The 286,796-nt window shown below is 47.5% G+C and overlaps 2 protein-coding genes and 1 long non-coding RNA gene across 3 annotated transcripts; 1 reads left to right on the plus strand and 2 right to left on the minus strand.

Annotated features, from left to right (window-relative positions):
• Window positions 1-2,193: 2,193 nt before the first annotated feature.
• Window positions 2,194-8,838, minus strand: PITX1 (paired like homeodomain 1). The gene is made up of 3 exons (XM_001168135.6): window positions 8,167-8,838; window positions 5,736-5,968; window positions 2,194-3,776 (listed from the first exon to the last, which is right to left on the minus strand). The coding sequence occupies exons 1-3, from the start codon at window positions 8,333-8,335 to the stop codon at window positions 3,234-3,236; spliced, it is 945 nt and encodes a 314-aa protein (XP_001168135.1). The 5' UTR covers window positions 8,336-8,838; the 3' UTR covers window positions 2,194-3,233.
• Window positions 8,839-93,453: 84,615 nt separating this feature from the next.
• LOC101057750 (uncharacterized) lies at window positions 93,454-225,274 on the plus strand. The gene is made up of 4 exons (XM_063810681.1): window positions 93,454-93,565; window positions 139,145-139,194; window positions 145,287-145,417; window positions 225,211-225,274. Exons 1-3 carry the CDS (start codon window positions 93,463-93,465, stop codon window positions 145,383-145,385), a joined length of 252 nt encoding a protein of 83 aa, XP_063666751.1. The 5' UTR covers window positions 93,454-93,462; the 3' UTR covers window positions 145,386-145,417; window positions 225,211-225,274.
• Window positions 207,441-219,438, minus strand: LOC107974869 (uncharacterized). Its single transcript, XR_001717919.4, has 4 exons — window positions 219,388-219,438; window positions 218,875-219,074; window positions 210,386-210,537; window positions 207,441-209,221 (listed from the first exon to the last, which is right to left on the minus strand). It is a non-coding gene; the product is annotated as an uncharacterized LOC107974869 (long non-coding RNA).
• Window positions 225,275-286,796: the final 61,522 nt, after the last annotated feature.

A 286,796-nucleotide genomic window follows, 5' to 3' on the forward strand; every position in this document is an offset into this window, starting at 1 on the left:
GAGAACCAGGGCATTTCACTTTAATAAAAGAATAGCAATACCAGCCTCACAGGGCTGTGTGCAGGTAAAGGGGCTCATGAATGAGGAGTGTACACTTAGCTTGGGGCTCGGGGCCTTGTGTTGGTTCAGTCAGCATTGGAGCTTGGTACTGAACATAGGGATGGAGCCACCTCCCCAGAAGGGCCTTGCCTGACCACCTGGTTTAAAGTGAGACCCCCTTTACTCTCACAGTACCCTGTTGTTTTTCAGCCTAGGTTGTAATTACACACGTCTGTTTACTTGTCAAGCAGAGCGGGGGCTGCGTCTGTTTCCACTGCTCCATCCTAGCACTGACAGCAGGGGCACAGTCAATGTTGAATGAATGGCGGTCTCCTCCCTGTCTTCTTCAGGCAGAGCTGGCTAGGAATTCTGCCTTTTTTTTTTTTTTTTTTTTTTCCAGAGGATTGGGCTTTCAGAGCCCCCTACAATCCCTAGCCCCCTTCAGAGATGACCCTGCAGCTGGAGCAGCGGGGAAGGTCTGCATGCTGTAGTCTCTGCCAGCCACAGATGGGTGGGAACAGCTGGGAGGGGCCTGCGGCTGGGTCTTTCACTCACCTGCTTGGCCACAGTCCTTGATGGATGACGGGGTCATTCTGGGACTACTTCTGCCCTTCGACCCGTCTGCAGCTGTTTGGCCTGTGGCCCCACAGATACACTGCATCTCCACCTGAGCCCTGTGTGGCTCCCCTTGCACCTGGTGCTAGACCTGACTTTCGGGACAGGCTTCCTTTTTGCTCTTCACTTTCCTCCAGCCCGCCTCCTTCTAGGTCTCCCCTGACTCCTGCCCTCAGCTGAGACCAGGGCCCTCTGGCCTTGGCAGATGCGTGAGGCTGAGGGAGGCCCTGAGTCCAGATGTGGTTGTGTTTATGTTCCCAGAGAGTGAGGGGTCGGAGCTCTGGACTGGAGCCGCTGGGGGAGGGGTGGTCTGGCTCCAACACCCTGCCCTATTCCACCCCCACCCCCACTAGCCTGTGTATCTGGCCCTGTCCATCTCAGAGCTCCACACTCCAGGTCTCACAGCATCAGGCTGACCATCCTCCAGGGAGGACCTCTCTTCATTCCTCATCTGAAGGTGAGAAAACCAGTGGAAAGATGCCTGGCTTTGGAATTAAAAAACCTACTGGCTCAGTGTGACCTTGGCCCAGCTACAGAGCCTTGGTTCCATCTGTAAAATAGGGACAACACTCCTGACCTCAAAGGCTGTGTTGACCTGGCTTGAGAATGTGTGCACAGGGCTCTCCAGCTGTCAGCTCGTGACTAGGCCTGTGGCTGTGCCCTACTCCTAGCTAGGGCTTGCCTGGGTCCAGGGCAGTGCCAACCCCCATCATAAGGTGATTCTAAAGCAGAATATCAACCCCTCCTTCCTCCCCCACTGCAGCTGCAAACATTTTGTTTTGCCATTAGAAATGACTTACTTAAGGGAAGCAGAATTTTACAGGCAGTTTACAGGCTGGTCTTATTCAGTAGTTTCCAAAAGCCAGGGGAGGGCGGAGGCGGCCAGCAGTCCCCACAAGTTGGGATGGATTGGAAGTGAGAAGTGAGTCCTGTGTGACGGACACTTTCTCCTGCACAGCCGCACGCCCCTCGGTGGGCTCTCGGCACGTTGCGGGCATTAGGGAGAAAGGCAGCGGGAGGCCCTCGCTATACTCTGATAGATCCAGCCCCCTCAGTCCTCCTGGAATAGCCTGGCCCTGGCTCCGAGGAGAGAAGAGGGGCTGTTGCTGGGCCCACAGAAGAAAAGGCAACCCCAGGCATAAAGAGGCTCTCAGCAGCCCCTGCCCGAACGCTCCTGGCAGGCAAGGGCCCCATAGCACCCTGGGGCCTCGAGGGTCACCGCAGACCCGGCCTGGGAAGAACCCGTAGAGTCCCGCAGCCGCGGAGGGAGGGGGTTCTCGCTAAGGCGTCCCGCGGACAACGCCGAGAGGCACAGCCTAGCGGGTGCGCACCGGACAGGCTCGCAACGCAGGACGGTGCCCTCATGGGAGCCAGGCTGAGCAGGTCAAGAATGGTGGTGGGGAAGCGGGGTAGGCAGACCTCGGCGGGGGCTGCCTCGGCGCTCTGCTCCTACCCAAGGGGCCCGGTTCCCTTTCTACCCACAGTTCCCTTTCTATCCGCCTCCCTCCTCAGCCCAATGAAGCAGTCGGGGCTCAGCAGTGCTTAGCACGCTCGGACTATGGTTTTAATAGACGTACATGGACAAGTCGATATAGACAGATTTATAATTCTATACAGTCAGTCCAACATACACAGGGACGCTGTAAACAGGGGCGCGGGCCGGAGAGCGGGTGTGCAAAGTGGGCGCAGGGCCCTGGGGCCGCGCCCCTTGCTCTACCGGCTCGACTCTTGCACGGCGGGCGGTGAGGAGGGGGCTGTTCGCCCAGAGGGCCACCTCCTAGCCCGGGAGCAGAGCAGAGGGCCTGGGCCTGCAGCTAAGCTCAAGGCTGGGGTGTTCTGAGATGGACCTCCCCCACCTCCCGCCAGGTCCGCACTGCCCGCTGTCGCTCCGTGGCCTTAATATAGGGCTCCGGGGCGCAGGGCCAGCGAGGCTCTACCAGGCGCGCCGGGGCCGTGTGCGGCTCCACTGAGTGCCCGATCCTGGGCTGGGGGCACCGTCCCCCCAAACCCAACGCCCGCTCCAACACGGATCCGACTCGAGCTAAGGCGCTCTCGGCCGGGCCCAGCTCGGAGAGGGCAACTTGGTTTGTACGGGGTCGGGAAATCCTAGGCAAGTCCAGGCCCCGCACATCCAGTCCGCAGGACCGGCCGCTCAGTCCGGATCCAGCGCGGCGGGGACGCGGGCTACGAGGTCGTCCTCCCCCGGCCGCTGGGCCTCGGCGCTCGCTTACCGCGCCGCGTGCCCTCCGCGGAGTGGGCCTCCGGGGCCCGTGGGAACACACACACACCACCCGCGCCATCCCGAGAGAAATTGCAACTCATCCATTTTTTCGCGGCACTTTTCTCCGACGTCTTTTTGCTTTTTTTTTTTTTTTTTTTTGTCTTTTTGGAGGGAAGAGTGGGGTCCGGAAAAGCAAACACAAAACCAACCCGGAGTGGGAAGTGGGAGGAGGGGGCTGCGCAGGTGTGAGGTCCGCGGCGCGGTGAGCTGGGGCTTGCGAGCCGGGGCCCCGCGTGCGTCCTCCGCGCCCGCGCCCTTCCCCGCTCCGGCAGCCGGCCCGCGTGGTGCGGCGGGGCGGTCAGCTGTTGTACTGGCACGCGTTGAGGCCCGAGGCCGGGCCCTGCAGGCCGCCGTAGCCAAACGACGAGTGCTGTTTGGACTTGAGCCGCAGGCTGGCTAGGCTCGAGTTGCACGTGTCCCGGTAGACGCTGTAGGGCGAGGCGGGAGTGCCGTACGGGCAAGCGCCCGGCGACATGGCCGAGTTGAGCGAGGAGCCGGTGAGGTTGTTGATGTTGTTGAGGCCCGAGTTGGGCATGCCAGGCACGGCGCCTGGGCCCATGCTGGACGGCATGGTCATGGAGGAGATGGAGCTGGGTGCCGAGAACATGGACTGCGACGACAGCGGGCTCATGGAGTTGAAGAAGGTGAAGCTCTTGGTGGAGAGCGGCGCTGGCGCCAGGCTCTTGGCGGCCCAGTTGTTGTAGGAGTAGCCGGCGGCGTACACGTCCTCGTAGGGCTGCACTAGGCCGCTGAACTGCGGCACGTAGCCACCCTTGCACAGGTCCAGCTGCTGGTTACGCTCGCGCTTACGCCACTTGGCTCGCCGGTTCTTGAACCAGACCTGGGGGAGGGGACGGGAGAAGGGTCAGGGCCGCTGCGGGCCGGGAGGGACCCCACCCCCTTCCCCACCGCCTGGAGCCCTCCGTCGGCCCGCTGCCCTCCGAACGTCGTTTCTCTCCTTCGACCGATATTTCCGCTCCTGCATTCTCTCCACAATGGTTCCTTTCCTGTCCCCAGAAAATACTAATTTCTTTTTCCGATCTTTATCCTCTCCCGAAATTATATCCGTTTTCTTCTCCGAATACGGATTCTCGTTTATTTTAACAGATATTCGTTTTCTTTCTTCCTCTCTCAACCAGTTCACCTCTGCCTTCTCCCCCAAACGGGTTCGCTCTATCTACTAAATATTTCAGTCTTTTTATTCTCCCTCAAATACAAAAGGTATTTTTCCTCCCTGAGACATAGGACTTTCCGACTCCCCCAATTCTTCGATCTATTTCATCGCTCAAATAGTTTGTTATCATCTTTATCGGCAATATTTGATGTTTTCTTTTTGGCTCCAAATGTTTATTTTCGTTCAGTCCACCCCACTGTCTGAACCTCTTTCTTCTCCCTCAGTCTGTTTTCTTGTTTATCCCCCATTTTTGATCCTTTTGAATCGTCCTCAAATATTAGGCTTTTGAATCCTTTCCAAATATCTGACCTGCACTGTTCCCCTTAAACAGTTGATTATTTTCTCAAATACCTGATCTTTTTGCTTCCTATTTAATTTCTTTCCTGCCGCCTAAATATATGCCAAATATGTTTCTCCACAAATATTTAATTTTTTTTCTATTCTTACTAGTTTCTTCCAATCTTCCTGCCCTTCCTTTTCTCCCCCCAAATTTGGTAAGAACCTCCTAGTCCTCCCCCATCCTTACCTATCTGCCTACCGCATGCCCTCTGCCCTCTCGGATTTTCCTCCAGTTCTGAGTGGAGTTTCCTGAGCTAGTTTGCCAGATCCCTGCTTCTCAGCTTTCCCTAGTCCCCAGCACTGACACTACCTGATTCCACCCCCACCCACCCCTACCACCATAAACCTGGGCAGGATTAGTGAGTTCAGGATTACTGAGTGCTGTGTCTTCATTCCAAGTCCCACTGGGCTGGCCAGCCTGCCTAGGGAGGGGTGAGGGCTGGGGTTATGGTAAGGAGTCTGTGGGCCAGCTGGGATTTTGGTCGACTTGGGAGGTGCTCCCAATATCTGATTAAATATTTGCGCCCCCAGGGAAGAAATGATTCTCTTGCTACCCTGGCAGGAAAGCCTTGCTTTTACTGGAAACCAAACGGGTGAGAAGAGGGAGAATGCAGGCTGGTCTTGGGTCTGAGATGGCATATCCTAAAAGGGACTGGGAAGGACATTTGGCTCCCGGAGCCACCCCCCACCTCACCTGACAGGAGACCTTCCGGAAAGGGCAGAAGGCAAAGGGTCCTACTGATGGCTGGGGAGGGTGGAGAATATCTTGAGCTTTTAGAGAATCTGCTTATGAGATGGGACCACCGCTCCAGGAAGTTTTGAGAGCCCCAAACCCAGGCACCTTTCAGGCTTCTCCGAGGCAGCCAGACAGGACCTGCCTTTCCCTTTCGTTTTCGGGATAAGGCCAACAGCTCCCGAGGTCCCCAGCGGCAGGGAATCCACTGCCCAGTCTCTGGCCCAGGGTATCCTGCTAACATCTGAGTGGGTCCTGGGCCCCATAGGGCATGGGGGAGTCCCCTGGGGGCACAGGTCTTTGGGCTGGGGTTGCCTTAGTCCGAGGATCAGGTAGGATGAGGGTCAAAGGGGTTGAAGGTCCGAGGCGCCTGGAGGCCTGGCAGACGCTAGTGGGCCAGGGCCTAAGGTGGGGATCTCCGGTGGAGGGAGGGAGCAGGTCTGAATGGTAGGAGAGTGAAGGTCTGCTTGTGGGTCTAAGCTTTGGAGGGCTGCAGCAGAGGCGGCCCGGGAGCCCTCTGCGCGGGTGCCCTTAGGCGCGCACCCCTTGCTCACCCGCACGCGCGGCTCGGTGAGGTTGGTCCACACGGCGATCTCCTCCCTCATGCTCATGTCGGGGTAGCGGTTCCTCTGGAACGTGGCCTCTAGCTCTTGCAACTGCTGGCTTGTGAAGTGCGTACGTTGCCGCCGCTGCTTCTTCTTCTTGGCTGGGTCGTCTGCGCCGCCGCAGCCCGTGCCTCCCGCACCACTGTCCTCGGGCCCCTTGGGTTCCCCGCCGCGCTCCTTCTCTGCAGTAGGCAGGACGGGGAGCGGGTCACCTGGGCTTACGCCCCGTTGCACCCCGTCCCGGCTCCACCGAACCGCTCGCCACCAGCGCTGGCGGTCTTCCCTCCCTCCCTCCCTCTAGGGTTCCTGGGAACTGTCCCCACTGGAAAGCGCCCGCCGGGTGCTGGTCGTCAGTAGGCACCTCTAGTCTGGTGTGCCGCGGAGAAGAGCCCAAGAATCGGAGCTGGAGCCGCGGGCCTGCGTTCCTGGCTGGGCAGGGCCTGCACCCTTAGCTCGGCTCAGATTCTGGCCCTGCTGCTGATGTTCCCAGCAAATGTATGCTTTTTGTTTGTTTGTTTTGCGAGCTCTTAGGGGGTCTAAATCTGAGGGGGTCTCTGCTTTTCTGAACTAGGATCAGATCTTTCCAGCCTAAAGCCCCTCCACTTTCTTCTCCTCAGGGGTGTATGGGAGCCCCACTGGGCAGGCACAACACAGCCGGGTTCTCGGCCTTGCTTCCAGGCCTCCAGTCCCAAAGCCTAGAAAACCCCACCAACTGCAGCCCAGACAGACAGACTCTGTCTAAGTGACCTCGGGCTTTAGTCTGTCTCTCTTTGAAGCTACACAAAACACACGCAGTCATAGAAACATTAATACATAAAGAAAAAGAGTTTAAAAACAAAACACAGAAGCCCAGAAAAGCTCACAGCTCTATGCCTAAAGACACTGAAAGGGCCACAAATTCTCAAAATCAGACAGGAAGAAACACAGAGCAAATGTAAATTAAGAAGCCAGAAAGCTCCGTACAAACACACCCCTAACTAAATACAGAGCTGTAAGTGTATAAACTCCAGGTTGACAGAAGCATTTATTTCTCTGGGATTTAAAAAAATAATGTACCGTTGTAGATAGATTTTTAACTCCTTCCCAATAAGGCCCTTGTAGAGATAATTTTTAAATCCCAGAGAAACACATTATAGTTAGATAATTTAAATTCCCCAAATAACACCACTGTAAATGGATTTTGAGAAAATTCCGGAGAAACGCGCCATTTTGGATTGACTTTTTAAAATCTCCGGAAGAATAATGTTGCATGTAGATATTTTAAATTCCAGACCTACACTTCGTATGTTAATTCTTTCAGAATCGAAAGATACAGTTAAAATTAATTCATCCTCATAGATTTGGTTCAAAAAATCAATCTACGATTATATATCTCTCTAGGTTTTAAAAATAAAACCAACCAAAGACCGCGCTTAAAACTTTTGAAAACAAAAGTATAGTTCAGCGTTGATTATGTTTTAACCAAGCAAACAACTTCTCAGAAAAATCACTTAGGGATGCAAAAGAGAAACAGATACTAAGAAAGTGGAGAGAAACATTCAGCTGTGTATTAAGAAATGAACGCAGAAGAGGCGCCCACACCGGGGAGCTCGGAGCCCCTCGGGAACCCAGCCGGCTGCGCTGGGCAGCGGATTCGCTGCCCCACTGCCCGCGCCGGCCACCCGCGGGCCCAGTTCGCTGCTGGAAAAAAGCTCCAGCTCGGACAAAAAAGGCAGCGCGGAGGGAGACGCGCAGGAGCCGGGGCGGGGGCCAGAGCCGGGCTGCTCCGGGCTTCGGCCGCGCACGTGGGCCGGATCCCTTGATCGGGGTTCCGGCTGGCCTTGCTGGGAGTCCGGCCGCGCCTGTTGGCCCGCTCGCCCTCACCGTCCTCTGTGTCTCCCTTCTACTTGATGACCCCTCTCCCCCCGTTTACCCTTCCCGCCCGCCCCTTCTCTTTGGTCTCTTTCATTCTGTCGTCTACTGTCACGGTGTTAACCTCCCTGTCTCTCTGAGTGCGTTCTCTCGCCCGTCACCCCTATTCCTTTCTCGGTCTCCTCCTCTCCCTTCGTCCGAGCCGCTCCTTAGCGCCCAGTTGCGCAAATCAAATTTTTTCCCGTTCTATTTACTCCTGATCAAGAGGGGCTGTCAGTCCAACCCTCCAGCTGTAGGCTCGTGCATCTGCCAGTCTCTTGGCGCGTGGGGACCGCGTGGAAGTGCCTTCGCGTGTGCGTAAGTTTCCGCGTTCACCGTCAGGTCGAGAACGGGAAAAAGAAAGCTCCTGACGCTTCTGGGGCGGAGAGGGAGCTTGGTTGCGCGGCGCGGGCGTCAGGCCCTGCTCCCAGCTCCCCGTGCTCCGCGCCCGGGTAGGCTCTGTGCGCGCCGCGCGGGGAACGGCGCTTACCTGGCAGCTCCGTGTCAGACGACTCGCTGGCGGAGTTCTCGAGCGGCTCGCGGGGGTCGGCGGGCCGGGCCAGGTGGAAGGCGGGCCCCATGTCATGGGGTGGCGGCGGCGGCGGCCGGAGCCCCTCCGGCAGCCGCTCCAGGCTCATGCCCCCCTTGAAGGCGTCCATGGAGGTGGGGACCGCGGCGGGCGCTCCAGGGGCCGGGGCTGGGCGCGCCCCGCCGCCCTGGCTGCGACCTGCGGGGACAAGAGCGCAGCGCCTAAGCGGCTGCCCTCCAGGGCTGCCGGCGCCTGCAGCGACGCCGTGCCCGCCCCATGGACCGCCCGGGGCTGCGGCGCCGGGCTGGCAGAGGCGGCGGCAGCTTCTCGCGACCGGGCGCCTGGCTCAGCGCTCCGCGCTGCGCTCCTGCCGCTCGGGCCTCAGCCGCTCGGGCCTCAGCAGCCCGGCCGGCCCCGGCTCCGGCTCGCGATCCGGGGCCGGTTTCTAAGGCTCCGGACGGCGCCGGCAGAGTCTGTCTTAAAGCGACAGCGCGCACAGCCAGGTTCCAGCAGTCCCTGCGCCAGGGGTGCTGGGTGGGGTGGGCCTGGGTGGGAGGGGGCTGGGGAGGGAGCGAGCGAGCGAGGGAGCGCGGGCGGAATCCAGCCCCAAGCCGCCCGCGCCGCCGCGCCCTCTCTGCCGCCCTCCCTCCCTCCCTGCCTCGCCCGCGCCCTCCCCCTCCGCAGCCACCTTCCCGCCGCCTCCCCGCCCCCCGCGGCCTCGCCGCGCCTCTCCCTCCTTCCCCGGTGACACACCGAGTTCTCCCTCGGCCTCACAAAAGAAACGCATCTGGCCTGCAAGTCCCGGGCGGCTCGTGCACACCTCAGGCCTCAAATGACTTGTTTCGCCTAGAATCAACTCCCGTCTCGGCCGCCTCGAAGTCCCCAGCCCTGGCGAGAACAGCCCAGGATGAGTGAATGTTTGCCGAACAGGATCGCACCGAGCGGGCGCCTTCGAGCCAGCGCCGGGGCGGGGGCAGAGCCCGGGGCCCGTTCCGGCAGCTCCCAGCGGTGTCCTCGTCGAGGGGCCGCCTGCCCCTCCTTCTCCAGCCTCTTCTCCCGGGAACTCAGCCCGGCTGAGTGACAGCAGCCTGCGCTCTAATGGGCCCCCGGATGCTGCCTCCTAATTAGCTTGGACCTTCTCCCCTAAGGCTGCTTCTCAGGCCTCCCTCTCTGCACCGCAGTCAATTTTCCGGGATTGGGATAGAAATGATGGCTTCTAATCAGACGAAACGTTTCTGCTGGCTCTAGGCGTTTGGAGAATGCAGAAGGAAGACCCCAAGGATCCCAGCCAGACCCCACAGCCTCTTGTACCTCTCCCCTTGTTTTACACCTTACGCCTTGGCCAAATGGGCCAGGCCTGGCCTTGGCAGGCATGGGGTTGGCCTTGGCAGCCTTTGCCCTCCTTCAGGGTAGCTTTGTCCCAGCCTGGGGCCTGCGTCCTGGCTTCCCAGGGCTTCAGGCACAGGCCTGGTAAGCCAGGTGACTGCTGTCTCCCAACCCTAGGCCAGCAGCCCAGGAAGCCCTCAGTCTTCCAGTTTCTCTCCCACACAGTGGTAGCTGAGCTGCAGCTCCAATGGGCCTTCACTGGGCACAGGCAAAGACATTACTCTCCCACTCCTAAGAGTGATTCCCTCCTCGAGTCCTTGCACGTAGGTGAAGTTTGTCGAAGGATTTTGCTCAACAATTGTTAGCTGGCCCCGAGACCTCAGCGTCTTGAGCAAACAGGCCACAGCTGGGGCGGCAAGGCGCCGCCCTGACCTGCTCCTCTGGCCATAGGCGGACCCCAGACTGCCCTCTGCCCCTCACCTGTGATCAGCTCCACCAGACACAGCAACCCAAGGGAGCTGCGCCAGGATTGTCTGCCTGGGAAAGAAGCAGGGAGGTGTCCAGTGTCCTCACCCCAAAACCCAGTGCCTCCTCAACTCCTGGGTGGGTGGCACTGACTGCGCAGGTATCAGCGTCTGGGGCACTCTGCAGGTTCTGCCTTTGAGTCCTCGCCTTACCCCTTCCCATCACAGGGAGACACCCAGGGTCAGCTGAGCTCCTTGTGGGGGCTGCTGGGGCCAGGGTCAGGCATGCAGGGTGGAACCAGGCCTGCCTTCCATTCCCTCCACGTTAGTCCAAAGCACCCCCACCCCCACCCCCATCCCCACCCCCACCCCCATCCCCATCCCCATCCCCATCCCCTGCTCTGGGCCGTGGAGAGACAGCACAGCTCCTTAGGGCCTGGTCCTTTCTCACTGTGGGTCTGTGACCACAGGATGCAGGGTCTGAGGCCAGAGGGAGGACACTTCTCAGGGGTTTGGACTGGGGAGGCTCAGTGACTCCTGCCTTCTTCCAAGCTGAGATCTCCCTCCATGAAATGAGTCTTGGCTACGGGGAGGGGAACATGGGGAAGCACAGTTGCCCAGCATTTGCTCTCAGCCCCACCTTTGCCATGTTTCTTGGCCACCTTTACCACGAGTCTCCTGCAGTAGAAGATCCCTCCTTTCAAGGAGATATTCAGGTGTTGCAGCATGCTAGGGAGTGTCCCTTCACACACCATTCTCTTTTTAGCTGTCTTACCAAAAAGAACAGCCTGAATGCAGACAGCATGGGGGCACGCACACACACACACATCCTGTACATCCATGCGGAGATGCTGTACACACACATGTATTCACTGCACTATGGAAGTGCTGAGTTTAGGCATATATGTGCTACTTGGCATGAACGCGGGCTGGCAGGGGATAGGAGGTGTGTTCTAACCCTGCCACATGTCAGGCCAAGGTGGGAAGCACAGTGCGTCTCTGGGTAGAGACTTAGAAATGAATGGTCTGTCTGTGGGCCTCTAGAGGAGGTTAGGACTCACAGCCTTCTCACTTGCCTTCTCACTTCCCAGAGGGACCAAAGTGACTCTTTGGGCCATCCCCCAATGGGGACTATTCTGTGAGCAGCACTCACTGCTTAGTCTGAGGGGTGCGTTTCCTCACTGTTAGTGCATTTAATGCAGTTATTGAGCACCTGCTGTGTGCCCCTCTGGGCCCAAACCTCTGGCAGGGCTCCAGGCAGGCACAATAGTCCCTTTATTTGGTGATCTTGATGCCTGCTGTGTAGAAGGAAAAGCCCTCAGACCATTTCAGGTGAAGCCCCATATCCTCAGGGGACCTGAGACCCAAAGAGGAGCTGGGGCTAGTGGGGCCTGCTGGCAGAATCTGTTCTGCTGGGCCTGGGCAGCACTGAGTGATCAAGGAGTGAGGAGGCAATTGATTGTGAGGAGGCTGTGGCCTGATCTTGGGCGTTGGCTGGGGAAGGGACCTGGACATGCTCTCAGTTCTTCCCCAGCTACACTCACTGGCCATTGTCCCAGTCAAGATAGGGGCTTCTTGCACACTCACAGACACGTCACACACACAGGACAGAAAACAGCACTCTTTCAGGAGTAAGCAGAGGCTTTGTGTTCCCCCAGCTGTGCTATGTGACCTGTGTTTCCCTCAAGGTTAAGGCTTGATCTGCACTGTGCCTCAGTTCCCATGTCCAACACCGGACTCTGCCTGCTGCTTCAGCATCCAGCTCACTTGCTGATGGGACACAAAGAGAGGAGGGAAGGGGGCTTAGTGGAGCTGGAACCATGTGCCCTGTTCCCCACCCCTCCGTGACCACACAAAGCCAGCAATGATTCTCTGATTTTCAAGAATTTTGGAGTTTAGGGTCTTGGCTGGGCTGAGCAGAAGAGCTTGGGCTGTTGTGGGGTTGAAGTAGTCACCATGAGGACCCTTCCTGAAGCCTGGCTCACTAAAAACACCCTGTGCCCAAGAATGGTTTAGTAATGTAATTTGGGAAGGGTGGTTGGAAGGCTCTCATTGGGGGGGGCATCCTTCTACCCACCCACGGGGGCACCCTGCCCTAATCCTTGCTCCCAGAATCAAGGTATTTTAGGAAAAAGGAAGGAATGTGCCATGGCCTGCCACCAGGGCTATCCATGACTCTCTGGGACATTCCAGCCCTAAGCCTCTTAGTCCGTGGAGAAGTTCAAACTTGAAAACCCTGTTTTGGGAGTGCAGGTTTGGACCACCTACCTCTTTCTGCCTGATCTAACACCCCCTCCCCAATAAAAGCTCCCGTTTCTTTGAATACAGCAATTACTGGGTAAGTGGGGAGGAGGGTACTCAGGTAGGGGCTGGAAAGACCTCACTGGCTCCTTTAGGCTTCCTGGGACCCAAGTCTGAGGCTTCCTGCCAAATGGGGATCCCCAGCCTGTCCCGGGGAGAGCCAGGATGTATTTGAGCAGGACTGCCGCCAGTGAGGCACAGATGGGAGTATGGAACTCAGGACTCTGTGCCGTGGGCCGCTCAGTCAGCGGCTGGTAGGACCCATGGCTCCACCCGGCCCATCTCTCACCTAAGTCCATGGACGCTGTCTGGTTCCTGAGAATGGCTGAGCTGTGGGGAAGAAGACTAGGAAGGAGGTAGCAGCTGGTCGCACAACTGGGGAGCAGAGGGGCAACTTATGGATGCACCATAGCCTCCTCCTCCCAGCGGCTGCTTTCATGGGAGAAAGCACCCTGAGCCTGTCTGGAGGCCTCTGCATCCTAGAGTCCAGACAGCCTCGTCTCCACGCCCCAGCCCACCTCTTTTCCTTTCCCTGGAAGAGATGCGGGAGGCCGAAAGCAGCCCCGGGAAAGGGCACGGGGACAGCAAGTCTCCTGTGCTGCCCCTGCTGCCTGTAGCTTTTGCCCTGACTACCGTAGACCTGAACCCTAGACCTGAATCCTCCCCCAGTGGACAGCAACCTGGGATTTCCTCCCTCTGGCCCTGGTGGCTTTCAGAGGTCACAGGGATGTCAAGAGAATTTGTGTTTTTCAGAATTTAGTTTTTCAGAAAAGTGGACTAAATATTTGTAGATTCAGGGAATTCCTAAATCGGAAAAGCTTGGGACCCGGATTCCAGCCTGGGGTTCCCATTACTGCCATCCCGGCTTTGGGGCCCTGCCTTTGCCGCGGGAGAATAGGCTCCAATTTACGAAGCTGGTCAATTTCAGAAATCCGAGACCCGGTTCTTGAGAAGCGGCTGCGTGCTCCGGGACCCTGCGTCAACAACCAAACCCGGGAGAAGCCGCGGGAATGTCTTTATTGGACGTTACGAAGGGAATTGGGGTTTCTCTCCTGGGAAGAAAAAGCCCGACCTGTGCCGGCGAGAGCAGGCTGCCTTGGGCTGGGGGCACCTCCGAGCGCTGCGGCGGGACGTCGGGGTCCGGGGCGAAGAGAGCCAGGGCGCGGACCGACGTCTGCTGCTTTTCTGCGGCATTGCTGCCCGAACGAACGAACGAACGAATGAAGCGGTTTCGTTTAGGAAAAATACCCTCTTGACGCGAAGCCACGGCTGAAGTCCCGGGCCACGCAGAGGGGCCAGCAATTCCATGGGTGGTGGGGCCCTCCATCCCTGGACGCAGCGGGGAGCAGCGGGCGGCCCTCTCTCCTGCCCACTTCTCCTGGGGGTGGGGGGGCCCTGTGTCCCCCGACGCTGCGAGGGGCTGCCACGGGCTTCTCAGGTTGTGCCCTTCGCGGGGCCGTGGCCCGTGCCCCCGAGGCTGCTACCCTCTTGAGGTGCCCGGAGCCAAAGCAAAGGGTTGATCCCGCCGGTTGGGTGAGGTAGCACCCGGTGACGGCGGCTATGACTGTTCCCTGGGCGCAGGAACGAGCTCCTCGCGCTGCCTCGAAGGCTCCTGACCTTCCGCGCCTTGTGCTGTCCCGCGCCGCCGGGTGGACCCACACACGCCAGGAGCAAACTGCGCAGGACTCGGCCGCCACCTCCCTGCGCCCCTCCACCGCGGAGACCCTGCGCCCCTAGCCCAGCGTCTCTTACCCCACCTGGGCAGCGCTGCGTCTGCGGCTCGTCGGCTCCGGGCTCGCCCGCCGCGGACTCTGGCTCAGGTTTCGGCTCCGGCTGGGGCCCCGGATCCAGCTCTGGCTCTGGCACTGCACGGTTCTTCGGCCCCTGCTGGTTCGCTACATCCCAGCGCGCGAGGCCGGGGCTTCCTCGGCTCGGCCCGCTCCTCCCGCCGCCGCCGCCCGTCGCCCGCGGGGAAGGCGGGGACACCGGCCGGGAGGCGGGAAGGGTGGGGGGAGGGGAAGCTAGGCGTTCGCCGGGACCTGCGGGGAGAGGGGCGGCGCGCAGTCCCGCCGGCTAGGGGTCCTGGCCTCCCTCGGGGCGTAGGCTGGGGTCCGCGCGGCTGGCGGCCGGGCCTCGAGGCCGGGGAGCGCGCCCTGGGACCTCCGTGGAGGGGCCCTGCCGCATGCGGACGAAGCCGCAGCGGGTCCCAGCCTGGCCCTGGGGCACTTTCTCTCCCTGGGCCCAGTTTCCCACCTGACTCGTGAGGGGCTGGCCCTACTTCCGTTTAGACGGGGGCTGGTGGTCGAGTTTGGGGTTTTGAGATTGGACCTTTCTTCTTTCTGCTCAGCCTGCGGGAGGGAGCTGGTCTTGCGTGTTGGCAGGGAGAGTCCGCTGCCCAGAGCGTGGCAGCCAGGGAGGTTTGAGGACAGACCCCAGGGTTTCTGTGTTTGGGGGTGGGGGGCGTTAGGGTGGGGCAACCGCCCGACCTGCCCTGGTTGGGGGAATTGCCTTCTTCCCTCTCCTCAGGGGCTGGGGTGGTGAGGAAAGGGCACACCAACCCCTCAGGACAGACACTTCTGGGGCCCCTTGTCCAACCCCTATGCCTGCACATCCCCCAGCGACCATCCTGCTGCGGGCCTGCGAACGGTGACGCCTCCACCCCTGTGGCCCCGCAGGCCGTTCCTGGCTGGCTGCCACTGGGAGACCGGCTGGACGCAAGGGAACTGGGAGCCTGTCCTTTGCCCACCCTCAGGCCACAGGGCTCCCCAGCGTTGCCCCGTGGCCAGATAACCCTGTGCGCGAAGCCTCATGGTGGAAACCAGTTGGCCGAACCTACTCCTGGTACCCCGAAGTGCCCAGCCTGAGCCTGCTTGCTGTTGGGATTATGGGATGGGACCACAGGGCAGGTCGGGCTGTGGCCTGCCTTTCTCAGGGACTGGAGCGGCTAAGCCTGCCCGCCGACGGCCACGGGCTCCAGAGCGACCGTTTCCGGCGCAAGGTGCCGGGAGATGGCAGCGCGGCAGCCGGGCCTGAATCTTTCATGAGATGCAGTCAGCAGCGGCGCCTCCCTGCCTGGTTCTCGCCGACAGCTGCTGCGGGAGAGGCCTCGACCCGCGCCACCTCGGCGTCCTGCTAGTCCGTGCCTCCAGGGCCGCTTGGCCTGGGAACGCAGAGACCCACGACCCCCTCCCCAACCTCCGAAGCGGGAAGCCGGCCCGACCCAAGCTCACAGAGGCCTCGGTGTTCAGGCCCTGCCAGGTGGCCCCTGCACCCTGTCGTGCTGTTCCAGGGACTCCATACCCTCCTCTCAACCCTCGACAGCAGGAACCCCTCTCCAGTGGTGTGTGCCGGGCTCTGTGCACCCAGGGTCGCAAGTTAAGATAACGAGTCCCCGATGCCGGCACTAGCGGACCTGCGCCTGGAGAAAGTGCAGTCTACCAACTTGGACCCTGTGCTGTGGGGAGTTTAGCCCCCTACGTCTACCCCCTCCCATTGACTGCTTTATGTGTAAAATGGCTTGTTGGCGGGTCCAGCCCTAGAGCTGCTAAGCTGAGAAGTTTCTAATCTTGTCTCTGGAATCTTCCTTCCACTCCAAGCACCAGGGGCATCTTTGGGCATAAATGCAACCGCTGGACCTTACTGTGGAGGGCTGCACAGGCACTCCTGGGGTGGCTTTTACTCTGGCGTCTGTAGCAGGAAATCACACCTTCCCCCCTCCCTGCACGCTAGCAATTTTCCAAATTTTGTTCCCATCTCTTGTGAGATTTTCTGCATGCTCTTGTTCCCAGGCAGGGCCTGTGGTGCCAAAAAATGCTGCCTCTGGCACCTGATGGCCTGAGCCAGAATCTTGTCAGTGGCTTTTACTAGTTGTGTGGCTTTGGCAAATAACATAACCTCTCCTAGCCTCAGCTTCCCCATCTGTGAAATGTGAGAATAAGTATTTCTGCTTCTTGGGAAACGGATGGGATAGTGAAGGTGAGGGGTTTGGTCCTGAGTCCTGTGGACAGAGGGGCTGAATGCTAATGGTGATAGCTGCCAGGCTGCTCTTTAAGAGAGTTTGCTTCTGTTTTTGTTTCTTCTTTCCCCACGGTGGTCATGTTGGTTGAGTCTAGGAGGAACAGATCCCTTTTCTGATTTAGTTTATCTGCCCTCATCCCCTGCTTAGGTGCTAGGAAGTTTGGTCCAGGAAAGCTGGGCAGGCTGGTGCGTGGGGCACAACCAGGGCCTGGAAGTCAGGAAGTTCTTAGTGAAACTTGGGGGGTACAAAACACACTTTTTATAATCTTATTTTCCCTCCTCTAAAAATATATGTATATATTTTTTGCAATTTCCCTTTAGTTTTGACATCTTGGGGAGCATATATTCCCACTGGCACAGTGGAATCAGGAATCAGAGAGAGAGGAGGTTTGGGGCAGGATTCACCAGGAACAGAAGTAGCAGTCCCTGTTCCTGAGTATCACTTTAGCTTTCAGCTTCCAGGTGCCCCATCAAAAAAGATCAGCAGAATTGGCTGAATTTTCTTTGTCTTTCAGTCCAAACTGCTGTGCTTCCTCTAATACAAATTTTTCTCCCTAGTGCAAAACGCTTTGATAAATTTGTCACATGGGTTCATGCTGAACATAATGGGCAAATGTCTGCAGCCACTATTATATAGAAGGCCATAATAATCCTTCAGGCAGTGTTTTTTTTTTCTTCTTCAAATCTTAACACCAAGTAAAAGTAGGGGGAGTATTCTTTTCCTTCATAGCTCTTATTGCAACAGTATTGAAATTAAATATTTGTGTAATGATAGATTAAAACCTGTTGCCCCTACCAGTTGTAAGCTTCTTGAGAACAGGGGTGAGCCTCTCTTGGCAACAACTATAGGACCCTCCCCAGGGTGGGCAAGGGATTTGGTTATGCTGATTGGCTGGGTCCAGCTTACATGCCCACTCCTGCGCCAATCACTTTGTGGGGGAAGAGTGGCTCAGGCCTTTGGTTGGCCAGGGTCAGAGCCTCCACCCCAGAATCACCATGTCCTCCAAGAATCCTGGCATCTATCTGGAACAAGTTCTCTGAGCTGGTGGAGGGAAAGGGTTGGTTTCCAAAGAAGCCCCTGCCCTGTGAAGTTTCTCAGGGGCCTGTTGATGGTATGGGTAGCAAGTCCACTCCAACGTGATGGGGAGGGATTGGCTCTGTTGGAAGAGTCTGAAGTCTGTCAGAATTGTTCCTGCACTCATCTGTGGGGAGAGGTGAAGCACTGCCAGAAAGTCAGAGGGGAAGCTCAGAGTCTTGACTACCTGTAGGAATGGATCCGCAGAGCAAGGGAGGGAATGTATTTGTACTCCCCTTTTCATCTGTGAGAGGGAGGAAGTTTGAGGCTTTAAAAGTAGAGAGGACCCCCTAGGATCAAGTAAGATATTAATGTATTTGAGCATTATTCTATTGCACTGTGCAATTATTGGTAGTCAAAGCAAAATGAGAAGCTATTTGGGCATTTGGGCATCTCAAGTATTTTTTTAATTGCAGTCCTGTCAGCATCTGCATGGAATACTGGACAGAACTGTGGCCTGAGACCCTTCTAGAATGGCCTCTCAGGTCGGAAAAAATGTAGAGAGCACCTATTTTGTGCCTGTGATTGCAGAGATACAGAGATAGATGGCTCTTGTTCATTTGGGTTGAGTCAAGGAGGCAGACACAGAAATCCATTACACAGTTGGAGCACAGTGCTGGAGAGGAAATCTGCAGCCTGCTGTTGAAGGGTCTTGAGTGACACATGGAGGAGTTGGCTGTAACAGTTTTTCTACCACCTGGGGACCCCTCCCTAGGAAAATATAGTGTGCAAAGGCTCTGAGGTGAGATAAACTGTGGTATGCTTGATAATAAAGGAAGAACGTGTGGCTTCATAATAGCACTGGAACAGATGAGAAGGCAGGGCATAGGGTAAGAGGAAGTTGGAGAATCAAGTGGGAACCAGATCCCACAGGGCTCCATAGTCCTTGATAGGAGGGTGGGATGTTATCCTGAAGGCAAAAAGGAGCAGATGAAGGGTTTGAACAGTGAGAGACCTGGCCAGATGTGTATCTTAAAAGCCCACTCTGCCTGGAGAGAGAATGATGGATTTGAGGTGAGTTGGAAGCAGATCATTGCAGCATCATTTGCTGAGCTGCCCAGCTGCTCCATCTATCCCTTTGTTTCTCCATCAGTCCATCAGCCTTTGTCCACTCATCTGCCATGAATGCAGAAGGCCACAGCTTGGCACGGGAAATATGGAGGTGAGACATTATGGCCCCTGCCTTTCTGGAGCTGCCCCCTCGAAGGCCTCAGTTTACCCATCTGTAGTCCTAGTGAGTCTCTCTCATGATCACAAGCTCTGCAGCCAGTGCCTCAGTCTCCCTCCAGATATCTGACTGCTGCACAGGACACAGGGTGCTCAGGGCCCGAAGGGGCACAGCCTCTATCACAGATAGACAATTTGGGGAGCCAGTACAGTGAACAACCCTGTCGGAAGCTTTTAAAGTAATTGCCCTTGCCTGTGCTGGCTGACTGGCTGATGGCAGCCTATTAGCCCTGAGTTGGAAATTCTGAATTGTTTCATGACAATTGAACACATGATTGGAGGCTGGGAAGGAGTTGCCCATGAAATATTTATGTTTCCTCAGTATTGTGGGCTGCTACCCTTTAGCCTGGGAACCCTGGATGTACGGGGCCAGTGGCTTCAAAGTGACTGCCATTGTTCCTGGGGGTCCTTGGGCCACCTCCATGTGAGGAGATGGGAGTGCATTTTGTGCAGTTGTAAGGGTGGTTGGGGGCCAGCACTGCTATAGCCTCACTCCATGCTGTGCATCCTGGCACTCCAGTCTCACTCCAGTACCAGAGAGGGAACAGAACCTGGGGACTTGAGATGCTCTATGTTTATGCCTGGCCCCAATTCTCCCTGTACTCAAGGCCTCAAGGCTCCTGGGAGTCAGCCTGCGTGCGAGTGTCAGTTCTGCCCCCTTAGTATTGTGAGCCTTGTTTTCTTAGCCGTTCAATGAGGGATGCAGGGTTCTTGCCTCGCAGGGTTGTGAGGGACAGAGATGCCTATATGTGGAGGGCCTGGCCCTCAGCCACAGCTCGTGAGACCATCCCCAGCAGCCCTTGGTAGATCCTAGGGTCAGGCTGGGGCTGGCTATGGGAGCCCCTACTGGATCCCCAGGGCTTTGTGGTCTCTTTTCCTCTGCTGATTATTTGAAGTACTCTGTATTTTCCCCTTCTCTGCAAATCCTAAATAAATAGGAGGGTGTGTGCCAGCCTGGCAGGCATTTCTGGTGGGTGAGGTGCACTGGAGTCTTGGTAAGGGATCCCATATGCCCAGCCCAGGCCTCTGCTCATGAGATTGAGGCTCTGCCATGGCAGAGGAAACTGGTGGGTGGTTCCTGCCTGGCTGCCTGACCTTGGAAGCTGCTCAGGGGCAGCAGGAGAAGGACCCCTGCTGTCTGAGCCTTTGGCTTGCCAGCCTACCAGCCAGCCCAGTGAGGGGCCCACTTTTCTTACCCTGGAAGGTGGTATTTATTCATCTCGCAGATGAGAAAATGGAGGCCATACTTCAGTCGTTCATTCAACAGGCAATTATTAAGTACCCACTCTATGTGCTGGCATTGGGTGGGGTGCTGGGGACTCAGGGGTGATGGACAATGCTGGTGCAATCCCTCACAGGGGATCAGATCCAAAGATGAATGCATCTTTAGAAGTGGTGCAGTTTTGGAGCCATGGGAGCACAGAACAAGGAGAGCAAAACTAACCTGGTGGTCACGGCAGACTTCCTGGAGGAAGTGACCTACTGGCTGAGCACTGAAGGTAGCAGGGGTTTACCCTGAAGCTGGGATGGGGGCAGGGCCATGACGAAGCTAGTGAAGGGCAGGTGCATCTGGATGTTCTTATCCACCTGGGGCTAGGTGCACAACACCCTGTGCGCCCTCCTGCCCCTGCTGCCATGAGGAGCCTAAAGCGGCACCAAGAAGGGTTTCCATGGCTCCAAGGTGCTGGATTCCTTGCTGATTGTCCTCTCTGGGCTTTATTTTCTCACCTAAAAAACAAGAAGTGAGGTTAGTTAAGGCAACAGGGCACATTTTTCAGATGAAACTTTAGTAAGACTCCTAAATAGAGGAATGAAATGATGCCCTGGTTGCTGTCTGCTGTCCCCTCTAGCCCCTTCTGATGCAACAGACACCCCCGAGGAGCTCCAGAGCTCCCTGGGCCACAGTTTGCAAACTGTAGGAGCCCCTTTAGAGGCTTTCCAGCCCAGCCTCCAAGGGTCCTGGACCCTGGAGATAGCCAAGGCAGCCTCCCTCTTTATCCCTCAGGGACCTGTTTCTTGTTCCTTTTAAATATCCTGTTAGCCATTTGTGATTGAAGTCAGCAAGCATCTATTGAATACCTACTGGATGCATGCAGAGGGGCTAACACTTTCTGAGCACCAGCTGTGTGCTAGGTCTGAAGTGGGCTCATTTTATCAGGCTATTTCCCCATCACAACTGGCTGTCAGCTCATTTTACACATGAGGAACTCAAATTGGTTGAGGCTCAGTGACATGGCTAAAGCCCCAAATAATAGTAATAATAACACCAGCTCGCATGGATTAGGCCCCCAGGTGTGTGTCAGGCCTTTGCAAACATCTTCCTGTACATTAGCTCCTTTTGTTCTCAAAGCGAATCTGTAGAGCAGGGACTGTTTCCATCTTCAAGGATCAAAGAAGTCAAGTTGCAGGGAGGTGAAAGCGCTGCCTGGTGTCTGGGTTGTGTCTGGGGCTGCTCCCTCTCTCCTGCCCTTTGCTGGAGAGTCTGAGGCAGCTGCAGCCATGGCCTCCAGGATAATGGGCTCCCCTCTGTGTTCCTACTGTGTATGCAGGGAAACTGAGGCCCAGAGACTCACTCTCCCTAGAATATGTCTGCTCTCTGGGGCTCCATCTGGCACCGACCTCCATCTTTCTTCATCCTGGCCCTGACTATGAAATGAGAACCTGGCATCTCCCCAGAGACCTTGCCTTACTGGGGACTGTCTGTCTGTCTAGCAGCATTAATCAGGGCACATTGACCTCAACTGGTTGGGCAGAACCATCCTGGTGAGTCCAGGACACAGGGTGGGGTCAGCCCCTCCCATGGAGGCTGGAGCTGGGGGTGCACCTGTCTCCCCCTCCCTTGCCTCCTGTTGGATTCTAGCTCACCCTCAGCCCTCCATCTCAAGCCTTGAGTCTTCAAAGGCCCCCCCACCCCCCCTCCAAAACTCCTCAAATGCCTGCACTTAGGTGTGACTGTCTGAGTGACACGGTCTGGATGCTATTCTTGCCCCAGGGGGAATGCATGGTACTGAGGAACAATGGTGGCATTTCAGGCAGGGTGAAGGGACGCTGAACTTTTGGTGAATAGAGAGACTCCTACTTTGGTATACCTGCAGTGGGGCCTTGGGGCCACAGAGGATGGGGGCTCCCCCTGGGCCTTGGAGGGGAAACTTGTCTGTGCACAGAGCCCAGATCTTTGCCGCATAGACAAACACGAAGTGAGGGGACGAGTCTTGACAAATGTTTGCCAAGTCCCCGGCTGGCTTGGGAGTCAGGAGTGAGCTTGTTTGGCAGAACAAAGGGGAAAGCAGCCTCCAAGGGGCCATAAATAGCAAGGAAAAGGGAGTGGCCTGGGCCTGAAGGCTCCATGAGACCTTGTCTCCAGGCTTGTGTCCTCTGCCAAAGCTGCCATCATCCTCTCCCACATGCTTTGGGCCAGCTGGCCAGAGCTTGGACATGTTGGTGGCAACCTTCTTGCCCCACAAGCTCCATCTCCCTGGGAGTCCCTGGGTGCTGGGTCACCTGAGGTGCCTGGCAGGCTGGGAGGTCGGTGTGACCTGTACATCCCAAGGTCCCTCTTCCTGTAGGAACCAGGAAGTTTGGCTAAAGTCAACAGTGGTAAAGTTTCCTAAGAGGCAGAGCTGGTCTAGCCCTGGGACCTGGGAGCTTGTGACACCTGGATATACTCAGGCTGGGAGGGGCCCAATACTCCCGTCCCCAGAACTGGGGGGCTCAAAGGAACCTTGTTCTTTCTGCCCATATTCCAGACAAATATGGCCACCTACTTTTTTAAAGCAAGATGGCAGGACAGGAGGTGGAGGGTGGCAAGACCAGACACTTTGCCTATTTGGGCCTCAGTTTCTTCACTGTAATATGGGATCATCACCCTTGGCCAGCCAGCTCTGATCCTCCACCTTCTCACCGCCTGTAACTGTGAGCATCAGGTGAGGTACCGCATCAGAGAAGGCTTCCTAGAGGAGGTACATTTGCACTGGGGCTCGAGACCCTGGCAAGACTTCCTTCAGAGCAGGTGGGAGGGTGTTTAGGAGAATGCACAGATAGGCAAGCATGTGGAGCTGGGGAAGATGGGCAGTGTTTGGGGACCTGCAGGTTCAGTTGAGTTCAGGGTGGCAGAGCCCAGAGTGATCATGGGGGTGTGATGAGGTGCCTTTCCCACCCCCTGGGGACCATCTCAGGCAAGGATGTCTAAGCTGGGAAATGGCCTGAGCAGGGCTGTGCTGTAGGAAGGTAGGGAGGGAGCAAGAGGCGGCTGAGCTGGTCTGGGTGAGAGGCCAGTGGAGGGCTACAAAAGGCCCCTGCCTTTTTCCTTTGAGCTGGGAAGGAGGTCTCCTGGCAGGGGGTGGGAAGGCCGTCTCCTGGCAGGGGGTGGGAAGGCCAAATTCCTGAGTTCACTCTGATGATCTGGCCTACTTAGCAAGGCTGGGCCTCCTTTTTTTCTGAGTGGAGGTGGCCCAGACCCCCAGGCTCTGGCCCCTGGACCCCCAGCTGGGATGTGGCCTGAGCTCTCCATGCCTCAGTCTGTGTCTCCATGCTTCCCTCTGGCTCCCCATGCCCTGTGTCCAGTATTCTTCAAGGCGCCCCCTCCATGGGCCCTCAGGAAGAGGAGGGCTGACCAGGAGACTTGGTAGAGAAAGTCCGAGTGCTTTCCCCATCCTGGGCTCTGTCACAGGCCCACCCAGAATTACTGTGGAACTATCATCAGATGTCCAGGCTTCCCTGGCTGTGTACCTTGCTTTAGAGGTGAGCTTGGGGCCTCAGTGCCTAAGACAGGAAGGACTCACCCCCAGGTCAGGTACTTTCTTTCATTCCAGCAGCCTTGTGGGGTTCCCACCTGGCCAAGGGTCCATCTGGGCCTCTAGCATGGCAATGGAGAAACCCTCTTTAGCCACCCACACCCTAGCCTACAAGCAGGGGAAGAGGGGCTGCCAGTGTGTGTGGGAACTGCTTTATGGGAAGGCTGGTGACTGGCCCTCCCTCCTGGAGGACAGAGGAATGCAGGCTGGGGCCTTTGTGGAGCTTGTTGGTGGGTTCTGGGTCCATACATCTGAGTTCCCTGCTTCCTGCTCACACTTCTGTTTTGCTTTCCACTCTCTGGTGGGCCTGGGATGGGTGGAGAGTGGAAAGAGAGAAGAAAAGGTCCCCACTTCCCCAGCCACCTTCATTTAGGTATGGACCTTTTCACCAGCGTGTGTCTGAGGCTAGATCTCTTGAGTTCATTCTCTGTTCTCCATTTTGATTTGATTTTTTTTGTTTTATTGTATGTACTTAGGAAAAGGCCATCTCAAAGCCTTTTGGGAGGAAGTGGGTCTAAATATGTAAACATAATTAAATCATAAACACAAACCACTTAAAAAAAGACATTTTGGAGAAATGTGAATAGTTTAAAAATGGGGCAGATGCTCAGCTTCCTGACAGGTACCTGAGTTTTTATAGCAGTTTTATTTGTGATGGCCCAAAGCTGGAAACAACTAAAATGTCCTACAATAGATCAATGGTTAAACAAACTGGTACATCCGTACTATGGAACACTACCCAGAAATAAAATGGAATGAACAGTTGATTCCTTTTGGCCAAGTCTCAAGGGCATTATGTTGAGTGAAAAAAAGCCAATCTCAAAAGGGCACATACTGTCCGACTTCATTTATGTAACACCCTCAAAATGATGGACATTTCAATGTGGAAAACAGATTGGGCCAGGAGCTGGGACTGGTGGGAAAGAGAGGGGGTGAGTGTGTCTGTCAGGAGAGCAGTGGGGAGATCTTGGTGTTGATGGGGTGATTCAGTGTCTGGATTTCGGTGGTGATCTCATGAGTTTACATATGTGATAAAATGACATGGAACTATATGCACACTTTATACCGATCAATTTCCTGGTTTGGCTATTGTGCTGATAAGATGTAGCCACTAGGAAAAACTGGGTGAATCTATATTATTTCAGGTAAGGAAATATGGGGCAACTCCCGTGAATTTATATTATTTCAAAATAAAACGTTTAAAAATGTAAATAATTAGGCAGTTTGAGGTTCTGCTTGTGGGGCGACGGGCATGCCCTCATGGCACACCAGGAGCTGTCTCGGGACCTGGGAAGGGCAGGAGGGCGAGGGGCTAGGGCGATGGAAGGGGGAGATCAAGAGTGGCGCGGCAGGGGGAGAGCGCCCTGAGCCTCGCTGGAGCCCATCCCGGCATGGCTGCTGGAACCGACAGGCCGATCGCGGGCCGCGAGCACATCTCACAGAGCCTGGGCACAGAGGGCCTGAACTGTGCCCAGCGAGGAGGACGCGTGTGGGTTTTGCCTGCAAGGGTTCTGACCACTTGGGGACAGCGAGGGCGCGTAGAGGCGCGGAGCTCACTACGCGCCGCCTCACTCTTCCGCGCGAGGTGCCGGGTGGCCCAGCAGCAGGTGCTCGCGCGCAGGTCCAGAGCGGCGCGTTGCAGAGCCCGCTGTGCCACCGGAGAACCGTGGAGCAGCCAGGGCCGCACTCGGGCGTCTGTCCCCAGTCTCATGGTTGCCAGCAGAGCTGGCGCAGGGGCGCGCAGGCGGTGAGAGCAATGATCCAGCCACCTGGGGCAGCTGTGATTTACCCCAACCTTGGAGTCCACACGGCTGATACCTCAGGCAAAACATTCCCGCCCGCTCTCTGGCCTCCTCGCCAGCCACCCTGGAACGCTCCCCTCTGCTGTGATCCAAACGCAGTTTCCCCAAAGCGATCTACATTGATGTGGCTGCCTTGTCCCACAACTTTACCAATCCCAGACTCCAGATCAACACCTTCAACATGAGACTGAGCTTGCCCAGCCTACATTCAAGGTTCTTGGTAATTGGATGCCGGTCCACCATTTGTGTGCACCCTCTGCTGCCCTTTCCCAGACATCTCTGCCTCCTCTCCATGGGACTCACCAAGGACCCAGTATCAGCCTAACTAACTGCAGGGAATGGCTTTCTCCTCCTCTTCCTTCTCTTCCTTTTGGCAAACTCCTATTCACCTGTTCAGGCCCTGCCCAGATACCTCTCTTCTGAGAAGCCTTCTCCGGCCTCCCTCCCTGACCATGATTATATCTACTCTCCTGTTCTCTTGCCATGATCCTGGAGTTTTGAATTTAGCATGTCCTGTCTTTGTAGGCTTATTTTTGGTCACAGGCTTTTTGGGAGTCAGGACTATGACTTTCTCCCTCTCTGAAGCACTCTCCTTTCCCCCAAGCACAATGACATGTTAGGAGCCCAGTATGGTTTGTCACATATGTAGGGCAGGGGTTAGGGCCACCATCATTCAGATGAGGCTGGTATGAAGGTTTCAGGCTTCCAGGGCCCAGCCAGTTTGTGAAAACAAGTGGTGAGTTCTGGCCTCTTGGCTACTTTGTCGAGTCATCCAATGTAATGCTCCTATTGGCTGAGTTCCTTCTGTGTGTCCCATCCTGCAAGGTTAGGTACTGTTGCATGGGCCATTTTACAGATGAGAAAACCTAAGGCCCAGAGGGAGTTACTGCCTCAGGCAGCAAGGGGAGGAATTGCGATTCAGACCTAGGTTGGCTGATGCAAGAGCTTCCTGCCCTGGTGCTTTCAGCCTTTTCACAATCCTGGCAAGTTCAGGGGAGTGGGGATGGCAGAGTCCTAGCTCCAACCTGGCTGTGACCCCAAACCCTGCTTGGGGAGGGAGCCCTGAAATGCTCTTTCCAACTTCAGTGGGCTTTGGGACAAGGGCTCCAGAGTGTACCGATGAGGGCTGCTAAGTGGTCTCAGGAGAACCTCAGTCCCAGCCCCAGCCCTGGTTTTGTTTCCATGTGGCTTTGGCTCAGTCAGGGCTTCCAGGAGGGCTTGGATCTGCAGATTTATTGCCGTGCTCAGGAATTTCTTGTCCACCTCAGATATGGGTGTCTGGGGGATGGCCGCCTGGACTGGGAGTAAAACTGGGGTTATCTTGATCTCCAGATGAGGTTGTATCTGCTTGTGGAGTTGCTGGGGAAGGCTCTTTGCCTTCGATCTTGCTCATGCTCTCCTTCCGGCCCCTGATAAAGAGTCCCAAACACAGGGCCGTAAAGGTGGTCATAAAAATGGAGAAGAAATGCTGGCGCAGCTGGCTTATCAAAGCGTATCGCGATGCCCGCCAGGTCTCCCTACTTCAAGTTTATTTCTCCTCCTCTGCTTTCTCTCAGAAGGTGTCTCGTAAACAGCTAAGAGGGTCATTTATAAATGTCTTCTGCCTTCATTCTCAGCACAGGCACTGCTGCCTTGCTGTCTTCCTGCTTCCAGGTATGTGGATGATAAAGAGATGGTCCAGGCATGGAGCATGGTGACCTTTTTCTCCCGTCTTCCAGGTGCCAGCTGAGATGAGACGTGGAAGCTGGAGGGGTCCGGCATCCCAGAGAGGGGTGAGGCTCCCAAACGTGAGTGACAACGACCCTGGTCTTGCCGGCATCTTCCCATCATATTGGTGGGGGGTGGGGGGTGGGCTGACCTCTGAGGGGGCACCTTGCCATGGGCTGGCCTCTGTAGTTAACCCACATCACAGAATCAATCCTATGGCATCAGAGCTGAACAGACTTTAGAGATTGCCTTGTGCAAGTCTCTCATTATTCTAGTGATGCCCAGGGGTGGTGGGGGACACTTTCCTGAAGTGGAACCAGAGGCAGAACTCGAATCTCTTGCCTCCTGACTGGGTGCAAGAAGCACAGCCTTATAACCATAACAGCAATAATCCCTCCTGCGTGTTTCAGGATGTGGAAGGCTTTGATGGTTCCCATTTTGTCTGATCTTTGCAGTGACTCCTTGGGCAAAACATGTGATTCCCATTTTACAGATAAGAGGAGCTGATGCTCATAGGTGCTGGGTGCCTGGGGCCAGCTTGCCTGGAGCCTCTCTTGACAGCTGTGTTCACTCTTTGGCCCTTCCATTCTTGACAGAGTTTTTTTGTGGAGTTTCTTCTCATTCATTTTCAAGAGCAGCTCATGAGACGTAATCTAAACACAGCTTTTGACTCCCTAGTCCTCCTACCCTAACCTCCTGAACTATCAAACCCACAGCTTCATGGTCATGAGACGAAGCAGAGTGGGGTATTTCCCTGGGTCTTGGTCCCACTTCCTGGGGGTTGTTTGGGATCCTAGCAGGTGAGAGGCTCGTGACTGGGTTTGGCAAAGCTCCCCAAATGGTGAGAAGCACTGGGGACTCAGAGTCCTGGGCGAGAGGGCCCCAGATTTTGAAGATGGGTGGGTGGGGTGGTCAGAATGGGTGTGGGGTGGGGTGGTCAGAATGGGTGTGGGGTGGGGGTCCCTGGCTGTGGGAGCATGAGCCTTGCCTGAGTCCCTGTCTCTCTGGCAGCGCCCAGTGCTTGGCATGCAGCAGGCACTCAGGAAATGCAAATTGTACAAATTAGCTCAGCCTCGGTGGCCATGGTAACTGCACCTGCCTTGACCACAGAGTGGCTTCCCCCTTTTTTTTTATAGCGCTTTTTGTTAAAAGGTATCTATGTATTACACCATATCTATTTAGAACCTCCCCCCTTGCCCCACCAGAGTCAGGTAAGATTGTTTTCACATTGGCTGCTCTTCAGCCCAGCAGGACTTGGTTTTGCTCTGGGCACATCCATCTCTTGCACGAGGTGGGAACTCATTCTGCATTTCTGCACTTCCAGAGCTGATACCTTCATGCAGGCCGATTTCGCTTGTGAATAGGCCTCCAAAAATAAGTTCTCTGTGATTTAGAAGACTAGGTTCTCCCTTCATTCAGGAGCAAACAGAGGCTTCATGTGGTCTGGTGACTTCACTGGGGTTGCACAGAGAGCTGGTGGCAGATCCAAGGTTATGATCCTGGCCTCAGTGTCTCTTTTTGCCCCTTGTTTCTTATTCTTTCCCAGAATAACTTGCTGAGTGGTTAGGGGATGTGCAGGCTGCTGTGGTGGCGACCCCTGTGAGGCCAGGTGGGGGAAGCCCTTGTGTCTGCCTGGTGCCTGTAATATATTTGAATTATCTCCGCAGATGAGCCCTGATTTAGCAAACAGTCTCGAGTAAACCTAGCTTGAAGACAAATACAATTGACACTGGGCTTGAGTGGTTCAAAGGTTATTGGCACAAAGCTGTCGGCTTTGTTTAGCCAAGGGGCTGTATTTATGATGGGTGATACGCAGTGCCATCCATAACTTGCCGGCAAGAGGGGCTGACGTCGGACCAGAGACAGCTTATTTACACTGAGCCTGGAGTTTAGTTTCTCTGCTGGGACATGCAAAGGCAATTCGATTCTCGGCCAAGTTGCTTTATGGGTTGCTGGCTTAGGTCTGTTGTCATAATTTGGGTCATCAGTTAACCTTGCTGGGGAGGGATAGCACCCCTCAAGGGGATCATTTCCTGGGTGTGTGTACAGCAGGGTGAACCGGGGGAAAGGTGGAGATGTAGGAGAGGTCTTTGGGGCTATTCAAAGGATGTGATCAATGGGTTTCACATTGACCCCTAATTTAAGCCTCACATACACTGGAGTAGCAGCACGTCTGAGTCCCTGGGGCCTGGGACTTGATTCCTCCCTGTATCTCTTGGATGCTTTGGCTAGTTTAGGGGAAAGGAACCGTGGGGCAGACTTGCACTGAAGAGATTCATGTGGTTGCAGTGCTAGACAGGCAGGCTTTATAGACACTGGATTCCTTGGGAGAGAAATTATCCCAGGAACGAGCAAACTGTGGCTGTAAGGAGCCACGGCCAGTGCAGGCAGAGGTGTGTGAGGTTGCTATCAAAAGCTAGCCTGTGGTTTGGCTTTTTGGGGAGCAGCAGGCAATCTGTATCAGGGCCTTACAATATGCTTCTCTTGGTGACCCATTTATTCCATTGGCTAGAATCTATCCTGAGGAAATCGTCATAGATGGGGACAAAGATTCATGCACCTGGATGTTCACTGCAGTGTTATTTATAATAGCAAAAAAAGGAACAAGTTAAATGTTCAACAGTAGGAAATTTTTATTACATTAATTATGGCATCTCAATAAAATGGAATACTATAAATTGACTCAATTAATGTATATAAAGAATGTTTTATGATTTACAAAAATGATGCTAAGTAGGAGAAAGAAATATTTTATAAATTGTCTGTAAAGTATGTTTTCTGTTGTATAAAACACAGCAGAATGTAAGTGAGTTAGCTCAGATGGTGGGATTCTGATTGTTTAATTCCCTGACCTCTTCATGGAATATATTTTCAGTTTCTACTATATTACTTTTCAGCCTCAGGAAATATTATTGAATAAATAAACAAGAATCGAAGTTTACACTTCTTTGGTGGTCCCTACCCTTCTCCAGACCTCAGTTTCCCTGGGCCTAAGAGGAGATGCTGGGCCACTCTTGTTCTGCCCTGGCTTGAGTCCTGGGCTAGGAGGAATGATCCTCTGAGCCAGTGCTGGCAATGTGCCTGTGATCACCATGTCCTGGGTCTAATGGTCTACCTAATTTTAGTGCATGCTGGGGCAGCTGCCTAAGTGTGGCCCCAGCTGCCAGGCAGATGGTCAGGGCAGTGTTGGCAGCATCGGCAACCTCTCTGCCAGGCTGGTGAGGTCAGAGCACAGCTTGGGACCCGGCTGGGTAAGTCACAGAGCCGTGGAGGAATTCTCCAGTGTCCATGACACAGAACATCACAGCCTGCATTTGGAAAGAAATCCACTAGCCTGGATCCTTGGATTGAGCAGACGGGAAGGGGGTGCCTTTGGGGAGTGAGGGAGAGGAAAGGCCTGCATGCTTTAAGTGCTCAGTGTCATTTTCCTGGAATTCCAGAAGTCACTCTGCTATCAGGGTTCCCAATTTATGGCTTGAACTTGTCTCTGAGCCCAATTCCATTTGTCAACTGGGGACTTGCAGGGAGACATGAACGTTTCCCTGAAAGGTCTTGGCTGAGGGCATCTTCTGATAGTGGGCAGCTGTGGGCACTGTGTCCTTCGCCAGAATAGTTGGAGTGTAAGGTCTTCAGGGGTGTGAGCTTGAGAACATCTCTACCAGGAAGATGGTTGAAGGGCAAATGGAGAGCAGGGCTCGGTTGGTGAGGGAAGATGGGGATGCTCTGGCCTCCTCCCTGGTCTCCTGCCTTCAGCTTTGTGTCACTTGCTTTGCAAGTCAAGCCACCTTTCTAAACCCAGCTCTTATTTGTCACCCTCACCCTCACCCCCGTCTTGGCTCTACGGAGGCCATTAATAAAGCCAAGACCCCTGAGTGTGGTGTTCAAGATCTTTGCCTAACTTGACCTCAATCTATTTTCCTGCTTTTTTGCTCACATACTCCCTACCTTAGCTAAACCATAGCCTGTGCCTTCTCTATTCTTGAACACACCATACATTCTCATTTCCCTTAGGCTGAAATTTTCTTCTGTGACTCTACCTCAGTTTAGTCACTGTTTATTTATGGAACACCTACTATGGGACTGGGCAAGACTCACCAGACAAACTCCTATTCAACCCTCAACACCCAAATGTCTTTTGGTCTGACATGCCCTCATCAGCATGACCTCCCAGGTCATCCCATCTCTACTGATGATGATGTTTTATATCTCATATTCTTGGAGTGTTTTGTCTGCTTTTCCCACTGGGCCTTGGTAACTTTCCTCTGGGCTCCTGGCGCAAGGCATAATTTTCTCTAAATAGCTGTTGGGTGTCGTCATACGGAGAAGAGTCATTAGTGAATGCCGACAAAGCAAGTGAAAGGATCTATTCCCTGGAGTTGTAAGGACATGGGATAATGATAGTAAATAGTGTCAGTTTACACTTACCAAGCACGTACCATGTGCCAGGCACTGTACCAGGTGCTTTCCATGCATTAACACATCTAGTCCTCCTCGACCCAAGAGATCGGTGTGGTTACCCCCTCATGTTACCGAAAAGGAAACTGAGGCACAGGCAAGTTAAGACACTTGTTCAGTCTCATGTAGCCAGTAAGCAGATGAGCTGGGATTTGAACCTATGCAGCCAGGCTCTCAAACTTGCACAATATTTCTTCTTTCCTACTAGGCACAGCAGAGATATTTGGCCTCTGGGAAGTGAAGGGCACCCCCGTACCTGGTGGGTTCTGGTGCCGATGGTTGTTGGCAACCTTGCACAGGTGCATGGTGTAGGGGTGGTCGGGGATGCCCTCAGGGGGTCAGGGCTTTCCTGGATCTATCCTAGTGATGTACTCAGGCATATTTTTACATCTCCTTCCCTTACCCCCACTGCCTGCCATGCAGGGGTTGGCAGTCCCCTCTCCTTTGCCTCTCCATTTGCCTCTGCATTTATTTTACTTGCAGTTATGATGCACTTACTGCCCAGGCACTGGGGATGTAGTGGTCCCTGCCTCAGTGGAGCATGGTCTCGTCAGCTGGCATGGCTTTCACATTATTTTAATCCTACATTGCAGGTCTGGCACAGATCCCAGGTGGTGCCCACCCCTGTTTGCATTTATCTCAAGCTCTGGGGTGGCCTGGGGCATTTCTGAGGACCCCATGCCTTCCCCCACCTTCTATCTGTCCAGGGCTCTGTTGTGCAGTGTCTGGAGAACATCTTTAATGCTATGGAGGAGGTTGAAGCTCGGGGCAGTGATTCTTTAATGAGCTGACTGAGTAGTTGAGAGCACTTCAGGAGGAGAGGGGCCTGTCTGTTTCTGAGACCCATCATGGACCATATCTGTGCTTAGTTTTCAGTGTCTGCTTCCCTACTGGGGCCAGAGTGGAGATGCCTTAAGATGAAGGAGATGAGGGTGACCATGAGTTCAGTATTTGTTTGCTGGGGCTGCCATAACAAAGTACTAAAAACTGGGTGCTTAAAACAACACAAATGTATTCTCTCACTTCCTGGAGGCTAAAAGTCCAAAATCAGGGCTGGCTCTTTTCTGGGGGCTCTGCGGGGGCATCGTTCCATCCCCCTCTCCTGGCTTCTGGTGATGGCCGGCAACCCTTGGCTTTCCTTGGCTTGTGGACGCGTCACGCCAGTCCGTGCCTGCATCATGTGGCATCCTTCTTGTGTCTTTGTCCAAATTTCCCTTTTCTCATAAGGACACCAGTCATATTGGATTAAGGGCTCACTTTACCCCGGGATGACCTCATCTTAACAAATTATATCTGGAATGACCCTATTTTCAAATAAGTTCACATTCTGAGGTTCAGACTTCAACATGTCTTTTTGGGGACACAGTTCAACCTGTGACAGACTCCCTGAGAGAAATGCCTGGGCGCTGCTTTGTGGGATTGCTGGACTTGTGGCTCAGTTGTCCTTTCTCTTGAGGGAAGCCCAGGAAAGCAAGCGTGGATGTCCGGCCCACCCAGGCTTCAGCGGAAGGGTTTCCCGGCCTGGCCTCACAGCTCTGGGAGGGCCTTGGGAGAGACATGGATGATCAAAGATGGCTGAGGGGGCCGGGGAGCAGCTAAGTCTCTGAGTGCCTCTTCTGCCTCTCCTCTTAGAAATGCAAATGGCATCTGTGCAGGAATCCTTTTAAGGGATGAAAGCAGTTTTTAAAAAGACATTAATCTCCTCACTCACTTCCTTCTGATGGTTGGAGATGAGTGACAAGCCTCGTAATTGAAGATGGTGGGGCTGATAATTCGACAGTAGCCTCGGGAGGGATGTCTTGGGCTGTGAATCACTGCACTACACAGACCTGATTGTCTCCCTGATGGTACCTCCCAGGCCCTCACAGCCTCTTGCTGGCATACGAAGATGCACACACATGTGAAGGCTTGAGTTGCCTGGTTGTTAGGGTGCAGGATGCAGCTTCCTGGCCCAGGGAATTTTTTGGGGAGCAGCTGCTACAGTGAGCAGGCACCTTTGTGCTTGGGCACCTGCTAGGTGTGGCGATGAGAGTGTATGTGCATAGTAGGTGTTTGATGTCTGTTGAATGGGAGCATGCAAGGCTCAGGGTAGGGCCTCAGATGCTTAGACAAGCTACACGTGGCCTCCCCGACACCCCAGGGCTCTTCTTGTCCTCCCTCACAGCAGTCTTCCTAGCACTCTCAGAAGGACCAGCCTCTCTCAGCTCATGGGGACCCACTGCCCAGGATGCTGCTGGTGAGTGTTGGTTCCTGGGGGATACTTGACCTTTCTGTTGCAAACGCTTACACCCACGCTTGTGCAAGTACACTCAGATCCCCTGCTCTCGGCCGAACCTGGGGGTTGTGTGAGGATGCAGGCAGCAGTGAGTGCAGAGGAAGCCAAGGAGGGACTTATGGACCTCAGGGAGCCCCTGATGGGCCCATCATTGGCCCTGATGACTGAGGTCGGGTCGATGTTGCTAGCACCTCGGATAGGTCCAGCCCTAAGCTGGGCTGGGTCTGAGCAGAGTGGAGATGAGTGAGAAGCCTTTCTACTCCACGTTTTCCCACAGCATTTCCGATAGAGCGTGTTGAGGGGGTCCCAGAAAGTGCAGCTCTCAGATGGGCTGTGTCCTAGAGACAGTGTGCTGAGAGGCTGGGGAAGTGATTTGGGGCTGTACTCTGCGTGTGTGTGTGTGTGTGTGTGTGTGTAAGGGGTATTCACTAATTCATTTACTCATTCATTCATTCATGTATTCATTCTAAGGTGCCAGTCACCATGTTTAATTCTGGGGTTTCAAGGTGGGGACAAAACTGACATGGTCCCACCCTGTGGGAGCTCACAGCCTATAGAGGGAGACAGACATCAATCCAGCAATCTCACCAATAGACACAAAAGTACTGATACTGCGTGGGGACAGCACTCTCTGATGAGTTTTGCCACAGGTTTGTGACTTCCCCCTTCATGCCAGGGTATTCACACGTTTCACTTATCTGGAGACCCCTTTGCTGAAGTGAACACTTGTCTGTACACAGCAGAACAGCTAGCTGGGTGTTTCTGACCCCCATTCACTTGCCCTTTAAACCGCCTCCCAAAGTCCCCAGTGGCCCCAAGGTTCTGGGAGTACAGTTTGGACATCGTGGCATTGGGGGGATAGCAAAAAAGCCTTGCAGCTTTCAGAACAGCAGCAGCAGGGCAGTGAGAAGCTGACATTGCTGTTGCAGGATGATGCACCCAGCAGAGTGGTCTGAGAGGGGCTGTGGCAGTAAAGGAAGGCTGTGTCATCCAAACAGAGGGATGAGTGGGTCTGGGACCAGTCTGGGGCCTGAGTGGGAGACTGAGCAGCTAATGGGAGCAGGCTCTGCTATGGAGAGTGGGCCTGCCCAGGGGCCCCTGTGGAAGAGGTGGGGGCCAGGGCTACCTGTGAGCTTGTGCCGGTCTCAGCATGGACTCTTGGCCCATACTTAGAAAGCAGGCTGTGTCAGTCACAGAGCTGAGCTCCTTAAGCAACGTCCAAGGGCAGGCCCTTCCATGAAGAAGGCTGGGAAAGGGGAGGGCAGGGTGGCTGAAGTCTCTGGGGCAGTGTTAGTTTTCTATTACCGCTGAAGCACATTACCACATACTAAGGGACTTTAAGTCAACATGCATTTATTATCTTACAATTCTGTAAGTCAAAAACTGGACATGGTCTCCCTGGGTTAAGATCAAGGCCTCGGTCAGGCTGTGTTCCATCTGGAGACTCTAGGGAAGAATCTGTTTTCTTGACCTTTCTAGCTTCTAGAGGCTGCTTGCATTCCCTGGCTCGTGACCTCCTCCTCCATCTTCAAAGCCAGCCGCACTGCATTTCTTGGACACCCCCTTCCATCGTTGCTTTTCCCTCTGACCAGAGCTGGGGAATACTCTCCACTTTTAGGGACCCGTGTGATTACACTGGGCCCTCCCAGGTAATGCATGATAATTTCCCCATCTCAAGACCCCCAAACTTAATCACATCTGCAAAGACCCCTTTTGCCATGTAAGGTGCATCATTGCAGGTTCTGGGGATTGGGTCGTGGGCATCTTTGCTTGGGGTGGGTGGGAAGCCTTCTGCCCTGGAATCTTGGCAGCCAGGGACAAAGAAGCTTGTGACTCTTATTTGACTTTGAAGGTAGGCAGTCCCCCAAGACTCAAACCTACAGAAACCATGCCCCCTAGCTAGAACTGGGTGTGGAGGACCCTTCTCCATGGGTCATTTCTGGTGGGGACCCCTTGACTGTGAGGCCTGCCCCTCCTCTACCTGTCCCAGCCCTGGGGCAGGGCTCCTTCTCAGGCTTTCTCAGCAGCATGCCTCAGCTCGGGACTGCACTCCTGGTGGGGGAGGGAGCTGCGATGACGTGGGGCACACCGAGTATCCCCGTGGGAGACCGTGGCTTCTGGGGACCCAGACAGGGGACCCCTTCTTTCTTTTCTTTTTCCTTTTATTTTCCTCTTCTCTTCTCTTTCTACAGAGTCTTGCTCTGTCACCCAGGCTGGAGTGCAGTGGCGTGATCTCAACTCACTGCAACCACTGCCTCTGGGGTTCAAGTGATTCTCCTACCTCAGCCTCCTGAGTAGCTGGGATTATAGGCACCTGCCACCACACCTGGCTAACTTTTTGTATTTTTGGTAGAGATGGAGTTTCACCATGTTGGCCAGGCTGGTCTCGAACTCCTGACCTCAAGTGATCCACCCACCTCAGGCTCCCAAAGTGTTGGGATTATAGGCGTGAGCCGCCACACCTGGCCAGGACCCATTTCTGAGTGAGGAGCTGGGACTGAGCAAATGGGAAGCACAGGTACCCCAGGGTGCGTTTCCTCCCTGTGCCACCCCCAGATGCTGGCAGGCTCCCTCTGACCTCTGTGTACCTTCTTCTCCAGGAAGGCCCCTCAGGGTGGGTGCTGACCTTCTCTAGGAGCCCTCACTCGGGGGTCTGGGATGTTGACCCATGACATGGCTATGGGGTTGCAGAGACTCCTCCAATGCAGAGGACAGTCTGGGGGAGCACCCTGGACTGAGTGGCCTTCCCCGCAGTGCCACGGAAGCCACACTGGAGCCTGAATTGAAGGAAACACCAGTACTACCAATCCTGTCTTTATTTAACATTTTGGTATTTTATTCATCATAGATTTTTGCATTAATTTTGATTTTTAGAAATACTGTGTGGAAATATTGTTTATCTTGATTCCTGAGTTTTTTGGCTCCCTTAGCTTTTGTGTTTCACTTGCTCACCCTAGTCCTGGTCCTGCCTCCTGGGACAGAGCAGGGAATCTCTATACCCCAGAGCTGACTCTGGCCTCTGGTCCTCTCTCCAGAGGAAGAAGGCGAGAGTGAGCTGGGTGTTCAGGAGAGGACGGGCTGGTGACATGGCCGTCTTGGTTTTTTATGGGATCTGCTGCAGTGACCTGGCAGGCATGAGCATGGGCTGGGTTGAGTAGGCCCCGGGGGCAGGGGCTTTTCCTGCATCTTCCAGCCCAGCTCCAGGTGAATCCTCTCACCCTTTGTGGGGTCGGAGGCCCTGCCTTGGAGCATCTGGCTGCCCGGGACTAAAGACACCTCCCTGCTGGGGTAGGGAGAGGCCAAGGGGCATGGCTGTGGAGTCTGAGGATAGGAGAGGAGGCTATCTGAGCTGGGGACCCCGGCAGCCAGCCCCAGCAGCTGCGTGTGTATCCGGGTGGCTGGGGGCCGTGTCGTGCTGGGTGTCTGACTGCAAGCCGTGTTGGCAGGGCCTGGGCTCCTGGGCCTGATGCTCAGCACGCTGTCAGCACTCAGCAAATAATAAATAATAATAATATCTCCAGCATGTTTGGGAGCTTGAGGAGGGAGGGAACACAGAAAACATGTGTTCTGTCTCATGGTGGGTGCCGGGAAGCTGAAGTCTGCTCTGCGCCTCTCTTTGCCTGGAATTTGGGGGGAGGCACACCCCCTCCTCCTAGCTGCAGCTTGGGACACAGGGATGGCAAGCCAGGAGCCAGCGCTTGTGCTGGGAACGCGGGGCTTGGAAAGGGTTGCCTGGGGAGGTGCCCTTGAGCTGTCCTTTAGAAAGAGCCTGGACTGTCCTCAGATGTCCTCTGGGATTTGGATAGTTGGACTTGGACTGAGATCCTGGCTCTGCTCCTTCAGACAAGTCACTTGGCCTCTCTGAGCTCCTCAGTTTTCTTACTTACGAAAATGGGAGGTTACAGCAACTGTTAGAGTGGGTGCAAATGGTTGGCACTGCTGGCGGTGTCGCTTGGGCATCAGCGTCGCTGGTTCTTCATGTGAGGCCTGAGCTTGATCCCGTGGAAAAAGACCATGAGGAGCAGGACTGTGTAGGTGGCTGACACTAGCACCAGGTCTGGTAGGCGGGGTCAAGGGCAGTGGGTGTGTGGTTCTGCACATCCTTGGTCTGCTACAAGTTGCTCCAATGCAGCTGACACCCATTACTGTTGTTGATTGACTGCGGGACCCAGGAGCTTTCAGAGGGCAGGGGATGGAGGTTGAGTGCTTGATGTCAAAGCCCTCTGGGGACTTGATGGCTCAGTGGGAGTCTCCTGGGTGACTCCTGCACCTGGGGGCTCAGCACCACATCTTGGGCTGCAGCTCCCAGGCTGGGGACCAGATGGGAATGCTGTTGGGCTGACACAGCAAAGGCTTGGGAAGTGCCCCAGCACAGCCCTCATGACCCCATCTCTCCCTAGCCTGCTTCCTCAAGATGTCAGGGAGGGACTGGAGTAGTAGTAGCACAGGTGCCACTTTCTATCCAGTGAGGCTGAGTTTTCCCCACCTGCTCAGCCATGAAGAGCCCCAGGCAGCTCCTAGAGGGCACCTTACCGTGCCCCTGAATCTGGCTCTGTGGCTGCTCTCTGGGTGAGCGAGACCCGGGGAGCAGATGTGCAGAGGTCCTTGAGAGGTGGCCCCTCTTGAGTGCAGAGGCCGTGGGGCCTGTGCAGCCTCCCTGTGAGAGGACTGTCTCCCACAGCCCCCTTTCCAGGGCCCTGTAGCTCCCCTTCTCTCCACTCCTGGGTCTCCAAGTGGGCGTTGCCCCTACTTACCGAGAGCCTCCTGCCTCCTGCCCTGAGGGGCCAGCTCCTCCCGGGTGGGCCAGCGAGGCCTAGATGGTCCCCTTTGCCTGGCTCAGGGAGGTGCCACAGGGGATGGGCCACTTGTCAAATGCTGTTGTTTAATTTTCTTCACGCAGACTCTGCTTGTTCTAACACCCTGCAATGACTCGGCTGTTAACCTAGCACCAGGGACTATAATTATCAGGGGTTGAGAGACAAGAATCTCCTGGTGGTGCAGCAGCTGCAGGCAGGAGCTGCAGCTTGATCTGCCCCCGGAGAGGAGCTGCTCCAGCCTGACTCGTGTCTGAGGAGCCGCTGGGGTTCACACCCTTCACCCCCACATTTGTCTGCAGCTCCACAGGGATTGTGCACTCCTAGGGTCGTGTTCAACCTCTGTTGGTGGGGCAGACATGGGATGTGATTCGTATAGAGTGTGGCTGGCATTGTTCCTGAGCAACTGGGAAGGACAGGCCCCTCTTGTAGTTTTGCAGATGTGCAGAGGCTTCCGCTGTGAAGGGAAGGGCAGCCCTGACTGCATGGGTGCCCAGGAGGGGGGTTGCAGGGTGCCCACAGCCCGTGAGGGCGCTTTGCTCAGCACGGGTGCAGACTCTTGCATTGAGTCAGGAATCATTTCCCTGGAGTCTAGTAGGACAGACCAGACTCAACAGCCAGGATTTTGGCTACGAAGTTGGGGTCAACTGGTCACATGCTGTGAGTGCTTAAAAAACACCAGTGAAGGCCACCTCCAGATGTATGAACAGACATTCAGTGTCTTGGTTGGTCTAGGGTACTGGGTGCTCTCCTGGGGCTGGTCTCCACTATAAGAGGCACAGGCAGCCTGGTGCTGTGAGGATTGGGCACCTCGTCATGTTGGGGCAGGGGGCGGGGCGGGTGTGCTCTCAGAGCTGGGGATGGTCTGGGAGGGGTTGCTTACCTGGGTTCAGGTATGGGAAGGACACGTGTGAAGAGGTGGGAGCAGCTGGGCTCAGCTTTGAGGGGGAAGGTTTGGGCTCAGCTGCTGACTGTTGGATGACCCAGAATGGAGAGGGTTGGGTTGTTGGGAACTGACCCCTGGTCATTGGGGATTTTAGCAGGCAGAGGTAGGGTAGCTGCTGTTGACATGTGGAGAGATGATTCCTACCTGAGGAGGGGCTCGGGCAAGATCTCTTACCCTGACTGAAGAGTCTCTAGCTCCGAGGCTAGCCCTGGCTCTGCCACTGACTGGCATCTGCCCTCTGCGTAGGTCTCTCCCCTCTCTGTGTCTCTGTGTTCCCGCCTGGGGCAGGATCTAAGGGTCTGATTCCTCCTGGATTTTTCTTGTGGATCGTATGAGTGGACATGGGGAGCGGGGTGCAGATGGGGGCTCTGGGAGCCTTCTGTACCTATAGGATGCAGCCATAGAATGCAGGCACACTGAGCCAGGGTGCTGCAGAGGTGGGGAGGTCGGCATTTGTGGATGGAGCACTTTCTCCTAGGACTTCTGGTTCTCCAGTGAGGCCCTGAGGGCATAGGAATGTGACCATCCCATGCATGTCTGTGCTCTTGGGGCTGGTGTTGGGACCTGGGAATATGGGAGCCATCTGAGGTTGCAGGGCTGGGGGAGGTGAGGCCCTCACTGGAGTCTCCTGGCTCAGCTCCCTTGAGCACTGGCATTGGCTGAGCACACAGTAGGCCTTTCCTCGGTCAGCACATTCAGTGGGGTCTGCCAGAAGCACAGCTCCAGCTGCCAATGGAGTGAGTCTATTTTCTGTGAGCCAAAGATGGGCTTCCCAAAGGTCTGCTGGCCTTCTGGGCTTGCTCCGGGGCAAAGGGTTGGGGTCTGGGGAGGAAGGAGAAATTGGAGCTCACAGGGAGCATCAAAGGGCTGGTGCAAGGTTTATTGGGGCCTTTACTGCCCTAGTTTTCATTATTTACACCCTGTTGGTTCTAGGAGCTCCCGTTAAACGTGTAATAAATATAAAAATATTTTACAGGCCAGTGAAAATTCCACAGCAAAAATAACTCTATAAAGAGGGATTTCGCCCTGCTCTGCCCGCTGCCGAATTCTGTGTGGCATTCCTCTGAGCCTGTTGGCTGGCAGCAGGGCAATGAGGTGGCAGCGTTCCCTCATCATGGCGGGGGGCATGGGCTGGGTGTTTAATTAGCCCCTTTACCAGCCTGTGAACGAGTCGCTCCTCGTAGGCTGAGCCTGCCAGCTCTCCCAGGTGGCAGTGTGTGGGAGTGGGCTGCCGTTGGGCCTGGGTCTCAGGTTGGGCTGTGGAGGTCTGCGAACCAGTAGCACGGAGGAAGGGCAGAGGCTGGAGCTGCTCTCCTGGCACCTCCTGGCCCTTGCTGGGCAGCCTGAGGTGTGGCCAAGGAGGTGGGAAGGAAGGGTGGCGTTGAAAGACATTGCAGAGTAGTGATTTGGAGCAAGGGCTCCAGGGTCAGACTGCCCGGGTTCCAGTCCCGCCTCTACCACTTAGCTGTGTAACCTTGGGTAGATGCCTTGCTCTTTCTGTGCCTGATTCCTCCTTTGTGAAATCACATCTCACTTGATTGTTATGAAGCTGCTCCAACCTAGGATGATCCTCCAGCCTTTGGATTCTGGGTCCTTCTCCCATAGGCTTTGGCCCATCCTGTTGGCATCCCCCAGACCCCTAAACTACTACCATTTGGAGCTGGACGATTCTAAGAGACTCTCATACATAACTAGTCTCAGCCCTGCTTTCTGTGCCTTTCCTGCTTCTGCTCATCCTGACTCTCTAGGGAAGCCAAGTCGGGACTGGGGAGGACTGGGAATGGAGTGGCAAAGTGTGGAGGCAGCATCTTCATCCCTCGTGGGCAAGGTGGGGGAGGGCTGCAGAGTGCCATCCTGCCTATGGCCACCCCATGCAGACTGGCAGCTTCAGCACAAGCCCTTCAGTGGAGGAATGGGGGTGCTGGTGCAGGGAGGCTGATGTGAAAGCCAGCATCCACCGGCCTCGGCATGTGCCAGGCTCTGTGCTTTCCATACACCAACCCCAGGAGGGGTGCCGGTGTGACTCCCATCTTAGAGATGGGACTGCTGCTGCCACGGAGGCCTAGCAGGGAAGTGGTGGGAATGGAGGAAGCCAGGGTGGTCTCACCACTGGGCCACCCTGCCCACCTCCAGGTGGGGTGGAGGCTGCTGTGTGCTGGCAGTGCAGCGTCAGGGCTGCTCCCAGTGCTCTGTCCTCCCTGGCGTGGCCAGGCCTCCCCGACCCCTCCTCCCCGGCATGGCCAAGCCTCCCTGACCCCTCCTCCCCGGCATGGCCAGACCTCCCTGACCCCTCCTTGCTGGCATGGCCAGGCCTCCCAGACCCCTCCTCTCTGAGTGCTCAGTCTCTCCTTTGCTTTGCTTTCCTGAAGAAAGTGCCTTGGAAAGCCAGCCGTGAAAGGGATGTTGTTACAGAAATTTCCTTAAATCTGCTGTGAATCTATAGAGATGGTAAATCATTCCTAAATGTTAGTACTTAATTTTAGTCACAGATTTAGCCTCCTGTTAATAAAAAGGAACCCCAGAATGAAAGTCAAAATGTGTGTTTTGATCAGGGTGCTCTACTGCATTACCTTTTCCTCCCTTAGAGGTGGGGGTGACAGAGGGACCATGTCACGGATGAGGAAACAGAGATGTGGAGGAGGTTATTTGATCACTAACATCGCAGTGGCAGGAATAATGGTTTGCCACAGTCTCCAGTGGATGGAGTGCATTCGTTTTGGTTCTGGGGCTGCCTTGGCTCTCTGAGTGGCCTGGACCACAGGCAACAGGTTGCCAGCCCAAAGAGTTCCCCTCCCTGCCGGCATGGCCAGCAGTGTGGATGCTGACGTTCGGGGCAGTAAGAAGTACTAGCTGTGTGGCCCTGGTAAGTCTCTGCCTCTTGGGCTTGGTGTGCCCACCACAGCCTGGAGGATCTGATGTGGGTGCCCACCAGGCCCCGACTGCTGTGACAGACAGCACAGGTGCAGTTATGGGACCTCAGCAGGCCTGGGAATGCAGAGAGGGCCTCAAGGCTGCCGGGTTTGGCGGGTACATCAAAAGCGGCATGGGCGAGGGCCTCCAGTAGGGCTTAGGGGCTGAGGGGTCTAAGCCCCCTAAACGTGGGGGTTCTCCCTTCTTTCTCCAGGGTCCCTGCCATTAGTCCAGAAGCCTCTTGCTCAGATTTGTAGTCCAGGCCTGCTGCTGTTCATCCTTGAGGCTGGCAGGTGTGCAGGCCCAGCGTGTTTTAGGGGCTGCAGGGCAGGGAAGGGCAGGGCATATGACTGACTCTATGTCTTCCTGTCCTCCTGGCCTGATCTGCTTCTTCATGGCAGGGCAGGGGTCAGGCTGGAAGAGCCTCCCCCTTGGCAGGCCCTTCTTTGGCTCTTCTGGCCCTCTGAGCTCTTTCCCTTCTGCCAGCACATGCCTTTGGAGCCATCGACCTTGGTATAAAAAACTGTGCTTCTGGCCAGGCACAGTGGCTCACACCTGTAATCCCAGCACTTTGGGAGGCCGAGGCGGGCGAATCACTTGAGGTCAGGAGTTTGAGACTAGCCTGGCCAACATGGTGAAACCCCATCTCTACTAAAAATACAAAAATGAGCCAGGTATGGTGGCAGGCGCCTGTAATCCCAGCTACTTGGGAGGTTGAGGCAGGAGAATGGCTTGAACCCGGGAGGTGGAGGTTGCAGTCAGCTGAGATCGTGCCAGTGCACTCCAGCCTGGGGCACAAGCGCGAGACTTCATCTCAAAAAAAGAAAAGAAAACAAAACAACAACAACAACAAACCCCCCCCCCCAAAAAAAAACCACCAACAACAAAATAACTGTTTCTATTGCTGTGAGCAAACCAGGGCAGATCCTTGAAGGCTGGGATCTCTGTCTTTCCCTCTAGACATGCGGGCTGGGATTAGGGGGCATTACAGAGCATTGGGATGAAATTGTCCAAATGGAACACCCAGTCCATAGTAACAACAGCCTTTGCCCAACTCCTCTGCCTAGAGCCAGCACACCTCGGCAGAGAGCCCCAGGAGAGGTAGCCGGGTCTCTCTGAGGCTTGCTGCTTAACTTCTTTAGGAGCTGACCACAGGTTTTTCCAGTTGTGGTTTAGGAGGGTCATGGTCCTCCCGAGGGGGCTGGGGGTCTAGGGGATCAGCTTAGGGTGAGAGCCAGCCTCATTGAGTTGTGTGCTCTGCCTCACCCTGCTCAGGCTGTCAGGGGAAATGGCCATGCTGGGCATTGGGACCTCAGCTTTTTAGAGGGGGCTTCCTGTGGCTCAGCCCCCTGTCCAGTGGAGACAGTGACCACATTTTCTTCCCCAACAGTCCAGTTCCCCATTGCTGTTCCTAGGACAAGGTTTTGCACCCTCATCCTAGAGGATGCTGGAGTGAGGCTGTGGGCCTGCAGAGTGGAGATTTCCAGGCCAAAGCCAGTGGCTTACTCTGCCCAGATGATCTGGCCCTGGCTGTGGAGAGAACGGCAGTGTGAGTTGTGGTAGCCCCCTTCTGGGGCCATGCCCGCCATGCAGAGAAGGCCTGCGTGGGGCAAGAGCGTCACAGGAGCTGGCTGGGCTTCTTCACTTTGCTGGAAGGCCACCATTGTTGCAAGGTGTTACAGACGGAGAGTCAGAATTTCACACAAGTCATGGCTGCTGAATACCTGCCCACCTCCTTTGTCTCTTGTGGGGGCTGCATAGGCGCTCTCGGCTCTGCGTGTTGCTTGCAGAGCCTCTCTGCTTTGAAGATGCAGACTTAGCCTCCCTGGCCCCGGCAGACAGTCTTTAATCCCTCCTTTGTGTCGTCACTGGTTGGGGTGAGAGTTCATGAAGGAAGAGAGTACGCGGGCTATGTAATTAAGTCGCATGCTTGGCACAGAGACCTGGTTTTAATGCACGTATCTCATTTGCTGGCTTTTCCAGGCCATTGTCCCTAGCCCGGGCCCATGGACTAATTACAAGGTGTGGGGCTCTGCGGTGGTTCTGTGGGCCCTGGCTGGTAGTGCTGAGTTGTGCCTGCTCTCAGGCTCTGTGCTGGCTGTGCTGCAAGGGGACATTGTCCACCTGCTGGAGGTGGCCTCAATGATAGCTCTGCTGTGACTGGGTCATCACTGGGGGAGATGTCTGAATCCTCCCAAGCACTGTCAAGTTGGGCTGGCTTCTGAGATGGGCTGCAGCAACCCGTGGAGAAGAAAAAAAGGCAGAATGGGGAACAGAGCTCCCACCAGGGCTCTGCGGTAGGTGTGAGGAAGTGCATTCCAGGAGGTGGACTCTCTCCATTGGTCGTGGTGTGGTCGTGGTGCAAGAGCACTTCTGTGGAGCTGTTGCTGTCAAACACACCTGCTGAGCCTCTCTGTTTGGGGCTTTGTGGTCCTGCCCCTGCTCCTGGTCTTTGGACTGTGGAGGGGACTCTGTTGTTCCTCAGAGGCAGATACAGATGTTGCATGTGGGACTTGCCATCAACAGCATATCATGGATGAAGAGCCCACTATGTCCAATCCCCAGTTGTGGTGCATTACAGTAATGAAGTGTGGATCCCCAGCTCTACAGAGGGGCGTGGGTGTGCCACCCACATTCGTCACATGCAGGGAGCCCCACTGCCGTGAGCATACCGTACAACAAGAGCAGCTCTGGGGGGGCCTGACTTTGGTTCCCAGTGAGTATGTTTGTCACCACGTGCATTGCACTACACGTCGCCTGCCGTTTTACTTGCCTTAGATTTAGAATAGATTTGAGGGGATGGTTTCCATGACTTATTTATTCAGAAACAGTATCCACCACGTTTTGAATAATTTTTAAAAAATTTTTCTCAGAGTTTTCCCCAGGAAACAGGAGGTATTCAGGGTTATTTGGCTCCCGAGTGTGCCTGGAGTGGAGGAAGCTAGGAAATGCTGCGTGGAAGTGCCAATAACAGCTTTGCCATCAGCGTTTCCTCTCCAGAAAAGTGGTGGGGTAAATAATAGCTAACATTACTGAGAGCCAGACTGTGCCAGGCTCTCCTGGGCCCTTGATGTGTGTTATTTTAATCATCGGTCAACGTCTTGAGGTAGGGATTATTAGGAAACCTATGTATAGGTGAGGAAACTGAGGCAGGGAGACGGTGATGTGTCTCATATCACACAGCGAGGAGGTGATGGTCCCGGATTGGGAAGGGGGCTGTCAGCTGCCAGACCCTCTCCTGTCTCCACCAGGAAGGGCTGACCAGCATCCTTACTTGCGGCCCCTGGTTCCCCAGAGCCACAGAGGGAGTGTGCAGGGGCAGACTCTGGCCACGTTGGCCAGGATAGGTGTTGTGGCTCCAGAGAGGGAAGCCCAAGCAGAGTCCTCTCTACTCTGAATCCACCTGACCACCAGGCCCAGCTTTCCTTCCCCGTCCCCTGTCTACCTGCCTCCAGCAATATCAGGTGCAGCAGGACTCCAAGAAAGCCTTGAGAGTGGAGACTAACTCTGTTTTAAAACCATGAGCCCCCAGGCTCAATCCAACAAGGAGCAGTTGGACCCTACAATGTGCAGAAGGTATTCCTGCCTGTGAAATGGCTGGTGAGCTGTCCCCATGCCAGATGACAGGCACTGGCGGTGTTGTGGGGAGGCCCTATGACCTGTCAGTCACACAGTGGGCTGCTGTGTGTGTCTCAGAGAAGAGCTGCCACAGACACAGGGCAGGCCCCACCAGAGAGCCGTGTGAGTTCTGGGTCCCGCATGGGTGAGCACCTCTGCTGAAGCAGGCAGACTCTGTCTGGGATCTGTGGTCTGCGTGGGAACCCTGGCCTCACTGAGCCAGGCACAAGGTCTTTTTCCGGCCATCTGCCCCACAGGACCCAGCCCAGGGCTGCTGTGGGGCCTCAGTAAATGCTTATTCCACATACTTATTTTGGAGTTCAATGAAAAACAAATAGTGGACAATCCCTGCTCTTGCACAGTGGCTAAGTTCTCAGTGGACTTTGATGGGCAGACCCTCTTCATCCTCACAGTGGCCCAGCAAGAGCACCCCACCTCACATGTTCTTGCCAGCCTACCCTGTCCCTCTGGCCTCTGTACCTTTGCACATGTGGTTCCTTCTGCCTGGCCTGCCTAATACCTACTTGGCCTTCAGCTGCTTACAACAGGATGTCTCTCCTCCAGGGGCTTTCTCTGATCCCCACAAGCCTGGGGTTGGTGGAGTGGTCTCAAGGAAGCAATGATCGCACTGTGCAAAATGGGCAAACAGGCAGTTCCACCTCCCTCAGAGACGAGGACTGTCTTGTCCTTACTGTCATGTCCCTAGCGTGTCATATGATAATAATGAATGACAACAATAATAATGATGACAATAAGCACTCAGCCTGTGCCAGGCACCGTGCACAGCATTTTTCCGATGTTTACCTATTTACTTCTCATATCAGCCCTGTGAGGCAGCTACTCTTCTTATTGCCATCTGGCATGTAGGACACAGGCATAAAATGTCTAGCTCGGGCAGTCTGTCGGGGCTGCTCTTAACGCTAGGCCAGACCACATCTCCGGGGTGCTCCGGAGTATGTGATCTGTATCTAGTCATTTTGTCTTTTTTGTCTCCCTCTTCACATGAGGGCCAAAGGTAAAGGGTGAGGGGTTTGGCTAAGGGCATGTGACTGGTAGGAACAGCAGGGGTCTCCAGACCACGTTAGGCCACAAGCTCTTTGAAGGCAGGGACTTGGACCAGTTTGTCCTTCTGTGTGTCACTGGCTTTTGGCTTGGAGCCCGGGGCATAGAAGGTGCTCATTCCCCGTGAATGACATCCAGGAGTTTTTGATTTCCTGGCAGTGACATCCCTAAATCTCACACCAGGAACCCCTGCAAAGAGGTGTTTGGGTTGATGGCTGTCAGAGGTGGCCTTGGCAGGCAGGGACAGCAGTCTGAGGGTGTGAGGCAGAGGGAGGACCACCATGGGATACACCCATGATCCTGTCTCTGGCCTCCTGGAGGTGACTCTGCCCCTCAGATGGGGCCCTGAGTTCACCTTGGTCTGAGAGCAGTCCCGTCTGGGAACACCTGCAGGGATCTGGGGCTGGAGACTTCCTTGCAGTCCCCTACAGGAAAGGAGGTGCCTGTCTCAGAAGGTTAGGCTTTGTTTTCCCTGCAGCCTGGAGTGAGCTCCTCTTCGGCTGGGAGGCCCCTCCCATTGTGAGCAAACATGGGCTCTGTAGGAGGTAGCATGGTGGTATGGCCTTTTGTTGGGCACACCTGGCTCAAACATCTTGCGGGCTGGGAGTGACTCTGTCAGTCCCTCCTCTCTGCATAGCAGCACGGAGTCGTTCCGAACATTCTCGTTTGGGCTCTGACAGCTGTGTCAGCTGCTGGCCTCACTCACAGGCAAAAGGCACGTCGAAAGTAAGGTTTAAACCTGTTACTTGCTGCCGCCTTCCTGCCTGGCTGGGTCCTGCTGCCCTGGCCCCAGCTGCACGTCTGTCCTCTGCCTGCCTTAGTGCCAACATCCAAGGCCCAGCTCACCATGTGTTTCCCCATAGCCCCTAGACATAAAATAACACCCCGTACTACACGCACTTTCCTCCAGAACCCTTTATAAATAGTCGTTAAAGAATTAGAATCACTGGGTTAAGTCAGTAATACCAGATGCCCTGGGTGGCAGGGAGAGGCACACTGACCACAGCGAGCTTGGACCACCTCATCATTTGTGCCAAGGTCAGCAGCAAGCCAGAAAAAGGGCAGATCAAAGGTTGCTGTCATTGGCCCTTGAGCCTAGAATTGAGAAATCCATAACTGAGCTGTTCAATGAAATTATTTTCAATAATTCTCTGTTGTGCTAATAAGTCACGTCGTCTTCTGAAAACTCAAGTCTTGTTCACCTTAGGCTTATTATTAAAATAATAATTGGAGGTATTGTCTCCTCTTTGTAAACTAGCAGCACAATGGCTGTTAAATAGAAAAGAGAACTGTAATTTATTTTAAGATTCAGGGATTTTGTATTTGCAAATAGGCAGCAATTATGAAATGAATACTGTAATTATAACCACTCTGGAAAGATGAATGAGGTGGTAAGTAGCTGAGATGTGTTTTCTGGTTAGAAAATATATTATCTCAGTTCTGAGCAAAATCTGCTGGGCTTCCTGTCCCTGGGTTTTTGGGCGCTGAATCAGAGAGTGATTAAAAGCCTGGGAAAGCTCCCTCTCCCCCTGATTTGCTGAGGGAGCAATGCTGCCCTTTCTCAGATGAGCGGGGTGTTCTCTCAGAAGTCAGGACGGGTGAGGGGCTCAGCAGGAAGACTTATAGCCAAAGCCAGAGAGGGGAAGTTGTTCACTCTGCTCTCTTCTTTTGTCACCAGTGACAGGGCTGTGTGGCCTGTCCCCGGCCGTGTTGAGCTGGCTGAGCTGTGTCCTCGAGCTGTGCAGAGCTTCCCCTCACTTGGTGTCTCCCCTGGGCTCTGCCAGATCAGACCCCTTGCTGGAGATTCATGCCCTGGAAAGCATGACCCTTCCTCCTTATTTCCCTTTTGGGGAATAATCTGGAACCCATGATTAGATCCCTCAAAATCAATTATCTTTATCTGGTGATGTGTTTTTCCAAGAAACACTTCTAATGTTTGACTTTCTGCAGGGCATCCTTAGAAACATCTCAAGACTTGCTGGATGTTTGAAGGTCTCTCTGGATTCCTGGCAGGTGGTCTGATGCTCGAAGGTTTCCCACAGCTGGATGGGAGGGAATTCAGGTATGCTGAACATTGACATCTGACTTGTCTGGAGGAACTCAGAGACAGAAAATAGGACCTAGTGTTACAATTCACAGGTCTCTTTACTCAGCGTGGACCCAACCTCAGGATCCTGTGGCTCTTTTAATAGATATCTCAGTTGGAGCCAAGGTTTAAATATTTGAGAAAAATGAGACTCAACACAAGTGTGAAGTGAAAAGGACATTGCTACCTTGATTAAGAAACAAATCAGCAAAAGTAAAATTCCTTAGTAGACAGTCAGCTCCTTGAGTTGAGGATGCATCTGCTCTGTTCATTGCTGCTTCCCCAGCTCCTGGAACAGTATCTGGCTCAGAGAGTTGGTGGATAAATAGGAAAAAACCTCAATAATAACTGGGTTTGCTTGAAATCTTTCCTGTTGGAATGATAAATGCATCCTGGATTTGTGGTTAGGGCCCAAGCTCTCCTGGAAAACCCTTCTTCTTTGGAGAAAGCAAAAGGACCTGTGCTCCCCAGGTAGACCTCCCAGTTCTGTTGCCTGGGAGGTTGCGGAAGCAATCCTGCTGATTTTTCAGGGTGCTGATTTAGTGAGGATCATGTTGTGGGTTGTTCTTCCATACTTCCCAGTCTCTTTGAGTAGTATTGGCCTCAGTGGCCTAATGTGAACATTAGCTGGGGTTTCTGCCTTAGTCATGTATGTCTAAATGTGTATGTATTTGTTTATGTACACAAATAGCAAAGATCAATATATTCTGAAAATTTAAAGCATACTTTTTTTTTTTTTTTTTTTTTTGAGAGACGGAGTCTTGCTCTGTTGCCCAGGCTGGAGTGCAGTGACGTGATCTCGGCTCACTGAAGCATACATTTTGAGAGTACCGTAACAGGGTATGTTGTACTGTTTGCTCATCTGAGATCATGTCAAATATGCAACTAAGTGCATGTCGGTCATTTTCAGGGGTGCAAATGGAGTTTGTGTGTTTTCCACGGATGTGTTAAGCCAGAGCACTGGATGCAAGGCAGCCGGGTCTCTTGAATACAGAATAGGACTGTGTGTGTGTGTGTATTTGAACCCTTCTTGGTCCATGGAACTTGTGCTCTGAGGCTGCAAATCAGTATGTCTGTATTTCCTCTTTAAATTGGACTTCTAGAGAAGAATTCCTATCTGGGGGTTAAATAACTGACTTGGCATTGATTGGGACAGACCTGGTCTTCTGTGGGTGTGGCTGACCCTAGGCGTGGACATGGGAGTCTCTGAGAGGCTTTGGATGAGCCTCCTCCACCCTCACACTGACCAGCTGCTGACCCTGGGTTCTTAGGGTCTCACTGCCCCATGAGTTCTGGTAGCAGAGATCAAGGTCCCCAAGCTTTTTCCTTCTTTGCAGTTCTCACTCTGGGCTGGCGTGAGTGCTCCCAGTGAGGGGCCTGTAGACCCATGGCTCTCTCCTCTCCAGGGCAGATGTACTGCCAGAGCAGAGGAGTGGTTTCTGAACACCCAAGCTGTGGCTGGGCTGAATGGTGAAAATAAACACACACACATCCTCTCAGTCACCCGGCTCTTTTCTTCTCCATGGGAGTGCTCAGGGTTTCAGCATCACTAATATGCCTATTGTGGGCCCGATAAATGGGAAAGAGGCATTAACAGGCTGCAAGGCCTCACGGTGACAGAAGCTGCCTGCAGAATGCACTGCGGGTTCGGACTGGGGTGAGTCACCACCAGCCTGGGAAATGCACTGGTGATGATGGATGGCCGGGGTGCTCGGATGCGCCCCTGACAGTATTTGCACAAACAGGGAACTCAAACGAATGGGTTTTTTGAAGAGCTTATATAAGTCAGTTGGCAATGCACAGATACCCAGCTGTGTGGCATGACAGGACAGGGCTTTGCGTTCCTGTTCAGAAACAGGTGACTTTCAGAACCAGTTTGCCTGTGTCAGGACTTGAAATGGTTTGCTCTGCGCTTCTGTTGTCATAACCCCCCTTTTCTCTTTGCCTTTCTTTTTATAAAAACTTTCTTTGCAAAGGGATTCTCATAACTGGAACAGTAGGGCTACTGTTGCTTCCAGCAGCTGCCCAAGGGGTTTGCTTTTCTTTGGGACTCTGACTTCCTTGAAAGATACATCAGGGAGGGAGCGGCAGGTGTGTGTGGCTGGGCGCTCTGAGAGGTGGTGGGGGGAAGGGGCAGGAGTTGGGGGGGCATTGCTGGAAACAAACTTTACCACATTCCTGGGGTCATCTCTGGTGTCTATCCTGGCTGTGGGGTGTAGAATGGACACAGAATAACCTCACATCCACATAGCACTTTGCCAGTCCCTGGCAAGTAGGAGGCATCTCATTTGCTCCTTCCATCAGCCCTGCTGCAAGGTAGGCAGGGCAGGGGTTGTTGTCATTTATAAAGATAACAGAGTCAGACAGGAGTTGGTCCTTGCAAGGTCCCCCAGCAGGCCAGAGCGGGGCAGACCTGGAACACTGATACAATGTATTTCAGTCCCATTCCTTGCTGCCACGGTCCCAGCCTGCTCTAGCCCTCTGTCCTACTGGCTTCCTGGAGGTGCAAGGGGCTGGTACGTAGGGCCTTCTGAAATGTGGAGCCTATAGTTTGAGACCACATCGAAGTGTGGACCACACCCCATTGTTGAAGCTAGGGCACCAGTCCCTTACTCCCCTGGTGCTGTGGGACAAGCTGGTACTGATCCAAACCTGCTCGCATTGCACCATTGATTCTTTCGATCACTATTGAGATTAAGAAAATCATTAGCTACAGAGGCAGCCTCTTGTCCAAGATTTTGTTCTAGATTTATCATTTATTTATAAGAAAAAAGTTTTTACTTATTATAAAGTAGTACATGGTTATTGTGGAAAGGCAGAAAATATGAAGAAAAAATATTCTAATGATCTCACCACCTTTGTATGTAAAACAAAGTGGGATCATGCTAATTATTTTTTTTTTTTTTAGATGGAGTCTCGCTCTATCACCCAGGCAGTGGCGCGATCTTGGCTCACTGCAGCCTCTGCCTCCCAGGTTCAAGCAATTCTTCTGCCTCAGCTTCCCGAGTAGCTGGGATTACAGGCACATGCCATTATTCTCAGCTAATTTTTGTGTTTTTAGTAGAGACGGGGTTTCACCATGTTGGCCAGGCTGCTCTTGAACTCCTGACCTCAGGTGATCCGCCTTTGAACTCCTGACCTCAGATGATTTCACCAGCCTCAGCCTCCCAAAGTGCTGGCATTACAGGTGTGAGGCACTGTGCCCAGCAAATTATGTAACATTTTTATAACTCCAATTTTTCGTCTTATTTTATTGTGAATGCCTGTGACTGTCACTGAATAGTCCTAAACAACATCATCTCTAGGGCTGCGGACTATCTTCTCATTGGTTGGAACCTAGGCTGCTTGTAACTTCTGTTTTCCTCAATACTGGCAGTGAACAACCTCATGGCCAAATCTGCTCACATTTATTCTTTAACAAATATTTGTTGGGTGTGAGGCATGTTTTCCATGGGATAAATTCCTGCAGGTGGATTTGGTGGGCTAAATCATGTGTTTTTAAAGTTACTAAATTCATGGTAAAAAGTTTCAACAGTACAGAAGGGAATATAGTGAGAACTTGAAGACTTCTCCATCCTCTACTCTCTAAAATAACCACTGCTAATTTCTTAGGTATCCTTCCAGAAGTTGTGCATGTGTGCACGCATGCATGTATGTGTGTACCTTTTAAGGACAAATTGATTCATAACTTTCATAACAGTATGAACAATGATTTTTCTATTTAATAAGGTGTCCTGGGCAACTTCCCACATTAGCATGGCAGCTTCATGACATAGCTGTACCAGTCTCTTATCAATGGACTCTTTTAAAAAAAATTACAAAGCATTTTTTTTTTTGAGATGGAATCTCACTCGGTGTAGTGGTACGATCTTGGCTCACGGCAACCTCCGCCTCCTGGGTTTAAAGGATTCTCTTGCCTCAGCCTTCCGAGTAGCTGGGACTACAGGTGCACGCCACCATGCCTGGCTAATTTGTGTATTTTTAGTAGAGATGGGGTTTCGCCATGTTGGTCAGGCTGGTCTCGAACTGCTGACCTCAGGTGATTCGCTCACCTTGGCCTCCCAAAGTGCCGGGATTACAGGTGTGAGCCACCGTGCCTGGCCACGAAGCATTTTTTAAAAAATGCTTCAGTGAACGTCCTTATGTCTTGGTGTAGTTGCACAGCAGAACTGGAGAAATGCTAGGAGCAGAATTGTTGAGTTGGAGAGTTATGTCCATTTACAGTTTTTATAGCCATTGCTAAATCAGTGTGCATGTTTTATACTCTCATATATGTCAGCAAATTATTTTACAGGAAGGCTATATCTACCCCCTTACCAGCAGAGTCTAAGAATGTCTTTTTCCCCACATCTTTCACTACCACCATGGATTATAAATTTTAAAATGTCTATTTATTAGGTAAAAAAGAAGGAATTTGGTTTTTGGATATTAATTTGCATTTCTTCTGTTATTAGCATGAGGTCCTCCCTGCAGCTGAGATAGTGCTTCCTAGCAAACACCTTGCAGTGAGCTTGGTCCCAAGTCTTCTGACTAGCCTCGTCTCCCCTGGGAGATTGCGTTGTGTAACCCAAGGAAGTGTCCCCACTTCTGATACTTGCCTGTGGTTTGCTTTTGCTTCTGGAATATGATTCTGGTAAGAGCCTGCTGACTTTCTGGTAAGGGACCTCCTGGCATTGTCTTTTTATTCAGTGTTATCATCCTTTCAACTTGGTGGCTGCTCCACTTACCCCCACACCCTCCTGACTTCTCAGTCCTCTGGTGCCTGAGGTCATAAGATGTAGTTAGCTCTGGCTGTGTTTGAAGGAGGGTGGAGATGGAGCTGCCCTGCCAGAAGGCAAGCCTTCGACCTCTTTCTGAAAAGTAGATGAGGACTTGTTGAGTCCTTACCATGCACCATGCACTATGCTAGCTACTTCACATATATCTCTCCAGGAATCCTCCCAGCGGGCCTGGAATAAGGGCCACATTACCCCAGCTTGCACAGGTTCAGAGTGGTTGAGGAACTTTTCCAGAGTCACAGAGCCAGCTGGTGGCAGAGCTCAGAGCTAGTTGATTTCAAGGCCTGTTCTCCTTCCACCGTTTTATGCTGCTGAAGACAGGCAGACCCTCAACTCACACCTCTTAGGAGTCTGGAAACCCACCACCAGAGAAGATCTGTTAATCAAGATTGAAAGGGTGCTTCACACCTGGTGCAGCCTGCAAGGACACCTTCAGGGCACCAGAGAACATCCCCACTTAACAGCAATGGTGACTATCATCCCAGCCTCACTAGGTCCAGGCTAGCTAGGTCTCTCTGCAGTTCCCAGCCAAGGATCCCAAAATGAGCCTCTGGGGCACAATCATATCATACCAGGGAGAGTCCTGTTTCCCATGGGGCAGATCCTGCAGGGCCAGACGTGCCCACCAGCAAGCGTGGCCAAGGCTTCTAGCTCAGGAAGCAGGCAGAGGACCTACTCACGGGCTTTCAGCTTTCTGGAATGGTCCCTCCCTAGCCTGGGGTTGATGGGGCCACACCTCCTCATGTGTCCTCTGGGTGACATTTTATTTTTTAAAATGAAAACATGTTGGAATTAGTTATTTTAGCATTTATTTTCTTAAATTTCTAAAACTTTATTTTTTTCTGCTGATACTCACTGTAAAAAGTCCAAATAATATAGTGCCTAATATAGTTAAGTGCTCAATAAATATTTGGAGAACAATGTATTAGTCTGTTTTCACACTGCTATAAAGAAATACCTGAGACTGGGTAACTTATAAAGAAAAGAGGCTACATTGGCTCATGGTTATGCAAGCTGACAGGAAGCATGGTGCTGGCCATTTGCTTGGCTTCTGAGGAGGGCTCAGGAAACTTACAATCATGGCGGAAGGGGAAAGGGAAGCAGGCTCATCTTCCATGGTCAGAGCAGGAGGAAGAGAGAGATGGGGGAGGTGCCATACACTTTTACACAAGTCATCTACCTCTATTTTCTACTTCCCAGAGAAAAGCAATTTCAATCCTTCTAGCTGATTTTTAAGAGTATTTACTTTTATAACTCTATAAAACATGTTTGTATTGTTTCTTTTAAATTGTTCAGTTTTGAGGCTGGGCACAGTGGCTCATGCCTGTAATCCCAGCACTTTGGGAGGCCGAGGTGGGCGGATCACCTAAGGTCAGGAGTTTGAGACCAGCCTGACCAACATGGTGAAATTCCGTCTCTACTAAAAATACACACACACAAAAAAATTGTTCAGTTTTGAGCATTATCTATTGACTTCTCACTGTGGGAGATTAGCCTCTGGCTTTCTTTTATACTCCTCACCCACATGCTCCATCCCATGCCCTCATGATACTCCCCTGTGCTCCCCAAAGGGTTCTGTGTTTTGATAAATCAGTTATTTGGGCTATGTCATATTAGACTATGAGCATTTTCTTTTGGCTACACAATGTTTTGTTCCCCCACAGTTAATAATTATTGTTATGTGCTTAGTTTTCTGTGTATTTGTCATTATTTTGTTTGTACACTGTTCTCTGGTTGTATAAATCTCCTCTCAATGTATTTAGATGCATTAGGTATTTACTAGGTTAATGTTTCTGAGAAAAATCTCTCCTGGAACATTCAGACTTGCTCTGGTCTGGGCTGGTTGCCCTCTCTGCTGGGTGTACATATGTATTCCTGAGATGTTCCTTCACCATTATCCTGGGAATTAGTTTTATTTATCTTCCAAGTAGGATTTCCTGTCTCTTGAATCCCATGCTTTCCTGCTTGGTTTACTCCCTCATTTGTCAGAGCATACTCCCTGTGGATTCCCAAGAAAGAGTGTGTTGCGGGTAATGTTTTTAAAGGCACTTACATGTTATAAACTCTTTACTTTCCTATCACACTTAATTTGATAGTTTGGCTGGGTATAGAATTCCAATTTGGAAGTAATTTTCCTTAAGAATTTTGAAGGTTTTCTCCATTACCTACTAGCTTTTGATGTGGGTGTTGAAAATTCTCATGCCATTTTGATTCCTGATCTTTTGTGTGAAACCTGTCATTATTTTCTCTCTAGAGGCTTTTAGGACCTTTTTTTTTTGGACCCACATTAGTCCGTTTTCACCCTGCTATAAAGAACTGCCAGAGACTAGTAATTTATAAAGAAAGAAGGTTTAATTGACTCACAGTTCCACATGGCTGGGGAGGCCTCAGGAAACTTACAATCATGGCAGAAGGCGAAGGAGAAGCAAGTACCTTCTTCACTAGGTGGTAGAAGAGAGGAGAGCTCGTGATGGAGGATCTGCCAAACACTTATAAAACCATCAGAACTCACTATTACAAGAACAGCATGGGGGAAACCACCCCCATGATCCAGTCACCTCCCATCAGGTCCCTCCCTTGACGTGTGGGGATTACAATTCGAGATGAGATTTGGGTGAGGATACAGAGCCAAATCATATCAGTTCCCAATGTTCTGAAACTGACATTTGGTATGATTTTGATATAATTCTATTTTGTTTCATTGCTAGGCAGTCAGTGGGCTATTCAGTTGGGAAACTCATGTCCTTTAGTTTTAGGAAATCTACTAGAATTATGTATCTATCTATCTTCCTATCCTTTCTATTTTCTGCCTCCCTTTTTGAACTCTTATGTGGCAGATTGTAAAAACAACCTGTTCCTTGTCTCCATGCCCATTGCCATGTAACTTTGTGGCCTCTCCTACTCTGACTCTGGGCTCAGCCATATGTCTTGCTTTGGGCCAAGGGGATGTTGGTAATCAATATAAGTAGAGGACTGAAAGCCACTGAAAGTGACTGAGCTTGCTTGCTCTTGCCTACCCCCATTGCCATGAGAAGAACGTGCCCAGGTTAGTCCACTGGTTCCAGCAAGGTATGAGAGACAGGTGGAGCAGCCAACATAAGCAGACATCTGGATACATGAGCAATAAATGCTTGTTGTTGTAAGCCACTGTGATATTGTTGTTATTAAGAATTTTTGTGGCAATAATTGATATATCTGATTGTTTGGATATTGGACTTCTTAGCTTAGTCCTCTAATTTTCTTTTTACTGTTCTTTCTGGGAGAGTCTTTCAACACTATCTTTTATCCTTCTTACTGAGTTTTTCATTTCTGCTATCATATTTTTAATTTCCAAGAACTCTTTTTGGTTCTCTGAATGATGTTGCCTTGTAGCATCCTATCCTGTTTCATGGAAGCAAGATCATTTCTCATTGCATTCACTATTATTCTTTAAAGTTTTGTCTTCTTGCATTGAATCTTTCCTCCAAATAGCTTTGTTATTCTGTTTTCTTTGTTCTCTGTCTTTCATATTAGATAATTTCTTCTAATGTCTCGTATTTCTTGCCTGTCCATTCATATTCACTAACAAACTGGTTGGAACACTGTGTTTGTGTTGTTCACAGAACAGCAATCTTTTTTGGGGAACTTCTAACTCTTTTTTCTAGGACTGGCTGGAGGACTCAGAGAAGCCCCCTCCCATTCTGCAGATTTAAGGACATTCACCTGGCTGCCAGCCTTATGTGAATCTGATGGGGGAAAAAGTCAAGGGGGCCTTGACATTCAGAATGTAAACTTTCACTCACTTCCTCTGTTTTCAGTATGGTACTTTACCTCTCATCTGTCCTTGGTGTCCCCCAAACCAGAGTCCTTTGGTTTAACTCTTTCCAGAAAATCCTCCAGTCTTCTATCAGCAGGGAGGGGGGCAGTCACTTGGCTGCAGGGAGTTGGAGAGGGTACCTGTACCTCTAAAGGCTGATGATAAGGGCTTTCAGCCGGCCCTCCTGCTCTCAACCCCTCCTCCCACAGGTCTCTGGTGCCTCTAATTCCTAAGGCTTTGTATAATTCTATGGCAAATGTCAGGTGGCTTTTTGGCTTTCTTCACTGCTGACTTAGGATTTAGTTTACTTAGGTCTGTTAAGTCAGTTCCCCTCATCCATCTGCTTTCCAGTTTCCAACATTTTGTTGCTATGGTTTTCTCTTATGTTCTTCCTATCCTTGTGGATTTAGGCCTTTTGGGGGTACATAGTGCTTTACTTTAATGGGATGTCTTTATCACTTCTTTGATAGTACATGGTCATTATAAAAATCAAAACCATCCAGAGCAAGTGAACTTCCCTCATAATATGCCCTCTCCATAGCTACTCTTAAGTATTTATCCTTCTAGATAGTTTTGCCTTTGTGAATTATATGCATGTGTATGCTGAAATAAATACTCACATATATAAACACACACACTTTGCAAATATACATGAGATCACATTATACTACACTGTTCTGTAACCAGTCTTTTCCCCCAACACCAAGTCTTGGATGTCTTTCAATGGTATTTAAGGAGCTACGACTTTCTTTTGAATAAGGAGCAGAATGTTCTATCATACCATAACTTACATGCCTAGTCTCTTATTAATGAACATTTAGGATACTTTCGACTTTTTGCTACTCTGAATATGAGTGTACCCACATCTTTGCAAACCTGTCCTTTTGTCTCCTTAGGCATTTTCTTGAAGTGGGATTGCTGGATAGGCATGCATGACTAGGATAGTGTCAGATTGCTGTCGAGAGAGGTGGGCCAGCGTGTACTCCATTCCTCGGCGAGTGAGAGGGCTTTTCTCCTTTCCTGCTCCTGCCTTTACCGCTCTTTTTAGTTGTTGCCAGTTAGTTGGGTGAAATGGTATCTGATGGTGCTTTGACTCGCCTTTCTTTGAATAACAGGGTTAAGCCTTTTTCTGTGTGTCCGTGGCCAGTGTGACGCCCCTATGAACTGTTGGCTTTCTGTGCAGCTTTTTCTCTTTCAGAAGGGAGGCCTCTGGGGGTCAATGCCTTGTGTCTGACCCAAACCCAAACCAACCAACCTGGCCTGCCCCAGAGCTTCCTGCTCTGGATTTCTGGGCTTCTCCTGCTCCTTCAGGTTCCACCCAAATTCCTTAGGTCTGACTATTCCCTGAGTCTATCAGGGCACAAGTCAGGGAAGTAGGGCTGAGAGGTAAAGCACAAGTCACAGACTCAATGCCCCTTCCCCACGGACCAGACCCCAGCCCCCTACCTACAGCCCCCCCAGCTGGAGAACCTTCCTGTCTCATGGTTCACCTCCCTTTCCTGCACCAGCCCCGTGGTGCATCCCCAGAGGGGATGTCTTCCCCCAGTGACCAGCCCCGGGGAGGGAATGTCCCAGGGCATTGAGGGGCATCCCCTACACACAGTGGACAGGCCTCAGCCCTCACACTGCTCGCCCACCTCCACTTCCTGCCCCGTCAGTGGCTCCTTCACTTGTTCAGCCCCCACACACAGCTTGCTGCTGTCAACCAGGCATGGGGTAGCGGTGAGGAGCAGGGCAGAGTCCAATGCCTGCCCTCAGGGAGCTCACAGTCCAGTAGAAAGTTCTCTGAGGATGGGATGGGCTCTCTGGTACTGGGTGGTGCAGTGAGGGGGATGGAGGGATGAGCAGGGTGGCATGCGGGGCTGGGCACGGAGTAGTGTGGTCAGGGAGGCATCCTGCATGAAAGCAGACCCGAAGCACGAAGACTGCGGGCTAGGCCAAGGGGCTGGGAAGAGTGACTGTGGCAGGGGAAGAGCATGTGCAGAGGCCTCATGATGGGGGGTGCAGGGAAGGTCAGCGTGGCTGGAGAAGAGAGTGAAAGGAGGAGGAGTGAGAGCTGGGTGGGGCAGGTGAGAGGGGCTGGAGCTGCAGCCCCCATGAGCTACCCAGGGGACTGTACCTGGAGGGGGCTTTGGTTTTAGGCACATTGGGTCAGATTTGCATTTGAAGATCACCGTGGCCACTGTGTGGAAGAAGGGTCTAGAAGGGGGAACTGGTTCAGTCACTCTTGCTGGGATCCTGGTGAGAGCAGTGGCAGGGGCATGAAGAGAACCAGGGTAGGAGGGGCAGGACTTGCCAATGGGATGGATGCTAAAGGAGAGGGAGGAGGAGGGGCTTGCATGAGGGCAGAGCCACTCCAGAGTTGGAGGTGTTGGTGGAGGAGCTGGTCTGGAAGGGAGAAAAATGAGTTCCATTTGGATGAGCCACGTTTGAGGTTCATCCAGTAGGAGGTGAGGAGTGGGCCTTTGGGTGGGGCTCAGTAGAGAGGTCTGGACAGAGCAGTGGGAGTCACCATCGTGGGAGTCACCCCTATCTGCTTGCCTACCTCTGGCTCTTCCCCCTAAGCTGTTGCTCTTGAGTCACCTGGACCAGCCCCACCTGGGCAAAGGGTGGTCCTGCCCAGGAGGCTGCCACGGCTCACCTGTGTCTACCTGTGGGGCGTGTGCACATGTGTGTAGTAGATGCTCTTGCATAGCTCCAGCTGAAGTTAGGTTGAAGGGGCTGGAGGTAGAGTAGGCAAGAGCAAGCAGAAGCAAGGAGGGACTTGCCCCGGAAAGATGAATTTTGCTGCATGGGGTTAGGCTCACCTCATGGATGCTGGCAGATCCTGGGCACTGGCTGAGGGGAGGAGGGTTGTCCCAGCTCCTAGGCTCTGCCCCATGACTGGATTGTTTGACAAACTCACTTCTCTCAGGGATGGTGTTCTGACCATCAGCCTGAGGGCTGCCTCATTAGACCAGTATCCCTCGGGGTACTAGAACTTTGGAGTACAAGCTGAAATTCAAGGCACACCAAACCCAATTTAAGCTATTTAGGTGTGGGTGGTGTTCTAGGACCTTACAGGGTATGGGGCAGCCTAACTCTCCCCCTTTTCGGCCCCTGTTCCTGCCAGTCTGTGGACAATGTGGACTTGTGGACTTGGCTTTAGCTTTTGGCAGAGAGGGAGGCTCAATGCATCCATTTGCTGTTCAGAGGAACAAAAATTGGCCATGTTAAGCCATATTCTGTTGAGTCCCTTGGATAGGGCTTTGGGCTAAGATTTTAGATGCCTTTTTCCTTTAACCCCCAGCAGTGCCTGGCTAGGAGAGTCCACTCTGACAGTGAGGACCCAGCATGCAAGGGGAGTTTAGAGGGATCAGTCATCTTGGTCCAGAACCTTATGCTGGGGCACCAGCCACAGTGCCTGAATTGGCCAGGAGCATGGTGCAGGCCAGGTGAGAGAGCATGGCTGTCTCAGGAGCCTCGCTCCAGGGTCAGGTTTGCTTAGCAATCAATCATTGCTTCCAGCTGGTAGCATCAGGCAAGGCTTCATGAGGGAGGTGGCCTATGGGGTAAGGCTTAGAATATGAGGAAGTGATTTGGTCCTGCAAAGTTGGGGTGGAGAAGACTTCCAGGGGGATAGTCTTGAGCAACTTTAAGAAGACAGGAAAGTGGGGACTTGTAGAAGGGACCAGGGGATGTTCAGATGATGTGCAGAAGTGAAATAGGAGACTCAGTCTGAAAAAGCAGGTAGGGGCTGGGTGTTGGAGGGATAGAAGAACTCCTTCTGGGGATGGAGAACTCTTAACAGTATTGAGAAGTGAGGTGTGTTGCTAGTTTTTTTTTTGCCTTTATTATTATTTTTAATTGACATAATAATTATACATATTTATGGGGTACAGTATGATATTTTGATATACACATACAATAAGTAACAAATCAGGGCAATTAGCATATTCATCACGTCAAACGTGTATCATTTCTTTGCATTGGGAACAAAGTCTCCTCTTCTAGCTATTGGTAAATATGCAATAAATTGTTATTAATTATAGTCACCTTATGGTGCTTAGAACATGGGAACTTATTCCTCCTGTCTAGCTGTAATTTTGTATCCATTCATCAACCTCTATCTCCTGCTCCCCCACCTCCCAGCCTCTAATAACCACTATTCTACTCTCTACTTCTAGGGAATCAGTGTTTTTAGCTTCTCCATATGAATGCGAACATGTGGTATTTGTCTTTCCTAGCCTGGCTTATTTCACTTAACATAATGTCCTCCAAGCTTATCCATGTCGCTTTGAATGACAGGATTTCATTCTCTTTTATGACTGGAAAGTATTCCATTGTGGATATATATCACATTTTCCCTGTGTCCATTGATGGACACTTAGGTTGATTCCATATCTTGGTTATTGTGAATAATGCTGCAATAAACATGGAGATGCAAGTATGTCTTTGATACACTGATCTTTCTCCCTTTGGATATATTCCCAGAAGAGGGATTGTTGGAGCATACGGTAGTTCTATTTTTAGTTTTTTGAGGAATTGCCATACTGTCGTCCATAATGGCTGTACTAATTTATATTCCCACCAACAATGTATAAGAATTCCCCCTTCACATCCTTGCCAACACTTGTTATCTTTTGTCTTTTGGATAATAGCCATTCTAATTGGGGTGAGTTGATATCTCATTGTGGTTTTGATTTGTATTTCCCTGATGGCTAGTGATGTTGAGCAGTTTTTCATATACCTGTTGGACATATGTAGAAGACCTGAAAAGCACAGTCAATAAAAGTAAAAATACACAAATAGGATTATATAAAACTAAAAAGCTTCTGCACCACAAAGGAAGCAATCAACAAAGTAAAGGGACAATCGGAAGAATGGAAGAAAATATTTGCAATCTATTTGATATGGTTTGGCTGTGTCCCCACCCAAATATCATCTCGAATTGTAGTTCCCATAATCCCCATGTGTAGTGGGAGGGACCTGGTGGGAGGTAATTGAATCGTGGGGGTGGTTACCTTCATGCTTTTCTCCTGATAGTGAGTTCTCACGAGATCTGATGTTTTTATAAGGGGCTTTTCCCCCTTTGCTCGGCACTTCTCCTTGATGCTGCCGTGTGAAGAAGGATGTGTTTGCTTCCCCTTCTGCCATGATTGTAAGTTTCCTGAGGCCTCTCCAGCCATGCTGAACTGTGAGTCAATTAAACTTCTTTCCTTTATAAATTACCCAGTCTTAGGTATGTCTCTGTTAGCAGCATGAGAAGAGACTAATACGCTATTCATCTGACAAAGGATTAATATCCAGAATATACAAGGAACTCAAAGAACCAACTAATCCAATTAAAAACTGGCAAAATACCAGAACAGACATCTCTCAAAAGAGGACAGACAAATGGCCAACAGGTGTGTTGTTATGGTTGCTGTCAATGTTAAAAAAAAGTTGAAGAAAGATGATAAGGTCCCATAAGTGAGATGGTTTGGATGGGGGAGAGGTGGCTGTGGGGAGTCAGGCAGAGATGTCCTGGTGTTGAGGACAGTGGTATGGAGGGCCACCCAGCACCTGGTGACCCCTGCGTTCTCGGTAGTTGCAGGTGGAACTGAATTGTGCTAGCTGTTAAGTACTCAGTGACTTCAAATGAGCCAGCAGAGTGTTGAAGGCCATAGGGTCTCCTGAGAAGAAAGGAGGAGGCCTCCCTGTCTGTCCACCGTGCTCAGGCTGGGGTTGGAGCTGTCACAGTATACTTCATTTACTTTGGTATCATTTGACATTCTTACAAAAATACATACTACTAATTAAAATGATAAGTGTTTTGCTCTAATTCAAAACAAAAAAGAAGACAGGGTGTCTGAAGTACCTGGGTGGTGATGGGCTGTGTGGGGCTGAGCTCCAAGAAACAGCTTTGAATTGTAGTGGGTCAGGACTATCTGGTTGCAGTGGGCAATGAGATGTCTTCAGAAAACTGCAGCACCCAGTCAACGCCTGGTTGGAAAAGGTATGTCATGTTATAATACAAGACAAACTGTCATCACAGATTAAAACACATCTGCCACCCAATGGTAACAGTCATTTCTTGGAACATTTGTTAATCTTTTAAAATTCTACCAATGTGAAATAAATCAACTGCTTGAGACTGGCTTGCTTTAAGGTTGTTTATTCATTCATATATTCATTTAGCTAATATCTATTGATATTAACCTCTGCAAACCATACATCAGAAGGCAATGGATAGAAGGCAGGTCCTGAGAAGATGTGAGTCAGAAACAGTGCACTTTTCACCCCTATGTGTTTTCAGATCCTGTAGTTCCTGGGGGTATAAAAAGCAGCTTGAAATGCTGGTTTATTATTATGTTTATTATTGTCAGATTAATGTGAAAAGCACTAAAAAGTGCAATTATAAAGGAAAGTCATAGGCATGTGGCATTTTGTGGGGCTCCCACAGGCTACATGTTTGGATTCATGTATATAGAGGAGGAGGTAGGAGGTGGGAACAAAGATTTGAGGTGGGAGGGACAGGGGAAGAGACCAGCATGTATTGTCCTAGGGCAGTGGGTTTCATTGATGCCATTGTAAAATCCTGTGCTGGTTAAGCCTGAAGGTTGAGGGCCCACCCCCAAGATTCACACCTAGAAGCCTGGACTGGAGCCCCACAGTTTTACCCAGCCACCCACCCCAGGTGGTTCTCAGGAGTAGTGGGATCCATGGAGAAGTCAGCCCAGTCTTGCATTTTCTGAAGATGCCAAGTGGAGAATGGGTCCTGTTTGTTTCAATCACAGTGGATCCTTGCCCTTGGGAGGATAGAGATTTCCTGCCGCTTTGTATGTCCCCACTGCCAAATACCAGAGGCCTGGGAATTAAAGACAGTCTTGTGAGGCCCAGACAGCAGCCATGGACATGGTCATGGTGCAGGCTATGCAGGGTCATGGTGAAGCCTGTGCAGGCTTCCTGGAGGAGGAGGCCTTGAAGGGTTGGGAAAACCCTGTGAGCAGGAAGGCGCAAGGCTCTATTCTGAGTTCCAGATGGGCCCCATGCTGCTGCCTTTGGAATCTGCTTTGGGGTGTGCAGGATCTGTGTTACCCATTCTAGACCTTGACCAAAGCGCCCAGTGGAAGGTCTGATACCCCATAACAGAATAAGTGCTGACAGGAGAGTTGGAGGGGGTTTGAGTAATATTTTTTCCAACCATCTCCCTTAACAAATGGGTAAACCAGAGTGCAGACAGGAGATGGCCCATGGAAACCTGAAGATGGGCTGTGCAGTCAGACAGAATGGGACCCCCTCCACCTCTGCCATCCCAGCTGGATGACCGTAAACAGATCACGTGGCCTCTCTGTGCCTCATTCTGCTCATCTGTAAGATGGGGAGAATAATGCCCACAACTTAGGGTTGTTATGAGGATTTCACATGACTTTTCTTGGAGCCTGGCACCCAGCAGGCACTACTGTTGTGGATGTCCAGACTGCACCTGGGTCAGTGGTGGCCAGACTGGGACAGGCTCCCTGACCTGCAGCCCAGAGTTCTGGTCTGTGCCTACTGTCATGGGGGCCCTCTGATGCTCTGCAGCCTGGTCAGGGCCTTGCTCCTGTGGTGATGGCTGGGATTGGGATATGGGGCAGTGAGCAGTCTCTGTTTGCTAGCTTTGTATATTGCTTAATAAGGAAAACACAGCTTGTCCTGGCAAACAGTGGATCCAGCCATATATGGGGAAAAGGAGTAACTTGGATACAGTCAGGGATGCAATTCTGAGCTCTTCTTATTTAAAACAAAATCAAAGGCAATATGGAGTTGCCACGTTTGCGTGTCCAGTTTGATTATGGAGGAATTTCTGTTTATAAATGGGTAACATCTAGCAGTGTGAGCTTTAGAAATAGCTGTGAACTACTTGGGTAGCAAATCCTTTCTCCACTTGAAAGAACGTGGCCTAGAGGAAGGGTCCCAGTGGATGGAGAGAAAGTGACAGTTTTGCAGCTGTGTCGAGTGGATTGAGGCCTTCTCTTACCTGGCTGGCCCCAGGCTGAGCACCAGGCCCTGTGGGCTGGGACAGGCCAGAGCTGGCAGCTGCTAATCAATTCCAAACGGGGGGCCTCCTGCCTCTCTGCAGTGGGCGCAGCTGACCATACACCCTCTCCTTCCTCACCCCGGTCTGCTTTGTCGTGTCTGCATCACTCCCATTCACTAGCCGTCATGTACTCATTGGCTCACTAATTAATTCAAGCACCTACTGAGCGCTCACTGTGAAAAGGACTCCCCTGAGTTCCTTCATCTCCTCTCTCCTCCTCCCTGGGGGCCTCACTGCCTCGGGCTGCTCCTTGCCCTGGGCTCTGTCCTTGGTCCTTTTCTTTTCTCCCTCTTCTCATGCTTCCATCTTGGCTGCAGTTTCTTTTCTTTTTTTAAAAAATTTTAACTAGTTTAAATTTATTTATTTATTTATTTATTTATTTATTTATTTTATTTCAATAGGTTTTTGGGGAACAGGTGGTGTTTGGTTACATGAATAAGTTCTTTAGTGGTGATTTCTGAGATTTTGGCGCACCCATCACCCGAGCAGTGTACACTGTAACCTGTGTGTAGCGTTTTTTTTTTTTTTTTTTTTTTTAAGATGCATTTTCACTCTTGTTGCCCAGACCTGAGTGCGCTGGCACAATCTCGGCTCATTGCAACCTCCACCTCCCGGGTTCAAGCGATTTTCCTGCCTCAGCCTCCTGAGTAGCTGGGATTACAGGTATGCGCCACCATGCCTGGCTAATTTTGTACTTTCAGTAGAGACGGAGTTTCTCCATGTTGGTCAGGCTGGTCTCTAACTCCCGACCTCTGGTGATCCACCTGCTTTGGCCTCCCAAAGTGCTGGGATTACAGGTGTGAACCACTGTGCCCAGGCCCCAATGTGTAGTATTTTATCCTTCACCCCACTCCCACCCTTTCCCTCGAGTCCCTAAAGTCCATTGTATCATTCTTATGCCTTTGCATCCTCATAGCTTAGCTCCCACTTAGGAATGAGAACATACAATGTTTGGTTTCTCATTCCCCAGTTACTTCACTTAGAATAATGGTCTCCAGTTCCATCCAGGTTGCTGCAAATGCCATTATTTTGTTCCTTTTTAAGGCTGAGTAGTATTCCATGGTGTGTGTGTGTGTGTGTGTGTGTGTGTGTGTGTGTATCACATTTTCTTTATCCACTTGTTGATTGATGGGCATTTGGGCTGCTTCCATATTTTTGCAATTGTGAATTGTGCTGCTATAAACATGTGTATCTTTTTTGTATAATGACTTCTTTTCCTCTGGGTAGACACCCAGGAGTCGTATTGCTGGATCAAATGATAGATCTACTTTTAGTTTTTTAAGGAATCTCCACACTGTTTCCCATAATGGTTGTATTAGTTTACATTCCCACCAACAGTGTAAAAGTGTTTTCTTTTCCCCACATCCCCACCAACATCTATTATTTTTTGGTTTTTTGATTATGGCTATTCTTGCAGGAGTCAGATGGTATCGCATTGTTGTTTTGATTTGCATTTCCCTGATCATTAGTGATGTTGAGCATTTTTTCATATGTTTGTTGTTGGCTGCAACTTCTAGCATAGCAATTAAGAAGGGCCAATCTGCCTGGGTCCATTTCTGGCTCTCTCGTGCCCTAGCTGTGTGACCTTAAGCAAGTTGTTTAACCTCTCTGTGACTCAGTTTCCTCACCCGTAAACCTTGAAGGTGGTTATGAGCACTGACTGAGTTAATCTACATGAAGCTCCTAGATCAGTGCCCAACAGGCAGCCAGCACTCAGAAAGCCCAGGCCACTGTTGCTCTTTGCTGATCATTCCCTGTTCACTTGCTAGACAAGAGCTCTCTCCTGAGCTCCAGAGACAGACTACCAGCTACCTGCTGGGCATCCTTTCTTTACTCAGTCAGTTCAGGCTGAGTGCCTACTGTGTACTCTCATGGGCATGGCATTCAGCTCAGGGATAGGACGTTGAGGGACACACAGTCCAGGGGATAAGATGTCTGAGGACACGTGACCCAGCAGGACAGGGTGTGTCCTGCCCAGTAGTGGATGCTCCCAAGGCCCATGCTCATGCTGCAGTCTTTGTCCACACACCTTTCCCCAGGTCCGCCGCCCCTCCCATGGAAAGCTCCCTTTTGGGGCCAATTAGGCTAAGGGCATGGGGAAGAAAAAGGAAGTCCTGGGTTTCCAGCCCAGGCAGAGGATGCTGCCACCCCTTCTGCTTCTGAAGTATTTCTTGATTGTTTGTCCATGGCCCCTGCCTGGGTCTGGCCTCCTGCTGCTCACCCACCCATGTGGTCTCCCTGCCAAGCCTCTTCTCTTCCTCTCACTCATGCCCTGCCTTTACCTGGCCAAAGTCAGGCCAGCCTTTGTAAAGCTCTTCGGAGCTTTCTAGCACCTGCCTCCAGGGTTAAGTGAGGGTCTTCCCTGTAGCCTCACCCTCCTCTGCCTGGGGCTGGTGTGTGCTCTGGATCCCTGGCAGGTTTGGAAGGGGCCCTGCTCTCCTGGGAGCTGAGGTGTTGAGACCTGCTGTGGGTGGTTGTCCTCTGGTTGCCCCATGTCACTGCCTGGGGATGGCCCTAAACACCAGACCTGTGACTGTTGACATCGCCTCCCTCATGTTTGCTGAGAGCCCAGCCCCATGGAGTGCTGGGGTAACTGTGTGCTGCTTAGCTGGGGGCAGGCCTGGCAGGTACACAGGTTGCCACAAGAGTGTGGGGCTGAGTGACACACTGTGGTCCAGTCCTGGAATTCCTCAGTTAAAGCAGAATTGGTAAATAATGATCCCTTCAAGCTTCTGGCCGTTCCCCAGGTCTGCTACCTCTCCCATGCTCTGTCTTGTCTTTGCCTCTGCTCTGGCCAGAACAGGCTCAGCCGCTTCTTGGCAGGGACCTCTTCTCGGACTCGTCCTATGGTTGTTTCTTCCCCGCATTCCTAAATGGAATGTGCCTGTTCCCCAGATTGGACCTTCAGACCTTCCTGAAACTGTCTCCATCTCCCTGGCCCAGGAAACCACTCTGACCCCAGCCAGCTGAAGGCCAAAGTGAGCGCTGGCCCCTCCCCTCCCTCATTGGGAGTCCTTGCTTTACACTACTTCTGGAGGGCAGGGCTCTTCCCTTCTTTCTCTTCTCAGGGATGAACAAGCTCAGAGCTGGCACACAACAGGTTGTTGGCCCCCGAGCCTTCTTCCCCATGTGACTGCCTCCTGGGCTTTCATTTTAACTTTTGTTTGAACACAGATTTCTGTTGCTTAGGCCTGATTAGAGAAGGCCTGAGAATCCCTGGCTAGTGAATCTGACCTCCTAAACTCCCTTGCCAGATTCTTCTATGTCCTGGGTTCCTTCTTCATTTCTCCCTGACCTCCACTGTAGTCCCTTAGTGCCACAGGCCAGGTGACCCCTGTCCTTTGTCAGTGGTGGATCCCAAGCCGAAGCCTGGATTCAGGTGACCTGAAGATGTCAGGCATGGCCAGTGCAGCAGGTGTGTCCTATGTGTGTCTCGGCCAGAGTGTGGATCGTGGCCTGAGGGGCTGCCTGGGAGTTGGCTTGGCTCCTAAGTCACTGCATCTTCACCCAGTTGCTGAGCCCTCAGTGCTTACCTGTTCACCTGAGGGTAGGGGGGTCTTCCTGAGATGTTGGGGCACAGCCATAGTACCCACCCTTGCCTCCTCACTCTGGAGAGGACCGGCAACCAGGGTGGGATTCCCAAGCCCCTCTCCCTCCATCCTAGAGCGTGGAGGTCATCCCCTGTGGCGTGTGCAGCCTCTTTTCTGGATTGGGTCCCCAGGGCTCAGTGGAGGCCACTCTGTGTCCCCCACCTGTCACAGTGTGGGCAATGTTGAGCCTTTCCATTGTTTTCCAAGCATTGTGCTCAGACTTGCTCTCCCGGGCCCTTCCTACTCAGGATTCCATCTTGCTGCTGCTCTCGTGGCACTTGCTGATGGGGCTGTGGTCCTCCCAGCTCTCTGCCCCATCCTTAGACAGTAGTGGTTGAGAGCACAGGGTTTGGAGTTATGGAGTCTGGATTTGAATCCCAATTTCCAGTTGTGTGACCTTGGGTATGCAACTTGACTTCTTAAAGCCCAAGTTTCCTCATCTGTTAAGTAGGGATACTGACTAACAAATCGTGCATGAAGAGTACTGTGCTTGACACAGAGCGGGTGCTCAGTAACAGGCATCTGGGATAATGATGGGGATGGTGGTTCCCTTGCCCCACCCATCTCCCATTTGGGGCCTGCCATCCAGGTTGCCTTTTATGTGTTCAGAGCATCTGGTGAGAGGGAGCTCCTTTTGGGAGCCAAGTTCAGAATGTAAAATCAGTGTAAGGTGGTAATGGGGTCCAGGAGGGATCAGAGGAATCTATTAGGAGGAGCCTGGGGTGATTTAGAGTCAGGTGTCCAGGCGCCTATGGGCAGCTCAGGTGTTTCTCGTACCAGTGGGCAGAACTACTGAGGTGGGTGGGGACCTCCCCAGATATGTGAGAACCAGAGTTGACTTTTATTTTTTAGCCATTCAAAAACCACTGTTTTTCAAATCAGCAAGAACAAAACAAATAATCCCATTAAAATGTGGGCAAATGGTATGAATGCACATTTCTCAAAAGAAGATGTACAAATGGCCAAAAAACATGAAAATATGCTCCACATCACTAACCATCAGGGAAATGCAAATTAAAGTCACAGTGAGATACCACCTTACCCCAGCCAGAATGGCTATTATTAAAAAGTCAAAAGGCAATAGATGCTAGCGTGGATGTGGTGAAAAGGGAATGCTTATGCACTGCTGGCGGGAATGTAAATTAGTACAGCCTCTGTGGAAAACAGTATGGAGGTTTCTCAAAGAACTAAAAGTAGATCTACCATTCAATCCAGCAATCCTACTACTAGGTATCTACCCAAAGGAAAGTAAGTCATTATATTGAAAAAACACCTGTGTATGTATGTTTATTGCAGCACAATTCACAATTGCGAAGATACGGAATTAACCTAAGTACCCATCAACCAATGAGTGGATAAAGAAAATGCGATATATATGCACCATGGAATACTACTCAGCCATGAAAAAGAAGAAAATAATGTCTTTTGCAGCAACTTGGATGGAACTGGAGGCCATTATTGTAAATGAAGTAACTCAGAATGAAAAATCAAATACTGTATGTTCTTACTTATAAGTAGGAGCTAATCTATGGGTACACAAAGTCATAGAGAGTGATATAATAGACACTGAAGCTTCAGAAGGGGAGAAGGTTGGGGGAGTGAGGGATAAAAAACTACGTGCTGGGTACAGTGTACACTACCTGGGTGGCAAGTGCACTAAAATCTCAGACTTTACCACTATATAATTCACTATATAACCAAAAACCACGTGTACTCCTAAAGCTGTTGAAATAAGATAATAATAATACGAAATGACTTTCCATGTTCTTGCTAATAAAAAAAAAAACTCCTCTGCTTTTTGGACCTACTCTGTACCAGACACTTACTAACTCTGAATTTATAATGGTAAACTAAAAAGACACAACCAAAGGGAAACTATTCCTTGCTGTAGATTTTTACTGGGTTAGGGAAGTAAAGTGAGAGTTAATATTGTTTTTAAAAAATGATATCTGCTTACTTAAAATTTCTCAGACTATACATAAAAGTACAAAGGAAGGAAAAAAATATAAGGAATTTAAACAAAATGGAAATTCCACTACCAGAAATGTTGACATTTTGCTGAAACTCCGATGAACAAGCACCTGTATATAGTGTATTATGCTGTTTGCAATTTTTTTCCCTACACAACCTATATGGTAGATTGTCCATATTCATTAAGATCATATTTTTATAGGTATTTTATACCTTGAACATATTTTTCTGATTAGGAAGGTAGTGCACAGCCATTGTAAAATGTTCAGATATACAGTATCTTTCCCCTTCTCCAAGGATAACACGTTCCAAGGCCCCCAGTGGATGCCTGATACTGTGGATGGTACCAAACCCTATATACATTGTGTTTTTTCCTATATATACATATCTATGATAGTTCAGTTTATAGATGAGGCACAGTAAGAGATTAACACCAATAACTAATAATAAAATAGAACAATTATAACAATAAGCCAGCATCACTACTCTTGTGTATTGGAGACCTTGTGAAGTAAAACAGAGGTTGCTTGAACACAAGCACTGCGCCACCACAGCAGTTGATCTATGTGACTCCTAAGTGACTAGCAGGCAGGTAGCATCTACAGCATGGATTTGCTGGACAAAGGAACAGTTCACTTCCTGGGTGGGAAGGAGCAGGATGTCTCAAGGTTTTATCATGCTACTCAGAGTAGTGTGCAATTTAAAACTTACGAATTGTTGTTTTCTTTTTTTTGAGACAGGGTCTCGCTCTGTTGCCCAGGCTGGAGCGCAGTGGCACTGTGATCTCGGCCCCTGCCACCTCCACCACCTGGGTTCAAGGGATTCTTGTGCTTTGGCCTCCTGAGTAGCTGGGATTACAGACGGGAGCCACCATGCCTGGCTAATTTTTGTATTTTTAGTAGAGATGGGGTTTCGCCGTGTTTCCCAGGCTAGTCTCAAACACCTGGCCTCAAGTGATCTGCCTGCCTCACACTCCCAAAGTGCTGGGATTACAATCACGAATTGTTTATTTCTGGAATTTTCCATTTAATGTTTCCAGAGTATGGCTGACTGTGGATAATGGAAACCGCAGAAAGTAAAACTGCTGATAAGGAGGGGCTACCGTGGATGTGTAGAATGGGAACAGTGACCATCTCTATCATCTCAGCCTCAGAAGTAGAATGGCTCATTTGCAGAGTTACAGTGTTCCACGAATATCATAACTTACTCGGCTAGCCTTCCCTTCATGTCTGTTTAGGTTGTTGTTTCCAATTTTCTTTATTATAAACACACTTCAGTGAATATCTTTGTCACAATATCTCTTTGCAGGGGCAGAGGGTTGCATGTTTATCATTCTGCTACATAGTACCAACTTGGCTCCTACACAGGGTACCCACTACAAAGAATGCCTGTTTCTGACCAATCTGGGCTTTGTTAATCTTTCTATTCTTTGCCAGTGTGGTAGTAGAAAATGATATCTTGTGTCTGTTTCCGTTTATCTGATGGTTGGTAACCATTGGTATTTCTTATTTTATGAATTACTTGTTCATGTCTGTTGTCAGGCCCTGAGCCGGGCTCTTCCCACTCCCCCTGAGTGATCCCTCTCCCCACCTTCCAGGGCATGTGGGAGAGGAGCCTTAAAGAATACCAGTTGGGGCCAGGCATGGCAGCTCACTCCTGTAATCCCAGCACTTTGGGAGACTGAGGCCAGGAGTTCAAGACCAGCCTGGGCAACATAGTGACACTTCATCTCTCCAAAAAAAAAAAAAAAAGGAAGAAAAAAAAGGAATACTGGCTGGAAGGTAATTGGCCCTCACTTCAGATCACTGAACTCTGAGCCCAGGAGGAACAGAGGCTTGCCCCAAACCACAGGTATGGTTAGAGGAGAGCCAGGTCTGTGACTCTTAGCCCACTGACCTCACATCCCCAAACCAGGGTCAACGCAGAGCTGACCTCTTGGCATGGTGATAGGATTATGTGTGCTCAGTCTCAGAGCTGTTACACAAGATTCCACTGCAGACACGGCTGACTGGCGGTCTCCCTTGTAGAAATAAGCAGGTCAGGCAGGTGCCCAGGTGAGCTCTTGCCCCACTGCTGAGCAGATGGGAATTGTGTGATTCCTTTGGGTCTTAGAGTTGTAGAATACACTGGTCCTTAAAGATCACAAAGTCCAATGCTGCCACATTTAGTTGAAGAAGCTGATGCTCCAAGATGGGAGAGAACTTTCCCAAAGTCCCCTGCCACGTGGACAGCAATGTCAACTTTCCTACATGCTGTAATGAGCTTGGGCGCACTCTAAGATCCATACCCTGCAATGAAGCCTGTTGAGTAAGCACTGCAGCCAGGACAGCTCTTGGCTGCCACGGACAGTGGTACAGAGGTGTTAGGTAACGCCAAAGCCTAATCTCCTGGAACTCTGGGGTGGCCCTGAGGATAGGCCTTGCTAAACTGCTGTGGGAAGGTGTTGGGGGGGTGGTATACTCTGGCTCCTTCTCTGGGCCTTTCCTGTTCTATGGTCTTCATGGTTGACACCATGGGTGTTTTCCAAGAGCATGATAAGGATTACTGTCGAGATTGGCACCTCCTGACTGCACTTTCAGTGCCCCAAGTACTGCCCACAGGCTGGTTCCCATGAGAGAAGCAGCCCAGCGTCCCATTATTTGCATAATCACCTTGGCCAGTGAAGCTGTGTGTGTGTGTATGTATGTATGTGTGTGTGTGTGTGTGCATGTACATGCACACCTATATACATGTGCATAGAGCTGTTGGTCTTTGGGACCCCAGCCTACTCTCTGGGCCAAATTGTAAAATCACTTGGCCGGGTCTGTGGGTGCAGCTTTCCATCATTAGCCTGTCTTTGCTGTAGGCCTCGCTTTGGTGCATCTCCCTTGTTTCCACAGATGGAAATTCTGGCTGATCTTGAAGGCTCAGCTCAAATCTTCATCTGGCTCTTTTTCGAAGTCTTCTCTACCTGGCCTCGTCCAAAGCTCAGGTGCCCTCCCTCTTCTGAATGCTGATCTCTTTCTTATGTGTCGTTCACATGGTCCTTAAGCACAGGATGCCTTTGAACGCCCTTCTCCTGAACTTTCCCTTACACCTTATATTGTTATAATGTTCCATGAGATGGAATTTGTTGATGCAATGAGGCGGTGAACTCAGATTTCCCATATTTGTGTGTTCTCAGCAGTGTGTGTTACATAGTAGGCCCTCATGAAATGTTGGTGGCCTGGTTGATTTGGAGTTAGCCAACACATAAACACGAACTGAAATGCTTTCAGGTCCAAGTGGGCTTTAGGTTCCTGCCTGCACATGCTGGCCCCCTTTCAAAGGGGTGAAGAGAGAGCCGCAGCGATGATGGGAGAGAGGGGATCACTGAGGACTAGGGATTAACAGGGTAACACAGAGCTGGTGTTAAAAACCTGGCAGTGCAGGTTTTTGTTCTCCTGTGTAGTGGGAAAAAGGTGCACAGGCAGTGAAGAGGGAGAGGGGCACTCCCAGGCAGAGCAAGGTTAGGATAACTTGGCTGCTCCCTTCACCTGGAAGCCCTCCTGGAGAAGGAGCAGTGAGGGTTTCGAGCTAGGCAATGGCATGTAATTTATTCTCAAGGACTCTCTTTGGGCTCAAATCTTCCTCTTTTCCGGTCCTGTGAGCCCTCAGAAGATTGTACCAGGTGTAGGGGATACTTAACCTGGATCCTAGACGGACGCTAATTGCTAATGCTGACCCAGGGTCTGTTTTTGAGAGAGAAGCATATTGTGCCTGCTGTTCATTGCTTGCTTGTTCACTCTGTGTTGAGGCTGGTGATGTGATCTGATCTGCTAAAAAGCTCTAATGGGGCTTACCTTCTTACAAGGCTGGAGCAGTTGGTGACTGTCTCTGGCATGGAGGAGAGGTCTAACGTTGTGGTTTCTGCCATCCAGGATAACACCCGGGATCCTAAGGCTAGCATGCTGTGACCTCCTTCCCCAGGCTCCCCAGGCTGCTCTGGGTTCTCTGTTTTGTAGAACTTCTTATGGCCCTGCTGAACCTCTTGCATTTTCCAGACTCACTGCCTGTCTCACACTGCTATGCTTTTGCTGATGCTGAGTCCTCTGATTGGACCCACCCTGTCTTCTTCACCTGTCATCATGGGACTATGCCCCAGTTATCTTATTAGACTCCTGAGTAGACTCCTGTAGGAGAAAGAGCATGGGCTTTGGAGTCAGCTAGATGTGGGTTCAAATCCTGACTTGACCACTTGTTTACAATGCAATTAAGAGCATTGACCTTACAGAGCTGTTGGGAGGGCTAAACCGAGGGAGACTGTGGATGTCGCCTGCTCAGGGTGTGCCTGCAGCTTCTTCTCTCCTTTCTTAGCTTCTACCACCATTCTTAGTGCTAGGCCCAGAGACGCCTTATTCCTCTGCTTATTTTTCTCAGTGGAGCCCTTTCACCCCACAAATGTTTATTGAACAACGACAGTGTGCCAGGTACTGGACACTGGGAATAATTTTTGTTTAGGTGTCTGCTAGCAAGGAGTTGTGGAGGAACATGGTGCTGTGAGAGCCCTAGTGGGTGGAGAGATCTCAGCTTGTCAGGGATCAGGGAAGGCTCCCTGGAGAAAGTGGCATTTGAATTGAGCTCTGGAGGATCTGTGGGAGGTAATTTGGAGAAAGTGGGAGGGAAGAGCACTTCATGCAGAGGCAGCAGCAGGGTGAGTGGCACCCAGTCAGCCTGAGCCATGGCAAAGTCTTGACCTGAGAGGGCCAGGAGGCATTCAGTGCCAAAGCAGGACAAGATCACATGTGCATTTGAAAAAGTGGACAATGGATGGACAAGGGCCAGAGAGGAAGCTGGAAGACCAGTGAGGAGGGGCACTTGTCCCAGGGAGGGACTTGGCAGGTTGGGATGGAGGCTGCGGAGAGAACTTTGGGGGTTCAGGAGGCCAAGGTGACAAGGCGTGGTGATGGGTGGGATGTGGCAGTCAGGGAGAGGGAGGAAAACGACGACTCCCAGGTTTCCAGCTGATGTGACTGGATGGGTGGGTGGAGAGCTGTGGGAAGATCAGCCCTCAGCTCATCTCCCTGCAGATCTGTGAGGGGTGGGCCCTCAGACTCTCGTCCTTCCCTTGAGTGCCCAGGAGGATTCTGGAAGATGTATTCCTGGTTGATGTTGGAAGACTAACCCTGGGTCCCCTGTCGGTCTGCAGACTTGACTGTGGGTCAGACTTGACCTTGGGGTCGTGTTGGGGGGCTGGCCTCTGGCCTATCTGGAGGAGGCCCAGCTTCCCTCCAGGGGTCCATGCGGGGGGCTGGTGTGCTGGCCTTCTTGGTCTCAGGCAGAGCTGCCTGTGTGTGGGGCTCTCACCGCCTCACTGAGGCAGACGTGGGTCGGCCTTCCTACCGGCTGTGTTGTATCCAGCAGGAAACATTTGGAATATGTGAGTGTAAGTGGCCGCAGGAGAGAAATCTACAATTTCTCCCATTATCGGGAAAGAGCTAGACTACCAGAGGCTACCAGATGTTCTGTGTCTTATAATGTATGTTTTATGGCAAATGAAAATATATATAAAATCTGTACCCAGAGAGCTCCCTGCTCACTTAAAGGGGACTGGATTCTTCTTTTATTCTTACCCTCTTCAAATTTTAGGCAAGAATTCCCTTCTGGGCAATGAACTTATCTGCCAAGTTGGGGCCCAGAGGGAACCCTTATGGGGGACTCATAAACCCCGTCTTTTGAGGAAATCTTGGGGCTGAGGCCACATTCAGCCCCACATGTTTACACAATAGTTTCTCTCAGCTCCGAGGGGCCATTAGAGTTAATTGGGTGAATAATCTGTGTTTAAAAAGTCCCTAAATACATATTTGCATAATCCACACTTTGCCCAAGCCTGTGAAAACCTATTTGTGGGATCTGGAGTGGGTCCTGGGCTTAGAGTCTTCCCCTTGTGCTTCCAGAGCAGCTTCTCCTCTTGGTGACTGTCCTTTGGTAGGGAGGAGGACAGGCAGGCTCATCTTCTGGCTGATGCTATGGCAGTGCCTGTGTTAGACACCTTAGCTATTTTTTTTTTTTTTTCGGAGACAGAGTCTCACTGTCACCCAGGCTAGAGTGCAGTGGCGCAATCTCGGCTCACTGCAACCTCCACTTTCCGGGTTCAAGAGATTCTCCTGCCTCAGCTTCCCGAGTAGTTGGGACTACAGGCACATGCCACTATGCCTGGCTAATTTTTTTGTATTTTTAGTAGAGACGAAGTTTCACCGTGTTAGCCAGGATGGTCTCGATCTCCTGACCTCATGATCCACCTGCCTCGGACTCCCAAAGTGCTGGGATTACAGGCATGAGCCACCGTGCCCGGCCCACCTTAGCTATTCTTGAGCCTTTCACAGATATGTTCTGTGGCTCGCTGGTCCTGGGAGATACTATGTGGGAAAAGGGTTCCATAGTCTAATATGTTTGGAAAATACCGTATCTTATCTACTGTCTTGGAGAATCCTCATGCACATTATTATATCAAAGGCTGTGAGAAGTCCTTCAGTAAAGAAACTGATTTAACTTTCTCTTATCTAGCTTCCTTCAAATATATTTGAATCTAAGCATGCCCCTCCTGTATGCCTGATGACCATCTACAGAACTATAGCAATCTGTAGAAAACATGTTGGGACACCAACAATGCCACTTCCTTTTTCACAGGGGACACTTTGTGTTTTGGCCACCTGCCCAAACAGTGCCTGGGAGGACTCTGGAAGACTTGTTCTTGGTTGAGTTGGAAAATTAGCCCCAGTCTCCTGTATTTGTGTTTGCTGCCCTTAAGTGAGGCCATAGCATAGAGTCAGGTAGGATGGGCAGGCACAATTCCCCACAGCGCTTTTCACACCACTACAGCCCAGTCTTGGTTCTTGGAGCAGGAAAGGGACAAGGCATTTGAACTAGACACACATGGATGGTTGCATGAAGCCCCAGAATTCCTGGTCAGGGAGTTCTTACAGACCCTGGTCCTGGGCTTCATTGGTTGTTGGAATCCCCTCTGCAACATAGTATCTGTGGGTCCATGCCACAGGGGTCCACTGGCCTGAAGTTATGGCACTAGGACGAAGGCATCTGAAGGCGGCCTCAGGCCAGAGCCTGCTGGGAGCAAAAGCCGAGCTCTCCCAGTCATGTTGAGCTGCTACTTTGAGTAGTCCTGCACATCAGTCTTCACCAGGTTCTCAACATTGACTGACTGCACATGAGAATCAGCTGGAGAGATAAAAAAATCCCAATGCTCAGACAGCACCCCAGACGTATTCAATCAGAATGGGGTGGGGATGGGAAGCTCAGGCATGAGTAGTTTGTCAAGCTTCCCAGGTGATTGCAATGCACAGCCATGGTGAGCAGTTGCACCAGAGCCACGTTGGGAGAGCAGGTGTTGTAGGAAGTGGAGGTGAGCAGGAATTCATGGCTCTACCCTGGGCCCAAGCACAACTGCATCTATTTGCCCTTGAGAAGCAAACAAACCCGTGGTCCTGCTTGGGCAACCCTTGGCAGGGTTGTGGCAAACCCCTTGGGTAAGGAAGTGGGAGCATTCTGCTGTGTTCAGATCAGAGATGAGGAGGATTGCCAACAATTCTTGAGCATCTACTGTGTGCCAGGCACTGTGCCACACATGGCCTCATTTAACCCTCACATTCCCTCACGAGCTAAGATTTCCATTAGAGGTGTCGAAACTAAGGCACAGAGAGGTTATGGAATGTACCCAAAGTCACAGCGATATTCTTAAGTGATAGAGCAGTGAATTGAATCCGGGATGTCAGAGGTGAAGAGCTCTCCATGTGGTACTGGTGAAGGGCTTGTTGTTCATTTGGGCAGAGTCATTTGTGGGAGGATATGGCTGGGGTCAGCAGAAGAGGTTTCTATGTGTGTGTGTGTTCACTGAATTTCAGGGTTGGAAGTGTTTTTCTGTGGGCTGAGGGGAAGGAGATGGGACTAAGGAGAAACAGAATCAGTCGGGTATTGGAGCCAGCTCTCACATGCAGATTATGCATATTTCTTCCCATCTCGGAGTTCAGTGACATCTCGTTGGAAGCTTGAAACCAGCCAAGTGGGAGTATTTACACCACAGAAATTGGCAAACACTACAAATCAGGTGTTTATTTATTTTCTCAGAAAGCTGGCTGTTAAACATTTACCAGCACGCCACTGGAGGGAACCCAAATCCTAGGCCCAGCTCCTTTGGATTAAGGAAAGGGGGAGAAGATTGGGCCCAGAAAGAGAAAATTGAACAAGAAGCTGTTTGTACAATGGAGTAAATAGTTGCATCAAGGGAAATGAAACAAGAGAGGGGAATGAGCTTCTGTGACTTGGGGCAAGACAAGAGGAGCATGATTAGTGCTCAGTAAATGTTTATTTGTCTTAAAATTGGGATTATTGAAAAAACAGCAGATTTAGCCGCAGTAGAGACTGGGATAGAGATGAGGAAAAGGCAGGGGCCATTTGTTAAAGATCTGCAGACTGCCATGGAAGTTTTGCCACACCATGGCTAGGAGATGAGCTCAGAGAATCAAGTTGCAGCTTGCAGGTCTGTGGCCAGAAAGCGATGTGTAAGTCCATTTCCTGAGGCTGCCTCATGGAGGTGGGAGTGGACAGAGGCTCCAGCAGTGAGAGGGTTAAACCAGAATAACAAGGGGGTGATTTATCTCAGCCCCAACATTCCCTTGCTCATGGCTCTGACTGGCCCTGCTAATGCTCCCGGGTTGCAAATTTACCTATTTGTCAAGTCCCTCTCCACAGCCTGGCTCTCTCTGGCTGCTTGTGTGGTTTATTAAAGAGGTCTTTGCTACCTGTTATCTCAAACAGCCTCCTTTATCCAAAACAGAATAATAGAGATATCTCCCTCCAGGGACGCAGGATGCAAATGCCCGAGGACAGGTTGCCAATTTGCTGCGTGTATTAGGGGAAGGAAGCTGTCAAGGGAAACGGCCGGGATCCAGGCTCTTCTAACAAGCTCATTTCTGGGTTGAGGGGAGACCTGGGCTGCTCGAGTTTAGATTACGTGGGCACGCGCCTCCGCTTTCCTATGGACAGCTGTCAGCAGCAATCGAAACAAAATTGGCTTTCTTCCTTTTCCCCTTCCCCCGCTCGTCCTCAGTAGCAAGGCCCTGCCAATAACTGTCAAGAAGCCATCCAGCTGCCGAGGTCGCCTTGCCCGCACCGCAGCGTGCCCTGCTCTGCAGTGGGTTGGGCCCTGGTTTACAGTCTGTGGAAGTATGTCCTGGCTGGCGCAACCTTGTTTGCTGGGGGCTGAGGGGAGAGGGGTTGTTTCCTCCTCCCCTAGAGAGAGTTTAATCAAAGAGGGAATTCTGTCCTAGTGGCACCTGGGAAAGATGTTCCTCCTGGCCCTCATCATAGGGGGATGCGAGGGCCTCCTTCCTGCCAGGAATCTTCCCACGACAGACTTTGGTTTGACTCTTGTTCACCTTACAAAAGAGCACTGCCCTGGCTCTGGGGCCGGTGACCTGCCTCCAGGATGGCTGGGCAGCGAGAGGACTCAGGCACAGAGAGAAGGGTCTGACATACCCACCAGACGATCACTTTATCTCCTCTGCTCCTCACAGAAACCTTGTGCAGCCCGACCCCACTAATTTCAGAAAAGGAAGTTGCGACCCAGGGGCCTACTGGAAGCTGGTTAAATGCCAGGCTCACAACTTGAACCCAAGACAGGACTGTTTCATTTCCTGCAGAAGATCAAGCCCTCTCTGGCCACCCTTGAGGGTCCTGCGGGGTCTCCTGACCGTAGGAAGGTGGTCTTGGTTGGGTATGCACGTGGGACCTTCTGGGTCTCTAAGAGCTCTCCTGACCCACAGGTTCCCTGCTCCCCACCATGTCCTCAACTCCACTCCGCTCCTGATGCTGCCTCAAGACTGAGGTCCCCAGGCAGGGCAGCGAGTGCCCAGAAGTGTTCCATGAGTGTGGCAGGGGTTTGTCCTGGAGCTGGGCAGAGGTGACCTCAGAGCTTGGAGACACCTGCTGGGGCTCATGCTGCAGCTGGGGGGCCAGGCCTGGGCCAAGGAGGGCAGAGCCATGTGGGAGACTAGCTTAGCTCAGGGTCTTCCTTGACTGGGAGCCAGACAATGCTTTGGACTCTTTAAAATGAGCCTCAGAGTGGGGTTCAAGGCCCTGTGGGGCAGGCTGAGCATCTGTCTTTGTCAGGGAGGCCCCTCTGAGCCAGGAGCACCGCAGGGTTGGCTGTTGCTTTTGAAGGTTTGATTTCTCTCCAGTCCTCTTACTGCACCTTGTTTTTGGCAGATGCTCAATGAATTCTTATTGCTAGACTGCCTTACTCCTTCCTCTTCCCTGGTGGTGGTCTCACCTGCTTGGGGCCTCTTTGAGCCACCTACCAACAATGATGGCAGGTCCAGCACTGCACATGCCTAGCCTCCACTTCCGTCACAGGTGTCCTAATTTTCTTGCTCACCTGTGGCAGCCTCTTCTCTCCCAGCTCCTCTCCCCGACGCTGATGGCTTAGCCAGCCCAACCCACCTCCCCTGTTAACATCCCCATTTTACAGATGAGAAAACCAATCCTCAGAAAGGTTAAGATCAGAGCAGGATTTAAGCTCAGGCAGTCTGACCTCAAACAGGAGTATTTCTCCTTCTGGCAGGGCTACATGTTGGGGGTGACAGAGGTTTGGGCTTAGGGGTGAGGACTCTGTCAGCCTGAAGGTCCTGCCAACCTTGAGAGTCTTCATCATTTGGCTGTTCTGGGTGTCAACTCCTCTGTGAAGAGAGTCCAGGATGCTCCCATGTAACCCACAGCTCAGAGTGCCTGGCAGGGAGAGGATAGGCTGGAGAAGGAAGGCCTGCCAAGCAGGAGTAAGGGGGCCCCCATTCTCTGAGGCTGGCTTTGCTGCTCTGGCCCGGCCCCATAGGGCTGCTGTGCTGGGGCTGCCCATTGATGATGCTCCAATGCGGGAGGCCAGGCAGGGGCTCTGCATTGGGCTGGCCAGCCATAAGTAGGCCAACCTGACATGGTCCATCTGCACTCCATGGCAGGGTAGCTGTCTGACCACCAGCCCAGAGGCAGTCGATAGGGAGGCCAGAGGCCTCGGAGTCCAGCTGAGGTTCGCAAGGCCACGTGCATCTACCCAGAGTTCCTTCCATGGGCAGTGCATACTCCCTGGAATGCACCATCAGAAAGGCAGCTTCTAGGGTGAGGGAAAACCAGCCCAGGAAGGAAAGATGGAATACTGGTGGGGCCCCACACCCAGATGCCATCAGTGTGCTTGGGGTTATACCACAACTTGAAATGGACCTGGGGTAAGTACGTCACTGCTTCTCTCTGAGCCCCAGTTTTCTCATCTGGTGACTGACATGTAAGCAACTGCCAACGCTTATTGAATAAAGAACAAATCTGTAAAGTGAGAGTTACCGTAGTTCCTATGTCAGAGGCTTGGGGGGAATTGAATGAGATGAAGGATGGAAAGCACCTGGTATGCAGTAAGTGCTCAGTAAGTGCAGGTGGCCCTTCTTTCTGTAGATGGGGCTGTAGTCCCCTTTCCCCTTTCACAATGCGTCTTGCTTGTTCTAGCTTCCTCTCTATCGCCTGGGCCTCTGTGGCTCACTCTAGAATACAGACTGTAATTTCTCTGGAGGAGATTCCCTAGAGCAAAACTCAGGGACGTCTTTAAATAGACGTGAGAATGCCAGTGCTGGAGAGGCCCGCAGAGGCAGCATGGAATGGGCGTAGACTGAGGAGCCAGACAGACCCAAGTCTCATCTCAGCTCTGTCAGCTGCCAGCTTTGTGGCCTTGGGGTGCCCACCTCCCCTCTCTGAGCAGGCTCAACAGTTCCTGCTCCTTGGGGCTCTTGTAAAGTTGAAGTGAGTCTTTGTCAAGTGAAAAGCTGTGAGTATATTTGTTAACATATGTACAACCGTATTGGGAAAAGCTGCATCATTTATGATCTTTTCCAGTCTTCTTATTTTGCTGAGGGGGCATCTGGGACCCTGGAAGGGATGGGGCTGGCCTGTGGTCCCACAAGAAAGGAGCGAGAGAGACATGGGGCTTGGATTGTGAGGCAGCCTTTTCTTCCCACGTGCTCTCCCTGCCTCTACTTTCTGCAAGCACCAGGAGGTAGAAGACAAAGGTATATCCACAGCTATTAGCACCCCCAGGGTCTGATGTCCGGCCCTTGCCAGTGGCGACTGCGTCCTCTTTGTCTGAACGACCTAGTCTTTGAGCCAGGGCCTACATCGAGGTCCTTCCAGACACCCTAGAGGCAAATGCAAACCTCTCCCTCATCCTGCTGCTTTCTTTAGGGCTGAGAAAGCCTGGGCCAGCAGATGCCCTGTCAGAGCCTAGGGAACCACGCTTGGCTTGGGCAGACGGCATCTCGGAAGGGCTTGTGTATTTAGGGAAAACCAGCCCCAAATAACTCCCAGATTCAGTCCTGAGCTATGCAGGTGAAGGCAGGTAGGAAATTACAGCCACTTGAGGCTTTCTCTCCCAGCGACTTGATTAAAGCTGAGGAGTGTTAGAGCTGAAATAGCTGGGAAAAGTGCCCTTTGATATGTTCATTTGGTTTTAATTTCGGGGGACACAGGGCAGCACCAGCTTATTTTATTTCTGCTTCCTTTTAGCAACTTTCACTTGGCTCCTATCCCCCCATTTCCACCCCCTCCCCTGCTGGAATTTGTGAATTTCAAGGTCAGCTGAAAGTCAAGCTTTACCATGTTGGTGATGAAATGCAAGCAGATGTGGCTGGTTTGGCGGATGGTGGCCACACCCTGAGAACTGTGCTCAGTCCTGTGGGTGATGCCTGGCAAAATTAACAAAGTCTGATCGCTTACAACCCTGGGTTTCCATCTCGGAGATTCAGATTTCAAAGCAAGTGCCAATCAGCATGTTAGTTTATCTAGGGGAGTTGAGAAGTGATGCTGGCTGGGGAAGGTGTGGCTACCTCATCTTGGCGTGCCAGCTACTGAGAGCAGTCGGAATGGGTGCCCGCACTTGGGTTTGGCCTCTGTCATGTGGTGTTGGCTTTGCTGGGGATGTCGTCTGCTGGTCCTTCTTGCTAGGGAGAGGGACTGGTGGATTTTCCAATGCTAGTTTCATATCACATGCCCATCGAGTTGCCCTCTTCTCCTTTGCAGCGGGTTAAGCCATTGGTGAATGCTTGCCATGTACGAGCGCTGTGTTGGCAGTGACCTCAGGGAGAAGGTCAATTTTCAGCTCGGCTTCCTGGCATCACCCACACCCCTCTGTGACTCAGAAAGTGGCCCAGCCGGCTGCCTCCAGCACTCTGGTAGACCTGTTGGGTGGTGCAGGGGGAGAGCTTTCTGATGCCCCAGTTTCTTCTGGCACTTCATCAGATGCCTCCCCTTGGGCTTTGTACAAGGTCTCACAATGCCCCCTGACTTGGGTCTTGGTTCTGCTGATGCACTGTGGCAGTTTTGTCTAAGGTACATGTGGGAATCCACCCTCCTGGCAATGTGCTGGGATTGACTTACTAGGAAAGCAGGGAGACCCAGCAGCCTTAGGTTTCTTTCTCAGTGTTCACCAGTTCTTCCCAGTCCAGCATCCTGTACTCTCTGCCTTCCAAAACCTAAGCACAGGGCAGAGCAGATGCCTGCTTGGCCCAAGAAGGGGATGAGCTTGGGAGCCCACGCTGTGTTGGAAACCCAGCTCTTTCTCTAGTCAGCTCTGGGCCCTTGGCCAACTCCCTTCACCTCTCTAAGCCTCAGTTTCTTTGTCTGTAAGAGGGGATGATGGTGCCCACCTCACTGAGTTGCTGTGAGGATTAAAGGAAACGGTGCATGTAAAGGGTCTGGCACAGTGCCTGGCGCATGGTGCTCAGTAATGTTCGCTAATATAGCTATCGTCCAAATCCTGGGAGAGCAGTCTGAGAAACAGTGTGGGCAGGGACCTACCCAGCTCCCCTGTGGCCTTCGGGGTTTCATAACTGCAGAGCCCAATTACCTGGTGTGCCCCTCAGCTGAGGAGCTCAGCCTCCTCCTCAGGGTCCTTGCCCCAGCTCATCAGGGAGCAGAGACAGATGTGGCTGGGGAGTGAGACTGAAATCACCCTCTCCACCCTGCCTTTTTGAGTGGCAGTGTGCTACAGAGAAGTGACATTTTAAAAAATGTTCCTTAAATTGAGGAGTTGTCCAAAATGGAGCTGGTTTTCACAGCACAGTCATTTTTGGATAAGAAAGCCTAAAATGAGAAATTTCTGAATGCAGAACAAAGCAGAAGAGCCTGCCACAACAGCACATATGAGTCAGCCCGAATCCCCTCACAAACAGCCTGCCTTGTTAAAATCAGTCCCTTGGTGCGGGGGGGATTAGCGCTCTGCAAACTTCCCATCCCAGGCCTGCCTGCATTTTTACTTTCCCTGCTGCACGGTTCTTGCTGATCTTCTTCCTTACACACCCAGGGGATTTCCCCATACATAATGGGGGCCACTCCCATTGCTAAAATGATGGAGAGTTTTTTCTTTGCTCTGGCAGGAAAAGAGTAACTTCTGCTGGAAATACAGAGAGGCAGAGACATTAGCTGCAACAACTCCCCCTGCTTTGTTCCCTGGGTGTTTTGGGAAGGACCTCAAAGAGCTGACTGAGGGTGCCTTGGTGGGGAGGGTCAGGTCCCTCTAGGTAACTGTGTAGGACTCCCAAGGGTCATTTTTGTTCTTCCTCATCCTCCAGGAAGTGCTACCTGCTTTACTTACTCTGTAGCATTTTTTTTTTTTTTTTTTGAGATGGAGTCTCGCTCTGTCGCCCAGGCTGGAGTGCAGCGGCGCGATCTTGGCTCACTGCAAGCTCCGCCTCCCGGGCTCACGCCATTCTCCTGCCTCAGCCTCCTGAGTAGCTGGGACTACAGGCGCCCCCCACCATGCCCAGCTAATTTTTTGTATTTTTAGTAGAGATGGGGTTTCACCGTGCTAGCCAGGATGGTCTCGATCTCCTGACCTCGTGATCTGCCTGCCTTAGCCTCCCAATTCTTTAGGAATTTGTGAGAGTTGATGGGCAGAGTTGGAGCTGCCACTCTGGGGCTCAGAGTATCAGGGCCCTCCTATTGCATAACTGTGGGGACACTTTGCCTGTGGCACCCCTGGGTGTGTGCAGTCTGAGGAGCTGGTTGGGGTTGGAGGAGACATCTATAGGATCTGCTGTCTGCCCACTGTCCAGGTCACCACCTGCTGGTATGGCTCATGGGCTCCAAGAAGTATGTCTAAGATAGAGCAGGGAGGCCACACCCAGGAGCAGGTTCCTGTCCCTCCACCCTAGTCCAGCCCCGTGCCCGCCTCTGCCCCTGCCCCATGGTGCTTTGGGCTAGCTGGAATAAGTCTGGCCAGCCAGCTGGCCTGAGTTCTGGAGCCCAAGACCTTGCTCGCCATGTTGGCTGGGCCTCCTCAAGCTTGGGCCGCTCATTATTTCTCCACTGGCGGGGGAGTGGGAAGACCAATTATCAGGGCCTCACCGCCGCGCACTGCCTTTGGATGCATTTTCTCAAATGGCGAAACCCTCTTTGGGGAGAGGCAATTTGTTGGGGAGCTCAGGGCAGTGTAATTTATGGGCCCCCTCTTGCCTGGCTAGGAGTGAGGTGGCTGTGGCTTAATTTAATTAGCTGGATTGAAGCCGAGCGGATCACCAGAATGGGCCTGGAATTCTGGTTTGAAAGGCATATTTCGCTTCAGAGCAAAGCATGGCTGAAGAGGAAAAGGTCTAAAGTTACTTCATTCATTTGGATCCTTTGGTTAGAGATGTCTTCCAGCTTGAAATATAAACCCAATTATTTTTCTTAAGAATCCAGCCCACCAGCTACAGTATTCTGTTCATGCATTTAATAGCAATAATTGAACAGAGCTCAAATTATAACCTAATGCTCTCCGAGTCAGATCCAACTGTGTCACATTTTTCCTATGGGGAAGTGAGTATATTTGGCAGGGCAGAGAGAAGCCGCCAGGCTCATGCACTGCAATGTCCTGTTGATTGAGTTTTAGTGGGTGCAGCCACGAGGCTGGGGACCTTGAGGGGCTGTGAGAAGGGGGCCAGACAGCAGGTGCTCCCTAGCTGTGATCCATAGCTCTCAGCTGGGCATGGCTGTCTGGATTGTGAAAGGACACTCAGGGCAAGAGTGAAAGCTAGAGTTGGAAATGGCCACCAAGTGCTAATACTTTTGATAGCAGTAACAGTCATAATGATCATTAGGGCAGCCCCCTTAATTTACAGTTGAGCTTCTGAGAGGCTGTAAGATGGCTTATGACAGGCCCTGGATCCAGATTTTTAGCCTTCTCAGACAACAGAGGGAAGGCTCCAGGGCTGCCATTCATAGACAGACTCTGGAGGGGACCGGGAGACCTCTGCCATCAGCCAGCTGATCTTAGGTAAGCTTCTCTGAGGCTCAGTTTTCACATCTGTAAAACTGGGATTCTGCTCCCCTGTTCCCCCCCCCCCCCAGAGTTGGTTTGTGACACCAGAGAGAGAATTAATGCAGGGGAGAGGGCCCCCCGCAGATTGCTGCCAGGGTGTCAGGATCATCAGCCCAGGGGACACTCACCTGTGAGGGGAAGCTGCTGGCCTCAACCCCAGCATCATTTTGAGCTTCTCAAAATGGCCAGCGTGATCAGGATCACCAGAACTGGGGCTTCTGACTCGGGGTAGCCTAGATTTGAGTTCTGGGGCTTTCCCCAGATATGACCATTGTGTGGATCTTGTGTGGCAGAGCTGAGCATATTGTGTTTCTGAGCTGTTCCCCAGTGGTTCTTGTTCTCCCCAGCTCCTGGAGGCAAACCTTCAGGTGAGTCACCTGTGAGAGGCATTGCGCTATGTGAAGGGAGGACAAGCACTTTTCCAGCCAATGTGCCCCAAATAGGAATTCATTCCCGGGGCCTTATGTAAGCTCACCCTCTCTCTCTTTTCTTTTCTTTCTCTCTTCCTTTTTCTTTCTGGAGCTCCAAGCAAAATTGCCAGGAAATCCATGCTAGGTTTGGTGATGGTGCTGGGGCTTCCATGTGGGGTGCTGGTGACGGTGTCAGGGCTTGTGGTGGCAGGTGCTGGGCACACAGTGGACACCATCATCCTCACAGGGCTGGGCTTGGAAGCTCAGGGTGTTTGCCCAACGCCATCAGAGAAGCTGGGTCTAGTCTATTGTTAGCAGATAAAGCAATGACAAAGGCAGCGAAAGTGTTCTGGGGGGTCATTTTGATCTGTCTCCCCCAAGGGGATTGCTTGGTTATCCTTTTGTTATTTAACAAAGCAAATGGGGCCTCTGCTCTTCAATCACAAACTGTAATGTTGACTACTTCAAAAAAGCAGAGGGAATATTATTCCAATATTTATCTTAGCACAAAACTAACATTTCAGGGCCTGTACCCATAATTCAAATGTTGATGGGGAACACATTGTGTGAATGTGGTGCAAATATAAACAAGGGGAAATTGCTTATATTTAATAGGGAAACATGAAGTAAACATTTTTGAATAAAATGGCAAAGACTTGGTTCTACTAGTTGCAGTTTCTCAGTTGAACATATTTAACTGGCACTGCTTAGGAGTTATCACGTGGTCTGAGGGTTCAGCAAGGGTTAAGGTTAAGTTCTTATCATCAAGATGCCTCTCTGAGCCCAAGTCCTTGATTTCACGTCCCTGACGTGCTGGGCACTGGCTGGTCTAGAAGCTAGTCTGTGGCTCTGGGAAATTCAGTGTGGTTCCTTTCTCTCTCTCTCTTTTTTCATATTTTCTTCTACTCAAATGCTCATTAGTGGCAGGAGCCCCTATAAAGGCACATGGGAAGGGAAAAGAGGCCCCTTGTTAAGGGCATTTGCCTTCCAGCTGCTTTATAAGAGGCTCACCCAACCCAAAGTCTATGTGACTCCCTGAGGGATCCCCCCCTTGGAAAAGGGAGGTGTGGGCCCCCGTGGTCTAGCCCTAGGAATTCGTATGCAGTGGAAACCTCCACTGCTGGTGGCATCTTGCCTCATGCGAGGAGGGCCTGCAGGCCTTATGTAAACACTCAGGTGCCTGTCTGTACAAATGTGGGGCCTCGACACCGGCAGGCTCTGTTTCTGTTACTACTTCAGGGTGTGGACGTGTGGGCACTCGCAGTTCTTTCTGGCGTCCTCCAGCCTGTGTATCTCCCATTGGGGAAGTGGTTCTGGGAGTGTTACTTGCACCGCCCACAGCCCCATTCCCCTGGCATGATTTGTTGGGTGATGAGCCTATGGTGGGTGGAGATGGGGTCTCTGTGATGCTGCAGGCTGATTCCTGGGACTTCAGTTTCAGTTCCTAAATGTGTCTTTCTTGTAAGGAGATGGCCCTTGTGACTTCTCCAAGTGGAAAAAGGACACTTTAGGTTTGTCCCCATGGCTCTGTTCATGATCACCATCTTGTTTCCCAAACTTTCATTTCCTCATTGGCTCTGTTTAGTTTTTTGTTTTGTTTTGTTTGAGACGGAGTCTCGCTCTCTCGCCCAGGCAGGAGTGCAGTGGCGTGATCTCGGCTCACTGCAAGCTCCGCCTCCCGGGTTCACGCCATTCTCCTACCTCAGCCTCCTGAGTAGCTGGGACTACAGGCGCCCGCCACCATGCCCGGCTAATTTTTTGTATTTTTTTTTTTTTAGCAGAGATGGGGTTTCACCGTGTTAGCCAGAATGGTCTCAATCTGCTGACCTCGTGATCTGCCCGCCTCAGCCTCCCAAAGTGTTGGGATTACAGGCATGAGCCACCGCGCCTGGCCGGCTCTGTTTAGTATTTTCAAGGGCTTCCAGAGATAAAGGAACCGCATAAGCCTTGATGTCTCCTTTTCCAGGGGACAGAGATAAAGCAATACTCACTGAGAGGAAGTTCATGGGGTGGGAGGGGCCTGAAATCTCATTGGTTCAATTCAGGAAACACTGACCAGGCACCAGCTGTGTGCCCAGAGCTGTGTGATGTGCTGGGGTGGGGGCAGGGGCAGGGGCAGTGGTGGGCCCAGCATAGAAAGAGGAGAAGTTAGGTCAGCTGTGGTTTCTAAGATGTCACATGAGGAGGACAGAAGTTAGGATCTTACTTTGAAAATGCAGAGGCCATTTGTTGTAGGGGCTCTACTCTGGGGGCCAGTGGTAATAATAATTAAGCTGAAAAATGAAAAAAATATAAAGCTAACACAGTGCTTAGAAACATGCCAGAAAGGGTTCCAGGTGCTTCGTGGTATTAACTCACTTAACCCTCACAAAAAACCTGTGAGGTCAATAGTATTAGACACATTTTACTGATGTCGGGGGTAACCTCTTGTTCAGGGTCACACAGTTAGGCCAGTAGAGCTGGGTTCTGACCCCAGGCAGTCCGACTCGAGGGGTATGGGCCTTTAACCACTGTATTAGTGTAAAGAAGACCCCAGTACTGAACCTATTCCTTCTGCAGCCTTTTCCCTGGGAACTTGGTGTTGTGCTGAAGACTCTGAACTGGATGTTTTCCTTATGTGCCTAGGGATGAGCATGATAGTGTTTGGGGCTGAGAGAAGAGAGCAGGTTGGGATATGATCTGCCACTCTCCAAACCCGGGGCTGAGCAGGCTTTCATTTCAGGCAGGGTCTGGGATACAGAGCCGTGGGCCGCACAGCTGCTGCCTGCTGTCTAAGGAAAGTGTGGCACCCGCTCTTCCCAGCCAAGGCCAAAAGCCTCATCCTAAGGTGGGAGGCAGAGCTGGGGCAAGAGTTAAGTGACTGAACTGAGGCCACTCTGTGCCCTCCTCCTGTCTTTTGCAGGAGCCACTCTGCAGGAAGTAGGTGCCATTGAACCCTTCTCCCAAGCTAATTCTGCTAATTCTGCTCTCCTTCAGCAAGCTTTCAGAGTCGGGTTCTGATTTTGCACCCCTGCTGTGACCATTTTGTATTCCTATCTTAAATGCTGGCAGACAATCTGGCTGACTTGTGTCCGAGAAGCAGTTGGCCATGCTGGGATTGTGACCCCAGTGTGTGGTATATTACCCCAGTGAGGAGTAGATGGACCCGGCCTGGGACAGGAAGGAGGAGAGAGGCTACAGGGGTGTGTGATGGAGGAAGACGTGGTGGTGATGGAATGAGACACCAGTTTTGAGCATTTTCTAATTTGAGGCATCACCCAGAAAACCTCCAGATCATAGGAAGAGTGTGGTTTGGGGACATTTGGTTAAAGCAGATTGATTCCTCCTCGTTGGGGAACGTACATGTTGGGGTGTGGCTGTTGGGAGAGTTCTAGTGGGGCAGGGAGATGGAGTCCTGGCGAGAACTGCCGCCTGGAGAGCTTGGGAAACGAGGCTTGCTGGGAGAAGGCAGTTGTTGAATCTGAAGAATAAAGCAACACACAAGGACATCAGTGTGTCTGGAAATGTGATAAATGTAGAGCTGTATATGTAACATCATTTGCCTTTTTTTCTTATAACTTAATTATATTCTTCCTCTTCTCAACAGGGTTTTGGTCTTCTCTAGGAATAGCACAGGGACATGTCACATGTCTGGTAGCCATCTGGTACCCAGGGAATGACTTGAGGGGACCCCTGTGTGATTTCTGAGCCAGGAGGCAATAGAGAAGGAAAAAGGAGTATCTGGCAAAAGCTCCCATTATTTGTTTCCGTCGGTTGCCAGTTGGTGCTGATGACGGATGTAGTGGGTGCCCTTGTGTGTGATGTGACACCCGTGTCTCAGCTGTGGAGGTGGAAAGGTCAGCTTGGGTGATGTGGTGACTGGCCTTCAAGGCTTGAAAAATCACCCGGACAGAGGACAGGCAGAGGCAGCTCATTTTAGGTGTCCTTCAAGAGAAATAAAAACAATGCTTGGCTTATCCATAGAATCATTTCCTGATGCCATGGAAACAGCCAGAGGGCAGGGCATGTGGTGGCGAGACCTCCTCTCGGGGAGGTGTTAGGGCAGGGCTGAGGGGTAGCCCTGTCCCCTCTATCCCCTGTGTCTCCTCTGTCTCCTTTGTCTCTGTCCTGCACTCAGCCTCTGTACTGCCAATCCCCTTCAAGGCCCCAGCAAAGGGCAGAGCATACCGGGCAGTGTTGCATTAGCACCTTGATTTCTCACTTTGTCTCTGAGCTGCTGGGCCAAGCGCCCGTTGTCTCTGCTTCCTGGCTCTTTTCTCCTTCTGGACTGGCCCTCCCAGGGCCAGAGTGATGATGGGACCTGTGATGGCTCCAGGCTTTTCAGGGCCACCCTCTGTCACCTGGCCTTCTCCTCACCAAGGCAGGGTTTTCTGGATTGTGGTTTGTGTACTACCAATAGTACCCCCAATGACTCTGGGAGGTCCTATGGGGAACTTTTTTTGAAGTTAATAGTTATGGTTGTGTTTGATGCCTATTAGAAAATGTTAACCAACACGTGAGACCGTGTTTTCTCAGGTATTGGAACCAAGGATGAGACCCCAGGTCTGTAGAGGCAGCAGAGGACGCTGGCAAGAGCAGGGCTCGGGGGCCAGACTGCCTGCTTCAAATCCTGGCTCTGCCACTTATGGATTGTGAGGCCTTGGGCTTACTTCCTCTTCTTGTCTAACTTGGGGATAATAATAGCTCCTACCTCCTAGGGCTCTTGTGAGAATTGAGTTAATGCATGTGAGGCATTTACAAAGTGCTTGGCATATAATCAGGACTCAGTTGGTGTTAGCTGTTGTTATTACTGTCATTAAAAGTATTTAAAGAAAAACATTGAACAAATCATAGCGCAGGCTGGGCGTGGTGGCTCATGCCTGTAATCCCAGCAGTTTGGGAGGGTGAGGCAGCCAGATAACTTGAGGCCAGGAGTTCAAGACCAGCCTGGCCAACATGGTGAAAGCCCATCTCTACTAAAAATACAAAAATTAGTCAGGTGTGGTGGTGGACACCTGTTATCCCAGCTACTTGGGAGGCTGAGGCAAGAGAATCATCTGAATCCAGAAGGCGGAGGTTGCAGCAAGCTGAGATTGCACCACTGCACTCCAGCCTCGGCGACAGGGTGAGACTCTGTCTCAAAAAGAAAAAAAAGCATAGTGCACGTGGCCAAGCCCACAGTCAATGTTCTTTCTGCGTAGACAATCCGGGTGTACATATGACCCCAGTGTGACCCCTGCCACTTGCTGTCTATGTATCCTTGGGAAAGATAATCTTAGCTGGCTCCTCAGTTTTGTCTCTAATGGGGAATGTAATGCTTAACTTGTGGAGTTGCAAGGTTAACTGAGGCCCAGCTGGGATAGTAACTGGCACATAGGAGGCACTCAGTGGTAGCTATTGTGATGTTATTGGCATTGTTGGTACTGCCACAACCACCCTGTGAGCTCCTGAGGGATGGGACCACGTGTAGTCATCCTTGGTGCTAAACAGGCCCAGAACGGATCTGTTTGGAGCCGAGAGGCCCACCTTTGCAAGGGAATTGGTGCCTTCCAAGAAGGTACAAGGCAGATGGGGGATCCTGCCTAGGGAGGTCAGGTTGCTTTAGGGAGAGACACCTGAGGTGGGGCCAGGAGAAAGATGGTGTTGGGACTTCAGGCTGCCTGGAGCCTGGAACCCCTGTTCTGAGGAACGTGTGAAAAGAGAGGGGCAAAGTGGGTATTTGAGTCTGCGTTACCCTGCTTAACCCTAGTGGGCCACAAAGGCTCCAGCCTGCCCTCCCAGGGCCTAGTGATGTGATTTGTGAATTGAGGTTAATGTCTGCAGGGCCTGAAGGGTGCCCTTGCCACCATGCCCTGGGCCCCACAGCTGAGCTCTTTGTTCCCAGTGGGAACTGGGCTGACACCCACAGGTAGAATCCTCTGTGAGGCTGGCAGCTTGGCTAGCCAGGCCTGCTTTTGGAGAAGACAACTGAAAGGAGAAAGGAGAGGCTTCTGGAAGCCTCATGTGGGAAAACCTACCAGGTCTTACCCTACCCTGATGGAGTTGGGGCAGCGGGGGCACAGGGTTGTTGGGGATGCTTGCAGGGGCAGCAGCACTACCGTGTCCTAGGGCCGGTGGGCATGGGGCTCTAATGTCCTGAGAGGATTAGGAGGGCTCTTTCAAGCATCCTGGAGCCCTCTTGCAGGCGAAGAAAGTGAGGGTTCTGAGCTCTGGCCTCATGTCCCTTGATGGAAGAGGTCTTCATTTGGCTGCGTGCAGAGGATTAGAATGGGGAGTGAGGCCATGGTTTTGTAGTCGTGGGCTCTGGAGGTCTGTTGAGGCCATGGCTGCTTTTCTGGTATTTTTGCCCTTGTATTTTGCTTTTGTGGAAGAGCTTCATTTTAGACCCCAGGCTCTTTCTCTGTTGTCTTCAGTTGGTGTGTCCTCAGTTTTATTCTATAGCTATGTGTGGGGATAGGCAGAGAGTGGCCATTTCTACAGGGGAATAATAGTAATCGAAAGATATTCTTGCAGCTGGGCACAGTGGCTCACGCCTGTAATCCCAACACTTTGGGAGGCCGAGGTGAGCTGATCACTTGAGGTCAGGAGTTCGAGACCAGCCTGATCAACATGGTGAAACCCTGTCTCTACTAAAAGTACAAAATTAGCCAGGTATGGTGGCACATGCCTGTAATCCCAGCTACTTGGGAGGCTGAGGCAGAAGAATTGCTTGAACCTGGGAGATGGAGGTTGCAGTGAGACGAGATCACACCATTGCACCCCAGCCTGGGCAACAAGAGCAAAGCTCTGTCTCAAAAAAAAAAAAAAAAAAAAAAAAAAAAAATATATATATATATATATATATATATATATATACACATGCCATTTACTGTGCATGTCTCTGTGCTTTGCATGTATTGCCTATAAGCCCCAGGAGGTAGGTGTTATCTCCATTTTATATATAAGGAAATTGAGTTTCAGAAACCCTCAGTGACTATTATTACTACTTGTTGTGATTGTTTAAAGGAAAATGTTACACAACTTAGTAAATGGACTAAAACTCAGGACTTCCGGCCTCTGAAGTCCATGCTCTTAATCTCTTCTAGTAGCCTTTATTTTCTCTTGTTTTTCATCATACTGTGGTACAAAAAGGTAAGAGAGGATTTCATTGCCTGCCTCTCCTGGACCTCATGGCCTGTAGAGTGAGGATGGTGCATTGAGATGAGGCACTGACTCCTCCACCCTGGTCAGCGGCCATGGGCCCTTTGCTGTCCTTATAGACAATGCAAAGTGTGTCCAACTGCTTGGGGCTCTGCTGAGGTTTGTGTGAGAAGCATTTGTGATTCTGGAAAACTTTCCCTTTCCCAGGATGACCCCAGTGATGATGATGCTCTACCGAGGAGCTTGGCTTGGGTCTGTCCAGAAGGGCTGCTGCTGTGGCCATGGGCACACAGAGCCCTGTCCCTGGCCCAGCAGGTGTGTGGCCTGTCTCTGACTCCCTGCAGCACCTCCCCTGCACCCCAGACATCCTGTGTGTCTGTCCTTTTGATGCCAACTTTGGGGTGCCATGCAGCCATCAAGTCAGAAGGCGGTTGTGCTGTCACAGGGTGACAAGGAGATTTTCGTTCTTCCTCTCTGCTTAGCCTCATTTTGCTGTGCGAGCCTGAACCTTAGGTCTCTGTTGCTTTCTCTATTGCATAGGGATGGAAATTCCTGCCAAGTCTGTGACACAGTGTTGCTTTGAGGACTGCTGAGGTTTGTCAGTGCTAAATCTAAAAGGGCATCATGGTTGCCTTTAGACACCACCTGAGAAGGCTTCCCTGATCTCCCTCCTCTTGGCTTAGAGGCAGTGTATCCACAGGTCACTTATACTTACTCTATTACAGTCATCATCACACTGCAGTAAAACCACCAACATGTGAGATTGTGGCCCCACAATCAGAGAGCTCTTGGGGCAGAGTCTGTGCCTTGATCACCATTAATGGCATAAAGCTGATAATTACTCAGTAAATATTTGTTGAATCAGTAGATGATTGGATGAATCCATTTCCAACCCAGAGAATTTGCTGGATGTGCTTCTTAGGTCTTATCCTATCTTTCAATCAGCAAAAGATTCTTTCAAATAGAGGATTGGGAATGTTGAGGAATTGGATGTGATGTTTCCTTAGTAGCTCTATCTGAATAGTCCATAGATAGATCAGGTGTGGCTTGATCCAGCACCCAAACTTTCTCCATGACAGGGTTTAATTCTCCCCATTCCTTGGTTCCCTTAAGTAGAGTTAGTTCTGTTCTCAGTCCCCATATGGTTAAAAGATGGCTGCCGCAGCTCTATCCCTACATCCTATCTTACTCGATCCAGTGGGATAGGTTGAGAATCTCTATCCTAGCATTCCTAGTAGAGGACTGTGGCTCACTCTGATTGGATTGGCATGGTCATGTGCCCTCCTCTGAACTAATTACTTGGCCAGGGGAATGCCATGTACTGATTGGCCTAGATGTGGGACTTGTGCTTCAAGTGTATTGAGATGTGGGAGAGATGGATTCTCCAACAAAATTAGAGCTTTTGCTAGAAGGGAAGATGGATATGGGGAGAAATATAAGTATATTCATCAAAGATAGCAATGTATATTTTAGAAAATCTGCGCATCAGTACATCAATTCTAGGTTCCTTCAGGCTGAAAGGATATTTTCCTCTTTGCTTGTCTACCTGAGCTCCCACGGACCCATATGTGTAGTCTCGTAGTATGTATCTAGCTGCAGCCATATTGCCCCACAGATGCCAGCTTCCTGGCTTGACTGGGACTGGCTGTTGGCACTGGGCTCTGCAGTGCTGTCTGGCTTAAACAGCTCTGAATCTGCATGTGAGATTCATGGGTTGTCAATTTCGGGGTCATTTGTTCCAGATGTCCAGATGAGAAAACCAAGGCCCAGAGAGGTGAAGGCACAGCCAGTTGGTGTCAGAGCCAGGATCAGAACCAGGTGTCCTGGCCACTGCCTGAGCTCTCTTCCTTATACCTTCCCCGACTCCCTGATACCATTTCTACTTTGAGAAGAGATGTTAGAGCCATAGACAAAGACAGGAGGTATATGCAGGAGGATAGAGGACTCATGATGGGAGCTCCAGTAGCAGAATGAAACCCTGTGGGACCATTCTGTCTCCAAGGGCGACCCTGAGCCTTCCTGCCCTCAGGTGCCCAGCTCAGCCTCTGCAGCAGACCTCTGGTTTCTAGAAAGTCATCAGTTACTTTGACCAGCCTTTGCATTTCTCTTCTGTGAACTGAGTGATTAGGGTCTCTAAGAGCAACCATTATCTGCACATCTTGGGAATGCATGTTTTTCACACATGCAGCCCTTCCAGAAAGATTTAGCCTGGGGATGAAGCAGACGGGTTCTACACTGAGGGCAGATACCAATCATTTTTACAATTGTTTGCAACAGGAGAGGAAACATGAGCTTAACAGTTCTGTTGTGGATGGATTTGGGGGAGAAACACGAATGAATTGTCAACAGGATGGCTTCTGCTTTTATCCTGGGATTTGCTGCCGTTCCCTGCAATCCGGCTGCTCTGTGCAGAGCCCCAGGATTTACAGACATTCTTTGCAGGTGGGGGCTCATTGTGCGGTGCAGCCTCGGGCTGGGCCGGCATCTGTGGAAGAGAATCTGTCAGGTGTGTCGAGGAAGGGAGCACACTCCTTAGGGTGGAATTTGGAGCAGCCCCCTGTACTACTTCCACTTGGGGGAGGTACCCGAGCAAGGGGCTCAGACCTTAGCGGGCACATACTGGCTTCCTGAGTTGGTGTAAGCCTCCCTAATGTTTTCAAAAGCCCTAGACAGCAGTAACTGAGAGGAACAGCCTTTTCAGACTCCTGCCAGGAAAAAAAAAATCATGCTCAGAAATCCATTTGTGGGGAGTTTGAAGTTTGAAGCCCTCCAGCTGCAGACGGGCAGCTTGGGTGGTCGGGCGGGGTGGGGTGGGTGTCCTCGAGTGGAAGGAGAGTGTCGCGTGGGACAGCTAGGGAGTGTGACTAGGAGAGTAGCAGTTTATTTCATAGCAACAGTGGAGTTGGCATTTGACAGACCTAGGTTCAAGTCTTGGCTCTGGCCTGAGCCAACTGCAAGATCTTAGGCAAGTGACTTAGCCTCTCCAAATCTGTTTACTTATCTGTAAAATGGAGACAATAATACCTCATTGGTTGTGAAGAAGATTAAATGAGACTATGTATGTAAAGCTCCTGGCACAGTGCTTGATACAATTAGTGGAAGTGGGGGTTACTGATATTATTATACCAAAGAGATCCCAAAGAAACACAATCCATGCAAAACAGTGTGTTCTCTATGCAAATGCAGCCTCCAGACAAGTTCCTAGCCCTACTTCTAAGCAGATGGCCACCTTCAAGCCTCTGTTTATGGAAATTCTGGAGCCATCATGGATTAATGTTGGTGCAGACAATAACATTTCAAAATAATTTGCCACTTTTTAACTGTATGGCAGATCTGGGTGGAAAAGGACCCTGGATCTATGGTGCATGCTTCTTGGTTCAGGAGAAGAAGGCAGATTGGTAGCTGGTTACATATACCTGAGTAGTAAAAGATGACACAGGCTGAAAGACCATAGGGAAAAGCAGAAATTGGGGCCCAGAATGGTTTCCCATACCCTACCCCAATAATAATTAGAAAAGGCAGCCAAGGGGAGGAAAATCATTGAGGGCCATCCTTGGGTTTGTATGAGCCTTTGCCATTTTTGTATTCTTGACATGGTTGCTGCCCCTCAGCTGACAGTTCTACCCCCATTTTACAGAAAAGAGATGGCTAAATCGTTTATTCCAGGTTTCACGGCTAGGAAGAAACAGAGCTGAGGCTCAAATTCAGGCCTGTGCCCCGCCCTCTCCAAATACACTCTTTCAGAAACATGCCATGTCCAGGAATGCCAGGTGATGGAGGGGTGTCCACATGTTAACATTCAGGCATCGAGAGGCTAAGAGATCTCAGTTGGGCGTGGTGACCTGGGCGTTCTTAGAAGATGAAGAAAAGTGCCTGGCAGTTTGGGGTCCCACATGGCCTGGGCATTGCAGGGCCCTGTGTGTCTGTTAGTGCCTGTGGCCCCTACTGCAGCAGGCAGTACTCGAGAGGAGGCGCAGTTGCTCTAGGAGACCTTTTCCAGCCAATCTCATTCCCACATTCCCTGGGCTGCCACCCTGCCCCACCTTAGGTGGATGAGACGCTGGTGGTCTTTTGTGGTGATGGGGTGCAGGGGTGTTGGGGGAATTCAGGGAGTTGGGATGTGGAGAAGCCGCCTTGGATGAGCACACTGGGGTGGTGGCAAGCTCCTTTCCCGCTTAGTGGCTCCTCTTGGCCACCACATGGGGACAAGTCCCACTGTTACCACTCTCTCTATTTTGGCAGCCTCCGCTTCATGGTACCTATTATGGTTGCAATATTGCTGTCATTGTCTGGCTGTTTGGTTAACAGTAGTTCCCACACTAGAATGTGAGTGCCGTGAGGCCAGGGCTTGCATTCAGTACTATACCCTTAGAACCTAACACCATGCTTGGTACTCCTTGTTTAATTTATTCTTTCATTTTCTTGATGTTCATATACTGAGTGCCGCTTGTTTTGTTTTTGTTTCATGCTGGGTGCTGTGTTGGGAATGGGGTGCAGCGGTGAGCCCTGCATTCACATCCCCACTCTTCTGGAGTTTAGTCTAGTGGTATCCCGGGAGCTCAGGTGTGCTGGCTGAGTGAGTGAGTGGTTCTGTAAGTGGTCCAGGAGGCCGCCTGGTCAGGACATGGTCACTGAGGCGGAGCCTCTGTTAGCTTTCCTGGGCAGTGGGCGGCGGGACTCCAGGGCTCCCCTCCTGAAGGTGTTCAGGACCAGTGCTCTGTTTCCCTCTGATGAAGGGGGCTGGCGGGGAGCCCAGGGCTCACCAGTCCGACCTGTTGGGGTTTCAGATTTGTTCCATCTGAGCAGTCAATTAATTAGTAACTGGAGCTACCCATCATCCCTGGCTCTTGTGTGAGTTGCTGGGTGCCCCTCTTTCTTCCTTTCCATTTGCTCAAATTGAGCAGCCTGATTCTGTGATATCATTTGAAATGTGGCCAAGAAGCAATTAATGTGCTGTTTGCTGACAAAGATTTGCCGCGGCTGCAGGGGCTGGGGATGGGAAGGCCTGCACAGGATTGAGGAGATGAGAGAGCAAACAAAGGTGGGGGAGGAGGTGCTGCTACTGGTCTTTGCAAGGGTGCCAAGCCCAGGCGGGAGTGGTTCTCCTTTCCTTGAACCTTCTCTCACCCTTCCCTGCCCAGACCCGAGTGCTGCCTGCAGGGAAGGGCCTGGGGGATGGAATGGAATGGGTTTCCTGTGGCCTCTTACGATGACAATTCTGATGGCAGCTGCCAGTTACTGAGCCCTTAGCTTGTACGGAGTGTGCTGGGGTCATCCCATTCGATCCTTACAGCAACCCTGAGGGAGATGTGTCATAGGCCCATTTTATAGGCAAGGGCACTAGAAATGACAGGACTGGCCCCAGGTGACCCAGTCAGTGGTGGGGTGGGATCTGAGAGACTGGAAAAGCCTGTCTGTTCAGGCAGGTGCCTAGCAGGGATGGGAAGGGTCAGCCCCTGGGCCCCTGGTCAGGTCATGGTGACTTGTGTGGGGATGAGGGGCTTGATAAATGGCAGCATTGTGTAATTGATGGCTGCCTCTAGAGGGTGGTTAATAAGAACCAGGTGGGGTGGTGCTGACCCAACCCAGTAGATGGGGCAGAGGCCCTGGACAGAATGAGGGGCTGTGGTACGCCTGTCCCCACCCTGCGTGGTTGACGCCGTGGTGGGGCCCGGGGAGTCTTTCAAAAACCCCTGCAGAGGGAGCTTGTCTGATCCAAAGAGGGGGTGCCCATCCTCTATCTCAGTGGCTTGGGCACCTTGTGCTCTGCTTTTCATCTTTCTCAATGGCTTTTCGGGCCAGCCTGTGAGGAGTCCTGCCTGCCCTGACTGTTGACTCATCCTGGGTGGAATTATGTACAGAAATTAGTCAACAGAGGCCATTCCCGGGACCACAGGCAGCTGGCTGCAGGCATTGCGCAGGCGCCGTGCCTGCTGGGAGTGTCTTTTCGGACACAGAGCATGGGCTTCGTGGGTGCGCTTCCAGGGCTGGGATTTCTGCTCATTGCAGAGCCACATAGTTGGAGGCTGATGGCCTGGCCCATTGCCCCATGCCTAGTCTCATAGAACCTGGGTGGGACAGTGAGCTCTGGTCTCTTCCAGCATGCCAGGGAGAAGTGGAGACCCTTGGACTGGAAGTGCTGGCCCCTCCTCACTCAGCCCCTTTCCAAGTACCTCATTGCCAAGCACAGTGTGGGGAACTGAGGATTCGGGGAAAATAGCACATGGGTAAGTTGTCAGGGATCTTGGGGTAGGGGTGGGAATAATCTAACATAAATTGATGTAGGCAGGAGAAGCACTGTCCCATAAGCAGATCTGTGTGTTGATTTCCTTAAAGTAATACAGACATATGGTGAAACTGTCGCAGAGTAGATATTACAAAAGGGTATGTGGTGATGAGTGCACCCCCCACTTGTTTCCAGCCATCAGTGTCCCTTCCCAGAGGCAACCACTGTCACTGGTACATCAGCTGTGCCCTCCCAGAGACGTGCTCATTCAAGCACTTAGGGGTCAGTGCTTAAGCGTATATTCCATGCACCCAGACTTTTGCTTTTGTGTATATGCTGAGCTGTCCTGTTATTTCCTTTCAACATTTGGTATATCTTGGCATTCATTTCATATCATCTTATACAGAGCCACCACATTCCTGTTAACAGCTATATATTAGTCCGTTGGATAGATGGACCATACAAGGTTTTTTGTTTTTTTTTTTTTTTTTTGAGATGGAGTCTCGCTCTGTCCCCCAGGCTAGAGTGTAGTGGCCCAATCTTGGCTCACTGCAACCTCCACCTCCCGGGTTCAAGTGATTCTCCTGCCTCAGCCTCCCAAGTAGTTGGGACTACAGGTGCATGCCACCACGCCCGGCTAATTTTTTGTGTTTTTAGTAGATAGGGGGTTTTACCATATTAGCTAGGGTGGTCTCGATCTCCTGACCTCATGATCCTCCCACCCTGGCCTCCATATGAGTTTTTGACCAGTGCCCTATTGATGGGCTTTTTGGCTGCTTTCTGTCTTTTGCTATAATAAATAATGCTGCTTGCTGCAGCAAATGTCTCAGTAACCATATGCACCTGGGAGAGATTCCTAGAGGTGGAAATGCTGGTCAAAGTGTATATGCACATTTAAATTGGTTTGATTCTATCCTATTGCCCTGCCAGGAGACTGAGGTGATTTCCTCCCTCACCAACGAGGTACGAGTGGCTTGTTTCCTCATATCTTCACCTACACAAAGTGCTATCAGACTCGTGGATCTTTGCCAATCTGATAGATGACAAATGATATCTCATTGTGGTTTTGTTTTGCATTGATTTGGTTGTGTGTGGCTCGGTGCAGCTTGCGTGGTGAACACATGTGCCGTCCCCGAGGCGGGTTCAGAAGGAGTGCTGTGTGACTGGCTTGCAAGGCAGGTCGGCACTCTCCAGAGGGCTCTCACCAGTACACGTGCACTCAGTGACATGTGCTGAGTGACAGGAAGGGGCAAGGAGACCAAAGGCTGGGTGAGGAGAAGCTACTGCCTGGAGTGCTGGGGAGGACGTGGCTGTGATTTCACTTGTCCATGGTGACAGAGAAACAGAGTAGCCCCCAGACCAAGGGAAGAAAGTGAGGCAGCCTTCTCCCTGCCGTGCCTGGAGGGGAGTCCCACCTGCAGCCAGGGGGATAGATGCTGCATTGTGTCTCAGAGCGTTCTCACCCTTGGGACTCCAGCTAGGGCAGCTGCTTGTGGAACACGACTCCTTTCTGAGTTGTTGGGCTCCAGGCCTGGGCATCCTCGCAGCCCACAGCGTTCTGTGCTGCAGTGCCTACAGGGTGGTACACCTCCTTGGTGTCAGCCCGATGTATGGACCTGCTCTCCCTGTTCCTGGCCTAGTGAGCCATCTCATTAAGAGCTGTCTGTTCTCTATGCTCTGCCTCCTTCCCTTTGTTCCCCATGCCCCAGTGCAAGGGCAGCCCCTCAGCACATCACCCGAGGCTCCTCTCTGACCTCCCTGGCTGCAGTCTCCCCCCAGCTCATCCTTCTTAACCACTACAGCTGCCTTGGCTAATTCCTTGCCCCTTCATGGCAGTTCTGGGTATTGCCCCTCCTGCCTAGCAGGAGAACAAAGGCCAGTAATGGTCACTTCTGTGAGTGGCCCCTGCCTCCTGCTCTGGTCTCCAAATCCAGTCTCCCTCCATATCTACCTGCTCACCCTCCCCCAGACAGACTCTGTGCCTTTTGGCCTCTGTGGCCTTTGTTCAAGCCACTCACCTAGACTGGGATCTTTCTCCTCTCTCATTTTCCTCTCCACTGGAGACTGAGGTCACGGGCTCTGTGACGGAGCCATTCTCCAGTGACAGATTTGCTCTCTGCCCAGGGATTGCTCTGGGATCAGTGTCCACAGTTCCTGGAACTAGTAGAGGTGGTGGTTGTTGCAGCAATAATGGCCAGTGTGTGTGGTGAGTGGCAGCGGTGAGACTCAGTCATGGGTCTGCCTGAGCACTGGTGCTTTTGGATGCTGGAGATCCAACCTCCCTCTGGAGCAAGGGTTGCCTCCCTACCTCACTCATCAGCTTTGTATGTCTTGCCTGCTGTTGCGGCCACAGCTCTTGGCATATACCTAGCACATGTGTGCACTCAGTAACTGGTGAGTGAATGGACAAGGGGATGATGAGAGCATCGAAGGTTCTGAGCAGGAGAGTGACAGATCAGAGAGAGTCACTGGTCCTGGGTGAGGAGGAACTAGAAATGAGGAATCCATTTCAAAGGCAGTGAGAGAGTCTGAGGGGAGGAGGGCCTGGGTCAGGGAGGACAGTGGGGGTAGGAAGGAGGGGCCCACTCCACCTGATGCCTCCCGGGCCTCTCTGTCCAAGTGCCAGGCACAGTTCTGTCCCAGGCTGGGCCTTCCTGAAGGCAGGGCTGCTGCTTCCCATTGGTGTGTCCTTCTGTAAAGCAGCTCACACAGGCTAGCAGACAGCAGGTGCTCAGGGGATGCTGGCCCAGAGCTGACCTGGGCCGTGACTCCTATTGAGAACTGGGTGGAAAGGCATTCCCAGTGGGCACTCTGTCATCCTTCCCTCTCTTGAATCACAGGTGAGAGCCAGATAGAGAAAGACAGAGATGGTGGCTCTGTGGTTTGGATGCTCCTCCCATATGGTGGGCATGGAAAGTTGTTTAGTCTGTCTAATATGATGATGATGCCAATTACCATGAGCATCACTGAAGGTACTGTGTGTACAGAGCCTAGGCTGCAGTCTCGGTGTGGGGAGTGCTTAGCTAATAGAAGCTTTGTGATGGTGATGGTAGAAGTCATGCTGACAAAGGACAAATCAGAGTGAGGACAAGGCTCTGGATCAGCCCCCAGAGCACCTGCTCTGCCCAGCCCCTTTGGGGTTGCTGTGTGACCTCCAGCACCCAGCCACATTAGCAAAAGGCCTGCTGTGCTGCAGCTCTCTGTGACCTCTCCGTGGACAGGGTTGGCAGGACATGGTCAGATGATTCTTCTTGTGCCCTCCTGGCCTATCCAAATGGGCAACCATGTCACTGACTTACCTGCCCCTCCAGACGTTGACCCAGTCCCCAGCTGCTCTGGCTATTGGTGGACAGGCCGGCCTGAGGCTGGCATGTGGAAGGGAAGATTGCTCTTGGCCTAAGCTGGTGCCTTGAGTGTTAAGACATTCTTGGGACCTGGTGTTTGGCCAGGACTTGCACTCAGGCCCATGGGGCTGATGTCATCGAGTGTGAGTCCTGACACTAGGCATGGGGTGATGAGCGGGAAGGAAGGTCTTGAGAAGCCAGGCAGCCATTGTTGCCTGGCTTATCTGGATTAGGCCCTTCGTGTGGAGGGAAGAAAGGAATCTGCCTTGTCACAACTGGGCACCAGGCTGAAACACAGTTGGTGTTCCTGGCAATCCCCGGCACTCTCCAAAGCTTATTTGTTGCTTTTCCGAGACACGTCCAGGTGCTCTCTGTTATGATAACCAGTGGTGACACAGAGTTAGCTTGAAATGGGATAAACAAACAGACTAAAAATAACTGGATTTGGGGTGGCTTGGCACCAAATCTAGCGTGCAGGCTGTCACTGCTCAGCCAAAGGGTGAATATAGGCATCAAAGGCCTCCCACCCCTGGAGCCATGGGGGGAGCTGGGGTTGGGAGTGGCTGAGCCCCTCTTCTCTGGGCCCCACTTCCCACCACCCATGCAGCTATGAGGATGGAGGTGCCAGATGGTGCCTGGAGCCCGGAGGAGGGGTGTGGTGGGCCCGGATGTGAGCGAGGCATTTTATGTCTGTTTGGAGGAAGCTGGGCCAATGTTTGGACATCTTTATGGTTTTGGAAGTTTCTTGGCCTCACCCAGAGAAGCCATGGTTGCATCAGAATTTGAGGTCCTTTCCTCATGGCCCCAGAGGGAGAGAAGAGCAAAGAGAGCAAGTCAGCGCCTTTGAGGAAGGATGGGGAAATGGGACAGCTTTCTAATCCCAGGCTGCTGCTTTGTGGCACCTTGTGCCTCATGAAAGAATTGAGATGGTGTGTTTGGAGGCCAATCCAGGCAAGGGGGAGAGGCTGGAGGACACGAATCTGATATGTGTAGAACTTCCAAGGTAGGGCATTCATGATTGGGTATGCATCACAGCAAAAGACCTGGTCAAAGGCCATGCTCACAGTGGGGAAGAATGGGGAGATACGCTTGGTGTGCGGCTCCACTTACACTCCCATTTCCAAACTGAGTCTTGGCTTCCATCAGAGGCATCAGCACCTGTCATGATGAGGGTGTTCTTTCAGATCATAGGCCTGCCTCCCCATTGACTCCAAGAGCCCATTCAACCAACAAATGTCCTGCCTACCAAATGTCTTGGTTTCCTCCTGGCCATGTGGTAGGATTCTCCTTCTCTGTCACCTTGATGTTAAGTGTGGCCATGTGACTGGTGTGGGCCAACACAGCATGAACAGATATGTGTCACTTCCACTCAGGTCTGAGCTCAGCATCACCTCTCAGAGAGCCTGGTCCTGACCACCCAGTATAAAGCGCTCCCACTCTCATGTCACGTGGTCGCGTTCCCATATTTTGCCTTCATAGCACTGGTGTGTGCGCTTGTTTACTGTCTGTCTCCCCTCTAGACACTCAGCTCTGTGACAGCCAGGACCCCAGTCACCAGGTTCAAAGCCGCACAGGTAGTGTGTCCAGCAGCGCTGCCCAGTGATGGGAGACCTGTAAGCACTTGATGATTACTTGGATTGGAAGGTGTGAGGATGCAGAGAGATTTTACCGCAGTGACGTAAGGGTGGAAACTTTAAAACATACTTGTTCGGTGCTGACAATGGAGTAGGAACTTAATAAATACTTGTTGAGTGAATGAGCTCTGGCAGGGAGGGGGTGATGCCAATTCAGAACATGGGAGAAGATCACATGCTGCCCATAGGCAGGAGCTGCGGTGCTCCTGCTTTCTCTCTGCCACCAGCTAGCTCTGTAAGTGCAAGGACCAGAAAAGCTACCGTGACTAGGGTGGTGACTGGGACTATCCCCTCCACCCCATCTCAATTTAGCTGGCACGAGGGACCAGAGAGCTGACAGAGGAGGTATGACAGGCTGGACAAGCCTCCCAGGCTGTGAAGCAGGGCCCTGTGACAGTTCTGGTGGGTGAGAGAGATTGAGTGTGTGTATGTGTGTGTGAGTGAATGAATGAAGGAGCAAGTGAATGAATGAATGCTGGCCACCACCACAGCTAGTAAGCTTCACCCCTGGAGGACCCCTGGCTGATCAGGAGCCTTGGAGAAGGGTTAGGGGCCCGGAGCGGTGACTCAGTGGTGCAGAGGTGTGGTGAGCAGGAGGAGGGACAGGGGATCCCAGGCCTGTCCCTGCCCAGCCCCGATCTTGGTTCTCAGAGTACCCCCACAGCCCTGGGCCTGGCTGCATACCTGCTCTTCCCTTTGCCACGTGGTGACTTGTTCCTCTCATTCAGGTCCATCCCCAATGTGGCTGCCTCTGTGAAGCCACCTTTGACCCCTGGGAGTCGGTGGCTCCCTCCTCTGCTCCCGCAGGGGTTGGTCACTGTATGTGGGAGTGCTTATCTCGCCAACCTGTGTTACCTCCTCACTCATGTCCTCCCCGCCAGACAGTTGGGGCAGGGCCCTTATCTGTCTTCCCTCTGTCTCCTCACTCACCGCCCGGCACGTGGCCCCTACCCTGTCAATGATTGTGGAGCGATAAGGGACACGGCATCTTCAGGGAGCTGAAGGGCTCTCGGCTGCAAGAGGAAACTGCAGACTGTGTGGCCTCAGGGGCAGGACGCAGGCTGCCTCGCGGAAGCTCTATGCAGACCGATGCCAGCTCACGGGGAGGAGGAACCTCTGCCTATCAGAGTGTCCATCCATAGGCCTGGCCACCTTGGGGCCACCTCCCATCTCTCCTCTGTCAGCTCTCTGGTCCCTCGTTCCAGCTAACACACCTCCCATCTCTGGGGGTGTGTTAGCAGGGGTGGCTTGACCCCAGCCCTTCCATTCCAGAAACAAAGGGCAGGTGTAGGTTTTTCCAGTTAGTTGTTAGAGTTTTTTTGGGACCCTGCAGACTGGAGTCTAGAGCAGCTGTGACCTGAGGTGGCTACCAAAGGGCTCCAGGTGTTTGCCAGATGATAGGGGTGTGGTCTGAGGGTCCAGCCCTGATGGGTGCCTGTGCCCTGACACACGAGGCCTCACCTCATTGAAAATTGGGGCTAGGCAGCTTTGTCGAACTGCCCAGAGCACTGGAGATTGGAGAGGAAGGGTGCCCAACCCACACAGGGTGTGAGAGTGCTTGTTCTCTGTCCTCTGCAGCAGGTTGGGCAACCTGGGCAGGGCCATGCCATGCCATGTCCTGGCCCTGCACCCTTTAGAAGATCCACTCTCCCGTGCCCTGGTGGGGTTTCCTCAGGGAAGTGGCCACCCTATTCTCCCCACTGAGCTGGGGGTCCCCCTGGCAAATGGATGACCAGCTGCAGTCCTGCCCCGGCTCTGGGTTTCTGACTGGTCACTAGGGCAGGAGAGGAAGAGTGTCCCAACACAGCAGGCGGCTGGCACAGGATAGCATCCCTGTGGCTCAGTGCCACCACACGTCCCACGCCCCAGGCTCTGTGAAGGCTGCTGCGCTTGACTCTTGGGACTCAGTTCTGCTGTGGCTTCAGGACAGACTTCTCCCATCTTGCTGTGCTGCTGTACTGTTGTCCCCTGCCTGATTCACTCTGGGTTAACTGTTGGGTGGCTGCATCCTGACCTGCTACACCCAGCTCAGCCCTTGTCAGCATTGTCAGGCTGGGGCCAGCATTGTTGGTGGCCCCCAAATTCCTGCAAAGCCTTTCCATCTCAACATGCCATGTGCAATGGAATGCTGCTTGCACATGGCCCTTACACGTGCCAGGGTCTACCCACACGCACTGCGACCAGGTGATGCCTGCACCTGCCTGACCTGTGTATGCATGGGGTGCCAATCCCACCTTTAACCCCCTCCCACCAGCCTAGACACCCCTGCCTCCTAAATATGCTCCTTTCTTTCCACCTGTGCACCTTTTACGCTCTCTCCTGGCCTGTTCACAGGTAACTCTTGCTGTGCATGACTTCCTCTGGCAGAGCGACCCTGTGATGTTGATCTAGGATGTCTGCCAAATGAAGGCACAATCGCCATCTTCCCTCCACTGACAGCAGGAGCAGTGCTGCTTTGTCCCCAGGCCCATCATGCTGCTCAGCCCATGGCCAGACATGCAGTGGAGGGCCAGTCTGTCCACTCAGGGTCGGATGGACCTGCCTGATGCTGCAGGAGATGAGGTACAGATGGGCCGAGACGTCTCCCTTGGGACACACTGCACACTGGTGTGGCTCCTTGGTGACCTTGCTCTACCTCTGTTGCATCAGCTGCTGCATGGGGTTAGTGGGTCTGGCTCACTGCCCTGATTGCCGGGGTGTGGTGAGCTGGAGGAACGTCAGAGCTGGCTATTGAGGTGGATGACACGGTCTTGGCAGAGCGGGAAATGGGTGGGAGGGGGGTGGCGCTCGACTCAACAAGAAAGATGGGCCAGAAGTAACCGAGATTATTGAAAGGGGAGCCAGAAGGGACTTGGCACTGCGACCAGCATATGACGTGGCATGAGTCTCTTGCCCTATCTGGATATTACAGTTGTTCTGGACAAAATATGGCTTCCTTCCTCGGACCCTGCATCTGGGGTAGGTCTGTTTTGGGGGCTGAGCTGGGTCACACTTGCAGCACCACCTGAGTCAAGCTTAGCTCCTTCACTTGTGCAGAGCACCTGCTGTGTGCTGGTCATTGAGCAGGACAGGCATGGGCCTGGCCCTTACAGATCACCAGGGAAGGGACTGGGGGTCCTACAGACTCGCCCTGAGCGGAGGCAGGAGGACTTGGTGGCAGTGGTAGAGGTGGGAGGAGTATAATCTACCTCTGGGATAAGCCCCCCAGAAATCATTCCAGATAATGAAGTGGCAGCAGCAAAGCTCTAGGCATGCCATCAGCTCCCATGAGGCATCCCGAGTTTTTGGGTCTTGCAGGCACCTCACAATTCAGTAAGCCTAGTTGTGCTGTGATGCAGGATAGCACCTCATCTACACCATAATAGTACACTATTATAGTAGATATCTGTTCTAGCCATACTGTGCTCACATGCATAAACTCATATGACCCTAATCCTCACTCTGGAGTAGCACCCCTCCCCCCTCCCCCGCCCACAACACTACTTTGGCCCTGGTCTCATTGTCTTCATTATCTCAGATTTAAGTTCATTCATTCTTTCCATGTTTTGTGTGTGTTTCCTCCCTCTAGGATGGAAGCACTGTGGTGGCATGGATCTTGACAATCAGTGTGGTATCTCCTGTGTCCAGAACATGCATGGCACAGGGTAGGAACTCACCAGGTGTTTGTTCAATAATTGAATGAATGAATAAAATGCAAGTTGGACTTTTGCAACAGTCTGGTGAATTAAGTGCTTCTGTTATCCCATGTTCCAGAGCAGGAAAATAGGGCTCAGTGAGATGAAGTGATGGGCTCATGTTAGCTGGTAGGTCCCAGGGCTGGGATTGGCACCCCATGCATACATAGGTCAGGTGGGTGCAGGTATCACCTGGTCGCAGCGTGTGTGGGTAGACCCTGGCACGTGTAAGGGCCGTGTGCGAGCAGCACTCATTTTATTGCACGTGGCATGTTGAGATGGAAAGGCTTTGCAGGAATTTTGCTTTATAGGCACATAAAGGCCTTTATTACCCATAATGTGGACATGGGTCCAAAGAGGATTCGATTCTGCTTTCTACCAAGGGGTTTGTCAGAGGCCCCTGTGGAGGCTGGAGCTCCGGGCCCTGCTCTGAGGAGGCTTGACCCCAGAGAGGAAGAAGAACTGGCTGCCGTCAGGGCCTGGGGTAGCTTGGGATAGGGCAGGATGGGGTGGCAGTGTCCCTGGAGTGAAATGCAGGTTTAAGCAGCCTCAGTGGGAAATGTGACGTTATGTAGCTCATTAAACCCTACAGAAGCAGGGAGGAGAGCTGCTTCTAATTATCAGGATGAAAATTAATGGAATAAAATCTCTAGCCAGGCTGCCCAGTGGTGGAGTAGGCAGGGATTTTCCGTGGCCGGGAGATGTTTGGGGCAGTCATACTGGAAGGAAGGGAGAAAGCCCCTAACTGTTTGCAAATGATGGGCTGGGGCTCCAGAAGGGGTCCTTGCTAATTCTCACAGCATTTCCCCCTTGACTCAGAATCAGGAGGGAATGAGCCTGAGTGGGAAGCTGGACAAGGCTTGGTTTGCAGAGACTTGAGTCAGGAGATGGCTGCTCTGGTGTCCTCGCCAGCCTCAGGGCTGGAGGGGACATTGGATTTGTCATCCTGCAGAGGTGGATGTGAGCCTTTCAGTTCCTTGAGGCTGCCAGTGAGCTTCAGACCTGGGGAAAAGCTGAGATGGAACTTGAGGGGCTTTTGAGCATTTGCCTGAAAACCTTGCCCTCAGGTGATTCAGAGAAGCTCAGGTGCTGTGTCTGTAAATGGGCAGCCCAAACTTGCCTTGATTCCTGTTTTTTCCATAGGTCCTGAGGACAGGTGGGGTACCTTGGTTGTGCAGATCATAGTGATTGTTTTACCAACCTTCTAGCACTACTACTCCTGATAAGGGTGGCACAGGCCTGGAGCTGAGAGCCACGGGCTGAATCCTGGCCCTCTAGGTGAATCAGAGCCTGTTGCTTAAATGAAGGAGCAGGTCTGGTTCGTGTCTGCCCTCCTCCCAGCTCAGCCATGCACTGCAGGTCTCATGTTGGAAAATATTGCTCAAATGCTGCCTGGCACCATCTGGCACCATCCAGAGCTCAAGAGAGTGGATCATTTGGCCAGGCAGGAAGTCTGCTCTCAGATTATCTGACCTGGATTAGGATAGTAAATACTCAATACATGTTAATTATTGATAACAACCTAAGAGATGGATACTATATTATCTCTATCTTATTGATAAAGAAAGTCAGGCTCAGAGAGGTGAGGTGACTTGCCCAAAGACATATAGCCTAGAGGCAGTGTACTGTAACTCAGCAGTGTGACTCACTTCCAAGCCCAAGTACCGCATTCTGTTGCCTTCTTGATGGGTGAAGCAGCCATCTGAGCCTAGAGTTCCTTCTAGGACCCTCAAGCTTTCCTTGCAGCATATCTGGACTTCTCCCATCATTGTCAGGAGATGGAGAGGATAGCTTCATTTGGCCAGTGAAGAAACTAAAAGGCTGAGTGGCTTGTAGGGCTCACATTGTGCATGAATTGGCACTTGTCTATAGAAAATGGTGCCAGGACAATGGGTGTATTTTGGTTGAAGTAGTTGGAGCCCTTGGATGCTAGTGGTTCATTACAGGGGCCATTTCTGAGTTCCCTTGGTCTTGGGAAACTGGTTTTCCTGTGCCTGGAACCCAAGAAGACATTTGTGGTTCCGTGGGCTAGGAGCTCCCTTGGTGGAGGCTGCCTCATGGATGAGCCACCCATGGTGTTGGGTGGCAGGGTCTCATGGGTCAATGCACACAGCCCAGGACAGAGTGAACAGTGGGATGTGCAGGGCTCGACTGGCCAAGCTGAACTGTTTTCTTGGGTTGTGTTATATTTATTTCCACTAATCTACTCCTCTTGCCTGTTTATACAACACAGAGATCTAATAACATGTATCTGAGGCCAGAGTAAATGAGGAACTTTTTGCAAAGAAGCATAAAAGGAAAGAGATCTTGGAATACCTAGCTAATCTCAGTTGCTGTCTCTGCTCTGAAGCCCTGCCTTTGAAAGCTCTATTTCTCCTCCCATCCTCTGCGAAAGCCAGATGAGACTTCTTGACATTAAGCAAATGCTGGTATACTGACTTTGGTGTGGGGTTTGTACATGTGCCTGTTGAGAGCTGGATCCTTCCCGTGGGTGGATGCTGGCATGGTGGCTCTTCCATCTAAGGATCCATCTGGAAAAGTGGCCGATTTCATCACTTACGTGCCAGGACCTCGGATGCCGAGGCAGGGGAATGCTGCAATCTAAACATTTACATTCTAAAAAATGGGAAATCATCTGCTTCGATATAAATTAGCCAGGGCCTGACGGGTTTATTACATCCTGGAATGCTTTCATGAGGCTTTCAGAGGGGTCCATGGTGCAGGCACAGGTCTCCAGCTGGGATTGCCTGTGGCATGCTCCTGGGGGGACCCACTTGGAAAACACAGGCAGGGGGCCAACTCCTCCTCAACTTCCCACGGGCTTGTAATGGATTAGAGTGTGAAATGGGAACAAGGACATACAATGCGGGACCCTAGGACAGTGAAGCACCCTGAATGACGAGCTTCTTGAAGCTGATGGGGAGAGGTCGGTCAGGGAAGAGAGGTGGGAGGAGCCAGGTGCAGAGGCCCAATCAGAGGCTGTGGATGGAAAGTGGAACAGGAGAAATATGCTCTGGGATTTCACAATAACAGGGTATGTGATATGACTCATTGAGTGGGAAGAGGGCAAAGGAGTGTAGCAAGAAATGTTGAGGAGGGAAGAGTCGTACATCCTCTGGAGGAGTTTTCAGACAAGACTTGGTGTGAGCCCCTGGGGTCAGGGGCTGGATTTGAACTCTGCTGGGTCCCCTAGAGTGGACTGAGCCACCCTCTCTGCAAAGTCCCTAGGACTGGGCCGATGTTCCAAGGAAAGCTGAGTCCTATGCTCAGGAAGTTTGAGATCTCAGTGAATAGGTAGGAAAAATACACAAACATAAACATACATGCCTAACTGTAACAAGTTGTGAACTCATTTATTTTCCCTCCCTTTGTCGTATCTTATATGCACTCACATTTCTCTGTAGGTTTACACAGATATATGTAGAACAGATGCTGAATAACTGATTTTGGAGGAATTTGATTTGATGCTAATGATGAGTGATCTGGGATATCAGCTATTTTTCACTTGTTTGGAGCAAGAACCCTGCTTTGCACAAGGGGTATTATTTTGGGTGATTTTATTCAGAGCAGTGGTTTTCAAACTAGCATGCCTTAGAACCACCTGTGGGGCCTGTTAAAGCAGATCACTGGTCCCCACCCACCCTTGGAGTTTCTGCTTCATTAGGTCTGGGGTGGGTCCTGAAAATTTGCATTTCTAACAAGTCCCAGGTGACTCTGTGTTCCAGGGACCGCACTTTGAGGACAACTGATCAAGAAAGAGAGAAGTGCATGGGCTTTGGTGGGAATCCTTTACACAACTTTGCTGGGTCTGAGAACTTGTGATTCATGCCTTTCAGAGGATGAAAGAGGATTCACGATATCCACGGAACCACTTCCTTGTTTTGAGAAGGAAGCTGGTGCCTCCTATAATATGGGCAGAGCCGGCTTGCTGCCACATGAAGCAGTGCCTGGCTTTGTGGATTTGCAGATTCATTCAGCAGGCATCTGCCAGCATCCACTCTGGGTCCAGCCCTGAGTATGACGTGTCTTCAGCATTGGGGAAGATGCTCAGGCGGAATGGTTCCAGCACCAGTGACTCTAACAAGGGTGGGGGTAGGGTACTTCCTTGTGCCCAGCTGGGCTGCCTGCTGTGGGGGTATGGGGCAGAGACATGACACAGTACTTGGCGTGGGGATGCTGGCTGTCCTCTGTGCCCTCACCACCTGCTGATCCCTGGCTCCACCTTGGTCTCCAGGAACAGCTCTGTACCCCTCTGGGAAGTCAGATGTTTCCCTTAAAGCTTGTGGGTCCCAGCAGACTCCCCACCCTGAATGTCTTGGCTATCAGACCTCAGCCCTGTCCCCTGCAAACAAGTCCTCCTGCCCTCTGACCTCTGCTCTTGACAACAAACCATGTGTCACAGCATCTGTTTTGCATACATTTGCCACCATTTTCACTGAAGAGTAAACACAGAGCTGGACTTTGGGGACTTGTGGGCGGTTCTTCCTTGAAAATAGGCCAAGCCCAGAGCTTAGATTAGGACAAGGAGGGGCCTACTTGGAGGATCACTGAAGGGGTGCCAGAAGGTGAGTCAGGCCACCTGGGTTCCTGTTACATGATTCAGGCAGGCCCCTCCTTCTCTCTGGCCTCAGTTTCCTCCTCTGTCACATGAGGTGTGATGATGCCTGTCCTGCCCCTTTCCTGTCACGATGGGGAGGCTCCAGTGGGACATGCCCTCAATTTCTCCCAAATGTGCGTGAATTGTTGAGGGCGTCTGGGATGCTGAGGGTGTCAGGCGAGCAGGTGGCTCTGAGGTTTGGGGGTGAGGGTGTGGAAGCCTCAGTGAGAGGCAGGGACTAGCTCTGAAGTTTAACATGGCTCTGAGAGATACACTGAGCACCTAGGTTGAAACCTGCAAACTCAGTAAGCCCAGACGGCAGGCCACATTTCTTGACCTCTCTGAGCATCAGCCTCGCCTGGAAAAAGATAAACAATAGTGCCTAGGTCTTGGGGTGACGTCATGTTTACCGGGCACTCGCTATGAGCCAGGCCCTGTATTTGGAGTTCAGTTAGGGGTGAGGATGACGACAGGGCTTATTGGGTGGCTTCAGGTATCAGCTGCAGGAGGCAGGTGGTGCCTTTAGATGAGAGACCTGAACTTCGGCACTCCCAATCATGCTATGCTTCCTACTCAGTCCTGGCTGGCCCCGTGGCTAGTGGGTAGAAGTCAGTAAAAACCCACTGAATGTTTATTAGGCTAAGACTGTGAGGAGGAAAGTTAGGCTCCTCTGGTGCCCTAGTAGTTTTTGATTTTTGTCAAAGGAGTACATATTCATAGCCCAGCAGCAATAAGTTTCTCATGAGAAGCAGCAGCCCCGCTGGGCCCATGCCCCTCCCTGCCTGATTTCTGCTTTCTATCGGTAACTTTTTAATCCTTTTTTAAATTAAGTTTTTAAAAAATCCTTTTAGTGTTTTTGATGTTTACCATATTTCTTAAAAAGATTACTTATCTCACCTTTTTCTTGATTTTTAAATTTTAGTTATTATCTATTGACTTTCAATTATGGAGGACAGGGAGTAAGTTTTTCATACCAGTTCTCTTCTGACCAAATAGATACCCACACACTCCCCCTTCCCCAAAGCACAGCTGCCTCCAGGCCTCACTGTGCAAATACCCACGGTGGAGCTGTGTAGTGTACTGGAATCACATTTTCTTTTTCCTCAAAGATGTTTCGTTTTCCTTGGAATTAGGTGCATAGTATCTGATTTTGTCATTTGCTTAGTTTTCTGTTACTTATTTATCCTCCCATTCTGGCTAAACTGGAGATGTTTTCTGAAGATGTTCAAACACATCAGGTAGTTGTCTCTTTTTTCCCTAGTTGGGAGTTGTTCTCTGGGCCCCGCTACTCATCTGAGTCCTCCGTTCGCCATCATCTGGGGAACCCTGTTGAATCACCCATTTCCTGAAATCTGTGGCTTTCTCTCTCCATTTACTCCCTCGCTTTCAAGACGTGCATCCTCCAGTGTCTTCCAAAGAAAGGGTCCATGGAAGGCAAAATCTTTGAGATCTTGCATGTTTGAAAATCTGTTTTACTTTTTTTTTTTCTTTTTTAATGAGATGGGACCTCGCTCTGTCATCCAGGCTGGAGTGCATTAGTGTGATCATAGCTCACTGCAGCCTCGATCTCCTGAGCTCAAGCCATCCTCCTACCTCAGCTTCCTAAGTAGCTGGGACTGTAGGCTTACACCACCACATCCAGCTAATTAAAGTTTTTTTTCATTGAGATAGGGTCTTGCTAGGTTGCCCAGGCTGATCTCAAACTCCTGGCCTTAAGTTATCCTCCTGCTTTGGCCTTCCAAAGCGCTGGGATTCCAACATGAGGCACCGTGCCCAGCCTGTTATACTTTTATACTTGATTAATAGTTTGGCTGAATGTAAAGTCCTGTTTCACTTAGAAACTGGTCTTCCAGCCTCCTGCATGACTGTTGAGAAGTTGCATGCTTCTCTGTGTCCCAGTCTTTGGAACGTAATATTTCTTTTTTTTAATTTTTACTTTAGGTTCTGGGATACATGTGCGGAATGTGCAGGTTTGTTATGTAGGAAGCACGGCATACATGTGCCATGGTGGTTTGCTGCACCTATCAACCTGTCATCTAGGTTTTAAGCCCCACATGCATTAGGTATTTCTCCTGATGCTCTGCCACCCCTTGCCCCCCACCCCCGATAGGCCCTGGTGTGTGATGTTCCCCTCCCTGTGTCCATGTGTTCTCATTGTTCAACTCCCACTTATGAATGAGAACGTGCAGTGTTTGGTTTTCTGTTCCTGTGTTAGTTTGCTGATAACGATGGCTTCCAGCTTCATCCCTGCAAAGGACATGAACTCATCCTTTTTTATGGCTGCGTAGTATTTCATGGTATATATGTGCCACATTTTCTTTATCCAGTCTATCATTGATGGGCATTTGGGTTGGTTCCAAGTCTTTGCTATTGTGACTTGTGCTGCAATAAACATACATGTGCATGTGTCTTTATAGTAGAATGATTTATAATCCTTTGGGTATATACCCAGTAATGGGATTGCTGGGTCAAATGGCATTTCTGGTTCTAGATCCTTGAGGAATCACCACACTGTTTTCCATGATAATCGATCCAATTTACACTCCCACCAACAGTGTAAAAGCGTTCCTATTTTTTTCCACAGCCTCACCGGCACTGTTGCTTCCTAACTTTTTAATAATCACCATTCTAACTGGCATGAGATGGTATCTCATTGTGGTTTGATTTACATTTCTCTAATGACCAGTGATGATGAGCTTTTTTCATATGTTTGGAACATGATAATTTCTACACCACCCCCACCCAGAAACTTTGAGGATAGTTCCTTTATAACCAGGGTATTGAAATATAGCATTTTCATCATTCAAGATGAATTTTTAAATTCAATGTTTTGGGCACTTGGTGCAGCTCCTTTTAAATCTCCAGACTTCAATTCCAGGGATTTGTGTTATTTATTTGACAAAAGTTGCCCCCTTCATGCACTCTGTTTTCTCTTTTTCCGGAGTTGTTCTTTTTTAACATTAAACCTCCTGAATTGATTGCTTCACTAAATTTTTCTCTTTTTCATCTTTTTGTCATTTTATTTTGATGCCAGCAGTTCTAATATATTTTGATTTCAGGTCTTCTTTTGCCTCAGGACATCTTTACACTCTTAAAAATCATTGAGAATCCCAAAGAACTTATGTGGATTCTATCTATTGATATTTACTATAGAGAGATTAATATTAAGAAAATCTTAGAATATTAATTTAAAATAATTATATGTTAAGTATATAATTTTATGAAAATGTCGATATAGGCTGGGTGCAGTGGTTCATTCCTGTAATCCCAGCACTTTGGGAGGTCAAAGCAGGCAGATCACTTGAGTCTAGGAGTTCAAGACCAGCCTGGCCAACATGGTGAAACCCCATCTTTACTAAAAATACACAAAAAATTAGCTGGGCCTGGTGGCACACGCTGGTAATCCCAGCTACTTGAGAAGTTGAGGCATGAGAATCACTCAAACCTGGGAGGCGAAGATTGCAGTGAGCCAAGATCTTGCCACTGCGCTCCAGCCTTTGCAATAGAGCAAGACTCTAAAAAAAAAAAAAAAGTAGAAATACATCCCAAAACAAAACATTTAGTGAAAAAATAATTTTATATTTTTGCAATTCTTCCTAATGTGTAGCTTAATAGAGGACAGCTGTCTTCTCAGCTGTTTCTGTTTTTAGTCTGTTGTGATATGTTTTGATTTAAAGTATCTGAAGAAAGTCTGGTTTTGTTCAGATGTGTAGTTGGAAGAGGGAAAGAGTATTTTAATAAGCTTTTAAGTTAATTGTAGATACCCTTTGATACCACACCAGAACTCAACATTAGTGCATTCTTAAAGGTTAGTTGTGGTGTAGAATTTTAACTATGGCTGTGTTTATAACATTCATTGGTCATTTGGAAAATATTGGTTCACTGAGTTATACAGATCTTTCAAATGTTGACACATTTCTTGATATAATATCAAACAATCAGATTTGTAAATATTGCCCCTGATCTCAGCTGAAAAGCACATATTTGAAAGTTCTCAAGCTCATTGTGGCAGATAAGTTTTTCAGAGCTTTAATTTTGCATGAAAGCTCAAATTTTATCATTAGTAACAAATATTACAGTTACATTAGTAACAAATATTAGTAACAAATAGTACATTCCTTGAAATGGACAGGTGTATGCTGTTCATTTTCTAGAAAAATATATGCCAGATACCCAAGTCTGAATAACTGTCATTTGACTGTTAGTTGTTTTTTCCGTAAAAATAGTACTCTGTGATAAAAGTGGCTAGTTTATCTCGCAACTTGATCTGTCGCTAAAGTGCTTTGCTTTGAGATAGCCATTGATCCTACATGGTGTGCTGTGGAAGTGCTTTCTATGTCCTCAATTTTGTTACATAAAATAGTAAAAAATATGTGTACTTAAAGTTTGAGATTTAATAGAATTAATAACTTTTGCTTCTTCAACAAGTACATAATTAAGTGGGACTGATTTGTTTTTACTGTGTGTGGTAGTGAAGAATGTAGTGACTGTGAGTGCAGTTGCTGCCACTGCCTTGATTTCTGTTAAGACTACAGCAACTCTACCCACTATTGCTGTTGCACCATCAGTGCAAATATCAATGCAGTGAAAAAGGCAAATAATGGCTTAGGATTATTATGAACATAATTTTGACTTTGTGGACCTCCTGAAAGGGCTTCAGGGCCCTTTGGGGTCTGAGGACCACATTTTGAGCACTGTTGTTCTAGACTAAGTCTTTGACTTTATCTTACAATCTTCTATTGGTTTTTTTTTCTCCTGCTTTGATAGTTTTAAATTCTTAGAGCTTTTTGTTTGTTCTGTGTAGCTTTCAATTCTCATATATGCTTTATGTTTTCTTATTTCTCTGAAGATATTGTGGTTTTTTTCTGAAGTTTTCCTTTGCTCCCTATATTGTATCTTTCCTCTGGGTTCTTTTTATTTCCTCTTGGTTTTAGTCTTGTCTTTTGTGTTGGAGACTCTTCTCAATGTCTGGGGATTCTTGGTTTGTATTTGAGACAAGGCACCAAAATGCTGGTTGGAAGCTCTCTGGGCATGGGTGGGGCCTGTTGGCTAACGGGCTTCTCCAAAATGGTATTGGATAGGAAGCCACCTCTTTTGATGAGGAACACTCAAATAATGGCGTCTTTAGGAGTTTTTCAGGGACTGGTTAGTTTCTGAAGAGGGATCATCCAGTCTTCTGCCTGACGTGTGTAACTTTTAGAACCAAAAAGAGAAAAGGAATTTGGGGGATTTTGTTGTTCAGTATGTTCATTTTCATAGAATCCCCAGTTACAGCATCTCACCATAGTCTTCAGTTTTTTTTTTTTTTTTAAATCCCTGGATCCAGAGGGATCTCTCTTGCAAGTTTGAAGAAGAAATTGTTACTTGGTTGTCAGGGCTGAGGGAAGGCCCCTGGGGGATCTAATGATTCCTCTAAAGACTGTAAACCAGTCTGTTTTCTGTTGCAGTTGCACCTCTGCCTTCCAAGCACCTATTGGCTCCAATTCTCTTGCTTTTGTGAGATTCTTCACACACAGCCACTTGCGTCTTGAAGGTTGACCCACTGGAGGTGTAGCAGGCTGGAATGTAAGTCAGTATCACTGATTCATTTACTTGCTGGCTTCCAAAATAGCGTTGACATCACTTACCTGCTCTTGTTTTCCTTTCCTTTCTCTTCATCCTCTAGGACTTATGCAACAAAAAAACCTCCTTTACTTTGTGTTAGCAGTTGTATTAGTCTATTCTCATGCTGCTAATAAAGACATACGTGACACTGGGTAGATTATAAAGGAAAGAGGTTTAATGGACTCAAAGTTCCACATGGCTGGGAAGGCCTCACAATCATGGTGGAACACGAAGGAGGAGCAAAAGCACATCTTATATGGTGGCAGGCAAGAGAGCGTGTGCAGGGGAACTGCTCTTTATAAAACCATCAGATCTCATGAGACTTATTCACTATCATGAGAACAGCATGGGAAAGACCCGCCTCCATGATTCAATTACCTCCCACTGGGTCCCTCTCACAACACGTGGGGATTATGGGAGCTATAATTGAAGATGAAATTTGGATGGGGACACAGCCAAACCATATCAGCAGTGTGGTGGACACTCTAAGATGGTCCCAATATCTCCTCCTGCTAGTACTTATGCCCTTGTGTAATTCCCCCAGCCTTGAGTGTGGTCACAACCTGTGACTTCTTTCTAACCAGTAGAACATCCTGTCACTTCCTTGATACGTTACATCAGATTGTAACATCAGCCTTGCTCAGAGACTCCCTCCCTTGCTGGCTTTGATGAAGCAAACAGCAATGTGGGAGGCCCACATGGCAAGGACCTGAGGGCAGTCTCCAGCTACCACCCAGCGAGGAGCTGAGGGTGGCCTCTAGCTGAAAGCAAGCAAGAAACTTTCAGTCCCATGGGCTATAGGGAACTGAATTATGGCAACCCCACATGAGATTGGGGGTGCCAATCTCAATCCTTCCCCATATTCTGCCTTGAGATGAGATTGCAGCCTCATTGACATATTTTTTGTAGCTTTCAGATGAGACCCTGATGCAGAGGACCCAGTAAAGAGCAGACTCCTGACCCTTAGAAACTGAGATAATGAATGTGTATTGTTTTAAGCTGCCATGTTTGTGAGGATATTATTGTGCACCAATAGATAATGAATACAGGCAGGATATGAGCTGCTGTGTTGAACTGGAAGTTTAGCCCTCATGCTTTGGTTTCTTGGGCCTGGTAACCATGTGTAGTGGAATGTCCAGCCCCAGTGGAATGGTCTTCAGGAGCTTCTCAGGATTCTGTTGTCCCAAGGCCTCATTTACATTTCTTCTTACAGAATTCAGAATACTGGAAAAGAGGGGCCTCCTAGGTTCAGGGGGGTACTCTCCCTCATGAGGGGTCATTCTTCCTGCATCATAGGGTTGCTGAGGTCAGAAAACCTTTGTGCCCAATGCATAGACTATGCATGTACCCCCAATTGTCATGCTTGCAAGGGGTCTGCAGCCCAGATGTCATGGGTGTGGTGGGTTGAGGGATGATGTGTAAAACGTCATTTGAAACACCAGAATTTAAACTATTGTGGATAAGAACTATGGAATGAAAGAAGGGCTGTTTTTAGGAATGTGAATGACTAGGGTGGGGGAAACAACAAGGTACTGTGGCAGGTGCACTGGGCCAGGGGCCTGGGCTTGGCTGCTTATGTCTGTTTTGTGCTCACCAGCTGGGTCACCTTGCACAGGTGAGTTAACTGTTCTGCCCTTAGTTTCTTCACCTTTCATTCAACCAGTTACCCAACATTTAATGAGTATCTGATGTGTGCCAGGCCCTAGGCTAGGTGCTGGGATTATAGGGATGAACATGATGTGGTTTCTGTTCTCAAGGAGCTTGGTTTGAGGTAGGAGTAGAGGGACCCCCAAACAGGCAAATCCAGGACAGCAGAGCTTGTAAACTGGGGTCCTGCAGACACATTTGATTGATTCATCCAGTGTTTTACATTATTGGAATCTGTTTCTAAAAAAACTAGGAGATATTTGGCTAGAAATTTAGATTTCTGACTTCTCTAGAGAAATAAGATTTGGTAACAGTCACCAAGAGCAACCGTCTTTAAATGGGCATGGACCAAAGTCTCTATTAAGAGAGAGAAGAAGGGGGAGGCTGGGATAACTGTGTTTCAGAGAAATGAGCCAGTGCATGTAGAGCCACATTTTCCTGTGCCAGTGTTGAGATGCATCCTGGGCTGGCCTCACTTCTTTGTGTCACAGCTGAGCCCAGGAGCTTCTGAGTTTGGGACCCCTGCAATTCAGGATGCAAGTGTTGAATGGGGCCATGGGGGCCAGAGGATGAAGGGCATGTTATGTGTCCATAAGTGCCCCCTCCATTCTGGGTTGTTATGAAGAGCAGAAGGGCCACCTCCCACCTGTGGAAGCCTCTGAATGACTTGCGGCAGGCAGGTCATTCACTCATCAGAGCTCTGAGGGCCGCACAATGTTCTGGTGAATCGCCCTGTACCACGAGCTGTATCCTGTGTATGGCTCCTGGAGTGCAGGATTTAGGTCCCAGCATGATCAGAATATGGTTTTGGAAATGGCTGTGGGGTCCAGGTGACGTGAGTCTTGTTTGCTCAGACACTTGGCCCTTCCAGGGTCTGGGACCCTCCTTCTCCTCTGGTGCCATCTTGTAGCCCCAGGGACCTCGTTGTCTTGTGGGGACTGCCTCTTTGTGGAGGGTCCTGTCAGAGGAGACTTTTAGGAATGGCATCCTGGTGGGCTTGTGCTGATGGGTGCCCCCACCTTAGCCCTGCCTGAGGCAGCTCTGGGGAAGGCTGGGGAGTCTGGCCACTTATCTCACACCATTAGGCTTATAGCAGTGCTGCTAGCAGACAAAGACTCGAAGGGGATTAGGGGTAATTACCAGGCAGCTCTTTCTTCCCAGGGTTTAATGGGCCCAGCCACTGTAATTGTACCTGCTGGTCTTGGGCTGTTCCCTTCCATCCAAAGGCCAGGCCGTGGGCTGGGTTTGGGCGTTGAAGGGCATGTCCTGGCGCTTGTCCACCTGCCCACCTATTGCTGGGTGGCCAATGCATGACTTCAGCATGGCATGGCAGCCTGGCAAGGACTGATAGCAGAGCTCATGGTGAAGAAATCAGGGAGCCCATTGTGTGCTAAGGACGTGCTAATGGGAATGCAGGGGCCTTCCTGCCTTGTCAGGGCCTGAGCTACTCAAGAAATCTCCATCCTTATTGAGAGGGTTATCTCTGTGGCCTGTGGGAATGTCCAGAGGCCTGGGCATTCTGGGGGCAGGGCAGTAGGGATCTTTCCCAGCCAAGTGAGGTGGGACCTGCCTTAGGGATAAGGGACGTGTAGGCTTTGGCTCTGGGCAGCGTTGCGTGGATAGGGCAGCCCCAGTCTGTGCACCCCGGCTGCTCTGGGAGAGTGCGAGGCCCACGCAGCCCTGGCTGTGGTCATGGGCACAGGCTGGCGGGCTCCAGGGTTCCTGCTAATGGACCTCACCCCACAGCCATGGAGGGACTACTCTTTTTGCCAGGGAATCCCCACTCGGTCCCTCTCCCTCTGAGGAATGTCTGCATCAAAAAGCCTCGAAAAGAGTTCAGCAGGGGCATTTGAAAATTCAAAGTATGCATCCTTTTAATCCTTTCAGGGAGCCTGTAAGGTGATATTGATGGCGATGTTTTTATTTCTTAGAATTATTTTTCCAGTCATTCACGTGAACTCAGAGCACCATATCGGTTTTCCACCTTAAGTAAGAGGATTAAAAACATTGCATAATGCAGGGCCTGAGTTAGGAGCCCAGGCCCCAGAGCCTTGTCACATTGTGTAATTGGAAGTAATTGCCAGTGTGGGGTTTGAGAAAGGCGCCCGATTGGGTGGTGGGGGCTGGTGAAACCTCTTTTGAGCCCTTGTTAAATGGGGAGGGCAGATTAAGCTGAGCAAGTGGGTTGAATGGACAGACTGATGTACTCACCCCTCTCAGACCTCAGCATCTTACCTGGGTGTCCTTTGAGGGGAACATAGGGCTGCTTTGGGGGTGCTGCAGGTGTGTGGGGGAGATGGGAGCAAAGCTGTCTCTGTACAGCAAGGCCTGTGCTTCTTCCTGGCTGCTGCCTCTTCATTCTGGGGACAGGAGCAATGCAGGGACCTGTTGTATCTTACAGAAGACCCTCAGTCTCTCTGAGCTGACCCCTGCAATATCACCAATCAGATGATATCCAGGTTATCTCTTGGGGAAATTGGAACCATAGGTTGGGGTGGGAGGGCTCATGTTCCAGGGGGTGTAGCTCTTCCAACATAGCATTTTTTGATTCCAAATCGAACTTCACTTGGATCTTGTGCAATACAGCAGCCTTGCCACAGCTGTGCAAATGCCTCATAGGGCCAGAGCCATGCCTATCAATGGGGGCCCTTGGCTGGGGAGGGAGACACTCGGCTTTCTGAGAAGTGATTGAGCCGCGTGGAAGTGAAGGTGTTTTGGAGTAGCCTGCTCTGGCTGGGTGGTGTTGTGGCCATCAAGCACCCACTCCTATGTCTTTCTCCTGTGTGGTTCTCATTTAGCCACACTGTCCCCTGCTTTCTCCAGGTTTTGATGCCTCTTTCCCGGGGTGGGGAGTTTAAAGTGGGAAAGCAGGCATTGGCACTATTCACAATAGCAAAGACTTGGAACCAAGCCAAATGTCCAACAATGATAGGACTAGATTAAGAAAATGTGGCACATATACACCATGGAATACTATGCAGCCATAAAAAATGATGAGTTCATGTCCTCTGTAGGGACATGGATGAAGCTGGAAACCATCATTCTCAGCAAACTATTGCAAGGACAAAAAACCAAACACCGCATGTTCTCACTCATAAGTGGGAATTGAACAAGGAGAACACATGGACACAGGAAGGGGAACATCACACACCAGGGCCTGTCATGGGGTGGGGGGAGGGGGGAGGGAGAGCATTAGGAGATATACCTAATGTTAAATGACGAGTTGATGGGTGCAGCACACAAACATGGCACATGTATACATATGTAACTAACCTGCACGTTGTGCACATGTACCCTAGAACTTAAAGTATAAAAAAAAAAGTGGGAAAGCAGGAAGGAACATGGCTGTTCCTCAGAGGTCCAGGCTGAGAGGTTTGTGGCAGCTTTCAGGGGAGAAGGAGGGCCAGGAGAGGGAATGAGGAGATGAAGCCCAGTTATGAGCCATGTATAATTTCCCAGGATTTTGTCCATGATGCTCCAGGATTCTTTGTGCCCTGGCAGTGGGCTGGGAAGCCAGAGGGTGTCTTGACTCCTTTCTCCAAAAACTGTTCTCCGTCCTGGCCTGTCCTCTAAGGTCATCTCTGTCGCCATGCAAAGGGAGACGAGATCAGGGCCCCATCACAGCCATGATCCCTCTGTCCATCCTAGACTCACTTTCAGTTGAGGATCCTGGGCTCATGGCTCCCACGTGGATGTCCCGGGTGCCCCATAAGTGGCTGTGGCTGATCAGGGGTCAAAGATCACTCATGGGTCACCCCATCTGAGTCCATTGCTGAAGACAGGTTGAAATAGAGAGTGTGTGGCTATGTGTGTTGGTGGAAGGAGTTGGGTTCCCTACTCTATTTACCGGTGCCAGCCACATTTCTGGACCTTGTGATCACATTTTCTTTTCTGGACCCAAGAGGCTTAGGGAAGAAAGGAGGAGACCCTTGGTTTCCAAGGCCCTGAGTTTGATGACTCTTGGCTAGATTCTGAAGACTTCTAAGTTTTTCCTGAAAACCTCCCTTGTGTCTATCCCCCATATCAGAAGAAGATCCCTTGGGAATGAAATTCTATAAAGTATGAGCTGGGGTTTCCCTAAAGAGGAAAATTTCAGAACTGTTTTTGCTGGTGAGATCTTTTTATTTTATTTTATTTTTTTGAGGTGGAGTCTCACTCTGTCGCTAGGCTGGAGTGCAGTGGCACCATCTTGGCTCACTGCACTTTCCGCCTCCTGGGTTCAAGCAATTGGTGAGATCTATTTTTACAATTAGATTGAAATTAGAAACTAATTAGAAATTGTTTCTTTTTAAAAATTAAGATTCTGCTTAAGAAAGCTGCTTTGGTTAAAATGGGGGAGGGGACTGGAGCCTCACCCTCTGCTCCTTCTGCTGCCTTTGGTGGCTCCTGAGGTGCCACCATGCAACTCTAGGGCTTTTTGGAAAATGGCTTATAAATCATCTTCCTAAGCTAAGTCCCTGGTGGGTTAAGGTGTGAAGATTAAGATCATGGGCTCTACGATCGAACAGCTTGTGTTCAATTCCTGGGTCTGCCACTCACTAGCTGTGTGACCTTGGGCGTGTTTCTGAACTTGTCTCCTTTTGCTTATCTGTGAAATGGGCATAATAAGAATACCTGCCTTGTAGGTTTGTTATGAGGTTTAAATTAGTGTTTGGTACAACGACTTGCTCACTTGCCAAAAATGTTAGTGATTATTAACAGGGAACTCTCAAGCCTCCAAAACTCTCTAGCATCCAAAGAAATTCAATCTAGTGGTATGAACTGAAGTCATGCAGATATTGGGAGAGAAATTTTAAGGTGGAGAGAGGACCTTCCTTCACACTCTTGGGGTTACCTCCAGGTCAGACCAGTCCTGGTCTTGTGGGTAGTGACCTTGTTGGCAAGTGAGTCACAGTGAGGACCTGTCTCCTTCCCCAACTCCATCCTAGCATTGAAGTTGAGCAGGATTAAACAGGGTGTTGAGTTGTGTCATTCTCCTGCCTCTGCCTGGGGCGGGAAGGGTGACTAGCTCTAGTCTAGGTTGTGGCACAGCTCTGGTGAGAAGAGGGGGAGGTGGCCTAGCCAGGAGACTTGTTTAGGGTAGGTGTGCACTGACAGGACGTGAGGACAGATTTGAGAGCCCTTCCTAAGGAGGGGACCCTTGTCCCTGGCTCCCTCTCCCTTCCTCTGCAGGAGTCATCCAACAGTGATGATGAGGGGCATCACCTTTGTTGTTTAAGCCTCCTCCTATTGGCTCTTGGTGCTACCCAGGGCAGCTCCTTTTATCCCCATGATACAGATGGGATAGTCGAGGCCTAGAGGGTTGAAGCTGTTTGTGTGGCTGATTCTGGGTCAGAACTCATGATCTCTTGACTGTGCTCTGCAGTCTTGGCGATTGGCAGATGTGCCTGATTGGCCTCGGAGGGAGTCGTGGAAGGTGGGCACAGCTCAAGAGAGAGAGTGTTCCATTTGCTCCCTTCCCAGCGGAAAGGCCCTCATCTGCTCCCGCTGGACTGGGCGCTGCTCTGGTTCCTAGCCTGTGGCTTAGTAAGTGCTCAGGAGAAGTCTGTTGAATGAGTGAACAGTGTTTGGAGGTATTTCTCAAACATGACTAAACTGCCTAATGCACACAGAACTTGAATCATGACCTGAGTTGCATAACCAGCAGAGTTGTATGTTCTGCTGCAGTGGAAAAGGACTGAATTTCTATCAGGGTGGGAAAGAAAGATAAAGCCCTGTCACCTGAGGCATCTTATGGTGGACCTACCACTGCTACGTCCACGTCATCTATACCAGCCCTGGGTACTCTTGACCACTTCACCTGTGTAGATCCTCATCTTGGCCTCATTGGTTGTTCTGTCCCAGGGAAGAAATGTTGACTTAAAAAATAGGCTGGCCTTCTGGGATATTCTTCACTGCAGCAGCCCCATATTCAAGGTGTGATGAGGTGGGGGTGAGAAGATGTGCTCTCTGAAGGACCTTCTGAAAGAAAAGTCAGTGGCTTCCATCAAACCAGGAGCTTCCCACATGGTCTCTATGTGGTTGGCTGTGGGAACGTCCAGGGTACCTGTTCCCTTCAGTGGAAAAGCAAGCCAATTAGCTTCTTTGGGCCCTGGGCCTCTTTTAAGATTGTCCTGGGTCATGGGCCAAGGCTGTGGTCTGCGCAGCTCAGAGTTCTTCCCAAGCAATGCCTTGGTTCAACTGGTGGAGCTTTTTGGAAGGAGGAAACCGTGGACTGACGGCATTTGGCAGGTAAACCGTAGGTGCTTGGATGATTTTTAGAATTGGTATCGGGACCACAAGGGCAACACGTGTCCATCGTATACTAGTATGTGCCACAGCCTCATGATAGACACAGGGCCTGGAGCTCGAGCATTGAGGAGGGAGTCCAGGTGTGTCTCCTCTGTTATGCCAGGCAGCTGACTCCCACTGGCAGCATTTTCCCAGGGCAGAGACCCACACTGTGCCAGGTCGTGTCCTGCTGACAGGCTACAGTGTAGGGCTCATAGAGCCAGCCCCCAAGGTCATGAGGACAGGGGAGACAGTTTACCACATACCAGGCCAATGATCAAGGTATCAACTCATCACAACCAGATTTGGTTTTATCTTGCAGAAATTTCAAAATTGAGCAAGATTTCAAAATAGTTATTTCACAGAGGTTTCAAAATGGGAAGACCTAAAGCCCTATCCTGTCAGCCTATCCTGGCCTGAGCTAGGCCAGGGTGCTGTCTGGCTCCTAACTCCTGTCTTTTCTCCCCAACCTCTTGCTACAGCTCTGTAGGATTGGGCTCCAGGTACTAAATCTTGCCTGATCTTGGGAAGGGATCATAAGCCATGTGCATAACAGCATGTCCTGAGAAAGGGCCCAGGGCATCATCTTCTGCCATGTACAGCAATCTCTGGTGGTGGCTGGGCCACTGACCTCAGATCCAGGCTTGGGCACCAGTTCCCACTTGACTGAGTGGTCTTGGGGAAGTCCCTTCACCTGCAGGCGTTGGTCTTCCTACCTGAACAACAGTGGCGATGGTGGGTTGCACCAGAAAGTCTCAGCCAGTCTGTGGTTCCAGGCTCAGTATCCTCACACAGTGGTATGCTCGTCCCCATTTTCTAGTTTAAGCCATCACACTTCCTAGATTGCACCTGGCTATGCTGGAACAAATCCAGCCCCACTGGGAAGCCTGCTTTCCTTGTCTACTCCAGCACACAGTGATTTTCCTTCCTTGTGATTTCCATTGACCCATTCACTGGACACACTTCCTACCTTGCGCTCTAATCTCTCTCTCTCTGTCTCTCTTCTCTCTCTTTGTAAGTATGTTTTCTCCATCAAGATTGGGAGCCCAAGTACTTCCCTCCTCCATGGCATGTGGACATACTTGGAATCCACAAACATGACAAATAACTCAGAATCATGGTGATCTAGGGAGTGAAGTATCCTGTGCATCATATATTTTTCCTTGGGTTCTAACAGCTTTCCTTGGGGCCTAGCATGAAGTGATTTTGGTGGTTCCTCATCATGCCTGCAATTGTGTGGTCTTTTCCGCCTGAGGGTTGCCACAGTGTAGCTGCCCTCTATCCTGAGGTGCCCAGGGACTAGTGAAGGACAGGAATCGGGACAGGGCCCCTTGGGGCCCACTGCACAGATTCCCATGTGCTCACTGCTCCCCAGCCCTTCCTGGAGGCAGGCGTGGGATGGGTCTGGAGGGAACAAGGACAGCTAAGTCATTGCCATGGATTTAACCGGCTGGCTGGGCCCATATATGCACAGATTGTGGGGATGTGGACTCCTCCTTCCCATGCTGGAAATGGGCCCCAGAAAGCTACCACCTACCACTTCTGTTGGGCGGGCGGGAAGAAGCTTGCACCATAGATACTGTGAAGTCTGCAGGTTTCACTCGGTTGGGATTTGTCATCTGGCAAACAGTCAAGTATCTGCCATACCTGGCCGAGTCAGCTGCAGCCTTCATGGCCAATCCGCATGATGAAGTATCCAGTCAAGTTTTGGCAATTCCAAAGGTGTGGCAATCTTGGTTGCAAGGGGCCAGTGGGGAGCATTGCGACAGAGGCCCTTGTGCTGGACCTGCAGGACGCCCCAGGAAGAAGGTGGAGGGTGGAGGGCACCCTTGACAGTTGACATCTGTGTCAACAGCGCCCAGTGACACACCGGGGGAGGACGAGCCTGCACTTGGCAGGCCAACAATGAGCTGATTGATGCAATGAACTTTCCCCTCAAAGGCCCCACCACTGCCTGGGGAGCCTGGGCCAATGGTGGTCTGCCTGCTTCCCCTGTAGGGATCCCCTGGCAGCCTCAGAGCAGGGAATGGGGGTGGGTATTGGCTCCTGATGGGGTCAAGACTTGTCCAGGATCCTCTAGGAGCCTGCTGTGGAGTAAGGAGAAGGCTGGCAGCTCCTGGACATGCAGGAACAAAGGCCTGGGAGAAATGAGTGGTGTATGAGTGGGAGTGGCTGGGCCCTGGGTGGGTGATGTGTCTACGGTGCCTCCCACCTGGCATGAGGAGGGAGGAGCTTCATGAGCTGCTGGGGAGGCAAGTATGTTTGTCCTCCCATAAAATGTGGCCCAATTTATAGGGGTTGCAAATGTTCCCTAGAAACCTTACCCATACTGCATGTCTGGGCTCAGTTCAGCACTGGGGATGAAAACCTTGGCCCTTCTTCTTAGACCCTGTCCCTCCTTCTCCATGTATACATGCATGTGTGTGCGCACACACATGCACTACCTTGCCAGCTGAGGTTGTATGATTCATGTTGCTGGGGAGCTCAGACTACTCAAGGCCATGGTGCTGGGAGACTCCATATCTGGGTGCGGATATTTAGTTTAAGCGGGCCTCAGGTCATGGGACCCTCTAGTTGACTCTGCTAACAAAGACTTCTCCACCTACTTTCTTTTCTATGCTGTATCCCCAGATGAAGCAAGCCCAACAGACCTAGGTTACTCAACAGGGCCCTTAAAACAGGTCATTGCCTCTCTCAGGGTCTCAGTGTTACCACCTGCTCAATGGGGCAATAGTGTTGGCTCAGTATGGATCTTGGGATTGTGTGAGTTTCCAGAGAAAAAGGGGAGAAGGTCCTTTCAGAGCTGAGCAGAAGACTAGAATTCTCCAAAAATCCAAGTTTGTCTAGCCCAACTCCTATTTGAAACCTTTCAAGGCTCCTTCAATGGTAACATTCAATGATTATTTTCAGGACAGAGGCCAAAATGCTTATCAGAATCCAGCCTCTGCTTATCTCAGTTCTTCAGTGCCACACTATTTCCCTGTCCCCTTGTTTTCTACATTCCATCCATGCTGGCCTCTTTCTTAATATCTGACATACAGAGGCCTCATGGTGGGATAGAACGTGGAGACTATTGGCTTCTTTGCTGGGAATGCCTTTCTTCCTACATCCCTCTCGTTTTCCTTTCCATCTAGTTAACTCCTGTTCATCTCTTGGTTCTTAGAGCAGTTGTCCCTGTAGATATTTTCTACCTTGTTTTTAATTTTTTTATACATCATAAACATAATTTTTTAATAGACTCTGAGAAAATTCTGTTATCTGAAATGTAAATCTGTTTCAGTATTTTGATTCATGATATCTTATTTCCTTGTGTGCCTGGTTATTTTTGACTATGTGCTGGTCATTAATGCTAAATTATTTTAGAAATAATTCATTCAGAGAGGATTTTATTTGCTTCCTCTGGGCTGTGGAGTGCTGTCTGTTAATTTAAACATGAGATTCATTTAACTCTCGGGTTATTTGAACAGGAGCTACAGGCTCACAAGAGGGCTAGTTTATTTGTAGTTCACCCTCATGCTGGGAGTAAACCCCTTTATGGGCTCATTTTACATAGGTGGAATTGACACTTTGACTTTTGTACCCCTCATTTTAGAAGGTCACCACCAACTTCTTCCAGATCAGAAAATGTCTTCAGGGCTAATGTGGCTTTGAAGGTTTGGCTTATTTTTTTATGTCCTCATGTTTTTATAAATTTTGGCTTGGTAATTCTTAGCCATGTTATAGCTTTTTGATTCTTTTGAGAAAATTGAATTTATTCAGACTTTTTCAGGTATCCTCTGTAGGAGGTTGGTTCAAGTTCACTAGCTCCTCCTAAGGGAGCAGAAGTCTCTTGGTATAATTGTAACTTCTCTAAGGAAGCATTCTCTGACTTCCCACATGGATCTGGCTTCCTAGTTATGTCTTCTACTGATAAAATGAGGCTCTCTCCTTACGAGTTCTCACAATGGTTGTACTAATCAGTTCGTCTGTATGGTTATTTGGTTAACACCTCTATCTCTACCTCCAGACTGTAAGTCCATGCAGGCAGGGGCGGGGCAGATGCCTATGCCTGTTTTGGTAACCATTGTATCCCGAGCACCTAAAGCAGACCTTGATGTGTTATGTACTCAAGGATTACTTATGATTGGAATGACTTCTACTTCCTTTACTTGGTCCAGCAAGTTTGTTTCTTGTGTACCCTCTTTTTTGCCATTACTTTAAATATGCAACTCAGTTATCCTCTACTTCTACCTTATATTTTGGATCCCTCAGAAATCAAGATGACCCTAAAATGCACGTGGTAGTTAACAACATGAGCTTTACATTCAGAGAGTTCTGAGTTTGATCCTTGCTTCTTCTTAGCTATGTGGTATTATTTGAGTCTCTTAAACTCTCTGAGCTTCAATTTCCTCATCTATAAATCAGGAAAATAATCATGTCTATTTTATTAAGTTGGTTTTAAGATCAAATAAAATGATGCTTAGCATAATGGGTGACTTTGGTGGGTGAAATGAATTGGCACTCAGATCCATACCACCCTCCTTCTAGTAAACCTTGCATACAAATGTTAAAAACTATGTGTCTCAGATTCCCTATGCCAAAAGTATGAATGCAGATGGGTTCTATCAGTTAGATGTATGTGTGTAAGATTTGGAAGGCAGATATGAAGTAGAGACTGTCTTCTGTCTTGGCAACAAACATAGCAACAGTAAACATGGTCATACAGCTGTTGAATTTTCCATGTTGGAGTTCTAGTGTCTGGTCTCTAGTTGTGTGGGTATTAAGAGGCAGTCATGGTAGTGACAGCATTTTTATACCCCTGGATTGTAGTTGTGGCAGTGTGTTCTTGATGTCAAGTAGTTGCAGCGGCAGCTTTTTGATTCCTTACTAAATCAGGTATGGGTCAGTGTCTAGGTATAATCCATCCTGAAGCATAATTCCACTTTATTTGTGAACCTGTGAAGCTCAGTAAGTTTTCCACTCTAAGAATATAGTGGGGGTACAGGCATAGGGTAATAGTTCTAGACATTTCTGTCCAAAAGGGGAGAAAATGTAAAGAAAAAAAGAATCACTGGTCCCAAGCAATTTTGAAATCCAACTGGGCAAACTTCATTTGGTTTTAAGGCTTCTCCGTGATTCTTGGCTCACCATCTGGGTTCAAGACCCCACCTTCTGAGTCAACTCTTCTTTTTCATTAAAGGTAGCATCTGTTTGCAGCTGAGGAGTTTTATCAGCCTGTTTATTGCCTGGAGATTTTCAGAGGTTCTACAATCTTTTTTTCTTTTTCATCTCCTCTCAGCCCTCTTCAGTAAAAACTGTAGTGTTTCTGCTGGCATAACATTCTTAAGAATCTTGTAGGTCTTCTCCTCCTCCACCAGTCTTTCCTAGATAATCTCATCTCTATTTTGGCTTCTGCTGAGATATTCAAGAGGATAGATAAGTCACACTCTTTTCAAAGAGGCTTTTGTGTGACTAATCTTTTGATCTTTCTGAGGTACTAGCAATGGGTTGCCAAGCCACACTCTTATTTTTTGCCTCTTGTCATACTTTCTTGAACGTAAGTCTTAATTTTAGTGTTTTTACAATCTAGATAGGCTGAGACTTTCCCTAAATCAAGTCATGTTTCCTTAAAAAAAACACACACACACATACACAAAAACAAAAAACAACAACAACTAAAAACAATTTTTCCTTCAGTTTACCTCTTCTCTCTCTCTCTCTCTCTTTTTTTTTTTTTTTTTTTTTGAGATGGAGTCTGCTCTGTTGCCCAGGCTGGAGTGAAGTGGCACAATCTCGGCTCACTGCAACCTCCACCTCCTGGGTTCAAGCTATTCTCCTGCCTCAGCCGTCCGAGTAGCTGGAACTACAGGCGTGTGACACCATGCCTGGCTAATTTTTGTATTTTTAGAAGAGACAGGGTTTCACTATGTTGGTCAGGCTGGTCTCGAACTTCTGACCTTGTGATCTGCCTGCTTTGGCCTCCCAAAGTGCTGTGATTACAGGCATGAGCCACCGCACCTGCCCAGTTTATCTCTTCTCTTTTGCATTTTACTATAAGGAGCAAAAATAAACCTGGCCACACCTTTAACACTTTTCTTGAACTGCTACTCAACTAAATACACAAGTTCATCACTTGCAATTTCTGCCTTTTACATAACTGCAGGGCACAATTCCACTGACTTTCTGCCACTATATAACAAGGATCCTCTTTCTTCTAGTTTTGAATAACATTTTTTCATTTTCTTCTGAGCCCTTACCAGCAGCACCTTCAACATCCGTATTTCTACAAACAGTTCTTTCACAACAATTGAAGTGTTTTTTAAAGTGATTTTGGTTTTCTTTACCATGTTCCTCATTCCTTCTGAGTCTTAGTAAAGTTGTTAACATCCATATTTCTAATAGTCTGTTCAAGGAAACCTAGGCTTTTCTATCATGCTCCTTACAATTCTTCTAGACTGTGCAACTGCTGTTTCAAAGTCACTTTCACACTTTTAGGTATTTGTTACAGCAGCCCCGCTTCTGGTACCAAAAACTGTATTTACTTCTTGTGGCTGCTATAATAAATTCCCACAACAAAAATGTATTATCTTGTGGTTTTGAAGGTCAGGAGCCCAAAATGGGCTCCACTGGGGTAAAATAAAGATGTCAGTAGGGCTGCATTTCTTTCTGGAGGGTCTAGAGAAGACCCTTCTGTCTTCAAAGCCACTGGTTGTGTCTTTCTCACATTACATCACTCTGACACTGACTCTTCTTCATCTTCCACATTTCAGAACCCTCGTGTCTACACTGGGATACTGTAGTCACTGGATACACCCAGACAATCCAGGATAATTTCCTTACCTCGAAGGAAGCCATTTTACCACTGTAATTTCATCTGCTATCCTAAATTCCCTTTGTCACAAAAATGAATATTCACAGGTTCTAGGAATTAGGACATGGACATCTTTGGGGAGCCATTATTCTGTCTACAACACCTGACTTCCAAATTGGCAAGTCAGCTCAGTGGGATTCTGGAAGTCATTCCCAGGGGCCCACCTAGAGCCCATTTTCTAGCCCTTTCAATGATTTTGTAAGCATCCAGTCTCCTGACCATGGGTACATTTTTTACCCTCTACAGGCTGCCATTTCTCTATCTGTAAAATGGGGTGATGATGACGTAGTCACTAAGTAGCAGTGGAGAGCACAGAGGATACTGATTTATCTTCCAAACCCAAGGCAGGCATGCTGTGGGGACTGAGCAGCTGCTAGCCAAGAGTGCCTCAAGGAGGTGGCATGGCAAGGGCAGTGAGGAGTCCCTGGAGTGTCTGGAGCTTATGGGAAGGGTGGAGGATATTGAACATCTACTACGTGTTGGGCACTGTGCTGAGCTTTTTTCACAACAGTTAAATTATTTAACTTCATCTGTGATGAGTGAAATGCTCTATTCTGTGCTGTACAATATGGTAGCCAACAGCATATATGTGGCTATTGAGCCCTTGCAGTGGGAGTGGTGTGACTGAAGAACTAAATGGTCAATCTTATTTAGTTTCAATTAGTATTCATTTAAATTTAAATGGCTAAGGTGACTAGATGCTACCATATGAGACAGCACAGCTCTTACAGGTTACATTGCCCAGGGTCTTAACTTAGCATGTGACAGAATTAGGGCCATAATGAGAGAGGGGTTTGGAGTTGGGCAGTTCTGGCCATGTGGCCGCTTCCCTCTGACCTCAGCCCCACCTCCTCAGTGGTCTCACCCTGACACTAGTCTGCACCCTCAACTCGACATCTGATCACATTGCTCCTCAAATGTGCCAGGGACTCCATCACCTCTGGAATGGCCTTAGTGGGACCCTTGGGGCCTCCACACTTTCTGGTCCCTGTCCACCTCTCCAGCCCCATCTCAGCCTCTGGTCCTGAGTGTCCCATCTCTCTGTACCTACCTCTCTTTTACCATTTTTCAGTCTTCCACTTGTCTCTGTCTGCCTTTCTAAACGGTGAAGTCCACGAGACTCTATCTGGTGTAGTTCACCTTTGGGTCTCAAGCACCCAGCTCCAGGCCTGGTGCCCAGCTAGCACCAGGAACTGTTTGATGGATGAATGAATGAGCGGAACAACTAGTGGCTGAAGCAGGAGCAGAAGCCTGCCTGGGTGCCACTCAGGCGGCAGGCTCACTGACACCGAGCACATGCCCTGGGTGGGGCGTGTCACTCTGGCTCCTGACTGAGCGTTTCACCTGGGACCCACAGGAGCTGGTTCTCAGTTTGAAGAGATAATCCAGCTAATAACAGGATTAGTTCAGGCACATCCCCTAAACCATAGGCTTGAAACCTCTACCTGGGCAAATGTTTGGCTGGACTCTGCCAGGATCCCTATGCTCACCAACCACAGGTCCTTCCCCACCACACATGGCTCCTCAGCCCTGACAAGCCACCCATGGAGCACAGGCAGGGGCTCGGAGATGAGCAGCCTGGAGGCTCTGATGTCTCTAGTGCCACAAGTCCGCACTGCACTGCACTGCCAGCCTCCACCCCGATGACACCACCTACTCTTCCCTGTGCCAAGGAAGGTGATTATGTGGGCACCGTGGAAAAGGAGACCCGAAGAGGACAAACACCAGTGACTCTGAACTGACAAGTGACATGTGGTAGCGCCTGGGAAAGCAGGCTCTAGGACTGTGCCACAGCTCACGTAGAGCAAAAGTGTCGCCATGTGTCTCAGTACTGGCATCCAGAGCCTGTGTCTAGCCTGGGCACTTCTGCCACCCTACACACCCTCATCTCCTGCCAGCTCCCTGACTGGAACAGACCCCCAACTCCAGAGGGATGGCTGCAGGAGGGTTACACAGAAGGCTTACAGGGGTTGTGTTAGCCCATGGTCGAACAGCAGAGGGAGTGGAAATGTTCAGCACCTGTTGTTTCCTGACTTTTTAATGATCCCCATTTTAACTGGCGTGAGATGATATCTCATTGTGGTTTTGATTTGCATTTCTCTAATGACCAGTGATGATGAGTTTTTTTCATATGTTTGTTGGCTGCATAAATGTCTTCTTTTGAGAAGTTTTGGTTCATATCTTTCACCCACTTTTTGATGGGGTTGTTTTTTTTTTCATGTAAATTTAAGTTCCTTGTAGATTCTGGATATTAGCCCTTTGTCAGATGGATAGACTGCAAAATTTTTCTAGAAGAAAACCTATGCAATAAATAGTTTGCTAACTATTTCAGATATCTTGAAATATTTCTGCTTATCACTACTTTGAAATTACAATGCCCATGAGATCTTACTATTTAATGCATGTGCATAACAATATCACAAAAAACCATTATTTCAGTGTAACTGGTTTCATTTTAATGCTATGTAAGCTTTATGCATCTAAAACATTTCTCTGAGACAAGGTCCATAGGCTTCCCCAGACTGCTAGGGGTGTCCCTGGCTCAAAGATAGTGAAGAACCTGTGATGCCGAATCTGCTAACCCACCTTAAGAACTTGGGCTTTGAGGGAAATGAGCCGTTGTGGGATTTTGAGCATAGGAATGAGGTCTGACTTAGGCTTTAAAAATTTTTTTAGACAAAGTCTTGCTCTGTCACCAGGCTGGGGTGCAGTGACGTGATCTCAGCTCATTGCAACCTCCGCCTCCCGGGTTCAAGTGATTCACCTGCCTCAGCCTCCCGAGTAGCTGGGACTGCAGGCATGCACCACCACGTCCAGCTAATTTTTTTGTATTTTTAGTAGAGATGGGGTTTCACCATGTTGGCCAGGATGGTCTTGATCTCTTGACCTTGTGATCTGCCTACCTCGGCCTCCCAAAGTACTGGGATTACAGGTGTGAGCCACCGTGCCTGGCCTCTGACTTAGGTTTTTAAAGCATGGCTCTGGCTGTTCTATTGCACCAAGACAGGTGGGGACTGGGGTGGAGGCTGTTACAATGAGCCAGGTCAGAGATGGGGGTGGCTCAGGCTAGGGCAGCAGCAGTGGAGGGTGTGAGGAGGACATGAGTGCTGGATGATTTTGGAAAGAGAGCCATAGGAATTGTTGCTAGGTTGCATGTGGGGTGTGAGGGGCATTGAGAATGACTGGCTGCAGTGGTCTGGCTGCCCCAAAAGATGGAGCCCTGCTCAAGAAGGTTTCCCAGAGGATTTGACATTTGAGCTGGACTTAGGTGGTGATTGGCTGGCTGTGCTGTGAGTTCTGCAGGGTATGTGCCTCATCTTCCCACCCTGGCAGCTTGCCTAGGACCCACCATTGGTCCTCATAACATATCAGTCCAATGCCGGACAGAAGGTGGAGGCTCCATGGGGTTCTTGGGTTTCTAGCTTGGGTGCTAGGATGGATGACTTTGCAGTGACAGAGTTCCTGCTATTCAGTGAAGAACAATGGGCAGAGACATTTGGTGATATTTAAACTCCAGGCTTCAGCCTAGGCTGAAAGTGAAAAGGAAGCTTTCTTTAGCTTCTCAGTTCTCTGTTTAGCTGGGACGACTGATTGATGGCAGTGGTTTTAATAACTCAGTAAACCAGGGCTACTCCATGCAGGATGAATTTGGTTGAGATGTAAATATTTTATATCAGAGTATTAACTGCTTATTAAAAGTGTATTGAGATTTATATGTTATATGGATATAATTATAGACATCACAGAGGGGTCATTTGCTTGTTGGAAACATCTCTAACAGAGCTGTTAATCCGGAAATGTGCGTCCTGCAGTCAGCTGGACTTTAGGTAGAACATTTTCCCTGTCTTATTAAGCAGAAATTAAACACAGGTATAAATGCTGCTGAAAATGCAGCTCTATTTTCTGGACCCACCACATGCAGATCACGTGGAACTGCCAAGCCTTGATGTGGCTCCCCTGAGATAGAAGAGGCTGTTCTGTGGCCACGAGGTCTTCACAGCTCATTGTGACAGGGGGCACCCAGGGGAAAGTTGGGGTAGCTTGGCTCTTCCAGTGGGAGCAGGCTGACAGCCCAGGTATGGGGGAGAAAGGATCCTGCCGCTGAACTCTACACCCAGGGCTCGGGATGTTTGACCCCTTCTTCTTGCAGCTTGGAGAAAGTTGCCACACTGTCCGGGGGCAGTTTGGAACCTGATGCAGGTAAGTGGGCGATATACAGTTTTTTTGAGCTGAGCATCTAGAACTTTCTCTGTATGAAAAATTCAATCTGTACAAAATTTGGGGCAGGTGATCCATGGGAAAACATATATCTCTTGAATAACAAAAGGGTGTTGAATTTAGGGGGCAGCTTAGAGCACATCCACTCATCTAGCATGCTGAGTGCCAGGCACCATTGCCAGGCACTGGGGATACAGCAGGGAGAGAAAGAAAAATCCCTGCCTTCATGGAGCTTATATCCTAGGGGTAGGGGGGCGGGGGGAGGCAAATAACAGATAATATGGGAGGATCGCTTGAACCCAGGGGTTTGAGGCTGCAGTGAGCTGTGATTGTGCCACTGCATTCCAGCCCATGTGGCAGAGTGAGACCCTGTCTCAAAACCCCAAAACAAAGAAAAACAGACAAATAAACAAATAATGTGTCCAGAGATCAGGCTGCATTTAAGAGTAGTTTTGTCTACCAAATCTAAGTGATTTCTGTATTTTTTTGGATTAATTTTTTTTTGTTTGGTTTAAATCCACACACAGACACATGTCTGTGTGTCACAACGGTCATATCTTGGTTTTCTGGAGAATGGGCAGTCCTGGCTCTGGAGAGCTCACCAGCTTCCTTTTGCTGTTCTGCATGGAAATCTTTGCATAATGTTTTATTGTGTTCCATATTCCGCATTTCAGAAGGCAAGAAAGATTGTAATGTGCTTTTGTGGCACGTCCAGGTCCCCATGCCTGTTCTGGGCTGTGGTCCAGGGCTACCCTCTGAGGGTGAGGTATACAGTTTGTCCTGCACTAAATGGTCCCAGGGGCTATTCTTCTGTTGTCCTTGGGTCTGCTTTTTATAGTTTCCTCTGTCCTCCCTGTTGGCAGGCTGTCCCTCCCAACTTGAGCTCTCTCGTCCTTTCTTCATGTCCAGATACTTCCAGCATGCACAGGGAAACAGTCAAACATTGACTGGTGTCTTCAAAGAGAAAGCTAGTTAGCAAATTGAAAAACATCTTCATCATTTTTGCCTTCATGTTCCACGCCTTGTTTGTGAGCAGTCTTAGACTGTGGACAGAGGCACATCCATGTACAGTGCTAAGGGACCTTCCCCTGGTCACAGCGGCTGTGGAAATGGCGCAACGGGTGGCTCTTACAGGGGACACTTCTGGAACGGAGCTGGGGGAACAGGAGATGCTGTGGAGTTGAACGGGTGGAGCGATGGACCCAGTCGCGTAGAAAGGGCATGTTTCTGCTGCAAAGCGACCCTTCAGCATCTTGGTCTACGTCCTGCCCTGTCCAGGACAGTCCTGCTAGTCACATGAGGCTTTTGAGTACTTAAAATATGACTGATGGTACTGAGAAACTAAATTTTAAAAATTTAAATTTAATTTAAAAAAGTTACAGCCTGCCAACAGGGAGGAGTGAAAACTACAAAAAGTTAGACCCAAGGATTCAAGGTATTGGGAAACTTTTAAGTATGTTTGGAACAACTTGGGTGTGTCAATTTACCTTTACAACTGTAAATTTTATGAGTTCTAGATACCGATGAAGTATTTCAGGAAAATGTAGCATCTGCATTGAGATGTGCTGTAAGTGTAAAGTACACACCAGAGTTTGAAGACATGATATGGGAAAATGTGAAGTATCTCAGTAATTTAAAAATATTTATTACATACTGAAATAACATTTGGAGATACTGGATTACATAAAATATTAAAGTTAACGTCACCTCTTTCGTTTGCTTTTTAAAACGTGGCTTCTAGAAAACTTAAAATCGCATTTGTGACTCGCAGTATATTTCTATTGGACAGTGCACATCTAGAGCCTTCTCTGACTCTTGTTCAGGTTTGAGGTTGTTACATAATTTTATGTGGTTGAGCTTGCTATTTATTGGACACTTACACATGCCAGACTCTGTGCTAAGGCCTTAACATGTTTTTAATCCTCCCAAGAGCCCTATGAGCTAGGTACTGTGACCCCTATTTTAAATATAAGGTTGCTGAACCTCAGAGAGGTGAAGTAACTTGCTCAAGGTCACACAGCTAATAGCAGAGCTGGGACCCTAGAATTAGACAGGTCTAGGTTAAAGCCTTCCTCCCAACCATGATACCACATTGCCTCACTGCAATCTCATGAGTTAAATGCCCATCTTGGGGCTCCAAATCCCAGAGCAGGGATGTGGTTAACAGGTGACCATGAGGACCATGAGCATCCGTGGGGGACCATGCCGTTGGGTTTGCTGTGCATGTGCCTGCAGTTCTCCTTCGAGGGGGTCACTTTGAGAGGAGGTGAGCCCTGGGGATACCCAGGGAGCATTGCCACCCTGCTTTGATGGGTGAGAGGGCATCTGGGGGCACAGTGTCTATTTCCAGCTGCAGCCTTGTCCCATTTTGAGGCAAAGTGTTTTCACCAACATCATGAGCTGGCAGTGCCAACAGAATTGTCATCTCCACTTCACAGATGAGCAAGCTGAACCTCAGACAAAATGAGGTCCTTGAATTTGCAACCAGAACTAGAACTAGAACCTAGGGTCTGGTTCCAAATTCAGAGTTCTTCCTACCAATTAAACTGGGCTCCAGAGGTCAGATGAAAGGTATAATAGGGCTTGTGTGCTTTGGAGGAAAGTCCCAGAATGTCACTTTCATGGTGCCAGAAATGCTTCCATAAAGACATACTTCCTTCTGGGTAAGTTGACCTTTGAGTGAGAGGGTTTCTGAGGTCTTCTGACTGGGTGAAGGGAAATGGCAATGTAGTCAGGTGGGCCCCTGGCAGGGTGACAAGTGGGTGAGGCAGGGCTGCTCAGATGGGAAAGGATACAGTGGTGGAGTGGGCCACTTTCAGATCCAGGGTTTAAAAAAATTACTTTCAATGACACATGTTTTCTACATATTTATGGGGTACAATGGGATGTTTTGATATATGTATATATTGTATAATGATCAAATCAGGATAATTAGCATATCTATCACCTCAATCATTTATCATTTCTTTGTGCTGGAAATGTACACAATCCTCTCTTCTAGCTATTTGAGATATTGTAGTGCCTTGTTGTTGACTATAGCCACTCTACTGTGCAATAGGATGCCAGAACTTCTTCCTTTCTAATTGTAACTTTGTACCCATTGACCATCCTTTCCACATCCTTTCTCCAGCTTCACTCCCCAGGCTGTGGTAACCACTGTTCTACTCTCTTCTCTGTGAGATCAACTCTTTCAGATTCTGCATATGAGAGAGATCATGTAGTATTTGCCTGTGTCTGGTTTATTTCACTTAACATTGAGTCTTTCAGGTTCATCCATGTTGTCACAGATGATAGGATTTCAATCTTTTGAATGGCTGGCCCGTATTCCATTGTGTGTATATACCACATTTTCTTTATCCATTTATTTATCATTGGATACTTAGGTTGATTCTTTACATTGGTTACTGAGAATAGTGCTGCAATCAATGTGGGAGTGCAGATACCTCTTTGACATACTGATTTCTTTTCCTTCAGATATGTACCCAGCAGTGGAATTGCTGGATCATATGGTAGTTCTGTTTTTTATTTTTGAGGAACCTCCATACTGTTGTCCATAGTGACTGTACTAATTTATATGGTGACCAACAGTGTATTGGGGTTCCCTTTTCTCCATATTTTGGCTGACACTTGTTGTCTTTTGTCTTTTTGATAGTAGCCATTCTAATTTGAGTGAGGTGGTATCTCATCATTGCTTTGATTTGATGAATTAATGATTCTCTGATGATTAATGATGTTGAGCATTTTGTCACATACCTGTTAGCTATTTTGTATGTCTTCTTTTGAGAAATGTCTATTAACGCATTTCCTTTGCCCATTTTTAAATTGGGTTGTTTTGCTTTATTGAGTCGAGTTCCTTATATAGTCTGGTTATTAACCCTTGTTAGATGAATAGTTTGCAAATATTTTCTTCCACTGTGTAGACTGTCTGTTTGCTCTGTTGTCTGTTTTTGCTATGTAGAAGTTTTTTAGTTTGATGTAATCCCATTTGTCTATTTTTGCTTTTGTTGCCTGTGCTCTTGAGGTTTTATCGAAAAAAAAATCCTTGCCCAGTCCAATATCAGGAATCATTTCTCCTAATGTTTTCTTCCAGTAGTTTCATAGTTTTGGGTCTTACATTTAAGTCTTCAATCCATTTTGGGATGATTTTTGTATATGAGATAAGGACCTAATTTCATTCTTCTGCTTGTGGACGACCAGTTGTCCCAGCACCATTAATTGAAGAGACTGTCCTTTCCCCAATGTGTGTTTTTGCACCTTTGTCAAAAATCATTTGGCTATAGATGCAAGGATTTCTGGGCTCTCTATTGTGTTCCATTGGTCTGTGTGTTTTTATGCCAATATTATGCTGTTTTGGTGGCTATAGCTTTGTTGTACATTTTAAAGTCAGTAGTGTGATGCCTACAGTTCCCTGCCCACTGCCCCCACCTCAGGATTGCTTTGGTTATTCGGGATCTTTTGTGGTTCAGATCCATGTTTAGCTTTCACTCTACCATCACTGACACTGAAAATCTCTTTCCTAAGGGCCGCTGATCTTCTCCTGAAGTCTCAGAACAGATGGCTGCCAAGTAGGACGTCATTGGAGAAAGCAGATTCTGGGCTTGCCTGGGTCTTGTCTCTCTGTTCAAGTGTCTTTTGGAGCCCTGGGCTGTGTCCTGACACTCCCATTTACTACCTACGAAAGGCAGTTGTTTTACCTTTCTGAACTTCAGTTTTCGCATCTGTAAAGTGGGACTTTACCTTGCTGAGTGAGGATTATTAGCACAGAGCATGTGAAAGGTATGGCATCCAGCCTGGCAGCTGGTGGTGCAGTGAACATTGGGGCTCAGTTGCATGTAGACACCTGAGAGTTCTTTGGGATCCTCCTTGTCTTTCCGTGGGAAGCTGTTGGCCGAGGAGAAAGTGCAGAGCAGCAGCTGTGAGGGGGCCACACACATGGGCAAAGATGCACCTTCTGCTGAAGCACACTCCTGGGCTCTGCCAGGAAGGGTCTTTGGATGCCTGGTGACCATGGAGAAGGGGGAAAAGAGGGAGGCAGGGGCTCTGCAAAGCTGTGTTCAGCACCAGCCTGGCAGAGACAATGATCAACATCCCTGCCTCCCCATGCAAGGCTGGCTGAGGGTTCAAGGAAGCAGGCTTGGGGCACTCCTAGCCTCAAAGGCTGGTTCTGGAGGCTTTTCTGGCAGAGCTGGCCAGGTTCTCTACCTTTGAAGGCAGGTTGGCTGGAATAACGAAGATCTCCATAGGTGCTTTCTGGGCAGAGAGTGTTTACACAATCCAAAATTTGTAATCTCTTCTGGGAGACATGACTGCCCTTAGGGACTTCTAGTAGACCAAAAGAAAAGAAAGAAAAAAAAAAAAAGAAAAAAAAAGAAATCCCCATGGCTCGTATTTGGATGGATATTTTCAAGAAAAATGTCTGGTCTAGCAAGGCAGCCCCTTGAGAAACTAATTGTGCATCAAGGTGGTACCAGGCAGGCATTTTCCTGGTTGGGGGAGGGGGGCCTCTCCCCTTGAACTCAGCAGGAACAATGTCTGAATCCTTTGGATTTTTGCAGCCCTGCCCTTCTCTTCCTAGCATACTTCTCTTCCTAGTGGTGCCAAATTTTATGAAGCTAAAGCACCCAAACTGAGCATATCATTTGTACCCAGAGAAAATTCACAGTTCGTTTTGTGCTTTCCAGTGAAGCTGCACCCAGCAACCAAGCAGAAAGGGCCCCTTCCCTCTGCCCTGGGGTCCAGTCACAGGGGCAGGATGGTGGTCAGACCAAGAGGTGACACTCTGGGCCCTTGTCATTTAAGCAGCTGGCCTCTCTGGCTGGCCTGGATTTGTTAAGCCCAGGCAACTCCTTGACTCCGCAGATGGTCACCAGGTGGTAAGTGATTGCCCAGCCCTTCCTCCTTTGAACTGAGCATTGTGTCTCTTCTTCCTGGGAGCTGTTTTGCACTGTCAGTTCCTAGGGATTAGGTGCATGTTTAGGCTGGATGAACTCATGAATGAAAATATTTTGCTTTGTTCTTTCAGCAGTGGAGACCTGCACAGTGAGTCCCTCTTTTCTTTCTCCTGTCTCCCCCAGCACTACCTACTCAGGTCCACCCTAATAACATCAGCCAAGGCCTCTACAGCAGCCCCCAAGCTGCCTCTGGATAGTTCAGACAAGGCCTCTGTGCTGTGATGGAACCAGGTGACCCGCAGCCTCCGGGCCAGGTGAGTGCTTTCTTGATATTTTCTTCTGGTTCATGTTATATTCTTCAGCACACGATGGCAGAGGGGCAGCCCCAGCCTCTTCTGTGTTAAGAGCAAGGGAGGGGTTGGGGAGAGGAATCGGCCCTGTGTTTATGTGCTTCACCCAGCTTTGATTCCGGTGCCATGGACTTCCTGAAGGTCCTGGGGGTGTGGGTCATGAGACCAGGGAACTGAGTCAGCCCTGTCATGTTGGAAGTATGGGCTCATGGAAGAGGCAGGAGGATCAGAGTTCAAATCTTAGCTCTGCCTCCTTTTAGTTGTGTGACCTTGGGAAAGTCATGCCCAGTTTATAGATGAGGATCCTGGAGTCCCACATCTTCCTTGCCAAACTGCTCTGAGGCCTGTTAGTGTGTCTGGTGCCAAACATCATGCCTGGCATGGAGTTGGCATTATGTCACACCGTCCTTTTCCTGCCTTGTTTATGGGCTTGGCTGGACCAGCAGTCTGGGCCAACACCCACCTATGCCCCATCCCCATACCCTGAGAATGAGGAAGACCCAAAGGGGTGCTTATGGGGCCTCAGTGTGATGGATGAAGGCATCAGCTCCTAAGAGAATTATCACTGCAATTGATAGGTCGATGATGTTGCTGGCTGGCTGGTTCACAGCCATGGCTAGTTCCTACCATTGCGTGTCTCTGGTGCTCCCTGGGAGCTTGAGGTCGGTGGTCATTCTCCAGAGCGCAGCTGTCTTACTACCACCTCCTTCAGGGAGTTGCTGGGTACTGCCTGTAGAGGACATAGGCTCGTGGCTACTTGGAATCTGTTCTGGAGTGCAGTGGATTGTATTGCTTAGTTGTAATAGTTTCAGTTGAGGATTAAAATAAGCCTTGGGCCGATGGCTGGTGAGTTGGCTTGGCTGGGTGGGTGAGTGGAAGTGTATGCATACACCTAGGTATATGCCTCAGTGCCAACTCCTGTGTATGTATGTTGCGAGGTGGGGGCGGGGTAGGGCTGGGATTATTATTAGGGTTTTCCTATTTTGACATCTAACCAGTGGCTTTATCAATGAACAATTGTTTTAAAAGTGTTAGTCTGCACAAGTAATATATATTAATATTAGAAAAACTGGGAAAAGTAGAGGTAACCACTGTCAACATTTTGAAGTTTTTTCCCCTATAAATATATGTGTTACTTTTTCTTACAAAATAGTATGATCCATTTTTTTAAACTTGTTCTCTTTGCTTAATAATATATCATGGTGGCCTTTTACCCTGACACCATCATTTGTGATGGTTGCATGGTAGGAATGTTGGCCTGTGGTATGAATATACTATAGTTTTCAAAACCACACTCCTGTATTTGGATATATAGGTTATTTCTGAGTGTTAGGCCTCAGAACTACATTGTAACTAACATCTTTGTTCCAGCATTTTGGTGTACTTTTCTCTAAGAGAAAAGTTTGGAAGTTGAATTTTGGGTTTAAAGGGTGTCTGTGTTTTTTGTTTTGTTTTATTTTATGTTTTTTTTTTTTTTTTTTTTTTTTTTTGAGACAGAGTCTTGCTCTATCGTCCAGGCTGGAGTGCAGTGGCGCGATCTTGGCTCACTGCAACCTCTGCCTCCTGGGTTCAAATGATTCTCATGCCTCAACCTCCCGAGTAGCTGGGATTACAGGTGTGCGTTGCCATGTCCAGCTAATTTTTTTATATTTTAATAGAGACAGGGTTTCACCATATTGTCCAGGCTGGTCTCAAACTCCTGACCTTGTGATCCTCCCACCTCGGCCTCCCAAAGTGCTGGGATTACAGGCGTGAGCCACCATGACTGGCCCAGGTGTCTGTGTTTTTTAAGCTTCTGATACTTTTAGCTAAATTGCCTTCTAGAAAGTTAGTAGTGAGCTAAGTCAGAGGAAAACAATTCCTTTCCCCTTCTGCATATGTTCCCTGGGCCTGCCTTAAGTTTCTAAAGGAACAGGGGAGGGGACCAATGTGTCAAAAAGCCCCTCAGGTTCCTGCCAGATCTCTCAGGTGCTGAATCCATTTTACATATGAGGGATTGAGGCCCAGGGAGGTACAGGGACCAAGTGTATCTGCCTGAGGAGGTCCTGGGAGCCATGGCCTGGCTGAGCCAAAGGCATCATAGGGCATGAGGGAGCCAGCTGCCTGCGCTGGGCCCAGTGACCTGGGAGGCAAAGGAAAGGCCTTGGGCTGGTGGTGAGAAGAGCCAGGCAGCAGGGTGGGAGAGCTCTGGACCTCCAGTCCCTGCTGGCTTCTTCCTCAGGGACAGGGAGCCAGTGCTGTCTGGGTGGGGTGCATGCCAGAGCGGGGAAGTCCGTTTAGAGGTTCCAGTGAGTGCCAGCCTCTCAACCCAGCCCTTCTCCAGCTCCATCCTTCCCCTGTCCTGCCTACCGGGCTCTGGAGTGCATCATGGAGGCAGGGATGGGCTGGCACACAATGAGTTCTTCTCAGAGGCTTGAGCAAGTGCCAAGCCGAGGGGATGGTGGGACTGATACCTAGAGGGACAACAGTCTAGTTGGGCGATGGGATGGAGTCCTTCAGTCCAGAGGTTAGGGAATGGTGTCTGAGAAAGTTTGAGCTGTGGAAATCCTTCTTTCGGGTGGTCCTTATCAAGCAGTAACCATGGGCCAGGGCCTGGCCCAGGAACTGGGGATATAGCCTAGGTGAAGAGGACACACCAGCCTCTGCCCTCAGGTGGTCACAGTTCCATGGGGATGACTGACTGGGACAGGCATTGGTGACTGATGACTGCACTGAGGCTGTGGGCATGCGGAGGAGGGCCGCTTGGGGAAGGCTTCCGGGAGGAAGGCACATCTGGCTTGAGACCTGAAGAAGCAGGGAATGGAGGGTATGGGGGAAAGGGCATGTGGTCATGGCAGAGGGGAGAGCATAGGGAAAGGCCTGGATGTCAGCAGCAGGCTGACGAGTGGCCTCTGGCAGACCTGGTACACTTCTCAGGAAAAGCCAGCTCTGTGAGGGTGCACAGGAGGTGGACCGCCTAGGAGGGAGCCCCCCAGGGCACCAGGCAGGGCAGCGTTGAGGAAGCTGCAGTGTTGGCCCACCTGTGGGTGCTGCCAGTGGCATCATGGAGCTTCTCTCCATGGGCCAGGCATGGCAGGTAGGGCAGGGTCCACGGGAGGTGGTGAGGTGGTGGTCAGGGGAGCCTAACCGCCCTTCTCTTTACTCTGAAACCTACAATCTCGATTCGCTTTGGAATGCATCCCTCAGAAGGCTAGGAAGACCATTTCTCTTGGTTCAGAAGCTCCATGTTCTGCACCTTCCTCCTCCAGTAGGGCCTGAGAGCCTCAGGTGACAGAGAGCCCAAGGCACCCTTGCTATCTGGGGAGACTTCATCTTGGGGGAGGAAGGCAGGTCCCTGCCTAGTGCTGCTTCTCTCACCACCACCAGATCCCTCCCTGGCGCCTCTGGAAAGATGTCCCGACTTCTCACCCAGGCACACAGGCCCTGTGGAGTCAGCCTCATGTCCCACATCTCAGCCTGCACACCCACTACATCCACGGGTCCCGCTGTCTGCCCTCCTCCCCAGGGGACACTGGTGCCCCCACACCTCCACACCTGTGCTTATCTCACTTCCTCTACCCAGGTCCCTGTCTCTTTTATTTAAGTCCTGCTCATCCTCCCAGGTGGCCATAGATCACCACCTCTGAGAAGCCTCCCTAGCTTTCCTAGCTCTCTTAGGCCGAGTGCAGCTCTCCTGGCTCAGGGCACCGCCCTTGGTGCTGGTGGTTGTCACTACCCCACACACTCCCTTGTGTTGGTGCTGGTTCTGCTGGCAAAGGACTGCAGGATGAGGGGCTCCTTCAGCCGGCCTATCCTTCCTTTGTGTGTCCCCATGGGGCCTGGCACCCCGACACTCTGTAGGGGCTCAGGACCCCATTTGCTGAGGTGAGACCACATTTCCTCAAGAAGTGGCAGGAGTCACTCAGTGGGCACGTCTTCACCCCCATGTTCTAGAGTAAAGCAGTGATGCCGCGCGGTGATGCCACTTTCTGAGCATGACATGGTTAGCAGCACAGGCTCAGAAGACAGCAGATCTGGAGGGAGGCCTGGCTCTGGCTCTGACTGTCTGTGTAACCTCAGGCAAGTCATTTAATCTTTCTGAACCTCAGTTTTCTCATCTGTTTAATGGAGACAAAAATCTGCCTTACAGGAGTGTTGAGAGCATGGACAAAGACAAGGGTGTGTCATCCTCCTAGCCCCAGGGCCCCTCATGGCCCAGTCTCTGCACACTCAGGCAGCCAGAAGTAATTAGAAAGCTGTCCCTTTATTGTCTTCTGAAAGAAGGTTGAAGGTTGGGCATCCCTGTCCTGTGCCCCAGCAGCACTCTTGAGCCCTGGCCAGTGCAGGTCTTGGCCACCCACGGCCCTTAGGGTCTCTCCCCACATCCAGCTTTTCCTTTTCTCTTCTCCTGCCCCCTCTCCAGCACTTGATTATGTGGGTGGACCCTGTCTCTCAACTCAGCCCTTCTGCAGCTCCATCCTCCCCTGTCCTGCCTACCAGGCTCTTGAGTGCATCACGGAGGCAGGGATGGGCTGGCATCGAGTTCTCGTTAGAGTGGGTGTGGGGAGGGAAGGATACTTGCACATGGGTGGATGAGTTCTGTTTTAGATGCGCAAGGCCCCAGCCCATCACGAATGCTTGCTGGGAATTCAGTAAGCATTTATGGGCTACCTACTATACGTCAGGCACCATGCTAGGTTTCAATTCCCCAGAAACTCTGTGAGGCAGGCGGTGGTAGCTTCATTTTACAAGTAAGAAAATTAAAGCTCAGAGCGCACACGTTGACTGAGGTTGCACAACTGGTTCGAACATTTGTCACCCCCCATGCATGGTTACTGTCAGCTAGGTGCTGGGCTGTGTGGGGGAGCTCTTTGGGGAGAGAGAGCCCTTTGGAGTCCTGGGTCTGCCCCGGGTCTGGCAGGAAGACCATTTGGATGATGAGAGAACAGACTGGAGGCAGGTGACAGGCAGATCCTAAATGTACAGGATTAAATATTTACATTAGGTAAAGACGAGGGTTAAGTGCCTCAGAGGCAGGCAAAGGGAGAGTGGAGGGAACTGCTGCTGGGGCTTACCTGAAGAGCTTATAGAGAAGGCTGCAGGAGAGGGGACATCTCTGGAGGCTCAGAGGAGCCAGGAGGGGGCTGGGGTGGATGCCGGAGTCAGGCTGGTCTCCTGTGAGGTGTGTGCAAGTGCGTGGTGGCCCGGGAATGTGGGAGCCACATACTTTTGTATAATTAGCTCGGCTCCTCTGCAGTGGTGGCAATTAGCCGTAGGTGGGAGACAGGACTTCCTGTGGCCAAGGCCACTTCTGCACCTGGGGCCGCTTACCTGGGCTCCTGCTGTCCAGGCTTGGGCCCTGCGTGTTTCCGGCAGGGGCAGCCAAGAAGCAAGTGGGGCTGTTGGGACTGCAGGGTCACAGCTTCCACCTCGCAGCAGGAGGAGGGAATTGTCCCAGCCCATCCTGCCGCTCAGCCCTGTTTATATCTTCTCTGGGGCCCTGCTTTTGAGAAGGGCTTTTGCTCCCTCTCCTCACCTGTTGGGGGCTGTTTCTGAGCCTTTCTCACTCTTCCTGGCTGTGGGTAGGACTGGCAGCAACCTAGAGGGGATTAGTTCCCCTGGTGGTCAGTAGACACCTTATACACCTCTTCCCATGGACAGCTCAGTGGCAGGAATATTCTGAGCATTTGGCTTTTGAGGAGCCCCACCTATCCTGCCATAATGAAAAATGTCAAAAATGAGATAATTAATGCTGCCACTTTGTTTCTCTTTAGTGTCCAGGGAATATTACTTTATTCATCTAATGTTATCAGCAATAATAACAATCACTGTCTTTGTGTTTTCTTTTTTTTAACTGGCCCTGCCTGTTTCTCTTCTAAAATTGTGAGATAGTAGATGTGAAAACTTGGAAGCGGGAGTGTAATTATTCCCACTTTGTAGGCAGGAAAAACCACAGGTAGGAGAAGTGAGTTGCTTGCTCAGGGTCACCTGGGGAAGGTGACTGTGGCCTAGGGCCACTGATGTGCCAAGTGCTACCATGCTCAGGCTTTCGCAGCTTAGCTGGGGTGAAGCTGAGGCTGGGAACTGGGCTCTCCCTCCACACCAAGGTGGGTGAGAGCAAGTTGCTGGTAGCTAAGTCACAAGGAGGGATGTCAGTATGGCACCTGCTGCGGTCAGCAGAGGGGCAGCTCAGCCCTGCAGTTGGCTGGGACTCAGTGGTAGTAGGCTTGTGGCACATCCTGGGGATGAGCTGGCTGCTCGCTTTCTTAGCCACTGTCAAGCAGGCTGAGTCCCTGGTTCCCTCATCCTCCACTGTGCACTCCAGAGCTGGAAAATGTTCTAAAAATCCTTGAAGCAATGGCTTCTCCCAACCAGGCACAGCCTGCCACATGAGAAACCCAAAACCCGGGACAGGTGAGTGTGCTGAACACTTGCTGTGAACAGCAGGCATGAGGCCTAAAACCCCCCAGGTTTCACAGGTACGGGAGGATTCGATGAGATCTGTGTGATCAATATGAAGCGTTTGGTATGTGCCTGGCTCACAGTGAGTGTTCACTTGGTGTTAGCAGCCATTATTATTACGTTAGACATGATTACTAACCCATTTATGCCTGAGGTTGCAATTTTTTGAATTTTTGCAATCAGACCTTGGTGGTGACCTTGAGCAGTAGGATATAAATAACTCCCACATGCTCAGTGTTCCAATAATGGAACACTAGGCATAAATGGACTAAAGAAAAAGACAGTGTTCTGTGAGGTAACAGGGGCCTGGCCCAGGAAGAGAGTGCTCCACGAATAGTAGTTGTCATTAGCTATTGGCACTTTGTCTCCTGCATCCCCATCTTCCCAAGGACCGAAACTCCGGTCGATTCTCATTACTTGCACTATTTATGTTCTATAAAGTCCCCACCAACACCGAATTAGCAAATACTAAACCATTGCTCCTAGGGATAATACAAAGTTAGGTTCCTGTGAGCTTCTGGTCACATTTTTGTCAACTGATCAATACATAACCTTGTTTTATGTGTGTTGCTGTTTAAAGCACCTTATTTAATATATGTTGATGATTCAGAAACATCGACTTCATGGCCAGTAGCGTTGTAACTCATGTCTGGAATGGAGCTTATCATCTAACACAGCTTGTCCAACCCGTGGCCTGCAGGCTGCATGAGGCCCAGGACAGCTTTGAATGTGGCCCAATACAAATTCATAAACTTTTTAAAAACATTATGAGATTTTTTTTGACGATTTTTTTTTAGCTCATTAGCTATTGTTAGTGTTAGTGTACTTTATGTGTGGCCCAAGACAATTCTTCTTCCAGTGTGGCCCAGGGAGTCCAAAAGATTGGAAGCCCCTGATCTAACACAACTATTTTCTCTGTAAGGTACATCATGGCCTTCTTGCTCTTAGGAACATTTCACAGAAGTATTCTTTGGGGCTATTTTAAACAGCAAAACCACCAACAAAAAGAACAATAATATAAGAAAAAAGAAAAAACACATAACCCTACACACGGCAGAAAGGACACTTGTTGTCTGGGTGTGGCAGCTCACGCCTGTAATCCCAGCACTTTGGGAGGCCGAGGCAGGAGGATCATTTGAGATCAGGAGTTTGAGATCAGCCTGACCAAACATGGTGAAAAACCATCTCTACTAAAAATAGTAAAAATTAGCTGGCCCTGGTGGTGAACACCTGTAATCTCAGCTTCTCAGGAGGCTGAGGCAACAGAATCCCTTGAACCTGGGAGGCGGGGGTTGCAGTGAGCCAAGATCGTACCACTGCACTCCAGCCTGGGCAACAAAAGCAAACTCCATCTTAAAAAAAAAAAAAAAAAAAGAAAGGACACTTGTTTACAGTATGAGCTGAGACAAGAAGGCAGAGGGTTTAACCTCAGCTGGACACTTGTACATCAGGTGACTCAGGTGTTTCACTACTCTATGCGTGTCTGCAAATGACCATGAAAGCAATCGTTAAGTGTTGATTTTGGAGGTTACGAATAGAATTTAGTGAGCATGGCCTAGCCCAGATGTTTGGAGGTTGTTCAAGGCTGGGAGACAGTGGACAGAGCCATTGAGCCATAGGAAACATGGAGAGCAAGGAAGCCTCCACGTGGTCCCAGAGCCAGCTGCTGGCCCAGCCCTGAGCAAAGGGAGGCTGGGGACTCTGAGGCCCTAGGCTAGACTGGGGCTGAGCCTGAATGGCTTTGTCCATAGTTACCCTGATGGATTTTCCACACGGAGCACTTCAGCTGTTTATGGCAGTGTGTTTATGTGGGTGGGTTGGGGGATATTTTTATTTTTTGGACATATTTTAAACATATACATGAGAAGGAATATACCGTTGCAGGATTTTCATTTTGCGTGCCCTTCTGTATTCTGCCCCCATTGGTTTTGCAGGGCACTGGCAGAAATGGGAACGTCATTTGAATTGGTTGTGTGTGGAGTTAGGAGCCTGAGCATTCATGCAGAGGAAGGGGATGTATATGAATTCCCCAGCAGAGAATCCCCCCAGGCCTGGCTCAAGGGGGAAGGTGAGGAAGGGTGGGAGTAGGGCTGGGGAGGAGAAGAGCAGGACACCCCCAGTCTTCTAGGGCTCTTGGCAGAATTACCTACCCCCCATGAATCTTCTAGAGGCTGACTTTGAGACTTTGGAGGGTCCCTGGTCCCCACCAGTCACCTTAGCATCCAGGTGGTGAGGCCTCCCAGTCACCACACAGCAGAGCTGGTGCGGGGGCCCAGGCCTCTGGGCTGTGGACCTGTGTGCTTTTCACATCAGCACAGTGCCACGGCTGTTCCCTCTCACAGCGGCACTTCCTTTTCCTTCTTTTGTTAGAGACTGCTGTCAGCCCCATGGAGAGGCTAAGAACTTGGGTTTTGGAGTCAGACTGCGCATGTTGGAATCTTGGCTTAGTCGCTTACTGGCTGTTCGACCCAGGACAAGTAACTTCTCTGTGTCTGTTTGCTCGTTTTAAAATAAGAAGGCTGGGCGCGGTGGCTCACAACTGTAATCCCAGCACTTTGGGAGGCTGAGGCGGGTGGATCACCTGAGGTCAGGAGTTTGAGACCAGCCTGGCCAACATAGTGAAACCCCGTCTCTACAAAAATACAGAAATTAGCTGGGCATGATGGTGGGTGCCTGTAATCCCAGCTTCTCTGGAGGCTGGGGCAGGAAACTTGCTTGAACTGGGGAGGCGGAGGTTGCAGTGAGCCAAGATCGCGCCATTGCACTCCAGTCTGGGTGACAGAGCAAGACTCTGTCTCAAAAAAAAAAAAAAAAAAAAAAAAAAAAAAAAAAAGAAGAAGAAGAATACCTATTACTCAGGGTTGCATTGAGGATTTAACCAGTTAATAGTTTAAAACCATTTAGAACAGTCCTGGCACAAAATAAGAGCTATGTGAGTGCTTGTAAAGTAAACAAAATGTATGAAGTTGCCGTGTGATCTAGGGTAAGTTGCCCTTAGCCTCAGTTTATTCATCTAAAAAATGGGATGGATATTGATACCTACCACAAAGGGTGGCTATGACTCAGTATGATGAAGAATGAGCTTACGATGCTTAGCACAAGGTAAGCTTTACAAAACTGTCAATGATTTGTATCATTGATATTATTATTAATTGGCAGCTGTCTCCTGGTTCAATTGGCAGTGTCTTGGCTTGAGTTCAGATGAGGGAGAGAGAAAATGCAAAGCACGAGCCAGGAGTTAGGGAGGCGAGTGGAGACTGCCGAGTCTGCATTCACAGGAGGCCAGAGGTGGCTTTTGGGTTTCCCCCTGGCAAGGACCCAGTCCCCAGACAGGTGGTGGTCTCAGGAATGAGTGGGGACCAGTTCTGTGTCCTCCAGCCACATCCTAGAGGGAATCTACCTTCCCTCTCCCAACAGGAGCCCAAGAAGCTGGTCAACAGTGCTTCCTTGGCAGAGTCTCCTGCCCAGGCGTCTGGGCAGACGTGTGGCCACAGGCTCTGCCAAGCAGGGGGAATGCCATTTGGAAGAAGTGGGTACGTGCAAAAAATTCCCTTCTGAAGTTCCTCTGGAAGTCTCAGGATATGCTTCACAGGAAGCGTCAGCACAATTTTCTAATCAAGTTGAAGTCTGTGGCCCGTAGTTAGAAACAATAAATGAAATGCAATTTGAGCCCACACTTTGCCTGAGTTTCCATTTCTGGAAGTGGGTGTGGATGAGAAGCTGGCCTTTCTGAGGGAAGAACTTGATCCTTGACCCTGACCATTCAGCCCCCAGCCTCACCATCAGCTTGCAGAGGTGGGACCCTAGGACTGTATTTTGGGTAATCATTGCAAATCCTGATTTTGATCTGGCAGGTCAAAGTCCACACTTCTCTGTAAATCAATGCACACCATTAAGCCCACTCTTTGTTTTTTCTCCTTCCAGAGCCTTCTACCTACCATGCTTAGAGTTTAGTCTTGGAGATCATTGTTTAATCAATATTAAACCATTCACGTAGTTTAAGTGTTTACTTATGTGCTTTGAATCATTGCTTGCAGTAAGAACAAGTGATGCCCCTAATCTGCCTTCACTACACTCCCCAATACCCTAATTATGTAATTTAGAAAAGAACATTTCCTGACAGCAGTTTCTCAGTGTGCAGCAACAAATGCCGACTGGGGACGGGACAAAACAACCCTGTAATAGCTAGCACATGGAGCCCGCTGCCTTGGTCCAGGCGGCCCTGGCTTGGGGCAGACGCCCGTCCATTTGGGTTAAGGCTTTCAAATGATGGCATATTAGTGCCAGTAGACGTAATTCCACATGAAAGGAGCTGAAGCTAATAGCCCATCTCCAGTCTCTCTTAGTTTGTGGAATAGGCCCTCATTGCAAATTATTACTGACCCAGACAGTCAGGAACAGATATCTCACCCAGCCGGGGAGACTGACGCAGCCAAAGACGTATGCAAGAGGCCAAGGTTTAGACTAAACTCTGCTTTATGTCCTTGCCAACCCCCACCTCTACAGTCCAGGGGCAAGGCCTGAGTGTCCCCAATACATCCTTATTCCTTTTGGGGGCAGTTTGGAGGCTAGTGTGCCTTTTCATTCAAGCAAAGTAGGTATTTGAGGGGCTATGGGGTATCATGTTGTGTGAGGGGGGCAGAATCCATGGCTTTAGATTATATTAGTTTAAGTACCATCTAATGAGGGTGGTGGTTGTGGGGGATAAGGACCCCAAATGCCTTTCTCCTCACCAGCCTGCTGGTGTCAGTGACTCGTATCTCAAGGCTGCTGCCCTGTGAGCAGAGCCCAGCTTGGCCTTCTCTGGCCAAGTGAGGCCTAAATGCTCACTGTGACCCAAGCTGCTTCCATAACAGGAATGAAAATCTACCTTTCCTGCTTCCCCTTCCCCCATGAGTGGTCCAACAAATATTCCGTTGCTATAGAAACCCAGCGGAAGGCTGAGTGGGCTCACCTGTCTCAGCAGGGTGGTCAGTCAGCATTTGGGCATGGGTGCACAGCCGCTTCTCCCAGGCAGAGCCCAGCAGCTGTGGGCTGGTGTTGCTATGCAGACTGCCAGCTGCCTAAGGCCCCAGGCTCTTGAAAGTCCCAGAAGATGGGTAGGGGATGAGGGAGAAGCAAAGTGAGCTGAGGAAATTTAAATTTGGCTGTGAATCTTAAACCAATGCTTTAGCCTTTCTGGAAGCACCAGTTGCTATGGTGATGGAAGCGGTGCCAATTGCAAGAGTTGTTTTTGTGGTTAGAGTGCCTGTCTTAGACAAAGGCAGGGAGGCCAACTGAAGCAGCTTCAGTCCTCACTCCCTTCTAAGGATTGAACGTTGTCAAGCCCTGGCTCAGGAGGAGGGGTGACAGCCTTTCAGAATGGCCATCTTGCCCTAGCAGTTATTCTAGGGGTCTAGGGTCCCAGAAGGGAGTGGTCACCAGACATTCCAAGAGAGAACCCACAAGTAGGCTTACCAACAGAGAAAGGGCTAGTCAGTGATGGCAGATTTTGGAGCTGAAAATTTCTTTCTCGAGGCAAACTCACAATACAGTGTTCTTTATGGAGCCTTCTGCCACCCAGAGTCTGGTCACCTGCCCTTAGGGGTCTGCTCCTTCAGGCCACATTTTGACTTAGGCCTCAAATATCAGATCCCCTGAAACATTTCCTAAGTGACGGAATGGAGGCCTTTTCTGTAGCCGAGGTGCTTGTGTAGCTCGTTAACTCTCAAAGTGTTTTACAAATATTTATTCACCTTAGGTCATTTGCAAACCTAACCCCTGTCATCCCACCCCAAGGTTGTCCCCTCCAGCCTAGTTGCCCAAAATGAAGTCAGAAGCCTTGGACTAAGAATTCCACGTTGGCTGATTTTGAAAAGCTTGCCTGAACGGTTTATTTCTCTAGTCTGTTCTTCTTAGAGTTCCAGAACGTGTCAGGACTTCCCAGTCCAGACATGCAAAGCCCTTTGCCCTCCCTGCCAGAGGTGAGAGTATTTTATTTATGAATTCATTTTAAATTACTTTCAAAATCACTTTTAATCAAATTAAGACGCTCCCTCTGGGATTCTGTCAAAGCATCAGAATAAGAGGGCATTGGCTTGGAGCAAGGTATTTTAGGACAGGTAACCAGTTCCCATTGACTTGCTTTCCTGGCTGACATGGACAGGTAGAGAAAGCCTATGTCATTTTGCTCTCTGAGATCCCTGAAGTGTATTTATTTCCTTGTAAGGAGGAAGGTCCCTGGGAATTGGAGGCCTGGATCCCTCCCAGGGGTGAACTCTGCGTGCCGAATGTTGGTGATATTTCTCCCAAGACTCACCCAGATGATTGCTGGGCTCCTGCCCCTCCCCATCTTCCCAGCAACCCACCACCCTGAATTGATTGGGTTTACTGGCCTCAAAGTGGCCAAACCTGAATTTGCCTCAGCTTCTGGTCAGAACTTCTGACTAATGAAGGCTGACCCCTGGTGAATTTTCAGAAGCCATGACTTGCCTGCACCGAGCCTATTCTGCTGATAAGATAGGCTTTTGTGCAGAGCAGGCAAGAGGGTAGCAGCTTCAATAAGGTCCATATCAAGGTGATACTAATCCTTCGGCTGGCTAATGTTTGCCAAATAAATAGCCTCATTAGGAAGGGCTATAAAAGCCCGATAAGATTCTTCTAATTATCCCCCAAAGCACAAATACTTGGGGTTTCAGTTTAGCATAATAGGAGACGTGGAGAAAAGAGGGAACAATGTGTGTAAGTGAATATTTTCAACACCGGCCTCACCGCCGCTAACAGCGGCACATCTAGCATTTCATATTTTGCTTTGCCAGAGCAGCAAATTGCTGAACAGAAGGGAAAAAAAGACAATTACATATTTTAGGTTACTATTTCACCTTTGCAAATCAATATACAAGCCATTAAAAGTACATTTTTCCATGAATGATAAGTGTAATTACCTCTTCTTGCCATAAAAACTTGTCCTTATTAAATGTAAATATTTAAAAATGATTGAAATATACTTGAAGGGCGCTTTATAGCTTGATTTTATATGCTGACATCTGGGTTGCCTTTCCTAAAACACTCTATTTCTTGGAGAGTTATTAAATTAGTATTTTGAAAGGACTAACACTAGACTTGTTCCTTGTTTCCATTTTAATTTCGTACATATTTAGATTTACCAGGAATTCGGAGAGGGTTTATGTTTAGCTAATGCATCATTATGTTTGCGGGGCTTGCACACACGTAGAAGCCATGATATTGTTTGCAGAGGGAATCTTTCAAGAATTGGTAACTGCATCTCCACATTTATTTTGTACCCTTGCAAAGTATAAAAATTGAGATTCCAAGATTTCTGGCTGTAAATGTTTAATTTTCCAATTCTTCTTTTGAGCAAGGAAGATTGTTTTAAATATTTACTTAGCTTTTAATTGCACATCATTTCAGATAGCGAATGCCGATCAGTTTTATTGTAGCTCTGTCGGAGGTTATTTAACTCTTAGAAAGATGTACACTGTGATACTTTTTTCAGCTTCACTCTTTGGAAGAGATTTTTTTTTCTTTAAACATTCTTATTTTTAGTTGCTGCACTCTACCTCTATTTTTGGTAAGGTAAGACTGTTCAATTCAATACTTTGAGAGAATTTCAGACAATGATAGAAAATCTAATATTTGAAAATATAAGCTTCACTAACATACCTAATTCCAGATGGCAAAAAGACCTTGCCCAAAAATGTGAAAGAATTCAGTATGAGTGGCTCAAATATTTTTTCATGATAAACAAATATTTCTGGGATGGATGTGTTTCTGAGCTCTGCATAGGAAAGCAGCCATCCATGCAAGCCGCGCTGGGCTACCCTTCAAACCCTCTTTACTCTTTTCCTTTCACTATGTTAAATCCTTGAGATGTGTAAAGATGTTATGATAGGCAGTGGGTCAAGTAATCTGCACATGTAGCTTTTTATAAATTTTTCTTTGCAGAGGAAAATTTTTCTTCAAATAAACCCCCCCAAATAAATGGTTTGTAAAAACAAAAGTCTATTTGTTTTGAAATTGCACACAAGAAACCATGTTATAACAATATCTTTGAGTTCCGCCTGAGAAAAGAAATTTACCTATAGTCAGCGATTTCCTTCATGATAAGCCTTTAAAAAATAAAGTTGCCTCTTGGGAGAAAATAAACATAGCGAAGTGGAGATATTTATAATGAGGTGCCTTTATTCACTTGTCCAGTGGAACTGTTTAACTGTTGTTTTATCTCTCCTCTCTTTCTTTCTTTATAATTATGTTCATGCAAATTCCTGAACCTTAAGCATTTTAGAAATGTGTTATCTTAAATTACACAGATACTTCTTGAATGTGCAAATGTGCCATTTTTTCCCCCACTTGAAGTAGAAACTGTAAACAAGTCTTGAAATTTTTTTTTGCCCAAACTCGTGGCAAAATGTCTGGGGTTTGGGGCTATTTTCACAGTGCCACTGAAGGTGAGCAAACGAATGGGAACATGCGCCGATCACCAGTCAGTGACTTGGGAATTTTTGAGGAGGCATATTTTCTTACGTTAATGCTTTTGTAGATTCCATCGATGTTCAGACATCAAAGGGCATGCAATTAATAATGGGCATCTGGAGGGCCGATCACATGTTTCCGATGTTAAAGTGGTGAACGACAGGAAAATCGGCCACGGTCAGGTATTAGCTGTAATCATTTTTAACCAACAACGAAGGCTTCTCTTTTGTGCCTCTGCTGTCAGAAACGCAAGCCTTCCCATACAAAAGGGTCCCATAGATGCTTTTCTGCTAGTGAATGAGTGAGTGATAAATGATTTGTAGACCTACGTCTCAGTGTTGATTCAAATAACCTTAATTTCTCCAATAAACTCAAACCCAATTTTGTGTGAAACCCCACATGGACACAAGGCAACAGACAGTTGTATTATTTAAATCTTTAGTTAATTCTTACAGGTTTGCTCCTTTATTTGTCTGTATTTTTAAAAAAAATAAACGAATATTTTCTAGTACTAGAATAAGATTGCTTCAACCAAAGGTGACCTTATGAGTTATTTATTTCCTGTCTTTTATAGTAGCCTGTTTATCTTTTCCAAAGTGATGTATGTTACCCAATTCCAAGTAATATAAGATATGCAGGTAAGACTGTGTTAAAGCTCAACAAAAATGTTCTAGAGAAATACAGTGCTTTGGGCTCTAAACACTCCAGCAGGTATAGAAACCTGCAACTCTTTAAAAATAATTCTCATTTGAGTAGGTCACAGATAATAAAGGAACACTTGTTTCTGGGAAATTAAAAAAATGACATGAGGGGAAAATATTTATTTGCTTTCTACATTGGTCAAATGACTAGTGGATATTAAAAACCTGTAAAATAGACAGATGCAACCAATTCTCTTTCATTAACAAATATTGCAATTTCACAATAAAGTAAATGCATTAAAAAATGTCTACACTTCTGAGAAGCTGAAATGGTCAGAACTTGAGCTTGCTTTAAATGTTTAAAGACATTCTAATCAGTTGGGGGAAAATTATTATTTTAAGTCTTTAAAGAACTAACTTGAATTTTAAAGCCTCCTTTGGCTGTTCAGGTAGCAAAAACTCTGATCAACTCTGTGTACATTTCTGTACATTTGCCTCTTGACTCAATCTGCCCGGTCACCAGCTTTGTTTTCTTTCTAAGTATAAGCCGTATGTATCGGCAGCACATTTTAAAGTTAATTTGAAGCAGGGTCTATATTGCCGTCAGCAAATATGTTATAAGCTTATTATTTAATAGTGATTCCGGGGTAAGGCCATCATCTCCTTCCTAAATCCAAATATAAAAGTTGAAATCGTATTTGTTAAAACTGTCATGTTGAATTTGTGGCCCAGATTGTTTTCCCGAGGCCTGCTGGGCCAGAGCTCCAATGCCGCTCCCAGCTGCAGACACCCCAGCCCAGGAAAGCTGCTCGCGGCTGAGTCGCTGAGCCGCTCAAACCGCCTGCTTCCCCCAAACAGAGCCACGGCCCAGCCGGCTCGCTCATGGCTTTTCCACATTGTAAAATCATTTGATTTATTTGTTTGGTTTGGTTTGGTTTTTAGAAGCGCTGCAGAAATTATTTCCTACTGGCAGAGAGGGCACTTGGTGTTACACTACATTAGTTTCACATCATTAGTTTAGGGTTCTCAAACTTAAAATGGTAAAGTATATGGGAGGCTTCTAGAGACCTCAGTTCTGACCAGAGCAGAACAAATTAAACCTGATGGATTCCTTTCGCTGTCTGTGTAGTGTGGGGCAATGCAGAACAAAGTGCTGTGGCGTTGCGGAAGGGGTTCCCTCTGGCAGTTTTGGAATTTGGTGGTAGGAAATGTTAGTTATTTATAAAAAGGAAAAATTCCTCTGTTACCATTCTGGTTTTCACAAAAACCGTAATTTTATCATCACTGCTTATAGCAAGAAGCCAACAAGGGGTGCCGATGACGGCCACGACCCCGTATCTCTGGGCTGTCTCTCTCACCTCCATCGGCCACTGCCTGCTTGCTCTTTAGGAGCAAAGGACATGATTTAGAAGTAATTCAAAACCCCACCGCGGGACCCAGGACAGCCCAGATGGTCTGGCCCTGGCCTGGGGTCTGCGGGGGTGGGGGTGCCAGCCCCGGGGGTGGAGTCGAGGTCGGCTCCCGGCCAGGTCCCGCGACGGGTCTGCACGCAGCCAGGGAGGCCTGAGGGGGCAGCTGCGGGGCTGGCGGCCAGGAGCTGCTTGGCGGCTTGCGGCGCAAAGTAGAGGCCCCGCTAGCTCGCTCCCGCACGCCGTTCTGCGCCTTCTCTTCCTGGCCCCGGCGGGCTCTGTCTTCCCCCGTGGGTCGCAGCGAGAGGGAGACCTCGGCCTCTGCCGCTGCAGCCTGAGACCCAGCCGCGGGCCTCAGGTGCGCGCTCCCCGAAGCTCTCCTGCCACCTGTTGGCCGCCGGTGGTGCTGACGCTACGGGGAGAAGCCGCGCTTCAGTGGCTTTCCTGGAATTCATGACTTGTGCGCTCCACGTCCTGGGCTGACCGACCTGCTGAGGGTATCTCTGAGAGCAGGAGCCAGGCCGTCCCGGGCTCTCCTGCGACAGTGCGGTGGGAGAGCCTTAGCGGGAGCCAGGCTGCGCCATGGCTTCCTCTGGACAGTTCTGCTGGCGTGCCCTGCTTGGCGGGGTACAGTGGGGCAAGCGGGCTATAAACCCGCTTGTTCAGCTTGGGAGCAGGCTCTACTTCCCAAGAGCAGCACAGGGGCTTCCGCCGGAAGTCAGGAAGAAGGTTTGAGGAGCTTCAGATCCAAGGACGGTGCCATGCCTTTTCGTTGGAAGTCATGGACCACCCTCAAATATCATGGATTAGCCATTCTGTTCCCAGGGGCTGGGTTCCTAGGTATCCACCACAAACAGGCTTGAATCTACCCACACAAACAACCCTATCAGGAAGTCTCCAGCAAAGTGGGGCTCTTGGTGGCTGTTTTGGGTTTTGGGTAGAAGGTAGTATAGCAGCTATATTTCTAAACCATGGGGGCAAAACTAGATATCTATGTCCTGAGGGGACTGAGTTTTGTGAATGGATTTGGCCTGTGAGGATGTCACATGGGGCTCAGTAGCACTGAGGGGAGAGGCTGTGTGTGGTGATACTCTCATTCCTGTCTTGGGGAAGGGGGCCTGGAGCCATGACTTTCCCCTAGGCCTTTTCAGAAGGGGCTGGGAATCACAGTAGATGTTTGTCAATGGAGGAGCCTTGGCCCCATTTCAGACGCAATGTTTTCTCGTTCTGTGGTGGTTTTATACACAAAGGCTGCGTCCTGCTTGGCCACGCCTGCCTGCAGCATGTGCAAGTGTGATACTGGCGTCTGGGTGCAGCAGGGCATCCATGCTCCATGCTGCGCGTCTAGCATGGCTGGACTGCCCTTGCACCCTCATTTTACCAGCACAGGTCAAGCAGTTCCCATGGGGCCTTCAGCTGGTAGCAGCAGGACCCATGGGTATCTAACCCAGACACCATCTCTCTCCCCTATAGAGGGAGTTGGCTGTCAAAGCCCAAGGATGTCTGTTTTTAGGTGATTGTCTCCTGGCTTATCTGAGGCCAAAATGTTCTTACCTCCTGGTCTCTGAGATCATAGAAAGAGACTCTGGTATTTGGCCAAATGGCTGCTCAGAACCTAGTCCTGAAAAGTTATTTTCTTAGTCAAGGGGCTCATGCAAGCCCTGGACTAGGGGTGATTTAGTTGTGTTTTTTCAGCTCACCTCATAATTTAATGTAGAAAAAATTATTTGGCATGTTTTCTCCTGGGTGCCGACTGCCTTTAGAGCCGTTCTGTACGGAGAAATGCCCCGTAGTCAGAAATCTTCTTGTTACGCCAGGTCTGCGCATTCAGGGACTGCGAGTGGCTCACTGAAATCTCTGAGGCTGGCCAGCCAAGGAGGGAGAGGAATCCTACCTACCCTGGACTTACATTTTTATGGAGAAGAAGGAATGTTAGGAAAGTCAGTAAACTTTTAGTCCCTCCTGGCCCCATGAACATGAATAGAAGAAGAAGAAAAACCCTAGCCGACTGGTTATTTACCCCGAGTACAAAAGCAGCCCCCCTCCCATCATCTCCCTTTTATTTCCAGCCACTCTGACAGAAATGCATTACTGGCTGAATACACCTTCCCACAATGCCATCCATCACACAGGTATTGGGGGACCAAAGGTAAGATGAACTTTAAACACACCTGGCACAGCTGGCTCCCACCTTTGTGCTTGGAGTGGCTGCCAGCCAGCTGGCTGCCCTGTCCCCCTTCTCAGGCTCTCCAGAGGAATCCCAGCAGACTGACTTCTTTTTGTGGCCACATATTATTCTAAAATCAGGCTATGCAACTGCCTTGGGAGAGTCTGGGCAACCTCTCTGGTAAGTAGCCCTCTCAGCCCCGTAGGGCTCCGAAGAGCTTAAAGCTGCTCAGTCATGAGAATTTTCCATGGGAGGAAAGATTCTCTGGGGTCCTCCACTCTCTCACCTTCAGAAGCAAATAGAACAGGTCTTCCAAGGCCCCCGAGTGATTCCGCCCGGCATGTTGCTGATGCTGTCCCTCTAGTCCTTGTGGATTCTTTGGAAGAGAAGGTGGGTGATTGAGCCGTGGACCGCTTCTCCAGTTTTATGCATCTGGAACTGAGAGACTTTCACAGAATTGTAGCAAATAAAGAGAGAAAGTACTTTATTGGCAGTTATTCTTTACATCACTAAACTCCTGTCTCTCACCCCAGGCAGCTTTAAGATGCAGCTCAGCTCTCGACCTTGCCTATGACTGGGTAGGAAATTACCCTGTCTGGAGGGAGAATGACTCCTGAGTCATTCTCAGTCTTCCTCCCCAGCTGCTGTGAGTTCATTTGTTTTAACTTTCCCTCTCCCAAGATAACATATTCCAGGGGCCAGTGAAAAGAAAATGTGGTGTTGGAAGGTCTTTTAAGTGGGAACATTCTTGGTTGTGAGGCTGAGCTGTTCAGGAAGACCTTGATGCTTTCCTGGTTCACAAAGCCGAGAGGTGATGAGGCTATAGTGGCACTTTGGATTTGGGGGTGATAAGACTGTTTTTTGTAAAACACTGGAATTCTCCGTGATTATCAGTTGGGGAATTCATCATGGTATTTATCTGGAGAGGAAGGAAGGCAAAATGGACTTCACAACAGTCAATTGGGTCACTCGTCAAGCAATCACTTAGCGTGTGCTCTGACCATTGAGTGTCATTGCTATTAGCCACTTAATCCCCACAAGAGGCCATGCTCTAGGTCACCCTCATTTTAGAGATAAAGTTCAGCCCTGCTTTTCTTCTCTGCCTGATCTCAGCATAGACAGCTGAGCGTTGCTTTGACTCCAGCAAGCAGAACACCACTCTCAGAGCCCTTGTTATTAGCTTGAATTGAAATTGCATCTTGACCTCAAATGAGATTCAAGAGCATAGGAACAAATACTTTTAGAAGAACTAAAGGAGACGATAAAACTGTCATCGCATATGTCAGGCCTTTCTCCTTGGATTTCCATGTCCCTGTTTCTCTCTCCCTCTCCTCTGGATGTCCTACTGGAATCTTGTAGTATTCACCTGGCTATGAGGGAGAACATTGTGAAATTCCAGAATTGCCGCAGCAACTTGAAGGCTTTGATAATGTGGACTCCTTACTTGGTCTGTCCTGTCTTCTGCCATTGCAATCTGATGGAGCTGTGGGCGTCCTGATGCCAGATATAATCCAACCAAATAAATCTCTAAGAACATAAAATAAAAGCTATCTCACAGTTTCCTTTTGTTTCCTGCACAAAAGCTATTCTCAGTATATGAATGGTGTCAGATGCAATAATCCAGAATAAATCTCCAAGAAGAAAAAAATGCATTTCAACGTGAATGATCACTCATTTCCCATCCCCCCCACCATTTTTATATTGGGTGAGTCACTGGGGTGGCTGCCGACAGCTCCTGTGGGCCGGCCAGAATTGGGAGGATGATTACAGGGGCTTGCTACGGCCTGGGGTTGCTGCCAGATCTACACAGGTCATTGAGCTCCAGCTGGGGAGAGTTTTGGGTTTTGGCCCTCTGGGCCATGTCCATCCTGGCAGAGGGTCAGAAGAAGACCACACCCCTTGATTCTAGGCTTCCATAATGGCCTTGTCTTCTCCAGGGGATCCTACAGGTATGTTCTTGCCAAGTATATCCACTGTAGAAGGCTGGAAACACTTAAGTCATATATGCTCTTTGGGCAGATTAAACTTGATGATTCTGGGGCTGCCCTCTTCAGGGCCCGGCTGGTTGCCCTTCTTGGAATGCCTGCATATTCACTGGGGAAGGGCAGTGTGACATAGCTGTGGGGGAAGAATATGCTGGGGCATTTGCCAAGTCTAGATTTCAAAAGGCCCTTTCAGAATTGGAAGACTTTTGCCTTGAATGGTTAGTCTTAACTCTATTATTTACCCTAGTCTGCTGTTTACATTGCAAATTTTTCCTATCAGCATAAGATCCGGGCAATGATCACATATTGTTTCTTTTTTTTTTTTTTTTCAACTTTTAGATTCAGAGGGTACATGTATAGGTTTGTTACTTGGGCATATTGCATGATGCTGAGGTTTGGAGAACGAATGATCCCATCACCCAGCATAGTACCACATAGTTAGTTTTTGTTTTGTTTTGTTTGAGACAGTCTTGCTCTGCTGCCCAGGCTGGAGTGCAGTGGTGCGATCTTGGCTCACTGCAACCTCCATCTCCCAGGTTCAAGCGATTCTCCTGCCTCAGCCTCCTGAGTAGCTGGGATTACAGGCATGCGCCACCATGCCTGGCTAATTTTGGTATTTTTAGAAGAGATGGGGTTTCACCATGTTGGTCAGGCTGGTCTCGAATTCCTGACCTTGTGATCCACCTGCCTCGGCCTCCCAGAGTGCTGGGATTACAGGCATGAGCCACCGCGCCTGGCCTTTAGTTTTTTAATCCTTGCCTCCTGCCCCATCAGTGCCCAGTGTCTATTGTTGCTATCTTTATGTCCATGAATACCCAATGTTTAGCTCCCTCTTATAAGTGAGAACATGTGGTATTTGGTTTTCTGTCGCTGTGTAAGTTTGCTTAAGAGAATGGCCTCCAGCTGCATTCATGTTGCTGCAAAGGACATGATTTCATTCTTTTTTATGACTGCATAGTATTTCATGGTGTATATGTACCATGTTTTCTTTAGTCTACCATTGATGGGCATGTAGGTTGATTCCATGTCTTTGTTATTGTGAATAGTGCTGTGATGAACCTATGAGTGCATGTGTCTTTTTAGTAGAACAATTTGTTTTCTTTTGGATATACACCCAGTAACGGGATTGCTGGATGGAATGGTAGCTCTGTTTTAAGTTCTTTGAGAAATCACCAAACTACTTTCCACAGTGGCTGAAGTAATTGACATTCTGATCAACAGTGTGTAAGTGTTCCCCTTTCTCTGCAGCAGTGCCAACATCTGTTGTTTTTTGACTTTTTAGTAATAGCCATTCTCACTGGTGTGAGATGGTACCTCATTGTGGTTTTGATTTGCATTTCTCTGATAATGATGTGGAGCATTTTTTCATGTTTGTTGGTCACCTGTATGTCTTCTTTTGAGAAATACCTGTTCACGTCTTTTGCCCATTTTAAAAAATGAGATTGTCTGTTTTTTGCTTGTTCAATGTTTCAGTTCCTTGTAGATCTTAGTTCCTTGTAGATCTGTTGTCAGATACATAGTTTTTGAATATTTTCTCCCATTTTGTAGGTTGTCTGTTTACTCTGTTGATCGTTTCTTTTGCTATGAAGAAACTCTTTAGTTTAATTAGGTCCCACTAGTTTAATTTTTGTTTTCATTGCAATTACTTTTGGGAACTTAGCCAAAAATATTTGCCAAGGCCAATGGGTAGGGCCTTGCCAAAAACCTAGGGTATTTTGTAGGTTTTCTTCTAGGATTTTTACATCTGAGGTCTTACATTTAAATATTTAATCCATCTTGAGTTAATTTTTGTATACATTGAAAGATAGGGATCCAGTTTTATTCTTCTGTATGTGGCTAAAGCTATACCAGCATCCTTCATTGAATAGGGAGTCCTTTCCGCATTGCTTATTTTTGTCAACTTTGTTGAAGATTAGATAGCTATATGTCTGTGGCTTTAATTTTGAGTTTTCTGTTCTGTTCTGTTTGCTATGTGTTTGTTTTTATACCAAACCATGCTGTTTTGGTTACTGTAGCCTTTCAGTGTAGTTTGAAGTTGGGTAATGTGATGCCTCTGGCTTTGTTCTTTTTGCTTAGGATTGCTTTGGCTATTCACAATCTTTTGGTTCCATATGAATTTTAGAATAGTTTTATTCCAATTCTGTGAATAATGTTGGTAGTTCGATAGTAATCACATTGAATCTATAGATTGCTTTGGGCAGTATGGTCATTTTAACAATATCAATTCTTCCAATCTGAGCGTGGAATGTTTTTCCATTTGTGTCATCTATGATTTCATTTAGCAGTGTTTTGTAGTTTTCCTTGTAGAGATCTTTCGCCTCCTTGGTTAGATGTATTCTTAGGTATTTTTATTTTTTGATGGCTACTGCAAATGGGATTGTGTTCTTGATTTGTTTCTCAGCTTGAATATTATTGATATATAGAAATGCTACTGATTTTTGTACATTGATTTTGTATCCTGAAACTTTACTGAAGTTATCAATTCCAGGAGCCTTTTGGTGGAGTCTTTAGGGTTTTCTAGGTATAGAATCGTTGTGAAGAGTTAGTTTGACTTCTTTTCCTATTTGGATGCCTTTTATTTCTTTCTCTTGCCTGATTGCTCTTGCCGGCACTTCCAGTACTATGTGGAATAGGGGTGGTGAGAGTAGGCATCCTTGTCTTGTTCTAGTCCTCAAGGGGAATGCTTCCGGTTTTTGCCCATTCCGCATGATTTTGGCTGTGGATTGGTCATAAATGGCTGTTACTATTTTGAGGTATGTTCCTTCAATGCCTAGTTTCTTGAGGGTTTTTATCATGGAGGAATGTGGATTTTATGGAAAGCTTTTTCCATGTCTGTTAAGATGATCATATGGTTTTTGTTTTTAATTCTGTTTATGTGGTGAATCACATTGACTGATTTGCATATGTTGAACCAACCTTGCATCTCAGGAGTGAAGCCTATTTGATCATGGTGAATTAACTTTTTGATGTGCTGTGGAATTTGGTTTGCTAGTACTTTGTTGAGAACATATTGCGTTTATGGTCACACATTGTCAGGTCTCTTTAACCTTTCATCTGGAGTGGTTATTCAGCCTATGTCTTTTATGACATTGATGTTTTCTTGAAGACCAGGTCAGGATGTAGAATATTCCAATTCAGTTTAGGTTTGTCAGATGACTGTCTGCTTCTCATTGGTGATGTTAACTTTGATTTCCTGGCCAAAATCTTGTCTGGTTACTGCACTGTATAGTTACCATTTTCCCTTATAACTAATAATCCATCTGTGGGAAGACACTTTGAAGTGCAAATATTCTGCTCCTCCTCAAAATCTACACCCCACCCCTCCTGCTGAATTTAGTGTCTGTTGATGAGTCCTGCCTCAGCCAGTCTTTACTGCATGGTCAGAACATGGTGATTTTCCAGTGCTGTTACTTTCTGCATATTTCCCGCTTAGTGTTCTTCTCTGATTTTGAGCTTTCCTGCTTTCCCTCTCTCCTTTCTTCTTTTCTCCTCCTCTTCTGCTGCTGCTGCTGCTTTATCACTATAGCCTCATTGATTCCTGTTTTATTTAATGGGCTCAAATATATTATTGTCATTATTTGTTTTGTGCTCAAATTGTCCTAGGTTTAGCCAGTGAGATCTCCTTCAGGCTTGTCTCCTGTCTGCTTTTCACGTGCCACCATCATTACTTTCAATACTTCTTTATTTTCTGGCATAAACAAGATGTTCCAGGCTTACCTTTTACCTTCCCTGACCTAGTCCTGGCATCAGCTGTTTTGCTAAGGAACTCTGGTTCCTTTAAGTGGGGAATGGTATTTAAAAACCAAGATCTAGGCACTGACTATGCCTAACACTACTGGAGTGTCATTGTCTCCAGGCTCCTTCAAATCTAGGATAGATATGTACACACATACACATATATCCCCTATCCATCCCAGCTGTGAAATATACAAGTATGTATGCATACACATACACATTCAGAGTTACACATACATATTTGAAAATGTATGTGTGTCTGTGTCTCTTTGTGTATGTATATATGTGTCATGAGTGTCCCTACTCCCATATTTGGATCTCCCCTATGTTTAGAACTCTGACTTCCAGCATTATTTCACATTTACTCAGTCTCAATCCTATACTGTATATAGAAGATTGTTTCAAAATTGGTACACCCATACTGCTGTGAGAAACAAGTCTAAGTGAAAGAGTTCACAATTAGTTTGCAGTTCTTTTTCTTCTATGCTGAGGACATATAGTCAATATACTTTGTTCAACAATTACTAGGATTAGTGCTTTCCCGCATCAGTGTGGTTCTGAATTTGGGTTCATCAGCGGTTTTCTTAGGATTTATTTGCAATACAGTTTGGCTCGTTTGCTTTCAATTTGGTTTTTGTTCCCCCTCATCCTTGTTTTTTGATTCTGTAGTTTATGAATATGCTTCCAAAATTAAATGTTATACAAAAAAAATACCGAGAAAAGTGTCACTTCTGTATCCCTTTCACTCTGTCTCCTCCGCCATTCCCCAGAAGGTAAACAATTTTATATTTTTCTGATTTTTCCTTCCTATGTTTTTTTTTTGGCAAAAATAAACAAATGCATGTATGTTTCCTAGTTTCCTCTTCTTTCTTACATAGTGCTAGTATATATTATGTATTCTTTTGAGCCTTGCTTTTTCCACCTGACAATATATTCTAGAAATCACTCCATATCAGTTCATAGAGATTGTTCCATCCTTCTTTACAGCAGGAAATTACTCCATTGTATATATGTAACATAGTTTTTTTTTTTTCAACCAATTTCCTGTGTTTGAGAATTTAGGTAGTTTTCAATATTATGATGCAATGAATAAACTTGTATGTATGTATATTCTTGTGGGAGGTGTATCTTTAGGGTAATTTTTTAGAAAAGTAAGATTGCTGGATCAGCTAAGTGAATATGTAGTGTTGTTAGTATTGCTGAATTCCTCTTCCTAGGGGTTATATAATATGCATTCCCACTCATGATGTATGAGCATACCTATTTCCTTCCTGCTTTGCCAACAGAATGTATTGTTGGGATTTTGAATTTTTGCCAATCTGATGGATGGGACATAGTATCGTAGGGAAGTCTTAATTTACACTTCTCTGTGTGTAAAGTTGAACATTTTTTTTCATAGGTTTCAGAGGCATTTTAATGTCTTCTTGGTGAATTGTCTATTTATATCGTTGATTGTCTTTCTATAGGATTTTTTGAGGTCTTTTTTTTTTAAAGGTGTATTGGCTCCTTACCAGTGATACATGCAATATTCTTCAAGTTGCAAATATTTTCTCCAAGTTTGATGTTTGTCTTTTGATTTTGCTTGTGGTGGTTTTTTTTGGCTCTGAAAATTTTTTAAATTATAGTTATCAGTTTTAAAATTTGATTTCATTTGGAGTTTGATTCATAATTAGAAAGCTTTTCTATACCAAGGTTATAGAAGAATTCACTCATGTTTTTCTCTTAGTACTACTGTAGTTTAATTTTCTACGCTTCGATCTCTAGTCTGTTTGGAATTTATTTTTGCATAGATGTGAGGAATGGATCTAGTTGTATTTTCTCAAATGTCTATCCATACCAACACCACTTATTATAAGATCATCTTTGCTTGAGTGATTTGAGATATCATTGTTATCATATGCTAGATTTCCACATGTAGTTGGGCTTATTTCTGGTCTTTGGATTCGATTCCACTGGTCTGTCTCTTTGTGTGCTATTACCATACCTTTAATTATAGAGGCTTTGTAATATTTAAAAATACCTGGTAGGGCTGGTTCCTTCCTTAGAGCTTTGCATTTTCAGTGTTTTCCCGCCTACCAATTCTTGCAAGTTAATTTTTCCATATGAACCTTACTATCAACTTGTCTGGCTACAGAAAAAAGCCATTTAGAATTTTTAAGGCATCATATTAAGTTTATAAATTAACTGAGTAATTTTATAACTGTTTATAAATTAAATTTATATCATTAATTTAATGATGGGACATCCTGACTATGAACAAGGGGTATCTTTTGCATTTATTCAAGTCAACTTTTATGGTTTTTAGGAGGGTGTTATGGTTTTCTTTGTATAGGTTTTCAACATTTCTTGTTAGATTTATTTCTGAGTATTTTATTATTTTCATTGCTATTATAAATGGAAGTTTCTTTTCTGTTTACATCTTATAATTAGTTATTATTTGTGCCTATAAAGGCCACTGACTTTTAGTGTTTATTTTATGTCCTACTGACTTGCTGAATATTTTACTGTTTGAGTTAGTTCAGTGGCTCTCAGTATATGGTTTGGGTACCCTTGGGGGTTCCTGAGATTTTATTAGTGAATCCACAAGGTCAAAACCATTTTCATGTTACTAAGACTCTCATATTTATGATACTAAGACATAATTTTCCCTTTTAACTTTCATTCTCAAGTGTACAGTGGAGTTTTCTGGAGGCTATGTAATGTGTGCTATCATAATAGATTGACTACAGAAACATGAAAATCCAGCCGTTTTCTATTAAGCTCAACAATAAAGAAATATTTAAAAATGTAAAATGTTGTCATTCTTCTCACTGAAAGTTTTTGTTTATGGTTATTTTTCAAAAATATGCATTTATATTGTTACTTTAAAATTAATATTTAACATTTTCTCAGTTTCAATTTCTAATCTGTAAATATCAATAGATATAACCCACATAAACAAAAGCTCTTTGAGGTCCTTGATTTTTAAGAGTGTAAAGGAATTTTGAGAATAAATGTTTTGAGAAGTTGTGAGTTTTATCATTTATTCTTTAGGATTTCTTGATAAATTACTGTGTCCTCTGCAATAGAGTTAGTTTTTTGTCTTCTTTTCTAATCCTCAAGCCTCCTTTTGTTTTCTCTTGTCTATGTTAGCTAATACTTCCAGCACAATGTTAATAGCGGAAAAGTGCCTTGTTCTTTCCTTTTGTGGGAATACCTCTAGTGTTTCCATATTAAGTAGGATGCTGAGGTGCTGATTGTATTGTTTTATTTACTGAGTTTCTTTCTCTATTTGATGTATTTTCATTGTTGTCTAAAAATTCTTTTGGCATTTAGAAAGGCTTATGTTTTTGATCTAGTGGTTGCCATCGTATTTATACCTTTTATAGTGCCCTTAATTCTCCCCTTTCTTAAACTTTTACTATCTAGTCTGTCAGTTTTACATGATATCCTTTGACTCTCACCTGTTACCTAAACAACAATCAATGGTCATATTTTGCTTTCTCCTTTGGTACTATTTTAAGATTACATTCTTTCTACTTTGTCAGAACATGTCATATTTACAGAATCTTCTGATACCATGACCCCACCCTAGTTTTAATCTTAGCTCTGTAATTAAATGTATTAAATGATTATCGGTTCTTTTGCAGAAGCTCCCCCAGTTATCACTTGGTTGGATGAAGGATGGATATAAAATCCCTACTCACTATAAAATCCCTACTCACTGCCAGGAAGTACCTTCCTGGCAGCCAGTACTGTGAACTAAGTTTCAGACTCATGTTCATTATTTTGCATTTAGTGCTATACTTTTTACCTCTCTGGGGTGATTCAGAGTTTCTTGAAAATGCTGTTCCACTCTTACCCAATTCCGTGTGTTGTTCTTAGAAAGCCTGAGGTCAGCCTACATTTTTTATCAGAATAAAATTTGATCTTTTTGCCTGAAAGTCATGAAGATTTTTTATTTGTCATAAAAATCTAGTAGTTTTACTAGGATATGTTTCAGAGTTGTTCATTCTAGATTATTTCTCCAAGCCACACAGTGGACCTTTTTATTATGTTGATTTAGGATTTATCTTATTTCTGGAAAGTTTTCTTGGGTTATATTTCCAAATATTTCTATTTTATTGTTTTATTTTTCTTCTTCATGGACTCCAATTATACATAGGTTAGCTCATCTTTGCCTGCCTTCCATTTCAACCACTTTCGCTTATTTTTTTTAACCTCGTTCTCAATTCATTTTCATTTGGTTTTTGTTTTACTACCTTTGTAAATGCTCCCTATTAAATTTTCATTTGAACTTATTCTCTCTTGGGCACATTGTAATTTGTTCTTCATTTCTGAAATAGTTTTGGTCTTTTTCTTAAATTTATTTCCTGAAATTGATCAACTCCCATTGCATTTCTTCCTGATTTTAAAAGGTTCTCTTCTAAGTTTTAAATCTCTGATTCTAGTTTTTTTAAACAATATTCAAATGCTTATTTTATAATATTTAACTCAGTTTGGAATGTTACATGACAGTTTACTTCTGCTTCATGGTTGATTTTCTTTGTGGGGGAGAATTTTAATTAGTTGAAATGTTTTGGTGCATATTTTATCTTTAAAAAAAAATCAGCTCCACTGATTAGCCAAGGAATACTAATAACAATGTGGAGTTAGTACGAGTTTTCCCTTTATTCCTAGGCATTTTGTGGTGAGTGCCTATTTCAAGAGTGCCCTCTTCTGTCAATATGATGAAGTGCAGTTTATTGAATGAATAGAGGGAGTAGGAGGGCTTGTCGTGTTTTGTCTTTTTTTTCCCCTGCAGTATGCTTAATTTCTTCTTTTTCTTTACTGCCATATCTCTAAGAGACACCTATTTTCTGTTTATTTTCTTCTCTTCCCAAAAGCAGTGCTTCTCTGACATCGTCACTTCTGACCCTACTCACTTTCAAGTACCTTCCTGACGGCCATTACTGTAAACTACGAAGTTCCAGACTTATGTTCATTATTTTGCATTTAGTGCTGTACTGTACCTCTCTGGGGTGATTCTGTTTGTCTTGTTTGTTCTCTCTCCTCCTTTTGTTTGCATGGAATTTCTTAAGACTCCCGTTTCCTGCCTTCTACACCTACAGATTTCCAGTAATGGTAGGTGCTTTGTTAGAATTTGGTACTTCTCTACTGAAATGTAATTTGGAATTCATAGTATTATGTGACTCCTAGTAATGACAAAGACATGAGTCATACAGATTTTATTTTTGCTTGTTGTTTTTTCCCCTTTGTTGATGTTAATTTTTTTTTTTAAGATGTTTGAAGTGGTTTGGATTTAGGAAGCCACCATTACCTTTCAGACTTATTGCTCTTTAAACAGTGAAAACATTGGTTTTCAAAGGAATCTTTGTCATTTCAACAAATGCTTTAAAAATTACTTGGATTAATATAGTTGGTGTTGGTAAGACCACCGAATGTGTTGATCATGTTTTCACTTATTTTCAGTGGAAGAAATGCCCCCTGGTGGAAGATTTTAGAAATCTTTTCCTACAGGAGAGGATGCAAACCTCTCTTGGGAGAGAGGAGGCCCTTACGGAAAGAGAATTGTTTCTCTTTTAAAAAATAATTTTAATTTTTATTTTTAATTTTTATTTTAAAATTTTATTTTTTTAGGTTCGAGTGTACATGTGCAGGTTTGTTACATAGGTAAACTCGTGCCGTGGAGGTTTGTTGTACAGATTATTTCATCACCCAGGTACTAAGCCCCAGTAGTACCCAATAGTTATCTTTTCTGCTTCTCTCCCTCCTTCCACCCTCCACCCTCAAGTAGACCCCAGTGTCTGTTGTTTCCGTCTTTGTGTAAAAACACTTGTCCTGTGGAAGTCATTTCAATTTTAATGCTAGCATTTTCTACCATTCCTTAGGGTTCAAGAACTCCTGCTCTCATCTATGAGAAGCTGGTCATTGGCATATTGTTAAGTATTTAGTACTTTTCTTTTAAGCATTAAAAATAGTCAAAGTTTTTACATTTTGTATCTTGGTAGAGATTACTTGTCTGAGCCGCCTTCTCTTCACCTTTACAGTTAAGAAGAGCTTTGGTTCTTACAGGTGGCTGCTAACTAGGGAATCACAAAATCAGGAGATTGTCTTTCCAATGAAGTAACCACATATTGATTCCTTCTTGGAGTGGCTGATTTGGTGTCTCCATTAGGGGTTTCTTAAGGCTTTTATTACTCAATTTCCAATAATTGCCTTTTTTTTTTCCCTAAAGGAATCTTCAAAACAACTGAAAGTAGTATAGGCAAAGATTTCTTGAACAAGTTGCTAAAACTATTAATCGTACAAGAAAATAAGCTTATACGTTAGACAATATTAAACCTACAAACTTTTCCTTATGAAAAGACAGCATTAGGAAAATGAAGAAGCAAGCTACAGCATAGAAGATACTTGCAAAACCTACAACTGATAAGTGACTTGTGTATGTATATAACAACTTTTACAAACTGATAAGACAAAGAGGACAGCCCACTAGAAATATGTGCAAAAGACTTGAAAAGGTACTCCATAAAAGGATATGCAGATGGCCAAAAAATAAGAAAAACTGTTCGGCTTAATTAGTCATTGGGGAAATGCGCATTAAAAGCACAATGAGAGACACAACACATCAACAAGAATGACTAAAGTGAAGCAAAGCAACCCAGAAGATACCCAGGTGTTGGCAAGGATGTTGAACACCAGAAATCTCATACGCTTTGGATAAGTTAAACATATGTCTTCTTGTGACCCAGACATTCCATTCTATGTGTACAACAAACAGAAATGCATACATATGAACCTCAAAAGACATATGGTATAATGTCCATAGTAACACCATTTGTAATAGCTCCAAATTGGAAACCACCCAAGTTCCCATCAAGAGTGCATGGGTAAGTGAATTGTGGTTTAAATTCATACTATGGAATACTATACCGTAGTGGAACTAAACAGTCCACAATTATATGTAACAATATGGAATGAATCTCACAAGTATAAAGTTGTCCTTCAATAAAAAGTAGAAACAAAACAAGGAAACCAAGGGACAAAAGTAGCTGGGTGAAAACTAGAAGCTGATGCTCAGATGGGAGGTATTCCTGTGGCTTTGTGTTTGTAACAAGATCCTCCACATTCAAAACAGGTTGGCAAGGACTTCCAGTCTTAGTTGGGCCCCCAGCCCACTGAAGGGGCCAACAGGGCCACCTGGCCAGCCTCTGAGCCGTGGTTCTGGGGCAAACAGGAGGGGGAAAGCCTTGGCCTGGATAAAATCTAAAAACAAAGACAGGGTCTCTTCACCATCAGAAGTTCTAGTTTTGAGAATTTCTTTGTTTTTAATTAAATTTTAATTACCCAGGCCATATAGAAATATAGTTTCTTGTAAATTTAAAACATACGATGTCTTGGGTTTGCCTTAAAATAATATAGGGCTGGGAAGTGGGTAGGCCCATGGTTGAAACAAAATTGACCATGAATTGATGATTGTTGAAGCTGGGAAATGGATACCTGGGACCTTGTTACGCTATTCTATTTTTGCATGTGCTTGAAATTTTCCATGATACAAAGTAAACACACGAGCATATAATTACTGCAAAGGCTAATGCCACTATAGATCGCCAAGCCTCAGCTACCAGTGCCTGCTGCTCTCTTCCTCCACTGCCCCCTCAGTGGATAACTTGAGTGTTGTCTTGGGAGGAAACAGATGGCACATTCTAACTAGGATAATTTTACTATAAGGACAAGATTGTAAAGTTGTGGGCAGGGGAATCCACAAAGCATAGTGCGGCACTCCAGGGCTTGCTACAGCAGAAAGCCTTTCTCACCTTAGGCCCAAAGAACAAGAACCTGGAAGAGGACAGTGTGGGCACCTTGAAAGGAGCCGTAATCTTTGGCTGAGGGAAGTGGCCAGTTTTTGGAGACCTCCTGGTGGGAGGACTGGGAAAATAATTACTTTTGCACCAACCTAGTAAGTATTCCAACCTCATTCTCTCCCCTTCCTTTGGTCTCCTGCTGGTGCTGCAAGGCAGCCCACTGATGCCGTTCATATAGAGCCACCTCCTGGGGCCCAGAGGGTGGAGCGTGGCCCTGCAGGGGCAAGTGGAAGATATCTGATAGAGGGTGGGTCTTGTCAGATGTTTTTCCGTGCATTTACGTATGTGTCTATGAATCCAGAGACAGTATGTGGTTTTGTTTTCATTGCTTGTTTGATATCCATGGGATCATACAGCATCCTTCATTCACAACTGTGGCTCTTACTCGTCAGTGCCCCAGTGTTGTTCCTGTGCCAGTACATCAAGATCAGCCTTGTTCTGTTCTTGTGGCTGTTGCTGTTCCACAGTGTGAACATGCTGTAGTTCATTTTGCCATTCCCTCTTGGCAGAACTTAAGTTGCTTCCTTCTTGAGAACTTGTTGTCTTCCCTCTGGGAGCTCTCTTGCCATCTTGGGAACATCTGGGAAGGAAGTTGCTATATGCAATATATCGTTTGCTCCCATGGAGTCTCATGCATGGCTGAAAGCTTTTTCTTTTTATTGTATATATTCTTTATCTGTCCAAACAGCCCTGATTTTTGGCAGCTGGGACTGGTAGGAAGAGAGTCAGGTGGGGAAGACAATGAGGACTAGATCAGGCACTGGAAGACTTGGGTTTGAGTTTGAGCTTTGCCACATTGTCACTTGTGACCTTGGGCAAGTCCCTTTGCCTCTCTGAACCCCAATTTTTCACCTGCACACTGAAGATGATACTCATGCTTTCTCTGCTTGCCTTCCTGGATCCTTGTAAGGGTACCCTGAGACAAAGGATGAGAAAGTGCTTTGTGAAAATCTGCACAGATGCAGATATTCCCTCTACGCCCTGACTTGAAGTCTGGCCAGGAGAGAAGGCTTTTTGTTGTTGTTGTTTTTCTTTTTGCATGCTCCCAGCATAATCAAAGAAGTTGTTTGTTTGGTTTGGTTTTTTTGGTCTGAGTCAGAAGCCAGTAACAGTTTCAAAGTGCAAGGCTGGTGCTCCTCTCCTCCAAGCCCCTCTCTGCAGTGATGACAATGGGAGTGTTGCCAGGAAGCATACTGTCTCTCTGCCCCACCACCCCTGTGCCCTGACCCCCAGCTGTGGCCAGGCTCAGCTTCCTCGAGCGACAGGGCTACCCCAGACTAAGGACAATCTGACTCTGAACTTTTGGGCAATCTTTTCCATGGGCTAATTTGCTATAGGATTGCTCGTTTTTCCTGGAAGACCGAGTGGCTCTTAGGAGTGGATTTTTTTGTCCACACTTAGAAGACCAGCAAATGGTCTTTCCCTCTTCTGTACTCTGGATCAGAGAGGCAGTGTGTGCCAATGTCACCACCCCACAGACAAGATGACCAGCTAGGGAAGGGGTCTGTGTTCCTCACTTGTTCTGAATGCTCAGAACTCACCTTCTCCAGAAAGCTTCCTCTTGTAATGAACCACAGCTGATGTTTCTTGAGCACTTACTCTCTTCCAGGCATCATGCTAAGTGTTCTCCATGTACCATTTTGTTTAGTCCTCACCATAATCTTATTGCTGTCATCTCCATTTTGTAGGTGAGAAAACCTAGGCCCAGAGGGTTTAAGCCACTTGACTGAGGTCACACAGTTAAAGGCAATTAGCATTCAAACCCCAGGCTCTCTAGAGGTGGCCCATGTCCTTGGACACTAAGTTCTATGCCCTCCTGGCTCACCCTGCCCTTCCCGATGTCACTCTGCCCTTGGTTGGGTTTTCTGTATGATGACTCATAATATTTCCTACCCACATGTGCCTTATGCCCTAAAAGATAGTGAATGTATTTTCTGCTCTTTTCTCCCTCCCCAGAGTGACTGGGAAAGAGTTATGTATATAGCAGGAGCTTAGTGAATGCCAATTTCTTGTGAAAATCTCACTGGGGGTGCTGTTGGCAGGCCCAGCACACCAGGAAGGCAGCATTGGCCCTTTATGGAAGTTATCAGGAAGATGAATAAGGCTTGAAACGCGAGCCCCTGGCAGGCTGACTCAGACCCCACAGAGTGGCTGGCCCTGGCCTTTGAAGAGCTGAGAGCTGTTTACATCCTACTAATGGACCTCGCTGGCCGCAAGCAGTCAATGTGGCTATATAAATACTCCAGCCTGGGGCCATGGAGTGAGTGAGGACATGAATGCGAGGAGAAACCCCCTCCTCAGCCTCATCTCCTCCTCAGTGAGGGATCCCTGGGCAGGAGAAGCCATGGGGACAGGAGGACTCTAATTTAGCAGGAAGCCCCACACGGCAGGCCTGTGCGTGGTAACAGAATGGTGTCTAGTTGATGATGTGGTATGTAGACGTTTCTCCCCACGTGAAGTTCTTTGCATAAATAAATGGTGACCAGCTGTTAGTCTTCCTATTAGCATGAACATCCATCACAGCTTGTTTCAAATCTAAGTCTGGGAGGGAGAAGCTTAGACTCCCATGAAAGGCAAATGTTACAATGGTAATCCAGCCCAGTCTGGCACACATCTGCTTAGAGAAACTCGCAAACTGGAAATGTTGGCTGGGATCTATATGGGGGGTTGGGCATGGGGTCTGATGTTCTCTGTAAGTGTCCCCACCCAGGGAGCTGCATTTTTGTCAGCAGGGAAGACGTGATGAGATCAGGCTCCCATTGGGGCCTGTCAACATGGTGCCGATGGCTGCTGTCCTCTCCAGGGTGCCCTTCCCTATCTCCCACCAGTGACCCTGGCCCACAGCAGACCTTGAGAAGGTACAGGTAGGCTGGGAAGGGAAAGGTCTCCTCCCTTAGGGCTCAGACCCTGGCCTGCATGTTGTGGTCATGGACCACAGGCTGTTTGAGATGCCCTCTTCAGGGGTAGCTAGTGATAGGGCAGAATGTCACCATTGGTATTATGGTGAGTTTTCTGGTGCCATTCTCTATCTGTCCCACCAGTCTCTGAGAGGGAGGCAGGAGCCTGCCCTGCCTGCCCCATCCACACCTCCCCAACCAGGGAACCCCATCACTCCCTCTATTCATTGTGGATGATGGTAATTATTTTTAATATCTCTCCCTGGGAACTCAGTCATTCACCCACCCATTCTACAAACATTTATTTTGTACCTGTAGTTACCAGGTACTAGGAATACATGGGTGAGCAGGACAGACATGGTGCCCACTTTACTGGAGCTGTTTCATTAGAGTGGGAAGGATAGTCAGATAAAGCACAAAGAGACTAAAAGACAGTGGCGAGTTGTGAAGAGTGCTATTAAACAAATGGGATAGAGGGACCTAGTCTGGATAGAGTGGCTTCTCTTGGGAGGTAACTCTTGAGCTGAGGCGTAAAGACTGGGATGGAACCCAGTAAGTGAGGAGCAGTGCAGATGAGGGACTGGCATGCTGCAGAGGCTCTGGGGTAGGGGCAGAGCTTGGTTTCCTTGTGGAGTTAAAAACCATCAGTGTGGCTAGAGTGTGGTGAGTGAGGGCCAGCTAAGAGCAGCTCCTGGTGGAATTGCAGGCCGTGTGCCAGTCTTGTGGTTGTAGGAGCTTTGCAGGGGCCGATAAGGCCAGCAGGGTTTTATGGAGTTTGGGGGTGGGTGTACCGTGAGTGAATCGCTTTATGTGCATTGGTATAAAAGCATTTTTGGGGGGCCTAGTGCTTGCCAGACAGGGTGTTGAGGCAGATTAAATTTAGCTTGAATTTTCTCTTGAAAGCAAAGAGCCCACAGAGGTCTTTAATTTGGGGTGACATGATGAGGCATGGAGGCAGAGCAGCAGTGGTCCTGGTTTCTGTGAGTTCTCTGCAAAATGGTTTCCCAGATACCGACACACTCTTCTCTCTCCCTGTCAGCCTGGGGCTCAGGCTTATATGAGTGCTTGCTGCGGATGTGACCAGCGGTCTGCACACAGTAGGTGCACAGTGCACTGGGACTCCGGGCAGTGCGAGCTAAGGAGACCCTGTCCTTGGGAGGAGGCCTCAGCCCAAATTGCAGATGGGGAAGGGGAAAACAGCACTTCCTCAAGCTGTAGAGCATTTGGGTGCTTACTGCTTCCCCTGTCTGCAGATGGAGAAACTGAGACCTGGAGAGAAAGTCACAAAGTTCATGACTAGCTGATAATTGTGTTTTCCATTTTGTGTTAGAAAAGTACTAAAGAAATAGATAGCTCAAATAGCTACTGTTAGTGCTGTTAAGATGCCTGGGCATTCCTAAGAGTACCCAGCAGCTGTGTCCTGGAGAACCCTCTGTGTATCCAGTGCCCTTTATTCCTAAGAAATGAAGTCATCTCTGGCCTGAGAGGCTCTGCATCCTTATATTTTAGGAAGGATGATTTCTATTCTTAGTCTTCTCGCTTTCCCTGCAGAGTGATAGAGTGTTTACAACTATTACCCACACTCGCCTCTGTTTAGCCCTGTAAAGAACATCCTCAGCACTTACTCCGCATTAGGATTTGAGCTTTAAATGGAAGACAGCAGGGTGTGGTGGGAAGGCTGTGGCCCCAGCAGTCACATTGCCTGGGTTCTAGCTGTTTGAATTTGGAAAAGTGACTTGACTTTTCTGAGCCTCCTGTCTCCAGGGAGACAGGAGGGGCAGATGGCGATTCTTGCAGTTGTGACTGTAGCTTGTGTGGCAGATGCCAGTTCTTAATCACCTTCCACACACAGCTTAGTGGTTCTCCAACCTACAGTGTACGTGAGAATCACCCAGAGGGCTTGTGAAGCAGGGATTGCTGAGACCCGCCCCGAGAGGTTCTGATTGAGTAGGTCTAAGGTGAAAAGTTTGCATTTTTACCAAGTTCCCAGGTGATGCTGATGCTGCTGGTCCTGAACTACAACTTTGTGCAGGGCTGCACACACTCACTGAATTCATCTCTGCAGCCCCTTAGTGTTGTATTGTTATTTTCCCTTTGTGGAGGAGGAAATGAAAGCTTAGAGAATTAGGTAACTTGCCCAGGGTCGCACAGCTGCTAGGTGGTGAAGCTGGAATCCCAGTCCAGGTCTGTGCTGTCCAAAGCCATTGCCTTCACCTCTAGCTCTACCATGGTGCTACCTGGCGGGATGAGGTGCTCAGTGAAGGCTGGCTGCAGTTCCTTTGCCTCTCTAGACCAACAACAGGCTTGGGCCTTGATCCAAGATTACAGTTGACACCAAATGGTTTTCATTATTGTTTTGTGATAAGGCAGACCAAATAATACTCAGAAAACTTAGATGAGAAAATCCAGGGTTGAAAGGATGGTAATTGGAGAGATGCCGATTCACTAGTCATAGGCCCTCGAGGCTAGAGGTGGTGGCTTCCTCCAGCCTCCACGCAGTGTCCTGCGATGTCCACAGTGCGAGGGGTCTTCCGGCTGGAAGGCTTCCAGTGGTGGGTAGCTCACTCCCCACTCTGACGCTGGGACAAGGAGGAAGGACTTGCTTCTTAAAGTGGAGGTTGGTTTGATGGAGCCAGTGCAGGCCCGCCGAGAGAAGTCACAGCCTTCTGTCTTGCAGTGCCTCTTTACCCAAGTGGGTGAGGAACCTGGTGGCTCAAAGGTCCAACCATCAGCACTGTGAGCTCCACAACCCTGCACAGTCGGTGTGTGTACCATCTCAGGAGGCCTCAGCTCCAGGGCAGCAGCAGGAACCTTCCAGCTGGGCCTGATGGGAAGTGGGGGACTGAGACAAGTGCAGGGTGGGGAGGGCACCTCTGGCTGGGGAACTGGAAGGAGCAGAGAGGGGGGCAGGGGACAGAAACGCAGGTGGCATGCTCACAGTGCATTGTTTGGCCTCTTTCTGTAAACCCTCTCCTCACTCCCTGACCACGTTTCCCCTGTGGAAACTTATTTTCTACTCTGGTCAGACTTTTGGCAGCCTTGAATACGAAGTGTTCTAGAAGGAGGAGCCCCCATCCCCCAGCCTCAGCCTGAGCTCGAGGTTCCTGTGGGGGCATGTTGCCTTCCTTTCTGAATTCTTGGTCCAAACGTTTCTGCAGCTTTCCATGTGAGTTCTCTGGAAGCCAGTTTACCACAGAGACTTCAGCCAGGCAACCCCATCTTCAGCCCCCATCGCCACCCCCACTTTTTGTTTTTTGGCTGGCAAGAAGGAGTAAATTTAGGGAGGGCCGTTGTCTGTGTTCCAGCTCCCCCAGTCCTGAGCAGGCCTCGCTTAAGCTGGTACCTTCATCTCAGTGAGCTCAGCCCTAAACTCTCTGGGTCTTAGCTGGATTAAGGGCCTAGGTTGTTGCTGAGGAGGAAGGAGGTACCTCTGTAATTGCTGTTTAAATCTGCCTAACAATAGCCACATGTGGAGCCCGATTTGAGGGTTATTAAATATGAGCGCCCTTCTTCCCCCAAATATGCCTTTGTTTGCATAGCCGGGCAGCATGGGGAAGGGGAGAGACAAAAAGCTATAGAGTCAAAGGGGAGCTTCAGAGGCCCTGTTTCCAGGAAGCAATGGGTCCTTGGGTAGGTCACATTCTGGGGGGCACCAGAACCTGTCACCCGCCGAGCCCTCTCTGCCTGTAACCTCTGAGGTCCCAGGCAGAGGCAGCTGCTTCCGCAAAACTTGTGGGGGTCTCACCCCAGTGCCTGCTCCTGTGTTTGAAGGTCTCATCCCCCTGCAGTAGCCCCCTGCAGTCTTATGGGTGACGCAGAGGGAAGGGTGGGTGCTGTGGAGGGAGCCCTCCAACGTGGCCCCTCTGCAGCAATTTGGGGACAGATGGGCGTGTGCTGCTCAGTGTGTCTCTGGTACCCCTGTCCTACAACATGGGTGAGGGGGAAGAAAAGCGTGTTTGGAAGGCCTGCTGTTGGCTCCTGGCTCTTTTCTCGTGGGGTGTAGGGAAGGCTGGGGAGCTCAGTTTCCCTGCTCTCCATCCTGAGACCTGTGAGCAACTTTGAGTTGCACAGGCTTATTTGGATCATTGCTGTTTTGGAGACGTGCTGGGCACATGTGTGTGTCTGTGTGACAAAGAACTGGGTTGGGTGAAGGCCTGGAGTGAGCGTGGAGCTGCCTCTCAATGGGGTGTGATCCCTGGGAGGATGCAGCTAGCTACCTAGGTTCCTGTGTGGCTCTCTTGTTTGGGTGCTGTGCTACTGGCTGCAGCTGTGGGGCCTCCTGATGCAAAGCTCAAGCAGCAGCAGCTGGCTCCAGGACCCTGCCAGCAGGACAGCAGGTGTCGGCTCTCTCTCCTGGGAGCACTTACCCACTGGCCACCACAGCCACTCTAGGTGAGCCCCAGGACAGACCTGCTTCCCTTTGGAGGGTCCTCACCTGTCACTCCCCAGACACGGTGGTTTTGTCAACCATGGAGAGTAGAATTAAAATCCTGCAGAAAGTTGTCTTTATAGGTGACAGATTCCTTGATTTTTGCTTTAAAGTATAAATTTATGCTAATTTGTAAGCTAGATTATTAAAGTTAAAATCTAGAAAAAGAACCTAAAGAATAAATGATGAAGACAAGAACCGACAAAGAAATTACATTTGTACCATATGATAGATGAAGAATATACAAGAGTTCTTACAAATCGGTAGAACTTTCTTGTTTGTGACGATGTGGGGGTAGGAACCCTCATGTAATGCAGGTGAAAATGGCCACGGCATCTCTGAAAGGTGCTTTGGCAAAATGTATTAGATATATTTAAACTATACACAAAGCTTTATCTTTTGTCTGTTTCTACAAAGGTATGCTTCTTACAGACTCTTCTCCCAGGTTTTTTTCTTTTTGCTAATGAGCAGTTGAATTTTCCTTCTGTGGGATGCAGTTGTGTGTTATAAGTTTTACTATATTTATAATTTGTATTGAAATGCTGCTACAGATTTTTTCTACCCTGCCCATAGCCCACGTTATTAACATTTCTAAGAGCACGTTAGTACCAGGCTCTTCTCAAATAGAATTAAATGCTAGAGTGGGGAGGGGGTTGGAGGAGAAGGGGGAGGAAGAAGTGTGGGCTTTGGTATTAGGTAAGGGTTCGAATCCTAGCAGTGTACCTTTCTTCCTGTGTGGTTTTGGGTAAGTTACCTAACCTCTCTGAGCCTTAGTGTTGTACCTTTCACCTGGGACTAGTGTTCACCAAGGGCTATTGTTGCGATAATCAAAGGAAGGAGTGTGGATGAAGCCCCTGAGCACTGTGCCTGGGAATACTTGGTGAATGGAGCTATTGTTACTGGGTGTATAGAGTTTCTGTGACTATGACTTAGTCACCTGGGTGCAGGGAGCCTCTCGGTTCGGTTCCTCAGGTCCAGTCCCCTACCTCTTGGCAGCACTGGATTCTAGGCATCCCCAGAGATAGCCATCTATCTTACCCTGTCTCAGAAACCCCAGGGGAAGGGAAGCCCAGACTCCTGCTTACCCAAGCCTTTCAGCCTGCCACCCTCAGAGCCAGGGACTTCTCCTGAGTGTCTACACTTAAACCCCATTGCCAGATTTGAGGCTTCCTTCCTCTGTTTCCTCAAGGAGAGAAGACAGATTTCCCTCATGCAGGAAGACGTCTGACTCTGTGGCAAGCAGCTCTATCTTGCAATCTCCCTGTGAAATTGCCTCATAAGAAGAGTTAAAAGGAGGAACTAAAGGAGGCTGTGGAGAGAGACATGTGCCCTATAACATCCTGAAGGACCATAGGGCTGGATATGCCTGCATCTTCCTGTGGGACTCCGGTACTTAGCTGGCCCCTCCATGTCTCCCTCTGCATGGCTGTCTCAAAGGGATCTAAGACAGCCATGGTCATGGCTGCACTCCTGACCCTTCCACCCAGCATAGCACAGTCACCTTGCCTCTCTTCCAGTGTCTCCATCTCAGGGGCCACCTGGGAGGCATCCCTGACATGCCCTCTCTCTAGCCCCCATGTCCAATCCATCCTGAAGCCTTGTCAGTTTTATGTCTGGCAGCTCCTTAGTCCCTCCACCTCTGTCCATCATCGCTGCTGCCACCTCGGTCCAGTCACCTTTACCTCTCATCTGGACAGCACATCCTAGCTGGCCACCTGCTGTCACCTTGATCTTACCTTGCTCTTCTGCAGTCCTTTCTCCACTCAACACCCAGAACCATCTGTTCAAAACCCAAGACTGATCATGGCTCTCACTTTCTTAAACCTTCCAATGGCTTCCCATTTTTCTTTGAATGAAGACCAGACTGCTTAGCATGACCTATGAGCCCTCGTCTGTTATCACTCTGCCCCTTGCTCTCTGCTGCCCAGGCACTTTTTGCTTTCCTTTCTCAGTTCCTCAAACATGCCATGTTCTCTCCCATCCCAGGGCCTTGACACATGCCCTGGCCTCTTCCTGGACCTCTTTCTGCTCTACCCCTTGTTGTCTGGTTAACTGTCGCTGATCCTTTAGATCTCAACTCCTGCAAAGCCTCCCCTCAGGCTAGGTCAGGTGTCTTTATCGGGAGCTCTTCTGGAACTGAGTTCCTTTCCTTCAGGATCCTTAGGTGCCTTTGCAGTTAGATATTCATTAGTGTGGCTATCTGATTGATATTTGCCTCCCCCCCACCCCCCCCATGCTCTGGGAAAGCAGGAATTGTGTTGGATTTGCTGTCCATTTCACCCATGCCTAGCATAATGCGTGGCACACAGCAGATGCTCCATCTGCACCTGTGCAATGAACATTGCTCTCTGAGGTTCAACAAGGACCAGAGCTTTTCCAGCCCCCACTTTGGGGATTATCATGGAGCCCATGCCCACTTTCCCTGGCATCCTTTCTGTGGTCAAACATGCCCCCCACCCCCCATGATCTTTGGGGTTGGGTTTGGAGTTTGAAACAGCCATGAGCCAAGGATCTGGTGCTTTATGCAGGGCAGTTGTCAAGTCCCGACTTAATGAGTAGCTCTGAGCTTCTGAATGGCTGGGTGTACTGAGAGCCTTTGTGAATGGGATTATACTCAAATGCTAGAAGGGCTTTTGCTATTTATAAGAACTCTGGGATAAAGAGAAAACAATCCTTTGGTAAAACAAATAATTACCAGCAAACAATTGCCAGCTAATTTGTCCCTTTTGTGACTTCAGTTTATTATAGGTACTAAAAGAGCTTTGCCAGCCACCTATTAGAGAAATGAGTGACATTTGCTGGCTAAAAAGTCTTTGTGTGAGTAAGCTCAAGGGGTCTGGTGGTAATGATGTCTTATTGGTCAGCTGGCTCTCCCTTCCAAGTCTCTGAAGTGATGTAAAGACCATTAATAAATTGTCACTGTTTACTACCACCCCCCCTCCACCCTGCTAGGCTATTGGACAGCCAGTTCTTTTTCCACATTCCCCTTCCTCCCTGTTCCAGCTAAATAATACCCTCTGGCAGCCCTAACTTGTCAGTATTGTTGGGTGACAGTGGCAATTTGACTGGCAGGTGGTCTATGGGAAGAATGGCCTGAGTTTTCCTCCCAGCTTTGTCACTGGCTTGCTATGTGAGCTGGAGTGTCGCTTCACCTAGCTGACCTCAGTTTCCCCTACCTGATGCATCTCTTCTAAATGTGTAGGGCTTACTCTAAGATAGTGGATTAAAGTGCTTTGAAAAGTCCAACATAATTCAAATCCAGGGAACCCTGAAGATTGAAATCTACCAGTTGGCACATTGCTAACTTTCCAGTGTTACAACTTTTGAGCACTTGGTCTTCTGTTCCAATGTGACCACCTTGCATAGGTTCACCTTATGTCCCTGGGCCTCAGTTTCTACACCTGTGAAATAAGATGGGCTGATTCTGGGTTGGTGAGTAGGAGAACTAGATGCTGTCATTTTTCTCTTCTCCCACAATTAAGGCAGCCATCGCTAGTGAACTCCAGGGATGCAGTACTCCTCAACAGAGCCCCCTGGAGGGCCAGCCAGGGTTGCACCTGGGGCCAAACTGTTCGCCAGTTGTGGGGAGTGAATCTTCACAAATCATCGGGAGGTACAGTTGAGAATCGAGGCCCAGTGACACTAAGTGACTCGCCTGCCATTGAGGAGTGAGCACCTCTCTGGATGCTGTTGGGGGAGGCAAGAGGTGTTGCCCATCTCAAGTGATGGGCAAGTTTGGGACACATGAGAGGGGCCCAACTCAGGGCCAACGTGGGGCCCGTTCCTATGTGTGTTTCAGGGGCATCACCTTTCCTCCTGCCCACCTCAAAGGTGGCTTTTGACTTTGTCCTCTAACTGAGGTAGCTGGGTTTGTGTCTTTTGACTTCCTGCCTCCTCTTCTAGGGTAAACAAGGCAGACCCCAACAAGAATCTTGCCAGTCCCTGCAGGAGCAGATTAGTGGCCATGTCCCTTTCTGGGGTCGGGAACCTGAACCTCTTTCCTGGAACAGGTATTTGGGGCTGGGTGCCCTAGGAAGTGCTGTCTTTTTGAAGTAAGCTGGTTTCTCATATTTCGAGGTGCTCTTCCTCCCAGAGTACCCTAGGCAGAGGGTTATTTGGGTGTTGGGGGGGGTGAGTTATGGGGCAAACGCGCTGCTTCCCTGTGAGCATTAGGAAGTGCAGGTGAATGGGCTGGAGCTCTCCTGTCCTCCTTCCTGTGTTGGATAGCCTCTGCTGCGAGGGGTGGCTGGGGGTTGAGTGGGGAAGGATGGGGCCTGAGGAGCTGGGAGGGCAGGGCGATGTGCTGGGCTTGGGCTTCTGAGGGCAGCAGGCCCACCTGAAGCCCCCAGCTGTGTACAGTGGGGCTGGGCTTGGGGGCAGGGGCCTGCCTCCCAGTTCAGGACTCAGTGGCTCGAGTTCCCACGAGAGAGGCAAAGGTCTTCTTTTGGTCTCTGTCCCTCTCTCATCCCATTCTCTATTTTATTTACATTTTGCTTAGGACATTTCATGAAGACATTATACAGCCAAGTTCCCAATGTGACCTCCAAACATCAAACATATGTATTCCCCAGCCCCTCCCCAGGTGTTTCCCTGGCGGCCACAGGCTCCTGTTTGTGAATTCTGGGCATCTCCAATAGGCACTTTCTTCTGACCTGGTTACGCTGTTTAACAAATTCATTTGGGGGTGAGCTCAGAGATGAGGATTGGAGAGGAGAAAGAATTGTCTTTTCTTCTTAACTGTCCCCAGGACGCCCTGAGCAAGCTTGGAGGATTCTCACTAATCTAATCCCTGTCAGAAAAGGAACGATAAAACAATTCAGGCTTTAGAAGCCAAATCCCCTTCCTGCACTCATACTATTTCTATATCTCTGCCTTACCGTTTTTCTCCTTTGCAATGAAACTGAGCTTCGGTTTCTCAGTGAGGGTTTCAGTGGATAAGGATTTCATATTTCACTCTTCCATTTTTCGTATTTAAATTTGCTTTACTCTCCAGTTTGACTTTCCACTGACCCTTGAAGAATTGGCGTATTTCAAGGAGGGGGAAAAGATCTCATTATAGGAAATGAGAAAAATGGAGCAGAGTTTTAAAACTTTTAATGACTAAAACACAGTGTTCCCAGTCGGTATTGTATTGGGGTTGAAGTCACTGTTTGGTTACAAGTCTTTTAGGTCTAAACGGGGTTGATGACATCTGTTTAATTTTAGATGTCTGGAATACATTCGGAAAATAATGAAATCCAAATGTATGACCAAATTAGAGAACAATTTTATCTGCGACAAAGAAGTTTTTAAAATAAGAACAACTATTTCGACCAAACAAAGCTTTAAAAGACCCATCAAATCTTTGGTCATCTCGCCTTGTCTTTTCCCAGTGGGTCTCCATGGTTGAGAGAACATTGATTTTCTCGGTGTGTGCCTCAGACATTATTATGTAATTTTATACCCATTTTCCCGTCGTTTCTCTGGGCATGCGTTCTGCTCTGTGCCATCAGCCCTGGAGAGACCACGTTCAGGGAACTGAGGATGCTTTATGGGAAAGCTCCTTTGATAAAGCAAAGGGCTCCTGTCACAACACTCGAGGGCCACCTATCACCTGTTTCATAGTGACCCAAGCAACTGTGGGAAAAGTCCTGGAAAGATAAAAAAAATAAAGTGCCAAGGCCTTGCTAATGGGGCATGGCGCTACCCATGGACATCAGGAGAAAGCAGTATTCCCAACTCTTATCGTGCCTGTGTGACCTGGCAGTGGGCCAGTGTGACCCTGTGTGACCCTCTATGCCTGTGTGACCCTCTATGGGCCTCGCTTGCCCAATCTGTATGAAGAGCTCAGGCACTCAGGGATCCTGAGAGGCTGGCAGGGGTTGGCCTCTCTCCAGGAAGATTCTGATGTGGTGCTGAGGCACTGCTACTGGGATGTGCATTAAGCAGTTCCTCCCATACTCCCTGGAAGCCCAGCATCTGGGATGATGTGGAGACTCTGGTCACATGGGTCTCCTTTATTGTCCCTACCCCAGGAAGTGCAACAAGGGTAGTGTCAGCAGACAGACATTCTCAGAGTCCACTCCACTCCAGACCAGGTCCAGTGTTCAGCCATATCCTTCATCCTTGGTGGGACTTTCATGTACAGATAGAAAGTGAATTATGGGCAAGGCCTTGCCTGATGCCTTAAAACACTTGGCTACTAGGCAAGGTAATTCCATCCCTCCAGGGTATTTGAGCCTTCCAAATGTTTGCAGACTCTTATCCTGCCCTGTCCCATCCCTCCAGTATTGGCTGAAGCCTTTCCCCGAGAACCAGCCCCTTCTGTGTTGAGGTGCCCCACCCCCACTCAGTGCTGTTTGGTCAGGCTCAGTCGTCCCAGAGTCAGCTTCCTGAACCACTGTCCCATGGAGAATGTCTGCACATTTCACTCGAGACTTGGGCTTGTTCGCCAGATGTCCCAGAGGTGGAAAAAGGTGTCCTAAGTGCTTGCCCTTGACTAGTGACCACAGATAAGCCTGGAGATGGGGATGATACACTTGTGATGCCCAGGCTATGCCTGGGTAAAGCTGGGTCTTGGCAGGGTCTCTAGCCTGGGCCGACCTCTGCAGAAATGAGCGGGCTGAGTGGCTGGCTGCATGAATAGAGGGATGGAAAATGCTGAGGGGTACCCAGGCCCACCTAGAACTCTGGGCTGGTGTCTGTGTATTTTGTTAGCCCCTTGCCTGTGCCATCTGGCCCCTTCTTGATGCCCCACCCAGCTGGGGGGCATCATTGGCTGTGCTCTAGGAAGGGTTGAAGGATCATCTGATTGCTGTGATATTTGGCAGGTATGTTTCAGTACATTCATGGGGGCTTCCAGAGGATCCCAGGGGCCCCGTGGTCAAGGGCCATGGACTCTGTTTTCTCATGGTCAGTGGGCTGAGGTTAGCAAGGAGAGAGGTACAGGAGAGGGCAGAGTGGTACATCCAACAACTGGTAGTTGGTGAGGAACTGTGGTTCTGTGGTTCTACGGGAAGCTAGGGTGGAGTTTCATTCAGGCCTGGGAGGTGGTGGGTGGAGATCATGGAGCACTGAGCTGGCAGTCAGGAGACATGGCCCCTGCCTCTGAAGTTCCACGTGACCTTGGGTGAGCCAGAAGCCTCGCTGGGCCTCAGTTCACAATCTGTAAGATGTGGAGATGAATACCAACCTGAGAGGCTTGTGGTGAAGCCCAGATAATAACATGGATTTGAAAACAATGATAAAGACAGCACATTGTGAAGAAGTTTTAATTTTGTTTTTACCAATGGAGATATAAAAGGGGTAGTAATGATAACAGCCAGTCCATTTCTGTTTCTTTTTTCACTCATTTAGGACAGAGGAGTTGAAAGAACATGGAGTTAGGGGTCAGGCTGTTGGATTTCTAGTTTTTCCTTCCTAACTGTTGTGTGGCCATGGGCAAGTTCTGCCTGTCTTTGGTTCTTTGTGTCCCTGCCTATCAAGAGGGACCAGCAACTCCCACCCCTCTTTCTCCCCTGGGCTACTCACATGCCAGTGGGTGGTGTGAGCAAGCTCTTTTACAGGCTGGGAAGCACTTGGGAGTGGCATTGATGGTGTTGGGCTGGCAGTGATGGTTTTGGTTGCCGGGAAGGGTGTTCAGGCCAAGATATCTTGGTGCCAGATTGACTCCAGGGGCCATGCATACCTTGCAGACTGTTCCAAGCTGGATATTTTCCTGTGGCCCAGGTATAACCTGCCAGGCAACGAGGCTGTAGGGTTCAGTCTCTAATTCTTTGGCTGGCAGTCAAGGGCTGGGTGGACGAAAGGTTTGTCAATGTAGCTGTAATTACAGCTCTTACTTTTTGGATATTAAGTGTAGCTTAATGTAATAACTATGGTACAATTGACCCAGCATGTAGGGCTGTGTCTAGCTACTTGGTAGGCTGAGGACATAAAGGTGCACAGTCACATTTTACTAAATACATATCAGAAGGAACCCTGGGGCCAGGCTTGGTGTGCTGAGTTTTAGCTGGCATTGTCCCTCCGGAAGGGGCCCTGTGCAGGCCTTCCATCCCATTGTCCAGATCATGTTCCATGGGCTGGGCCTGGGGGTGGTGCCCAGATCTGCTGCTGGCACTCAGGGTGTGTGGGCCATCTGTCTTCTCAGTGCCTTGTGTGTCAAGGGGGGAATCAGTTCCCTGCCTGCCACCCTACATGGGAGGAGCTTGGGTTCAGCATAAGTAGGTTCCATGATTTGTAATGTCACCTTATCATGAACTGACTCAAGGCCCTGTCATTTGACTGAGAAGGAATGCAGGGCAGAGGAGGTGTGGCTGTTTGAACCTGTTGGTGGGATTAGCAGAGACAGTGTTGAGTTCTTAGTCTTGAGATCTGTTGGCTCCACTTGGCCCTGGTTCAGGAGGAACATGCGTGGAACCCTTGTTCTCCCCGAGGCCTGCTCCCAGACCCTATGATGGCTCCATAGTATCCACAACATCTCGATTTCATTGAGCAGGTGCTGTGTGCCAGGCCCTCCTTACATGATTATTTCCTTCAAATCATCACAATAACCCAAGAGGAAGGTGCTGTTCCTAGCTCCATTTTCCAGATGAGTAAACTGAGGATCAGAGAATTGAAGAGACTTCTACATAGTCCCCTGGCCATAAATGGGGGAGCCAGAATGTGGGCCCTGCCTGTCTGACTGCAGAGTGGGTAATCCCAAGCTCAAGGCTGCCTGCCTGGCAGTCCCCTGGCTGAGGGGAGGTGTGACCCAGGGCCACACACAGGTCTGAAGGGGTTTTGCCTGGTCGTGGGAAGGTAGAAGTGGCAGCTGAGGCTGGGAGATCAAAGATGGCCACTAAGATTTCCACTCTCTTCACCCCCAACCCCAGGCCCTCACATTATTCAGAACACTCGATCTTCACCATGTTGAGCCTCGTGGGAAAGACCAGGGTCTTATGGGAGGTAGGTGGGTCGGGGAGGAGGGATGCAGAGATGGGAGGAAGCAGACATTCATGCCATGGTGACTGAATGTCAGATCTAAGCCAAGCACTGTGCTAGATGCTGGGGCCATAGCCGTGAGCATGACAGACAAGGTCTGTGCCCTCCTGGGGCTTCTATTCTGGTGAGATGCAGACAGCACACACACATATAAACAAACACGAAGATTGTCAGGGGTGAGAAGCATCCTGTAGAGCATTAAACCTGGGTGATGTGATGGGTGGTCAGGCTGGCTTCCCCAAGGAGGTGACATCTCAGTGGAGATCTGCATGGCAAGGAGTCAGCTGTGAGAAGATCAGGACAGAGCATTACAAGGAGACAAAGAAGCAACTGCAAGAGCCCTGGGGGTGGAACAAGCTTGGTGTGTTCAAGGAGAGAATGGACCATGAAATCCAGCTGGGCGTGGAATCCAGAAGGGAGTGGCACATGGTGACATTGATGAGACAGGCAGGGTTCAGATCCTCCAGGGCTGTCCTGGCCAATGTCTGGAAGTTTGGATGTCATCCAAGTACAATGGGATGGCGATGGCAGTGACATGATTAGATTTGTGTTTAAAAAGACCCCTTTGTTGAATGAACAATGAATTGTAGGGAGCAAAGGTGAAGACAGAGAGGTCATAGGAGGCTATTGTGGAGTCTAGGTGCAAATGATGATGGTGTAGGCTCACGTGGGACAGTGGGGAGGGAGAGAAGGGATGGATCCAGGTGTGTTTTGGAGGTAGAGTCAGTAGGACTTTGATGGATCGCCACTCTATCCATCCAATTGCTCAAGCCAAGAGCTATTCCTGACTTCCCCCTTTCTTTCACCCCAACAGCTGTTTGCTGAGATGGAGGAGAAGAGGAAGTGCAGGTTTGGGGCAGTGGGCAGTGAAGATCAGTCTGATTTGAGAGGCCTATTAGACATGCAAATGCTGATGTTAAGTTGGTTGTGCTGAGTCTGAGAGGAGAGGCAGGGGTTAGAGACAGACCTGTTGCAACATGGCATGGCAGTGGCACAGGACTAGGTGACACCTAAAGCCACAGGACTAGATGAAATGGATGGAGAGAGGAGACAAGTGAAGAGGTCTCAGAGGAGTAAGCCCTCAGGCAATGCAGAACTTGGATGTGGAGGAACCAGTAGGGGAGCCTGCGAAGGTACAGCCAGGGAGCTGTGCAGTGTTTTGGGAGGCAGGAGAAAGGACGTGTTCATGGGAAAGACTGTTGAGAGTTGGCTTGGACCTCAGTGAGAGCCAGTTTGGTGGAGTGGTGGAGATGAGGCCTGATTCAGGAGGGTGGAGATGTCAGATCTACACAGTTCTCAAGGGGTTTTTGCCAAAACAGGAAGCATGGAAATAGGGTGGCAGCTTGAGAGGGATGTGGGGGTCAAGGCAAGGTTTTTTAAGATTAGGGAGAAATCACAGCAAAACTGTAGGCTGATCCAGGGGACAGGGGAAATGTAATGATCCAAAGAGAGTGGGGACACGGACAGGAGAGATGACTGAGAGGGTGTGGGAGGTGGGTTAGGGTGTGCAAAGTCAGGGCCCAGCTTGATTAGGAACAGGGATGCCATCTTCAGGCCTGGTCACTGGAGGGAAGGCAGAGAGGAGAGGATTTGGTGGAAGGACCCTAAGGCTCTTAGGGTCTCTGCCTAAATATCTGTCCCCAGACCAGACCTCTCTCCTGATCCTCCTGCCCATCTGTCTCCTGACATCTCTGGCCAGGTGCCTGTGAGCACACATGTCCTTTTCCACCTGTGCAGGTCATTTGACCCACTTCTACTGTCTTCACTGATTCAGCCCATTCTTTCCCAGCCTGCCTCTTGTACCCTTCCTCCAAGGGGCCTTCCTAGGTTACTTCAACCCACAGGGCTTTCTTTCTAGCTGAGGTGCTGGAGCCTGTGGGAGGGAGGCTGCCTTGTCACATCTTTTATGCTACCATTATGAAGCTCTCTACAGCTGGGGAGCATGCTGTGAGTTTGTGGAGTCAGAGAGAAGTTGGGGGCTTAGGCTCTGGAGTCTCACTGACCTTGGTTCAAGTCCGAGGTCCTTACTAATTGTGTGACCTTTGACAGCTTAAAAAAACAAAAACTTCTCTGAGCCTCAGCTTCCTCATCTGTAAAGTAGGACAGGATTTATCTCTCTGGCTTGTGGTGGAGGTTTAATGAGATCATGCATCTCCATTGGATTGGACACATTAGCTATTGAGTGCTACTAGCTCAGTACATCTCATGGGTCTCAACGTTATCCAATGTTATTCTGTCCCTTCCATTTCTTCAGTGGGACCTTAGGGAGTCACGTGAGTTTTCCATGCCTCAGTGTCCTCATGTGAAATATAAGGACAATAATACTCTCCTTAGAGGGCTGCTGAATTTAAAGAGTTGAGGTGTGGAAACAGCACGTAGTAGGTATTTAAGAAACAGCCTCCTGCTGACAATGATGAAAATACTAGTTACTGCTTGCATTCCTGTTTCCCCCACAGAACGCCGAAACCCTAGAACTGTGGAGCCACCTCTGCTCTGTGTGGCAAAGGTGACCCCCCCGTCCTCTCTGGTTAGCCTCTTCGCACATTTACTTCTCGCAGTTTCCCACGGACCCATTCATCTCTGGCTGTAAGGTTACAAGGCTTTGGAAATTAATTTTAAAAATCACACTCTCTGACCCTTTAAACTTCATTTCAAATCCCCTTAGTGCCTTAATGACGCTCAGGCTATTTCGGGCCCCTTGGAGAAGTGTGGCTGACAGTGGCTTTTTAATTTACAAGACGACATAGGAACACACATGGGCCCAAATATGTATCTGTATAATGAAGAATAAAAAGCATAATCCCCTAAGTGGGCTGTGTTAGTGAGCATCAGGTTTAATAGGGGATTAGGAGGTGGAATTAAAGTTGCCCAGGGGGTACACAGGGAGACTTCAAACACCTTTTGGAAAACAAATTAACGTGGTTTGCAAAAACCGTTTTCCACGGGCGGCAGAGGGTTTTCCTTGGGCTTCCCTGCTTTCTTTTGAAATGTATTTTTAACACTTGTATAAACACTTTGGGCCCGTGACATGGGGCTTCCTGTGCTCCCTTCGTTAGCTGGTGTCTCTGGGAGAAGAATTCGGCTCATTATCTGGGTGTTTTGATCTCCGTGACTGCTGCTGCTGCTGCGCCCGGCCCGGGGCCACCCTTTTTCTTTCCTGTTGCCTAATGGTATGGAACCAGTTCGTTTGTGGCTCAGCCTGCTTCCACATCTTCCTGCCAAGCCTGGCCTCCCAGAGGGGCTCTCAGTTTTCTAGAGAACCGGAGTTCTTGGGCAGGAGCAGTAGTGGCAGCTGGGTGGCTGGAGTCTGGCCCTGTCTTAGGCTCAACTGAGAAACTGGCAAAATCGGCCTTTGTACCAGCCTCCCTGACCCCTTCACTTATTTCCCCTTCCCCTGTCTTCAGGTGCATCTGGAGTGGAATGTGAGGCCTCTGTAGGTACTGAGTTCCCCATCCCTGGAGGTATTCAAGCAATGTCCTGGTGGAGGTTTTAAGGGCCTCTGTGAGCAGCTGTGGACCTGGATGGTCATTAGAGTTTCTTGTAAACCTGAGATTCTGTAGTTTACACTTTACAAGTGGAATCTGAGCAGGGCCATGCTGGCCCTTGATAGCAACAAGGATCCCTGTGATAGAAGACGCAGTGCTGGGCTCCAAGCAGACCTTCAGGAACCCCTGTTCTACTGTCCTTGCTGGAGACAGAAGAGACACAGGCTTTTCTCTTTGGGAAGCTCCAGGCTTAGGCTCACCCACAGCATTTCCTTTAGAGATTTGATCCTGCAGAGACTTGGGACAAAAACTCCAAATTATGTCTACCCAAGTTCCCTTTTAAAGTCCACTTTCTTCCTGTGTAAAAAGGGGGCAATAAATAATAACAGCTAATACCTATTAGGCACTTGTGTGTCAGACACAGCTTGAAGTACTTAATCACTTATTTCATAACTTCTTAGGAAAAGGTACTGTTTTTTCCCCCATTTTACAGAGGAGGAAACTGAGGCCCAAGGAGGTCAGCCAACTTGCTGAAGGCTACACAGCAAGTAAGTTGTGAATAATAACATCTGCCAGTTGCTGGGGATCTGCTGAGCTCTTCACAGGAAGGTGGAGGTGCCCCCTTGACCACCCTGGGTTCTGCTGCAGTCCAGCCCTCCTAAGAGGTAGAAATGACATTAGTCCCTCCCAGCCTTGTCCCTCTTCAGCTGCCCAGGGCTGGCAGGAGCCAAGCAGTGAGAGTGGCATTTCTCGTCCCAAAGACAGCAGAGCTCCTGTGGCCTGGCCAGCCAGTGGCATCTGGGCTGGGCTGATGGGGGTTCACATTCTGGACGTTTCCCTTACCTTTGCAAGTGGGCTGGTGGTTGGAGGTGAGCTTTGTGAGGCTGATTCATGCCGAGTTCACATAAGGCCACATGTCCCACATGCTGTATCTCCCTCCTGCCACTGTCAGGAAGGTGCCTGCAGGTGCGTGAGGCCAGAAGGAGGGAGCGCCTCTATCCTAGGAAGGAGTTTTTTCTGTTATTTTCTTGTCTGTCTAGTCCATGGGTAAGGGCATGAGCGATCCTGATAGCTTTGTCAGCCCTGTAATCCTGCTTCTCATGAAGCTGCATGTAAATCCTGTCCCCTTCTCTTCACCCCTGCCCCTCACCTGCCAGCTGTCTGCTCTGCTCTCACAAGGGACTCTGGTCTCATGTCACAGAGCTACAGTCACCAGGGATAGGCTGCCAGGAGGGAATAGGACATTTCTGCTGGGTTCACAGATCTGGCTTCACAAAGGAGATGGAATTCAGGCTGAACCTTGAGGCATGAAAGAATTTTTGCTAGTAGAGAAGGGGCTGTTATTGTCTGATCCCATCCTTGGAAAGCACTGTGCTGAACTTGCAACAGCTATGCTTCTATTTCATGTTCATGAAGGCCTGTGTTGCTGTCTGCCTATTATAGGTGAGAGAACAGAGCAAGCAACTTGCCCAATGTTCCACAGATAGATCTGAACCCAGGATGGAAGCACCCTCATGTTCTCTCCCCTCTGGCAGCAGGGGGGAAGCTTGAGCTTCCCAAGGAGGCTTGGGAAGACCTGGTGTGTTGGCTGAACAGCTGGGAGGGAGAGGGTGGGAGAGAGGATAACGGGACTTGAGACTGGGATTGGTGGTGGTGGAGGGGGCTAGGGTGATATGTGCCCAGAGCATCAAAGACCTCATTTAGTGGTGTGTTGGTAAGCATTTAACAACCAGCTGCTCTTCAGGAAAAAATGTAGAAAAGTCTCTGATGTGAGGCATTTGCCAATTTCCATGGTGTAAATATTCCCACCATGGCTGATTTCAAGTTATCAGTTTGATGTCACTGAATACTAGGTTCTTGTGAGCTAGCAGGAGCTGGCTTTGGCACTCCACTGGCCTCATCTCTCAGATTCTGGTGCTTGCAGTTTATTTGGGAAACAGCAGAGAGGTAATAGGAGGAGAGTTGACATTGTCAAGCCTTTGTTTGAAAATGCAACTCTCAGGGTTATCAAGTCTTGGGAAAAGAGGATGGAGAACATGGCCAATTAGAAGGCCACTGCTGACTCTTGGGAGCAGTAGGGCTTGGGGCCAGGCAGGGGTGGGAAGGGTCCTTGGAAGAGACGGGCCAGATCCCATCATATTCAGTGAAGTGAAAATCTTTCCCTCTGTCCAGGACCTCAGGAATCTCTTGCTCTAAACATGCATTTCTCAGTGAGTCTTCTCAGATGCAGTGCAGCACTCCCTCCTCCTTTCCCCTCTAAGGTCAAGTTGGCCCTAGAGCAATTTTACAGGGGAGTGCTTGGCTTCCTTTTGTGCATCCATCCAGTCCAGTTATTTAAAACCAATGACAATGACATACATTTCCCAAGAAATGACCTGGGAATATTCATTTGGGAAAAAATAAATTTTCTTGGAAAGAAACCCAGCTGGGGAATTGAGGATAAAAGGCTCATCAGCATTTGTGCTCAGCTGTGACAGAGGCCTGCTGAGCTTCAGGGACATCTATGGGACTGGAGAACATGCAGTGGGAGCCTCCTGCCCTGATCCTGTATGGATAAGGGGGCACCAAGGCCAGAGTGTGACCAGACAGAGATCCAGGCTGGCCCAGAACCAGCAACCCAGGCTTCCTGGGGGAAGATGGTTTTAGCTGGATGTTGGCGTATGGGCAGGACCTGGAAGGGCAGGGATCTCTGGGGGTCTGAGAGTGGCTTCATGGCTGCCATTTGCCTCTTTGCTCTCAGATCCATTCTTGCCCTTCCCCTGCTTGGCTCTGTATCCCAAGGGCTGGCCTTGCAAACCACAGGTCCCAGGCTTCCTTGAAAACTGACTCTGGCCAAGTTTGGCCAATGAGAGGCACTGACAGAAGATTGGAGGGCAGGCGGAAGAGACAGGAAAGGGTATGTCTCCTCCAAGCTCTGGCTTTGGTGGTGTCTCTGCAGCAGTTGTGTCTTCTCTGTCTCTAGCCATCATTCATCAGCCTCTTTTTGTGGCCTTAGCTCTCCCAGATTGAGGAGGCCCTTAGGTGACCTTAGTTCCTCCTGGGTGGCCCTGGTTTCTGGGCTCTGGAAGCACCTCCTCCTGCTGCTGTTCCTCCAGAGGGCTCTGGTGTTGCTCATCTCTGTTTGCCTCAGGGCTCCCTGCTTGTCTTTGTAGCTCTTGCAACTTTGTAACTAGTTCACTGTGTTGATTTATGGGGCAGGGACTCTGGACTTGTTTTCCTGCCGAGATCCTGCTATCATTCTTGCCTGGCCCTTCCTCCCTCATCCTGCCCTGCTCTGCCTTGCCCAGGATGGAGGCCCGCTGACCTCTAGGCCAGGTCCCCATTCTGTGGCTTCGTGGAAGCCTGTATCTTAGTAAAAAGAGAGGGTGAGGCCAGAGTTCAGTCTTGTGAAGGGAAACACTTGCCCAGCGTTATGCACCAGGCACCAGAGGTCTCAGCTTTGATAGGCCTCCAGGCCCCAGGTGTGGCTGCAGAAGGGTTTGGGTTTAGCAACATGCCTGTGAAGGGGTCCCTGAGATCCTTCCTCAGAACTCCAGGGCTTCCAGGAACAAAGCTGGGAAACCACCAGTCTAGTCTCAGCTTCTATTTTATGCATGTAGAAACTGAGGCCAGAGAGGAACAGGGACTTTCCCAAAGTCACACTGGCTCCGAGCAGACTGGCAGAGCAGGAACTCAGGCTCCAGTCCCCTAGCCCAGCGCCTTGAGGCTCAGCCTCTGGATTCTCGGTAGCTTTGGGAAGCACAGGGGCATGGGGCAGATAAAGGCATGTGGTCAGGAGAAGGCACCCAGCCCTGCTGACAGGCCCGCTTGCTGTCAGCAGAGGCCTCAACTGAACTAGTGCTGCCTTGGACCGCCCTCCTCAGGAATCCCTGCATCCAGATGCCTGCTTCAGGGTTGGCAGAGACACATCCAATGCCCAGGTGCGCCTAGCATCCAGCCTCCAAGTGCAGGGCATGAGTGTGGAGACGTGCCCTAGATGGGGCTTGAGAGAAAGCCCTGAGCCCACTCCAGCAGCACCCTCCAACACCCTTACAGAGAAGGGCCAAGTTGCATAAGAGCTGTGTGGCTGCGGCTGTGCTTTGTACAGAACTGAGAGGGCTGCGTGCCCACGGGAGAGGGATGACTCAGCATTGCTGTTCCTAAGGGAGGCCAAGATGGCGAGCCAAGGGGCCAGGGCAGGGGCAGCGTGTGCGGAGCCCTCTGGGAGCACCCCAGTGTGGAGCAGAGAGTGCCCACAATTCCCTCTTCAGGCCAGTGGCCTGCTCATGTATGCATTGAGTCTTCTCCCACATCATGTTGCCCCTGCCCCAGCTGATAAGCTCTCTTCACAGTTCTGCATGCTCACCAGCTCCAAGCAGCAGCCTTGGGTTTGCACACATTTGAAGTCTTTGGGGGCATGGAGGGGTGTTTCAGGCAGAAGGTAAATCTCAGGCAAAGCAAGGATCCAAGATAGTGTGCCAATGGGTAGTCCCATTGGAGTGGGAGATGGTATCCCCACAGGAGAAAGTCCCATAAAAGACCTCTAGAAAGGACAAGTCATTACCTAATCACACAAGGCCTTCAGCGACTGGCTTGCCCACACTTGAGTCTGAAAATCAGGGGCCATTGAAGGTTTTGGAGTAGGTGAGTGCTGGTGCCAGAGATGTGCTCCAGGAAGGTGGAGAGGGAGTGCACAGGGCATGTGAGTGGAGCTAGAGGCCAGCGTAGGCCAGGCAGGGTGGGGCCATGCAGTTACTAACACAGCATGGAAGAGGGCTGGCCGAGGACTGGCCACAGAGGGCAGAGTCAGGGTTGGTCAGTCTCTCTCCCTGGGCCTCCAGGGTCAGAGGGAGGAGCTGCTTCCCCACTGCAGGAGGGTGTGGCTCAGGAACGTGGAGTGGCAGTGAAGAACACCTGTGGAATGGCACCATGGGCCCCTCAGGCTGGGCCTCAGTCATCTCATCTGCTAATTGGGAATAATATCATATACTTCCTAGGACCATTGGGAAGGTTGAATGTCCGTAGAAGCCTTAACACAGCTCCTAGTTCCAGCAGGTGCTTAGGAACTGCAGGCAGAGGAGGCCCCTGATTCACAGACTAGCTGATGATTCCTCTCAAGGGTCCAAGCCAATACCCAGCCTTTCAAGTCTTCCTCCACATAGTCTTTTCCAAGGCCTCTTCACAACTTTTCTGTGGCCCCACTGGGTCAAGGTGGGTGACTGCCAGGGCCCTTCCCCACCCTCGGGGCACCTTCACCTTACTGTGCCATGACTTCAGTGAGCAGGAACCAGCCTGCCCTTTTTACCCACTGGTTACCGAGGGGTCCAAGTCAGATTTGCCCCACCCATCCCGCCCAGTCTCCTGGCTTGGGGAGATTTGCTGTGAGGTGGGCAACCTGACCAGACTGCATGCACTTGCCACTTCTATGTCCCCCCTCCTTTAATGATTGTCAGGAAGGGTTCTCAGAGAAAGGCTTTTTAGTGAGGAGATACGAAAAGAAGGTAGCAGTTAACCAAAATGTGTTTCTGGGAGGAGCCCTGGGTTCTCTTCCATCAAGAGAGGGGCTAGGAGGAGTTTGAGACCAGCCTGGCCAACATGGTGAAACCCTGTCTCTACTAAAAATACAAAAATTAGCCAGGCATGGTGGCACGTGCCTGTAGTCCCAGCCACTCAGGAGGCTGAGGCATGAGAATAGCTTGAACCCGGGAGGCAGAGGTTGCAGTGAGCCAAGATTGTGCCACTGCACTCCAGCCTGGACAACAGAGCGAGACTCTGCCTCGAGAAAAAAAAGGCGGGGCTAGGGCCAGGCACAGTGGCTCACGCCAGTAATCCCAGCACTTCTGGAGGCTGAGGTGGGCAGGTGGCTTGAGCCCAGGAGTTCAAGACCAGCCTGGGCAACACAGAGAGACCCCCTTCTCTACAAAAAATTAGCTGGACATGGTAGCATGCAGCTGTCGTCCCAGCTACTCAGGAGGTTGAGGTGGGAGGATCCCTTTATCCCAGGAAGCTGAGGCTGCAGTAAGCTGTGATTGTGCCGCTGCACTCCAGCCTGCATAACAGCAAGACCCTGTCTCAAAAAAAAAAAAAAAAAAAAAAAAAAAAAGGCTGGGCTAGGTTGTAGGGGAGCTCGGCTAAACCCCTCTTCTTGAGACCCCAGACTCCTTTCTGGGGTTCTTGAGCTGAAACTAGGGTCCTGCTGGGAGGCATCCTGAGGGCCACTGGCAACATGGAAGAGCACGGAAGCTTCCCTGAGGGCAGGTGAGGGGCAGGTGGGCATGGAGCCAGGCCTCGGGGCCCTTGGCAGGGCGGCTCCGTCCCTGGGAGGTGAGGGCTGCTGCTGCTGGCTGCTGTGCCAGCCCAGGGTCCGTTCTCTGTTGCTGCTGGGTCCCGGCTGGCCTGCCGCCTGCCCACAGCTTGCTTGGGCTGCCAGGCCTTTGTCTTCGTGAGTTCCTGGCTTCGCCCCTGATTTGGGTGGTGAATACAGATGACTGACACAGAGCAATGCTTTCTCGACACACAGGGCACTCCCTCCTCCTCTTGGAGAACGGAGGGTGTGTGCCAGGACAGAGGCTGTGCCTGGCGTGTGGGAGAGAGTGAGCCATAGGAGGGTAAGGGCTAGTCCTCAGGCCACATGGAGAGCAGCATGAGCTGTTTTTTCTAGATTCTGTAAGAACTCTTCCTGGTGAGTGAAAAACTCTCTCCTGCTGAGAAAGAAAAGGCTGGGGAGAGTTGTCTCCTCCCTGGATAGTTCCTGCACTGTCCTCAGAAGCTGGGGAGATGGAAGATGGGAGAAGGAGAGTTGGTTTGGCTTAAGACTGGGGAGCTGAGTCTTAGGAGAATCCACCAAATCCCATGGTTTTGCTGAGGACCTGCTGGCTGGCAGGAGATTGGACAAGATGACCCTTTGGTCAACTGAACCTGGCATCTGCCTCCAGGGCAGCTGATCTTGGCACCATCCCCGCCCCCCAGGACATGTGCCACTTCCAGATGAACATTTGGGCAGGATGCCAAGGCTGGCCCCATTTCAGAGCATGACCTCTGCCGGCATCCCTCCAGGTGCGAGGCTCGGGACTTAGGAGTTGTCATGAAACAGATTCATGGCACTCTTGTCCACACTGGCAGGGGAAATAAAACTCAAACTGAAGAGAGTGGATGTAATGTTCTCAAGCGTAAGTTTTTCTTCCATAAATTTTTAATTAAACCTTTGGCACCCATTATGCCTTCATCCCTGGAAAGCTCTGGCAGATGCCAGAATTGTAGAACCATTTTCAACACGTGTGAATCCAGTGAGACGATTCACAGCTCTGCGGGGCACAGCTGTGGTTGGAACTTGAACAGTTTGTGGTGGCTTACCAATTGCATTTTCGGATAGTAAGATTGTGCCTGGTTTGTGTGCTGGAATTTGGCATGTCAGTGCTTTCCTGCACTGCTCAGAGGGACCTGGTTACAAGTGTCCAGGCCCTGGAATAGGTGAAGACATCGGTGGCTTGGAGCCCTGTTTTTCAATTCTCAAAAGTCTGTGTTTTCATTTTGATAAAAACCTGTTAAAATTCATACAATCTCATCAAGATTATCTGAGTACTCACCTCGTGACTTGGATTTATGGCACCACTGAAGAGACTCTTTACATGTCTTCGTAATGGTGTTTGTTCGATTGCTCGTGTTTGCACCGAGGGAAGGCCGAACACTGCTGAGGTCCACGGTACAAAGGAAGTTCAGTTTGCTTGCATTTGTTTAGATAAAGTGAAGGTGGAACAAAGCTCATGCCAGTGGGCAGGACGGAGGCCAGGCCCCCATTAGCTGGTGACCAGGGTCACGTTCATATGGCAAACAGATTCTGGCTTGCCATATGGCAACTTGCTAGAGTTCACTGGCAATAAATGTGCTGGGAAATATGTGAGGAAGAGATTGCTGGGATTAGAATTAGGAAGAAATGAACTAAGTGTCTATTTAAGGCAGATTTTAGTAGCACCATAGGCTAATGTGGCTTCAAGTGAACAGGACAGCTTTATAGAGTTATCAGGTAATCCCTCATTAAAACTGATGCCTCAGGGTTGTGTGCAGGGTTTTGGTGTTGTATCAAGGCTGGTTAACCCGAACTTACAAACAAAGCCTTAAAGTTATTAATGCTACTTTGTCTGTTTGCATACATCTGTTTGCAGGCATTCACTGTCTGCGTTGGTATTAATTAAATTGAAATACAGAAACAGAACTGGCCCGAGGCCACGTCTTTCTGCTATTAAACCCATTCTTGGCAATTTAACTTTAGCAAAACACATCATCTAATTTTATTGGTAGTTTTGTTTGTATTTTATTTCCAAATTTGCTTTGGCTTTTATGTGTTCAAGGGTGATAAATACAAGGAGTGGATTGCACTAATTTTTGTTTCTATATACATATCCATTCATTTACCCGGGATATTGCCTGAGCTCCTGCTGTGTGACAGGCATGTTCTAGGCAGGGAGGATGCAGCAGTGAGTAAAGATGAAGAAAGCTCTGCCCTTGTAGAGTCTACCATCTAGAGGCGGAAATAGCCCCCAAAACAAAAAGAACCCTGAACAAACCAAAACCTCACAAACAAATTAGTAGATATACAACAAAATATTCAGTGGAGATGAAGGAAAAGTTAGCTGGCTAAGAAGATGGAGCAAAAGAGGCATTCCCCTTAGGCGAGGTGGTCTGGGTGGGCCTGTCTGAAGAGGTGATGTTTACTCAGAGACCTGTGTGAAGCAAGGGAGTGGAGCACACCAGTTGGGGAAGCGGGTTTTAGCTTAGGAAACAGCAAGTGCAAAGACCCCTGAGACGGGCATGTGATCAGTGCGTGTTGTATGTTTCAATTATGCTGAGAATGAAGATTTTATATTCATCAGCACATGGGGGTTTGGGAGCCTGCAGCAAGAGGTGGGGTAGCTAGCCTAGTGTGGGGGCCTAGGAGGACCCCAGATCCAGACAGAGGAGAAGCCTGGGGGGCAGAAGGCTTCCCTCAGGCTTGTGAGCTGACAGGTCGGAATAGCACCTTGGCTGAGGGAGGGCAGAGGGAAGAGCCGGGTGGCACCCCTCCCCCCACCCTGCAGCCTGTTCCCCCCACAACATGGGTGCATAGAGCGGTGGTTCTCAACCTTGAGCAGAATCACCTAGAGGGCTTGTTAAAACACGCACTGCTGAGCTCCACCCCAGGATTTCTGATTCAGGAGACCTGGGGTGGGGCATGAGAATGCAGTTCACCAAGGTTCCCAGATGATGCTGATGTTGCTGGTCCAGGGACCACACCTTGAGAGCACTGATCGAGAGCAAACGCAGACCATGCCGGGATTTGCCAAGAATGACTGTGGAGAGAAAGTGAGGCACAAAGCCTTCACTAAAGGTGCCCCCAGGGGTTTGACTAGGTCTGCAGTGTCCCTTGCTGAACACCACTGCATGTATGTGTGACAGGTGTTGCCCATGCATCTCAGTCCATGGTCACTACTGTCAGGGGCCTGACTACATAGGTCAGGGAAGAGGACCCCCGTGGGAGGGGAACATTGAACAGTTGATCGTGATGCAAAGGAAAGATATTTTCTTTTGGTAAAAAGTGAAGTGGGAGCCCTTATAAACCCTGATCAGCCCAAAATTGGAAAGAATAATGTTATTATCATGAAGCTCAGGATGGATGGGGTTGGGGCGCAGCTCTGGCACAGGGTCCTGGGCAGTCGGCACTCAGTAAATATGGACTGACACTGAGAAGTGTGGCTCTGATGTTACCACCTAGAGAATGCATTTGTGCCCTGTGAATCTGGGGTCCAGCGGCTCTTCTGTCCTGCCCCTTCTCTCTCTCTCTCTCTCTCTCTCTCTCTCTCTCTCTCTCTCTCTCTCTCGTCCTCTGACTCTGCAGGCTTTAGCCTTGTCTCCTAGCCGGGGCATGTGTGAGGTCCTTTGCAAGTGACTGGGGACTCTGGAAACATGAGGTGGTGATATCCAGGGGTGAACTCCTGACACGTGGCTTGATTTTCCCAAGTCAAGACCCTCTGCTTTTCCCAGGGGTCTACCTTGGGTGTGGGTTTGAGCATTGCGGGAGGAAGAAGGAGAGGGAGGCAGTGGGCCGTGCTCTGCCTGGAAGCACGCAGGAAGCTGATGGGAAACAGCTGAGCCAATAGCTCTGCACACACACAAAATAAATCCTGGCTTCCGAAGAAGCTGCAGAAAATTGATTTTTTGCAGCTTCAGTGGTCATCTTGAAGGATTTGGGGGATGGAAATGGGGCCCATTTCTCATCTCTGTTCTGTGCTGCTGGGTCAGGTGTTCCTCAGGCCCGGGTCAGTACCCCTCGCTCCTCCTTGTCTCCCCACCAGTCTGTGTAGAGAGGAAGGGGCCGAGGGCTGGTCTTCCTCAGCTTACCCCTAGTGTCCAGCTGCTTTCTGCCTGTTGCCTGCCCTTTGGGCCCGCTGCCATGGATGGGAGAGGTGCGCATGTTCGTGCAGCCAAGCTGGGATTATGGCATTTGCACAGGGATGTAGCTGTGGGTCTATGTGTCTGGGTTGTTGGGGGACAGGCTGGGGTGGGTGCCCTTTAGAGCTTGGCCTCTGCGTGACTGCCTAGTCCCTCAGTGAATGCTGCAATTAATTGGCTACTAGGGAGACATTAGCCAGCTAGGTAGGTCTGCTGTAACCATCCCCCTGTGTCTGAGCAGGCTTGCTAGGGGCCAGGGCTGTGTCTGGGAACAAGGGCTGGCCCTCTGGCATGTTTCCCCTACAGATGTGTGGAGAGTGGACTTATCCCAGGCCCAAGGGATCTGAAGATCCCCACAGCCAGGGAGGAAGCTGCAGCTCCAGATGGATGGTTCCCGGAACTCCTGTTGGCTTTGGATGATTTCATGGAAAACTTGGCCAGGGTGCTGTGAGGCAGAACTGTGACCTCTCAGCTCAGCAGCCAACACGAGGAGTTCCTTCACCTTGTAGAGACATGCAGTGTGGGCCGCCACAACCCTCCCCTGGCTCTGTGTCAGCCCTGCCCTGTGGAGCCAGCTGGGTCTCTCTGGTCCCCAGCCTGTGCCTGGCTGTCAGGAGGGATGCATTCTGTCCTGCTGGGCTGATGTGAAACCCCATGAGCTCAGGCCAAAAGAGCCCCACTCTTTGTCCACATGGGGAAGTAGGGATTAGAGACAGGAGTCTGGACTGCTGTGGTTGCTTTTGTTGAGGCTTGGAATTTGGAAAAGAATCATCTTTCCTGGTGGTCCTCGCTGATGTGGCATACCAGTGTCTCTTTCCCCAAGTAGCGCTGCCTTGCATCGCTCGAATGTTTCCATTTTGCTTGACTTATTGGAAGGAGCCACAAAGTGAACACCCTGCCAAAAAAGATCAAGTTCATCAGGGGTTTTGATGCTGAAATCCCTGAAAAGTGGCAAGCGTTTCTTTTTCCTCGTCTTGTTTATAGTGGCAGCTTCTGTTGCTTAACACCTGGTGGCCCTGGTGCTTATGCTTGGGGTCACAATGGGGATGTGAGGAGGGAGAAGGATGGAAGAAAAGGGGAGCATTGGACAGTTGATCGTGATGCAAAGGAAAGATATTTTCTTTTGGTAAAAGGTGAAATGGGAGCCCTTATAAACCCTGATCAGCCCAAAGTTGGAAAGAATAATGTTATGATCATGAAAGTGTTATGGATATGGTTCTTTTCCCCAAGATTTGGCCTGATCAGGGATTCTATATGCTGGAATTTCATGTATCACCTATTAATGCAATAATGTTATTAATAATTATAAATTAAAGAGCAGCCGACTTAGTAGGTTCTTATTTGCAGACACCATGCCAAACACTTTATTATCCATTATTTCATTTAATTACCTCAAGAACCCTATGGGTAATTACTATTGCCTTTTGAAAGTGAGGGAAACAGAAGCTGAGAAATGAAATAACTCGTCTGAACTCCACTGAGAGGCAGCGCAGGGAGGCCAATGGTAGGGGCTCTGGACTCAGACCCTGGATTTACCCTAAGAATACCACTTCCTGGGTGCCAGGTACTCCTGCCTGGGACAGAGAAGCAGGGAGTTTGAATGCTTTTGTTGTAATGATAATGAGAATGGTGATGGAGAGGTGATAAAGGGCAAAGGCCCTGGAGCCAGCCTCCTGAGTCCAAATCGCCATAGCACCGCTTAGCAGCTGGGTGACCTTGGGCAGGTGCCTCAGTTTCCTCATCTGTGCAATGGGATAGCGGCTGTACTTGCTCAGGGGTTGTTGTGAGGATTAAATAGCTAATCCACATGAAGGGCCTTAAAGGGTACATCAGTAGGTGTTGGTGGTGATTATTGTCATCCTCTGTGTGTTCTCCCAGGTCCACACTTTGCTATCCAGGAGGCCCTATGGGTTAGTGTGGTGAAGCTGGCACATGATGGATGTCCAATAGATATTCACTGGATGAAGGAATGCAATTTACCAGGTGCCCTAGAGGCCTTTGGCAATAATTAATCTTCTCTTAAAAGGATCTTCCCCACAACTTCCTGCCTGAGACTGACCTGCAGGTGGGAGCCTGCCTCTCATCCACAGTGGCCAGCAGGCTTTTCCTGGGTCTTCTTGGCAGGAGGGTCACAGTCCCGGTGGATCCCGGTGGCTGCTGGAGGCACAGGTTTCTTGAGAGGCAGGTGACGGCAGACCCCAGCCCTCCAGCCTGCGAGGAGGGGGATGGTAGGAAAGCTATCGTTCTCTGAATAAGGGGGCTGTTCCACGTCAATGTGCAAGCCTTGGAGCTGGAGCCCTCCCCCCAGCCTCATGGGAAGGGGCTTGCAGAGAGCCCAGCCAGCCAGCGCAGGAGGCTGCAGGGCCTGTCAAGGTTAACAGATAGTCCTTGGCTCTCCCCTAGGAAGTAATTCAACTTCTCCCCTGACTTAGGCCACATTGTTTCAAAGCATGTGGTATAAACTACTGACCACTGGGGAATTGCTTGAATTAACAAACTCATTTTTCCCGAGACCTGAGGTTGAACTTGACTGAGCAGTTCAGGGCTCTTTTGTAGAAATCCAGTAGATCAGGAGAACTCATGTTACACCATGTTTTCAACCTTGATCAAATGCACATTTTGCATGATATGGCCTTCTCCATGCCTGCACTCTTCCAGCTGCACCAGATTGCTTGGAACCGTGGCAAACAGGCCGGTAGCTGGCACTGGAGCCTGAGAGAGCCGGCCTCCTGCCTGGGTTGGAAGGAGCTTCAGAACGACTCCTTCCTCCTCTTCTCTCACTCCTGCCTCTCCCATACCTACTTTCGGAGTGCCTTATACTAAGAAAGAAGGGGTATGAAGGGTTAGCTTGAATCATGCCAGTTCCCCTCCCTGCTCCACTCACTCTCCTGCATGTCTTGCTTCTGCCAATGAATACCTTCTGAGCCTGTCTCCACTCCACTGGTGCACCCTCCACAGAGCCCGCGAGAGATGCAAAAGAGCAACAGCAAGCCAGTCCTTCTCCCACCTCCAGCCCCGCCCACACAACCCTCAGCCAGGCCTAACCTAGAGCAGAGCTCAGTGGAAGCCTAGGGACAGCTTCACACCTTAGAGGACACAGGCCTCTCTCCCGCAGGCCAGGAGCTCCCCAAAAAGGTTCCACATGTGATATAGGCTAAAACCACAGGGGACAGTGGTTATCTAGGGCATGAGGAAGATGGGACTCAGATAAGGAGGGTAGGCTTCCTGGAGGAGGCTGGGGTGGCATTTGGAAGCCCACAAGAGAAGAGAACGGGTTTTGCCAGGCTGATATGGAACTGGAAGACAGCAGTGCTCCCCACACTCTGTTCTCTGCCATCTACACACTGGGGATTCCATTTTGGTGAGGCAGGCAAGGGGGTATGTGGCCCAAGTTAATCCTGCCTAGCATCCTGAGCACCCGGGGAGCTTATAAACCTGTGCACGGACAGCTCCACTCCAATCAATTGCCCTTGGATGGGGTATAGATATCTGCAGTTAGAAGTTTCCCAGAGGGTTAGGATGCTGGGCCATGCTCCAGAGAGCCCTCCCTACTGCACGAGTTGGCTCTCTTTAGCCTGCCTCCTTTCCTGGAGAGGCTCTTTGGGGTTCAAAGACCTCAATCAAAGGAGACACATTTGATGGACTCTCCCTGGCTTTCAGTGCCCCCATGGCCCAGTTCAGCTCAGGCCATGGGAGGTGAGTTCTGGATCATAGTACCTCTGGGTCCCAGGGGCAGGAGATGGGGGCTCAGCCACTCCCTATGCCAACCTGTCTCCATCTAATGGTGGATGGCTCTCACCATCTCCTCTGCATGGATTTCTTTATTCCTTGGCTCCTGTCTCTTCAACCTAGAAAGAACCAGAGGCTGCCAGCTTTTGGAAGCATCATGATGTTTTGGCTTTATCTGCTGCTGCACTGTGGTTCTCCTGGAATTTCCTCACTCAATCAGGGAATCTGATTGGCCCAACTCAAAGGTCCATGATAGCCCATAGATTGGTGCCACAGGTAGCAGATGGGAGAGGAAACATACAAGGCATGTTGTCAGTGGGCCAGGGGTGGGGCCGGCAGGTGGTGGCCATGATCAATACAGATGTCTGTTGAGGCAGAATCTCCTGAGAAGCTGAAGCCTGGCAGAGGTATCTCCATCACGGAGAGCTGGCCAGATAGTCATGTGCAGGCAGGGAAACAGAGCTAGAAAACTTGGAGATTCATGAGCTAGAGTCCTCATTTCCATTTCAAGCATGAAGTCAGAGACTCTATGTGGGTGCAGAGGGGCTCGTGGGCCTTCTCACGGCCATAGATATGGTTCCTTCTTTGTGCATCCCAGAGCTTAGGGTGCTAGGAGAGTAATGGTAGGTTTGGAGATTACTTAGCTGTCTTGATCTTCTTGTTTTAAGGAATTTTCGTGACAGAGTTTCTTAATCTGAGCACCGCTGTGAAGCTTCAGGGGCTTAGGAATCATTTGACTTTGGATGAGTGTTGTGCTGTGTGAGCTTTTCTGGGGAGAGGGGTCCATGCCTCTATTAGCTTCTTCCAGGTGCCCCTGGCCCCAGGCATGTGACAAGGCACTGCTTTCTGGAACATTTGAGTTGCACTGGTTTCTTGTGTCCTCAACCACAGCGAGATTTGTGGAGCAAATGGCCTTGCTTGGTTTCATCAAAGGAATGTAGAGGTGTCTTCAGAGTCTTTGTCCTCCCTGGTCACTTTCCTGGTGGCTGCTGTTGCCATAGGCAAGTTCTGGGGGAGGTTGCCATCAGAAAAGGGTGTGCCTCTGGGTCCCAGGGGCAGGAGAGTACAAGACAAGTGCATAGGGGCTGTGTTTTATGCATGTGCCAAGAGAAGAGTCTCTTGTCTTTGCCTCTTTTGGTGTTGGCACTTGGCTTAGAAGAGCACAGGAACTTGGGCCCAGAAGTGTTTCTGCCTTCTTCTCCCTGTGCTTCCACAAGAATACCCCTGGGGTCAGGGGAGCCACGAGAGCCTCCTGGAGTATGTGACTGCAGGGTAAAGAACCTCCTTTAGTTTCGTGGCCCTTGGAAGCAGGGGGTGTGGAATGACTCAAGCTGGCATAGGCTCATATCCAGAATATTCCCCTTGTGGCTTCCTGCCTAGGTCAAGGCCAAGCTTCCTGGGCCTTAAGGGGTTCTCTTAAGAGATCAGACCTAGCAGTGAATGCCTGCTTCACCCTCTCCTGAGCAGCTGTCATACAAGGTATTAGTTGTGTGCCAAAAATGTTCTGATGGAGACACGCCAATGGCCTTGGTTGGAATGCCGGAAAACATTCATCCCACTGGTGGCTGTGGTGCTGACAGTGGGTACTGTCACCCTCCTGCAGTCTGGGCTTCATGTGGACATGTGTGCACTATTTATGTGGCTAATAGGCTTCCTTACTGAGGGCAAAGTTTACATGCCATAAAAAGTCCATTAGCTGAATTTAAGCTTCTCCAGAGATCATGGGGTCTAATCTGTACTTGGCATTTGACGTGGAGGGAATTGAAAATCCCAAGGACCCTTTCTGCTGGGCTGTTGCTGGGATTGAAGAGAGAGCTTCGCTGAAGGCGTGAATAGGTGAATGGATGTATTAGGTGAGTGAGTGAGAGAACGATATCATTGGGGCCAACTGCTTGTCTCACAAGGCTGTGAATAGAAGTGAGGCTATTTTTAGATAGGTATTCAGTAAACAGCCTTTTATTTTTAATGCCAAGTGGCACAAAGTTAGCCATGGTAACAAGACAGTTTTGTTAAAGTGTTTAAAAATACCATTCCCTGTTTTTAAATCAATGGTTCGAAAGCTTTTTTGTTTTTACTCTTCAGCTAAAGACTTTGCCAGGCTGAGAAGCAGTACCAGTTGACCTTTTCCCGGTTGTACATCCTAAGCTTGAGTTTAAGATTGTCTCTGCACTCAGGCAGTGTCCTTTGGCTCATCTGAAAGTGGGCCAGTTCTGCTGGCTCCTCTCCTTTCTGGGAAGTTCACCCAAGTCCCTGAGCCAAGAAGAACAGAAGGTTTGTCTGAGTCAATACCTCTACTGCATGCCTGGGCCCAGCAGAGCTTATGATGGGTCAGTAGTCCAACCTTCAAGGCCTCACTTGAGGACCCCCCGGTCCAGCAAACGGCACAGTGTGAGATGATGGGGGGCCATGAAATGACACCCTAGATTATGAGAGGCAGAGAAGTGCTGTGTGAAAAAAAAAAACCCAGAAGCTTTAGAACCAGTAGATCCTGAGCTTGAATCCTGGCTCTGCCACTCACTAGCCGCATGAGCCTTGTCAAGTGCTATGACTCTCCCGAGCCTCAATATGCTCACCTGTCAGATGGGGATGATGATATGCATACTGCACGGGTGGTTCTGAGTGCTTCATGATGATAATGAGCGTTAAGTGCCATGTAAAGCATAGATACATGAGGAGCAAGATCCTAACAGTCTGACTTCGGATCTTGCACTACCACTCACATGACCCTGAAGCTCAGAGAGATCAAGTGACTTGCTCGGTTTTCTGTATACATGGGCATGCCTTCCCTTCCCTTCTAGTCACATCCTGCATCACAGGCAGTGGATGAGCCTGTCAGTGGTAATGATGGATCCTGTGATCAGTCCTCTCCTCTTGCCAGCCAGGCCAGAGGGAACACCCCATGGGCCGTGGGTGCTGACCAGCTCCTGTCTGCACACTGGGGCTATAATGATTTCAAGACCATCCCCCTCACCTCAGGTTTGGGGAATTTGGAGCAGAAGGGATGTAGAGAGCACTCCCTTGCCGTGGCAGTCCCAGGGGTCTGCCCCAGCCTTCTGATCACTAGCAGGCCTCAGGACTAGCCAGGCTGTGGAGCTCAGCCTGACCCTGACCTTGGGCCCTGAACTCCACTGGTGCCCTGCTTGTCATGCACAGCCCCGTCAGAGCTGGCTCCCTGGGCTGAGGGGCTGCCCTGTGCTCCTCTGAGTCCCCGGCTGAGCGCACCGAATTATGTAATGCTGCTGAGCCAACATTTACGCGTCGCAGCCAATTTGCTGGCCTAGAGTTACACTGTGCAGATGCTCTGCCTTACGGCTTGCTTTGGTCTCGGAGGCCGTAAGCAGATAGCATAACCCTGCTTACCATTAGACATTTTGCAAATCATCTAGGCTCGAGCGTGCTGCAGCCAGACAGTTCATTTATGCTGCGAAGGGTATGATTTGTAAAGTAATAAATTTCCCATCTTTCTGCCAGCAATAAAGTACAGCAAGCCGGCGAGGCCAAAGCCCTCCAAAAATATACTGGCTCCCAGCGAGACCTGGAAGAGAGCTCTTTCTGGTTCTGCTTCTCTCTGTTCCTGAATTCGTTGAATTCTGGGAAGTCAGGTTTGGGCCATAAATCCCCCTACCATCTGGGTGACCCTGAGACCCAGCACAGATGTGTTACTAGCATGGGTAATTGACCGCTACCATGACACAGTTGTCACTTCCGGGTCCCTCTTGGTTCTGGCATTAGAAGAAGGCCTTGCTGGACCTCATTCAGACTGGGATGGAAAGTTGTTGACTGTGTCACCCCTGTTTGTGGCTATGTGTCTGTGCTTGGGACCCAGGCAAAGCTCTTTCTCCTGTGAAGTTAGTGGCCTACAGTGATGGGTGTGTGTGTGCTGGTGGGAGCTCCTCTCAGTCTCCCGTGATGGCCTGCAAGGGCAAGTGTTTGGTCAGCCCCAAAGGGTTCTCTGTTGTGAAGGTGGCTGCTCTGAGCAGAAGGTCAAGGACAGGCTCAGAATTAGCCTTAGGAGTCTGGGTCCCAATTTCCTTGTTGGAGGAGGCTCAGTGGATGGCGGGCACTTGCCACCAGCAGATGCTTCCTTAGAAGCAGGAGTTGTCAAGGAGCCCCTGGAGTTTCAGCCCAAAGTGGCAGCTGTGGTCTGGGACCCTGATGGGCAAACAGGTGGCTTGGAGTCCCCAGTTTTGGCCAGGCCCTTTCTTCTTGCCCCCTTCTTCTGTTTAGAGGGGCCGGGCTGTGTCTCTGACCTCTGTTGCAGATGATGGTGAGGCCTCACGCAGCTCCCACTCTCTGCTTGTGGGAGCTATCACTGTTTCCTCTGCGGGAAAGATGGGCCTGAAAATGGCAAAAAGTCTCACATTTAGCTCTGATGGTTTCCTCTGGCCCTCACCTTCTCAATCTTCATATGTTCTCTCTTTTTTTTCCTCTTCCTTCTTCTTTTCCACATCTGCCTCCACTTGTTCCACCTTTGATATTTGCTAAAATTTTGTTCCATTTAAAAATTATATAATGTTTGGGGACTAGATAAAAGTAGGAAAATGAAGTTACAGTGAAATGGCTCAAACACAGTCACTGTGTCTGTTGTGTTCTATTGTTTCTAGGCTGAGGGTTTCCAACTGGGCTGTGGAGGCCCCAGAAAGGGACGTCCCCCTTCACTTAGGGCAGCCCTGCTATCACCTGTGGACACAGGGCCTCTTCTAGAGTTCTTTGTCCTAAGTGGGGTGGGTAGATAGAGTCTCCTCCCTACTGTGGTGAGGAGAGTCTGCTTTTTATAAAGTTGCTCCCAGCATCAGAGGCCAGCCCCAGTGGTGGGAAGGAAGGATGGCAGAGCCCCAGGAATGTCCCTGCCCTGACTTAGCTCCCATGCCCTCTTCGATTCTGCTGTCTACACCCCAGCTTCTCCACCTGACAGTCTCACCCTTCATCTCTTCCAGGTCTTGGCTCAGGCCCCTCACTCAGCTCCAGCATTCGCTGCGTGTTGATCTCAGTTTGCTCAGGGGTGTGGGGGAGTTGATAGTTCCTGCCTGATAGGATTGTGAGGATTAAAGGAGATGATCTGGCATGCAGAAGGTTTCAGCAAATGTTGGCCAACAATGCAGGTTCAATGTATGCATCGGGCACAGGGCCACCTTATTGCTCAATCCGAGGGTGCCCACACATGTCAGTGTATGTGACCTTCCCTGACCCTATTGGGCAGTGCACAGCCTTTGCCCTGTATGTGGCAGCCCTGAAGGTGATGTTTCCAGTCCTGGGACTGGAAAATGAGGGTCCGGGAGAGAAGTTTGTTTTTGGAGAGGTAGGGGAGTCCGGTGTGGGGGTTAAAGTGGAAGACTCAATTCTTTTGCTCTGGGAGAGTGAGCAGGGAGGGGCAGGGTAGGGTGACTCAGGCCACAGGGAGGAAGCTGCTTACTGCAGTCTTTAGCTCTTTGGAGAAAGATGAGGACCAGAAGCTGAAAGTGTGGTCAGGACCTGTTGGCCAAAAGACCAGAGGAGAAAGGCTGCAGAGAAAGAAAAGTTGCCATGGGTTACCAGGAAGGAAGACCTGAAACTGGTGCTGAGGCTCTAGGGAGCAGTTGTCCCAGGAAGGAAACCCTGGACCAAACTGCCCTCTCCTGCCACAGCTGCAGGGGTGCCCAGAGTTCAGGTCTGGGTGCAAAGGGGAGGGTAGGTGGGGATTGGCAGAGGATTCCCTGAACTCTGTAAGACATCACGGGTCATTCTCTCTCCAGTGAAAGGGCAAATGCTTGTTGAGCAGGTACAATGCACTAGGGACTGTGTGAGGGACTTGATGTGTATTAGCTCTTTTAATCCTTAGGACAGCCCTGTGAACAGGCATTAGAATGGGGAAACTGAGACTCAGAGATGTTACATGACTTGTCCAAGTTTTCCTAGCTAGGAAGGAAATAAAAATAGGATCCCAACTACTTCAAACACTTCCCTCTAGACTGTAAGCAACGCGGGGGCAGAGAATGGCTAGTCCTGCTCTCTGCTGGCTCCTCTAGTGTGTTTGTCAAGGTGCCTGGCATACAGCAGAACTGCTCGAGTGTGTGGTTGAGCCCAGGTCTGCGTGTTTCTGAGCCCATGCAAGGTCTTTGAAAGTTCCTCTGAGCTCTTCTTTTTGCCCTGTGGCAGCCCCCTTGCCTTCCCTGGAAAGTACTGCTTGTTGGTGGGGGGAGGTCTCGGGTTGACAACACCCTACCGCCAGCTCGCTAGCCCCTTTAGGACCCGAAGAAACTTTTGAGTCATGCATTTTGCTTGGGTTTTGATGATTCGTGATTCATGCTTGTGAGGAAGGCAAGGGAGTGACTCATGCTGATTTAATAAGCCTAGGAATAGTCCTGAGAAGTGGCTGATAAAGTGCCGGCTGGCAGCCCACTCCCCCGTGGCTGCCAGCGCCAAGTGCTCAGAAATCACCAGGTTAAACAAGTCTGCAGAAAATTCAATCTTCCCGGCATGATTTTCCTTATTTGAGCTAATAGCATGAGGCGCCTTTCTCCTGGCACTGCGAAGTGCACCAGCGGCCTTGCCGTCTTCCCTGGGGGCGTGGGGGAGAAGGAGGGCAAATGCCTTACGTTTAGCGGATGCGCTAGGAACGGCTAGGACCTCCCAGGGTTTGCCTTGTGCCCTTGGAACCAGCAGTTCCGCCCCAAGGGAAGCCAGCCGTGTGTCCTAGTGCCGGAATGATGGGGTAATGCCAGTGAGCCGCCCCTTCTCCACAGGGAACTGAGAACGAGGCCAGGCAGCAGCTGTCCTGGCCTCTTGGCCCTGTCAGGACTAACACACCTGGGTTGGGCCCACTGGGGTCAGGTTACTCACAGTAAACAAGTGCAGGTGGAGAGAGGTGGCCCAGAGGAGCAGGCCAAGGTGGCAGGAGATGGGTCATTTCAAATGGCTCGCCAGCAGCCCAGGGGATCCCTGACATCTAGCAGGTATTGACATTGGGATTAACCCTGTGGGTCGATGGTTCCGTGCTGATTCCTCATGTGCCTCTGTGTCAGATTGCTCAGGCAAGAGGGCTGGAGAAAAAAATCGGAGATGCACCCAACTTGGTCAGTATCTGTGCAGGGATCCTGTTATGGTTGGCAGTCCCTTACTTTGAAGCTCTGATTCCTTTCAGAAGCTTCTGAAGTTCAAAGGAGCAGGTGGGGGTGGATAGGTCATTGAGAAAGGGCAGACCCTGTTCAAAAGTAAGATACTTCCTAAATCTGGTCTCCTTTCTGTAAGTTCTTTGGTGTCCCTCCCCATATGTGTTGAGCCCCTTGTGGCATGTTAAGCTCAGTGCTGGGACCAGCCAGGGGAACAAGGGTTCTGCCTTCATGAGTCTGAGACCTGTTTAGAGTGCAACCTCTCCTCCCACTTTCCTCTCCTCTCCCCTCCTCCTATGCATCCATCTATCCAAAAAAATGCTATTGTGATAACACACATAAAGCATTTAGCATTATGATCAGCTCCATAATTGCTAGTTTTTATTTCATAATTAATATTATTAGGTCAGATGTGGTGGCTCACACCTGTAATACCAGCACTTTGGGAGGCCGAGGTGGGAGGATCACCTGAGGTCAGGAGTTCAAGACCAGCCTGGCCAACATAGCAAAACCCCATCTCTATTAAAAATAGAAAAATTAGCCAGGCGTGGTTGTGCACGCCTGTAATCTCAGCTACTCTAGAGGCTGGGCATGAGAATCGCTGGTACCTGGGAGGCAGAGGTTGCAGTGAGCCGAGATCATGCCACTGTACTCTAGCCTGGGCGACAGAGCAGACTTTGTCTCAAAAAATAAATAAATAGATAATGTTTATTGCTATTATTTGACATCTCTTGCATGCCAGGCAAAAAAAAAGGTGAATACTGGTGCAAATTGGTGAGCGTGTTACGTGACAGCTAGAAATCCTAGAGCTGGTCTAGCCTCACCCCTCATCCTGCAGATGGGGATACTGAGGCCTAGAAAGAAATGAAGAGATTGATGGGAGTCTCATAGGGAGGGCATGGCTAGGCCAAGCCTGGAACTCAGGGCTCCTTCTGCTGTGGCATGCAGCTGTCATGCTGGGATGGGGTGGTCCGAGGAGGCTTCCTGGAGGAGGTGGGTTTTGAGATGAGCCTTGGGATGAGAGTAGGAATGAGATCAGCAGGAGAGGAGAAGCGAGAAAGGGCAGAGCACAGTGGCCCAGGATGGTGTGGAGGAGGGAGCCACAAGGGGAGAAAGGTCAGGAGAGACTGGGTGGGGGGCACCAGAGCCATCTCTGTAGCATCATTTGAGGGGTGCTGCAAAGGCCTCACTGCTCCCACATCCTGCACTCTGCCACTGCCATCAGGTACTTCCTCCTGGCACGTGCAGATCAAATGGTGGCCCTGGGGCCCGAGGCTCCGTCTGCTTGCCTGCCTCAGCGCTCATGCTCAGTGGGGACCCATGGGTCCAGGCTGGAAGTCACAGGCCAGGCGTCCATGCTGAATGCATCTCTCCTGGGAGAGCAAACCCATTCAGTCATAATTTGCCGTTAACCCCTTATATTAGTTTCCTAGGCCTGCTGCAACAAATTGCCACACACCAAGTGGCTTAAAACAACAGCAATTTATTCTCTCAGATTTCTGGAGGCCAGAAGTTCAAAACCCAGGTGTTGGCAGGGTTGACTCCTTCGGGAGGATGTGAGGGGTGATCTGTCCTGCTTCTCGCTCATGGCTTCTGGAGGCTGCTGGCAGTCCTTGGCATGCTGTGGCTTGAGACTATGTAACTCTAGTTTCTGCCTCTGTCTTCATGTGGCCTCCTCCTCTGTGACATCTCTTCTTCTTATAAAGGCACTTGTCATCAGGTTTAGGAACAACCTGGTTGAGTCAGCCTGGTCTTCATCCTGAGATCTTTAACTTAATTATATCTGCAAAGACTTATTTTTCCAAATAAGTTCATGCTCATGGGTCCTGGGTGGACGTATCCTTGGTGGTGGGGGGGCAGTGGGGCACCATTTTCGCTACACCCCTGGAGCAGTGTGACAGTGTGGCCTTGGGAGATGAGTCACAAGGGAACTTTTGTTGAGATAAGTGGATAAGTCTGGGTGAGACATTGCACTGGGGATCCTGGGCAAATTACCAGAAGTGTTTGGGCCTTGGCTGTAGAGGTTTTTCTGAGACTGAAGACTCATGACCCAGCTCTGAAGTGATGATCAGGGCTTCTTGATAGGCACCGCCATGTTGGGGATGGACCTCTGTGCCCATGGTCCACTCGGGGGCTCATCCAGGGCAGTGCTATCCATCAGAACCTTCCATGGTGATGGAAATATTCTTCAGATCTGAGCTGTGCAACACAGTGGCTCCTAGTCCTGTGTGTCTGTTGAGCTTTTGTAATACCCACTCTGGCTCGTGCAACTGAAGGACTAGATTTTTTACTTCTATTTAATTTTAATTTTAATTTTAACTTAGATAGGCCTACGGGACTAGTGGCTTCTGTACTGAGCATCACAGCTCCACAGTGTCTTGATTTCACCCCTTCTCCTCGTCTGTTTTTCATTTCACTATCAAAAATGTAATTTAACACAAGAACTGAAATTGTTCTTTTGTTTTTTTATGTACGTAATGCTTAAAGTTTTAACTTTTGGCTTAGAGACAGAGGCCAGATGGAGTTGACTGGTTTTAGGCCCAGTACAAGAAAGCATGGCTTCCTCTTGCAGTGAAATGGAAAAGAGGAGTGTTTTCCTGTGGACAGTGCTGTGGCTCACAATTGCCTGGTAGTTAAGCGGGAGAAGCAGTTGGAGAGGCTGCAGTAAAATCTACAGTCACTGGCAGCAAGGAGGTTGCTGTAAGGTTTCTTAGAGCCAGAAAGAAGGGATGAGAACCCATGTCCACATCCCTGGGCCTTGTTTGGAAGTCTATGAGTTTGGGGTTCTTTGCTCTTTATCATGGTTTCTGAGAAGCCACAGGTGAAATTTGGGTCTCATAAAGCAATTTTCCCCCAAATTACTCCTCGTATTCCTGCTTCCACAGATGGATATTGTATACTGTCTTGCTTTAGAGTGAGGATATTTATTTTTGCACACTGTTTAGACATGATCTTAAACAACACTTCATTTATTTACACGTTGGCATGTTTTTGACCCTTCTGGATGAAAAATAAAGTGTTTGCCTGAGAGCAGAAAATCTCCAATGAGGCGGCTCTTCATAGGGTGATGGGATCTTCATGGGCTTAAACTATATGGGCTTTAAGCTCAAGCTCATCTCCTTTTCCTTGCTTCTTCCTGGCAAACCAGACACAGTAGCATCAAGATTCAAAGCGCCTGGCTCTGTGCTTATGCTCCATGGGCACCCATATGTCCAGGCTAGAAGTCACAGGCCAGGAAGAGGAGGAGGTTCTGGGCCTCAGACTCTGCTAATGCAGGCAGATCAGGCCTATTTTAGATGGGGATTTGTAGCGGTGTCTACTGCTTGGGGTCATGCTAGCACTGCGCTGTGTACATGTAAGACACAAATTAGGGATTTAGAGGCGCGGAGGCTGCTGAGTGTTGCTAGGCAACCTTTCAGCTGGGCCTGGCGGTAACACAATCTCTGGGAGCAGCCCGGTAGGAAGGCCTCCTAAGGACAAAACTGAACTTTAGAAACAGCGTCTTCTGCAACTGCACCTGTCTCGCTTGCCTCTGGAAAGGGTGGGGGCAGGTCAGCAGAGCCATGCTGTTATATAAGCTACTTGGGGGAATTGTGCATCCGTGGATTCTTTATGTGTTATGTCTTCTTTTCCTTATGTATTTATTTATATCCCACCTTGTACAAAAGAGGATCTGTGGTCGCTTTCAGAAACACTGATGTTGCAGCAGGACAAACCTTAAATAAGAAGAACCTGGGGCAATGGAAAGGAAGGGTAAGAAAATAGGAGTGTGGTTGGTCACTCAGCAAGGATATTGAGGATTTACCATGTGCTTGGCTCTGTAGATACAGCAGTGAACAGAAAAACAGCCATGGTTCCTGCCCTCCTGGAGCTTACAGTCTAATAGGAAAGGTGCAGGGGTAGGGTGGGGGAGGGAGGAAGAAAGGCCATTATGGATCCAGTGCTTTTGTTGAGGGTAGGCTGCAAATTAGACTGTGAGTCTCCTGGCGGCCAAAGCAAGAGGTGACTACAATTATGAGGGACTGGGTATGTTATCAGTGTTGTGTTGGTAACAGTACAGCGACAGTAGCTTCATCCTACTGTCCTGGGTGTGCAGATTATGACACAGGTGCTGCGAGGCCCTGTGCAGAGATGCTCCCTTCTTTCCTGCTTTGCTGTCAGCCTCCCTTTGGCACCAGCCTCCTGGTTGGGTTCATGTCATCCAGGACATCCTGGTGGCCATCCCTCAAGTGAAGGGCTTGGGTGCTCTTGGGCCCAGCCAGTCCCAGAACTCTTCCCTGCAACCTTCCACTCATGTCCTAGGCCAGACTGTTCTCTCCTTCTAGAATACCACTTACCTCTGTTGTCTCTGTCTTCTCTCCTTGCCCATTTAGGGCCCTTTATAGTTTCTAATGTGCCCTTTACTGATAGCATTTTATTTGCTTCTTCCAGTGATATGGTTTGATTCTGTGTCCCCACCCAAATCTCATCTCGAATTGTAATCCCCATGTGTTAAGGGAGGGACCTGTAATCCCCACATGTCCAGGGGAGAAGTGATTGGATTATGGGGGCAGTTTCCCCCATACCATTCTCATGATAGTGAGTGAATTCTCATGAGATCTGATGATTTTATAAATGGTTGTTTTCCCTGCACTCTCACATGCTTTCTCTCCCCTGCCGCCATGTAAGACATGCCTGCTTCCCCTTCCACCATGATTCTAAGTTTCCAGAGGCTTCCCCAGCCATGCAGAACTGTGAGTTAATTAAACCTCTTTTTTTTTTTTTTTTAAATAAATTACCCAGTCTTGGGGAATGTCTTTATAACAGTGTAAGAGCGGACTAATACATCCAGCAACCCTGGTGAGCTATCTGTGATTTTAGTCATTTACAGCAAAAGGAAGCAGAGGCACAGCCTGGCCTGGGTTTGCCTGAGGTTCCACAGCTTCCTGACCCCACTTGACGCCTATCTTTGGCTTCATCACATTTGGCATATATGACTGTGCTTCTATAGTGGGCATGCAGCTTGCTTATAGACTCTGGAAGAGCCTAATCCTTCTGCTTCTGGCATCTCTCTGGGAGGCAGGCCGGAATTTCATTACCCCTTCCATGATCAGGCCAGGGTCATCCCTTCATCCCATGGATATGAGTATCTGAGGTCTCTTTCTCCCAAGGCAGTCCTTTTGTTTGTCTGTCTGTCTGTTCATTTGTTCATTCAACAAATACGTCTCGAGCAAGCCAGGCACTGTGTACTAATCACCCACCATCCTTGCCCTCAAGGAGCTCACAGTTTAGTTGAAGAAGGATGAACACATGTGAGATGACAGTGCAGAGTAAAGAAAGTGTGAGTGTGAGTTAGGGTATTAGTCAACAGCAGCACTGGGTGCTTAGAGTGACAGGAGGTCTGGGACCAAGACATATGGAATGGTTGTAAGGTCTGGACAAATTTAGCCTAGTTGTGTTTTTATTTCAGTTGCTGTTGATTAACACTCTAACTCACACTCGCACCTTCTTTATGCTGCACTCTAATCTCACATGTGCTGATCCTTCTAATTGGGCAAAGTTCACTTTAAAGTGCAAGGACATCGAATGCCATATACCCTTGTATGACTTACCCATAGAAGCAAGAAAGGCCTTACCTCCTGTGTTCTTAGAAGCATACTTCTATTAATGCACCCTTAATTTGCAGCAGCCTGGTGGTATAAGAGACAGCCTTGGATAGGTATGCCTGCATTGTAAGCCTCTCATACAAGAGGAGACTTCTTGAGCGCTTGGAGACATAGGGCCCTCTTTTCCCTGAGGATTGTTGAAGGAATCTTATTTAAGAACATGAGGGCAAGTGCCTTGTGCATGTCCCATTAATGAATGCTGCCCGCTCTCAGGTTACATAGCAGTGGTCTTGGATGGATTTCAATGTTTTGATCCCTCTTTAAAGAAAGCAACCGCAGCTATCCCAATTATGAATTTGGAAATACCCTTGAGCAGCCGTTGGGGTGAGAGTCGATTGGGCCATTGTGTTATCATTCCACGCATCTCCCAGAGATAGAGACCTGCATAAGTAAAACCATATTTCTGTTCTTTACGATCCAAGGTACCAATCCCAGGACTATCGGGCAGACTCAGGAAGCAGCACATGGGGAACATTCTCAGACTTGGTAAGTAGCTGGCCTGCTGATAGAGGAGATTAAGGTGCTTTTGATCTCTTCTCCCCTAATGACAATGTCTCTAGTTTTAAAAATGACTCGGGGAAGTCTTTCTTTGAACAGTCAAGAGGCTGCTTCAAAAAGAGCTCACACTATTTCTAGACAATGTGTCTGGGAAATTATGCTGCTGAATTGTAAGTGGAGTTAGATGAATTTTCCCTTCTGCCCCCTTAAAATCATGACTTCGCCCTTTAGATGCATTAGCTGATGACCCACAGTGCACCAAGGCTCCCCACTTTCTCCTGGAGTCAGGCCACCTGTCGAGGCTCCAGCCCCTCAGAGGTTGGCTCTGGACAGTCACATCTGTCTGCATTTGCCCGAGGAGTCATTTGTATGCTTTAGGGCATTGCTTTGCTGCCATACTCTGCAACCTCCATCCAATCTTGGCCCTCCGCCTGTTATTTTGAGCAGGTAACCTGGGGAGAGGGACCTCCTGAAGACAGCAGAATGATGTAAAGGTATTCTGGTGAGATTAAGTCTGGAAGCAGCAATTCCTTGTGCAAGATGTGTGAGGAAAAAAAAATATATGAGTGTTGCTTTGGCCCTGAATGCATGGAGAGCTATATGAATTAGTAGAACTCAGATGTCAAATCATCAGTGAAAGAAAATCTGGCTTAAGTAAACATTTAACACCTCACTCATGTCTTCATGACATGGAGATTAAGAGTGTGAACCTTAATGTAGACTGCTTGGGTTCAAGTCCCAGTGTCTCCAGTTATTAGCTGTGTGGTCTTGGGCAAGTCACTTAATTTCTCTGAACATAAATTTCCTCATCTAGAAAATAGCATCTAGCTCATTGAATTTTATGAAATGAAATAATGCATAAATAAAACACCTGCTTTATCTGCTGTGTGCCCTACCAAATTTTGTTGTTGCTTTGTAATTATAATTATTCTAATGTTATTCTAATCCTTGATTGATTGTTCACAAGCTTTTTACCTTACTTACTGTGACTAAGCTCCACATGCAAGGAGCTATGGGACAAACAGGGAAGGATGAGATTTCATTTCAATTTCATTAGAGAAGAATAAATGCACAAAAAGTAAAAGTGTGTTTTAAGGCATATAAATTTATACCAAAAGAGAGAGATTATTATTAATATTCATATTTAGTGGGAGTTTCCACATAGAATATAAAAATGCAAGAGAATGTTGCTTCCACCCTAACAGTAAAACAAACCAGACAGTTTATAAAATCACATATTTTAGGTCTGCCCTGAGGACACAAGGTAATCTAATGAACTAAAATCAAAAGAGTGGCAGCCCCTCCGAGGATATTACCCTGGGCAGAGCAGCAGGAGGAGGAGGTAACCAACAGAGATAGTAAGAAGAAAACAACTGAAAGTGTAATCATGTTTTAAGAGCCAAGTATGGGCTAGCCTAATGGTTTAGAATTATTGTAAGCTGCAGAGACAAGGGGTGTCTCACTCTTGTCCTTTGGCTTCCACTGAGAGCTTACACAAAAAAATTGGGGGCAGAGTAAAAGGATAGACAACTCTCTGTGGTGCAGGACCTGCCTAAGTCTGTAGTAAGAGAACTAATAAAAACCCTCCCATGCTCATGACCTTTTGTGAGTAAGAGGCAGAGGTTATCTGCCACTGGAAGTTCTGGGAGGTGCATGCCTGAGGTAGAGGTACACAAGGCCTGCCCAACACTAAGGCTAGGGCAGGGAAACCAAGAGAAACCCTCATGGACCATGCATGGGCAAGAGTCAGTGGTTATCTGCTGCTGAGAAAGGGGCAGAAAACCAGGTCTTACTCAGGATCTTGCACTGAGTATAAGGCAGCTGTTATCTGCTACTGGGTGAGGGCCAGAAACCTGCCCAAGCTCAAGGTTCTGCACTGAGTGCGAGATAATGTCACGTAGGGGAGAGAGAGGAGAGTTAAGAGTGATCCTCTCTAAGGCCCAGGTATGTAGGGCTGCCTAAATAAATCCTTCTGAATGCTGGGCCTTGCATTAGGCACCAGATGGTAGTATAACAGTAGGAGAGGGGCAGGAACGTTGAGAGACCTCTTCTACAGTGCAGAGCCTGCTGAAGTCTAAGGTGGTACAGGAGAATTGAGAGAAACTCTTTATTACACTAGGCTTCATGCTAAGTGGGGGCCAGCAATAGTCCACCAGTAAGAGAATCTGAAGATTGTAGTGCATTGAATGTAACTAAAACAATAGCACAGTCCAAACCCAGCTCAAATACAGATTAGATACTAATTCAGCTTCCTGCATCAACAGACTGATAGAGGAAGACAATTCTCCATTTTTTGGTGTATTTGCCTCATTGCTACTATTTTTTACATACAATGTGTTGCATTCAATATAAACTTACCAAACACATACAGACCCCCAAACAAATGAACAATGATATGATCACTTGTCAAGACACAACGTAGTCAATAGAACGATCAAAGTTGGCCCAAATGTTGCAATTATCAGACAGGGACTGTAAAGTAGCTAAGATAAATATGCTAAAGGATCCAGTGGGAAAAAGGCAACATGGGGATTTTCAGCAGAGGTATGAAAACAGTATAAAAAAAGATCTAAATAGAAATGCTAAAAAATAGAAAACATGATGTCAGACATGAAAAATGCTGTCAATGAAATTATTAGAAGATTGGACACAAGAGAAAAAAACTTAAAGACACATCAATAGAAATGATCCAATCTGAAACAAAGAAAAAAGAATAAAAAATAGTATCTGAGTTCTATGGTATAATATCAAATGTCTTATATATAATTAGAGTCCTAAAAGAAGAAGGTGAGAGAGAACATGAAAGAAGAAATATTCAAAGATAAAAGAATAAAACATTTTCTAAAACTAAAGAGTAAATATATGCCTTATCAAGAAGCTTAGAGAATCCCAAGCAGATTCAGTCAAATTGCTGAAAACAAAGGATAAAGTATGTCAGTTTCAGCATGCTACCGGAAAAAACAAAAGATCTTGTCAACCTATAATTCTATATCCAATAAAAATATCATTCAAAAATAAAAGTGAATTGAAGATATTTTCAAGCAGAAAAAACCAGAAAGAAGCCATCTCCAGGAGATGCTAAAAGGAGTTCTGTAGGCTGAAAGAAAATGGAAGTAATAGAATATTTTTTTGAAAGCAAACTGTGATGAATTAAAGATAAAGATTACAGTCACTAGAGAAATCACTAAAAATAATTCAGAGGCATGACTAAAATGTCAATAGAGGAGCTAAAATGAAATACTAAAAATACGTTTCATCCTAAAAATAATAGGAACATAAAAACAAAGAGCATAGAAGATAAAAACCAAACCAAAATTTGGTTTAAAATCAAAATAGATGAATAATTGCATTAAATATAAAGGGACTGACCTTCCCAATTAAAAGGTAGAAATTGTCAGACTGGATAAAAATGCAAGACTCAACTATAGAAATACAGTTTAAATATAAAGACACAAACAGGTTGAAAGTAAAGTATTTGAAAAAGATAACCTGCAAATACTGTGCATAAGAAAACAGGTGAAACTAATATCAGGTGAAGTAGACTTCAAGTTGATAAAAAGATATAAGAAACATAATGCTATTAAGGGCTTAATTAATCAAGAAGACATAAACATCCCCAAAGTTTTTGTACCTAATATCAAAGTTCCAAAATACATGAAGCAAAAATTCATAAAATTAAAGGAAACTATACATATCCAATCATAGCTGAAGAATTTAATATACCCTCTCTCAGTAATTAATAGGCTGAAAAACTAGTTGAGTATATGGAAGATTTGAACAACACTGCTGATAACCTGATCTAATTGACATTTTTAGATTACTCCACCTAACAGAAGCAAAACACACATATTTCTCTAATGCATGTGAAGCATTTCTCAAAAGAGATCATGAACTGGATCATAAAACAAGTCTCAATAAACTTCTTAGATTGAATTTCTAAGTATATTCTCTGAACACAATGAAATGTAAAGTGGAAATCAATAACAATAAGATACCTAAAAAATTATTCGAATGTTTGGAAATTAAACAACACATGACTAAATAAACCACAAGTCACAGAAGAAATCATGAGGGAATTCAGAAAATACCTTAAATTTACTGATAATGAAAATATTTTGATAATGAAAATCAAAATTTGATAACAATAATGAAAATCAAAATCTTTGGCATACACAAAATTTAAAGGGAAATGTACAGCTTTAAATGCTCATATTAGAAAATAAGAAAGGTATAAAATCAATGACCTTTGCTTCCACCTTAAAAAGCTAAAAGAGATGAGTTAACTAAACCATAATCAGAGTAGAAAGCAATAAAATAGGAGACAAATAATCAAGAAAATCAGCAAAAACTGAAATTGGTTTGCTAAAAAGATTAATAAAATTGATAAACACCTAGGAAAACTAATGAAGGTAAAAGGTCAGAAGATACAAATTACCAATATGAAGAATAAAAGAAGGGACATCACTAAATAGCCTACAGACCTTAAAAGGATAATGTAGTCATGTTATAAATAACTTTATGACAATTAATTCAATGATTTGGATGAAAGGGACAAATTCCTTGAAAAACATAACTTAAAAAATGGACCCAAGAAGAAATAGGAAATATAAACCCTATAGTCATTAAATAAATTGAGTTTGTAATTTAAAAAACTTCCCACAAACAGAAATCTAGGCCCAGCTAGTTTTCTCTGGCAAATTGTTTCAAATATTTAAGGAAGAAATAATATCAATTCTACACCAAGTCTTTTAGAAAATAGAGTATTAGAGAGTACTTTCCAACTCATTCTATGAGGCTAGAATTATCTTGATACCAAAATCATACAAGGAAATTATAGAAAAGAAAGTTATAAACCAAAGTTTCTCATTATCATAACTAAATCTTTGATAAAAATCCTTAACAAAATATTAACAAATAAAATCCCATAATATAAAGAAAAAGACAAAGTAGGGTTTATCTCAGGAATGTAAGGTTGTGTAACATTTAAAAAATCAATATAATTTACCACATTAACTTATTAAAGGAGAAAAATTATAAGGTCATTTTGATGTAGAAAAAGCAATTGACAAATCCCAACATCCGTTCTAGATAAGAACTCTCAGCAAACTAGGAATGAAGAGTCTTTTTTCAATCTGCCAAATAACATCTACAAAAAACCTATGGCTGACATACTTATTGGTGATTGAATGCCTTCCTCCACAGATTGGAGACAAGGCAAGGATGTCTCTCTTACAACTTTTATTCAGCATTTAACTTGGAGTCTTAGACAAAGCAATAATATAAGAAAAAGAAATAAAGGATATATAGATTGGGAAGGAAGATGTAGAATTGTCTTACAAGTGACATGATTTTGTACAGAGAAATTCCTAAGGAATTCTTAACTTTAAAAAAATTATTTTAATTTTTGTGGGTACATAGTAGGTGTATATATTTATGGGGTACATGAGATGTTTTGATACAGGCATACAATGCATAATAATCATATCATATAAAATGGGGTATCCATCCCCTTGAGCATTTATCCTTTGTGTTACAAACAATCTAATTATATTCTTTTAGTTTTTTTAAAATGTACAATTAAATTATTATTGACTATAGTCACCCTGTTGTGTTATCCAATACTAGGTCTTATTCATTCTAACTATTTTTTGTACCCATTAACCATCTTCACCTCCCCCTACCCTCCCACTACTCTTCTCAGCCTCTGTTAACCATCTTTGTACTTTCTATCTCCATGAATTCAATTGTTTTTATTTTTAGATCCCACAAATAAGTGAAAACATTCAATGTGTGTCTTTCTGTGCCTGGCTTATTTCAGTTAGTGTAATGATTTCCAGTTCCATCCATGTCATGTTGTTGCAAATGACAGAATCTCATTCTTTTTTTTATGACTGAATAGTACTTCATCGTGTATCTGTACCACATTTTCTTTATCTACTCATCTGTCGATGGACTCATAGGTTGCTTCCAAATTTTGGCTATAGTGAACAGTGCTGCAACAAACACGGGAATGCAAATATCTATTTGATATACTGATTTACTTTCTTTCGGGTATATATACTCAGCAGTGGGATTGCTGGATCATATGGTAGTTCTATTTTTAGTTTTCTTGAGGAGCCTCCAAACTGTTCTCCATAGTGGTTGTACTAATTTACATTCCCAACAACAGTGTATAAGAGTTTCCTTTTCTCTACATCCTTGCCAGCATTTGTTACTGCCTGTCTTTTGGATATAAGCCATTTTAACTAGGGTGAGATGCTATCTCATTGTAGTGTCAAATTGCATTTCTCTGATGATCAATGATGTTGAACACTTTTTCATATGACTGTTTGCCATGTGTATATCTTCTTTTGAGAAGTGTCTGTTCAGATCTTTTGCCCATTTTAAAATCAGATTATTAGAATTTTTCCTATAGAGTTGTTTGAGCTGCCTATATATTCTGGCTATTAATTCCTTGTCAGAGAGTAGTTTGCAAGTATTTTCTCCAATTCTGTGGGTTGTCTCCTCACTTTGTTGATTGTTTCCTTTGCTGTGCAGAAGATTTTTATCTTTATATGATCCCATTTGTCCATTTTTACTTTGGTTGCCTGTGCTTGTGGTGTATTACTCAAGAAATTTTTGTTCTGACCAGTGTCCTGAGGATCTTCCCCCATGTTTTCTTGTAGTAGTTCCATAGTTTGAGGTTTTAAATTTAAGTCTTTAATCTATTTTGATTTTATTTTTGTATATGGCAAAAGATAGGGGTCTAGTTTCATTTTTCTGCATATGGATATCCAATTTTTCCAGCACCATTTATTGAAAAGACGGTCTTCCTTGTTTATGTTCTTGACACCTTTGTCAAAAATGAGTTCTCTGTGGGTGTGTGGATTTGTTTCTGGGTTCTCTATTCAGTTCCATTGGTTTATTTGTCTGGTTTTATGCCAGTACCATGCTGTTTTAGTTACAGTAGCTCTGTGGAATAATTTGAAGTCAGGCAACGTGATTCCTCTAGTTTTTATTCTTTTTGCTCAGGATAGTTTTGTGATTCCATATATGTTTTAGGATTGTTTTTCCTATTTCTGTAAAGAATGTCATTGGTATTTTGATAGAGATTGCATTGAATCTGTAGATTGCTTTGAGTTTCCTAAGGGATTAAAAAAAAAGTAGAACTAATAATTTGTTTTTGCAGTGTTGCAGGATATAATTAAATTATAATTCCATATGTTAGCAATGAACAATTAATTAACAATGAAAATGTCAAAATAGTGATTGTAGCATAAAAATTCAGCTACTTAAGGATAAATTTAATGAAAGATACGAAAGACTGGAAACTATATAATGTTGATGAGAGAAATTAAAGACCTAAATAAATTAAGAGATATATCATGTTTATGAATTAGAAGACTCAACATTAAGATGTCACTTCTCCCAAACTGACCAATCCTAAATAAAATCCCAGCAAGCTTTTATCTTGGACAAAATAATTTTAAAATTTATATGAAAAGGCAAAGGACCTAGGATAGCCAAAGCAATATTGAAAAAGTAGAGCAAATTTGGAATATTTACCCTACTTGACTACAAGACTGACTATATAACTACACTAATCAACACAGTGTGGTATGGATGAAAGGATGGGTTAAAAGATAAATGGAACAAAATAGAGTCCATGCATAGACCCAAGATATATGGGAAAGTGATTTTTGACAAGGGTGCCAAAGAAATTCAGTAGTGAAGGAAAATCTTTTCAACAAATGGTACAGAAACAACTAGATATTGATTTGAAAAAAAACTTTGTTCTTACCTCTAATAATATAGAAAAATCAGTTCAATATGGGTCATTGATCTAAATGCAAACACTAAAGTGATAAAATTACTAGAAAAAAACAGAGTATTTTTGTAACCTTGAGGTCGCAAAGACGTCTTAAAGAAATCATGGAAAGTACAGGCCATAAAAGCAAAACTTGATTAATTGGGTTTCAATAAAATAAAATCTTTCTGCTTATCAAAGACACTGTTAAAACAAATGAATAGGCAAGCCACAGATTCGCCAACACACCTCTGACAAAAGACTTCCATTCGGAATACATAGAGAAATTCTTGCAACTCAACAATAAAAAGACAAACAATGTAATTAAAAATGGCAAAACAACTTGGATAGAAATATCATTAAAGAAGATATACAAGTGGCCAATACACACAAGAAAAAGTTTTAAACACCAACTACTAGATACCAGGGAAATGCAAATTAAAATTATAGTTAGTGACCACTAGATATCAACTAGAAGTTGGTTAAAGTGAAAAAAACTGATGACACTAAAAGTGGGAGAGGATGTGGAGGAACTGGAACTCTTATGCATTGTTGGTGAGAGTGTCAAATGGTATAACCAATTTGGAAAACTAATACTTCCTTTAAAAGTTAAAAATACACTTACCTATAGCCAGCATTTCTATTCGTAGGTATTTACATGAGAGAAATGAAAATGTATTTCCACAAAAATCCTTGTATAAGAATGTTCATAGCAGTTTCATTCGTAAAAATCGAAAACTGGCAAACGGCCCAGTTGTCCATGAGTGAGGAATGGATAAAGATACTGTGGTTTAGTCATGCAACAGGATACCAAGCAGTGTAATAGAATGAACAACTAATACCATCATGGATTAATCTCAGATATATGATGAGTGACATAAGCTGCATATGAAAATGTGCATACTGTGGGATCCATTTATAAGAAAATCCAAACTAGGAAAAACTAACCTACGATGACAGAAATAAAACCAGTGGTTGATTCTGGGGATAGGAGATTGCCTGGGAAGTGTGAGAAATGTCCTGTGGCTTTATGTGTATTCATCAAAACTGTTTGATCAGAACACTTAAGACCTGAGCACTGGACTTTATATAAATTATATTTTAATAAAAAATGTGAGATAAAAGTCATTTCTTTCACTGGACTTCAAATCACAATTAACAAATTTGAAGTTGCTACACTTAATATAACCGATGATGTAACTATCATAGTATGATGGACAAGTGCTAGGATAAAACTATTAGAAGCCTAATTCGAAATATTGAATGAAGGCTACATGCTTTAAAGAAATCTATCCTCCAGAAGCACCTGTTCTTGAACCAAAATCTGCCCATTCAGCCTAAGCTTTCAGGGAAGTCAGGGCAGGTAAGGATTGGGCCCCTGCCTGCCTCGTGACACATGGGCAGGGTGTCCGTCTTGGCTGTGGGGCAGCAGTCACAGCCGTAGCCACGGATACGAGCCTCAGTGGTATCTGTTAATTATCTGCTTCTAAATCTGGAGTTTATGAAATGCTCTTCACTAGACTTCAAAAGCTGGGAGTCATCCCGGTTATCTATTCAAGAGCCCAGCTTATCCCTCTCTCTCAGTCTGTGACATCAAAGACTTAGTTTCATTGCAAAATCGTCTGGCACGATGGCGTCAGGTCGGCTCCCCTTTGAAAGGGTTTGGAACACAGTGATGAGTCAGAGCTCCTCCGAGGAGCACCTGACCCACCCGCTCTCCTCCGCATGGGCTCGGCCCAGGGAGACCTGGCCAGAGGCCTCGCTGATGTGGACGTGGGATTCATTTGGTTTGGCTCTGCTAGGATTTGGAGCAAAGCTCTCCTGCTTGCCTATAGGGAGAAAACCTCTCAATCTAGGCCTGGGAGGGTAGGGTTTATTTGCTTGCTTTTTAAATTTTATTTATTTATTTATTTTTAGTCACTGGTAATAAATTTTGGGGGTGGTGGGGGGGATGAAACTATACGCCTTTCTTAAACTGCCGGAGCATGACCAGGAAGGGTCAGCTTTGATTCTGGTCTCTCTTTTCACTCTTTTATTTGAATGCCATGAGGACATTTCCCTATCAGGTTGTTAGGTGAGAATCTGTTTCTGTTTTTTCTGCTTTCCTTGTTTTCCTTGCTAGAATACATTTTGTCCTCCTAAAGTAATACAAATATTAATGTGTATACAGGTTTTTTGAACTAAGGATATTAGTTGAATTTATTTGCTGACAAAAATAATGAAAGGTTGCTTCCCAATTGTTTCTGTACTCCCTGGTAATTTTGGAAGTTAAAATGCTGTGTTGTTACTTCCCAGGCTAACAAGTCTCATCTCACTAAATCATGCCACAGATGCGAAGTTTCAGTTTAATTTGAATCCTGGTACTGTGCTTATGGAGGTAAATGAAGACCCTGGCTTTGTAAATCTTCTTTGTTTTTCCACTTTTATTTTTAAGTGTAGCTAGATACAAAGTTTACGTCCATTTAGCTGACCTTTTCAATAGTAAGAGCTATTTTATAAGGCAGCAGAAGTGAAAGTTATCAGTGCGGCTGGGTAATGTAAAGTATTTATGAATGAATGTGCAAAAAACAATCTGGGGGTGTAAAATGTGGGGCTGGGCTCGAGCAGACCCGCTTGTGACTTGAGCCCTTCTTTGCAGTAAAGCATAATTCATGCTGCTGTTAGCCCTTAAAACAGGAAATAATATACCCATTTAACTTAATCACAATTTATATTACATGTGCATATTTCTAAACAAATGTTGTAGATGGAGAGTTTGGTAGCAATAATATTTATGAATTACACTTTTAGTTAGCAAAGGAAATGTGTGACCTCTTACATTTGGTTTGACATTTGAATTTGGTGTTCAGTGTATTTGACAGGAGTGATGGATTCTCATTAGCTCAATGTATAAACAGGAAATGCTTCCTCGGTGAATAGTTATTAATGTAGGACATCCCTGAATTTGAATTTTCAGTTGCTTATTCTGGTCCAGACTGTGACATTTATTTAATTTCTTTCTTAAAAAAAAAAAAGAAATGCATGGCATTAATTTTGTGTGTAGCAAACCTGAACAACATATGAATGTCAAGCTCTGAAAAACAGAAAATTGTTCACGAGTGGGGTGGCAGGCGAGGCTGTTGAAGGCTCAGACGAAGGGAGCAGCCCTGGCCGCAGACAGCCCCCATGTGGACTCGCAGTTGCTTGCCTTAATTTCTAACTAAGATAACCTACAGGAATTAGAACATGACTTGGGGGCAGATTTGAGTAAGCTCATACTTAACCTTTACCCGCAGCAGGATTAAAGCAGTTCGTGCAAAACGGGATCAGAGCAAATTTGCAATGTAGCTTGAGACAGCAATTTTATTTTGAGTTTTCTGCACTAGCTTGGTACTCTGTGACAATACCAAAAACACAGGATTCAGGGTGTGGGAAAGCTAGAAGCATCTGACTTCTAATGGGAATGAGGAGAAACCAGGCCAGTTGGCTGCCGTCCGCCATGGGCCCCGGCCCGTCCCCAGCCCCTTCTGAGTAAAGCTTAGAATCTAATTAGAAGTCAGTTAGAAACCCGGAAAGTGAAGCTGGCAGGCCCTTAATCTGAATTTCAGGTCTTCAGAGAAGGAAAGTAGCGTTTTTATTGTTGGAGGTCAAAGTTTAAATTTAGTTTATATCAGATTACCAAAATATGCTTTCGGTAAGGTTAGATTCTCATGCTTGGAGAGAGTGGGTCTGTAATGAAAGCAAACAGGGCGAGAAATAATCCCATTACAGATGAACTCTTCACTTGAACCTCAAACATTTGGGAACCATAATAACACCATCTCGGCAGGAAGATAAAGGCTGGACAGGCAGGAGCTGGGAAGGAACCTCCCGACCACCCTGTTGAACATGATCCCTTCCCACCCCGCCACGCCTGGGCCTGGCTTGATCTTAGAGCACTTAGGTAAATGACTTATTTATTAATTAGATTTTCTTTCTGCCTCCTCTGCTAAAATTTAAGCCCTGAAAGGTAGGGATTTTTGTCTGTTTTCTTCACTGCTACCTCATCACTGTGAAGATCACAGCCTAGCTCACAGGAAGCACTCGCTAAATATTTGTTGAATAAATGAAGGGATCTTGGTACCTCTGAGCAGAAAGCAAACATTTTTAAAACCAAAGATTTTGAAATTAAGGGAGAGAGCCAGTACTTTGGTGTTTTGGGAGAAGCAGTGAGTGCCTCGGAGGGAAGAAGGAGCCGTCACTCTCGTGGGTTCTGGGAGGAAAGCCACAAGTCTCAGATTGGGGATTGCCAACTCAGAGTCCATGAGCAGATTTTCCTTGCGTGGGGCTTAATGCTGAGTGGACACTCAACACTCTGGTTTTGAGCTAGAATTTATAAGGGGGTGGGTTGGACGAGCCCTCTATTGTGTGCCTGGGAGCTCCCGTCTGTCTTTCCTGCACCCTCTTAGGACAGTGAAGGGGCGTAGGCTGAGCAGGATGAAGTGAATACCTCCAGTTGTGAACTGGAGATGGGGAGGGAGCTGGGGGCATGATTCTCCTGGGTATTCACATGCACTGTAGCAAGGAGGCCTGTCCGCTTCCTGGTTAGGAATGAATAATCTGAAGGCTGAGAGACGGGACTGGCAGGAAGGGGATGAGTCTCACTTCATGGCTGGCCTTGCTGTTCCTGAGCAATCTAGGATCAAAACCCCACCAAGACATTCCTGGGCTTGAAACAAATAAACCGCCATGCTTTTCACTAAGGATGTGCTTGTGGGAAAACTGCCCTCTTTCCTCATTCCTCCTTTAGAAATCACGTGTGAAACAGACCGCTTGCTTGTGCCTCCGGTGAAAATAATTTGCAAACTCTCCCCTTTCCTCCTTCCTCATTGAAAATGACGCACAGCCTGCCCTCTTCTATAGTTCAAATACTCTCTTAAGAATATTGCTGTGGGTCACTATTTTCTTTTGGTCCCTAAAAACAGAACATTGTTTATCAGTCTTGTAACCCCCAGATTCCACCTCTTACTTCCCAGACCCTGGTGGTAGTATCCCTCTGCCAGAGACTAGAGAGAAAAGTCAGAGGTTTCAGCTGCAAAGACCAACTCTCTCAACAAACATTAATTCAGTGTGTGTTCCCTGAGCACCCACTCTGGCTGGGCACTGGACGTAGAAGAGTGAGCAGACAGATGTGGTTGCTGCTCTCCGGGAACTTTAATACCTGGGATGATAGCAACTGACTGTGTGTTTTGATGGGGGTGAGTTGACCTGGAGTTGGGGGTGGCTGTGGGAACTGACCGTGGCTGGGCCCCAGTGTGAATACTGTTCTTGTGACCCTAGAAGTGAGTCTTTCAGGCTTGTGCTTCCCTCGTGGGGCTCCCAGACATGCAGAGAGCCTGCCTTTGGCTCAGTATTTCGGGGCAGAGGGCGGTCTGGTTGTGAATCATTCCCTAGAGAACCAGTCTCTTAAAGGGAAACCAAAATGAGTCCCTTGCAGAGGCGGTTTTCAGACTGATGTGCAAACTCTTTTTACCAGTGCCACCTTCTGAAGAGTAGGAAGTTTCCCAGGCAGAGCTTGGGAAGCATTATTGAGCACCTACTGTGTGCCAGGCCCTTCCTTAGGCCCTTGGCTTCTCCTTACCTCATTCAGATCCAGAGATCTTTTGTTTATGCCGTTATTATCTCTTGCACGGCCCTAATCCCCCATTTATCCATGTCCTCCCGTTCTCAAGGCTTCAGAAGCCTCTACCATGAAGCCCTCATATCTGAGGCTCATATCTTGTCTGCCCCTGCACCCTATGGATTTTACAAATTGTTCTCTCAAAGCATGTATTTTGTCTCCCTTACTTGTCTGTGAACTCCTGTGTGTAGAAGCTGTGCCACTTCTCTGGCTGCTTCTTAGTGGCTATTGACGAGTGTACGCCATAGTATTTATTAATAGTAAGCATGCCTTGAGGTTCTGCAGCCACGTCCCCTCTACCAATAAACTTTGTATTTTGGTGTGACTGAAAAGTTTCCTACTTAAAATATTATGAAACTAATATATGTTTGCTATAAAAAGCCAAACCCAGCATAAAGATGGATAAGGAAAAAATCAATTATTTTGTGAGTCCCCCTTTTCAATCCCATCCCCCTGAAGTTACAGTGTCAACAGTAAATGGTGATTACCTCTATGCCTTTCTTCATGCAAAAACTTAAATGAAAATATAGGTGCATACTTAGAGATTTTACCTTTTTCTTCTTTTAAAAAAATAAAAATTTGCTCCTGTTAAACATTACATTCTTACATTGCTTTTTAATGAATGCCACATCATGGTATTACATTAGCTAGTAAACATGCTGTAAAAACATCTGTCCTATCAGTAAGGGGCATGGGTAAATTCAAACCTTCAGATACATACGAATAACTTTTGAAAAATATGAAGGGATATAAAAGAACAATAAGAAAAAGAGATAAACTCGCTAATAAAGCAGAAGATGTTAAAGGAGAATGTGTTATATGAGGAATTAAAAATGAAAAAATCCATCATTTTTCTATGTTAGTAAATGTAAATATTCTTTTTTCCCAATAGCTGCATATTTATATTCGATAGCACAGACATACTTTTTTCAACATTTTAACGGTAGACATTCATTTTTAATTTTTGGCCCTAACAAGCAGAGCTGCAATAAGCATTCTTATAGATATGGCCTATAGGACATATTCCTAAAAGTGAGACTGCAGGTATTTTAAATTTTACCGGATGCTGGCTGGGTGCGGTGGCTCACACCTGTAATCCTAGCACTTTGGGAGGCCCAGGCAGGTGGATCACTTGGGGTCAGGAGTTCAAAACCAGCCTGGCCAACATGGTGAAACCCAGTCTCTACTAAAAATACAAAAAAAAAAAAAAAAAAAAAAAAAAGTAGCCAGGTGTGGTGGCAGGCACCTGTAATCCCAGCTACTTGGGAGGCTGAGGCAGGAGAATTGCTTGAACCCTGGAGGCGGAGGTTGCAGTGAGCCGACATCACGCCACTATACTCTAGCCGGGGTGACAGAGTGAGACTCTGTCTAAAAAAAAAAAAAAAAAAAAAAAATGCCACATACCTTTCCTAAAGGTTGTAGCAATTCATCACATTTAGTGATGAATGAGACCTCCTATTCCCCATACCCTTACTAGCACTGGGCATTACCAATCTATTTTAATTTTGTCCATCTGGTGGTTCACATTTGTTTTGATTTATATTTCCCTACCTACCAGTGGAGTTTCACATCTTATCATTGTTGGCAACTTGCATTTTATCTTCTTTAAATTGCCATTTCATGTTTTTTGTCTGTTTTTCTGCTATTCTTTACTTTTTCTTATTAATTTGTAGGAGTCCTTTATTATGACAGTATATAAACCCTTTGCCATATGTATTGCAAATGTTTTCTCCCATCTGTTGTTTTCATTTTATCTATGACAAATCTGGCTTCCTAAAAATGTAAAACTAATTATATTGTCTAAATATTAAAACATTCTCTTTCTTCATGACTTTTTAAAAATGACTTATGAAGCCCTTCCTACTCTGGCTTTACATATACATTCTTTTAAATTTATTCAAATATTTTTAATAGTTTTTCTTTTCATTTAGATCATGAATCTACCAGGAAGTTATTTATGTACATGGAATGTGGAAGGGCCTGGCTTTATTTAATAGATGGTGTTGGACTGACCATTCATAGGGGAGGAAAAACACAAAACAAAACATCCTTTTCCCACTGACTACGCCTGTGTCCTATATGGAGTTATTCTACCCTTCTGATCTATTGGGTTCCCAGGCCTTGCTTTCAAAACTTTGGGGTGGGAGGCAGCACCCACTGTCCCAACAGTGTCCCAGGCAACAACACGGGCACTGGCTCCCTGCTGAGGCAAATCTCTTTTTGCTTGATATTTAACTGTCAGAGGGAAAAGGGGAGGGTTTGGATTACACATTTTCAAAGTCAGATCTATTCAAAGTTCTCAAAGCAGAAAATGTCCCTTCTTTTAGCTTGAAAAATAAAAACAATCCAAATTTTGAATTATGACAACCCCAACTGGTGCACGAAATCACTGACTACTTCTGTGCTGGTGACCACAGAGCCCAGTGTAAGAGGTCCTGGTCACCGGCACCCTTGTCCTCAGGAGGCTCGGGGGTGGTGTCGCCTGGCTTTCTTTTCAGAGTCTACTCTCGGGCTGAGATTTTCCTTAGGCCAAGTTTCAGCCTGGAGCAAATTTTTTATGGCTGTGAGCTAATCCCCTAGCAAGCCCCGGTTTATACAGAAACGCTGACACAGTGCGAGCTCTGGTGATTCAACTGGGGCGGCTGGGCTATTTATGGCTCCCTGATGCCAATAGGGGATAATTCTTATTTAATAGATTCAGTTTCTGTTGGGACAGGGATCCCACTTTTTCCCCCCACCCAGTGGGGCAGTGGAACATCTTCCCCAAGAGCCAAGTGAGGGGGAGGCTGCCTGTGGGGAGGGCCTGCCTTGGAAGCAGCCGAGCTGCAGTAAGTTATGGCCAAGGTGGGCTTTTCAGCCTGGGATTGCTGGAGCCTTAGGAACAAATAAATATTTTCATCTCCTATTTTGTCTCTGGGCAATGGGCCCAAAAACTGCCTTGATTCTTCTCAGTGAAACCTGGGAGAAAGCTGAGGATGACTTAATTCCCTCTTCCCCTTTCTGCACTTATTTCTTTGTATTGAGGACCTGGAGCAGGGGTCTGGAGCAGCCACTGTTTCTGGGCATGGCCAGGCAGGATTGGACTCCATGGCCTCTGGGAGGCGGGCATGAGCATGGCAGATGTCCCCCTCGCCAAGATCTCCCCCTCGCCAAGATCTCCTCTTGCCTATGTTCATGTGGTCAGCCTATAGACAGGGGGCTAAAGGGGCCACAGATGGCTTTGGGGGCTGGCAGGAGGTAGGCAGCTTTTGGCTTGGGCTTCATTTCCACTGTCAGCCTTCCCTTATGCAGCCTTCCCTTGGAAGAGCTAAGCACCTTATTTCTATTAGTCTCCACTTTTTTCTCTACCTGAGGGGAGGCAGAGGAGCCAGACTTTAAAAAAAAATTGTCGGCTGGACACAGTGGCTCACGCCTGTAATCCCAGCACTTTGGGAGGCCAAGGCAGGAGGATCACTTGAGGTCAGGAGTTCGAGACCAGCCTAGCCAACATGGTGAAACCCCATCTCTACTAGAAATACAAAAATTAGCCACACATGGTGGCGTACGCCTGTTATTCCAGCTACTTGGGAGGCTGAGGCAGGAGAATCGCTTGAACCCGGGAGGCAGAGGTTGCAGTGAGCCAAGATTGTGCCACTGCACTCCAGCCTGGGCGACAGAGTAAGACTCCATCTCAAAAAATAAACAATTGTGGCAAAATATTCATAACATAAGATTTACAATTTTTAAGTGTATAGTTCAGTGGGATTAAGCACATTCACATTAAATATTCACATTGTTTTGCAACCATCACCAGCATCCATTTCTAGAACACTTTCATCTTACTAAACTGAAACCCTGTACCCACTAAATGATAACTCCCTATTCCCTAGGGGGCAGATTTTTGTCACTAAAGGATGAGGGGCTTTGGAACCTGAACTCTGATGGGTCTGGGCATGTGGTGGGGAATTGGGAGTGGATGCTATGGATATCATGTGGCTGAGGTCCTTTCTTCATTCATTCTTTCCTGATGCACTCCAGAAAGGAAAGTTCTCTCTGCTACCAAGGGCCCTATAAAGATGGCTCTCAGGGGTCCTGAGAAGCAGCCATCCCTATACAGGAGCACACCTTCTGCACCATGTAAAGCCTTTCCCAGTGACATTTGGAGGACCAGATAGGAAAATTTCATTAGCCCCATTTGGCAGGTGAAAACACTGAGGTCTATGAGGGTAAGTGACTTGCCCAGTTACCAAGTTGCAGAGCTGGAACTTGAACCAAGGCCGCTTTGGCTCCAGAGTCCATGCTGTTAACCACTTCTGTGCATTTATTGAGCAACTCTGGGGCTCTCAGAGTGATTCCCAGACCAGCAGGGCCATCCCAGGAGTACCAAGCATCACTCCTAACTTGACAAGGCATCTGGATGGACCCCACCTAATGCGGGGCCTTTGAAGTCAGTGATGTCAAAAGTGGGGCAGCTTTGTCTTTTACCAGCTTTTATGGGGCCTGTCGGGGAATGGAAGCACTTAGGGATGGCAGGCAGATAAAGGATGGGCTGGCCTGCCTTGATAAGGTGGCCCAAGGTGGGGGTGGGCCGGGAGGACACTGAAGCCGCCAGGGCTGTGGTTTCTGCATGGGAGTAAGTGTGATTTCTGGCAGAGCCGGAGAAGCTGTGAAGACAGGCTGGCGGCCGTGGGATTTAGTGGTTTAGCTTTGTTGAAATCCCCAACTTCAAGGACTTCCCCTGGTGACTGTTTTTGTCAGGCCAATTAAGAGCGAGCTCAGCCGAGCTCTGGGAAGGGAGGAGGGAGAGAAAGGGTGGGCGAGGGATGCCCAGTGCAGCTGGGAGATGGCAGGAAGGAGCTGTTATTGCTCCCAGTGGACAAGGGCCCACAAGTGAACGACAAGACAGGTGGTGCGGAGGATCTGGCGTGAGGACTGTGCCACCTCCTCACAGCTTTTCTCTCTGGGCTCTCCCTTCTCAGGGGTCCTGCCAGGCTTGAGAATTCACCTGGGGATGGGAGCATGGTGGGGCTGGAGCTGCAGGGAGCCACGGCAGGCCTTGGACATTGGTCATCTGGCATCTCCAGCAGGGCTTGGCTGTAGACTAGAACTTGTCTTGTCAGGGATCCCGGGCTTGCAATGAAGAAAGGGGGCTGGGCCTGCGTGGGAGTGGCAGGGAGGCCGAGGGCCACTCCCCAGGGAAAGGGCTCCTCAGGGCTTTCGGCACTCTGAGGGCTCCATAATGCAGGTCCCTGTGGTGATACGAGACCAGTGCCTGACTACAGCGTAGGTTCCGGAAAAGTAAGGGGTCTTAACAACTAATCTAATCCTCCCCAAGCCCTTGTGGTGTGAGGTGGATACACTTACTGTCCCTGTGTTACAGCTGAGGAAACCTAGGCTCAGAGAGGTTGAATAACTTGTCCAATGGCATATGGATAGTAAGCGTATTTAAACCCATGTCTGACTCCAGAGCCAGGCTCTTCACCACAGGTCACAGAACTGGCAGGAATGCCTGCCTAAAGGAGCCGGGCCTGAGAGAGGGGGCCCAGCTCACTGCGGCCTCACTGCAGTTCCCTCAGGGTCAGGGGCTGCCTCGGCCAGACAGGAGAGGAAAGGGCACACCCGGTGGCACCTACACCCACTAAGCCATTTGAGGGGACAGGTCTCTTCTAGGCTAGGGAGGCTGCCCTTGAGGGCCCTACTGCCAGGCACATGGTGCTGGGGACAGAAGACAGGAAGCCTGGGCAGGCAAGCCCTCATAGAGAGTCCGTACTTGCACCCCAAGGAGCTTAATAACAAGACTAGGCTGGTCCTGCCGTGGCTAACAGAACCAGGAGCAAAGTCATGCCCAGCTGAGGGACCCCAAGGGCCATGGGTGGGAACTGGGACCCTTGTCCAGCGGGGAGGGCTGGAGCTGAGTCTGGAAGGATGAACAGGATGTGAGGGGTTTGCCCTCAGGAGAGGAGAGCATTGCTGCTGGGCCCTCAGGAGAGGAGAGCATTGCTGCTGGGCCCTCAGGAGAGGAGAGCATTGCTGCTGGGCCCTCAGGAGAGGAGAGCATTGCTGCTGGGCAGAAAAGCCCAGTGGTGTGTTTGGGTTAAAGTCCTGGTTCTGCCTTATGTTACCCTGAGCAACTTGCTTAACCTCTCTGTGCCTTTCCTCACCTATAAGGACAATAAGAGTGCATGTTGCATATGGTTGTTTTGAAGAGCAGATGAGTTAATGCAGGTAGAAAGCTGGGTCTGTACTCAGTGAGCTAGGAGGTAACCGTGTGCTGGCTTTGGACTGCTGTTATTCTCAGCTGAGAAACATGAATGGCCACAATCTTGGGGGCATGGGAGGGGAAAGGGGACCAGTGACTTGAATTGTGAGTTGGGAGAGCCACCCTCATCCTCCTGACCTGTTTCCCTGGACCTCCAGCCCTTTTACCTGGGGTTTCCCCAGGGAGACACGTCAAGTGTTGTCCAATAAAATATTTCCTGGAGTTGGTGGTGTTCCTCCACCTGGACTGAAAGCTGAAGCTTGGCAGAGCCATCTTTCAAAAACGGTGGAGGGCTCACTGCATTCAACAAACATTGTTTGATTTTTCCCTTTCTGTGCAAGACACTAGGCTACGCTTTGGGAAGAAACAGCTGACCGGCTGAGTCTTTGCCCTCAAGGAGCTTGTGGTCAAGTGAGAAGTCAGGTAAATTCCCTCATTCACGCTGTCACTCCGCCACCATTTGCTGCATGCTTACTTTGTGTCAGAGACCTTCCTAGAAACTGAGAACACAGCAGAGGACAGGACAGTTGGCTACCGCCCTCAGATCCCACATGGTAGACTGGTGGTTTGCATCTCCAAGGTGGCATCAAGCTGCACCAGGTTTGGAGTGACCAATCTGACCTTCAGTCCCTACTTCCTGCCAAGCATTGGGAAGCAGACAGTAGACAGTGTGGGAGTGGTTAATAGCTGGGTCTCTAGAATGGGACAAACCTGGTTTTGTGTCCTTGCTCTGCTGTTTACTGGCTGTGGGACCTTAGGCAAGTTACTTTACCTCTCTAGACCTGTTCTTTGTCTATAAAATGGGGGTAATGATACCTTCCTTATGGGGTTATGGTAAAGAGTAAATGAGATGATGTATGAAGAACATTTAGAACAGAGCTCAGCACACTAGTAGCACCTATTAAATGTGCACCTGTTAGCACTGCTGTTGTGGTTACTGCTCTCTTGCTTTTAGGTGCTTCCATGAGACGGGGAGGACTCTCCCGTTTCTTATAGGACTTAATATTTAAGAAAGCATTTAATGGCTGGGCACGGTGGCTCACGCCTGTAATCCTAGCACTTTGGGAGGCCAAGGTGGGCGGATCACAAGGTCAGGAGATCGAGATCATCCTGGCGAACACGGTGAAACCCCATCTCTACTAAAAATACAAAATTTAGCCGGGCGTGGTGGCGGGCTCCTGTAGTCCCAGCTACTCGGGAGGCTGAGGCAGGAGAATGGTGTGAACCCGGGAGGTGCAGCTTGCAGTGAGCTGAGATCGGGCCACTGCAGTCTAGCCTGGGTGACAGAGAGAGACTCGGTTTCAAAAAAAAAAAAAAAAAAAAAGCATTTAATAAATCAGGCGCGTAATTCTTCAAAGTTGACTAATTTCCTGAGTTTATATGTAACCTTTAAAAATCAGAAAAAAAAGGATAACTCAATGGAAAGTTGGGTAAAGACTTGAGCAGGAAGTTCACAGAAAAAGAAGTATTTATAATCAAGTGAAAAGCTTATAAGCAAATGAAAAGAAACTTACATTTTTTAAAATGCCTATTAACACAGCAAGATAGCATTTAACTAGCAGGCTGATGAAAATTTAAAAATTTGGTAATGCATTTTGTTGGAAAGGATGTGGGGAAACAGGCATGGTCAGTCAGGGCAGGGAGTGTAAATTGGTATAAGACTTTTGGAGGAAAGTTGGGCAATTTCTATGAAAAATGTACCATCCTTTTGATTTAGCAATTTTATATGTAGGAATTCATCTTATGGATATAGTCGTGTTCATAAATGAGTGCAGTGATATCAATTTAAGAACATCCATCATGTCACTGTTTATTACAGCAAAAAAAAAAAGAACTGTAAATGTCCACAGAGAGAGGACTGATTAAACCAAGTACATCTATGCAATGGAATATCCTGAAGCTGTTAGAACATGAAGGGCCTATAATGTATTGAAGATCTTAACATATCATCAAGACATGTCAAGTACAGAAACAGAAAGGTACAGAGCATTATGTAGAGAATGTAGAGAATACTCCCACTGGTATTAAATGAAAGGTATATGTTCATACATATGTTTATATGTCTAGATTATACCCTCTTTGAATGCATAAGAAACTATTCACAGTGATTACCTTTAGACAGAGGTCTTGGGAGCCTGGCAGGGAGAGAGCCTTCTTATTCTACTTATGCATAGTGTCAGAATTTCTTATTATATGCCTGAATTACTTTTATAATTATAAAGGAAGAAGTCAAACCATGTGAACTACACATTAGTAGTTAAGAAATAAAATGCTGTTCCAAGTTTTGTGGGTGTGCTTGGACTGATAATGTTTTTCCTCTAAGATCCTACTAAGAACTATTTAAGAAATGGCTTTCAGGCATAGTCACCTATTTAGAAGGTTCAGGCATAAAATGGGGTCTTGCGGTGCTTGGACCAGTGTGAAACAGAAGGGGTTGGGTCTGAACTTGCCAGTGTCCAGGGAATCCTGTTCTTCCCAGGACTTGAAGAATAGGCAGTGGGTTGTACGTTCTCAAGTCCCCTTGTTGAATTAGGATACACAGCTGCTGGGGTGAGGGCTGAGATCTGTCTGCACCCTCAGAACCAACCCCACCCCTGTGCTGGTAAGCAGGTGTTCTCCAGGGGAGAGACCCTGGGGTCAGTCTGACTAAAATGAATCTTCCAAATGGGTGTGCAAATCTGCATTTCCTGTGAGGGCCATCCAGACAGTTTTCAAGTGTATGGAATTTGAGGAACAATGTATGCTTTCTGTGCTTGAATCTTTGGGAGCTAGCGGAGGCCTCTGTCGGGAGTGCAGTCAGACAGGTGGGAGCCTCTGGAAGAAGCCACCTGTGCAGCTGGCCTGTGGCTTCTCATCAGGCACAGCAGCCATGCCTTTTTTGCTCTCATTCCCCACCCTGCTTCCCTTCCTCCTCCTCCTTTTTTTCTCTTAAAGTTTTTTTTTTTAATTAGTTTTTGTTTTACATTTAATTTCAAAATAAGTTACCTTTGCACATAGTTTAGAGGGTAGAATAGCTCTAGCATGCTTGTTGCAAACACACACGTGCAAGCACACAAAGTCCTAGACTTCTCCATCACCCCTCTGCAACAATTTTCTACTATCTAGAGACATCTACTTTTAGTAATTTAGCTAATTTTTAAAATATTTATCTCTAAATGTCATATTTATATTTCTGCTACTTGAATTTTCCATTTTCAGCATGGTGTATTGACTCCTCACTGGAGAAGAAGAAGAGTTAGCTGTTTTCCCCACTGCCTGTCGACACCCCTGCTTCCCATCTGCCATCTTTCCAAACAGTTATAGTGTAATTTTATTAGATCAATATTCAGCGATTATACTACTTTGACCCTGAAAATGCTGTTCACAGCTGAGCTGTGATGACTTGTACTTTCCTGATCCACGTTTATTCCCTGGAGTTAATCTTTTTCCCCCTCTGCTTAGTTTTTTATGTATGCGTCACCAATCCAACACCAAATTCTCCCCAAGTTGAATACAATTTGTCTCAAAATTATATCCACAATTCTGGTTCTACCAATTTCATCTTTTTGAGGACATCTCTCCTGGAACCTTTGGAGCTAGACTGGGTGCTTCCTAGGTCTGCTCTTCTGCTGTTGTTTGAGGACTACTCTTCATGAATATCTTGGCGATTGCTCAGGTTTCCTTTCCTACTAATCTTGTTTCCTGGGTTCCATGTTCTCTTCTTTCTTGAGTTGCTTCATCATTTTGATGAAGCATATTTTTTTTTCATTAACTTACAAAGAGGTAAGCAATTTTTTTTGAGACCTTGCATGCCTGAGAATGTATTTATTGTATCCTCATTATTATTTTTACTATTATCTTTTTTGAGACGGAGTCTTGCTCTGTCACCCAGGCTGGAGTGCAGTGGCACAACCTCGGCTCATTGCAACCTCCGCCTCCCCGGTTCAGACGATTCTCCTGCCTCAGCCTCCTGAGTAGCTGGGACTACAGGTGGGTGCATGTTACCACACCTGGCTAATTTTTTGTGTCTTTAGTAGAGACGGCGTTTCACCATGTTAGCCAGGTTGGTCTTGATCTCTGGACCTCATGATCCGCCCACCTCAGCCTCCCAAAGTGCTGGGATTACAGGCATGAGCCACCGCGCCCGGCCTGTATCCTCATTCTTTTTTTTTTTATTATTATTATTTAAGTTCTCATTGTTAATTGATGGTTTGGCTGGGTATAGAATTCTAGGTTGGAGATACTTTTGTCTCAGAACATTGGTGGACTTGTGCCATTGTCTTTAAGCTTCCAGGATTGCTAAGAAGGCTATTGTATGAAAACTATTTGTTTCTCTCTTACTATAGGAGTTTTCCTTTGTCCTCGTTATTTTGAAATTTCAGAAGGTTCCTTGATTTGGATCTATTTTTGCTCATTGTGTGAGGCATTTAGTAGGTCTTTTCAATCTGGAAACTCACATCCTTCAATTTTGGTTATTACTTGTGAAAATTATTTCCTTGATGATTTTCTCTCTCATTTTTCTCTTATGTTCCACCCTCCTCCCTGACCCTGAACTCCTAGTATTTGAATATTAGATCTATTGAATTTTTTCTCCCATATTCTTATTTTTCTCTTATTTTTCATCTTTTTGCCTTCTCTGTTTTCTAAGCCATTTCTTTAAATCTTTGAGATTTTTATTGCATTTATTTCTACCATCATTTAAAAACATTTCTAAGAATTCTTTTCTGTTTTCTAAATGTTCCTTTTTAAAATAGCATCTTGTTTCATAGATGTAATATTCTCTAATATTAATAATTTTATCAAAGTTTTCTTCTCCTTACCTATTTGTTTTGTACACTATATTTTCTACTAGGTACTTTCCTCAAATGCCTAGTGATTCTTGGTTGTTGCTCATATTTAAGAGTGAAGGTAACTACAAAGCTGACCTGAAAGCTCCAGGTACTTGGGTGGGGCTGTTTGAATCATAAACTTCATGTAGTGTCATCTACCTGGGCTGTTTTTGTAGAAAATCCTCTATGTTGGTCTATGTTGGTATCTTTTTGGTCTTTTCTCTGAAACTAATCAGATTGCTTGGAGAAATCTTCTCCGGTCTTCTGCCTGGAGGATACATATCTGACTACCAGCATTCTGGGAGCTTAGCAGGCGAAGGCTCATCATCTCCTTATTCAATATGCATATTAGTCCTTTGGGGCTGCCATAACAAAATATGACAGACTGTGTGGCTTAAACAACAGAAATTTATTTTCTCACAGTTTTGGAGGCTGGAAGTCCAAGATCAAGGGGTCAGCAGAGTTGTTTTCTGGTGAGGCCTCTCTTCCTGGCTTGTAGACAGCAGCCTTCTCACTATGTCCTCCATGGCTTTTCCTCTGTGCCTGTCCACAGAGAGAGAAAGCTTGCACTCTTGTGTCTCTTCCCCTCCTATAAGTAGACTAGTCCTATCAGGGCCCAATCTTTATGACCTCATTTAACCTTAATTACCTCCTTAAAGGCCCTATCTTTAAATATGGTCACACTGGAGATTAGGGCTTCAACATATGGATATTGGTGGGGAGACACAATTCAGTCCATAACAGCATGTGAAACTTCACTTAACCTTTCTGTTTTCATTCTGATATATCCACCTTTAACAGTGCTTGGTGATCTTAATACTATTTCATCCTTTCCAGAAAATAATCTTATGGTCTTCTGCGGGAGTGGCGAAGAGGCTGTCACCTGGCTAGACGGAATGACGATAGGTATCTGAAGGTTTGGCAGTTTCCTAAACCGATTGTAAACCAATCCTCCTCTTTTTAGATGCACATTCGTCTTCACTTCCAGAGATAATGTTGTGGCCATTTCCTGACTAGTTGATTTTTGGCTTTTATTACTGTTGATTTAGGAATAAATTGTTTAGATCAGCTAAATTGGTTACCACTTGTCCAGCTTCCAAAATGTTCTTCTTCTTGTATTCTTTCCTGTTCTCATTGTCCATGGGGATTATACCATAACAAAATTCTTTTGACTGTTAATTAAGTGGTGTTTCTCGAGGGAGTACAGGTAAATGTATGTTTAATTCCCCATCTTTGACTGGAAGCTATATGTCATCTTCTGTTGAAAGCAAATAGAAGCCCATCGGACGAGTTAGCTTTGATTCCAAGTCCATTTCTCCCTCAACTCTGGTGTTTTCACAAAATGTCTCTATCTTATTCAAATATGTTTGATTTTGCTGCATGATGCATTGACTGGCTTTTGAAGATGAGTGGTCTGATACCACTTGACCAAAAAATAGGGAGCCCACTCTGAGCTTATCACATGGATGCAAACGTCTTAATAAACTCAGAAAATGGTTTGTGTTTTCAGTTGAACAAAGCCTCCATATTTTCCTGAGTGCCATTTCCCTACACTTTAAAACTTGATATATTTCCAGGGGAATCTAATCCATATGTTTCTTTCTTTCTTTTTGCTTTTAATACATCATAATATTGCTTCATAAAGCACTATTTAAGTCAATAGTCTTTATTAGCTTTTTTTTAAAGCAAGCCTTTTACCTTAGCTTTTATTTAGAACCACATTTTTTGAAAATTTTGCAACCACAAAGTTGAGCTGAGCCCACAAAGATCTGAGTTACATTTGAAATTTTGAGTTTTGTTGGGTTCTAATTAGGGCAAAGCCATGTTCTCTAAAACCACATTCTCAGCTGAGCAAATCTGCACCCAGAATCCACTCCACAAAGTATCTTATTTTGTGATATTTTTGGCCAATAACCAAAGCAGATATTTACTTAGGACCTGCAGCACACCTATCATTGTGGCTCACTATGTGCTCTGGAAGACAAGAATAGAAGCACCAACCTAGTTAGGGAGACTAGGGAAGAAGGGAAGGGTGTATCCCTTCTTCACTACACACTGTGTGCCAGATAGTGGACTAGCCACTTTGGCATTATTGATTTAAACCTAAGAATAAGCATTATTTTATCTATGTCGAATCCTTGTAATAAGTCCTCAGGATAAATGTAAGTATTATCCCCATTTACATAAAAATAGTACTGAGGCTCTGAAAAGTTACTAAACTTGCCCAAGATTGTGCACTAATAAGGGATAGAGACTGGTTTGGAACACAGGCAGGATCCCAATATATATAAACAGAATCCTGAGAAGAGGAAAATGATCAGGTACTTGGCATGGATGGCTGTCGATAGTGTTTGTAGAATTAGTGCAATGGGCCCCATGGTTTAATACTGTAAAGGGATGAGAGGAGATTTATGAGGGCTGTCATCCCAAGAGAAGATGCTCTAGAGGAGACTATCATTCCAAATCTGTCTCATTCCCCACTGCTGCCACTGCGTCCAAGGCGCTGCCGTCTCTGCCCTGGGTAACTGCTGCAGCCTGCTGACTGCTCTCTGCCCATACTCCCTCTAGCCTGACTGTCTATTCTCATGCAGCAGCCAGCATGATCACTTTTTTAAAAAATCTGAAGCAAAATTTACCTACAGGGAAATGCATATAGCTAAAATATGTAACCTGATGAATTTTGACAAATATACACACCTTTGACCAACACCAGAGCCAAGACATAGAACACTTTCATTACCACTGAAAGTCCCTTGTGTCCCTTCCAGTCAGTCCCACCTACTTCTAATAGGCAACTATTCTTATTTCTAGCACTATAGGTTAGCTTAGTCTATTCTTGAGTTTTATGTAAGTGAAGTCACACAGTATGTACTCTATATACTCATTTGTGTCTGGTTTCTTCATTCAGCATCATATTTTGAGATGCATCCATACTGTCACGTGCATCAGTATTTCATTATTTAAGTTGTTGAACAGTATTTTCATTGTATAAAAATACCAGTTTGTTTACTGATTTTCTTTTTGAAGGAGGTTAGGTTGTTAAGTCTGAAGCTATTATGAGTGAAGCTGATACAAACATTCTTGAACAAGATTTAAAAAAATTCAACTTTCATATTAGATATGGGGGTACATGTGCAGGTTTGTTATATAGGTATATTGTGTGATGCTAAGTTTTGGGGCATGGATCCTAATATGGTTTGGCTGTGTTCCCACCCAAATCTCATCTTGAACTGTAGCTCCCACAATTCCCCTGTGTTGTGGGAGGGACCTGGTGGGAGGTAACTGACTCATGGGGGCAGGTCTTTCCAGTGTTATTCTCATTATAGTGAATAAGTCTCATGAGATCTGATGGTTTTATAAAGGGGCATTTGCCTGCACAAGTTATCTTCTCTTGTCTGCTGCCATGTGAGATGTGCCTTTCACCTTCTGCCATGATTGTGAGGCCTCCCCAGCCACGTGGAACAGTGAGTCCGTTAAACCTTTTTCTTTTGTAAATTGCCCAGTCTTGGGTATGTCTTTATTAGCAGCATGAACATGGACTAATACAGATCCCATCACCCAGTTAGTGAACATAGTGCCCAATAGGTAGTTTTTCAACCCACATTCCCCTCCCTCCCCACCCCCTAGTAGTCCACAGTGACTATTGTTCCCATGTTTATGTCCATGTGTGCTCAATGTTTAGCTCCAACTTATAAGTGAGAACATATGGTATTTGGTTTTCTGTTCCTGCATTAATTTGCTTAGGAATATTGTCTCCAGCTGCATCAGTGTTGCTGCAAAGGACATGATTTCATTCTTTGTTGTGGCTGCATAGTACTCCATGGTGTATACTTACCACATTTTATTTATTCAATCCAGTTGATGGGTACCTAGGCTGATTCCATTTCTTTGCTATTGTGAACAGTGCTGCAATGAACATGTGAGTGCATGTGTCTTTTTGGTAGAATGATTTATTTTCCTTTGGATATATACCCAGGAATGGGATTGCTGGATCAAATGGTAGCTATTTTAAGTTGTTTGAGGTATCTCCAAACTGCTTTCCACAGTGGCAGAACTAATTTACATTCCCACCAGCAGTGTATAAGCATTCCCTTTTCTCTGCAGCCTCACCAGCATGTTTGTTATCTTTTGACTTTTTAATAATAGCCACTTTGACTAGTGTGAGATGTATCTCATTGTGGTTTTGATTTGCATTTCTCTGGTGACTAGTGATGTTGAACTTTTTTTTATATGTTTATCGGCCCCATGTATGTCTTCTTTTGAGAAGTGTCAGTTCATATCCTTTGCCCATTTTAAAAATGGGGATTATTTGTTCTTTTGATTGATTGATTTAAGTTCCTTATAGATTCTGGAGATTAGACCTTTGTCAAATGCATAGTTTGCCGATATTTTCTTCCATCCTGTAGATTGTCTGTTTACTTTGTTGTTAGTTTCTTTTGCCATGCAGAAGCTGTTAAGTTCAATTAGGTCCCACTTGTCAATTTTTGTTTTTGTTGCAATTGCTTTTGAGGACTCAGCCAAACATTATTTGCCAAGAAAAATGTCAAGAAGGGTATTTCCTAGATTTTCTGCTAGGATTCTTATAGTTTGAGGTCTTACATTTAAATCTTTAATTCGTCTTGAGTTAATTTTTAAATATGATGAAAGGTAGGGACCCTGTTTTATTCTTCTGCATATGGCTAGCCAGCTGTCCCTGCACCATTGATCGAATAAGGATTCCCTTCCCCATTGCTTATTTTTGTCAGCTTTGTTGAAGATCAGATGGTTATAGGTTTACGGCTTCATTTCTGAGTTTTCTGTTCTGATCTGTTGATCTATGTGCCTTTTTTTTTTTTTGTACCAGAACCATGCTGTTTTGGTTACTGTAGCTTTATAGTATAGTATTTGAAGTTTGGGTAGTGTGATGCTTCCAGCTTTGTTCTTTTTGCTTAGGATTCCTTTGGCTATTTGGGTTCTTTTTTTTTTTTTGGTTCTATATGAATTTTAGAATGGTTTTCTAGTTCTGCAAAAAATGACATTGGTAGTTTGGTAGAAATGGTGTTGAATATGTAGATTGCTTTGGGCAGTATGGTCATTTTAATGATATTGATTCTTCCAATCCATGAACATAAAATATTTTTTCACTTATTTATGTCATCGCTGATTTCTTTCAGTGTTATTCTGTAGTTCTCCTTGTAGAGAGCTTTCACCTCCTTGGTTAGCTGTATTCCTAGGTATCATATTCTTTTTGTGGCTATCATAAGTGGGATTGTGTTCTTGATTTGACTCTCAGCTTGACCATTATTGGTGTATAGAAATGCTACTGATTTTTCTATATTGATTTCATATCTGGAAAGTACTAAAGTCGTTTATCAGTTCTAGGAGACTTTTAGCGGAATCTTTAGGGTTTTCTAGGTATAGTATAATATCATCTGTGAATAGAGATAGTTTGATTTCCCCTCTTCCTATTTGGGTGCCTTTTATTTCTTTCTCTTGCCTGATTCCTGTCTAGGACTTCCAGTACTATATTGAATAGGAGTGGTGACAGTGGGCATTCTTGTCTTGTTTCAGTTCTCAAGGGGAATGCTCCCAGCTTTTGCCCATTCAGTATGATATTGGCTTCGGGTTTGTAGTAGATGGCTCTTATTATTTTGAGGTATGTTTCTTCGATGCTTAGTCTGTTGAGGGCTTTTATCATGAAGGGATGTTGGATTTTTATCGAAAGCTTTTTATGCATCTCTTCAGATGATTATATGGTTTTTAATTCTGTTTATGTGGTGAATCACATTTATTGATTTGCATATGTTTAGTCAATCTTGCATTCCAGGAATGCAGCCTACTCGATCATGGTGAATTAACTTTTTGATGTGCTTCTGGATACAGTTTGCTAGTATTTTGTTAAGAATTTTTGCATCTATGTTCACTAGGAATATTGGCCTGAAGTTTTCTTTTTTGGTTATGTCTCTGCCTGATATCAGGCTGATGCTCGCTTTATAGAGTTAGTTAGGGAGGAGCCTCTCCTCCTTGATTTTTTTTGGGAACAGTTTCAGTTGGATCGGTACCAGTTTTTCTTGTATGTCTGGTAGAATTTGGCTGTGAATCCTTCCAGTCCAGGGCATTTTTTTGGTTGGTAGGTGATATGGTTTGGATGTTTGTCCCCTCCAAATCTCCTGCTGAAATGTCTTTCCCAGTGTTGGAGGTGGAGCCTGGTGGGAGGTGATTGGATCATGGGGACGGATCCCTCCTGAATGGCTTAGCACCATCCCCTTGGTGATAAGTGAGTTCTCATTCAGTTCACGTGAGATCTGGTTGTTTAAATGTCTGGGACCTCCTTCTGCTTATTCCCTCACTCTTGCTCTCACCATGTGACATGCCTGCTGCCCCTTTGCCTTCCGTCATGATTGTAAGTTTCCTGAGGCCCTTGCCAGAAGCAGATGCTGGCACTATACTTCCTGAATTGCCTGCAGAACCATGAACCAATTAAACCCCTTTTCTTTATAAATTACCTGGTCTTAGGTATTTCTTCATAGCAATGTGAAAACAGACTGACACAGTAGGTTTTTTAAATTACTGATTTAATTTCAGAACTTGATATTTGTCTGTTCAGGGTTTCAATCTCCTCTTGATTCAATCTCAGGAGATTCTGTGTTTCCAGGATTTTCCATTTCCTCTGGAGTTTTTAATTCATGTGCATAGAGTTGTTTATAGTAGTCTCTGGGGATCTTTTGTATTTCTGTGGGAACAATTGTAACGTCATCTTTGTCCTTTCTGATCATACTTACTTGGGTCTTTTCTTTCTTTGTTAATCTAGCTAGCGGTTTACCAATCTTATTGTTTCAGAAAACCAACTCTTGGTTTCATTGATCTTTTGTATGGATTTTTGTGTCTTAATTATATTTAATTTTTCTGAACAAGAGTGTTTTTGCAGACATATGTTTTTATTCTTTTGAGTAATAGAGTAGAATTTTGTGTCATAGATAGATATATATTTGCTGTTTTTAAGGACATGTCAATTTTCCAAAATGGTTTCACTATTTTACACTTCTACCTGCAGTACATGAGAATGTTGTTTGCTGCTCTTCCATGATAATATCAACGTGTAAAATGAAAAAGATTAACAGCACCCAGCACTGGAGAGGAAGAAAAGCTGACACAACGGTTATTGATATGGGTAAAAATGAATTTTGACCCTATCATCAATTTCAAATTCATTTTCCTTCCATATCAATATTCAATTGTTCATCACTATTTTAAAAACTGTCTAGCATTATTTGTTTAAAATAATGCTTTCTTCTATCAGTTGAATAGTTTTGGCTCTTTTGCCAAAAATCAGACAGGTGTGAGTCTATTTTTGGATTATCTATTCTATTCCAATGATATATTTGATTATCTTTATGCCAACATTATGCTGTATTAATTACTGTAGTTTTATAAGTCTTAAAATGAGGTATGTTAGTTCTTCAAATTTGTACCTGAATTTGCATTTTTATTATATATATTTAGGATGTGCCACGTGACGTTTTGATATACATAGTGAAATGGTTATTTTAGTCAAGAAAATTAACATATCTGTCATTTCACATGAGATCATGCAGTATTTTCCTGCATGAAAAATAAGTGAGATCTTCAGTATTTTTCTGTATCTGTGTTATTTCACGTAGCACAATATCCTCCAGGTTCACCCATGTTATGACAAATAGCAGAGTCTTTTTTTTTAAGACTGTTCCATTTTACATATACACCACAATTTCTCTATCCATTCTTCTGTCGATGCACATTTAGGTTGTTTCTCAAGTCTTTGCTATTGTGAATAATGCTGCAGTGAACATGGGAGTGCAGGTACCTTTACAAAGTGGGGATTTCATTTGTTTTGGGTATATATCCAAAAGAGGGATTGCTGGGTTATATGGCAGTTCTATTTTTAATTTCTTTGGGAATCTCTGTACTGTTTCCCAGAATAGCTGCACCAATCTACATTCCTACCATCAGTGGACAAGGGTTCCCTTTTTTCCACACTCTTGCCAACACTTATCATTTATCTTTTTAGTAATAGCCATTCTAACAGGTATAAGGTGATATCTTATGGTGGCTTTGATCTGCATTTCCCTGATCATAAGTGATGTTGAGCACCTTTTCATATATCTTTTGACCATTTTTATGTTTTCTTTGGAGAAATGTGTATTCGAGTCATTTGCTTATTTTTAAATTGGGTCATTTTTCTGCTATTGAGTTGTGTGAGTTCTTTATATATTTTGGATATTAGCCCTTTATTAGGTATATAGTTTGAAAATATTTTCTCCTAATATGTAGGCTGCTTTTTCATTTTTTACATCATTTCCTATGCTGTACAGAAGTTTTTAATTTGCTATAGTCACACTTATTTATTTGGTTTTGAAGGCTGAGATTTTGGTCTGACATCTCAAAAAATAATGGCCAAGATCAAGGAGTTTTCCCCTATGTTTTCTTCTAGGAGTTTTTTGGTTTTAGATCTCCTCTTTAGGTCATTTATCCAGTTTGAGTTAATTTTTGTGTATGATGTAAGGTAAGGGTCCAATGTAACTTTTTTTGCATGTAGATATTCAGTTTTCCCAGCACCATTTATCAAAGAGACTTCAATAAATAAATAATTCTCTTTCTATTGTGTCTTCTTGGTGTCCATGTCAAAAATTAGTTGAATGTATATGTTCGGATTTATTTCTGTACTCTGTTCCATTGGTCTATATGTCCATTTTTATGTGGATACCATACTGTTTTGATGATTAGCATTATAATATAATTTGAAATCAGGAAGTGTGATGCTTCCAACTTTGTTTTTGTTTTGCAAAATTGCTTTGGCTATTTGGGGTCTTTTGTGCTTCCCTATGAATTTTAGAATTTTTTTTTATTTCTGTAAATAATGCCATTGGAATTTTGGCAGGAGTTGCATTGCATCTGTATATTGCTTTGCATGGTATAGGAATTTTTCTAATATTCTTCCAATCCATGAACATACACTATCTTTCCACTTATTTGTGTATTCTTCAGTTTCTTTTATCAGTTTTAGAATTTTTAGTGTACACTTCTTTTACCTCCTTAGTTAAATTTATTCCTTTTTGATGCTATCATACATGGTATTTTTCTTGATTCCTTTTTTGGATAGATTATTATTGGTATACAGAAATGCAATTAATTTTTGTGTGTTAATTTTGTGTCCTGCAATTTTATGGAATTTGTTACTTCTAACAGTTGTTTTATGGAATCTTTGGAGTTGTCTACATAAAGGATCATGACATCTGCAAATAGGGTTAATTTTACCCCTTTCTTTCCAATTTGTGTGCCTTTTATTTCTTTTTCTTGTCTGATTGCTCTTGCTAGTACTTCCAGTACTATGTTGAGTGGGTGTGGCAATAGTAGGTATTCTTTTTTAATACTGATTTTTAGAGTAAAACTTTTCAGTTTTTCCTTATGATTATGATATTAGCTGTGGGCTTTTCAGAAATGGCCTTTACTGTGTTGAGAAAATTTCCTTCTCTACCTAAATTGTTGAGAGTTTTTATCAATAAAGGATGTCAAACTTCGTCAAGTGCTTTTTCTGCATCAATTGACATGATTATGTGGGTTTTTTAATCTTTCATTTTCTTAATGCAGTGCATCACATTGGTTGATTTATATACTTTGATAATGATATATAATCTTTTTGACATGTTCAATTTGCTTTACTAGTATTTTATTGAGGATTTTTACATATATGTTCATCAGAGATATTGGCCTATAGTTTTCTTTTCTTACGGTGTCTTTGTCTGGCTTTCATATCAATGTGATACTGGCCTCATAAAATATGTTCAGAAGCATTCCCTCTAGTTCTGTGTTTTGGAAAACTTTAAGAATTTGTGATAGGATTCAGCCATGAAGCCATCTGGCTCTAGACTTCCTTTATTGGGAGGTTTCTAATTACTACATCAATCTCTTTATTTATTATTGTTTGGTTCAGGCTTTCTATTTCTTCCTGATTATTGATCTTTAGTAGGCTGTATTTGGAATTTATTCATAAATCTATCCTCTAGGTTATCCAATTTGTTGGCATATAATTGTTCATAATAGTCTGTTATGATCCTTTTTATTTCTGAGGTATCCATTATAATGTCTCCATTTTTATTTCTAATTTTATTTATTTATTTGAATCTTCTCTCTTTTTTTCTTAATCTAGCTAAAGGTTTGTTGATTTTGCTTATTTTTTTCAAAAAAAATTCTTAGTTTTGTTGATTTATTTCTATAGTTTTTCTATTCTCTATTTCTGTTCTGATTTTAAATTTTTTCTTTCTTCTTACTTTAGGTTTAGTTTGTTCTTCTGTTTCTAATTCCTTGAGACACATAATGTTAGGCTATTTATGTGAGATCTTTCTTCTTTTTTGATGTAGGTGTTTATTGCTATAAAGTTCCTTCTTAGAACTGCCTTCGCTGCATCTCATAGGTTTTGGTACATTGTGTTTCCTTGTCATTTGTTTCAATATATTTTTAAATTTCCCTTTTGATTTCCTTTTTGACCCATTGATTGTTTAGGAGTGTGTTGTTTAATTTCGACATTTTTGTGAGTTTTCTAAGATTCCTCCTGTCATTGAGTTCTAGTTTCATAACATTGTGGTCAGAAAAAATACCTGATATGATTTCAGTCATCTTAAGTTTGTTGAGATTTATTTTGTGTCCTAACATATAATTTATCCTGGAAAATGTTCCACATGTATTTTAAAAGAATGCATATTATGCTGCTGTTGAATGGAGTACTCTGCATAGGTCTGTTTGGCCCAGTTGGTATCCAAATTTCTTTTGTGTGAAGACTGTTTTGGCTAATTTAGGTCCTTTGAACTTCCAAGTAACTTTTTTGAGTCAGTTCGTCAGTTTCTACAAGCGAGCTTGCTAGTATTTTGATTGGGATTGATGGTGTTAATTCTCTAGATCAATTAGAAGAGAATGAGCACCATAGCTATGTTGAGTCTTCCAATCCATTAATATGGTATAGCTCCCCACTTATTTAAAGCTTCTTTAATTTCTCTCATAATATGCTGTAATTTTCAGTGTAGAGGTCTTGCACATCTTCTATTAAATTTATTCCTAAGTATTTTGTGTTTATGATGTTATTGAAAATAGTATTGTGCTTTTCCCCAGTTTTTCATTGTGGTTAAATACACATAATAAAGTATTCTGTTTTAAATATCATTTATTGTTTGGTACTAGAATATAACAGTATAATTGATTTTTGTATTTTGATTTTTATTCTTGACTTTGTGAAATTCTCTTTTTTCTAGTAGTGTGGATTTTTTTGTATATTCTTTACAATTTACCCTATAAACAATCGTATACTCAGGAGAGAGGCAGTTTTATTTCTTTCTTATCTTTATGCCTCATTTATTTATTTAGTTTTGGTTTGTTTATCTAGTTTTATTGCACTGAAAATAATCCTCCAGTATAATGTTAAATGGAATTAGTGAGACTGCGTATCCTTTTCTTGTTCTCTATCTTAGGGAGGAAAGCTTTCAATTTTTCACCATTAAATATATTAGTACTATTAGTTGTAGTTTTTCATGAGCCCTTTGTCAGAGGCAGTCTCTAAGATAGTCCCCAAAGATACCACCTCCTGTTTTTCGTAGGCTGGACTTGTTGACTTGCCTCAATTAATAGAATACAGCAGAAGTGATTGGCTATCACTTTAATGTTTAGGTTATGAAAAGACTGTGGCTTCCATCTTGGGGCTCACCCTCTCTTGCTAGCTTGCTGTGAGAGAAACCAACTCGGCCATGTCGTGAGCTGCCTGTGGAGAGGCCCACAGGGCAAATAACTGAGGGAGGCTTCTAGCCAACAGGAAAGAACGGAGGTCCTCAGCCCAACAGCCTGTGAGGAACTGACTCCTGCCAACAGCCATGTGAGAAACTGACTCCTGCCAACAGCCATGTGAATGAAGTTGGAAATGTATCCCTTGCCATTTAAATCTTCAGAAGAGACTAGTTGTAGCCCAGGCTAACAGTCTGACGACAGTCTTGTGAGATACTGGAGCCTGAGGTACCTAGTTAAGCCACACCCAGATTCCTGACCCTGGAAATTGTGAAATTGTAAATTTTTGTTGTTCCTTTTCTTTCCTTGTTTGCTGAGAGTTGTCATCTTCAACTGGCACTGAATTTTGTCAGTTTCTGTCCATTGAGATGATTATATATATTTTTATCCTTTATTCTGTTAATGTGGTAAATTATATTTATTTTCAAATAAGCAACATATGGCCATTTTATCCTTTTTATATATTGTTGGGTTCAATTTGCTAACATTCTCTTAAGGGTTTTTGCATCTGTGTTTTAGACAGATATTGGTGTATGGTTTTCATTTCATTATTGAAATATAATTCACATACCGTAAAATCCACCATTTAACGTTAACGTACAAATCAGTGGTTTTTAGTATATTCATAAGGTTGTTCAACCATGACTACTCACCAGTTCCAGAACATTTTTATCACTCCCAAAAGAAACCTCATACCCATTAGCAGTCACTTGTCATTCTTTACTTCTCCAAGCCTGTGGCAGCTACTAATCTACTTTCTGTCTCTGAATTTTCCTATTCTGGACTTTTCATATAAATGGGATCATTATGCAGCCTTTTTTTTTGAGATGGAGTCTCGCTCTGTTCCCCACGCTGGAGTGCAGTGGCATGATCTCAGCTCACTGCAAACTCCACCTCCTGAGTTCAAGTGATTCTCCTGCCTCAGCCTCCGGAGTAGCTGGTACTACAGGCACACGCTACTATGCCCGGCTAATTTTTGTATTTTTAGTAGAGACAGGGTTTCACCATGTTGGCCAGGATAGTCTTGAACTCCTGACCTCAGGTGATCTGCCTGCCTCGGCCTCCCAAAGTGCTGGGATTACAGGCGTGAGTCCCTGCGCCCAGCCGCATTATGCAGCTTTTTGTATCTGGTTTCCTTCATTTAGCGTACAATTTTTGAGACTCATCCATGTGTTAACATGCAATAGTACTTTATGCCTTTTTATGGCTGAATAATCTTCCCTGGTATATCAGTATACCACATTTTGTCTGTTTACCAGCTGTAGACATTTGGATTGTTTCTACTTTTTGGCTATTATGAATAATGCTGCTATGAACATTCTTGTACACACTTTTGTGTGGACATGTATTTTCAGTTCTATAGGGGATGTACCTAGGTGTGGAATTATTGGGCCATATGGTAAGTCTGTTTAACATTTTAAGGAACTGCAAAATTGTTTCCTACAGTGGCTACATTATTTTATATTCCCACTAGATGTGTACCAGAGCTTCAATTTCTGTACATTCTTGTCAACACTTGCTATTACGTATCTTTTTGATTGTAGCCATCCTAATGGATATGAAGTGGTATCTCATTGTAGCCTTATTTTCATTTCTTTCATGGCAAATGATGTTGAGGCTATTTTCATGGGCATATTGGCTATTTGAATATCTTCTCTAGAGAACTGTCAATTCAGATTCTTTGCCCCCCCTTTTTTTAAAAAAATGGGTTACTTATCACTTCATTATTGAGTTTTAAAAGTTCTTTACATAGTCTAGATATAGTCTAGATACAAGTCCCTTGTCAGGTATGTGATGTGCAAAAATTTTCTCCCATTCTGTGGGTTGTCTTTCCACTTTCTTGATGCTGTCCTTTAAGCATACAATTTTTAAATTTTGATGACGTCCAGTTTATTTTTTCTTTTGTTTCTGTTGAAATCATATCTAAGAAATCACTGCCTAATCCTAGGTTGGAAAGATTTATGCCTAAATTTTCTTCTGAGGGATTTACAGTCTTTGATCTTACATTTAGGTTTTTGATCCATTTCAAGTTAAGTTTTGCATATAGTGTGAGATAGGAATCCAAATTCATTCTTTTGCTTGTCAATATTCTGTTGTCCCAGCACCATTTGTGGAAAAGACTACTTTTTCTCCCGCTGAGTTGTCTTGACAATTTAGTTAACAATTGGCCATAGATGTATGGGATTTTCTTATAGACTGTCAATTCTATCCTATTGACCTATATATGTATCCTTTTGCCAGTACTACACTTTCTTGATTACTGTAGAAAATATGAATTTTAGAGTTAGCTTGTCAATTGAGTACCTTGTAGAAAATTTTGAAACTGGGAAGTTGGAGTCTTCCAACTTTGTTATTCTTTTTCAGGATTGTTTAGGATATTTCAGTCCCTTGCATTTCTATATAATTTTTAGGATTAGCTTGTCAATATCTGCAGAAGGCAGATGGAATTTTGATAGGGTCTACATTTAATCAATTTAGGGAGTGTTGCCATTTTAACAATATTAAGTCTTCCAACTCATGAGCATTGAATGCTTTTCCATTTATTTAGCTTTTCTTTAGCTTTTTTCAATAATGTTTTATAGTTTGTGGTTTTCTTGCGTTGCTTTTATTTTTTGTTTTTGTATTAGGATAATGCTGGTTTCAAAAAATGAGCTGAAAATTGTTTCTTCTTTCCCCATTTTCTGAAATACTAGTGTAGGATTGGTAGTCTTTCTTTCCTTAAAAGAAATATTGAGGTATAATTCACATACCATAAAATCCATCATTTTAAAGTTAATGTACAAATCAGTGGTTCTTAGTATATTTATAGGATTATACAACCATCACTATTATCTAATTCCAGAATGTTTTAATGACTCCAGAAAAAAATCCCGTACTTATTAGCAGTCACTCCCCATTCTTCCCTTTTCTAAGGGAAGAATTCTCCAGTAAAGCCATCTGGGCCGGAAATGTTGGGAATAGTTTAAGTTATGAATTTGATGTTTTTTAAAGGATATGAACAACTATATACCAAAAGTCAGTTTTACTGTATATGAATTTAAAACATAAAATTAGAAAAGATACAGGCCTTTCAGATTTGTATCTTTCTTTTTGAGTAAGTTCTGGTAATTAGTATCTTTTAAGGAACTTTTGTGTTTCTTTTTAATTGCCAAAATTGTTGGTACAAAGCTGTTTGCAATAGTCCCTTATTATTTTTAATGTCTGTGAACATTTTATTTTTAATTATTGTGGGTACGTAGTAGGTGCACATAGTGGGTGAATATTTTAATGTCTATCTTCTGTTATTTCTGGTATTAATTTGTGTCTTTTTTTCTTTAAGAGTCTAGTCTAATTCTGATTTCTAAAAGATTATCCACTTTTAGTTTCATTGGTTTTCCTCTATTGTTTATTCATTTTCCAGTCCATTGATCTCTGCAGTTGTTTTCCTCCTTTTAATTATTTTGAATTTACTTTGCTCTTATTTTTCTGGCTTCCTAAGGTAAAGTCTCAATCTTTATTTTAGATCATTTGTCTTTCCTGATGTAAGTATTTAAAGTTACAAATATCCCTTTAAGCATGATGTTAGCACTCTTACACAAATTTAGATATGATGCACTTTTCATTGGGGTTAAAAATATTTTCTCATTTTGTTGTATTTTGAAATACTGCCATTTAGTTTATTCATATTTAGAATTACAGTTTTTAATGAATTAACCCCTTTATCATTATGAAATTGCCTTTTTATCGGATATTATTCCTTTTTTTAAATCTACTTTGTCTCAGTAATAAAGTCACTTCACAATTCTCATGATTCAGGTTTGCCTGGTATATCTTTTATGTATTTTAATGCATTTTTACTTTAATATATCTATGTCTTATTTTAAAGTAGGTTTCTAATAGAGAATATATAGTTTTGATGGGTTTTTCCCCCCTATACTGAGAGCCTCTGCCTTTTATTGGACTGTTTGGAATTACATCTAATGTAATTATCAATATAATTGGATTGGGTTTAAGTCTACCATCTTGCTGTTTCTTTTTCTATTTGTTTTTACTGTCTTTGTTAAAAGTATCTTTCTGCCTTTTGGGAATAATTGAATTTTTTATGATTTATTTCCATTCATGGTTTATTAGGTGCATCTTCATTTCATTTTAGTTTTTAGTTTTTAGTGGTTGCTTTAAGTTTTAAGATATGCATCTTTAATTTTATACACTTCATTTATAATGTAAGAACTATACAACAGTACAGTTCCATTTACTCCATTCTATTCCTTGTGCTATTTTTAAATTATGTTTTACTTATATATATGTCATTATCTCGTATATATTCGTGTGTGTGTGTATGAGAGAGGGTGCATTAAAGAGCCAAATCCCTCTTAAAGGAAGTTCTAGACCTTTTAATTTTGTAATAACTTAGACTTACAGGAAAGTTGTAAAATTAGCACGGAGAGTTCCTTCACTGAGTTTCACTTAATATTAAGTAACATCTTGTATAACCATAGTATAATTATTAAAATTAAGAAGTTAACATGGATATAGTACCACTAACTCAATGACAGACTTTATTCAGGTTTCCCCAGTGTTTCTAGTATGTCCTTTTTCTGTTCCAGGAGCCAATTCAGGTTCCCACATTGTGCTTTGTTGTCATGTCTCCTTAGTCTCCACTAATCTTTGATAGTTCCTTATCTTTACTGTTTTTCATGATCTTGACAGCTTGAAGAGTTATTTTGTAGACTGTCTCTCAAGCTGGAACTAATGTTTCCTCATGACTAGACCGACATTTGTGCATTTTAGGCCAAGATCCTCCAGAAGTGATGGGCCTTTTCAGTTTATCCTATGGCGAGGGGCACATAGTGTCATTAAGTCTTAATACTGTGATGGTGTTGACATCGATCACCTAGTTCAGGTGGTGGTGGCCAGGACCCTCCACTGGAGGTTACTACTTTCCCTTTGTAATCCATAAATACTTTGAAAGATATTTTAAGGTGATGCAAATATCTCATGTCTGCTCAAAGTTTCTCTCACTAGTTTAAACATACATCATGTATCTTGTTTGCAACAGTTACTATAGTTTTCTAACGGTGATCTTCTCTTTCCCTATTCCTTCTGCTTATATTAATTGCAGTTTTTCTTATAAAGAAGAGCTATCCCTTCTCCCTTATTTACTTATATCAGTATTGACCCATGTCTATTTATTTTATTCTGTAGGTTATTCTATTTTGCATTTTGTTGTTCCAAGTGTTTCAGCTTTGGCCAGTGGGAATTCTTCAATGCTGGTTCCCATGCCCTGCATGCATGTCCTCATTCTGTTTTGAGCACTTCTTTACTTTCTGGCACCATGAGATGCTCCAGGTTCCTTCTGTATTTTCTCTGTTCCAGCCCTGGAATAAAACACTGAATCAAGGAGCCCTGATTTTGTTGTTGTTATTGTTTTAAATTAGAGAATGGTATTTAGAAACTAAGATCTGGGCAGTAGATGTCCCGTTGCTACTGGGATGTCATTACTTCTAGGTTTTATCAGTGCACAGAACTTGGAAATATGTGTGTATATTAACGCTTGCATATGTTCATTTCTGTTTGTTTTTACCTAAGAGAATATATTTTAAAAATTGTTAGTTAATATCGATGACTCTAATTTTACTACCACAGTGTTCATTCTAGCCTTCTGCATTTGCTTATTTGTAATTGCTTTCTCAGAGTATGAGAAACCTAGGGTTTATTATTTCCAGTTACATCTATTTATTTGTTCAACTCTAGCACATAGAGTGTTGTTTCAAAATCGCTAACTCATACTCTGTATGAGTTGCTTACATGTTATGTGACTATCATAGTTCATAACTGAGAAACTAAGTTCACAGACTACAATGTAGTATTTGAGTACAGTTCTTCTCTTTAGCTTTACAATATATTAATACAGTTGGCTAACAATGAATTGCATTGATTTTCAGATACTGATTCAGCCTTGCATTCCTAGGATAAATCCCACTCAGTTGTTATTTTTTTTAAATGTATTGCTGGATTTGACTTGTTAGTGTTGTTTTGAGGATTTTTGTATCTGTGTTCAGGAGAAATATTGGTTTATAGTTTCTTTTCTTGTAATGTGCTTCTCTGGTTTGGGTATTAGAGTTACGCTAGCCTCATGAAAAAAGGTAAAAGTCTTCCATGCTTTTCTATGTTCTGGATGAGATTTGTGCAATTGGTATTATTTCTTCCTTAAATATTAGGTTGAAATGACCAGTGAAACCATCTGGGCCTGGAGTTTTATTTATTGGAATGTTTCAAACTATCTGTAACAGACAAAGGACTATTCTGATTACCTACTTTTTCTTGGGTGAGTGTCTTTCAAGGAATCGGTTCATTTTATTTAAATTGTCTAACTTACGGATACAGAGCTGTTTGTAGTATTTATTAATTATTAATGTGTAAAGTCTATAGTTTACTCTCTTTTTTAATATTAGTGTTTTGCATGGAGCATTTGCTAGGCACTAAGCACTTTACATGCATGTCTCATTGAATAACTGAGCAGGACCAAGATTTCTATTTAATTTTATTGCAGAGAAGACTGAGGTCCAGGCAATTAGTGACGGGGGTGGGTCTAGAACCCAGGCTCAGTCCAGGGTTCTCTCCACTGTCTCCTCAGAATCTGCCCTGTGGACATTCAGGTGCCTGTTAGGGGTGTGAGCCCAGCCACCTCCCAGAGGCCTCCTAGTTCCCTCCAGGGACCTACTAAGCCTTGTCCCCTCCTCCTTACCCCCACCTCCCTCCATCTCAGGCACAGGCAGATTCACAGCAAAGGTCTCTGTGACACACACATTTCCTGGGTGGTGACCTTGCCCCCAGTCTGGGAGTACAGGGTGTGGATTAATGTATCTGTCACTCCCACTGGTTACCACCCAGGGAGGTGTTATGATGGGCATTTTGACATGACTGATTCAGGGATGCCATTCAGAAGCAGGACATGTTGACTTGGCTGTTTTGACACTGGGACATTTTGACATCTAAAGAAAAACATTTACAAATATATTAAAATTTCAGCTTACAAGGCTTGTTTCATTACTGAATGATGGAAACAATAGATATCCTTGACTCCACCCCCACCCCTGAATAGGAAGCTGTAAGAATGGGAGAGGCCCTGGGTTCAGGTAGGGGTGAGGAGGTTGTGATGAAACTTCTTAAAATTGTATTTCTTGGTGATAGGCAGACATTAGGACTTGGCCGATTTATTTTTGGATGTTTTATCTAAAAGTCCTATATCTTACGAGAGACGCCTCTTCACTGCAGGCCTCCTTACACTCCAAGGGAATCCAGAGGTCAAGCCTGGGGTGCAGGCGCTGGTGGGGCCCAAGGCTGGGATGGCCTATGACCCAGCAGAGAGAAGCACCCCAGGCCACAACGGCATCTGCTTCATTCCTCTTGCTGTTCCCCCTCCTGCCCCAGTCTCATGAACTTTCCCACAAGAGACCTTCTTGGCATCAGGAGTGGTATGGGAACATGAACCCCATGCTCTTTCTTAAAGCTGTTGCTTTGGTTTTCATTGCTCAGCTTCGGCTTTCTTCAGTGAATGTGTTACATTAGTAAAAGCAGGAGCTCAGACTTGGAGGCTGTCTCAGAGCCCAGCTTTATTAACAGGAGATGCTGTCTACTGAACATATGAGTTTTCAAGTCAGGTAGGCAAGGGCATAGCCTGGCCTCTACCACTTACTGATCAAGTTAGCTTTTTTGAACCATGGTGCTATGGACTGAATTGTATCCTTCCAAAATTCCTCTGTTGAAGCCCCAGTCTCCAGTGTGATGGTATTTGGAGATGGGGCCTTTGGGAGGTGATTAGATTTAGATGCGGTCATGAGAATGGGACCCTCACGATGGGCTTAGTGCACTTATAAGAAGAGAAGACTGGAGGGCGCGTTGCCTCCTTCTCCCTCTCACCCCTCACCCTCCCTTGTTCTCCCCCATGTGAAGACATAGCAAGAAGCAGGCCTCACCCGAACCTGATGATACTTGGCACTCTGATCCTAAACTTTTCAGAACTGTGAGAAAATAAATATCTGTTGTTGAAGCCACCCAGTCTCTGCTATTTTGCTATGGCAGCCGGAGCAGACTAAGATACTTGGTTTCCTCATCTGTAAAACAGAGGTTATAAGATCTATCTTGGAGACTTTAAAGAATTTGAGCTGAATATAGAAAAGTGACTAGCAGCATGAATACACTAGGCATTTCTTTTCGTTAATGTCATTACAATCATCATCGTGATAATTATAAATAGTTTTATTTCAGGGAATGGGATGTTCTGTTGAAGTGAATTTTTGAGATAATAAGTTTAATTTCTTAGGCAAAGAGTTCTAAAAGCACATTTCTAGACCAAATAATGTTCATCACATACATCTCTGCTTTTTAAAATAGTATGAAGATAGTATTTCATAGTACATAACATTAATAAGAATATGGTTTTATGAAAGTTTTGTTTAATGAATTTATACTACGCATGCACACATGAGTGTACTGAAATGTGTGGTAAAATGTATTTCTAATGATATGTGATTTTAAATGTCGTTTCATATGCTTGTTTGCCATCTGAGTGTCTCCCTTGGTGAGGAATCTGTTCAGATCTTTTACCCATTTAAACAATTGGTTGGTTGTTTTCTTCTTGAGTTTCAAGGGTGTTTGGTATATTTTGTTTACAAATTATTCATCAGATATGTGTTTTGCAAATATTTTCCACAGTCTGTGGCTTGCCTTTTCATTCTCTTAACCATGTCTTTTGTAGAGCAGAAGTTCTTAATTTTAATGAAGTTTGACTTATCAGATTTTCTTTTCATGGATTGTGCTTTTGGTGTCATATCCAAGGACTCATTGCCAGAACTGAATAGGCCTCTACTTGTCAAAATAATTGAATATGTTATCTAAAACCTCCTTATAAAGAAAATTCCAGGCCCAGATGGCTTCACTGGTGAATTCTATCAAGAATTTAAGGGATGAAAAATAGGAAACTTACCCTAACTCAAAAAATAGTGAAAGGGTAAGAATAAGAATACACTTATTTATGAGGACAGCATCACCTTGATACCAAAACCTGACAAAGATGTACAAGAAAACTTGAGATCAACATCTCTCATGAACATAGACATAAAAATCCTTAATATAACTTTATCATATCTAGCAATGTGTAAAAAGAATAATATACTGTGATTGAGCAGTGTTTATGCTAGGAATGCAAAGTTGAGTTCATATTTGAAAATCAATAAATGTAAGTCACATTAACAGAATTAAAGGGAAAAAACCATGTGATTATCTCAGACAGAAAAAGCATTTGACAAAATTCTACACTCGTTACTGTAATAAAAGCTATCAGCAAATTAGAAGCAGAGGGGACTTCCTCAACCTGATAAATGGCATCTACAGAAAACCTCCAGCTTACCTCACACCTAATAGTGAAATAGTAAACACTGTCTATCCCTCTACATTAGATGCAAGGTAAGGTTATCTACCCTCATCACTTCTGTTCAGTGTTGAACTAGAGACTGCAACCAGTACAATCGGTCAAGGAAAAGAAGTGTGGCACACACAGGTAGAATGGAAGAATTCAACTGTCTTCATTCATGAACAATATGATTACGTGTGTAGAAAATCCTAAGGAATCTACGAAAAAGCATGTAGCACTAATAAGTGAGCTTAGCAAATTCAGAGGATAAAAGGTCAATTTACAAAAATCAGAATTTTCCTGAATGCTAGCAATAAACAATTAGAAAACATAATTCAATAGACAACTCTACTTACAATAGCATTTAAAAACTACATAAGGGGCTGGGTGCAGTGGCTCATGCCTGTAATCCCAGCACTTTGGGAGGCTGAGGCGGGTGGATCACCTGAGGTCAGGAGTTTGAGACCAGCCTGGCCAACATGGTGAAACCCTGTCTCTAATAAAAATACAAAAAAAAAAAAAAAATTAGCTGGGCATGGGGGCAGGCACCTGTAATCCTAGCTACTCAGGAGGCTGAGGCACGAGAATCGCTTGAACCCAGGAGGCAGAGGTTGCAGTGACCCGAGATCGCGCCATTGCACTCCAGCCTGGGCAACAAGGGCAAAACTCCACCTCAAAACAAAACAAAACAAAACAAAAAAAACACTACATAAGGAATAAGTTTAATAGAATATATGTTAGACCTTTACTCCCAAAACTACAAAGCATTACTGAGAAAAAGCAACTTAAAAGGTATTGAGCAGTGTACCATGCTCATGGTTGGAATGCTCAGTATAGTTGAGATGTCAGTTCTCCTTAAATTGACCTGTAGACTCAATGCAATCCACATCTGTCACAGCATATTTTTAAACAGAAATTGACCAAAATGTTGATTCTGAAATTTACATGGAAACACAATAGGATATCCAAAGCAATATTGAAAAAGAAGAATAAAGTTAGAGAACTTAAACTACCTGATTTCAAAACCTAGATTGCTATAAATGTACAGCAATCTTCAGTGGGATACTGATGTAAGGACAGAATATAAATCAAAAGAATGGAACAGAGGGTCCAGAAATAGAGCCACATATACAGTCACTTGATTTGCAGCAGAGGCTCTAAGGGAATGAATATTTGCTTCAACAGTTGTACTGGAACAACTGGCTAGCTATATAGAAAAGAAGAGGCAGCTTGATTTTACTACTTTACATCATATACAAAGATTAACTCAAATGAATCATGGACTTTAATGTAAAGGCTAAAATGTAAAAGCTTCTGGAAGAACCAATAGGAGAAACTCTTCACAACAATGGAATAGGCTAAAGTTTCTTTGAGAAGAAAGAAGTCACTAATCATAAAGATGTCACACTAATCATAAAAAAACATAATCTTTTCTTTGAGAAGAAAGTCACATAATCAAAAAAAATTAACTGTCTTAATAAAAAAGACAGTTAATCAGGCAAATGACAGACTGGGATAAAATATTCACAAAACATATATCTGGTGAAGGACTTTTAGCCAAAATATGTAAAGAACTCTTAAAACAGTGGAAGAAAAAAATCCATTGTTAAAACAGACAAGGTATTTGGATAGACACTTCACATAAGGACATATATGAATGGATGATAATCATATGACTGTAGGTTTAGCATCTTTATTTAGCAGGTAGATGCAATAACATCCACTGAATGGCTAAAATTTTGATGATTGACAGTGCCAAGTGTTGTTGACACAGGCATGGAGCAACTAGAATGCTCATACCTTGCATTGTGTGAGGATGCAAAATTAGACAAAATGGAAAAGAGTTTGGCTATGTATTTTAGTTTAGTTTAGTTTAGTTTAGTTTATTTGGCTGTGTTTTATAAAGTTAAACATGTTTGCCAAGCCCAGCAATTAAGCTCCTTATTTACCCAAGAATAATGGAAGCAATCTGGAAACAGTCCAGTGAGCATCCACTGGTGAGTGCATTAACAAATTGTAAAGGTTCATACTATGAAATACTAGTTGGCAATAAAAAGGAACAAAATATTCATACACACAACAAAGTGGACGAATCGCAAAAAACAATAAGCTAAGTAAAAATAGCTACATATTGTACGATTCCTTTTATATGAATTTCAAGTAAAGGCAAAACTACAGTTACAAAAAGCAGATCAGTGGTGGCTGAGGATCCGGGTTCAGAGGAGGGGATCAGCTGCAGAGAGGCTCAGGGGAACTTTCTTGCACGAAATAAATGTTCTCTATCTTGCTTGTGGTTACACAACTATATACAATTACCAAAGTTAATCAAACTGAGTCCTTGAAACAGGTGAAATGTTATTCACTGTAATTTATACCTCACTAAATCCACAGAGTAAGAATATATTTCACATGGTAAAAAACCTGACAATTTCAAGTGCTAGTGAGGACACGGAGTCACTGGAACTGTTGTATTTTGGTGGGTCAGTAAAATTGTACAGCCTCTCTGGGAAACGGGCTGGCAGTTTCTTTTAAAGTTAAACACACACTTAACATATTCCAATCCTTGGTATTTATTCAAGAAAAATGGAAACATGTGTTCACCAAAAGACTTTTATATAAATATTAATAGCTTTATTTACAAGAGTCAAAAACCAGAGACAACCCAACTGTTCATCAGTAAGTGAATGGACAAATTGTGGTACATGCATACAATGAAATACTACTTGGCAATAAAAAACAATAAGCTACTGATGTACATGACCTCGTAGATGGATCTCAAGGACATGCTGAGGAGAACAGTACAGTACAGTACATAGAGCACAGGAGTGTGCCCTCACCTAAGGGTTCGCTTTCCCAGGCCAACCATCATGGAAAATAGGTGGGTATGGTACCGTGAGGTATATTTGAGAGAGAGAAGGACCATCATGTTCGCATAACTTTTACTAACAGTATATTGTTATAATTGTTCTATTAATTTCTTACTGAGCCTAATTTATAAATTAAACTTTATCACAGGTATATACGTATGGGAAAAAGATAGTATATATAGGATTTGGTGCTATCTGTGGTTTCAGGCATCCACTGGGGGTCTTGGAATGTATCCCTCCTAAGTAAGCGGGACTACTGTAGACCTTGCAAAATTTCATATATATGTCATTTCAGAACAAACAAAACTATTGGCTGGGGGAGGGGATTTGACTGCAAAGGAGCATGAGGGAATATTTTAGGGAGCTCTGTTCTAGATCTTGCCTGTGCTAGGTTGGTCTTGTCAATATTCCACAACCTGTACACTCAAAATGGGTACATTTTACTTTAAGTAAATTGTGCCCCAATACAGTTTAAAAAAAGATGCCAACCAAACCCTTCGGTGGACAGAAAGTTTCACTAAGTAACAAGAATCAGGGTCTAATTTGGAAATTCTGATTTTAGACCCTCCTACTCTCTTCGTAGGTATTCTCACTTAAACATGGAAAATATAAATCAATTTTCAAAAGCTTCTTTTTAAGGTGAAGTCAAAAAGTAAAGTCACATTCATGAGGACTTTTAATTTCTACCATCTTAATATGAATTTTGTATCTCCCCAGGGATTCTCTAGCTTGGTTCTTTGTACTAAACAATTATTGTGAGATTGGGAATTGCATTTTTATCCCAGTTTCTGAAAAGGTAAGGTTGTCCTTCTGTCTTCTGGAAATATGACCAGGGGTTAGACTTTCATCCAGGGCGAATAAGTCCCTTGTTTATCAGTCCATGTCTATTGCAGCCACAAGAAACTTGAGACTTATTTAGATAATTTCCATGGGGAAAAAAATCCCTTATTTCAATTATCTAGTGGTGGTCATTGAAAAATTATTTTGCTTTATCTAGAGAATTGATTCACTGACCCACTTTGGTGTGGGGGCGTGTAGATGTGCTTTGTTCCCACATGGACACTTGTTGAGGGAAGGGGACAGATACTTACGGAGTGCCAGTGATGGGCCAGGCACAGGGCTCAGTACTTTATGAGCATAATCACGTTTAATTTTACCCTCAGAAGAGGCCTCACTGGTAGCTCCCATTTTCTTCATGTTTTACCTGTGGCTGAGGGTCAGATTGGGTAAGCAATGTGGTGTTTAAGTTGTGAAATAGGATTCAAACCTGGGATCTTACCCACCCCCAAACCCATGATCTTTCTGCTATATCTCACTATAGGAAGTAAATTGTGACCCAACTATGGCCAAAGAAATAGTCCCCCTCTTGTCAGATGTGAAATGCCATCTTGCTTGTGTTTGCCCATGGCAGATTGCCCACATGTTTCCATGGTTTACAAGCCACCGAGGACCATGCGAGGGAGCAGGCCACCGCCACATCACCAAGAACAGCAGCCAGCAGGACTTGTCTCTGAAGTTCCTGAGAGTCTGGGCTGATCTGTTTCCCCGATAATTTTGCAGAGTGTGTGCCTCCCAAACTCTTGGCCCACCTGGAAGATCCCACAGTTTTCTTGTGAAAAGACCAACAAACCGTTCTCAGGGTTTCAGGAGCTTGTGTTACCCCCTCCTCTATCAAGCACATTTTACACTGGATTGAATTTCTCTCTTTACAGAGGAACTCAGCGCTGTGCTCAAAAATACCACCAGAGTCATGAATATTAAGAACACATTTTTCTTTCATTTTTTCTTTCTTGTGTCCCAGAGTTGGTCTGAGGCAGCAAACCCAGGCAGGTGTGTAATCCTGCACAGATCACCCTGGTTCCATGGGCTCCCCAATGGGGCAGGGTGAGCTGGGCTGGGTGGTGCCTCTGTTGCTTAGGTAGACGAAATGCTTTTGTGCATGTTTGGAGGCTGGGGGGAAGGTTCACGGCCAGGTCACTGCGCCAGCATTCTTTCCTTGGCCACAGCCGCAGTGGTGGGCCCCCAGCAGGAGAAGCGCGGGCAGGCGGGGCGCAGGTCTTGGGAGGCTGAGCAGCAGCTGCTGTGTTTGGTTTCCCTTTGGTCCCGGGGATTTAGATAAAAGGGCTGCTTTTATTGATTGGGGAGATTGAGGGAGGGAGGAGGCTCTAAGAAGTCAGCCTTTGCCTTTTTGTTTTTTAAGCAAACATTTATTGAGCATTTACTGTGTGCCAGGCACCATGCTAAATGCTTTTCATGCATTATCAGGTTCAATCCTCATGACAGCCCTGCTGTTTTAGTCTCCATTTGACCCAGGAGGAGACCAAAGCTCAGAAAGGTTAAGTAATCTGCCCAAGGTCACACAGCTTGTAAAAGGTAAAGAGCCTGGAGCCCTCTGCGGCCTGAACTGCTGTGATACCCCATTACTGCCGTTCTCTTTCTGCCTGCGTGCTCCATCCACCTGTTCCTCTGCCCCCAGAATGGTCTCTGGAGAACTCAGCCCTGCTCTGCATCTTCAGTGGCTTCTCCTTTCCCATGGTGCACAGTTTACCTGTGATCTGAGCCCGGCATGTCCTTCCCCCAGGAAGTCCCACTGAGTTGTGCCTTTTCCTCCCTCACATCTTGCCTTCTCCTGGGATACCTGTGCCCCAGACCTCCTGCCTGTCTCTCAAAGCAGAACCCAGAGGCCCCACTTCTAGGGAGCAACCCCCCAAAATTACATCTCAGCTACCAGCCCCACCCGGCCCTCAGCATGCTAAGCCTGGGTTGGATGGGGTTCCAGAGGGCAGGAGTTGGATCTTGGCTGTCTCCCCACCCCTGCTGCCCACGTAGGGGCTGGCATGCACACTGAATTGCATGGAAACACCTACCTTTGTGTCCCCTTTGTCCTTAGCACCCAGAGTTCCTTGTGGTCATGTCCTGCCTGGTATCATGCCAGTGTCAGGACTATCCCAGACCCCTTCCCCAGTTGGCATGGGCCTCATCCCTAAGGGAGGGCTGGCCTTAGTGGCCATTCCCTGCCTGATAATAAAGTCACAGGAAGAAATTGGCCCATTATTTGAGATAAAGGTGTTGCCCTCTGGCCCAGTGGGCAAGTGTCTTCCAAAGTGGGTAGGCTGGCTGCCTGAGGCAGTAGAAAAAAGGACCCAAGGGACTGCAATCCCAAAGGTGGAATGGGGCCAGGTCCTGGGCTGAGGGTCTAGCTGGAGTAAGATACAAGAATGGTTGTGGGGCGGCAAGGAGGGTGGCAGACATAGATCTGCGTGGGGCACAGTGAGAGGGTGGGGAGGGTGTTGCTGGGGAGCACAGGTGTTACCTGGCCAACAGGAAACCAGAAGTGCAGGGATTATCCAACCCGAGATCACAAGGACAGACATGCACTGAATGTCATTTGCTGAAATGAATTAGGACCCCAGCTGGCTGTTCAGGTTGCAAATGAATCTCAAAGTGGTATTATTGGGGGATCAGTGTTACTCACTCTAGTTAATGAGCTGATAATGCTTCCATGGAAACCCTTTTGCTAAGAGCTAAGGGGAAATCTATGTTATTTCCTTGATGAAATGTTCCTGGGCCTCAGTTTCCTCATCTGTGGAATGAGGCCTATGTGCCACAGCCCTCTTGTTAGCAGACACTGCTCAGTGTTGCAGAGCCACACAGGTGGTGCCCGAGGTAGAGAGGCTTCCCTAGCCCTGTGCTGTGGGCAGTGTTGAAGGGCTGCCTGGCATGCACCACCTTGGATCAGCACTCCAAGGACAGTCAAACGTGACTTTCCTGCCTTGTTGCTATAAGACAGTTACATTTCATTGGTAAGTTACGTCAATTCTGAGTTTCAACAAAAGTTTCTGGGTGGGGCCTCTACTCTTAGGGAGTTGAGTCTGTTGCCATGGAAAGAGGTTAACCTACATTTAGGGTGCAGGTTGGTTCATTTAATTTCTATCTATCCTGGGAGAGCAGGGTAGGGGTGGGTGGCTAGTATTTTGTTTGTAAAATGAAGCTGATGTGGCTCAGACAGGGTAGGTGACTGTCCCAGGGTCACAGGTGACTGGTGGAGGTATGTGGAAGTCAGGTGTGGCCCACTTGAGTGCTCCTGCCATGGAGCACTCTGCTAGCCTCATCTGTGCTGGGCATGGGCCGGGCTGTGACTGGTCCGTCCATCCGTCCGTCCGTCCATCCATCCATCCATCCATCCATCCATCCATCCAACCATCCCTCCCTCCCTCCCCTCCCTGCCTTTTCTGCCTTCCCTGCCTGCAAGCTGTCCCAGAGCACATGGATTACAGAATGTACCAATGGGGCTTCCCTGCAGCCAGCCCTGTGGGGACCCACGGATTGTGGCCAGGATGACCCTTTTATTCTTGACCTGATGGTCCCCATGTGTGACAGTATCCTTGCCCTCTCTTTGGACATCACACTCTGGAAGGCTCTCGGTGCAGGCAGCTAGGGACAGCCTTGCCTTTGTTTATAGGTTAGTTCCCAATCATGGTGGTTTAGATGAAAACAAAAGAGAATGATGCCCTTTGGCCTTGCTGCTGGCTGCCAGGTGTGTGTGGCTTGCAGAGCATTTCTACACCTATGGTGGTGTTGAGGACTGCTTTGCTGATGGATATCGGAGGGTCATCTGGAACAATGGCCAGGGCTTGTGTCGCACTGACCACAACAGTCTGAACACCAAGGAGGCAGGATGTGAGGGCGGGCAAGGGTTGAGGCCTCAGTGTCAAACAGACCAGCGCCGACTCTAGAGTGTACCGTTTTCTTCTTGTGTGACCTTGAGCAAGTTGCTTAGGCGCAGTGCCTTTACCTGTGAAATAGCAGTAGTGATGACGATGATGACAATGATGAAGACGACAGACGATGATGAAGACGACAGGCACTCACAATGTGGAGCACGTAAGCCCAACCAGGGACCTGGATCGTGCAGGGAAAGCAGCCCCTACATGGTGCAAGTGGTGGTCAGGATTCTAGTGTCGCCCTGGTAGCAGTGGGTCCTCTCAGCTCTCTCCCTCCAGCAGCCTGGGAGGCCGATGGTGCTGACCCCACAGGACAGGTTCCTCCACTAGGCAGGCCCTGCATCTGCCCAGAGCCTCTTCTGCACGGGAGACACATGGAGATCGTGTTAAAGCCTCGGCGTCCATTGTTCAATCAATCAGGCTAATCTGCCTGCCCCTCGATAAGGGGAGGGATCGGGTTTCAGGGAGATTTTCCCTGGATTACTTCTAGTAGCCGCTCAGTCTAGACAGGCCTCTCAGTTACAGGGGTGCAGACAAAGGCGAGGAGCGGGAATGCCTGGCCACGAGGTGGCCCAGGGCCCTGCCGGACGCCTCCTCTCCCTCCTTCCCTCCCTCCACTGCCCTCCTCTCTCCTGGGGGGCCAGGGCAGGGAAGACACCAACCTACTGACCTGGGGGCCCTGGTCAATCCAGGTGAAGGTGCCGAGCCCCGATGGTGTGCCCAGGCTGGACACTGAGGAGCAATCATAATACATTGAGCTGATGTCTAGGGAGCGCTTCACCCTGTGCCTGGCGTGGCGAAGAGACCCACGTGGGCTTTACCCTTCTCAATTCCTGTGGTGCTCTCATGAGGAAGCCACTCATGATGTGTGCATTTAAAGATGAGAACAGTTAGGTGCAGGGAACGTGGGGTGGGGATTGGCTGGTGAAAGGATCGTCCCAGTGCTGACGGGACAGGCAGGGAGGTGTATGTTGACCTCCACCATCTCTGGAATTGAGGTGGAGGCCAAAACATTTCTGATGTGTCACTCTTCAGCCCACTCTTCCTGCCACAAGAGGACCCTGACGGCTCTGAAGCCTTGGGCGGTGTGGCCTGCATGGCCTGCCTGGCCTGCCTGCACATCTCTGTTCTGGGTTCCTAGCCTGGCTTTGCTACTCCCTTGCCCTGTGATCTGGGCAAGTCACTTCTGGACATCAGTGTGCTCATCTGTAAAACGGCATGACATTTACCCTGTCTGGCTATAGGAGCCCTGTGTGAGTCACCAGAGAGAACGTGTGGGAAATAAGTAGTTTTGGAAACCATGAAGTGCTGTGCCAGTGAGAGTTACCAGTTCCTAGTGCGCTGTCTGCCAGCCCTGGCTGGGGCTGAATGAATGAATGTGAATAACCTTCCTTCTAAAATAGGGTTGGGGTGTCTCGTCTGTTCCCCTTTTCCATATCCCCAACTTGTCCTAACCCTGGGGAATGTGGGGAGCAGCCCTGGAGGCCAGGTGATCTCAATGGTCTCACTCCAAGGCCACAAGGGAGGGCTGCATATGTGGCCTGTCTCTCCAGGTTTTCTGGAAGATGAGTGGGGGATGCTCCCTGGCCCTCACTGGCTTCTGAGGTCATGCAGGTGCAGCCCTTGCCACTAAGCTATTGCAGTGTCCAGGCGGGCTGTCAGTGCAGGACAGGCTTGAATGCAGGGACTGCCTTCTCAGGCTTTTGGAACAGCTTGGAGAGGGGCCTTGAGAAAACATCCTTTAGGGCTGGAATGTGAACTTTGGTCATGTATATGTGTGCATACGAGAGAGGACGAGGAGACAGAGGAGACACATGGCTCTTCATTTTCTGACTCATCTATCCTGGGTTTTAAGCAGGATCTAGTATAATTCCACATTACTTTCTTGTTCTCCGTGCCCTCTACAAAGTGAAACACTTGATTCAAGAGAATGAGGCATCGCTCATTTAATGGATTAGCTTTTCCCAGAGCAGCAAACCCAAAAACCATAAGAGAACAAAAAACGATAGTAGCAATAGTAAAACTGACAAGTTTGTAAGACCCTGAGGCATTGCTCCTCTGTACCCAGTGTCTTCTATCTCCAAGTCTTCTTTGTTTCAAGGGCGTCAAATCAGAAATTAACCTTGTACATGAACCTGGGGAGGGCAGAGGCTGCACAGAGATGGCCTTGGGTGGTGGCTGAAATGGTTCTGCACACCCCTTCTCTTGTACTATACACTTATTTAGCCTGTACACTGTGCTCTTTGGATCAGAGGGGGCTTAGCAAGGAATGGGCAGGAGGAGGGGGTCTCTTTATCAGTGAACACGGGAGCAGCATGAGAAGTTCATAGAATTTTGAGACCTGACTCCACTTGCCAGCTGTGTTTCTTAGGCAAGTCAGTTAACCTCTCTGAGTCTCTGCTTCCTCATCTGTGAAATGTGAGAGGGACAGGACTGAAGCTGTAAGGCCGTTGTGAAGATTTGTCTAAGATGGCAGGCCTGATAGGGCTTTGTGGGGGGAGGCGAGCCCTTCGGAAGGACTGAGCATGGGAGCTGTTGGCAGGGCTGTGAATCTGCAGGCAAAGCCTTTGCTGTGGGCTCTTTGGGTGTTTGACTTGCCTGTTTAATCGGCCTTGGGTACCTTGACTCATTTCCATTTTTATAAATGCATTAAAAATGCCACTGGGCTCAGAACAAACGCCAATTTAACCTAAGCATAGCTTACTCTTTGTAATGGTGAGTCTTGAATCTCCACCAAGCCAGGCATGGCTGCTTCCAGAAAGAGGAGCAGGATTATAATAAAATCAGTATGTGTTCATAGACATTAAGTGTGTTATTAGCATCTTTGAATTGGATGAAAGCTAATCTTTTCCACATTCAATGAACAAACATGAATGATGTCAGTGAGAGAGAGGAGGAAACCATGCCCGTGGGCAGAAACCAGTGACATTCAATGAAGAGGAGGAAATGGAAGCAGCTCTGCCACTTCCTTGCTGTAGAACCTCGAGTGAATCACTTGACACCTCTGGTCCTCAGTTTCCTTAATCTGTCAAATGAGAGAATTCTTGGTTTATCTATCCACTGGGCTGAAGACCTTGTGAAAGTATATACTGAAAAGATGTTTAAAAAATATAAATCATATACAATTGTATAGGGTTGTTATTGATGGAAGGACATGGTGGTGTATGGATAGTCATTGGCAACAGATGACTTGTAAAATTCTGTAGTTAGATTTTAGGTGCCTGAAGTCAATGAGTGAGTTGAAAAATATGCCAGGCAAGACAGCTGTTTACATTTCTAGGAACGCATACTCTGTGGTTTTTCCAATTACACATCTTTCTACTTAAATAGAACAGGATATTACAAAATTTAACCTGTTCTTGTTGCCCTTACCATTAAAAACATTGTCAACAGTTGAGAGCTCTTAGGGGCCAAGCACTGACTATGTACTTTGACTGTATTATCTAATCCTCATCACAAACCTAGGAGGCAGATCCTATAATTGCCAGTACTATTTTATAGTGAGGAAACAGTCTCGCAGAAGTGGGGCAACTTGCCCAGGGTCATATAGCTAATAAGACACGGGCAGGTGATTGAACCCTTGAAATCTGTTGCCTTCCAGTATTGCCAGTAAGTCAACACAAACATTTGACCTTTCCCCGCTTCCTCCCTCTTTTCCTCCTCTTTTCTTTAGATAATTTAATCAAAAAATCATTGGGTTCTGGTATGGTGGAATGAGAAGTTTGAAAAATCCTCTCCCCCAAAAGCAATGATAAAACTGGAGAAAATCAGTAAAAATCACCTGAAAGGCTCTAGAAACTGAGCAAGATCATACATTTCATACAAATATAAAATGGCACAACCACTTTGAAAAACAGCTTGGCTGATTCTTAAAAAGTTAAACATAAATTTACTATCCAACCAATATACACTTTTAGGTATCTACCTGTATTGGTTTTCTATCGTTGCTGTAACAAATTACCACAAACTAGTGGTTTAAAACTTATTTATTTTTATTTATTTATTTATTTATTGCAAATTTATTATCTTACACTTTTGGAGGTTAGAGTCCAAAAGGATCTCACTGGGCTAAAATCAAGGTGTTGGCAGGGCTACGTTCCTTTCTCTAGGCTTTAGGGAGAATATTTTTCCTTCCCTTTTCCAGCTTTCAGAGCTTGCCCACAATTCCTCGACTCATAACCTTCTTCATCTTCAAAGCCAGCAGCAGCATATTGAGTCCGTCTCACATTGTTTCACTCTGACCTCCTCTTCTGGCTCTTCCACTTTTAAGGACTCTTGTGATTATACAAGGCCTGCCCAGATAATCCAGGATAATCTTGCTTTCTTAAGGTCAGCTGATTAGCAACCTGGACACCTCTGGGAACCCATTATTCTGCCTACAGCACTACTCAAGATAAATGAAAATACTTGCCTACACAAAGACCTGTATATAAATGTTCACAGTGGCATTATACACAGTAGCCCCAAGCTTGCAATAATCCAAATCCAGTCTATCGATTGGTAAATGGCTAAACAAAGTGTGATATATCCATGAAATGAAATATAATGTAGCAATGAGAATGAACTACTTACACACGTTAGAACATGGATGAACTTCAAAAACATTATGCTGAGTGAAGTCAGTCATATGCCAAAAAGGCATATAATTCCCTTTATATAAAATTTCTAGAAGAGGCAGATCAGGGTTGCCTGGGGATGGGAACTGGCTGCAAATGGACACTGGGAAGTTTGTTGAGGATGATGGAAGTACCTAAAACTGAATTGTGGTGGAGGTTACACAACTCTATAAATTCACTTGAAAATCTTTGAATCATATACTAAAAAGTGAGTTAATTTTATGGTAATTTATAATTTGTTAAAATTATTTTTAAAAAGAAAAGCATTTACGCAAGCCAAACAGGGAATAGGGCCTGGCAGAGGTTGAATGCCATGTGAGGAAAGTAACTGAGTGGGTGGCAGCCTGATGGGTCCAAGAACTTGGTTACATATAGGAGGATTGACCAGATAAGTAAACATACTGAGGGTAACAGACCAGTTCTCTCACTGTTAGAAAACAAGAGTTATAGATACGGAAGTGGGAAAGTTAGAAATGAACCCAGTGTTATTGGAGGTATTGATGTAAACTCATGGTTTTCAATGTAAGTATAGAAATAAGTGTAGATGTAAATGTATGATATACATATACACACACATATATGCACACACATGTGTTGCTTAACTTCAGGGAGATGCTCTGAGAAATGTGTCATCAGGCAATTCCATTGCTGTGTGAACATCAGAGTGTACTCACACAAACCTAGATAGTACAGCCTACTACCCAGGCTATATGGTATGGCCTGTAGCACTAGGAACAAACCTGTGTAGCATGTTACTGCACGGAATGCTGCAGACAACTGTAACACAATGGTAAGTATTTCTGTATCTAAACATAGAAAAAGTACAGTAAAAACATGGTATTATGATATTATGGGACCACCTTTATATATGTGGTCTGTCATTGACTAAAATATCATTATGTCACACACACACACGCACGTACTTCTGAGCTCTTTCAACAGAGCAGGCAGGCCTAGAAGCAATGACACTTATATAACAAATAGCATACCTAGTTGCTCCAATGATGGTTTCTAATGTCATTTTCTGCTAAGGACACCAGGACTTTGGAGAAACGGTTGATTCCAGGACTGGGACAGGAAAAGTACAAGATAGGCCAGGAGCACTGCATTATGCCAGAGAGTAAAGAAGTGCTCAAAGAAGGATGCAGACATGTCAAAAGGACATGGAAACAGTTTGAAGGGGCTCCTGTTGGCCCAAACTGGGACATTTGAACATCAAAATGTACAATATGGTGATGGAGTAAAACCCATTAAACAGCAGTCCATGAGCCCACACTTGGATAAATAAATGTGGATGAAGAGAAGCTCCTTTTCATTGTAGAATGCCAACTGATCAATGTGGAAGGAATGATGTGGTTAGAAAGGTCTCTATTTGGCAGTCATAGTAATAATCATTAATTCAGGCAAAATTAATTACAGTTGTTTCCAATTAAAAAGTTAAACATATTTGCATGTTATGATGCGCCAGGCCCTGTTGTGCGCTATAATTCAGAGCTTAGATATGTGGCACTGTCCCTGCCTGGAATGGTGGCGGGCCACGTTTTAAAAGTTGCTTTTCATCTGTTTGGATGGTCCTGCATGCCTTTGCTCCAGTTGGCAGCTGTTGTGTTCTGCTGGTGTCGGTGTCCACCTGCAGGTGGTCCTGCTCACCTTCTCACCGCTGCTCCTGTCTGCACCCACTTGCTAGGGGAAGCATCACTGGCTCTCACGGAGGTGTCTTGTGAGGAAGAGGAATGAGCTTTCAGTGCATGGAAGTTGTGACAGTTTTTTGGGCTGTTCAAGGACCTTGTGGCCTGTTTCTTGGCCCCTAAAACATCCTGAAGAGGTAAGATTGCCTGAGAGTTGCATTCCATGTTATCAACTTATAACCACATTTGGTTTAGGGGGACTTTCAGTTTCTTTTCTTGGAGGTGCTTCTTCTGCATTAACTTCAGCAGGTTAATGTGAGAATTCACACCCTCTAGCCAACACAGGAGCCCAGGAGTTGACCAAGTGTGAATGGATGGTCCAAGGCTGTCCACGGAGTGAATTCTCCATAAGTAGCCACTTGTGAGGTGATTCCAGGGGTGCCATCTAGTGAAACACTAGCCAGATGATTCTTCAATGAAAGTATGGAAACCCTTGGTTGTCACTGAGCTGAGTAATGGCCTCAGTCACACCTCCAGGCCCAGCAGCTTCGGCTCAGAGACAAGTGCTGTTTCTTCACTTGCCAGTCCACACATTCCACAGCCTCTTCATTTGCATCTGGTATCCCATGTTGGCTGGGCCATGGTAAAACCTGCAGCTGTGTCTGTCCTTTCTTCTTGGGGCCCAGGAGGAAGGTGTGGGAACAGATTCCCGAGACAACTGTTGTCTATGGAGACCCCATTGCACTGACACCTTTGGGCCTATGGGACATGGCAGATGGCCCTGGGCTGTGGGAAGCTATCCCAGGAAGTTGGGTCCACCACCCACAAATAGATGTTCATCTTTCTGGAGTTGGGGATTTTGTTCCTGGGCTCATTTTTATCTGCTGTTTCTGTCGGCTACTCTCCTTAGAACAACCTCGGCAAGGTGGGGAATAAGAGAGAGATTATGCTGTGTCTGCATTGAGAGGGTCATTCCAAGATGGATGAGTGGCTAGCTGGGGACTTTTTGAATAGGGTTGGGCATGCCTTTTCTTGGCAGGGGTTGGTTTTGGTTTGGACTGTGCGCTCTCTTGGGAAGGGTACTGGGGGTGTGTAGTGCCAGGAGAGGCCCCAAATGCCAGCTATCACGTTAAAGGCAGTTTCTTCCAAGGCACATCTATCATGAGTCAAGGAGAGTCTGCTTACACAACCCATGCATCAGGGTCTTAGAGGGCTCTCCTTGCCTTCTTAGACCCTGTCACATGGCTTTGAGAAGCACCTGTTCTCTGTGTACCCACCTGGGCCAGGCCCAGGAACATTCAGCCTCTGTGATAGGAAACACAGGCTGGGAGGTGGGTGCTGTGGCCTCAAGTCTCATATCTGCCAAGAAAATGGGACAACAGATGCAGACATTTCCTCTCTCCCTTTTTGAACCCAGTGTCCTCATCTCTCATTGTGAGGGGGCCAGATTAGAGGCCTTCCAAGGTTTCTTCCAGATAACATAACACCCATAAAGCCACGTGCCTGGCAAATCTCCTCAATAAAGGGTGTAGGTGTTTGTTCCCATGTGCAGCCCCTCAGGCACGGAACTCATGCAGGCAGGAGATATGTTTCATCCTTCCTGGCAACCATTCAGGTCTTCTCTTTGTCTTCAGAGCTTTACGGTTTCACTACAATATGTCTAAGTGTGATTTTTAAAAAATATTTATTTATTTATTTTTATTTTACTTTTCCTACTTGGAATTTGTTGGCTTCCAAAACCTGAGGGTTAACAACTTTTACCAATTCTGGAAAAGTATCTGCCATCATCTCTTTAATTCTTCGTCCTCCTCCTATTATCTTTGGGAAATCTGATTAGATATATAATAAACTTTTTCAGTCTATCTTACAGTAAATTTTTGAGAGGAATACAACCAAATACAACAAAAACAATTACTTTTTGCTCACAGATTCGTGGGTTGGCCCTGGAGGCTCTGCTCCATCCAGAGCCACGTGGTTCAGGTCTGATCCACCTGGCTCTCCTTCCAGGACCTAGGCTACAGGGGCAC

This window comes from Pan troglodytes, chromosome 4 (assembly GCF_028858775.2).
Source record: "Pan troglodytes isolate AG18354 chromosome 4, NHGRI_mPanTro3-v2.0_pri, whole genome shotgun sequence".
Taxonomy (NCBI): Eukaryota; Metazoa; Chordata; class Mammalia; order Primates; family Hominidae; genus Pan; species Pan troglodytes.

Excerpts from the sequence above, each read along its gene's own strand:
- PITX1 (XM_001168135.6), bottom strand. The coding sequence starts at position 8,335 with ATGGACGCCTTCAAGGGGGGCATGAGCCTGGAGCGGCTGCCGGAGGGG. Across the intron at positions 5,969-8,166 it reads GTCTGACACGGAGCTGCCAG|AGAAGGAGCGCGGCGGGGAA; the intron begins GTAAGCGCCGTT and ends TGCCTACTGCAG. Across the intron at positions 3,777-5,735 it reads TCACCGAGCCGCGCGTGCGG|GTCTGGTTCAAGAACCGGCG; the intron begins GTGAGCAAGGGG and ends CCCCTCCCCCAG.
- LOC101057750 (XM_063810681.1), top strand. The coding sequence starts at position 93,463 with ATGGGACCACGTGTAGTCATCCTTGGTGCTAAACAGGCCCAGAACGGA. Across the intron at positions 93,566-139,144 it reads AATTGGTGCCTTCCAAGAAG|CTTGGAGAAAGTTGCCACAC; the intron begins GTACAAGGCAGA and ends TTCTTCTTGCAG. Across the intron at positions 139,195-145,286 it reads CAGTTTGGAACCTGATGCAG|CACTACCTACTCAGGTCCAC; the intron begins GTAAGTGGGCGA and ends TGTCTCCCCCAG.